This window comes from Mesoplodon bidens (assembly GCF_964165515.1).
Source record: "Mesoplodon bidens genome assembly, chromosome: 4".
Taxonomy (NCBI): Eukaryota; Metazoa; Chordata; class Mammalia; order Artiodactyla; family Ziphiidae; genus Mesoplodon; species Mesoplodon bidens.
The window spans coordinates 141,515,979-141,804,336 of record NC_138160.1 but is presented as its reverse complement, the minus strand read 5'-3'; the positions used below and the strand labels follow the sequence as shown (position 1 = coordinate 141,804,336).

The following is a 288,358-nucleotide window of genomic DNA, read 5'->3' as shown; positions in this document are numbered from 1 at the left end:
ATCTGACCGCTGTGAGGTGGTACCTTATTGCAGTTTTGATTTGCATTTCCCTGATAATTAGCAATTTTTTTTTCTGTTTCTTCCTGATTAAATCTTGGGTGTTCGTACATTTCTAAGAATTTGTTCATTTCTTCCAGGTTGTCCATTTTATGGGCATGTAATTGTTCATACTAGTATCTTATGTTATTTTGTATTTCTATGGTATTGGTTGTAACTTTTCCTTTTTCCATTCTGATTTTATTGATTTAGGCCCTCTTTTTTTCTTGATGAGTCTGGCTAAAGGTTTATCAAAGAACCAGCTCTTAGTTTCATTGGTCTTTTCTGGTTTTTTTAGCTTCTATTTCACTTATTTCTGCTCTGATTTTTTTTTTTTTTTTTTTTTTTTTTTTTTTTTTTTTTTTTTTGGCTGCGTTGGGTCTTTGTTGCTGTGAGCAGGCCTTCTATAGTTGTGGCAAGCAGGGGCTACTCTTCATTGCTGTGCGCAGGCTTCTCATTATGGTGGCTTCCCTTGCCATGGAGCACGGGCTCTAGGCATGCGGGCTTCAGTAGTTGTGGCACGCGGGCTCAGTAGTTGTCACTCGTGGGCTCTAGAGTGCAGGCTCAGTAGTTGTGGTGCACAGGCTTAGTTGCTCTGCCACATGTGGGATCTTCCCGGACCAGGGCTCGAACCCGCGTCCCCTGCATTGGCAGGCAGATTCTTAACCACTGCGCCACCAGGGAAGCCCTTGTAGTTCTTAATAGAACAAAAACTGATCTTCCCTGAACCAGAAGTATTCTGCCACTAGACTGCGTTTGGACTTCAACTACAATTCTTCCCTTAGGTTTCCAACGTGCCCATTTAGATTGAATTTTTTTTTTCTTTTGGCTGCGCCACATGGCTTGTGGGACCTTAGTTCCCTGACCAGTGTTTGAATCTGGGCCCTCAACAGTGAAAGTGCAGAGTCCTAATCACTGGACTTCCAGGGAATTCCCTCGATTGCATATTTTTTATTTAGCCAATCCTCCATAAGAACATGAGCCGCTTTCTTAAAGAGGAAAAAAAAGGAAAATTAATATATGTGTATAAACACATACACTTACATGCATCATGATGGTTCTGTTTCTGTGAAGGATCATGACTAACATTGTATTTTAATTTTTATCTATTAGAAATCAAATTGTGCCTTATAATTGAGGAGTCGTTTTTTCTGTGTAATCTCCTAAACAGTAAATTCTGTGAAGTGTTCAGTATCGTTTTGGAAATCATAAAAAATAAAATTTCTCAATTTTGATCACATATAAAATGACAAATGATTTTAGAGCTATCACTTTCATTCTCTATTGACTGGAATGGGCTTCATACTAAATGTATTAGGATGTCCTTACAGTGTGAGGAGGTTTTCTGACTCATTCCCCAATAAAACTGGTGAAAATTATTTTAATAACAAACATTTCAAGCTGCCGGAAATAGTCTTAAAGGCAAACAGCAAATGAAGAACATTTGTTCAAGGAAATCTAGGAAGAGTCAATAACCGTGTAGTATCTTTGTAAGGTGGCATATTGTAAGTAGATTTATCACAGTGATCATTTTGAAATGTATAGAAATATTGAATCACTGTGTTGTGTAAGAGGAACTAACATAGTGTTGTAGGTCAATTATATTTCAAAAGCAAACAAGCTCATAGGAATAGAGAGCAGATTTGTGGTTACCAGAGGTGGGGGAGGGGAATTCAATAAATGCAGTCAAAAGGTCAAAACTTCCAGTTCAAAGATAAATAAGTACTAGGAATATAATGTACAACATGTAAATATAATTCGCACTGCTGTATGTGGTATATGAAAGTAGCTGAGAGAGTAAATTCTAAGAGTTCTCACCACAAGGAAAAACTTTATTTTCTATTTCTTATTTTTGTATCTATAGGAGATGATGGATGCTCATTAAACTTAGTGTGATAGTCATTGCATTGATGTAGTGGGTCAAATTATTATGTGGTACACCTTAAATGTATACAGTGATGTATGCAGTTATATCTCAATAAAACTTGAAGAAGAGGAAAACTCAAAGATTTGTATGAAATATGAGTCTGTGTTATTTGAACCAAGAGCACTCCCTGTCAATGAAAAATTAATCAGTCAATCTAAGAAAGAATTGGAAAATTTTGTTTGAGCCAAATTTGAGGATTGTAACCCAGGAAGAGCATCTCAGAAAGCTCTGAGAACTATTTCACCCGTTAGGAGTCACAGCACAGGCCAGAGGGCTGTGAGGATGCACGGTGCCCAGACCAAGTATCTGAAAGACCTGGTTGAAGAGGAAGCCAAGGAGGCTGGGGTGGCCCTGGAAAGCACCCAGACCACACTCCAAGCAGGTCTGGCTGCAGATGCCTTGGCGGCCCCGATCTCCACCCAGATCTACAAGAAGCACCTGGACCCCAGGCCTGGGCCATGCCCACCAGAGCTGGGCCTGGCCCTGGCCCATCTGGCTTGCTGCTGCCTGCACCACCGGGCCAAGAGGAGACCGCCCCCACCATGAGCCACGTGTACCAGAGGCTGGAAAAGCTGCAGGCGGCAGTGGCAGGGCCGTCTCTGGAGCCAGAGGCCGCCAGTCGCCGACCCCCTTCCCCGCAGGAGAACTCCTACGTGTCCACCACCAGCAGTGCCCTGAGCGGTGCCAGCCCATGGCAGCCGCTGGCAGCGCCCTCGGGAGCCCTGGCCCAGGCTACAGAGTGGCTGCAGAAAGGTGCCAGCCAGCCCATGGACAGAGACAAGAGCATGTCCGGCCTATCTGCTGCCCTGCATTGCTGACCCCAAGCTGCACCCTGGGCCCAGCCCAGCCAGGCAGCCCTGGCCCAGGGGCCGCTGTGTGTGCACAAGCACCCCTCAGGCAGGCTGGCTGTACTCAAGGGTGTGCCACCTGAGAGTCGAGCTGGGGGAGCGGCCCGGGGCTCCAGCCCACAGCTATGGAAGGACCACTCCTGGGCAGCTCGATGTCGTCACAGCCCCCGCAGATCGTCATCACGCCGGCACAACAGAAGATGCTGCAGAAGCTGGCCTTGCACAAGGATGGGGTCCTAGACAACCTGCAGCTGCTGTTGTCCAGCTCCCTCCCAGAGTTGGGCCTGGAACACCAGTACAGGCAGGGGCCCCAAGAGAGTGATGAGTTTCAGAGCTGAACTGTCCACCTGGTCAGATCCCTAAACCCGGAGGTCAAAATTCTCATGGTTGGAAGTCCTCACAGCTCGCGAACTCTCTGCAGTCTGTGGGCAGGGGGGTGGGGGCTCCGTCCTCATGGAGGAGGGCAGGTGGTGGCCCTGCTGCTCTTGGGGTGTGGGCACAGGCAGGGCTCAGAGCTCCCTGGGCTGGCTGCTGCTGGCTGTCAGTAGGGCAGGACTTCTCAGCAGCCTGCCTTCAGGCCAGCATTCGCGGGAGAGGAAAGCCGATGTTGTTGGAGGGGCTGGTGGTGGGGAGGAGGGCAGGTCTGAAGGCTGCTGGCTACACAGGCCAAGGAGGAGAGGTGAGTGGTCCAGTGGGAGTAGCGGGGTGCCAGCTCCCCTGAGAGTTGGGCAGGGTTTCTGCAGCCCAGGCCTACAGCAGCGGCCCTTAGCCCTTCTTTTCAGACTTTGCTGAAGCCCTGGGGAAAAGCAGCCACTCTGATGACAGAGCTGATGAGGCCAGGGGCCCTCCCAGCTGCTTGTAATTGGGAAGAGGAAAAGTGAGGTGTGGCTGTCCCGTGTTTCGGTCCAATAACTAGAAGTGGGAGTTCTGAGAGGCCCCAGGGAGTGCAGTAGCGCCTCCCATCAGGCCAGTGTCCACAGGCTTCCCCAGGGAGCCAGGAGCTAGCCTAACAGGCCACCCCTTGGTGCTGCACACGGGCACCAAGCCAGGTTGGGCTCCAGAGGCCACAGGCTCAGCCTCAGGCCCCGGGCACTGCTTGTGACAGAGGGGTCTCACTACCCCAGGTTTGGCTAGGCCCAAGCCTTGTTACCTCAACAGTGAGAAGCCCCAAGAAGGCAGAAAGTAGGGAGCAAGGCAGAGAGGAAGGAAAATGAAAATGGGACTCACATTTTTAGAAGCAAGTCACGGTTCATGTAACTGAATGTCTTTGAAAGTAGCCCAGAGCTGTAGCACAGGCTTCAAATGATTTTTTGTCTGCAATCATGAGTCACACTACATGCCCCACGAAGGTAGGCATTGGTGAAGTCCAAGTTGTGCTGGAGTAGTAAAAGCTTACACTTCGAAAAAAAAAAAAATCAAGGCACAGTTATATAAGTTTTTTGAGGTAGAGGGCTGTACATCAAATGACATATTATTGACAGTTTACATAATCCAGATTTAAGCAGGATCGTGGTGGGTCATGTGACCCCTTACAAGATCAAGAAGAAATGTTATCTTTTAAGGAGTTGTCTTGTTGATGCTAGAAAAATGTTACTCTTTATGGTTGAGCAGACATTCCTGCTGATGGGGGAGGTCTAGTTGATGCATAATGAAGATACACAATGCACAGTGGGAGGAGAGAGGAAGCCAAAGGGCAGAGAAGAATTTATGTTTAAATTTTTCTTGACTTGCCGTAAAATATGCATTTTATTTCACTCCCTCTCTGGCTCCTCTCAGCTTAGGTTGCTGAAGATTCCACTTTAGACTACTGTGACCTAGAAAACATGGCACACTGTTACCCCAGCTCCCACTCAAGAGGACTGTTTTCCTAGAAAGAACAGACTTCAACTTTTCAAACGGGCCCCCACTGCCTGTTGCTGGGGGTTAATACTTGCTGGATGACTCTTCTTACAAACCTGGGACACGATTCTTTTATTCCCTACACATGGAACAGAGGTGATGCCTTTGTATGCACTGACAAGACAGGGTGTTGATTGCCCTTTTCCCAGCAGGTGAGGTGGCTGTATCATAAGTCATTCCTGAGGTGCCTGAAGATACAATCAAGAGGACCACTGGCTGCTGTCTCCCCTCCACTGAGCACTCAGCTCTTAGGATGGGATTGTCATTCAGAGAGGCTTCCTATTACCCCCAAACAGCTCCAGGATTGGCACAGAGATTTTCTCCTGAGTACAGGGTGGTGGGATGTAGGTGGGTGGGTGGGAAGCAAGCTCTGACTACCTTTCCAAAGAATTAAAGTGCCTGGCAAAAGATTATGAAAAGTGGAAGTCAAAGGACCCTAGCAAAAAAGTGGAAAATGAGGTGAAAATCAGTTAGGAGTAGATTCTGTATTTAATGAAAGTAGCCTAACCTGTACACTGCCTAGTTTTCTGGGTAGAATTGGGAACTTAGAGTGCTGAGAGGAGGATTCCAAGGGTTAAACAAATATCACATACTGATTTTGGGAAATATTTCTACAAAGGAACCAGAATTGCACTGAATAAATTGGAGAGTAAATTATGCCCTTTCCCCCTCTCCTCCCCCTCTCTGCCCCGTGTCGGTGAAAACAGTCAAGCCATCAGCCACAGACTGATTTAATTTCACCACTGGGTGAGGTCCGTGAAAGAGCAAGAGAGCCTCACCAATGGTCCTGTCATCCCAGGATACAGTGGGTTTACCCAAAGCTGCACCCAACCTGAGGACCTGTGTTAGAGGTTTCACTCTGTCTGGGGTGTGGTGAGAAAAACCACTTTTCGAAAAACTGCTTTTGTCTTTCCTAGTCACTGCCTAGGCATTTTACAGTATGATAATCCTGCTCACACCCAGAATCTGGACATTTAGATAAAGACTTGAGTTTAGGATTCCACTCTTAGTTCCTGCTAAGGTTTTTTCAGGACATTTATTAAAATAACCACTTAGAAGGACTTCCCTGGCGGTCCAGTGGCTGAGACTCTGCGCTTCCAATGCAGGGGGCGCAGGTTCCATCCCTGGTTGTGAAAGTAAGATCCCACATGCTGCCAGGTGTGGCCAAAAACAAACAAACAACAACAAAAACAAACAAACAATAAAACCACTTAGAGTTATGCTTGTGAAAAGTTAGTGACCTCTGCACTGTGGATGAAGACTGTTATCTGCCATATCAGTAAACAAAGGATGTTGGGGCCATCTAGCCAGCAAGCGCTGCTGCCTTCCCCAAGGGTGCTCCCTGAGGGGATTCAGGATGGAGAAGAGATAGTAAGGACCATCAAGGATAGTAAGTTAAGGTGCATATCAAAGGAACGATTTCAATGAGCCCAGACTATTGCATCTTCCTGTACATAGAAAACTGCTAAATTCGTTAACCTGAGATATCTGGTATTCTTTAATTAACCAGACTACCTGATTTTCATGTTCCAACTACCTAGTTTTTATTGTAAAAATTCCTATGTATTCTGTCTCCTCCCTAACCTCTTTAGAGCAGTCCCTCAGAGTTATCTGAGAGGCTGTCTCCAGGGCTTGAGTCCTCAGAAGTTCTGCCAAATAAAACATATTTCTCGGGCTTCCCTGGTGGCACAGTAGTTAAGAATCCTCCTGCCAATGCAGGGGACACAGGTTCGAGCCCTGGTCTGGGAAGATCCCACATGCCGCGGAGCAACTAAGCCCGTTCGCCACAACTACCAAGCCTGCGCTCTAGAGCCCACAAGCCACAACTACTGAAGTCCGTGCGCCTACAGCCCATGCTCCACAACAAGAGAAGCCACCACAATGAGAAGCCCACGCACTGCACCGAAGAGTAACCCCCACTCGCCACAACTAGAGAAAGCCTGTGCGCAGCAACGAAGACCCAACGCAGCGAAAAATAAAATTAATTAATTAATTTAAAAAAACATATTTGTCAACTTTTAGGTTGTGCACTGTTTTTTTCACTTGACAGCGCCATCTGTCTTATAACTGATAGGTGCCTACTCTCTCTCCTGCTTGCTCCTGACCTGGGACTGAGGACTGTCCTTTTCCCAGGGTCATTGTAACCCCCGCCCCAGCCCCCAGCTTCTGGGATGCGTAAGTAATAGATCTTCTGGCTGTACTTGCTTTCTCTGGGTTTATTGAAACTGTACCTTTAATCAAAACAACCCCATGGGTTTCACTTACCCAAAGTGGGAACTCATTTGCTGAGAGAGAGACCTGCCCACCCCATGTGGATGGTTATGAGAATTTATAAAAGGGAACCTCGCTAAAATGGAGTTGGGAGCCTATGATGGGGACCTGTAGCCCAGTACCTCTCCACATCAGTTGTAGGAGGAATTGTCATTTACACACCTCAACAGTAGACTCTTCATCAGGAAAGAATCATCCTTTATAGGTCACAAAGAGAAGAATGTACATTGCATTTGCTACAAAAAATTGAGTTGCCCAGCAGCTCAGCCAATGAGAAACTGTCACCACCCTGAACTCTCACTTTTCTCCGGTGGACTTTCCACCAAAGCAACTTCTCCCTATTTCCCTGGTGGTCCAGTGGTTAAGACTCTGTGCTTCCAATGCAGGGGGTGCAGGTTTGATCCCTGGTCAGGGAACTGGGATCCCGCATGCTGTGCAGCACAGCCAAAAAAAAAAAAAAAGCTCTTCCCAACTTCCTCCTTTACCTCAATAAAACAACATTCGTCTCCTTTCTTTATTGGTCTTGACTATGGCTTTTGTTATAGCTTGCTTGTCCAGAGTCGCAATCCTTTGCTGTTTCTGCATAATCTCATTTTTACTGGTAAAATAACTTTTATTTTTAAGGTCAAGAACAGGATGTGTCCGTTATTCAACAGGGCATAATCTGCATATTCTTAATTCAATACACCAGCTCTGACTTCTCAGTACAATGGGAACAGGCTTCATTAAAATAATCCAGGCAGTCACAAATAAATAAGCACATAACCATAATAATCCCCAGAAGAATGGGTCCAGAACCCAGAGTTGCTGCAATATATTATCTAAAATGTCTAGTTTACAACAAAATATGAGACATGCAAAGAAATAGGAAGGTAGGAACCAGATGGTGGGAATAAAGAGCAATTGAAAAATGACCCAACTTTTCCAAGGAGACCCCAGTAAAACCAGGTGATGTCTCAGCAAAAAACAGGGAGGCCAGAAGGCAGAGGGAAACATTCAAAGCACACTAGGAAAAAAACCTGTCAACAAACAATCCTATATTCACCAAAACTGCCTTCTGAAAACAATGAAGGCTGTCCTTCATTTTTCAGATCAACAAAAGCTAAAAGAATATATTGACAGTCAGTTGCCCCACAGGAATTACTGGAGGAGCTCTTCAGGCTGTAAGCAGGGGACTCCAGAAGGTAATTCATATCAACATAAAGAAACAAAAACACTCATACAGGTAATTCTGTAAGTAGAAAAGGCAGAATCAATACATATTTTCTCTTTTCCTCTTTTAACTGATGTCAAAGGAACTGTATGAATCCTATGTATGTAATGTGTTACTAGACTGTGTGTAGTAACACACAGTCTAGTAACTGTAACAGTAACAGTCTAATGCGTAACATAGAGCAAATATCTGTGTAGTGCATTTGCCATTAAAGAGCACAAAGGTGAGAGTAAAGCTGTACTGGGCTAAGGAGATGACTACAGATGGTAGATAAGTGTAAGAAAATACTTTGGGGGTTATTTCATAAGTTGAAGTAATCTGCATAACAATAATAACACAAAAATGGCAAAAGGGAATGGAGCTTTATATGAGTAACGTTTCCATGTATCACTGGAATTAAGCTAGTATAAATCTGAGTCTCATTTTAGTAATTTAATACATCTATGTTAAAAGGGCAACATCTGAAATTTTTAAAAATATATAATGGAGAAGTCATTTGAAAATGAAAGTGTTACACTTGAAAATATTCACTGAATGCAAAAGAAAATTGTAAAGGAAGACTAAGAGCTAAAAATAACATGAGAATTGTAGAAAACAAAAAGTAAAATGGTAGGTATAATTGCAACTATGTCAAAAATACTAAATGTGAATGGATTACATGATCCAAACAGGAGGAAGAGATTAAAGAGACTGTCACCCCAGATTAAACAAACAAACTATGATCTAAATTTATATTCTGTGTAAAGGTGATCTCAGAGAGACAACAGCAAGTGGTCTTGAAGCTGGGTTTTAGTTCCCTGCCCAGGAATTGAACCCGGGTAGCTTGGATGAAAAACCAGGAATCCTAGCTGCTAGACCAGCAGGCTAGAAGCAAAGTTCCCCTGGCTCTTGCCCCATTTGAAAAATGGATTTCTCAAAGAGGCAAAAACTGTAAAAACAGGTACAGAGTTTATTATCAGAGACACAGCATAACATGTGGGAGAGCACACAGAGAAATAGTTTGTTTAAGACAGAAGCAAGGCAGAACTACACACCCGGATAGAAGGGGTGTGAGGTCCTCCCTAATGAGGAGGAGCACAGTAAAGAGGTGGTTAAATCATTTATACAGGGTAGTTCTTCTGGATCTTTATTTACGTTTGGCCGGTTATCTCATTTGTTTTCCACACTTGACCTGTCCCAGAGCTCTCCCCAATATGCGTGCGCAACTGTTTGCCAAAATGGATTCCAACACAGAGGACTTCAGGAGGATGTCCACACTTTTTATGGGGTGGTGCCCCCTCCTTTTTGACCTCCAAGGAGCCTTCCTGCACATGTGCAAATAGGGAGGTTTCCTTGACCTCGGGATTGATAGATGTGGTCCTCCTATCTCGTTACTCCAGCAGAGCTCAGCTCCTGCCATTAACTTTGTCCTTGGTGTGTCTAAGGAAAACAAAGCTCCAATCTACTCTGCTTGACACACTCCCAGCTGCTCAGCCCAGGGACCCATCTACCTTCTACCTGAGAGGAAGCACACATTAGATGCAAAGATACCAACAGATTGAAAGTAAAAGCGTATGATAGGTACATCTGTGAACAGCACCAACATGAAAACTGGAGAGATTATATAAATACCAGGCAAAATAGACTAGAAAACAAAACATATTAGTAGAGAATTAGCAGATGCAAACTATTATATATACAATGGATAAACAGTAAGGTCCTACTGTATAGCACAGGGAACTAGAGTCAATATCGTGTGATAAATCATAAAGGAAAAGAATATAAAAAAGAATGTATATGTATAACTGAATCACTTTGCTGTACAGCAGAAACTAACACAACAGTGTAAATCAGCTATATTTCAATAATAAGTTTAAAAAATACATATTAGTAAAAAGAAAAAAATAACGGAAAAAGAAAAAACCCCAGAAAATCAGAATAGAACTATAAAAAGTGAAGTGGGGGCTTCCCTGGTGGCGCAGTGGTTGGGAGTCCGCCTGCCAATGCAGGGGACATGGGTTCGTGCCCCGGTCCGGGAGGATCTCACATGCTGCGGAGCAGCTAAGCCCGTGCACCACAACTACTGAGCCTGTGCTCTACAGCCTGCAAGCCACAACTACTGAGCCTACATACCACAACTACTGAAGCCCGGGTGCCTAAAGCCCGTGCTCCGCAACAAGAGAAGCCACAGCAATGAGAAGCCTGTGCACCGCAACGAAGAGTAGCCCCTGCTCACGGCAACTAGAGAAAGCCCTCGCGCAGCAATGAAGACCCAACGCGGCCAAAAATAAAAAAATAAAATAAAATAGAAGGAAATGTCCTAACCTCATATTGAGCATCTATGGAAAACCCACAGCTAATGGGTTAATGGTGAAAGACTGAATACTTACCCCCAGCCATAACTAACAAAAGATGTCTACTCTTGTCACTTCTGTTTGACAGTTTATTGGAGATTTTAGCCAAGAACCCATTAGGCAAGAAAAGGATTTAAATGCGTGCATATTGGTTAGGAAGATGTAAAACTGTCTCTACTTCCAGTCAGGTATCTTATATAATAAACTCTAGGGTCGAGTGAGGAGGAAGCCCCTGGAGTAAGGTCTTTCTCTACCGTCGGCACTGGAGGGGTGAGAGCTGTAAGAGGGAGAATCGGGAACTGCATGGGGTTGGCCACTCCGGTACTTGAGTGGTTTTCGTCCGCGTTAGGAAGCATGGGGAACGGGGAAAAAGCAGAGGGGCGAAATGTCACCGAGGAGCGGGGGCGGAGAGGGGAGCAAGGCGTAAAAAAAAAAAAAAACAACTCTAGGGTCTGCTAAAAAAAACTATAGGAACTAGTAATTGAATTTAACAAGGTTGTATGATACAAGATCAAAATAAAAACAACTGTATTTTTATACACTTTCAATGAACATTCTGATAATGAAATTCAGAAAAGAAATGTATTTACAATAGAATCAAAGGCAATAAAACAGAATAAATATAACAAAAGAAGTATAAAACAAATACTCTGAAAACTACAAACACGTTTGAAAGAAATTAATTAGTGTATAAACAAATGGGAAAACATCCCAGTTTCATGGATCGGAAGACTTAACATTGTTGAAATGGCACTTCTCTGCAAAATGATCTAAGATTCAATAATCATAATCTGAACAGTAATTTGATTGGCAATCTGTTTCATAAATTTATAGGGAATTGTAAGGAAACCAGAATAGCCGCACCATTGAAAAAGAAAAAAAAAGTTGTAGGATTAACATTTCTTGATTTCAAAACTTTGTACTAAACAAAGGTAATCAAGATATTGTGGTAGTAACAGAAGGATAGACAATTTTGTTAGTCAATGATACCTCAAGAAAGCTGTGGGGGAAGAGTTTCCAGATGAATCCCAAGTTTACAGGATGATTTATTGTTTTTCTTGTAACAGAGATAATAGGAATCAATTGCCTTAGGGATGTCATGGTCGTTTACATTTCAAAGTTCACTAGGGTTTGAAGCAAAAACTGATGTAAAATAAATTTCCTTTCAGTGTAAATGTAGACATGAGAACTTAATGAACACATCTCACACCCTATGGTTAGACTGAGCAGAGTCCTTGCACCCAGCTAGGACTGCGGGCTTCAAATTTCTCACCAGGGCCAAGTGTTCTGGGATTCTTTACCTTAAGTACCAAAAGAATGGGGGTGGGAAAGGGATGAGGGAAATCTCAGTGCTCGCTAAGATCAAACACTAAAATGGACCAGCCTCTGTTACAGACGGTGAGGTCACACTTAAGTGTGTTTCTTATGAAAAGAACTGTGTCAGGAATTAGTGAGATGTGACCAAAGGCCCCCCATCTTTGCTTCCCGCGTTGGAATTTTGCTCAGCTCTCTAAATAAAATGGCTGAATAGTTGCTGAGTTGCCAAATAATGATGATGATGATGATAACTGGACTTATTCTGGACTAAAGAAAACATACCTTTCCCTAGAAACGGATGAGATGTGTTCCGTAACCCAATGGTATGTATAGACGAATTTTACCCTCCAATCCAAATTCTTGGTAAAGAAGTTTTGTAAGCCTCAATGAACAACCCCCTTTTTCCTAGAAAAACTTTTACCCATTTTCCTCGGGTGGGACACCATTCTGGGTCTCTCCAGAATCTGTGACCCCTGAATTGCAATTCTAAGATCCCTCAATAGACTGCCATTTTGCCTCTTTATAATTGGTGGTCCTTATGGTTGACATTCTAAACAAGGGTCATAGTTCCATGAGTGGTTCGCCGCAGCCTTACGCCAAGCTCTTGACCTGCAGAGGACAAATGGCCCATTTGTTACAAGCAGACCTGGCCTGGGCCATCCTCTTGCTCTGTATTTCTCTAACCTGAGACTGAATCGGGAATTCCCAGCGCACATCTGAGCCCACACTTTCACAAAAAGCTGGGTGAAAACACCATAGGCAGCCTCAGGCCAGGAAAACTTTCTGTTTAAATGCAAATGGAGCTGGCTGGTGAGGTTACCACCTAGAGGTGAAGATGTTTGGGCGGAGCCCAGCCCTCCTGCTCTGCAGACACTCAGGCACGAAGTGGCGGGACTTGCGAACTGTCCAATCAGGGGCGCCACTGGTGGAGGTGGGCGGAGCGACGCACAGCACCCGCAACAAAGTCGCCAAGGACTCCGATGTCCGACGTCCCAGGGAGGATATCGGGCGTTCCCCGCCCTTAATGGTCCCAGTCGTTTCTGCACTGGTCGTGGGAGGCGTAGGAAGGACTCGGGGAGACCCAGAAAAGCTGGATATGTTGAGTGTGCCTCCCCGGCGTGTGGAGACGGAGCGGAGAAATTGGTAGGAACCGGCGGGAATAGGCCGAGGCGGGACCCGGGCCTCCTCGCGTTCAACTCCGGAGTCTGCGGACCCGTGTCCACTTGGACAACCACTGGGACCTCATTCCCTCCGGCTCGCAGCGTGGGGACGGGGCCTGCAGTTGGGACCCCGGGCGTCCTGTCCCGTCACTGCGCGCCACGACTTCGGCCCCGGCGCCTAGCCTCTCTGGGCAGCTCTGCGCCCGCAGTCCCGCGTTTCCCCCAGGGTGTGCGGTGACCACGAGGAGGGTCATCAGGGAGCAATATTGACTCGGTCCCCGGGGTACCTGTGTATGAGGAAATGTGTGGGGTCCCCAGTCCCTCCTTTCTCTTCAGGGCGGGACCCGTTTTCTCCTGAGTTTTCCAAATGGTTGGGGAGCAGGGTCTCAAATCCACCACCCTGTCCCTCTAGCCTAGCTCTTCCTAGAGTGGCAACAAATGCCTCAATTTCCAGATTCCTTCCCAAATTCTAAAACTCCAGCTTCTCCTCTTCGATTCACAGCATCATTATCAACTATTTGTCTTCTGTGGTGCATTTCAAGCAGACCCAATTTTTTTTGTTTTAATTTTTTCCCCCACAGAGTCATGGATGACTCCTTTTTATAGATTTATATTCGTTGTGGATATTTGACTTGAGAGGACAGCCATGAATAACTACGTGGAACTACTGTTTGAATCCTCACGCCTCTCCCTCAGGATCTTTTCTGGGCACAGACATCCTATCCGAAATCCTGCCAGTGGTGGTCCTCTTTGGAAGCTTTCCTGGTTGATCTGTCAGCCTTGCTCCTCTCTGGCTTTGTCATAGGACATTTTTCTTCATCCTTTTAACATTCGTCTGTCTGTGTCTTTAGGTTTAAAGTGGATTTCTTGGGAACAACATACGATTAAGTGTGATTTTAAAAATCTGTCATTACAGTATTTGTCTTTCAGTTGTATTGGGACCATGATTAAAGTGGTGGCTAATACAGTTGGATTAATTAACACCTACCACACCTTTTATTGTTACCCTTGTACTTTGTTTCTTTTTGTCTTCCCACTTTTTCTGCCGTCTCTGGCTTTAATTGAGCATTTTACCTGATTGTTTTTCATAATCCTCTGTTAGTATATCAATTACACATATTTTTTCACTTTTTTAGTGCTTGCCCTTGAGTTTTCAGTATACATTTACAACTAAGCCCCATCATTTGTCAAGTGCTACTATACCACTTCATTGGGCATGCAGGTACCTCATACGAAGTTATTCCCACTTCCCCCATCTCTGGTCCCTTGTCACATAGCTCTCATTTATTTCACTTACCCATAAGTTTATAATTGCCAAATACATTCTTGTTCATATTTGAAACAAAGTGGTTATCTGCCATATTAATTATAAGAATTACAGTAGATATTTTACCTTCATATATTGTTTTTCTAATCCTACATCTTCATCATTTACATTCTTTCTACATTCTTTCTGATGAGTTTCTGAACGTTTCTTTCAAAGTAGGTCTATTAAGACAAAGTCTCAATTTTTTTCTGAGAAAGTCTTTATTCCTTTATTCTTGGAAGATAATTTCGCTTGACACAAAATTCTAGGAGAGTTGTTTTTTGTTTCAAAACAAATATTTCACTCCACTCTTTTATTTTCTTGCGTGGTTTCTGAAAAGTCTGATTTAATTCTAATCTTTGTTTCTGTATAACTAAGGTATTTTCCCCTCTGGCTTCCTTCCATATATATTCACGTTGTGTTTGGTTTTTGTCTAGTTTGAATACGAGCTACTTGGTTGTGCATTTTTTTTTTTTTTTTTTTTTTTTTTTTTTTTTTGCGGTATGCGGGCCTCTCACTGTTGTGGCCTCTCCCGTTGCGGAGCACAGGCTCTGGATGCGCAGGCTCAGCGGCCATGGCTCACGGGCCCAGCCGCTCCACGGCATATGGGATCCCCCCGGACCGGGGCACGAACCCGTATCCCCTGCATCGGCAGGCGGACTCCCAACCACTGCGCCACCAGGGAGGCCCTGGTTGTGCATTTTTATTGTTTATGTGTTTAGTGTCCTCTAAGCTTCCTGGATCTACAGTGTGTCGTGTATCATTAATTTTAGGAAAATCTCAATGATTGTTACTACACTAATTTCTTCTGTTCTTTTCTGTCTTTTCCTTTTGTAATCCCATGATGGTTTTAAATCTTCTTTTTAAGGCAGTTTATGTTAGGGTTCATGGATATTGTTCTTTTTTGTGTGTGTTTCCATTAAACTCTGCTGAAATAGAATTTTTTGACAGGCCATGGTAAGAACAGAATATTTGGGGAATATTAATAATGTTGTATAAATTTTCTCTTTGCCAGTTTTAAAGGTCGTGGGTTGCCCTGTGACCTAAATGCTGTGAAGAATCTAAGAAGAGAAGTTTATTTCAAGTTATTTTGTTTTTTTCTTGCGAGGTTGGGAATGATAGCTTCTAAGTTATTAAATGCCAGAGCCTGAAGTAGAAGCTTCTGACTCCACTTTTTGACAGTTGACTGTGGACAGCTTTAGAGCCTCATCCCTCCTTCTTCCCCTTGTGACCCACATGTATCCAAGGCAGTGAGAAAGGCTTTGCTCCTACCTTTGGCGCAGGAAAAGGCTGAATCCATACATGCTCTGCCCTTGTGTGTGAACTCTCACTATATCCCACCACAAAACCAAAATTAAAAAGTCCACACACGTTTCCTTGCTCTCTCAAGCTATTTCACGCCTGCTTGAGAGGCCTGCCTTACACTCACCAGAGACCTCAATTATGGAGGAATATACTCTTTTTTTATAGCCTGCTGGCAGTATGTGCTGTTTTCAGCTAACGGATTCTTATTCTTAGGGGTTTAACTGCATGTTCCTTTTCTCCCTAGAGGAGCTTGACAACGGCAGAGGAAGGAAGGACACCTCTACAGTGGCTGGTCACAGAGGACTTCCTTCTGATTAGAGGATGGTGATTTTATGTTCTTTGGGAGGAAAACACTGTGGACAGGTTTATTTATTTTATAATCATGGGACTATTCACCATGAAAACATCATGGACTTCAGTGAGCTCCCTTACAATCTGCAGCTCTTAAATTTTTTTTTTCAATTTATAAATTCCTTATACTATATTCAAATCCTTGTTGTTTATCTATTTAATATGTAGTAAACTGCATGTGTTAATCCCATACTCCCCATTTATCCCTTTTCCCCCCTTCCCTTTTGGTAACCATAGGTTTCTTTTCTATGTCTGTGAGCCTGTCTGTTTTGTAAATAAGTTCATTTGTACTCTTCTTTAGATTCCACATATAAGAGATATCATATATTTGTCTTTCAATGTCTGATTTACTTAGTCTAATAATCTCTAGGTCCATCCATGTTGCTGCAAATGGCATTATTTCCTTCTTTTTTATGGCCGAGTAATAATACATTGCATATATAAACCACATCTTTGGAATCTGTTCATTTGTTCATGGACACATAGGCTGTTTCCATGTCTTGGCTATTGTAAATTGTGCCACTGTGAACATTGGGATGCATGTATCTTTTCGAATTAGAGCTTTCCTCTTTTCCTGATATAAGCCCAGGAGTGGGATTGCTGGATCATATGGTAACTCTTTTTAGTTTTTTAAGGAACCTGCATACTGCACCAATTTACATTCCTACCAGCAGTGTAGGAGGGTTCCCTTTTCTCCACATCTTCTCCACCATTTATTATTTGTAGACTGATGATGCCCATTCTGACTGGTGTGAGGTGTTACCTCAGTGTAGTTTTGATTTGCGTTTCACTAATAATTTGTGATGTTGAGCATCTTTTCATGTGCCTATTGGTCATCTGTATGTCTTCTTTGGAGGAATGTCTAGGTCCCTTTTAAAAATTAATTAATTAATTAATTAATTAATTAATGGCTGCGTTGGGTCTTCGTTGCTGTGCGTGGGCTTTTTTCTAGTTGTGGTGAGCGGGGGCTACTTTTCATTGCGGTGCGCGGGCTTCTTACTGCAGTGGCTTCTCTTTGTTGCAGACCATTTGCTCTACGTGCACGGGCTTCAGTAGTTGTGGTACATGGACTCAGTAATTGTGGCTTGCTGGCTCTAGAGCGCAGGCTCAGTACTTGTGGCCCATGGGCTTAATTGCTCCATGGCATGTGGGATCTTCCTGGACCAGGGCTCGAACCTGTGTCCCCTGCATTGTCAGGCGGATTCTTAACCACTGCGCCACCAGGGAAGCCCTGTTTGTATATTTTAGAAATTAAGCCCTTGTCACTCACATCCTTTGCAAATATTTTCTCCCAGTCCATAGGTTGTCTTCTTGTTTTGTGTGTGGTTTCCTTTGCTGTGCAAAAGCTCATAAGTTTGATTATGTCCCATTTGTTTATTTTTGCTTTTATTTCTATTGCCTTGGTAGGTTGACCTGAGAAAACACTGCTACAATTTATGCAAAAGAATGTTTTGCCTATATTTTCTTCTAGGAGTTTTATGGTATTAGGTGTTATACTTAAGTCTTTAAACCATTTTGAGTTTATTTTTGTGTATGGTATGTGGGAATGTTCTAACTTCATTGATTTACATGCGGCTGTCCTGTTTTCCCAACACCACTTGCTGAGGAGAATATCTTTTCTCCATTGTTTTTTCTTGCCTCCTTTGTCAAAGATTAATTGATCATAGGTGTGTGGGTTTATTTCTGGGCTCTCTATTCTGTTGCATTGATCTCTATGTCTGTTTTTGTTCAGTACCATGCTGTTTTAATTACTGTAGCTTTGTAGTATTGTCTGAAGGCTGGGAGGGTTATTCCTCCAACTTTGTTCTTTTTCCTCAGAATTGCTTTGACAATTCTGGGTCTTTTACGGTTCCATATAAATTTTAGGATTATTTGTTCTAGTTCCTTGAAAAATGTCATGAGTAATTTGATGGGGATTGCATTAAATCTGTAGATTGCTTTGGGTAGTGTGGCCATTTTAACAATATAATTCTTTCAATCCTAGAACATAGGATATCTTTCCATTTCCTTGAATTATCTTTGGTTTCCTTTATCAATATTTTATAATTCTCAGCATATAAGTCTTTCACCTCCTTGGTTAGGCATATTCCTAGGTATTTCATTTTTTTGATGTGATTTTATTTTATTTTATTTATTTATCTTTTAATTAATTAATTAGTTTATTTTTGGCTGCATTGGGTCTTCGTTGCTGTGCACGGGCTTTCTCTAGCTGCGGTGAGCGGGGGCTACTCTTCGTTGCAGTGCATGGGCTTCTCATTGCAGTGGCTTCTCTTGTTGAGGAGCACAGGCTCTAGGCAAGCGGGCTTCAGTAGTTGTGGCATGTGGGCTCAGTAGTTGTGGCTTCCAGGCTCTAGAGTGCAGGCTTAGTAGTTGTGGCACACGGGCTTAGTTGCTCTGTGGCATGTGAGGTCTTCCCGGGCCAGGGATCGAACCTGTTTCCCCTTTGTTGGCAGGTGGATTCTTAACCACTGCACCACTAAGGAAGTCCTGATGTAATTTTTAAAAAATAAATTTATGTATTTATTATTTATTTACTTTTGGCTGCGTTGGGTCTTCATTGCTGCACAGGCTTTCTCTAGTTGTGGTGAGTGGGGGCTACTCTTCGTTGCAGCGTGTGGGCTTCTCATTGCGGTGGCTTCTCTTGTTGTGGAGCCCAGGCTCTAGGCACATGGGCTTCAGTAGTTGTGGCATGTGGGCTCAGTAGTTGTGGCACACAGGCTTAGTTGCTCTGCAGCATGTGGGATCTTCCCGGACCAGAGTTTGAACATGCGTGCCCTGCATTGGCAGATGGATTCTTAACCACTGTGCCACCAGGGAAGTCCCTGATGTGATTTTAAATGGGACTTTTTTTTACTTTCTCTTTTTTATATTTATTTTTTGGTGTAAAGAAATGCAACAGATTTCTGTATATTTATCTCATATTCTGCTGCCTTGCTGAATTCATTTGTCAGTTCTAGTAGTTTTTGTGTGGAGTCTTTAGGGTTTTTATATAGAGTATCATGTCATCTTCATATAATGACAATTTTACCTTTTCCCTTTGATTTGGATTTCATTTCTTTTTCTTCTGTGATTGCTGTGGCTAGGACTTCCAATACTCTGTTGAGTAGAAGTGGTGGAAGTGAGCATCCTTGTCTCGTTCCAGAATTTACTGGGAATGCTTTCAACTTTTCACCATTGAGTGTTATGTTGGCTGTGGGTTTGCCAAAAATGGCTTTTATTATGTTGAGATATGTTCTTTTTATAACCACTTTGGTGAGAGTTTTTATCACGAATGCATGTTAAATTTTATCAGATACTTTATCTTCACCTGTTGAGATGATCATGTGGTTTTTGTTTTTTGGGGTTTTTTTTTTTGTTTTTTTTTTTTGCAGTACGCGGGCCTCTCACTGTTGTGGCCTCTCCCGTTGCGGAGCACAGGCTCCGGACACGCAGGCTCAGCAGCTATGGCACATGGGCCCAGCTGCTCTGCGGCATGTGGGATCTTCCCGGACCGGGGCACAAACCCGCGTCCCCTGCATCGGCAGGCAGACTCTCAACCACTACGCCACCAGGGAAGCCCGATCATGTGGTTTTTGTCTTTTCTTTTGTTGATGTCATGTATCACATTGATTGATTTGTGTGTGTTGAACCATCCTTGTGAGCCTGGGATGAATCCAACTTGATCATGTTGTGTGATCCTTTTTATGTATAGTTGGATTTGATTTGATCACATTTTGTTGAGGGTATTTGCATCTGTATTCTTCAAAGATATTAGCCAGTAATTTTCTTTTTTGTGTAGTGTCTTTGGTTTTGGCATCAGGGTGATGGTTGCTTCATAGAATGACTTTGGGAGTGTACCCGCCTCTTCAGTCTTTTGGAATAGTTTGATAAGGATCAGTATAAGTTCTTCTTTGTATATTTGGTAGAATTCCCCAGGGAAGCTCTCTGGTCCTGGACTTTTTGCAGGGAGTTTTTTGTTTTTGTTTTTATATTGCAGCTTCAATTTTTTTAAATTAAATTAATTTATTTATTTTTAGCCGCACCACATGGCTTGTGGGATCTTAGTTCCCTGACCAGAGGTTGAACCCAGGCCACAGCAGTGAAAGTGTTGAGTCCTAACCACTGGACCACCAGGGGATTCGCACAGCTTCCATTTAACTTCTAGTGCTTGGTCTGTTCAAATTATCTCTCTCTTCTTGACTCAATTTGGGTAGGCTGTATATTTCTAGCAACTTGTACCTTTCTTCTAGGTTGTCCATTTTGTGGGCATATACTTGTTTATAGTATTCTCTTATGATTATTTTGTATTGCTGTGGTATTGGTTGTTGTTTTTCCCCTTTCATTTCTCATTTTGTTTCTTTGGGTCCTCTCTCTTTTCTTTTTGTTGAGCTTGGCTAGAGATTTGTTGATTTCTTAAAATCTTTTCAAAAAACCAGGTCTCAGTTTTATTGATCTTTTCTAATGTTTTTTTTAAATCTCTATTTACTTCCTCTCTGATCTTTATTATTTTCCTCTTTCTGTGACTTTAGGTTTTGTTTGTTCTTTTTCTAATCCTTTTAATGGCAGGTTAGCTTATTTATTTGGGATTTGTTGTTTTTGTTTAAAGAAGCCATGTATCGCTATGAAATTCCCTCATAGAACTGCTTTTGCTGCATCTATTATGTATGGTTGTGTTTTCATTTTCATTTTTCTTGAGGTATTTTTTAATTTCCTCTTGGATTTCATTGTTGACCCATTGGTTTTTTTAGAGACATGTTGTTTTTAGTCTCCATGGAATCATTTTTTTCTTGTTTTTCTTTCTGTGGTTGATTTCTGGTTTCATGCTGTTGTGGTCAGAAAAGATGCTTGAAATAATTTCTGTCCTCTTAAATTTGTTGAGCCTTGTTTTTTGTTCTACTTTGTGGTTTATCCTAGAGAATGTTCCATGTGCGCTTGAGAAGAATGTGTATTCTGGTTTCTTTGGATGTAGTGTCCTATAAATAGCTATTAAGTCTAACTATTCTATTGTGTCATTCAGAATCTCTGTTGCCTTACTGATTTTCTGTCTGGAAGATCTGTCCATTGATGCCACTGGGGTGTTAAACTCTCCTACTATTACTGTATTCCCATCAATTTCTCCTTTTATGTCTGCTCATTTTTGTTTTATGTATTTAGATGCTCCTACATTGGGTGCATGTATGTTAATGAGTGCAATATCCTCTTCTTGTATTGATCCTTTTATCATTATCTAGTGTCCTTCTTTGTCCTTCTTTATTGCCTTTGTTTTAAAGTCTATTTTGTCTGATAGGAGTATTGCTACCCCTGCTTTCTTGTAATTTCCATTTGTATGAAATATCTTTTTCCATTCCCTTACTTTCAATGTTTATGTTTCTTTTGCCGTAAATCGGGTCTCTTGTACGCAGCATATTGAAAGTTCTTGTTTTATTATCCAATTTACCACTCTGTCTTTTGATCGGAGCATTTATTCCATTGACACATAAAGTAGTTATTGATAAGTATGTATTTATTGACATTTAAAACCTTGTTTTCCAGTTGATTTTATATTTCTTATTTGTTCCTTTCTCTTTTTGTTTTTCCCTTTGTAGTTTGATGGTTTTCTTTGTATTATGCTTGAGTTTCTTTCATTTTGGGTTTTGTGAATCTATTGTATGTTTTTGGTTTGTGGTTAGCCTGGTTTTCAAGTTTGTTAACCCGTAAATGTATGTACTTGCTTTAGACTGGTAGTCATATAAGCTCAAACACATTGTAAAAGATCTCCATTCTTACTCCCCTCCCACACACACATTTTGTGATTTTGATGTCTTATTTTACATCTTCATGTTTATTACCCTTTTGCTGTTCCTTATAGTTATAATTGCTTTCACAGTATTCTTTTGATTCTTTTTTAATCTATGTACTGGTTTATTTAAGTGATTTTCAGTCCTCTTATATATTTACCTTTACTATTTTGATTTTCCCATTCATATAGATTCTTGCTTTTCCCTTTAGATAAGACCTTTCTATATTTCTTGTAAGATAGGCTTAGTACTGCTGTATTCTTTTAGTTTTTGCTTTTCTGAGAAATTCTGTATCTCTCCTTCTATTTTAAGTGATAATCTTGCTGGGTGGAGTATCCTAGGTTGCAGGTTTTTCCCTTTCAGGACTTTCAGTGTATCTTGCCACTCCTTCTGCCCTGCAAAGCTTCTGTAGAGAAATCAGCTGATAGCCTTATGTGGATTCTTGTGATTGACTCTTTGGTTTTCTCTTGTTGCCTTTAGAATCCTCTCTTTATCTTTACTTCTTCCCATTTTAATTATGATATATCTTAGAGCAGGTCTGTTTGGGTTCATCTTGTTTGAGACCCTCTGTGCTTCCTGTACCTGGATATCTGTTTCTTTCTTTAGGTTTGGGACGTTTTCAGCCATAATTTTTTTTTTTTTTAAATTTACTTATTTTTATTTATTTATTTTTTTGTGGTACGTGGGCCTCTCACTGTTGTGGCCTCTCCCGTTGCGGAGCACAGGCTCCGGACGCGCAGGCTCAGCGGCCATGGCTCATGGGCCCAGCTGCTCCATGGCATGTGGGATCCTCCCGGACTGGGGCACGAACCCGTGTCCCCTGCATCGGCAGGCAGACTCTCAACCACTGCGCCACCAGGGAAGCCCTTCAGCCATAATTTATTCAATAGTTTTTCAATCCCCTTTTCTCTTTCTTCTCCTTCTTGGATTCTATTATGCGTAAATTGGCATGCTTTATATTGTTCCATACATCTCATATTTTGCTTTCATATTTTTCATTTGTTCTTCTGTCTGCTCTTCTGATTGGGTGCTTTCCATTATTCTTTCTTCCAGGTCACTTGTTCATTGTTCTGCATTATTAAGTTTGCTATTTATTGTGTTTAACTCAGTATTCATATTGGCAATGGAGTTGTCTAATGTTGATTGATTCACCTTTATAGTTTCTAGTTCCTTGTTTCAGTGATCCACATTTTTATTGGTAGCCTTTCTTAATACCTTCAGCATTTTTATTACCTCCTTTTTGAACTTGGGGTCTGGTAGACTGGAGAGGTCTGTTTCATTGTTTGTTCTTTAAGGGGATTTCTCTTGTTCTTTTAATTGAGAGTAGTTCCTCTGCTTTTCCATTTTTTCCTATATTTCTCTGACTCTGTCAGTTTAGGAGAAACAGTTATCTACTGTGGTCTTACAGGGCTGATGTTTTGTGGGAGTGTCCCTGTGTAGACTGCTTGAGTCCAGTATTCATGGTGCAAGGGCTGTTTTTAGTATGTATGCTTGCCATGTGTCTCATCAGGTTCTGCTGGCACTTGTTGGTGTGTTTGGCTTTGTGGTGACCAGAGACTGCACTGGATGTTTGGTGGGGCCTCCTCTTTGCTCTGTGGTTGTCACAGGTCTTTTGGGGGCAGGGTCTGCTATCTAGTCGTTGGAATAGAAGCTCCTAGATCCGGTTCTAAGCTGTGGTGTGAGGTAGGTGACACTGGAGGCCTCCCACTGGGAAAGGAGCCACTTCTTCTTCATCCTCAGGAGATGTCTGTGGGATGTGTGATTCTGTGATGCTAATTGCCACCTGGTGTGTGTACCCACAAAGATCACTGCTGCTGGCACTGTCCTTGATGGCCGCCTTTACTTGAGGGCTCTGGTAATCAGGTTAGAGGTTCTTTAGGCAGGTATGCGTGCCCACAGGGCCACCAGTGTTTAAACCCACAGAGTCATGTCCCCTGAGCCAGCAGATAATCGGCTCAGGTGGCTCTCAGGCGAGCATAAGCAGTCCTGGTCCCAAAATCTGCTGGAACGAGAACCCGCTGGAGCTGCAGCCCAGCACCTGCAGTAGGACTGCCTGCAATTGGCTCAGATTTCAGCCCTGCCTCTGCTTGTGCAGGCCCACAAAGTTCAAAGAACCCACTGCAGCTAGATCCCTGCTATGAGCATGCTGACAATGAGGCTGCTATGGCAGACCTGTTCCCCTCCTGCCCGTGTTGACAATGGGGCTCCTATGGTAGACCCACTCTCCATGCTGCTCATGCCCCCAGTTGTGACCCAGGCCACAGTCCAGGCCCTGTGGGCTGTCTCTGTGCAGGCAGACTGAGTCCTCTCCCCGGGTCTGTCCATTGAAGCCACATTTCTGCACCTAGTCATTGCACACACCAGCAGGCACATGTCTTGGGCTGAGAAGTGTGGGCACGTTACCAGGACCTTCAGTTCTGATCTCTCTCTACCCTGCCAGGCTGCAGGCCAGCTGCCACACTCTCCTTTCCAGCCTTTGAAGCTCCCTATCTATCCTGGTGGACCTCCCAGCTGGTGAAGGAGGTTCCCTGGCTTAGGGGACCTTTCCCTTTTTACAGCTCCCTCCCAGGGACACAGGTCCCGTCTCAGTTCCTCTTCTCTCTTCTCCCTTCATCCTACCCAGTTATGTGGGGATCTTTCTTGCAGCTTTTGTTATATGAGATCTTCTGCAAGCTTTAAATAGGTATTCTAAAAAACTTGTTCCACATGTAGATGTACTGGTGGGAGGAGGTGAGTTCCATGTCCCTCCACTCCGCCATCTTGTTCTCCTCTCCTTAAATTGTTTTTTAATGTCAGCAGGGATGAGGATCAACTGTCATGGTGTGCCACATGGGCTCTTCTGACATTATTATCTCAGTGTGTATGCCTGTGTGTTCCCAGAATTGGCAGGAAGCTGCCCTGAGGCACAGGAGTGTAGGGATTTTGTGGTCTAAGTTGTCATGCCTTCTTTGTCATGTCTGAATTCTGTTCCAAATAACTTTCTAGTCCATTAAATTGGACAGAGAGACAAAGGAGGTACTGAGTCTGTAATACATATGACACAGGGCAAAAGCAGTGCTTCTCCCCAAGAATATTTTCATTCAGCCAGTTGCATCTTGTCACTTTTAATGTCCTGGAGGACTGTAGGATCTGTCACTAGCTGGACCTTCTTAAATGTTACATTGCCAGAGGCCTCCTGGACTCTCATGCCTGGTAATGGGAAGAGAAGAAAAAGCTTGTAGTTATTCACAGTGGTTTACGCATTGAAACCTCACACAGATTTGACCCCTTGTCTCTTGGAGTGCTGGAATTGGTGGGTAATAAGGAAGGAAATGAAAGAATTTTTCTCATAAGGAATTGATGGTCTTAAAATGATAATATTGGCTTCATTTGTATAGCATTTCTGTCATTTCCCAGTATTCTCTGGGCCCTGCCATTAGAGAGAAATAAAATGTAATGTGATCACAGTAAAAATGTGTAAATAATTTTCATGTCTTTATGGTACTGATAAATTAATGACAAAGAAAGTGTGGACAGAGGGTGAGTAGATGTTTGGAAAGGACAGAATCATACATAACCTTCCCATAAATGGAATATAGGTGTCCAGTGCTGTCACTCATCCTACTGTACACATACTTGGGATGTTTTAGGACTCAGTGACCTGTGAGGATGTGGCTGTGAACTTCACCCTGGAGGAGTGGGCTCTACTGAATCCTACACAGAAGAAACTCTACAGAGATGTGATGCAGGAAACCTTTAGGAACCTGGCCTCAGTAGTAAGGATGGGGACTTTCTGTCAGTTAGTCAGGTAGAGATCAAATGCTTCTTGCTCATTGAGGTTCTAAGTTGTGTAATGTGAGAAGGAAGGATGTTGGTATATAAACCAGGCATGATCACAGCTAACAATGTACATAGAGTCAAATAATATTTCTTTAATTTCCAATCTTTGGAATCATTTTACTGGGTCTGCATTTTAGGAACAAAATGGGATGATGATGACATTGAAGAGCAGTACAAAAACCAGGAGGGAAAACCAAGGTAAGTCACACTGACAATAGAAAGCATTGACTCACCTGAGAATCCTGGTATATTATGAAATTTTAAAAACGTGCAAACAAAACAAATATCCCTTTCTTCTAATTTAGTAAGAGAGGAGTATAATGAATTTTAATAAGAATGAACACAGACCGCAAAGGACTGTGAAGTATAATAGCAACAGGATGCTGAAATGGACTTCTTATAGGATTTTGACTCTTGTTAAAGGATATGATTTCTATTTAAGTAAGCAAGATGTTTTTCTGTATTGAATGCTGTGAGGAGGTAAACCTTTCTCTCATTGGTGATCATAATTGTTGTTTTCTAGAAGGTAAAAACGAGAATTAGAGTGGAAGTTTTTTCATAAGACATTCCAGTCAGTCATATTAGTAAGAAAAGGAAAGTACTGGTCATTTTTATGATTTGGAACTTTTATCTTTTACCATTTTTAGAGATAGTGTTACAAAATATCCATATAAATGTCTTGGTCCTTCATGGCCACTGAGTGCCTTGATGAAGGAGGTATGTGACATTTTCTTTTCAACAGGAAAAGACTTGGCCTTACAAAGAATACAGGCCAGCTCCTGGTCCTTTGGAACAGCTTTTGCCTTTCCTACTTGTCATCTAAACACTGATGTATTTCCTGAGGTACCATGCAGTACTTAAGTTATAACATATAAATTTACTGTTTAGTATACTATGTAATATTTTAAATATCTCCTTTATGACTCAACTGAAGCCTATAAATTTAGGTAATTTGTGTCATTTCATGTAATATCATAATTGAGTATAAAAGGAGATATGGGAAATTTTTAATGTTTTTTCCTTTAAGCAGGACGCCTCTCGTTTTGATGATCCACAAAGCCCATAGCACATTTTGCTGTTCACAGCTTTCATTTCCATATGCTTAGACTTCCAGCACATTTTCTGGAAACGTGGAAAATAAAAGTAACAACTTCAATTTTTATTAAAGAGCAGAAGAAATTAAATATTTTCCATGGTGTTTAGTGTCAAGTAAAAACCAGGGGAGAAATATACAAGGACAGTTGTATGCAGCATAAGGAGTAGTAAAAGGGAAGGTTGTAGTGATATACACCTATGATATACACCATGATTACAACACTCAGAATAACAGGAATAGAAAGAAATTTCTTAACCTCATAATGAACATCTGTGGAAAACCCAAAGCTAATATTTTTAATGATGAAAGATTGGATGCTTTCATCTGAAGATATGGAACAAAATAAGGATATCTGGTCTTGCCACTTCTATCTGAGAATGTACTAGAGATTTTAGCCAAAATTATTATACAAGAAAAGGCAATAAAATGCTTAAAGATTGGTTAGGAAGATGAAAAACTATTTCCATTTCCAAATGAGATATCTTCTATTCAGAAAAAACTAAAGAATTTTTAAAAAAAGTATTAGAACTCATTACTGAGTTCAGCAGAGTGATAATATACAAGATCAAAATATAATAATTATTTTTAGTGTATTTCTATACACTTGCAATGATATAATGAAACTAAGACATGCATTTCTAATAAGATGAAAAGGAATAAAATAATAAGAATAAATTTAGCAAGAGGAATACAAAATGAATACTCAGAAAACTACAAAGCATGGTCAACATAAATAAATGAATGTAAGATAAATGTGAAAACATCCTAATTTCTTGGATCAGAATATTTAACACTGTTGAAATCGCACTGTATGGTTTCATTGGTATGAGGTACCTAGAGTTGTTGAACTCCTAGAGACAAAAAGTAGAATAGTTTTTGCCAGGGGCTGGGCAATGGGAGAATGAGGACTTGTTGTCTTACGGATGTAAAAAATTAATAAACAGGGCTTCCCTGGTGGCAGAGTGGTTGAGACTCCACCTACCAATGCAGGGGACACGGGTTCGTGCCCCGGTCCGGGAAGATCCCACATGCCGCGGAGTGGCTGGGCCTGTGAGCCATGGCCATTGAGCCTGCGCGTCTGGAGCCTGTGCTCCGCAACGGGAGAGGCCACAACAGTGAGAGGCCCTCGTACCGCAAAAAAAAAAAAAAAAAAAAAAAAAAAAAAAATTAATAAACAGAAACCTAAATTAAATAGGAGACCAGAAGGGAAGATATCACACCCTATGAGGATAGCTGAGCCCAACAGAAAGAAGGAGGACTTTCTCCTCTTGCCTCAAGATTTTGGCCAGTGAGAAACTGTCATAACTCAGCCAATGAAAGCCACTGTACTTTGAACCCTCAGTTGCTCAGATCATTCTTTGTTTACTATAGCCCTCCCAACATCCTTTTCCCTTCTTTAAAAGAGTCCTCTCCTTGCTCCAGGGATCTTGCATGCCAAGGTTGCAGATCCCAAATTACAGTTTTTTGCTCATCCTGAATAAACCCATACTTTGCTGGAGAAATAACTGGCAGTCTATTTTTTTATCTCAACATGTTTGGGGAAGATGAAAATTGTCTGGAGATTGGTTTCACAATGGCAATGTATTACATAGTACTGAACTATACACTTAAAAGTGGTGAACATGTACATTTTATGGTATGTGTATATTACTACAATTATAAGTAAAATTTTTAGGGCAAGAGAGTGAAAACACAACCCACAGAATGGAAGAAAATTTTGCCAATCTTATATCTGAAAAGGAACTTGTAATGAAAATATCTAGACATAACATAATTTATAAAAATCAAATTAAATATGACAAAGGATCTGAATACACATTTTTCCAAGTAAAATACACAAATGTTCAAGGGCATATGAAAAGATTCTGGATATCATTAGTCATCAAGGACATGCAAATCAAAACCACGGTGAGATTCCACTTGACAACAATTAGGATGGCTAAAATTAAAAAGTGAGGCAATAAGTTTTATCGAGGATACATGGAGAAATTTGAACTCTCATATGGAGTGGAATGAAGATAAAATGGCGAAGCTGCTCTGGATAAAGGTCTGGGAGATCCTCAAATATTAAACCTAGAATTATCATATGACCCATCAATCCCACCTAGGTACATGCTCAAGAAAATGAAAACACATGTTTGATCAAAACTTATATATGAATTTTATAGTAATGTGATTCATAGTAAGCAAAAAGGAGAAACATCCAAATGTCCATTAACAGGTGAATAGGTAAACAGCATGTTTTATCCAATCAGTAGAATATTATTCTGACACAAAATGAAGGAAATATTCATGCATAGTTGTCTCTTGAAGAAATTATGCTGAGTGAGTGAAGTCCTTCAAAAGGCCATATATAATTCTTTTAATATGAAAGAGCAGAATATGGAAATAGAAAGTAGAGTAGTGGTTTTTTAGGCTGGGGGATTGGAGGAGGAGGATAAGAAGATTAGCAGTGATAGCCAAAGGGTGGAGGAGTTTCTTCTTGAAGTAGTAAAAATCCTCAAAAATTGTGGTGATAATTGTGTGTATCTGCAAATATACTGAAACCATTAAAATGTACACTTAATAAATGCCTTCTAAAGTATGTGCATTATATCTCCATAAAGCTGTTCAAATGAATCAATGCCTGAAGTATTTTGCAATGTAAAAGAGTTTTGCAGTTCAATCTCTTGGGAATATAAGACTTTCCAGGTTAAACACATCCATCACCTCACTTAGTCCCCTTTATTTTTGTTTGCATGGTGAGTATGCTTAAGATCCACTCTCTCAGCAAATATCAATTATACAATACAGTGTAAGTATCAGAATCATCATGTTTTAATCTTCAGATGCAAATTTATTATATTTCAATAAAGATGGGGGCAGGAAGAGTTTCTAAGTGCATTCCAATTTTAAGTACAATTTATAGTTTTTCTTCTGTCAGTGGAAATAGGAATACAATTGCCTTATATATATATATATATATATTATAGTTGTTGACATTTCAAGGTTTTCTAGGCACACAGGGAACACTGATCTAAAATAAATTTCCTTCCAGTGTAAAATGTACACCTGAGAAGTTAATGCACACACCTCACAGCCTGTGGTTTGACTGAGATTTGTCCTGGCACCCAGGTGACTGATTCAGACCTCCTACCAGAGCAAGTGCGCTGGGATTAGGTACCTTAAGTACTTAATGAGTGGGGATGAGGCAGGGATGGGTGGAAGGTTCAGCGCTGTCAAGGACCAAAGATGAAAATGGAGCCGGCCCTTTACTACAGACGGTGTATTCACATTTAAGTGTCTGCGTTTCTTAACAAGCACAGCTCCAAGAATGGCCATACAGCCTTACACCAAGCCCTTGCGCCCTGGAAGACATAAAACCTTGTTCCAGGCAGGGCGGGCCTGAGCCATCCTCTTATCTGTACTTGCTCCGTCTTGAAACTGAATCAGGAATCCCAGTGCACGAGGAGCTGCGGAAGACAGCAGAGGCAATCCCGGGCCAGGAAAAATTTCTGTCACAAACCCAAAGTGCCAGGCAGGGACAGGTCCCATCCCAACTGCGGAAATTGGTTCCGCTGACTCAGGCTTCCTTCCCCAGGCTGTCACTCAGGCATGAGGGGGTGGGGCACTGGGACCTGTCCAATCAGGAGGCCGGTGAGGCGGGTAGGCGGGGCGACGCGGCGCACCGGCGTGGACGTCGGTTCTTCCCACCACGCAGGGATGGCGGCTTACCTACCCTTCAGGGTCTTTGGTAGCGCTTCCGTCTCTTCTGTTCTTCTCTGACCTGCTCTGGTGGTTGGAGTCGAGGGAAGGACGCAGGAAGACCTAGGAAACCTTGCAATGGTGAGTGTGCTGCCCCGGGGAGCGGAGACGGGGCGGAGGGACTGGTCGGAAGCGTCCGGAACCGGCCTCTTCGCGGTCAACTCCGGAGTCTGCGGACCCGAATCCATCGGGAGCGCCACGCGGACCTCAGTCCCCTCCGATTTGCAGCATGGGGGCTGAGCCGGCAGCCGGCACCCGGTCCATTAGGGTGGCGTCTTCAGCCCGACCCCGGAGCCTCTCTGGGCAACTCTGCACCCGCAGCCTAGTGTCTCTTCCAGATTGTGCGTTGGCCACGGGGAGTGTCATTAGGGGACCCTTCTGTTTAGTAGAGGGACCAACTATAATGTCCCTTGTCCTTTTAGTTTGAAAGGAGGTTTTCATTTTTTATGGATTACAAGTTTATATCCATTACTGTCTAAAGGATCAGATCTTGCAGTAGTTTCCTTTGTAGAAAAGTGTAAACTCCTAAGGGAGGAAAGTATCTCAGGACTCCCTGCCCGCATATCCTCCTCCACTCTTCTGATGTTAACTCCAGACACCCTCAGATAACTAGTTTTGATTACTACTTCATCATCCTTTTAGTGTTTCTTTATACACAAACAATCCATTGCGAATGCCTGTTTTTCTTACAGTTTTTGTGCTTGGAATAATTACTTGAGATCCGCATATTTGATGTTTGACGACTGAAAGTTAAGCCTCATCCCTCCCTTTTCCCCTAGTGCTTTTTACCTGGACGGGCTGATAAGAAAGCCTGGAGGCTCCTGCCCCGTGAGCTGCTGTTTGCTGGGGTCTCCTTCTGTACGCTGTGCTGCCCTGTATTGCATTGTTGACCTCACCAAGCCTGGGTTGTATACACGGAGAACTCCGAGTTGGCAATTTCTGTTAATCCCTTGTACTTTGGGAGCAGGAATATGAGAATGGGGCCCTCCTTCCAGTGGTCCTGGATTGATGTCTGAGCTGGAACCTCTCTGTGTTTAGAGTGAAGGTGTGACTGAAGCTGGGTTTGCCGAGACATTAGTGTTGAGGGGAGGACTGGGGGAGTAGGAGGATGATTATACCCTGTGAATGAGGTGAGCCCAAAAGATAGTCACTACTTAGAGAGCAGTTACTTCAAAGAAAGTGAAAGAAAAGAGACAGGGAAAAGCAGCTAGTAGGTGGTGAGATTCCAGAAGGCTCACCAAAACTTTTAAAATAACTTTTAAGAGGCTGTTGCCCCTTCATCTATTACAACAAGGCTCCTTACCCTCTGGGTTATGATGGACAACACCCACTGTCTCAGTTTGGCACAGCAAAGAGATTAGTTCAAACCTAACGTAAGTGAGTTCCTTAAATTCTATAAAGCAGTCAGTGTCATGAGGAGGCCTCTAACCCTGCTGGCAGTGATGGGAGGCTCTCTGGAGGAGGGCCTTAAGTTGGCCATAGGCTTCTGATGCAAGGCACTGCCCAGGTCCCATCTTAATATGCCATTAAAGCTGTAATTGTCTCCATGTACTGGGATCTCTTAAAGATAGAGGGCTCCACTGAGGTGCCTGTTGATGGCTTTGGTACTGCAAAGAGCACCCCAGTCAGCTCAGACTGACTACTTACACCTACTTGTTATATGATGGAGCTAAACCTTGGCCCTCTGGCTTATGCCTCCCGGTGGAGAGGTGACATTTCTTTCTACAGTCCTTTGAAACATGCTGTGGTGGTGGAGGAGCCATTGTCTCCAACACCTTGTTTCCCTGGGTAGTTGCTTGGGATTAACTGAATGCACAGGTCTGGGGAAGTGCATATAAGGATGACACCTTAGTATACACCCTGAGGTATTGTCAGGGTGTGCTGGAGCTCAGTGGAGAGTTGCTGCCCTTCATCCCTCAATTGGGACAGACTTGTTAGATAAGCACACCCATGGTTCACCACACCTAAGGAAAAACCAGGAAGTCCTCAGGGGTGAGCTGTACAGATCTGTCATCGTCGTCTTCTTCTTTTGGTGTAGACTTCAGCGTTTTTAGATCACTTTTAGGTTTAGAGAAGAATTGAATAGAAATTATAGAGAATTCTCACATAACCCTTCTCCATCCGTACAGTATTCACTGTTTTTTAAATCTTGTAGGACTGCTACATTTGTTAGAATTGCTGAACCAATACTGATGCATTAAAAGTGCACAGGTTGTATTAGTGTGGACCTTTTGTATTGTGTTATGTAATGTATGGATTTGACAAATATACAATATGTGTCCATCATTTATGCACATGTAGTGTAATTTTACTTATGTAAAAATACTCTGTGCTCAACCTGTTGATTCATCTCTAACCCTCAAATCCTTTAAAATGAAAGCCAAAAATCTTCACAGCCAAAGATCTTTTTATGGTCTGATGCTTTTGTTTTTTCCAGAACCTCATATACTTGGCACCATACAGTATATAACCTTGTTAGATTGGCTTCTTTCACTTAGCAATATACTTTTAAGCTTCCTCCATGTATTTGCAAGGCTTGATACCTCATTTCTTTTTATCACCAAAGAGTATTTCATTGCACTGATCATTTAGTTATTAGACTCTTGAAGTATATCATGCTTAACTCTAACTCGTGCCAATTATGAATAAAGCCTCTACAGATTTTTGTGTACAGGTTTTCTGTGAACATAAGATTTCAATTCATTTGGACAAATAGCAAGGAGTGTAATTGCTGAATCTTACTATACATAATAAGAGTATATTTTTTGAAAGAAAGCTCCTGTCTTTCATTGTTAGGGTACCAATTTCCTTTCATCTCAGCAATGAATGAGGATTATCTTCCCATCTTCACCAACATTTGGCGTTCTGAGTATTTTGAATTATAGCCATTTATAAGTGTGTCGTGATACCTCGTTGTTTACTCAATTTCCCATTGACAGTTGATGTGGAGTATGTTTTCATGTGGCATATTTCTTTTTGGTGTATCTTCTTTGGGGAGCTGTTTGTTCAGATCTTTTGCTCATTTTTAATTAGGTTGTTTTTCTTCTTACTGTTGAGCTTTAAGAGTTCTTTGCATCTGTTGGATACCAGTCATTTATCAGATAAATGTTTTGCAAAGATTTTCTCCTACTCTCTGACTTGTTTTTTCATTTTCTTAACACTTTTCTTTCTCAGAGCAGGAATGTTTTGATTTCAGTGAAGTGAAATTATACTTTTTTCTTTTACAGACCTTGCATTTGGTGTTATATTTCAAAATTCATCACTAAGCCCAGAGTCACCTACATTTCCTTCTGTATTATTTTCTAGGAGTTTATTACTTTTGCATTTCACATTGAGATCTATGATGTGTTTTGAGTTATTTTTTGTGAAATGTGTGAGGCCTGTGTCTACATTCATTGTTGTGTGTCTGTGTGTGTGCATGTGTTTTATGTGGATATCTGTTATTTCCAGTGCTATTTGTCTAAAAGGTTCCCTTTTCATTTGAATTTCCTTGCCATCTTTCTCCAAGTTCAGTTGAATACATTTGTGTGGGTCTATAGGAAAGCAACTGATTAACCCTCAATCTCAGTCTCTTATTGATTCCAGGAGCTATCTCTTTCATTGTGGATTCTTTCAGATGTTTCACAGGGATAATCATGTTATACGAACAGATGTTATAGATTTAGCTACAGGATTCATGAAGATGTTCATTCTCAGGAAGTGAAAGTTCCCTCTGTTAGTAGTTTGTTTTCATAAATAGATGTTGGATTTTTATCAAATTCTTTTTCATTTTCATTTTGCCCTCTGTTCCTTTCTGATATTTGTACTTGTCTTCCCTCTTTTCTTAGTTATCTTGACTAGATATTTATTAATGTTATTAATCTTGGTAAAGAACTAGAGTTAGGGACTTCCCTGGTGGTCCAGTGGTTAAGGCTTCTTGCTCCCAATGCAGGGGGCCTGGGTTCCATCCCTGGTCAGGGAACTAGATCCCACATGCATGCTGCAGCTAAGAGTCTGCATTGCTGCAATGAAGATCCCATGAACCGCAACTAAGACCTGGTGCAGCCAAACAAATAAAAAAATATTAAAAAAAAAAAAGAACAAGAGTTAAAAAAAATTTTCTCCATCAATATCCCACAGTTACCTTACATTTTTTCTAATTTTTATTATTTCTTTTATTCTGTTTACTTTGCGTTTCATATGCTCTTCTTTTTATCGTTTCCTAAGGTACATGCTTTTACGTTATTGTTTACACATCTTGGTGTTTTTCCAGTGTATTTGTTTTATGGCATAAATTTCCCTCTAGGCACTGCTTCTGCTGCATCCCACATCCTTTGACACATTATGTTTTCATTTCATTTAGTTCAAAATAAATTTTATATTTCTTGAGACTTCTTTGATCTTCTGTATTATTTCGAAGGGTGTTGTTGAATCTCCAGGTATCGAGAGGTTTTCCAACTCTTGCTGTTATTGATATCTAGATTAATTGCCTTTGAGGTCTAAGAGTGTCGTTTTTTTGTTTGTTTGTTTGTTTTTTTGTGGTTACGTGGGCCTCTCACTGTTGTGGCCTCTCCCGTTGCGGAGCACAGGCTCCGGATGCACAGGCTCAGCGGCCATGGCTCACGGGCCCAGCCACTCCGTGGCATGTGGGATCTTCCCGGACCGGGGCACGAACCCACGTCCCCTGCATTGGCAGGTGGGCTCTCAACCACTGCGCCACCAGGGAAGCCCTAAGAGCATTGTTTGTATGATTTTTCTTCTTTCAGATTTGTTAAGGTATGTTACATATCCTCGAATGTGTTCTGTCTTAGTGAATGTTCCATGTAAAGTTGAGAAGAATGTGTATTCTGCCCCGTTGCATAAAGCATTCCATAGGTTACAGTGAAGTTGAGTTGTTTCATAGTTCTTGTTCAGTTCAACTCTGTCCTTCCTGATTTTCTGCCTGCTGAAATTTATAGCTTGTGATAAGAGGGTGTTCATGTACAATTATAATAATGGATTCATGTATTCCTCCCTGCATTCTTCACATCTTTCCTTAAGTACTTTGTCCCTTTGTTGCTATGTATGTACACATGAAGGATTGTTATACCTTCTTGGAGAATGGACCTTTTTGTTCCTATGTAAAGCCCCTTTTTATTGCTGAGTTTTCCTTGGGCTGAAATTTGCATTATCTGAAATTCATATACCAATGCCAGCTTTTTTTGGATTAGTTTTGGCATAGTGCATTTATCTCCTCCATCCCTTTACCTTTCATCTACCTGTGTCTTCATATTTAAAATGGTTTTTTTGTAGACAACATATAATTACAGTTTTTAAAATCTGATATTACTGTATTTGTCTTTCACTTGTATTGAGACCATTGATGATTGAATTGGTGATTAATACAGTTGGATTAATATCTACCGCACATTCTCCTGTTTCTATTTGTTGCCCTTGTTCTTTCTTTCATTTGCCTTCCCCCTTTTTTCTACCTTCTCTGGCTTTAACTGAGCATTTTACCTGATTCTTCATTTTAATCCTCTCTTAGCCTATCAGTTACACATTAAAAAAAATTTTTTTTTGGTGGTTGCCCTTGAGTTTTCAGTATATATTTAGAACTAGCCTACGTCTTCTAAATATATTTAGAATTAGCCTATGTCTTCTATACCTCTTCATTTGTTGTACAGGTATCTCATACCACACTATTCTCAATTCCCTCCTGTCTTACCTTACTTATCCACAAGGCTTTCATTACCAGTGTCATTGTTGTTAATATTATTTTACACAAAGGCTTATCTGTTATATATGATAATATTAAAGATGTTCATTTATTCCTCTCCTAATCCACCTTCATCATTTGTATTCTTTCTTATGAATTTTGAACATTTGTTTCAAAGTAGATGTAGTAATAACAAATTCCCTCAATTTTTGTCTCAGAAAGTCCTCAGTTCTTCCTTGTTTTGTAAGGATAATTGTCCTTGATGTAGTATTCTTAGAGTGGCTTTAATTTCGGAACTTTAAGCATTTCAATCCACTCTGTTCTTGCTTGTTTGTTTTCTGAAAAGATGTCCAGTTTAATTCTAATTTCTCTATACCTGAGGTCTGTTTTCCCCTCTGGCTTCTTAAAATATGTTCTTTTTGCATTTGATTTTTCTCTAGTTAGAGTATGATATACTTTAGTCTGCTTTTTAGGTGTTTTCATGTTTAGTGTTCACTGAGATTCATGGATCTACAGTTGTTGTCTATCATTAACTTTAGAAAAATCTCAGTGATTGTCACTTACATCTTCTGTTTCTTTCTGTCTCTCTTTTCCTTCAGTTATTTTCATTATGTGTGTTTTTAATCTTCTGTTAGAAAAAGTTATGCTAGGGTTTATGGATAGTGTGTTCTATCTGTTTTGTTCCTTTTGTCTTTGCATTACACTGGTGAAACATTTTTTTTCAGTACAGGCCTTAAGAACAGAATATTTGTGGCATATTTCAAAACGTCTTTATTTTCTCTTTCCCAGTTCCAGAGACACCAGTTTGTCTTTTGAAGTCATTCGTCTCATGGCTCTAGGAAGACTTTCAAATGTTTTCATTCTCTTCTAGTAAGATTGAAAATCACAACTTTTAGGTTCATAAATTCCAGAGCATAAGTTGGCCAGGCAGCAGCTAGCGTGGCTGCTCTGGAAACATTAGGTCCTGCAATTGCAGAATGGAGACCCTATGTTGTTCTGGAGGAAACCACTGATGAAACCTTTACATATTTTATAATCATGGACAAATTCACCATCAACCCATATGAACTTAAGTGAAGTCACTCGCAGTCTGTAGCTCTTAACGTTTTCCTCAAGGGAACAGGGTTTGATCAGAAAGAGCTATTCTGGCTATTATCTCAGTATGTGTTCTACAGTTCGGCTGGAACAATCCCTGAGGCACATGAGTGGAGGGCTTTTGTGGTCTAAGCTGTTATTCCTTTTTCCTCAGGTCTGAGCTCTAAGTTTAGAATAACTTTCTAGCTGCATGGAATTATACATAGAGAGAAGGGAAGAACACAGTCTGTGATCATTATTACACAACTTAAAAGCAGTGCTTCCCCACAAGAAGATTTACATTCAGTCAGGTGCATCTAATTACTTCTAAAGAGCTGGAGGACTTTGGAACAGTGGGGCCAGCTGGGCTTTGGTAAAAGTTTGATTTCTACAGGCCCCCTGGACTCCCATGTTTGGTGATAAGACTTGGAAGAAAAGCTTCCAGTTCTCCTCAGGAGACTCATTCATTGAAAACTCATGCAGATTTGATCCTCTACCTCATGGAGTGCTATAAATGGTGGATAATAAGGGAGAAGATGAAAGAATTTTCTCACACGAAATCAATGTCTCTAAAATGATATTTGTTTCACTTGTATAGCATTTCTGTCGTTTCCCAGCAATCTCTGGGCTCTACCATTAATGAGGTATAAGTTATCATGTGATCACAGAAATAATGTGTAAATAATTTCCATGTGTCCATGATGCCATTAAATTTATGAGGAAGCATGGAGAGAATAAGTTTCTCATGATCAAGTCATGGAATAACTCTTTGGAAACAACAGGTTCATACGTAACCTTACTATAAATGGAGTATAGATGTCTAGTGCTGTCAGTCTCACGCATCTTACTGTACACATATTTTGGGTGTTTTAGGGCTCATTGGCTATTGAGGATGTGGTTGTGAACTTCACCCTGGAGGAGTGGGCTTTGCTGGATCCTTCACAAAAGAAACTCTACAGAGATGTGATGCAGGAAATCTTCTGGAACCTGGCCTCAGTAGGTAAGGATGGTGACGTCCTTTCACCTAGTCAATTAGAGGACAAATGCTTTGTGCTACTTGACATTGTTCTAAGATGTGGAATTGGGGAAGGGAGGATGTTGGGATATCAACTGGGCTTGGTCGCCCTAAACAATGGACATAGAATCAAATAATTCTTATTAATTTCTAATATTTTGGAATAATTTTTCTGGGTCTGCATTTTAGGAAAAACATGGGAATATCATGACATTGGAGATCAGTACAAAACCCAGGGGGGAAACCTAAGGTAAGTCACACTCACAATACAAAGCATTGTCTCAAGTGAGAATCTTGGTAAATTATGAAATTTTTAAAACAAGCAAACAAAACAAATAGCCCCTTCTTCAAATTTGGTTCTTCTTAGAAAATTTCTACCAAAAACATTTTCTTAAATGTGACATAAATGTTAGGTGTTTGCAAACTAGTTCACTTGCAAATATTATTAATAAACCCTATATTTGAATATCACTTTTAATAGTAGGAAAGGTGAAGTCCCATTGCAGTACATTCAGTATATTCAATTTCTAACAATTCACACAAGGTGGAAAACCTATACTATTCCTATAAATCATAATAAATACAAGAAATATAAGATCAATAAAGAAGTCATTAGAAATGTGCTTTTCATTTTTCCCAGAAGTCCTATGGTAGAGAGACTCTCTGAATGTAAAGACAGTAGTTCCTGTGGAGAACACTTCAGCCTTATTCCATCTCTCAATCTGAAGAAGAAAACTATTGGACTAAAACCATGTGAATGCAGTGCATGTGGAAAGGTCTTCATGGATCATTTATCCCTTACTAGACACATGAAATGTCACATTGAACATGAACTGGGAAAGTTTCAAAAATATGGTGACAAGCTATATAAATGTAAGCACTGTGGTAAAGCCTTTAATCATTTCACTTCCTTCCTAATGCACAAAAGAAGTCACACTGGAGAGAAACTGTATGAATGTAAAATATGTTCTAAAGCATTGAGTACTCTCAGTTGTCTTCAAAAACATGAAAGAACTCATACTGGAGAAAAACCCTATAAGTGTAAGGCATGTGGGAAAGCCTTCACATGGCTCATAACCTTTCAAAAACACATGATAACACACAGTGGAGATGGACCTTATAAATGTAAAGAATGTGAGAAGGTATTCGTTAATCTCAGTTCTCTTAAAATACATGAAAGGAGTCACACTGGAGAGAAACCCTATCAATGTAAACTATGTGGCAAAGCCTTCAGTTATTACTGTTCCTTACGAGTACATGGAAGAACTCACACTGGAGAGAAACCCTATGAATGTAAACAGTGTGGAAAAGCCTTTAGTTGTCATGAAAGCATTCAAGCACATGAAAGAATTCACACAGGAGAGAAACCCTATCAATGTAAACACTGTGAGAAAGCCTACAGATACCACAGTTCTCTTCGAACCCATGAAAGGAGTCACACTGGAGAGAAACCTTACCAGTGTAAACAGTGTGGAAAAGCCTTTCGACGTAAACAAACCTTTCGAGCACATGAAAGGAGTCATGGAGGAGAGAAACCCTATGAATGTAAGCAGTGTGGTAAAGGCTTCAGTTATTTCAGTTCCTTCCAAAGACACAAATGGCATCACACTGGAGAGAAACCGTATGTGTGTAAAACATGTTCTAAAGCATTGAGTAGTGCCACATCTCTTCGAAATCATGAAAGAACCCACACTGGTGAAAAGCCCTATGAGTGTAAGGAATGTGGTAAAGCCTTCACCTGGCACAAAACCTTCCAATATCACAGGAGAATGCATACTAGAGATGGACCTTATAAATGTGAAGAGTGTGAGAAAGTATTCCTTAATCCTAGTTCTCTAAAAGTACATGAAAAGAGTCACACTGGGGAGAAACCCTATCAATGTAAACAATGTGGTAAAAGTTTTAGTTCTCAAAGAAGTTTCCAAATGCATGAAAGAACCCATACTGGAGAAAAACCCTATGAGTGTAAAATATGTGGGAAAGCCTTCACCTGGCACAAAACCTTCCAATATCACATGATAACACACACTAGAGATGGACCTTATAAATGTAAAGAATGTGAGAAAGTTTTCATTAGTCCCAGTTCTCTTAAAATCCATGAATGGAGTCACACTGGAGAGAAACCCTATCAATGTAAACAATGTGGTTTAAGTTTTAGTTCTCAAAAAGGTTTACAAAATCATGAAAGAAATCACACTGGAGAAAAACCCTATGAATGTAAGGAATATGGGAAAGCATTGTTTGTTACCAGTTCTTCTCAAAGACATGAAAGGACTCACACTAGAGAGAAACCGTATGTGTGTAAAACATGTTCTAAAGCATTTAGTACTCACAGTTCTCTTCGAAATCATGAAAGAACCCACACTAGAGAAAACTCCTATGAATGTAAAATATGTGGGAAAACGTTCAGTTCCACCTATGTTCAAGTGCATGAAAGAACTCACACTGGAGAGAAACCCTATCGATGTCAGGAATGTGGGAAAGCCTACATTTCTCTGTCAAGCATTCAACGGCACATTAGACAGCACACTGGAGAGAAACCATATAAATGTGAAGAATGTGGGAAAGCCTTCTTTTATCACAGTAATTTACGAAGGCATGAAAAGGTTCACTAGATAAAACCTCTTGTTTGTAAACAGCTTGGGAAACACTTCAGTTGGCCCACATCCTTAGACGTGAAAACTCCTATGAAGAGGTATAAATGTAACATAACTTGATGGAAAGTAATCCATGCCTAATGTTCCAGAAAACCTTCAGTATGAAAGAGTTGTTTTAAAAGTTTTTAAATATGCTGTGTTTAGCAAGGATCTTTCTTAAAGTGTATCCTTGGATATAGGATCTCTATGAATTTCAAAAATAAATATTAATGTGAGTTCTGTAAGTTGTCTTTCAACAATAGTACATAAGATTTAAAGGTAGTGATTTTGAGTTTAATCACATGATTTTTTTCTCTTTCCGTTTTGAAGTCTGTTGGATCCATGGGTGAATTAAAATGTATTTCTAATATGCAGGTAGGCTTAAATTTTTATAATATTCTATTCATTCTCTGTTAAAGGGTCATTGAAAATGGCAGTTTGGTATTTGTTGGGATTTTTCTACTGGCCTTGGGTCACAGTTTCCGTATACCCCTAATCTATTATATATATTGCACCTTTTTTACTGAGACAGATCCTTTTTGGGGGGTGGTGGGTATAGGAGCCTTTTTCAGTTTTCCATTCTATTAAACACTTGGAATAAATTTTTATGTACAGAAAGGTTGTCAAAGAGTATACTTTTACGTAAAATATGATTTTCCTCTTTGCTTTTTGTTTTTCCTTCTGACTGGTAGTTGGTGAATAGAATTTGAATTAAGAAGAGAGACTTATGGGACTTCCCTGGTGGTCCAGTGGTTAAGACTCTGTGCTCCCAATGAAGAGGGCATGGGTTCAATCCCTGGTCAGGGAACTAGGTCCCGTGTGCTGCAGCTAAGACCCGGCACAGCCAAATGAATAAATAAATACTGAAAAAAAGGGGGTGGCTTCCCTGGTGGCGCAGCGGCTGAGAATCCGCCAGCCAATGCAAGGGACACGGGTTCGATCCCTGGTCCGGGGAGATCCCACATGCTGTGTAGCAACTAAGCCTGTGCGCCACAACTACTAAGCCTGCGCTCTAGAGCCCATGAGTCACAACTACTGGGCCCATGTGCCACGACTACTGAAGCCCACACACCTAGAGCCCATGCTCTGCAACAAGAGAAGCCACTGCAATGAGAAGCCCGCGCACCACAGCGAAGAGTAGCCCCCACTCGCTGCAACTAGAGAAAGCCTGTGCGCAGCAACAAAGACCCAACCCAGCCAAAAATAAACAAATAGAAATAAAATTTAAAAAAAAAAGAAGAGAGACTTGTGATAGGACAAAAAATCTATAGAGTTGGAGATACATTGCCTGTGAGTAATGTTAGGAGGTAGATTTACCAGAATTCATCTCCTTTGTGACTCTGTGTTAGAAGTCATCAGTTGCACTACCTGAGTTGGATTGAAAGGCAGTTGCAAAGAGGGTATTCTTCAGATTTTGGAGCCACGACACTGGGAGAGAGACAGATGAATAGGAGGTTTGAGGACAATGTCTTGCAGCTTATTTCCCAGATTCTGTGCCCCTGTAGTTAAGAGTATCCCCAACACCACCAACAAATATTTGATTTCCATTTTCTTAGAAGTCTAGTTTTCCCCTGATGTCTTCACTAGTTCCACATCAAAATCCATCAGAGTTTGAATTTTTCTGTAAGGCCTCATGTCCACTTGGAAAGTAATTCATGTTTCATTGTTGGGAGTATTGTCTGATTACTACCTTCTGTAGATTATATCTTTATAATGTCTAATTTGTATAGGAAACACCTTATGCCATTAATAGTGCTAGTGAGTATGTTTTCCTGATTCACCATGACATTCAGAAGGGTGCAGCCAAAGAGGTCAACATGGGGGTTTGTTTCTCTGCTGCACTGGGTAGTGTCTGCCTTGACCCATTGTTTACATGTGAGAATAAGCTCCTTCCTCATATCAGGAATACTGTGGTTCTGAAACCTAATGGTGTATCCCAAGTGGGATCTACCTGGGGACATCCTCGTTCGTATAAATCACATTTCCTCCCATCACCATCTGTAGACTATTTCCAGCTCTCAAGCCTACTCTCTGCCTGCTTATGTGGAAACATCTTTAGAAATCCATGCATATCCCACTCTGGAAAATTTCCTGAGGCAACACCAGTGACTGTGAGTTGAGAGGGCAGTAAAAGCAGTTGGCAGAACCTATGTTATGGGCACATTCCATCGGCCACAGTAATCCCGGCTGTCTCGTATTTGTAAAATATGTTTGCTTGCTTGTTCACACAGCACTTCAATTTTTACCGAGTTTCAATGGGGAATCATACACTTTGGAATTTGTCTGAGTAACAGTTACTCCATTATCATCTCCCTCCCCACACCCATTTACCATAAAGGCTTTAGCAGCCTCTGTTTATGCATCCAGGTGTCTCTAAACCACCCATGGTGGACACAAGTTATCCAAGGCATTCTTGTACCAGAAACTAGTCTCAGCTGTTACTGCACACAATTAGAGCAGCTCTGCTGGCAGCTGACAGAGTTGTTCTGTAAATGGAGGCCCTCCCGTGGCCAGAGTTGAGCCTCCACAGCCAATTTCCCATTTTGCCTTGGGTCATGAATGTAGGACCCCTCAGTTTTGCTAACCAGAGTCTTCCTCATTAAAAAGGCATTGGTACTTGCAGCCGAAAGCAAAAACTGGCCCCTCTGTCACATCCCACTTGCTGAAGGAACTGTGTCCACCGCCGCCCCCCCCCCCCCCCCGAGTTGATGCCTTTTGTTCTGGAGTAGGTCACTTCTTTCTGGACACATGGCCACTTGAGGAGTCACTTGGGATCCCAGGAGAGACCAGGGAGTCCACATACTTTATATACAGTGTGCTGCCACCACACCTGATGGGGTCCACTGCAGAGATGCTGTGTTCTGTCCCTAAATCAGACAGGCCATCTGGGATGAGAGATTGGACCCAAGCATTAGATGGATTAGTCAAACTCCAGGCAATCGTGCTAGCAATAGAGAATTACCTGGCCAAGAATGGAACTCATCTGCACATTGTTACAGACCCTTTGGCCACTGCCAGTGATCTAGGTGTACCAATCATAGCTCCTTATCCAAGGTTGCCCCCTTTGGCATTAAGAACTCTGAGAGTAACTTGCCTCACAATATCCAAGTCCAAATCAATGCGAGTCCTTACTCTGCGCATATATTAAACCTCAGTCTGCAGAGGCTCAGTGTTCAGAGCAATAAATTGACTTCTGGGCACACTCTCACCTGGGATCTGATGGTATTAACCTTAGCCCTGTGAGCCCCCGCGATCCGTAACCACTTAGAGGCCTCTAACCTCAATGTTAGGCAATATTCATGGGACATCCCTTCTCTGCCATGGCTGCCTTAGTGACTGACCAAGGCATCTGATGTGAACAAACACACCATTGGTAGTAAACTCAACAGACATAGTTTCCTGACCAAGGAAGGGGTCCCTACAGCTGATGGCAAACAGACTTTGTAGGGCCCTTCACTCCCTCTACTGGCTACTTGCTATGCTCTAACCTTGGTAGATACTTATATACAAAAATTACTTATCCTATCACACATAACACTTCTGAAACCAAAATGCAATCACTCACCGGCAAACAGTAGAAATTGCTGATATCCACTCAATTCTGAAAAACCAGGCTGTTGAAAAAGGCATTCAGTGGCAGTCTCAGGACCCCAGTCTACAACCCTCATAGGATGTCCTAATGGCTTACTTAAAGCTTACTTTCTTCTATACATAGGTCTTTCTGCTGTTCAGGGCATTATTCAGATTTACTCCACAGTCTTTGGGGCCAGTTACTTTGTTCTGGTTATCAGGCTTACTGTTGACTTACGAGTAGAGCCTTTCTATACTAGACATTCTGTCAGTGACACTTCTGGTCATTCCTGCAGGTCTTTGGTTTATTGTCATAGTACATCCTGGCCACCACATGTATATCGCACTCCCGGTTCTTCCTCCTAACATCATCCATAGACTGGGTAACCTACATGTCAGTATTTCATTTTGGGCACCCTCCTTCAAACCCCTCTGGCCCATCCAACACAAATGTCCTCTTTTCCTACAGTTTACAATCACAGACTCATCGTCGTTGGAGCCCCTGGCACTGACCTGGGCACACATGATGTCATTCAACAAACATATCATTAATGCCAATCAAGAAATGTCAAAAACTTTCAAAATACATGTAGTAGTCAGCTAATGCCTCAGGTGTTTTCCATGAAGGACAACTCTCTAGTGGACGTGGTAGCTGATGACCACTTGGCTTTGCGCTATTTATGAGCCAGAGAGGGAGAGTTCTGTTCCCCAGGAGGGCTGCTTGCTGCATGTGGGTGGAATACACTGGCAAGGTGCCACCAGTAACACAGATGAGACAACAAATTAAAATAACAACGTTATTGAAATATTTGAACAGAATTCCAGAACCATACTGACACACTTTCCTGGATCCCTCAAAATACCTGGGGATGACAGGATTCCAATGTTGTTTTGAAGCTTCATCATCTTATTTATAATGTGTTGCTTGTGTCACGTGGCTTTTCAATTAATATTCAAATTCATTTAAATGAGATGTGGCATCATTACGTCTATAAACAACAGGAGTGAACTTTAATAAAGAACTGAACTCGTTTTTGATATTTCACCCTTAAGGCTTTGGGTACCTGCTCACCTGTCTGGCCTACAACGGATAACTAAGTTAGGAAGGATGACACATGCTCCTTTTCTTTTTGTGTCAGCAGGTAGGAGGATCAAACCTTGAAAACCTGCAGCCTCCACTTGTACACACATTAAGGTGCCAAGCCATTCTTTGCACAAGCCTTCTGAACCAGCTACCTTTGCCCTATTGTTAGAAAGTACCTTTGAGTAATAAATATCTTTCTACTGATGCACATGACAACATTAGTGTTGACATCTGATCCTGTTTTAGGTATGGGGTTGATCCTGCCCTCAAAAGGGCAATGATAAAATGAAAGGTAACTCATGGAAATTGTCTTCAGGGTGACAAACATTCAAGATAGGAAATTTTCAAAAGTGAGGAAAGAAATTCAAATGCAGAGATACAAGCATGATCACAGAATAAAAACTTTGAAACCACCGACATGGTCACCAGCAGAGGAATGAATAAGTGAATTGGTGTACAATCTTATAAGGGAAAAATACAGAGCAACACAACTGAATGGATGGTTCTGCTCTGATATGTAAAGAGCTCTGAGTGATCATTATGTTTACAAGACAAGAAGCTGAACAACCTGAAAAGCAACACCTGTGCTTAGAGTCATGAGAGAGTTGAGGTTACGTGGCAAACAATGCTCCCCATATCAGAGACAGACAAATAGAATTGTCACCCGGAGGTGAAGCAACTGGAGCCAGCAACCTCTAGGAACACTTAAACTGGTAACTTGAATTTGCTGGAGACACAGATTAGATTAGCTTGAGATTTAAAACCTCTAGTGAGTCCAGTCTCAGGAAACTCCCCCCAATTTATCAATTTTTCTGCAAGAGCCCAACCAGGTTCTCATCATGAATGATGGAAAAACACTGCCTCATGCTTCATGCAGGAATCTGGGAAAACCATTCTGATATGTACACAAAGAATTCTTTTCCCTGTAACTCAGGCTCTCTCTGAAAGAAAACTAATTTGTCAAAACCTTATCTGAAATGGGACAGAGCACGCAGACAACTCCCTGACCCTTCAGGTTTTCTCTGTGACAAAAGAGAAGGAATGAATACTAAGAACCTGTTCTGAGTTTCATAGTCCAGGGATTCTGTCCTGCCAAAACATTACAGGCTTAATTACAAGAGAACATTCTTCCACACCAGTACCTTCCTACCATACCAACAGGGCTCAGTATAAAAAGAGTGGACTAGAAAAAAGAGCTGGAAGACACAGACTACTTAAGATTGAGTTTCTAGGGATACCCAAACACAGCAGGAGAGACATAAACAAGGACAGTTGTATATAGCTTAAGAAATAGTAAAAGTGAACCTTATAATCACCTATATTAAGAAAGACAGATACCAAATTAACAATCAAAATTTACACCTCAAAGAACAAGAAAAAGAACAAGCTAAACCCAAAATATAAAGTGAGTACTCTTGGGCTTCCCTGGTGGTGCAGTGGTTGAGAATCCACCTGGCAATGCAGGGGACATGGGTTCGAGCCCTGGTCCAGGAGGATCCCACATGCAGAGCAACTAAGCCTGTGTGCCACAACTACTGAGCCTGTGCTCTAGAGCTCACGAGCCGCAACTACTGAGCCCACATGTCGCAACTACTGGAGCCCACATGCCACAACTACTGAAGCCCACGCGCCTAGAGCCCGTGCTCCGCAACAAGAGAAGCCACCACAATGAGAAGCCTGTGCACTGCAACGAAGAGTAGCCCCTTGTTCACCACAACTAGAGAAAAGCCCATGCACAGCAACGAAGACCCAACGCAGCCAAAAATAAAAAAATAAATAAATAATTTAAAATAAAGTGAGTACTCTTAAAACTACAAAACATGGTGCAAAGAAGTGAAGACAAGTGTAAATAAGTGGGAAACCATCCCAATTTCATGGTTCAGAAGAGTTAACATCATTGAACTGGCACTACTCCACAAAATGATCTGAAGATTCAATGTAATAACTATCGTAATGTCAGCTATAATCTTTGTAAGAAATTGGCAAGTTGTTTATATATGGAATTACAAGAGACCAGAATAGCGAAGCCACTCTTGAAAATGAAAAACAAAGTAGTAGGACTAACAAGTCTTAATTTCAAAAACTTTAAGCAAATGCACTCAAGGTAGTGTGGGGCTGACACAAGGATAGATATAGAGATGTATGTATAGATTGAGATTTGAGAAATAAAACCCTACAGGGACTTCCCTGGTGGTGCAGTGGTTAAGAATCTGCCTGCCAATGCAGGGGACATGGGTTCAAGCCCTGGTCCGGGACGATCCCACATGCCACGGAGCAACTAAGCCCGTGCACCACAACTACTGAGCCGGCGCTCTAAAGCCCAGGAGCACAACTACTGAGCCCGTGAGCCACAACTACTGAAGCCCGCACGCCTAGAGCCTGTGCTCTGCAACAAGAGAAGCCACCGCAATGAGAAGCCCGGACACCGCAACGAAGAGCAGCCCCCGCTCACTGCAACTAGAGAAAGCCCGCACACAGCACTGAAGACCCAATGCAGCGAAGAATAAATAAATAAATAAATGAATATTTTAAACTCTAAAAAAAAAAAGAAATAAACTCCTACATTTAAGGTCAGCTAATCTTTGACAAAGTTTTCAAAAATGGGAAAAGAATATTTCTATTCATAAATTGGTGCTGGGCCAACTGGATGGCCATATGCAAAAGAAAGAGATTGTACCCTTGTCACACCACATACAGTAATTTATCAGTAAGGATCAAGGATGTTAACATAAGAGGAAACCTGTAAGAAACTTAGATAAAACATAGGAAAAATTTCCTGAACTTGGATTTGGCAAAAAATGTTGTCTGTGACATCGAGGGCATTACATGAAAAAAGAAAATTGGTAATTTGAACTTCATCAAATTAATGAGTTTTGTGCTTCAAACGACACCATCCAGAAAGTGAAAACACCCTTTGAAATCCTTGTGTACTATTGCTGGGAATATAAATTGTACTTTTGTTATGGAAAACAACATGGCAGTTCCTCAAAAAATTAGGTACTGAGTTACCATCTGATCTTGCCATTCTACTTATGGGTAAGTACTGTAAAAGTAACATAAAATCCCCTAAGGAAAAGTAAAAATAAGAGAAATTCCCTAAGCAAAGAAAATAGTGGACCAGTGTTGCTAACGGGGACCCAGAATAAAGTGAAACCAGGTAGTTATGACAGACCTGGGGTTCAGTCAAGTATTCTGTGTTCTTAGAAAAATCACAAACAAAAACTATAAGGACTTTGATTCTGCTAAGGATCCTACCTGGAAGAGCCCCTAAGGAGAACCTCCAATGACAGCCAATTATTAAAAACTTTTTGTCAGGCTGCAAGGACCATCCAGTCCCCTTACAAGTCTCTCAATTTTGGTTTCTGAGGTTTTTGTTTTTATTTTTACTTATAATTTAATTAATTAATTAGTTAAAATTTTACTTACTAGATCACTGATTTATTATAAAAAGATGTAAGTAACTCAGGAACAACCAGATGGAAGAGATCCATAGGGCAAAGTATGGGGAAAGGACCAGGAGCTCTCTCCACGTGCCCCAGTCTCCCCAAATCTCCATGTGTTCACCAACGAGGAAACTCCTGAGGCTTTTTTTTTTAAAATCTCTCACCCTATCCCCCGTTCCCCAATGTACTTCCCCTTAGAGACACAGACTCTGTGTATCCTGGTTTGCAAACATTGGGAATAATAATGCTGTCCTTTTGCTTCAAGATAATCCTGATTCTTTTCTGGAAATTATTTATAGTTTAGGACAACAATACACAAAAAATTGAAAACAGGAACTCAAATAGAGGTATTAGCATTATTTACTATAGCCAAAAGGTGGAAGTAACCCAAGTGTCCATTAGTAGATAAATGGATCAAAAATATTTGGCACATATATATAATAGAGTATAAATCAACTTTAAGAATAAAGCAAATTCTGACAAATGCTGCATCATGATTGAATCTCAATGACATAATTGTAAGTGAAAGTAGCCTGTCAAAAATAGTCAAACACAGTATGATGCCATTTTTTTGAGGACATAGAGTAGTCAAATTCATAGAAAAAGTGGTTGTTGCCTGGGGCTGGGGGAAGTGGCTAATGAGTTTTCTAATGGATATAGAGTTTCAGTTTTGCAAGATGAAAATAGTTGGAGATTGGTTTCACAATGTCAATGTACTTCATACTGCTGGTTGCCCAGGGCTGAGGAAGATGGTGTTAAGTAACAAAAATTCACCTAAGTAAATTTTCAAGATCTGATTGGCCTTATTCAACAATTTATGAATCGGACAGCATCCTATCTAACAAATAGAAAGGAGCTCCCAAGAGCTATAAAAAATGAAAGGTTTTTAAAGGCAGAGAGGACGTGGACAAGGAAGTCATTAAAAAAAAAAAAAAGGATTATTTCAAGCATAGTCATGTTCCTTAGGGCACAAAAGGAGTCTATTAGGCCAATTACCTCACTAGCGTTGACCAGGAAATTCCAGATTGACCAGTTAGGATTACATTCCTGGAGGAGGTTGAAACTGCAATTTGGTTAGGTATTAATTTTGATTTGGTTACTCGGGCTTAGCACAAGTGACTCCATTTTGGGCCTGTTGTTTCTTTTTAACAGTGGGAAGATTGGGAGTGATAGCTAAAGGGGAGAGGGATTTCTTTGTGAGGTGATGAAAATGTTCAAAAATTGTGGTGACAATAGGCATATCTGCAAATATACAAAAAAACAGTGAATTGTACACATTGACGAATTGCAATGTATAGTATGTGCATTACCTCTCAATAAAGCTGTTGGAATAAATAAATAAATGCATAAAGAGCTTTGCAATGTAAAGGAGTTGCAATTTAGTCTCTTAGGCATATTAGAGTTTTCAGGTTAATTAACACGATTTCCTCCCATAGTTACCTTTGTGGTGTCTGCTGAGAATGCTTATTCCACTCTCAGCAAATTTCAAGCATACGATGTAGTATCATTATATGTATATCAATCATCACATTGTTATCTTTAAATATAGACAATTTTATTAGTTATACTTCAATAATGCTGGAAAGGAAGAGTTTCCAGGTGCATCCCATATTTACATAATGATTTATTGTTTTTTAACTGGTGAAAATAGGAATCAATTGCCTTAGAGATATTCTAGTCCTTTGCATTTCAAAGTTCTCTAAGGACATAGGCAAAAACTGATCTGATATAAATTTCCTCCTGTGTAAAATGTACACATGAGAATTTAATGAACACATCTCATGCACTGTGATTGACTGAAAAGAGTCCTTGGGCCCAGGTAGGACTAGGGCTGCAGGGTTCAAACCTCCCAGCAGAGCCAAACGTCTGGGATTCTTTCTCAAGTACCAAATGAGTGGGGAAGGGTCAGGGATGGATGGAAGGCTCAACGCTGTTAAGGGTCAAAGATTAAAATGGAGCCAGACTCTATAACAGTTAGTGAGGTCTCATTAAATGTCTCTCTCTCTTTTTTTTTTTTTTTTTTTTGGCTGTGTTGGGTCTTCGTTGCTGTGTGTGGGCTTTCTCTAGTTGCAGTTAGCGGGGACTACTCTTTGATGCGGTGCGCAGGCTTCTCTCATCGTTGTGGCTTCTCTTGTGGAGCATGGCTCTAGGCGTGCGGGCTTCAGTAATTGTGGCACACGGGCTCAGTAGTTGTGGCACGTGGGCTGTAGAGTGCTCAGTAGTTGTGGCTCATGGGCTTAGTTGCTCTGTGGCATGTGGGATCTTCCTGGACCAGGGATCGAACCTGTGTCCCCTGCACTGGCAGATGGATTCTTAACCAATGTGCCCCCAGGGAAGTCCAGCAATAAAGTATCTTTAAATTTAGGTATGTACATTGTTTTTTTAAAACATAATGCTATTGCACACTTAATAGATTACAGTATAGTATAAACATAACTTTTTTTTTTTTTTTTTTGTGGTACGGGGGCCTCTTACTGTTGTGGCCTCTCCCGTTGCGGAGCACAGGCTCTGGACGCGCAGGCTCAGCGGCCACGGCTTACGGGCCCAGCCGCTCCACGGCACGTGAGATCTTCCCGGACCGGGGCACAAACCCGTGTCCCCTGCATCGGCAGGCGGACTCTCAACCACTGCGCCACCAGGGAAGCCCTCACCTATTCTTAAACCTGGAAAAATGAATGACACCTCACAATGGATTACTGCAAACTTGAGGCTGTGGTTACATCAAATACACACCTATTTTTAGTTTCCAACACTATGGAAAGTACTAACTCCATCCAATCAGCAAGTGGTAAATATCCTGCTGTCACAGGATTGGATAGAGCTGGCTAAGTCTTTTCTGTTAAGTGCCTGTTTCCACAGCCTGTCAGCTGCAGATAGCCTTCACCTCTAAAGGGACATGAACACCTTTACTGGTTACCCTCCAGTAACCTCAGTACCATTGCCACTGCACACAGTCTCTGCAGGCATAGTCTGACCTGCATCCACCAGGCTCCATGAGCAGAGGTATAACATTACATTAATGACATCTCTTTGAGGAAGTTTATTTAACATTCATTCAGGACATACAGATATTGAAAAAAGGAGCTCATGAAAAGTGGATGGGCCATTAGCTCACACATACTGTGAGGCCCTGACACCATGGTTAAATTTCTAAAAATTATTTGGTAAATTCCCTCCCTGACACCATGAAGAAAGATCGTCCTTCTCAGCACCCACAGCATCTCCTAGGTTGTTATGATGTTTGAAGGCAACATATTCCTTGTTTACCAATTTTACTTCTATTCAAGAAACTGCCCCGTCTTAGCCCACACTTTATGCCATTGAAGCTGTAATTTCCACCAGGTACTAGGCTCTAGTGGAAATATAAGCTGTCCTAGGACGTGACCATCTGACCCTCCACGCAGCTGCTCGTTGTGGCTTGGGTCCTGGAAACAGCCCGCCATGAGCTCAGCATGTCTACTGAGATTTGAGACATGATGGCAGAGTGCAACCTGAGCCCTCTGGCATAGCCTACCTGCAGGAGGGGGCACCCTCCCCCTCAGTCCCTTTCTAGATGCCACAGTTCTGGAAGAGGTCTCTTCGCCATTCACTATGATGTTGTTACCTAGCATCTGAGAGGCCCAGGGGCCTGGTCTAGACTGTGGGGTTCATCCTCCCACCAGAACCAAGTGCCCCTGAGGTCCCACGGGAAATGATCAAAGATCAAAATGGAGCCAGACTCATTATTACATATGGTGAGATCACTTCTAAGTGTCCGTGTTTGTGAAGAAGTGGCACAGTTCCGTGAGGGCCTCTTGGCCTCATGCTTCAATGCAGTGTCGGTGGAGGGGACAGTTCCCGCCCGCGGCCAGTACCAGCTCCGCTCTGAGACCTGACCTCCCGCTTGCTGTCACTCAGGCACAGGAGGGCGGGGCCTTGCAAACTGTCCAATCAGGGGAGTCATTGGTTACAGACGTATGGGCGACGCTCCAATGACTACGTGGGGCGAGTGGTCTGCGTGTTCTGTTGATCTTCAGTCGGGCCTCAACCTGGGTATCTGATTTCTGCCCTTAAAGTCCTCAAGTGGCTCAGCAGCATCCTCTGTTGCTGTGACCTGCACTTGCCACGAGAGTCGTGAGGTGGACAACGCAGAACCAGAGAAACTGGGAAATGGTGAGTTGGGGAGATGGGTGTTGGAAGACGGGGGCGGAAGGACCGGTTGGAACTGGTCGTGGTGGGACCCGGGCCTCCCCGCGGTCAACTCCGGAGTCTGCAGACCAGAGTCCACCCGGGGCGCGGCCAGCAGTCGGGACCCAGGGCGGCCTCTCCGCTCACTGCTGCGGCCGTGTCTACTCCAAGTTGTGTGGTGTCCACGGGGAGGGTGATCACTGGACAATCGGGGATTCGGTGTCAGGGCTTCATGCATAGGTGGAGCTGTGATCTGTGGGGTCCCCAGTCCCTCCTTTCTCCCTGGCGGGGGCGGGGACTCTTCTTCCCCTCACTTTATCGAATGTTTGAGGAACAGGGTCACAAATCCACGACCCTGTTCTTGCATCCCAGAGCAGGCAGTAAATGCCTAAATTTCCAGATCTTTCCCCACGTTCCCAAATGCCATCTTCCCCTCTCCAGTTCATAGCTTCATTACTAATATTTGTCCTCCGTGGTGCATTTTGAAGTACGCAGTATTGTTTATCATTCCTCCACAGAGCTGTGGATGGTTCTTTTTAAAGATATATTTTTTGCCTGTGGATGTTTTACATGAGAGGAAATCAGAGATTAACCACCTGGAACTATGTTGCTTAAAAGCCTAGTGTCTGTCCCCAGAATCTCCCTGGACACAGACATTCTATGGGAATCCTTTGGGTAGAGTTTCCTCTTTGGTGACTTTCCTGGGGGATCTGTCCTTTCCTCACAGTTCCAGGTCAGAACTGCCCCTGTGTGAGTTTGCCCCTTATTCACTTTTTAAACTCTGTTTTGAAGGAAACATTTAAATATTTAATCATAGATCTTGATAGAAAATATAAAATATTTCCAAAGAAGCAAGAGAGTCGTGAAGATAAGAAAAAATAAATATTTTATTATTACATTCCATTTGTTTACATTTTTGTTTCTTTTTTCCCCCCCTTTAGCAGTGTAGGAACATTCTGAATTCTGCCCATTTATTTTGGGTGATTTCAAATTACAATATCAGGGCTTAGACTCGCAACACCTAGAAGTGTGTTCAATGTGATTGTTTTCCGAACAATTTCTTTTTTTCACCTTTTTCTTTTTCTAATTGAAGTATAATTGACTTACAATGTTATATTGGTTTCAGGTTTACAATATAGAGATTTGATACTTTTTTTTTTCGGTACGCGGGCCTCTCACTGTTGTGGCCTCTCCCATTGCGGAGCACAGGCTCTGAACGCACAGGCTCAGTGGCCATGGCTCACGGGCCTAGCCGCCCCGCGGCATGTGGGACCTTCCCGGACCGGGGCACAAACCCGTGTCCCCTGCATCAGCAGGTGGACTCTCAACCACTGCGCCACCAGGGAAGCCCTGATACTTTTATACATTACAAAATGATCAGGGTAAGTCTAATTACCATCTGTCATCATATAGAGTCATTCTAGTATCATAGACTATATTCCCTCTACTGTACATTACACTCCCGTGACTTATTTATTTTATAACTGTAAGTCTCTTCATCTCCCTCACCTACTTCACTCATTTCCCACCCCCTTCCCCTCTGACAACCACTAGTTTGCTCTCTGTATCCAGGGATCTGTTTCTGTTTTGTTTGTTTTTTTTTTTACATCCCACATATAAGTGAAATCGTACAATGTTTCCAAACAATTTCTTAGCATAGAAATAATTATTAACTGACATATTTAATTTCTGAAAGGCATAGATATTTGTGGGGTTTTTTTGAACTAGAAAATTGCCTAAAAATTTCCTTCCATGCTTTACACATAAACACTGGATTGAATGATTTTTCTGTATTGTTCAAACCCTGGGTTTCTGTATTTAAAGTATCAGTGGTGGTCCAGATCAACTATGTGGGAAGAGAAGCCCAAGGTCAGTTTCTCTAAGCTAAGGCCCCCTTGAGCCTGCAAAGGGAAGTACTTGAAGGCCCAGTTTCTTCCTGGGGAGCCCCCCTCTGCACATGTCCTACCTGCTCACACTCAGCACAGAAGGAACTTTTGTACCGAGAGAAGCTACAGAGACCTGGAAAGCTGGGGATGAGCATGGGATGGTGGGTAGGGGGATGGGGAGGTGATGCCCTTTCTGAGGTTCTAACTGTGGCTGTAGAGGTAGGCTTGAACTTTGCATCCACAGTGTAGGTGCATTTAGTAATCTGAGTACATTGAGAAAGTCTGTGAAGGTCAGGAGTTCTGTGTTCTAGACAAAGGGTTTATGAGTTGAGTTCATTTGAATCATAACCTTAAATTGAATCTGGCCAAGAGTTTTCTCACTTGTGAGAACTGAAGCCTTAGAGAGGGAGTATTTTCATTATGCCCTGAGAAGAGGGTGTGCAGAACTCCCAGAGTTCGTTCCTGTGGTTGGTCAGGTGTCCCCCCCCGCCCATCCTCCATCACCAGGGATTGACTCTAGGGGTTGTATTCCAGCAGGCAGAGACTGGACTGCAAGCTTGGGAATCTGGGTTTTCTTCTGAACTATAGGGAAACACCTGATTCAATCATTTGCACTTCTTTCCTTGTATACCTTTATATATTGAATATTGTAGCTCTTAACTTTATTTTCCTTTGGTAATTTGTGATATTATTTCCTGTGAATGTATGAGGTTTTTCTTTGTTGGGCTTTGAAAATGTAGGCTGACTGAGAGATACAATGGAGGTAAGTCAAGAAATTCTGGAACCAAACAGAATTTTATTTTTATTTTAATTGCTATTAGAAAAACCACTTAAAACTTATATAAATCTTTGAGAGGTCTAATATATTTTATGGATTAGTCCCAAATCCTGTTACCAACCAGGGTTCTTAGCCTCCTTAACCAATAGAAATTGATAAGAGGCCAGACAGGAAATTTAGGCAAGGCTTTACTGGGGCCCCTGCTGTAGCAGGAGGGAGCGAAAACAAGTAACAGGTTCCCTTGCTTGCTCCCTGGGGGTTGGGGGAGTGGGCAGCTGGTACCTTATATTGGGGTCATTCTGGATAGGTGGCTTAGGTGGTCTGCCTTCTCCTTTGGTGGTGCCGTGTGGGTTTTTGGTCTTTTTGTATCTTATTGTTCAGAATTTGCCCCAACTTCACATACATGCATTTATGTTAGTCCCTTAAGTTTCTTTGTATTTTGTTGCTTGTCCCTTACAGTTTGTATTTTGTTGCTAGAGGTTTGTCCAGATGCAAGCACTGCAGCAAAGGGTCCCAGATCCCAGCCTGTCTCAATCCTTAGTGCATTACATTACTCATAATAATAATGCATAATAATAATCCCCCAGAGTAAGATATAAGGAGAAACTGTAAAGCTTCTTATGGTTTATAATGTTTATAAAATTTGTAGTTTATAGTGCTTCTTAGAAAGAGATTTGAAATTTTTCTCTTTTTTATGGTTAAAACTTTTTTAAGAGTTAGTGTTTAAAGGATTAAATCTTAGAATGGTGTCCTTATAGAAAAGTAAAAATTGAATGAATTAAAAATTGTTTTAAAAAACAAAAGCAAGTTAATTAAAAATAAAGTCTATTGAATAGACAAATATGGTTTATATAAATTACTCCACTTATTTTAAATAATCGTGCAGCAGTTAGCAAAATTCTGTAAGATAAGTAGGTCTAAATTAGACTCAGTGTCTGAACATTGTGTTTTCCTCCAGTGTTGTTGCTTCAGCCACCCCGAAAAAACTAGTGGTGATCATTTCTTGAGTATCCTGTGTTTCTTTATGTAAAAAGAAGCATTTGTGAATGCATATTTTTCTTACCCATCTTTGTACTTGTAATGAGCCCACACTTTTTGATATTTGACTGCTCTCAGCTTAAGCCTCATTCCCCACCCCGCCGAACCCCACCCTGTGCTGCTTGAGAGGCCTTCCCTGCCCTCACCTGAAACTTCAATTATGTGAGTCATAAGCCTTTTCCGACCCTCTGTGTGTGTGTGTGTGTGTGTGTGTGTGTGTGTGTGTGTGTATTTATGCCACACTGGCATCATTCAACATGGGAACCACAACTCTGCAGGTGACCATACAGTTGGTGCAGTGAGCAATAGCATGTCCAGACATGACCACCACCCGTGGGTCTGTCTTCTCCTGCTCTGACTTGCTCACCTGCTCTGCTGCTTGATGGGGGCTGGCATTGTGGGCTGCTTCTTGCTGGGGAGCTCAAGTTGTGAGCTGTGCTGCCCTGTGTTGCATTATTGACCATACCAAGCCTCAGTTCTAGGTTAAGTGGACCAGAATTGACAGTCGAAAATTCCTAGGCATCTGGGAGCAGCAGTATGGGATTTAGTCATCCTTAAGTTAATCCTAAATCAGTTTCTTTGCCTGAATTATCGGTGTGTTAGAGTGAATCTGTGACAGAGGATAGGTTGGTCCTAACCCATCATATCACTGATGAGAGAGGGAAACTATACCCTGTGCAAGAGATGAGCACATTGGGTAATTGCTCTGAAAGAACAATTATTTAAAGAAAGAAAGAAAGAAAGAAAGAAAACATGGGGGAAAGGCAGCCATTTAGATAGTGGGCTGAAGCCACACTCTTAATACCAGAGGACTTCCCAGGATGCTTTAGGACCTCTGCTGCTGCTGCCTCTGTTGTAACAAAGATCCCCACCATCAGGGTTATAGGGGACAACAACCGTGGCCTCACTGTGGCACAGCAAAGTTTAAGCAGTCCTTAAGCTTTATACTAAACCAAATTCAACTGATAAATTTAAAATATCTTATTGGCTTTATTCAGTGATTCATGCATCAGTCAGCATCTCATCTAGCAGAAAGGAACTTCGAAGTTCCTTAAATTTGGCATGTGGGATCCTGGACCAGGGTTCGAACCCGCACCCCTTGCAGTGAAAGCACAGAGTCTTAACCACTGGAGCACCAGCGAAGTTCCACCTCATATCCTTTAATAATATTAAATATTAATATCTTAATATTAAAAATATTTAGAATGGATGTTCCCATGGTTATTTTTTCTGTTATTTATTGGAGGATATCTTGGTTACCTGTATGTCTTGGCAATCATGAATAAAGCTCTTATAAAAATTTGTGTGTAGGTTTTTTTGTGAACGAAAGTTTCAACTCATTTGGGGAAATAGGAAGGAACCTACTTGCTGGAGTGCCTGGTAAGAATAGGTTTAGTTTTAAGAAACTGCCTGTTTTCCAAAGTAGGCATATCATTTCACATTACCACCAGCAGTGAGTGAGGGTTCATGTTGCTGCACATCTTCTCCATCATTTGGTGTTTGTTCTTGATGTTTTGATTTGAGCCATAATAGTGTCTAGTAGTATCTCATTCTTCTTTTATTTGCAACTCCTGTTGACATATGATGTTGAGCATCTTTTCTTACGCTTATTTACCATTCATATATCTTCTTTGGTGAGGCATGTGTTCAGATATTTTGTCCATTTTTAATTGTTTGGTATATTGATTTATAAGAGTTCTTATAAATGGACATGTTGAATACCAGTCCTTTGCAAGAGAAGTGTTTTACAAAGATTTTCTCCCAGACTTCAGCTTGTGTTTTTAATCTCTTAACACTGCATTTCACAGAACAGGTTTTCATTTTAGTGAAGTCAAACTTATTTTTTTCTTTCATTGATCTTGCTTTTGGTGTTGTTTCTAAAAGTTTATCACCAAAGCCAAGATCACCTAGATTTTCTCCTATGTTATCTTCTAGGAGTTTTGTAGTTTTGCATTTTACATAAGATCTATCATCCATTTTCAGTTAATTCCTGTGGAAGGTTTATGATTTGTGTCTAGGTACATTGATTGATTGATTACGTGGTAGGGTTTTTTTTTTATGTTGTTTTTGTTTTTGGCAGGTGGCTATCTAGTTACCCTGGCACTATGTGTTGAAAAGACTTTTTTCCATTATACTGCTTTTGATTCTTCATCAAAGATCAATTGACTATATTTGTTTGGAACGATAGGAAAGCACTGACTTTTGTATATTAACCATTTATGATCTATAGGAAGGCATTGACTTTTGTATAACCATTTATCCTTCAACCTTAATCTACTCTCTTATTTTAGTTCAAGAGGTTTTCTTTGTTATTGTTGAATCTTTGAGTTTTTCTCCATAATCATGTCATATGTGACAAAAGACAGTTTTATTTCCTACTTCCCATTCTGTATACCTTTTATTTCCTTTCTTTGTATTTTCTTTCATTGGATTAGCTTAGACTTCTGGTACAGTGTTGACTAGGACTGGTGAGAGAGGGGCCGTCATTGCCTTCTTGATCTTACCAGGAAAGCATCTAGTTTCTCACCATAAGTATCATGTTAACCACAGATTTCTTGTAGATGGTCTTTCTCAGGAAGAGGAACTTCCCTTCTGTTTGTTGTTTGCTGTCATGTATTTTGTCAAAATGCTTTTTCAGTTTTATTTTCTCCCTTTTTGTTCCTGATACTAATAATTTCTTTTTTCCCTCTTTTTTTTCCTCAGCTTATGTACACGTATCTTAATTTTATTAATATTCTCGAAGAGCCAGCTTTTGGTTTTGTTGGGTTTTCTCCATTGGCTTCCCATAATTTCATTGATTTCTTCTCCAACTTTTATTATTTATCTTCTTGTGCTTAATTTTGGATTAATTTGCTCATGTTTTGTTTTGTATGGTATGTTTTGTCCATACCAAGCAGCATGTGGGATCTTTTTTTTTTCTTTTTTTTTTGCGGTACGCGGGCCTCTCACTGTTGTGCCCTCTCCCGTTGTGGAGCACAGCTCCAGACGCACAGGCCCAGCAGCCATGGCTCACGGTCCCAGCCGCTCCGCGGCATGTGGGATCCTCCCAGACCGGGGCATGAACCCGTGTCCCCTGCATTGGCAGGCGGACTCTCAACCACTGCGCCACCAGGGAAGCCCAGCATGTGGGATCTTAATTCCCCGACCGGGGATTGAACCTGCTCCCCCTACATTGGAATCATGGAGTCTTAACCACTGGACCAGAGTCTTAACCACTGGACTGCCAGAGAAGTCCCCTCAACTATTTCTTACTGTTAACATGATACATCTTTACATATCTTAGTCTTACTCCATCTGTCTTTAATGTTAATGTCAGTTTGTTACAGACAGTACATAATTGGGTGTTGTTTTTTTATCCATTCTGACAGTATCTGTCTTTCGATTGTTGTATTTAGACCATTGACTTTTAAAGTGATTATTGATACAGTTGCATTAATATCTACAATAATTTTTGTGGTTTCTATTTGTTGCCCTTGTTCTTTTTTTTCCCTTTTGTCTTCTGCCTTTTTTCTGTCTTCTCTGGCTTTGAGCATTTTACTTGATTCTATTTTTTCTTTTCCTAGCATATCAATTATACTTTACTTACTTTATTATTGGTTGCTCTTGAATTGTAGTATACATTTACAGTTAACCCAAGTCGACCTTCAAGTATCACTAAACCACTTCACTGGTTGTATAAATTCCTCATATTCCCAATTCCTCTCTTCCTGTCCCTTTCAGCATTGCTGTCATTCATTTTGCTTATCCATAAGCTATAATTACCAAATAAATTGTTTCTGGTATTATTTTCAATAAGTGTTATCTATCAGATTAATTAAGAACTTTTTAAAGTGATATTTTCCCTTCATTTATTTTTTTCTCAAAAGCTCTCCCTTTATCACTTTCCTTCCTTTTGAAGAATTTCCTTTAACATTTCTTGCAAAGCAGGTGTACTGGTGACAAATTCCCTAATATGTTTGTCTCAAAGTCTTTATAAATTCTTTTTTTTAATAAATTTATTTATTTTAGGCTGCATTGGGTCTTCTTTGCTGCGCGCAGGCTTTCTCTAGTTGCAGTGAGCGGGCACCACTCCTCGTTGCGGCGCACGGGCTTCTCATTGTGGTGGCTTCTCTTGTTGCAGAGCATGGGCTCCAGGTGCACGGGGCTCAGTAGTTGTGGCTCGCGGCCTCCAGAGCACAGGCTTAGCAGTTGTGGCTCATGGGTTCAGTTGCTCCACAGCATGTGGGATCCTCCCGGACCAGGTCTTGAACCTTCATCCCCTGCTTTGGCAGGCGGATTACCAACCACTATGCCACCAGGGAAGTCCTGTCTCAAAGTCTTTATTTCCCCCTTACCTTTGAAGGATAATTTTGCTCAACAATGAATTCTAGTTAGATCCTTTTTTTCTATCAACACTTGAAATATTTTATTCACAAATGGTGCAGCCACTTGATCAACAGTTAGGCAGTTTCTCAAAAATTAAATCTATAATTATCATATGACCCCCCAGTTCCTTTCCCAGCTATATGCCTATGAAAAATGAAAACATGTGGTCAAACACAAATTTGTACATGAAATTTATAGCAATGTTACTCGTAGTAGCCAAGAAGTGGAAATAATCTGAATGTCTATTAACAGATGAAAGGGTAAACAAAACATTTTATCCATCTAGTGGAATATTATTTGGCCATAAAGATGAATGAAATATTGATCAATGCTACAGCATGGGTGTACCTTGCAAAAGCTATGCCAAATGAGTGAAATCAATCATGGAAACCATATATTACATAATTCCATTCGAGAGCCCTGAATAAGGAAATCTATAGAGACAGATAGTAGATTAAGGTTTCCTAAGGCTGGATATTGGAGGAGGAAGATGGGATATTGGGAGTGAAAAAGTGAAGAGGAATTTCTTTTTGAGATGATGAAAATCTTCAAAGATCAACTGTGGGAATGATTGCATATATCTGGGAATATACTGAAAACCTTTGAATTGTACTCTTTAATGTGATGCATTGTATGGTATCTACATTGTCTCAATAAAGGTGTTCATATAAATTAAATACATTAAGAGTTATGCAATTCAATATTGTAGGCATATAAGAGTTTCCAGATTGATTAACATATCCATCACCACACATGGTTACTTTTTGTGTGGGTGGTGAGATTACTTAATCCACTGTCTTCGCTGATTTCAAGTATACAATGTAGGATAACGTATATTAAATCATCACATTGTAATCTTTAAATACAGGCAGTTTTATTAGTCATTGCTTAGTAAAGATGGTGGGGGCGGGGCACGGATTTCCAGATACTTCCCTGTTTAGATAAAGACTTACTATTTTTCTTCTATCAGTGAAAATTGGAATCAGTTGCCTTCGGGACATTATAGTCATTTACATTTTGAAGTTCTCGAGAAACATTGGCAAAATCTGATCTAAAATAAATTTCCTTCCAATGTAAAATGTGAATTTAATGAAACCTGTGTTGACAAAAAAATTAATTAGTCCATCTAAGAAAGAAATGGAAAATTTTACTCGAACCAAATTGAGGATTATAACCTGGAAATATACCCTCAGAAAGCTCCAAGAACTATTCTGCCCACTAGATGTCAAAGCACAGTTATATAAGATTTGGAGGCAGAGGGCTGTACATTAAATGATGTATTACTGACAGTTTACACAATCCAGGTCTACATGTACAAAGCAAGTATGAATAGTGGGTCATGGGTATTCGTGGCCCCTTACAAGATTAAGCAGGAAGGCTATCTCCTAAGGAGTTATCTTCTTGATACTAGGAGAATGTTGCTCTTTATGGTTGAGCAGGTATTTCTGCCGGTGGGGAGGTTTGGTTGATGCATAATGCTGATACACAATGCACAGTAGAGGGGAAGGAGGAGGCCAAAGGGCAGAGAAAATTTTTTATGTTTAAATTTTCCTTGACTTGCCTTAGAATATGAATTTTTATTTCATCACCTAATAGTTTAATGAGTACATCTCACACCCTGTGGTTAGACTGAGTCCTTGTGCCCAGGCTGGGGCTGTTGGGTTCAAACTTCCCACAGATCCACGTGCCCTGGGTTTCTTTCACTTAAGTACCAAATAAGTGGGGGTGGGAAAGGGATGGGTGGAAGGCTAGCTCAGTCCTTGCAAGGATCAAAGATCAAATGCAGCCGGGTTCTTTATTATTAGTGGTAGGATCAAATGCAGCTGGGTTCTTTATATAATCAGTGGTGAGGTCACATTTAGTGTCTTGTGTTTCTAAACAAGGGTTGCAGTTCCCTGAGTGGTCTGACAGCCCTATGCCAATCCCTTGCTCCCTAGAGACAGAAGACCCTCTTGTTCCAGTGTGGCCTGGGCCACCCTCATGCTGTGTGCTTGTTTCACGAAAACTCAAGAATTCCCTGTAAATTGTGACCACATGTTCACAAAGAGCTAGGAGAAAAAAACTGTAGAGGCAGCCCCAGGCCAGGAGAAAGTTTTTTCTCCATACAAACGATCGTGGCTGGGTCAGGTTCCCACCCACTGGCAGAAGGTGGTTCGGGTGAGTAGCGCATCCTCCCTCCTGTTGTAGCTCAAGCTGAGGGGCGTGGCCCTCCGAGCTATCCAATCAGGGGCGCCGCTGGAGCAGGTGGGTGGGGGCGACGTATCGCACCGGAGTGGGCGTCCCTATTGGCGCCGGCCTCGCCGGAGAGCGGGTATAGCCTGTGGTTCACGGTTCCTGGTGAACGGGCCGCGGTTTGTGTTGCATTGTGACCTGCACTGGTCGTGGGAGCCGTAGGAAGGACTCAGGGAGACCCAGGAAACCTAGAAATGGTGAGTGTGCTGCCCCTGAGTGCGGAGTCGGGGCGGAGCGTCTTGTGGGAACCGGCTGTGGCGGGACTCGGACCTCAGTCCCCTCCCGCCCGCAGCTTGGACGCTGGGACGGCAGACGGACCCCGGGCGTCCTGTCCCGTTATTTAGCTCGGCAGCCGACCCCAGAGCTTCGCTGGGCAGCGCTGTGCCTACGTCCCCGCGTCTCCCCAGACTGTGCGGTAACCACGGGGAAGGTTATTAGTGACAGGCCTCGGTCTCTTGGGTTCGTGCGTGGGAGGAGCTGTAGTCTGCGGTGTTCCCGGTCCCTTTCTCCCAGGGGTCACCTGTTTTCTCCTGAGTTTTCCACATATTTGGGAAGCGGAGTCTCAAATCCCTGCTCCTGTCCCCCCGCCGTAGCTCTTCCTAGGACTGATAATAAATCCCTAAATGTTCAGATCCTTCACCTCCTTCCCAGATCCAACTTCCCCTCTCTAATTCACATCATTATAATCAACTAACTGTTTGTCTTCCGGCTGCATGTCACACAGATCCAATATTTTATCTTTTTTCTCCAGAGCCATGGAATGCTGTTTTTAAAAGATTTATATTTGCCTGTGGCTGTTTTCGTGAGAGGAAAGCCGAGAATAACCACTTAGAACTAGGTTGCATCAAATCCTCTTGCCTCTCCCCCTAATCTGTCCTACACACACACATCCTATGGGAAGTGCTTTGGGTGGAGGTTCTTCTTTGGAAATTTTCCTGGGTGTTTTGTCAGAACAGCCCCTCTCTGGGTTTGTCACCTCAGAAAGAATTTTTTCACTTATTTAAGTCTCAGTGTTTCAATAAAGGTAAAATGTATTTAATCAATAGAACTTCAAAGAGAGTATAAAATAGTTCTAAACAGGCAAGAAAGAGGTGAATTTTAGAAGAAAATAATATGTTCCAGTATTACACGTTCCATTTGTATAGGATTCTTTCACTCTTTATTCCCCTGAGCATGTATAGGAAGTTCCTGAGGTCTATTCTTTACTTTTGGGTGTCTTCAAGTAAATTTCCAGGGCTTAGAATTGCAGAGTAGAAGTGTTCCAGTATGATCAGTTGTTTACAAGCCAATTTCTTTCCCTGGAAATAATAATTACCTGACACCTGAATAGATATTTGGGGTTTTCTATTTGAACTCGTCAAAGTGCCTTACAGTTTTCTTCCCTCTTTTCTATGTAAATGCTGGGTTTGAGTGACTTTTGGGATTGTTCCCACACTGGCTTTGTGTCATTTAAGATATCAACGTTGTTCCAGAGCAACTGCAGAGTGGAGCAGAGGCCTGGCCCAAGCTATGGCTCCCTTTTTGTCTGCAAAGGGAAATACTTAAAGGCCTGTTGGATTCTTCCTGGGGAACCTCCTTCTGCTGGTGTCCTTCCTGGTCACACCCACCACAGAAGGAGTCCTTTATACTGAGAAAAGCTACCAAACCCCTGGAACACTGGGGATGCATGTGCACACGGGGATGGGAGGTGTGTTGTGATGCTATTTCTGAGTTTGTAGTTGTGGTTCCTTAGGTCTAGACATTTTTAGGCCTTATGCTGAAGTTTTGCATTCAGAATGTAATTGGTGCACAATTGAGAAGGTCTGAAGGTCAGGTGTTCTGTCTCATGGACAAAGGGTTGATGAATTTGGGAGTTCATTTGGGTCAGACCCTTAAACAGAATCAGGCTGAGAGTTTCCTCACTTGTGAGAGTAGAAGCCTGGGGGAGGGAGAGCGTCCATGCTTACAGGGGGGAGGATGTATGGAGCTCCCAGTGTTCTTTCCTGTGGCTGCTCAGGTGTCCCCACCCTCCTTCACCAGAGGCTGACACACTGCAGGGGGTTACATCTCAACCAGGAGTGTTTAGGACCCAAGTTGCGATTATGTTCAACTTTGTGAATGTGGTGGTGTTTTTGTTTTCTGAATTGTAGCGAAGCATGCTGCGTATCTGTGTTGATTCTGGTTCTCATTGGCATTCGGGGTTATACTATATAAGTTGGTTGACACATATAGTGTAAGATAAGAAAATTGTGGAACCAGATAGAATTTTGGTTCCATTTTGGCAGGAGAACCTCAAGATGTGAGATATGGGTGTTTTTAAGTTCTCAGGTGCTTCTTTCATTTTTTTTTTTGTGTGTGGTACGTGGGCCTCTCACTGTTGTGGCCTCTTCCATTGCGGGGCACAGGCTCCGGACGTGCAGGCTCAGCGGCCACGGCCCCAGCCACTCCGCGGCATGTGGGATCTTCCCGGACCAGGACACGAACCTGTGTCCCCTGCATCGGCAGGCAGACTCTCAACCACTGTGCCACCAGGGAAGCCCTGCTTCTTTCATTTTTTAGGTCAGTGTCTGTCCATGTCTCTAGAGAACTTTGACTTTTAAGAGGCTATACTATTCCTAAGGCAAATGAATTCCTATTTTAATGCATGCGAGGAAAAAGCAGTTGAATTTCTTTTTTCATTGATATGAGGAAAACACCTCAAAGCTTATGGAAATCTTTGAAATTTCTAGTACATTTCAGGGCTTAATTGAAACCCCTAATGTATTATAATATGCTACTCATACTATAAAATATTTTATGTTAAATATAGTGGAGGGAGGAACTATTACAGATCTTACTCAATTTATGATGGGTTTACATCCCGATAATCCCATCGTAAATTTAAAATATTGATAGTTGAAAATGCATTTAATACACCTAACTTACTGAACATCATAGCTTAGCCTAGTCTGCCTTAAACATGCTCAGAACACCTACATTAGCCTACATTTGGGCAGAATCATCTAACACGAGGCCTATTTTATAATAAAGTGTTGACTGTCTGATGTACTTTATTGAGTACTGTACTGAATGTGAAAAATAGAATGGTTGTATGGGCACAGGATGGTTGTAAGTGTACCTGTTGAAAGTCGAAAAATTGTAAATTGAAGCATTGTACGTTAGGGCTGTTGATAGAAATCCCGTTTTTTTTTAGTTGGAAAGGGATTTGTAAAGTTTTCATGGTCTGCAGTTTTATATCTGCTAGTGTTTAAAGGATTAAATTTTGAAGTAGTTTCTTACATAGAAAAGTTTAAATTTTAAAAAGCAAAAGCTAATTTAAAATAATGATTAATCATAGGAAAAGGCAGTGTATGTAAATTTCTCTCCTTGTTTTCAGTAACTAATGCATGGAAAGGTTGAATTTTTTAAAAATTCCTAAGATAGGAAACTAACTTACATAACCTGTTCTACTTCTCTGCTCTTATTCCAGCCACCCTGAAATAACCAGTTTTGATTACTTCTTTTTTTTTGTGGTACATGGGCCTCTCACTGTTGTCGCCTCTCCCATTGCGGAGCACAGGCTCTGGATGTGCAGGCCCAGCGGCCATGGCTCACGGGCCTAGCTACTCCGGGGCATGTGGGATCTTCCCGAACCAGGGCACGAACCCGTGTCCCCTGCATCAGCAGGCGGACTCTCAGCCACTGCGCCACCAGGGAAGCCCAGTTTTGATTACTTCTTGATCATTTTGTTTGTGTTTCTTTGTATAAGAACAAACCAGTGCTAATCCTTACTGGATTTGTTCTTATAATGAGCTGTCAGGGGTCCACATATTTGATGTTTGACTACTGAAAGTTAAGCCTCACCCCTCCCTCTTCCCTTGGTTCTTACCTGGACAGGCTGATAAGAAAGCCTGGAGGCTCCTGCCCTGTGAAAGAAAGCCTGGAGGCTCCTGCCCTGTGAGCTGCTGTTTGCTGGGGTCTCCTCCTGTGCACTGAGCTGCCCTGTGTGGCATTGCTGACCCCACCAACCCTGGGTTCTATATACAGAGGACACCGAGTTGGAAGTTTTGGTAATTCGTTGTCCTCTCTGAGCAGGAGTATGAGAAAGGCTCCTTTGTTAAAGTGGTCCTCAGTCGATGTGTTGGCTGAAACCTATCTGCATCTTTAAGTAAAAGTGTAAGTGAGGCTGGGATTGCCTTGTCTTTGGGGAGTAAAAGGCTGATTATATACCCTGTGAATGAGGTGAGCCCATCAGATGGCCACTCCTTAAAGAGCAGGTATTTCAGAGAGAGAAGGATACTGGGAAAGGCAGCCAGAAGGTGGAGAGCTGAGTCCACTCTCCTAATATGAGGGCTCACCTCTGCTGCTGCTGCCCCTGCCTCTACTGCAATGAAGATCCTGACCCTCTGAGTTACGGAGGACAACACCCATAGCCTCACTATGGCACAGCAACGGGATTAGTTCAAACTTAAACTAAAAACTCTATAAAATACCCGGTAGTCATGGAGGAGACCTCTGATCCCGATGGCACTAGTGTGCGCCCCCGGAGGAAGAATTTTATGAGTCCCAGGGTAGAGAGGACACCCTCTTTTCCAAAGTATATCCTGGGACTTATATAATATAGGGAAGGACGGGAGAGAAGGAACAAAAGGAAAAAGGTATTGAAAAAAGGCTCACAATTTTCCAGTTGGAAATCCAAAATATACTAAAAAATTTACATAACCAAAAAGATAAAAAGGGCAGTCCTTGCTTTTTGAGCCTCTTCAGAACATAGGTTTTGAATTAATGTTACAGTCTCCTATAATGCCATAATTCACAAACCTTCCTACAATTATTGAGTGAGAGATCTCAAGTTAGTTATACCTACGATCTCAGTAAATTTAAGCAAAGTGTACTGCATGATCTTAGAGGAAGTACTGAATATAATATAGAGGGCAGATTGGTATACTTCACCATAATCATCAGAACTCTTTGCCTCTCCTTACGATCATAGCACCCATTGTCACAAAATGTCCCATAGTGAGCAGGAAAGCTCTGAACCAATAAATCATAAATTAAAATTAGGTTAAATTAAGTTCTTGCCACTTCCAAATTGGCTTCACAAAATGAGACTAGATGGTCCTTACCCCTTAGTTAAATTAGTTATATGATCCGGTATAAGTTAAACAGGGCCTTTGAGGATTGAAAACCTTAAGAAACCTTTTATTTTGCGAAGAAGTGACTATCCCCAGGGCTTCTGCTTTGAACAGCCTAATTTGACCTGTTATTAAACCTGGAAAGAGTGAAAAACACCTCACAGTGGAATGCTACAACCTTGAGGCTGTTGTCCCATCACAGAAACCCCTTATTCCTAGTCTCCAACATTATGGAAATTACTGACTCCATCTACTCAGCAACTGCTAAACATTCTGCTCTCACAGATTTGGCTACGTCTGTTCTGTTCAGTTCCCGTTTCAACAGCCTCTCTGCTGCACTTGGCATTCACCTCTGAAAGGACATGATACACCTTTAACTGGTTACCGTCAGGGAACCTCAACACCACTGTGAACACACACAGTCTCTGCAGGCAGGATCTGAACTGCATCCACCTGTGCCACGAGCAGAGATATGACATTAATGACATCTCTTCTGAGGAAGTTCATTTGATATTTAGGGCATACAGTATTGAAAAAGGTGGGCTTGTAAAAAGTGGATGGGCATTGCTCCAAACATATGAGGCCTTGATACCTTTAATGAATACAATAAAAAAAATTAATAAACAGAAGGCCACCCCTTCCTGGCACCATGAAGAAATACCAATAGTCCGTCTCAGCACCCACAACATTGTCTAGATTCTTGTGATGTTTGGGAAGCAACATATCCCTTGTTTATAAATTTACCGGAGCCCATTTATGCGGTTACTTGGAAATTGGGCCACCTTGAATGGACACCCCTACCATAGAAGGCTCAAGACTGTTGCCATACAACAGGCACACCTGGTAGTGTCCTCAGAGACTCCTTCACTATAATGAAGAGGCTTCAGCACCCACCTCCCATACCTTCTGGTCACCCCTGATGGTCTTGTGTTGTAATTTCTCTCTTTTTCTTAGTTATGATCACAAGATGTTTATCTTGTGGTCTTGTCATTGATCTTGTCAAAGAACCAGCTTTTTTTCTTTTAATATACTCCACTGATTCTTTTCCCCCAATTTTTATTACTTCTTTTATTCTGCTTACTTTGGGTTTAAATTGTTTTCCTTCCAAAGGTAGATATTTACATGGTTGATTATAGATTTTTCTTTTTTTTCTAGTGTATTTGTTCAGTGGCATAAATTTCCCCCTAAGCATTGTTTTGCTGCATCCCACAACCCTTGATTAGTTGTATTTTCATTTACTTCAAAATAATTTTTTATTTCTCTTCGGACTTCTTTTTTGATCCCACGTATTATTTAGAAACGTATTGTTGAATCTCCACGTATTTTGGGGAGTTTCTGACTATCTTCGTGTTACTGATTTCTAGACTAGTGCCTGTGTGGTGTGAGGGCATATTTTGAACGACTGCTATCCTTTCAAATTTGTTAAAGTATGTTTTATGTCCCAGAATGTGTTCTGTCTTGGTGAATGTTCCTTATGAACTTGAGAAGAATGATTTCCATGGATTACAATTAAATCCATTTGTTCCACGGTGCTATTGATTTCAGTTCTGTCCTTCCTAATTTTCTGCCTGCTGCAATTGGTAATTCATGATAAGGAGGTGTTGAAGTCTACAACTAGTAGTGGATTCGCTTACTTTCTTGCATTCTGTCAGTTTTGGCCTCATATATTTTGCCCATCTGTTGTGATGCATGTACACATGAACGATTGTTATGCCTTCATGGAGCACTGACAGCTTTGTCATTATGATAAAGTCCCTCTTTATCTTTTTAAATTTATTTTATTGAAGTATAGTTGATTTACAATGTTGTGTTAGTTTCTGCTATACAGCAGAGTGATTCAGTTATGCATATATATACATATCCTTTTTCATATTCTTTTCCATTATGGTTTATTACAGGATATTACACACTGCGTCATGGAGTGTGTAAATGGTGGATAATAAGAAAAGGGAGGAAAGAGTTTTTCTCACCAATGGATGGTCTTAAATTGATAATATTTATTTCATTTGTATAGCATTTCTGACATTTCCCAACATGCTTTGGACCCTGCCATTAGACAGCAGTAGGATTTGTAATGTGATCACAGTAAAACCATGTAAATAATTTTCATGTGTTCCTGATGCTGTTAAATTTATGAGGAAGTAAGTATGGACAGAGAATTAGTTTCTGATGATCAAGTCAGAGAATAAATGTTGGGAGATAGCAGAATCATATGTAACTTATAAATGGAGTATAGATGTCCAGTGCTGTCAGTCTTACTCATCCTACCATACATATATATGGGATGTTGTAGGACGCAGTGGTCTTTGAGGATGTTGCTGTGAACTTCACCCTGGAAGAGTGGGCTTTACTGGATTTTTCACAGAAGAAACTCTACAGAGATGTGATGGGGGAAACCTTCAGGAACCTGGCCTCAGTAGGTAAGGATGACAACTTACCTTCACCTTGTCAGTCAAAGGTCAAGTTTTTCTGCCCTACAATATTATTCTAAGAGGTGGAATGTGTACAGGGAGGACATTGGTAAATAAACTAGGTATGGTCACAGCTCACTGTAGCACTAGAATCTAATAATTTTTCTATAACTTCTAATACTTTGGAATCATTTTTCTGTGTCTGCATTTTAGGAGAAACATGGAAAGATCATGACATTGAAGATCAGTGCAAAAATCAGGGGAGAAAACTAAGGTGAGTGGCACTCCCAGCAGAAAGCAGTGTTTCACATGAGAATTATATTATTGTACCAGATCTTAAAAAGAAACAAGACAATCCATGCTTCAAATTTATTGCTTCTCAGAAAATGTTCACCAAATTACTTCTTACATATGACATAATGTTCAGTGTTTGCAAAATAGTTCACTTGGAAACAGTATTAATAAGCCCTATGTATAAATATCACCGTTTTGGTGAGCAAAGGTGAGTCCTCTTGCGGAGCATTCAGTATATTGTTTTGAACAATTCACCCGAAATGGAAAAATACCTATAGTTTTGCTACATATAATAAAATTGTAGCTGAAATATTGTAATAAGTATGAAATCATTAATAAAGAGATCATTAATAATTCCTCCTTGTTTTTTGCAGAAGTCGTAAGGTAGGGAGGATATGTGAAGAGAAAGAGGGTAGTCCATGTAGAGAAAACCTCAGCCTTATTCCAAATCTCAATCTGAACAAGAAAACTATTATCAGAGTAAAACCATGGGAACACAAAGTATGTGGAAAAGTCCTCATACATCATTCATCCCATAATAGGTACACCAGAAGTCACGTTGGACACAAGCCATATGAGTATCAGAAAAATGGAGAGAAGCCATACAAATGTAATATATGTGGGAAAGCCTTTAGTTATCTGCAGTGTTTTGAAAAACATAAAAGAAATCACACTGGAGGGAAAACCTATAAATGTAAGGAGTGTGGGAAAGCCTTCTTGCAGCTCAAAACTTTTCAGAGACACATGGTAACACATACTGGAGGTGCCTCTTATAAGTGTAAGGATTGTGGGAAAACTTTTAGTTCTTCAGCTTCACTTCAAATACATGAAAGAGCCCACACTGGAGAGAAACCTTATAAATGTAAACATTGTGGAAAAGCCTATAGATATCATCAAACTTTACAAATACATGAGAGGACTCACACAGGAGAGAAATCCTATGAATGTAAAAAATGTAGTAAAGCATTCAGTTGTCCCAGTTCCCTCCGAATACATGAAAGAACTCACAATGGAAAGAAACCTTATGAATGTAAACAATGTGGTAAAACCTTCAGATATTACCCTTCCTTCCAAACACACGAAAGAGTTCATACTGGAGAGAAACCCTATGAATGTAAGCCATGTGGTAAAACTTTCAGTTCTAATATAGGTTTCCAAATACATGAAAGAAATCACACTGGAGAAAAACCCTATGAATGCCAAAAATGTAGTAAAGCCTTCAGTTGTCCCAGTTCTTTTCGAAAACATGAAAGAACTCATACTGGAGAAAAACCTTATGAATGTAAGGAATGTGGGAAAGCCCTTAGAGCTCTCGCAAGCCTTCGAGTGCACATGATCACTCACACTGGAGTGGGACCTTATAAATGTAAGCAGTGTGAGAAAGCATTTATTTCTCCCAGTTCATTTCAAATACATCAAAGGAGTCACACTGGAGAGAAACCCTTTGAATGTAAACAGTGTGGTAAAACCTTCAGGTATTACCCTTCCTTTCAAAAACATGAAAGAACTCACACTGGAGAGAAACCCTATGAATGTAAGGAGTGTGGAAGAGCCTTTAGTTGTTCAACTTTGCTACGACTACATGAAAGAACACACACTGGAGAGAAACTCTATGAATGTAAGCAGTGTGGAAAAGCCTGCAGAGATTACACTTCCTTAGAAACACACATAAGAATTCATACTGGAGAGAAACCCTATGAATGTAAACAATGTGGAAAGGCCTTCAGGTGTTATCAAAGTTTTCGAAGGCATGAAAGAAATCACACTGGGGAAAAACCCTATGAATGTAAAAAATGTAGTAAAGCGTTCAGATGTCCCAGTTATCTTCGAACACATGAAAGAACTCACACTAGAGAAAAACCCTATGAATGTAAACAATGTGGTAAAGCCTACAGAGGTTACAGTTCCTTGCAAACACATGAAAGGACTCACACAGGAGAGAAACCCTATGCATGTAAGAAATGTGGAAAAGCTTTCAGGTGGTATCAGAGTTTTCGAAGACATGAAAGAACTCACACTGGAGAGAAACCCTATGAATGTAAAGAATGTGGGAAGGCCTTCAGTCATCCCACTTCCTTCCGAAGGCATGAAAAGACTCACAGCGTAGAACCTTTTGAATGTAAACAGCATGGGAAAGACTTCAGCTGGCCTTCATCGTTACATGTTAAAACTCCCACCAGAAATAAATTATAAATGTAAGTAACATGAGAAAGCTTGATGAAAATTAATCCATGTATAACGTTCCAAAAAACTTTCAACACAAAAGAATTGTTTTTTACAAATTGTAAATATATTGTTTATCAAGCCTCTTTCTTAAAGTATATCATTGGAGTGTGGGTTTCTACTAGTTTCATAAATGAATATTGGGGTGATATAATTCTGCAAGTCATCTTTCAACAGTAGTACATAAGATTAAAAGTCAGTGCTTTTTCCTTGAATCAGTTAATATTTTCTCTCCCCATTTTGAAGTCTGTTGGATCCATGGGTGAATTGAACTGTATTTCTGATATGTGCATAGTCAGGTTTAATTTTTTATAGTTTTATTGTGTGTTAAGGGACAATTGGAAAATGTGGTATTTGTTGGGATTTTCCTACTGGATATCTGGATACTGGACAGTTCCTGGATATCTTTATAGTCTATTTTATGTATTCTACCTTTCTTAATGACAAAGCTCCTTTTTTGGAGTTTCATGTGAATAATTGTTTTTATATTTGGGCCTTTGCTTGTTGTTCTTCCAATGACTGTTATTTGGTGAATAAATTTTAAGAAAAGAGACCTGTGATGGGACAAATATCTGAGCCTGTGGGTAATGTTAGAAACTAAACTTTTTTTTTTATGGGAGTATAATTGCTTTACAATGTTGTGTTAGTTTCTTCTGTACAGTGAAGTGAATCCGCTATATGTATACATATATGCCCACCCTCTTGGACCTCCCTCCCCCCCATCCCACCCATCTAGGTTAATACAGAGCACCAAGCTGAGCTCCCTGTGCTCTACAGCAGGTTCCCACTAGCTGTCTATTTTGTACATGGTACTGTACTTACGTCAAACCTAATCTCCCAATTCATCCCACACTCCCCTTCCCCCTCTGTGTCAACACGTCTGTTCTCTACTTGTGCGTTTCTATTCCTGGCCTGCAAATATGTTCATCTGTATCATTTTTCTAGATTCCACATATATGTGTTAATATACAATATTTGTTTTTCTCCTTCTGACTTATTTCAGTCTGTGTGACAGACTCTACGTCCATCCACATCTCTACAAATGACCCAATTTCATTTCTTTTTTTTTTTTAAGGCTTATTTTCTTTATTCTTTTAATTAATTTATTTATTTATTTTTGGCTGTGTTGGGTCTTCATTGCTGCGTGCAGGCTTTCTCTGGTTGTGGCGAGCGGGGGCTGCTCTTTGCTGTGGTGCGCGAGCTTCTCATTGCAGTGGCTTCTCTTGTTGTGGAGCATGGGCTCTAGGTGTGCAGGCTTCAGTAGTTGTGGCACGCAGGCTCAGTGGTTGTGGTTCGCAGGCTCAGTAGTTGTGGCACACGAGCTTCAGTAGTTGTGGTTCACGGGCTCTAGAGCGCAGGCTCAGTAGTTGTGGCACACGGGCTTAGTTGCTCCACAGCATGTGGAATCTTCCCAGACCAGGGCTCTAACCCATGTCCCCAGCATTTGCAGGCAGATTCTTAACCACTGTACCACCAGGGAAGCCCCAATTTCATTTATTTTTATGGCTGAGTAATATTCCATTTATATATATATATATATATATATATATATATATATATATATATATATAGTGTGTGTGTGTGTGTGTGTGTGTATATATACACACGTGCGTATGCACACACACACCACATCTTCTTTATCCATTCATCTATCGATGGATATTTAGGTTGTTTCCATGTCCTGGCTATTGAAATAGTGCTGCAATGAACATTGGGGTACATATGTCTTTTTGAATTATGTTTTTCTCAGGGTATGTGCCCAGCAGTGGGATTGCTGGGTCATATGGTAGTTCTGTTTTTAGTTTTGTAAGGAACCTCCATACTGTTCTCCACAGTGGCTGTATCAATTTACGTTCTCACCAACAGTGCAAGAGGGATCGCTTTTCTCCACATGCTCTCCAGCATTTATTGTAGATTTTTTGATGATGATTGTTCTGACTGGTGTGAGGTGATACCTCATTGTAGTTTTTTTTTTTTTTTCTCATTGTAGTTTTGAGTTGCATTTCTCTAATAATTAGTGATGTTGAGCATCTTTTCATGTGCCTCTTGGCCATCTGTGTGTCTTCTTTGGTGAAATGTCTGTTTAGGTCTTCCACCCATTTTTTGATTGGGTTGTTTGTTTTTTTGATATTGAGCTGCATGAGCTGTTTGTATGTTTGGGGGATTAATCCCTTCTCTGCTGCTTCATTTGCAAATATGTTCTCCCATTCTATGAGTTGTCCTTTCATCTTATTTATGGTTTCCTTTGCTGTGCAAAAGCTTTTAAGTTTAGGGGTCATTTGCTTATTTTTGTTTTTATTTCCATTTCTCTAGGAGGTGGGTCATAAAAGATCTTGCTGTGATTTATGTCAGAGTGTTTTTCCTATGTTTTCTCTTTAAGAGTTTTATAGTGTCCAGTCTTACATTTAGGTCTTTAATCCATTATGAGGTGATTTTTGTGTCTGGTGTTAGGTAGTGTTCTAATTTCATTCTTTTGCATGTAGTTGTCTAGTTTTCCCAACACCATTTATTGAAGAGGCTGTCCTTTCTCCATTGTATATTCTTGCCTCCTTTGTCATAGATTAGGTGACCATAGGTGAGTGGGTTTATCTCTGGGCTTTCTATCCTGTACCATTGATCTATATTTCTGTTTTTGTGCCAGTACCATACTGTCTTGATTACTGTACCTATGTAGTATAGTCTGAAGTTGGGGAGGCTGATTGCTCCAGCTCCGTTTTTCTTTCTCAAGGTTACTTTGGCTATTAGGGGTCTTTTGTGTTTCCATACAAATTGTAAAATTTTTTGTTATAGTTCTGTGAAAAATGCCATTGGTACTTTGATAGGGATTGCATTGAACCTGTAGATTGCTTTGGGAAGTATAGTCATTTTCACAATATTGATTCTTTGAATCCAGGAGCATGGTATATCTCTCCATCTGTGTAATCTTTTATTTCTTTCATCAGTGTTTTATAGTTTTCTGAATACAGGTCTTTTGCCTCCTTAGGTAGGTTTATTCCAAGGTACTTTATTCTTTTTGTTGCGATGGTAAATGGGATTGTTTCCTTAATTTCTCTTTCTGATCTTTCGTTGTTAGTGTATAAGAATGCAAGAGATTTCTGTGCATTAATTTTGTATCCTGCAACCTTACCAAATTCATTGATGAGTTCTAGTGGTTTTCTGGTGGCATCTTTAGGATTTTCTATGTATAGTATCATGTCATCTGCAAACAGTGACAGTTTTACTTCTTCTTTTCCAATTTGTATTCCTTTTATTTCTTTTTCTTCTCTGATTGCCGTGGCTAGGACTTCCAATAATAGTGAATTGAATAGTGTTGAATAATAGTGGCAAGAGTGGACATCCTTGTCTTGTTCCTGATCTTAGAGGAAATGCTTTCAGTTTTTCACCTTTGAGAATGATGTTTGCTGTGGGTTTGTCATATATGACCTTTATTATGTACGGTATGTTCATACATAGGTATGTTCCCTCTCTGCCCACTTTCTGGAGAGTTTTTATCATAAATAGGTGTTGAATCTTTTTCTGCATCTATTGAGATGATCATATGGTTTTTATTCTTCAATTTGTTAATACAGTGTAACACATTGATTGTTTTGCATATATTGAAGAATCCTTGCATCCTTGGGGTAAATCCCACTTGATCATAGTGTATGATCTTTTTAATGTGTTGTTGGACTCTTTGTTTGCTAGTATTTTGTTGAGGATTTTTGCATCTATGTTCATCAGTGATATTGGTCTGTAATTTTCTTTTTTTGTGATATCTTTGCCTGGTTTTGGTATCACGGTGATGGTGGCCTCGTAGAACGAGTTTTGGAGTGTTCCTCCCTCTGCAATTTTTTGGAAGAGTTTGAGAAGGATAGGTGTTAACTCTTCTCTAAATGTTTGATAAAGTTTGTCTGTGAAGCCATCTGGTCCTGGACTTTTGTTTGTTGGAAGATTTTTAATTACAGTTTCAATTTCATTATGTGTTATTGGTCTGTTTATATTTTCTAACTGTTCCTGGTTCAGTCTTGGAAAGTTGTACGTTTCCAAGAATTTGTCCATTTCTTCCAGGTTGTTCTATTTATTGGCATATAGTTGCTTGTAGTAGTCTCTTATGATCCTTTGTATTTCTGCGGTGTCAGTTGTAATTTCTCCTTTTCATTTCTAATTTTATTGATTTGAGTCCTCTCCCTTTTTTTCTTGATTATTCTGGCTAAAGGTTTATCAATTTTGTTTATCTTCTCAAAGAACCAACTTTTAGTTTTATTGATCTTTGCTATTGTTTTCTTCATTTCTATTTCATTTATTTCTGCTCTGATCTTTATGGTTTCTTTCCTTCTACTAACTTTGGATTTTCTTTGTCTTCTTTTTCTAGTTGCTTTAGGTGTAAGGTTACATTGTTTATTTGAGATTTTTCTTGTTTCTTGAGGTGAGCTTGAATTGCTATAAACTCCCCTCTTAGAAATGCTTTTGCTGCGTCCCGTAGGTTTTGGATTGTCGTGTTTTCATTATTTGTTTCTCGGTATTTTTTTCATTTCTTCTTTGATTTCTTCAGTGATCTCTTGGTTGTTTAGCAGCGCACTGTTTAGCCTCCATGTGTTCGGGTTTTTTATAGTTTTTTTTCCTGTAATTGATTTCTAATCTCATAGCTTTGTTGTCAGAAAAGATACTTGATACGATTTCAGTTTTCTTAAATTTTTCAAGGTTTGATTTGTGACCCAAGATGTGACCTATCCTGGAGAACGTTCTGTGTGCACTTGAGAAGAAAGTGTATTCTTCTGCTGTCGGATGGAATGTCTTATAAATATTAATTAAGTCTATCTGGTCTATTGTATCATTTAAAGCTTGTGTTTCCTTATTTATTTTCTGTCTGGATGATCTGTCTACTGGTATAAGTAAGGTGTTCAAGGCTCCCACTATTATTGTGTTACTGTCAATTTCCCCTTTTGTGGCTGTTAGCATTTGCCTTATGTATTGAGGAGCTCCTATGTTGGGTGCATAAATATTTATAGTTGTTATGTTTTCTTCTTGGATTGATCCCTTGATTGTTATGTAGTGTCCTTCCCTATCTCTTGTAACAGTCTTTATTTTAAACTCTATTTTATCGGATATGATTATTGCTACTCCAGCTTTCTTGTGATTTCCATTTTCATGGAATATCTTTTTCCATCCCCTCACTTTCAGTCTGTATGTGTCCCTAGGTCTGAACTGGGTCTCTTGTAGACAGCATATATTCGGGTCTTCGTTCTGTATCCATTCAGTCTGTCTGTGTCTTTGGTTGGAGTATTTAATTCATTTACATTCAAGGTGATTATTGATATGTTATGTTCCTATTACCATTTTCTTAATTGATTTGGTTTGTTTTTGTGAGTCTTTTCCTTCTCTTGTGTTTCCTGCCTAGAGAAGTTCCTTGAGCATTTGTTGTAAAGCTGGTTTGGCGGTGCTGTATTCTCTTAGTTTTATTTGTCTGTAAAGCTTTTGATTTCTCCGTCAAATCTGAATGAGATCCTTTCTGGGTAGAGTAATCTTGGTTGTAGGTTTCTCCCTTTCATCACTTTAAATATATCCTGCCACTCCATTCTGGCCTGCAGAGTTTCTGCTGAAAAATCAGCTGATAACCTTATGGGGATTCCCTTGTATGTTATTTGTTGCTTTTCCCTTGCTGCTTTTAATATTTTTTCTTTGAATTTAGTTTTTGTTACTTTGATTAATATGTGTCTTGGTATGTTTCTCTTAGGGTTTATCCTGTATGGGACTCTGTGCTTTCTGGACTTGGGTGGCTATTTCCTTTCCCATATTAGGGAAGTTTTTGACTATAATATCTTCAAACATTTTCTCAGACCTTTTCTCTTTCTCTTCTTCCTCTGGGACCCCTATAATTCAAATGTTGGTGTGTTTAATGTTGTCCCGGAGGTCTCTGAGACTGTCCTCAATTCTTTTCATTCTTTTTTCTTTATTCTGCTCCTTGGAAGTTGTTTCCACCATTCTATGTTCCAGCTCACTTATTCACTCTTCTGCCTCAGTTGTTCCACTATTGATTCCTTCTAGTGTATCTTTCATTTTAGTTATTGTGTTGTTCATCACTGTTTGTTTGTTCTTTAGTTCTTCTAGGTCTTTGTTAAACATTTCTCATATTTTCTTGACCCGTGCCTCCATTCTCTTTCTGAGATTTTGGATCATCTTTACTATCATTACTCTGAATTCTTTTTTTAGGTAGGTTGCTTATTTCCTTTTCATTTATTTGGTCTTGTAGGTTTTTACCTTGCTCCTTTGTCTGTAGCATATTTTTTTGTTATCTCATTTTTTTGTGATGGGAGGGGCTGTATTCCTTTCTTACTGGTTGTTTGTCCTGAGGTGTCCAGCACTGGAGTTTGCAGGCAGTTGGGTAGAGCGGGTCTTGGTGCCAAGATGAGGACCTCTGAGAGACCTCACTCCGATTAATATTCCTTGAGGTCTGAGGTTCTCTGTTAATCCAGTGGTTTGGAGTTGGAACTCCCACCACAGGAGCTCAGGCCCAACTCCCGGCCTGGGAACCAAGATCCTGGAAGCTGCATGGTGTGGCAAAGGAAAAGAGAGAAAAAAAAGGAGCAGTACAATAACAAAGAATAAAAAATTAAACTTAAAAAATAAATAATATATTAGGAAAAATAAAAATATAAGTGGAACAACTACAGCAAGGTAAAACAGAACCACAACAGCAGGAAGAAAAAGAAAGGAACAAGCCAAAAGGAGCAGAACAATAACAAAGTATAAAGAATAAAATAAAATTAGAAAAATAAAATATTTATTAGAAAAAATAAAAATATAAATGAATCAACAAGAACAAGGTAGAACAGAATCACAACCTTAAAAAAAAAAAAAAGCTGGAAAAGGCCTTGGCTGTTGGGGGCGGAGCTTAGGTGGGGTGGGGCCTAGGCAGGCATGACATTTAAGCGTGGGCTGTGGCTTAAGCTCAGGACCTTTGCAGCTGGAAAAGGCCTTGGGGGTGGGGCCTAGGCTTAACGGCCTGTGCAGTGGGGAAAGGAAGGACGGCCTCAAGGGGGCTTCCGAGTGCCTTGAAGCTGGAGTTTGGAGGTAAGGCCTGGATGAGGGGGTGGGGGTGGGGCTTAGGCTCAGTGGCAAAAGGGAGCCTCTGAGGGTGGGGGGTTAGGCCCAGGATCTCAGCAGGCTCCCCAGGGCCCAAGTGGGCAGGGGAAACGGTGGCCGCACTCTCTTCCTTTCCTCTGCTTCCCGAGGGTCTCCCCTGTCCCCGTTGATCCCCTAACCGAGGATGGGCTCAACTGGGTGTGGGAACCCCTTCCCTCTCCTAGCCACCCCTCAGGGACACTGGTCCCATCACTCTGGGCTTTACTTTTCCTCCCCCCCCTCCCTCCCACTCCCTCAGGACCCAGGTGTTTGGAGGGGGGCTCAGTGGACAGAGGATTGGGCCTGGCACCTCAGCAGGCTCCCCAGGGCCCAAGTGGGCAGGGGAAACACTGGCCACATTCCCTTCTGATCCTCCACACTCCTAGCATTCTCCCCGTTCCCCGTGTGGGTGTAGGAACCGCTCCCCTCCCCCAGCTGCCCCTCAGGGGTGCTGGTACCATCCCACCTCCACTGCTTCTCCTCCCTCACATCCTACCCGGTTGCTTGGGGGTTCTTCCCATCCCCTTAGGTGTCCATGGTCCCCCTCCAGTGCTGGTAGGTGCCCTGGTTGTGTGGAAACGCTAACTCCGTCTCCTTCTCGTCCGCCATCTTGACTCTTGTTAGAAACTAAATTTTATAGAATCCATACGCTTTATGGTTCCACATTAAAATTCACCAATAGCCTCACTTGCCTGGGATTTGGAAAGCAGAAGTAAACAAGGCATTAGTCAGAGTTTGGAGGCACCATACCGGAAGTGAGACCAATACATAGGAACGTCAAGGATATCATCTTCCAGCCCAGGTTTGGATTCTTTGACCTTAAAATCAAGAGTACCTCAAAACCACCACCAATGTTTGATTTCCATTTTCCTAGAGCTGTAGGTTTCCACTTTTGTCTTCCCAAGAGTCACCTCAACGATGCATCAGAGTTTGGATTTTTCTGTAAGGCCTCTTGTATGCACCAGGAAGCTACTTTGGACTTCACTATTTGGGAGTATTGTCTGAGACCCCTCTTCTCTAGATTATATCCATTTAAAGTCTAAAATGTATAACAAACACCTTATGCTGTTAATGGTGCTATTGAGTATGTTTTCCTGATTCACCATGACACCTGCAATGGTGCAGTGAAAATACAACAGGGGAGTTTGTTTCTCTACTGCATTGTACATGGGCTGCCTTCACCTGATCCTTCCATGTGAAAATAAACTTCCTTGTGTTGGTGTGTCTTGTTCTTATAGTTGAATGTAATCTCTCAATGTGTTTTAAATTATGTTCATATGTAAGTAGAAGTATGTGAATATTTTTGTCACAGGAATGCTTCTGTAGTTGTTTCATAGAAACATTTTATTAACTGTTCTCTAAGCTATCGAGTGCTAACAAATGTTGGGTTTTTTATTTCCTGAGAGGATATATGAAAATACGCCATTATAATTATCAATTTTAAGGTAAACTTTATAATCTTCTTCATTTATTCATTATACATTATGAGTGAAGATTATGTGCATATGAGTTCAGGTATTTTCTCCTCCAGGAAATTTTCTTTTTTCTTTTTTTTTTCTGTATTTTTTTTTAGTTGCAATTTTTGTCATGTAGCTAATTTCTTAATCATTCTTAATACCCAAAAGTTAGATCATGTTTTTTCAATGCCCTCTTTCCAGTGCCTCACAGGATTGCACCAGTAGTCAAAGAGAAGGTTGTAATGAATTCAAATAAGAATGACCACAAACTGTAAAGGACTGTGGAGTATAATTGTAATAGGATGTTCAAAAGGAATTCTTACAGCATTTTAGCTTGTGTTGGAAGATTTGACTATCACTCAAGGAAACAAGATTTTTTTTCTGCATTGAATGTTGTGAGGAGGGAAACTTTATCAGTGGTAATCATAATCATTTTCTAGAAGGCAAAAACAAAGGTGATAAAGCTAAACTTAATTCTTAAGAAGCCTCAGTAAGAAGAGGGGAATACTGGTCTTTTTAATGCTTTTGAACTTTATCTTTTACCATTTTTAGAGCTATGGTTACATAGCTTATAATCCCCTTATAAATGTCTTGATCCATCATGGTCACCAATTATCTTATTTGCTGAAGTTGTGTGGCGTTTTTCTCTTCAACAGGAAAAGACTTACCCTTGCAATGAATGCAGGCCAGGTCCCGGTCCTCTGGAACAGCTTTTGCCTTTCTTACTTGTTTTCTAAATACTGATGCATTTCCCTCAGTGTATTAGATGCTGTTTTTGTAAAGTTAAAATATGTAAAGTTACTTCTTCTTATACTATGTAATATTTTTAATATCCCTTTTATGACTCAACTGGGGCCTGTAAGTTTAGATAAATTGTGAGAGAATGCAAACCTACCAAGGGAGAAAAACAGGACCACTATTTCTTTTTTTTTTTTTTGGCTGTGCTGTGCAGCTTGTGAGATCTTGGTTCCCTGATCAGGTATTGAACCCAGGCCCACGGCAGTGAGAGCACTAAGTCCTAACCACTGGACTGCCAGGGAATTCCCATGGACCACTATTTTAGTCAAGCATTTCTTCCTTAGATACTATAGTCTTGTTGCTAATTTTTCAATATTCCTCATTGCCATGCACTTCAGAGTACCAAATTCAGCACACATAATCAAGGCGCTGTAGGATTTGGATAAAGTAACATTAGAAAAACAGGTTCAAGCAGTGCGGGTGCTTACATTTTTGTGAGAAAAGAAAGACAATTAACAAATGGTAAAACTTTCGGTGTATAAGATAGATGAATATTAAAAAATACCATGAGGGAATTCCCTGGAGGTCCAGTGGTTAGGGCTCTGTGCTTCTACTGCAGGGGCACATGTTCGTTCCCTGGTTGGGGAAATCCCACATGCTGCGAGTCGAGGCCCCCCACCCCCAAAAAAAAACCATTAGATCATAGAGATGCTGCGGTGTTAATAAATCTTTTCTGTGAGGGTAAGAGCCTCAGTGAATGATGATGTCAGTGATCACTTGAATTTGTGCCAGGTGGTACATCTTGAACACTGGTTGAGGAAAAACTTGGATGTGGAAGTAAATAGAGTGCAACAATAAATTCCTGCATTCTGGATTCACAGTCAAGATTACCCAAATGTATAGACATGGTTCATCTTCATTTTTGCAATTGTTATACTTTTTTTTTTTTTTTTTTTTTTTTTTTTTTTTGCGGTATGCGGGCCTCTCACTGTTGTGGCCTCTCCCGTTGTGGAGCACAGGCTCCGGACGCGCAGGCTCAGCGGCCATGGCACACGGGCCCAGCCGCTCCACGGCATGTGGGATCTTCCTGGACCGGGGCACGAACCTGTGTCCCCTGCATCGGCAGGCGGACTCTCAACCACTGCGCCACCAGGGAAGCCCCTTGTTATACATTTTGTATGTAGAATATATAGTCATGATCTTGGATATTGTTTTCTAGGGCTTGGGACTGCCTATTGATTTGGGCCATAGATGTTTGTGGTATCTATTTGTGTTTAATGTCATTTGAGAGGATTTTCATTTCCCTTTAAATTTTTTAAATGTTACAGTATTTGGCTTTTTCATTTTGCTGCATTAAACCATGGAGTTTCTCCCATTTAGGGAAATGGTTACATTCATCTACACAGTTCCAACTCATTCTGAGTTTATTCTGTGAGTAGAGTGTTACCTGTGCAAACCTACTGTGATTTCTCAGTGGAAACACCAAAAAGAGCTGTTGATGCTTAGAGGCTATCATCTAAGGAATAATTGAAGTGAGCTGTGAAGAGAGGCTATTACAGCTGACCGTTGAACGACATGAGTTTGAATTGTGTGGGTCCACTTATACGAGGATTTTTTTTCATTAAATATGTACTTCAATACTATATGATTGTGGATGGTTGAATCCAGAGATGCAGAACCGCGGATGTGCTTTTGTATGATAGGAGAGTGTTTAGCTCCTGAACCTTGAATTTTATGTGTTCAGCTCTGTTTCACCACTGTGGGATCCTTAGGAAGAATTTCAGGACTGGGGAAGAAGAACATGGGCCACAATGGGCCTTTCTTGCAGCCCAGTCTGCACTGAGAAAACACCCTCTAGGGCTGCACCTGTCCACATCTCATCACATAAACTAAGAATGGAGTGAGAGTGCTTTTAGAATCTGAATTTAAACCAGGATCTTTGGACAGATCTTTGGAAATTCTGCAGTTCTGAAACATAAAGGTGAATCCCAAGTGGAATCTGCCTAGGGGTATCCTCATTCATGAGCATCAGCGTAATTTCTTTCCATTGCCATCTTTAGAGTATTTTCGGCAATTTGTTTTTAACTGAAGCCTACTTGTCTCTGCTTACTTTGAATATCTTTAAAAATCCATGTATACCCCATTCTGGAAAGTTTCTCTGAGGCAACACCATAGGACTATGAGCCGAGAGGGAAACAGAAGCAGTCATAACGTATTCATGGGCACAAGGCCATGTGCCCTAACAGGGCCCTGTTTTTACTATGTTCCCCACACTGTACATTTCACACTCATTTATTTTGACACTGAAAGTTTGTACCTCCTAATCTCCCACACCTATTTCTTTCCTCCCTTCCCTCTCCTCCCCTCTGGCAACCACCTGTTTGTTTTCTATATCTATAACTCTGTTTCTATTTTGTTATGTTTCTTCATTTGTTTTTTTAGATTCCACCTATAAGTGAAATCATACAGTAGTTTTCTTTGACTGGTTTCACTTAGCATAATACTCTCTAGGTTGATCCATGTTGTTGCAAATGGCAAGTTTTTTTATGGTTTAATAATATCCCATTACACAAACACACAAACACACACACATCACAGTTGCTTTATCCATCATCCATCAGTGGACACTTAGGTTGTTTCCGTATCTTGGCTATTGTAAATGATGCAATGAGCATGGGCGTGCATATATCTTTTGAAGTTAGTCTTTTCATTTTCTTTGGATAAATTCTCAGAAGTCAAATGGCTGGGTCATATGGTATTTCTACTTTTTAATTTTTGAGAAACCTCCATACAGATCTCCATAGTGCCTGCACCAATTTACAGTCCCACCAATAGTGCACAGGGTTTCCCATTTTTCCTACATCCTTGCCAACATTTTTACTTCTGGTCTTTTTGATAATAGCCATTCTAACAGGTATGAAAAAGGTAATATCTCATCGTGGTATTGATTTGCAGTTCCCTGGTGATGAATGATGTAGAGCATATTTTTCATGTACCTTTTGGCCATATATATGTCTTTGGAAAAATGTTTATATCTTCTTCCCACTTTTTAATTGCTTTTTTTTGCTATTGAGTTGTGTGAGTTTTTATATATTTTGGATACTAGCCCCTTATCAGATATGTGATTTTCAAATATTTTCTCTCAGTACATTGCTTTTCATTTTGTTTGATGGTTTCATTTGCTGAGCAGGTTTTAATTTGATGTATCCCCACTTGTTTATTTTTCCTTTTGCTTTTGGTGTCAGATTAAAAAATTCAATGCCAAAACCTGTGTCAAGAAGTTTGCCATCTGTGTTTTCTTCTGGGAGTGTTCATGTCTTATGTTCAAGTCTTTGAACCATTTTGTTGATTTTTGTGTATGGTGTTAGTGTGGTCCAGTTTCATTCTTTTGCATATGGCTGTCCAAGTTTCCCAACATGATTAATTAAAGAGACTGTCCTTTCTCCATTGTATGTTTTTGGATCCTTTGTCATAAATTAATTGACCAGGTATATGTGTGGGTTTATTTCTGGGCTCTCTGTTCTGTTCCATTGATCTATGTGTCTGTTTTTACCTGGATACCATATTGTAATTTTAATTAGTATAGCTTTAAAATTGGAATGAGATGCCACCTGCCAAGTTCTTCTTTCTCAGGATGGCTTTGGCTATTCTGGGTCTTTTATGATTCCATGCAAGTTTCAGGATTGTTTGTTCTATTTCTGTGAAAAATGCCATTGGAATCTTGATAGGGATTGCATTGAATTTGTAGATTGCTTGAGTAGTGTAGGCGTTTTAACAATGTTGATTCTTCCAATCCATGAACACAGAATATCTTTCCATTTATTTGTGTCTTCAGTTTCTTTAATTAATTTCTTGTATTTTTGTCTTGTCTTTCATTTCTTGGTTAAATGTATTCTGAAGTATTTTATTATCTTCGGTGCAACTGTAAATGAGATTGTTTTCTTAATTTCTCTGATCATTATTAGCATATAGAAACACAACAGATTTTGTGTTATTGATTTTGTATCCTGTAACTTTACTGAATTCATTTATTCTAACAATTTTTTGATGGAGTTTTTAGGGTTTTCTATACATAATATGTCATCTGCAAATGGTGACACTTTTACTTCTTCCTTTCCAATTTGAATGCCTTTTATTTCTATTTGTTGCCTAATTGCTCTAGCTAGGACTTCCAATACTGTGTTGAATAAAAGTGGCAAGAGTGGAGATCCTTGTCTTGTTGCTGATCTTAAAGGAAAAGCTTTTGGCTTTTCACCATTGAGGGTGGTGTTAGCTCTGAGCTTATTATAGATGGCCTTTATTATGTTGAGGTCTGTTTCCTCTATTCTTTGTTGAGAGTTTTAATCATAAGTGGATGTTGAATTTTGTCAAGTGCTTTTCCGATATCTGTTGAGGTGACATGATTTCTACCCTTCATTTTGTTTATGTGGTATATCATTTACTAATTTGCAGATGTTGAACCATCCTTACATCCCTGGAATTGGGATCCTTTTAACGTATTGTTGACTTTGGTTTGCTAATATTTTGTTGAAAATCTCTGCATCTATGTTCATCAGTATATTGTCCTGTAAATTTTTTTTTTTTTTTTTTTTTTTTTTTTTTTGCCACGCCACACGGCATGCAGGACCTTAGTTCTCTGACCAGGGATTGAACCCATGCACCCTCGCCCCCTGCAGTGGAAGCGTGGAGTCTTTTTTTTTTTTTTTTTTTCTTTTGAGATTTTCTTTAATACTTACATTTTTATATATAACTTTTTGTGCTAAAAAACTCTGTACTGCTAGCCCTACTGCCATTCCCCTGGTCTTGGAAACCACCCTCACCCCGCCTGTGCTGCTTGCTATAGCATCCCTACTGGCTTCCCACTGCTGCTCTTGCCTCCATGATCTGCTTGCTCTGCACACTACAGCTGGATGTGCTTTTTTTTTAAACATCTTTATTGGAGTATAATTGCTTTACAATGGTGTGTTAGTTTCTGCTTTATAGCAGAGTGAATCAGTTATACATATACATATGTCCCCATATCTCTTCCCTCTTGCTTCTCCATCCCTCCCATCCTCCCTATTGCACCCCTCTAGGTGGTCACAAAGCACCAAGCTGATCTCCCTGTGCTATGCGGCTGCTTCCCAATAGCCATCTATTTTACGTTTGGTAGTGTATATATGTCCATGCCACTCTCTCACTCTGTCCCAGTTTACCCTTTCCCCTCCCCGTACCCTCAGGTCAATTCTCTAGTAGGTCTGTGTCTTTATTCCCATCTTGCCCCTAGGTTCTTCATGACCTTTTTTTTTTTTTTTTTTTTTTTAGATTCCATATATAGGTGTTAGCATACAGTATTTGTTTTTCTCTTTCTGACTTCCTTCACTCTGTATGACAGACTCTAGGTCCATCCACCTCACTACAAATAACTCAATTTCGTTTCTTTTTATGGCTGAGTAATATTCCATTGTATATATGTGCCACATCTTCTTTATCCATTCATCTGTTGGTGGACACTTAGGTTGCTTCCATGTCCTGGCTATTGTAAATAGTGCTGCAATGAACATTGTGGTATGTGACTCTTTTTGAATTATTGTTTTCTATTATATGGAATTATGGTTTTCTAGTTCTATTTTTAGTTTTCTAAGGAACCTCCATACTGTTCTCCATAGTGGCTGTATCAATTTACATTCCCACCAACAGTGCAAGAGGGTTCCCTTTTCTCCACACCCTCTCCAGCATTTATTGTTTGTAGATTTTTTGGTGATGGCCATTCTGACTGGTGTGAGATGATATCTCATTGTAGTTTTGAGTTGCATTTCTCTAATGGTTAATGATGTTGAACATTCTTTCATGTGTTTGTTGGCAATCTGTGTATCTTCTTTGGAGAAATGTCTATTTAGGTCTTCTGCCCATTTTTGGATTGGGTTGTTCTTTTTTTGATATTGAGCTGCATGAGCAGCTTGTAAATTTTGAAGATTAATCCTTTGTCAGTTGCTTCATTTGCAAACATTTTGTCCCACTCTGAGGGTTGTCTTTTGGTCTTGTTTATGGTTTCCTTTGCTGTACAAAAGCTTTTAAGTTTCATTAGGTCCCATTTGTTTATTTTTGTTTTTATTTCCCTTTTTCTAGGAGGTGGGTGAAAAAGGATCTTGCTGTGATTTATGTCATAGAGTGTTCTGCCTATGTTTTCCTCTAAGAGTTTTATAGTGTCTGACCTCACATTTAGGTCTTTAATCCATTTTGAGTTTATTTTTGTGTATTTTTATGTATCAGGGAGTGTTCTAATTTCATTCTTTTACATGTAGCTGTCCAGTTTTCCCAGCACCACTTACTGAAGGGGTTGTCTTTTCTCCACTGTATATTCTTGCCTCCTTTATCAAAGATAAGGTGACCATATGTGCGTGGGTTTATCTCTGGGCTTTCTATCCTGTTCCATTGATCTATATTTCTGTTTTTGTGCCAGTACCATACTGTCTTGATTACTGTAGCTTTGTAGTATAATCTGAAGTCAGGGAGCCTGATTCCTCCAGCTCTGTTTCCCTTTCTCAAGATTGGGAAGTGGGGCTTCCCTGGTGGCGCAGTGGTTGGGGGTCCGCCTGCCGATGTGGGGGACGCGGGTTCGTGCCCCGGTCCGGGAGGATCCCGCATGCCGCGGAGCGGCTGGGCCCGTGAGCCATGGCCGCTGAGCCTGCGCGTCCGGAGCCTGTGCTCCGCGGCGGGAGAGGCCACAACAGTGAGAGGCCCGCGCACCACAAAAAAAAAAAAAAAAAAGATTGTGAAGTGTGGAGTCTTAACCACTGGACTGCCAGGGAAGTCCCTGTCCTCTAATTTTCTTGTGTTGTCCTTGTCTGGTTTGGTTACTGACTCCAAGCTCGCTCTGCTCACCACATGATGGGCCAATAAATCAGAGAAGAGGTGTTGAGGAAAGGAATACAACTTTATTCAGAAAGCCAGCAGACCTGAGGCAGGAGATAGATGGGCCTCAAGCTAGGTGTTTACAACTGGCCTCCCATTTACATTTCATGGGTCCAGAAAAAGTGGGCTTCAGGCTGGATACTTACAACTAGTCTCCTGTTTATATTTCCTGAGATAGGAGATAGATGGGCTCCAGGTTAGACATTTAAAATCAGCCTCCTGGTGGCATGGAAATATATACACTACCAAATGTAAAATAGATAGCTAGTGGGAAGCAGCCGCATAGCACAGGGAGATCAGCTTGGTGCTTTGTGACCACCTAGAGGGGTGGGATAGGGAGGGTGGGAGGGAGATGCAAGAGAGAGGGGATATGGGCATATATGTATACATATAGCTGATTCACTTTGTGATACAGCAGAAACTAACATACCATTGTAAAGCAATTATACTCCAATAAAGATGTTAAAAAAAAAATCAGCCTCCTGTTTACTCTCCAGATGGAAGTAACAAAAGAAACAGGGTAAATAGGCAGTCTTTGTCTCCTGTGGATGCCTTAAGATAACAGTCATGGCAGGAACAGAGAGGGGCTAAGCCTTGTTTGAGGAAAAGGTCAAGAGGTCACACATTTCCCATCCTTGCAGCAAGGGAGACATTGCACATGCGCAGAAAGCCTCCTTGGGGGTCAAAAAGGAGAGGGCACCAGCCCATAATATGTGATGCTAAGGCCGTCCCATAGGCCTCTGGGCTGAAATCCATCTTGGAAAAAAGGTGTGCACACATGTTAGGGAGGGTCCTAGGGCTGGTCAGGTGTGGAAAAAGAAACCAGATAATCGGCCAAAGGTAAAGACCCGAAGAACTGCCCTGTATGAATGACTTAACCGCCTCTTTACTGCACCACTCCTCCTCCTTAGAGAGGACCCCACACCCTTTCTCTCTGGGTGTGCATCTCTCTGCCTTGCTTCTATCTTAACAAACTGTTTCTCTGTGTGCTCTCCCACTTGTTGTTGTGCTGTGTCTCTAATAATAAACTCTGCACCTGTTTTTACAGTTTTTGCCTCTGGGAGAAATGCATTTTTCACTGGGGGCAAGAGCCAGGGTGTGTGGTGGCTAGGATTCCTGGTTTTCATCCAGGCTACCCAGGTTCCATTCCTGGACAGGGAATTAAAATCTTGCTTCACGCCACCACTCACTGCTGCCTCTCCGAGATCAGACCGAGAAGATGGCAGACTAGTGTCTCAAAATAACCATCCTATTGGGGTCTGGATGCCAGTTTCTTTTATAGAATCAGAGAGGGAAGTAAAGTGAAAAGGCAGAATAGAGGGGGAGAGGTGGAGAGGAAGTAAAGTAAAAAGGGCAAACATCTCCTGGGATGGCCAGCCTTGGGGAGGGGGATGTGTTAATTTCTTCTTTCTTGAAGCCATTCACAGGTGGGTAGGGTTCCCTGAGGCAGGCCATCATGTACGATTATAATAACAAAAGCAACGAAAAGCAAAGGCTAAAGTCAAAGAAAGAGACCCAACACATAGTCAAAATTGGCTGTTATGGTTTCAGTATCAGGGTAACGCTGGCCTTGTAAAATGAGTTTGGAAAAGTTCCCTCCTCTTCTATTTTTTTGAAAAGTTGGAGAAGAATTGGCATTCATTCTTCTTTAAATATTTGGTAGAATTCACCAGTGAAGCCGTCTGGTCCTGGACTTTTGTTCATTGGGAGATTTTGGTTACAGATTCAATCTTTTTACTAGTAATCAGTCTGTTCAGATTTTCTGTTCATGATTCAGTCATATTAGGTTGTATGTTTCTAGGAATTTATCCATTTCTTCTGGATTGTCCAGTTAGTTTGTGTATAACTGTTTATAGTATGCTCTTATGATGCTTTGTATTTTTGTGGTATCAGTTATAACATCTTCTCTTTCATTTCCCATTTTACTTTTTTGAGTCCTCTTTTTTTCTCCGTGAGTCTAGCTAAAATTTGTCAATTTTGTTTATCATTTCAAAGAACCAGCTCTTAGTTTCACTGATGTTTTTTGTTGTCTTTTTAGTCTCTATTTCATTTATTTCTGCTCTAATATTTGTTATTTTTTCTATTAACTTTGTGTTTTATTTGATTTCTAGTTCCTTGAAGTGTAGAAATGTATAAACCCACATTACAAACAACTGACTATCATTAGGTATAAGTAACTAAATATTTTTTTTTTTTTTTTTTTTTTTTTTTTTGCGGTACGCGGGCCTCTCACTGTTGTGGCCTCTCCCGTTGCGGAGCACAGGCTCCGGACGCGCAGGCTCAGTGGCCATGGCTCACGGGCCCAGCCGCTCCGCAGCATGTGGGATCTTCCCGGACCGGGGCACGAACCCGTGTCCCCTGCATCGGCAGGCGGACTCTCAACCACTGCGCCACCAGGGAAGCCCGTAACTAAATATTTTATACATACTTTTTCCAAAGTAAGGAAACAACTGTTGTTAAGATTTTTAATTGATGAGTTGAAACATTTTATTTGTTTTCTCTGAGCCCAGATGATCACAAGTTATCTGCTTTAGAATCTGTAGCATAAAGTTTAATTCATCTATTATAGAATTCTTGAATTGAAAGGAGACTTAGCTAGTTAGTAACCAACTCTCTTTTGATTATATTTATACAAGATGGTTAAAAAAATAACTAAATGAAAGTCTAGAACACTCACTGACTAGCTGTGAGATCACTTAAATGATTTAAATCAGAAATTGGCTTTATTGAGGTCTTTAGTGACCACAATTAAATAGCGATGTGTGTTGAGTCCACTTTTGTACATCTGTTCCTGGATTTTGGAGTTCTGATATTCCAGAGGGAATTAACCAGTCCCTGTAACTATACTTAATGCTTTTTTTTTCTTTTTTTTTTTTTTTTGGCTGCCTGGCATATGGGATCTTAGTTCCCTGACCAGGGATGGAACCCGCATCCCCTGCATTGGAAGTGTGGAGTCTTAACCACTGGACTGCCAGGGAAATCCCTGTATACTTAATGCTTAATGGCAACAAAATATTGTTTTTCACAAGAAGAAAAAATAAATACAGAGTTCCCATGTTATCAAGCAATACTAATTCTGGGTATTTAACCAAAAAAATTGAATTCAGGAACTCAAAGAGATATTCCTACCTCTGTGTTCATCAGTGCATTATTCATTAGAGCCAAAAGATGGAAGCAATCTACTTGATCATCAATGAATGAATCAATCAACAAAATTTAGTAAATACATGCAATGGAATATTATTGAGATTTAGAAAAAAAGGAAATTCTGACATACGCTATAACATGGATGAACCCTGAGGACATTTGCTAAGTGAAATAAATCTGTCAAAAAAAAGGACAAATACTAAATGAATCCACTTGTATGGGGTACCTAGAATAGTGAAATTCACAGGGGCAGAAATAAAATGGTGGGACTTCCCAGGTTGTTAACTGGTTAAGAATCTGCCTTCCAATGCAGGGGACACGGGTTTGATCCCTGGTCAGGGAATTAAGATCCCACATGCTGCAGGGCAACTAAGCCTGCCTGCCACAACTAGAGAGAAGCCCGCGTGCCGCAAGGAAAGATCTTGTGTGCCACAAGGAAAGATCCCACGTGCCGCAACTAAGACCTGATGCAGCCAAAAATAAATAATTTTTTAAAAAAAAAAAGAAAAGAAAATGGTGGTTGGCAGGGCCTGGGGGGAGGGGGAACTGGAGGATGTTGTTTAATGTGTACAGATTCTCAGTTCTGGAAGATGAAAGCAGTTCTGAGATTCCCAGTGTCAGTGTACTTCTCACTACTGAATGGTACACTTAAAATGCAAATTTTATAGTATGTGTATATTACCACAATTAAAAGTAAAAATTTTAGGGCTTCCCTGGTGGCGCAGTGGTTGAGAATCTGCCTGCCAATGCAGGGGACACGGGTTCGAGCCCTTGTCCGGGAAGATCCCACATGCCGCAGAGCGACTAAGCTCGTGTGCCACAAATACTGAGCCTGTGCTCTAGAGCCCGTGAGCCATAACTACTGAACCTACACGCCTAGAGCCCGTGCTCCCAACAAGAGAAGCCCACGCACTGCAACAAAGAGTAGCCCCCGCTCACCGCAACTAGAGAAAGCCCGCGCACAGCAACGAAGACCCAATGCAGCCAAAAATAAATAAATAAATAAATTTAAAAGTAAAAATTTTAAAGCAAGAGAGTGAAAACACAACCCATAGAATGGAAGAAAAATTTTCAAATCATGTATCTGATAAGGGATTTGTATCAAAAATATGTAAATAATTCTTACAACTCAATAATAAAATTCAAATAACCCAGTTTTAAAATGTCAAAGGGTGTAAATGGACATTCTTCTGGGAAGATGTATCAGTGGGCAAGAGAACATGAAAAGATGCTGAGTTTCCTCAAGGAAACTCAAAACCCCAATGAAATACTTTACTACCACTAGGATGGCTAGAATCAAAAAGTAAGATAATAACGAGTTTTGTCGTGGATATGCAGAAATTGGAACCTTTATCCACTGCTGGTGGGAATATAAAATGGTGCAGCCACCTTGGAAGACAATCTGGCAGTTCCTCAAAAATGAAACTTAGAATTAACCTAGGACCCATCAATTCACTTCTAGGTATATGCCCAAGAGAAATGAAAATATATGTCCACTCAAAAACTTGTACATGAAAGTTTATTGCAACATTATTCGTAATAGCCAAAAGGTGGAAACAAACCAAATACACATTAACAGGTGAATAAATAAAATGTGTTTTATCCATGCAATGAAATATTATTCAGCCATAAAAACAAATGAAGTATTCATACATGCTACAACATGAATGATGTTCCTTGAAAAAATTAAGCTAAATGGCTGAAGTCAGTTACAAAGACAATGTATATGATTCCATTCATATGTAAATCTAGAGTAGGAAAATCTATAGAGACAAAATACATTAGAGGTTGCTTAGGACTGTGGCTTGGAGGAGGAAGATGGAAAGATAGCTAAAGGGTACAGAGGTTTCTTTTCAAGGCAACAAAAATGTTCAAAAATTGTAGTAATGATTGCATGTATCTGTGAATTCAATGAAAGTCCTTGAATTGTACACATGAAAGGGATGCATTGTGTAGTATGTGTATTATATCTCAACAAAACTATTCAAATAAATAAATGCATTAGAAGTTTTGATACGTGTTAAGTATATTAAGAGTTCAGGTACATCTCACATTTACATAACCTTTTATTTTTCTTATATTGGTGAAATTTGGAATTTAGTTGCCTTAGTGACATCATAGCTGTTTCCCTTTCAAAATCTCTAAGGACACACTCAAAAACTATAGAAAATAAATTTTCCTCTAGTATAAAATGTACACCTGAGAGTTTTATTGAACACATATCATAGCTTGTGGTTGGAGGGAGAAGAGTCCCTGTGCCCAGGGAAGTGCTAAGGGTATTTACTCCCCACTGGAGCCAAGTGCTTGGGAGACCATGGGATTCTTTAGCTAAGCACCACATGTATGGAGGTGGAGGAAGGGATGGGCTCTACATGCTAACAAAGATCAAAACGGAGCCAGTTTCTTTATTCCACATGGTGAGGTCATTTTAAGGTGTTTGTAAACAAGGGTCACAGTACTGATCTCAGAGAGGCAGCAGTGAGTGGTGGCGTGAAGCAAGATCTTAATTCTCTGCCCAGGAATGGAACCTGGGTAGCCTGGATGAAAACCAGGAATCCTAGCCACCACACCCCCTGGCTCTTGTCCCCAGAGAAAAATGCGTTTCTCACAGAGGCAAAAACTGTAAAAACAAGTGCAAAGTTTATTATTAGAGACACAGCACAACAACAAGTGGGAGAGCACACAGAGAAACAGTTTGTTTAGTTAAGATAGAAGGAAGGCAGAGATGCACACCGGAGAGGAAGGGTGTGGGCGTCCTCCCGAATGAGGAGGAGCCAGGAAAGAGGTGGTTAGGTCATTCATATAGGGCAGTTCTTCCGGGTCTTTGTTTACCCTTTGGCCAATTACCTGGTTTCTTTTTCCATACCTGACCTGCCCTAGGACCCTCCCAAACATGTGTGCACGACTTTTTTCCAAGATGGGTTTCAGCTCAGAGGCCTATGGGACGGCCTTAGCATCACATATTATGGGGTGGTGCCCCCTCCTTTTTGACCCCCAAGGAACCTTTCTGCGCATGTGTAATGTCTCCCTTGCCCCAAGGATGGGAAATGTATGACCTCTTGATCTTTTAACAGGGTTTAGCCCCACCCTGTCCCTGCCATAAAAGTGTCCAATGTCCGGTTATCTACCCTATTCCTGTTGTTTCTTACATCGAAGTGCAGATCTCAAAATATAGACAGGAGTCCGGTCATAAATATGTAGTCCAGGGCCCGTTTGTCTTTTACCTCAGGAAGTGTAATCAGGGGGCTGGTAATGAATGTCTGGCCTGGAGCCCATCTTCTTCTCACCCCAGGAAGTATGAACAGGAGGCCAGTTATAAATGTGTGGCCTGGAGTCCATCTATCTCCTGCCTCAGTACCATGAGTGGCCTTGCAGCCTATGCCAACCCCTGACCCGGGGAGGACCTCAGGCCCTCTTGGTCCAGTTGGCCTGACTTAGGGGCCCCTCTTGCTTTGGTCAATGGTGTCTCTCTATCTGGAAAATGACACTGGAATTCCCTGCGCACACCTGGGTCTCTAAGTTCAGGGTCAGGAAGGAGTTTTGTTTTAAACCAAAAGTCCCTGGAGGGGAATGGTTCCCGCCCACCAGGGTTCTACTCAGCCACCCGAGCTTCCTGCCTCATTGTCACTCAGGGAAAAGGGGGGCGGTTCCTTGCGAACTGTCCAATTAGGGGCGCAGCAGGGGCAGATGAGTGGGGCGAAGCTCCGCAAACCTCAAGGAAGCTCCACTCAGGATCGTGTGTCACCTGCGCTTACCCGGCCCAGGTGTCTCTGCTGCAGCCTCAGTAATGCTGTGACCTGCACCTGCCTCGGGAGTCGAAGGGACGACTCCCGGGATTCCGGAAACTGGGAGTGTGCGGGTTTGGGTGTCCAGAGATGCGGAAAAGTGTTGTCGGAACCGGCCGTGGAGGGACCCCGGCTTCACTGCGCGGTCACCTCCGAAGTCTGCAGACCCAAGTCCGCGGGGGACGGTGCTCAGACCTCATTCCCCCCGGTTCGCAGCGTGGGGTCGGGGCCGACAGCCGGGACTCTGGGCGTCCTGACCCGTCACTGCTTGTTGGGACTTCGGCCCTGGCTCCTCCCTAGACAGCTCTGCGCCCGCAGCCCCGCGTCTCTCCCGATTGTGTGGTGAAGGTCTTATGAGGACAATCGTGACTCGATCTCCGGGGTGCGGGTGCTGGAGGAGCTGTGTGGGGTCCCCAGTCCCTCCTTTCTCCCCAGGGGGCACCCGTTTTCTCCTGAGTTTTCCAAATGTTTGTTGAACACTGTCTCAAATCCACACCCCTGGCCTCCCAGCCTAGCTCTTCCTAGGTCTGGGAATAAATGCCTAAATTTTCAGATCCTTTCCGCATTCCTAAACGCCAGCTTCCCCTCTCAGATTCACAGGATCATTATGAACAATGCGTCCTCCATGGTGCCTTTCAAACAGACCCAATATATTGTTTATCGTTTTTCCACAGCGTCTTGGATGTCTCTTTTTACAAGATTTATTGTTTTGTCTATGGAAAGAGGAAAAGCAGAGAGTAACCGGCTGGAACCATGTTGCATGAAATCCTTGTGCCTCTCCCCACAGGGTCTTTCCTGGGCACAGACATCCTATGGGAAGTCCTTTGGGTGGAGGTTCCTCGTAGGAAAATTTTCTGGGTGATCTGTCCTGTCAGCACTGCCCCTCCCTGGGTTTGTCACTTTGAAAAGATTTAATCACTTATTTGAATCTCCGTTTTTCAAAAATTTATAATTTAAGTAATCAATAGAGTTTGAAAGTATAAAATATTTCCAAAGAGGCAAGAAATAGGTGAATAGCAGAAAAAAAGAAAATAGGACTTACCTGGTGGCGCAGTGGTTAAGAATCCACCTGCCAATGCAGGGGACACAGATTCCAGCCCTGGTCCGGGAAGATCCCACATGCCGCAGACCAACTAAGCCCGTGCGCCACAACTACTGAGCCCGCGCTCTAGAGCCTGTGAGCCAAAACTACTGAAGCCCACGCGCCTAGAGCCCGTGCTCCACAACAAGAGAAGCCACCACGATGAGAAGCCCACGCACCGCAACAAAGACCCAATGCAGACAAAAATAAGTAAATAAATTTATTTATTTTTTTTTTTATTTTATTTTATTTTTTTTTTTGCAGTACGCGGGCCTCTCACCGTTGTGGCCTCTCCTGCTGCGGAGCACAGGCTCCGGATGCTCAGGCTCAGCGGCCATGGCTCACGGGCCTAGCTGCTCTGCGGCATGTGGGATCTTCCCAGACCGGGGCATGAACCCGTGTCCCCTGCATCGGCAGGCGGATTCTCAACCACTGCGCCACCAGGGAAGCCCCAAATTTATTTTTTTTAAAAAAAGAAAGAAAAAGCAAATAATCTAGGAACTTCCCTGGTGGTCCAGTGGCTAAGACTCCACGCTCCCAATGCAGGGGGCCCAGATTCGATCCCTGGTCAGGGAACTAGATCCCGCATGTCTCAACTAAAGATCCCGCATGCCACAGCGAAGACCCGGTGCAGCCAAATAAATAAATAAACATTAAAAGAAAATAGTCTAGAATTACTTAAATTCTTGTTTCCCTTTTTTCCTCTCCTGAGTGTGTAGTAATAGGATGTTTTTCTTTCTTGGGGAGGAGGGTGGTATTTTCAAATGGAATTCCAGAGCTTACACTTGAACAGCAGAAGTGTTCCTGCATGATTAATTCTTTATAAAACAATTTCTTGCCTTGGAAATAATATTATTTTCCAAAAGTAATGGATACTGTGAATTTTCTTGTTGAACTAGGAAAATGCCTTATAGTTTTCTACTCTCCTTTTCACATAAACATTGGGTTTGTGTGATTTTGCTGGATCCTTCAAATACTGAGTTTGTGTCACTTCAAATGTCAGTGGTGGTCCAAAGCAATGTGACTGGGAGCAAAGACCTGAGGTCATTGTCTCCAAGCAAAGCCCCCCCCGACTCGCCCCCGCACCCCAAACCCCACCCCACAGCCCCTCCAAGAGCCTGCAAAGGAAGTATTTGAAGGCCCAGTTGTTTTTCCTGGGGTGTCTCCCTGAACAGGTGTCCTTGCTCACACCCACCGCAGGAGGAGTCTTTATTTTGAGAAAAGCTACAGAGCCCTCGAAAGCTGGGGATATACATGCTCATGGTGGGGAGTGGGGTTGATGCCCTTTTTGAGTTTTTAGTTGTGGTTCTCCTGGGCCTGTTTGTAGACATAGGTTGGCGTTCTGCATCCACAGTGTAGCTGCCCTCAGAGTGTATTTGTTTACGTTGAGAAAGTCTGTGAAAGTCAACAGTTCTGTGTCCTGGGTTAGGGCTCATGAATTTGGAAGCTCATTTTGGTCACAGCCTGAAACTGAGTCCTGCTGAGAGTTTTCTCACTGTGGGAATGGAAGCCTGAGAAAGGGAATGGTTCCATTATTCCCTGGGGAGGGGAGGGTGCATAGCGCTCCCAGAGTCCATCCCTGTGGCTGCTCAGGTGCCCCCACCCCCCTTCACCAGGGACTGACCTGGTCCAGCGGTTCTGTCTCAACCAGGAGAGCCTAGCGTGTGTTAAACGTGCTGAATGTGGCTCCTGCCCTGTGGAGCTCAGGCTGCTTATCTGTGCTGATTCCAATATTTGTGTTTCTTTCCTTCGGATTCTTTTATCGTTGAATAGTGCAGCCCTTTGGCTCTTGTTTCCTTTAGCACTTTGTAATTAATCCCCTATGTGAGAAATAACATTGTTTGTTTCTTGAGCTTAAAAATGTAAGTTGATTGAGAGAAATGATGTCATCAAGGCAAGAAAATTATGGATTTGCTGACTTTAAAAAAAAACGCACAACGTGAAAGTTGCGAGTTATGTTTTATTGGGGGCAAAATGAGGAGTATAGCCCAGCAGACAGCGTCTCAGATAGCTCTGAGAAACTGCTCCAAAGAGGTAGGGGGGAAGGTCAGTATATATGTGATATTGGTGAAGGGGGAATGCATGCAATCAAGCACGTATTTTTTACAGAAGGTTTCTGCTAGTCACGAGGAGCAGACGTCACCATGAAGGATTTTAGTACTTTTCTAGATGTGAGGAGATACAGAATTGGGCTCATAAAATCATCTCCTGAAAATATCTAACTATCTGAAGACTTGTTCTGCCAGTTTTTCCCAGAGCACAGAGTTCCTCATTTCTGCTCTCCACCCTGAACTCCTTTCAGGGGGTGTTGAAAGTCAGCAGCTGCAGCGGAGCATGATTTAATCCCCGTAGAGGCAGATGGCAAGTGCCAATTTGTAGTCGACAGAACTAAGAAGCATTTCTGTTCCTTTTAGGCAAGATAACTTCAACTTGTGAGATGAATATATTTAAGTTCTCTGATACATTTTTCATTTTTAGATCAGTGTTTGTATATACATGTCCCTAGAGGACATTTAAATTTCAAAGACTAAAGTAATTGAATTTCTATTTTAATTGATGTGAGGAAAACTACTCAAAAGGCTAAACTAAAACCACTATTGCATTATAATATCTACTCATTCCTGAAAATACCCCCGTGTGAGAAATAGGGAAAGGAGAAACTAGGATGCTGCATATCCTTTAAGTTGCAAAGAGTTTGAAAATTTTCTTTTCTTTCTGTATGCTTTATAATTTTGTAACCATTAGTGTTTAAAGGAATTCAATCTTAGAATGATTTCCTATGTAAAAAAAAGTTAAACTTAAAAAAGGCTGTCAGATAATAAATCTAGCATGCATAAATTTCTCTGTTAATTTTAAATAAATCTGTAAAAAAGGAAAGTCTAGCTTAAGAAAAGTCACTGCCCACATATCCTGGTCCCGTCTAGCACTGTTACTCGTCAGCCAGCCCCAGTATACAGTTTTGCTCTTTTTTTCTATGGCCGCATGGCTTGTGGGATCATAATTCTCTGACCAGGGATCTAACTCAGGCTCCCTGCACTAGAAGCACAGAGTCCTAATCACTGGACCACCAGGGAATTTCCAGTCTAGCTCATTTTTTGAGCTTCCTGGGAGTGTTTGTTTAAATAAGGTTCCTGGGTCGGTGGTTTGCTTCACTTATTTATTGTTTCTTTGTATCTTTCTTCTCTTTCATATATTCTTGCTATGTATTTGTTATACCTTTTGTGATTTTCCCAAAGTTCTTGGACTTTTGTTCTGCCTTTGTTGTCCTTCTCACCTCTTTGTGTTTCAGTTTTGGAAAAATGCAGTGTAATTACTGACAGTTAGGTTTTCTCTTTTTGTAATGCAAGTGCTTGACTTAAGCTTTGATTGCCAAGGCATCCACTTCAGAGGCATCCACTTCAAAGACAGCTCTTGCCAGCCACAAAGAGCCAGGACACCTCCCCCCACTTAGACTCCTTTGTTTGAGAGATCTTGGTTGACTTCAATAACTGATCATTTGAGCCACTTGTTTTCCTCTTACTGCACTTTAAATTCCTGCTCTTATATTTTAAATTCACCAATAAAGAGTGAGCTTCTGAACCCTAGGCCCGCACCCTCTACCCCAATAAAAACAGAACCCCAGGCCCACCCCCCGTCATTCCCCACCATACCCCACAATCTCGCTGCGTGGCCCCTGGTGGGCTGTGTAATTTGCAGGTCCTATAAATAATAAACCTTTATTTTTTCAAAGTTTCCTGATGGTTATTGCTGAAGGGCAACCGGCAATCATAATAAGAACCACAAAGGTTGGTCCAACCACAACACTGGTTATTCATAGGCTGAGACCTGCACAAAATAAAAGGTTCTATTGACATTTTCTCAAGCTTACTGATTCTTTCCTTACACATTTCCACTGTGATGAGCATCCCCCCTTTACCCAGGAATACTTCATTTCTGTTCTGTTTTTTTTTTTGTTTTACATTTCTTGCATTTCTCTTTTGTTTTTTTCTTAGTGTTTCCATCTCTGCAAATATTACCTATCTATCCTTGCATGCATCCACTATTTCTATTAGAGGCTTCAGCCTAATCATGGTTGCTTGATTCAAATATCTGGTAATTGCAAGATATCTGCTACATCTGAATCAGGTTCTTTTGTTTGTCCTATTTCCTGAAAAAAAATTTTAATTCTTTTTTAAAATTTATTTTTAATTGAAGTATAGTTTAATTACAATGTTGTGTTAATTACTGCTGTACAGCAAAGTGACTCAGTTATATATATATATATATATATATATATATATATATATATATATATATACACATTCTTTTTTATATTCTTTTCCATTATGGTTTATCACAGGATACTGAATATAGTTCCCTGTGTTATAGAGTAGGAAGGACCTTGTTGTTTATCCATTCTCTATATATCAGTTTGCATCTGCTAATCCCAAACTCCCAATCCAACCCTCTCCCACCTCCCTCCTCCTTGCCAACCACAAGTCTATTCTCTATGTCCCTGATTCTGTTTCATAGATAGGTTGATTTGTGTCATATTTTAGATTCCACATATAAGTGATATCATATGGTATTTGTCTTTCTCTTTCTGACTTACTTCACGTAGTATAATAATCTCTAATTGCATCCATGCTACTGCAAATGGCATTATTTTGTTCTTTTTTATGGCTGAGTAGTACTCCACTGTATATATGTACCACATCTTCTTTATCCACTGGAAAAAAAATTTTAAGCTTTCTATTGTGCCTTTCAACTTTTTCTTGAATGCTGGACATGATGTACTGTAAAGAGGAACTGAGGTAACTAGGTCTTTAGTGTAAGGTTTTATGTTTATCTGAGGATTTAGGCTATGTTTACTATTTCTTGTAACTGTCCGTGGCTAGAGTATCCTTAGGTTCCTTGCTTTTGTTTCCCATGACATCTTTGAGGATACTATATAGACTTCTTAAATAAGTTTGGAAACATACAGTTCTTTCAGTATTTCCAACTGTTATTAAACAGGAGTTTTCTTGATGTAGTGGCATGTTGTGGGTGGAGAGGAAATGTTCTATAATCCTATGATTTGGTCTCAGTATTTTAATGAGCCTGTATCCCTGGGCTGTGTGACCTTCTGTGGTATGATAAGAAAAATGTTTGGTCTTTGCCCATGGTTCTTAGCAAAGACCTCCTAAAGCCCTTGGACTTTCTGAGTGATAAGTGTGATAAGAGCATCTTATGTCCTAATGTGGCAACTGTTTCCAGGCCCCTAGATGGCTTCAGGATGGGGCTTGGTTGCTAGGAAGACCAAGCTTTGATTAGAGGCTTAGAATGTTCAGCTCAGTTCCCAGCCTCTGGGGAGGAGAGAAGGGCTGGAGATAGAGTTATTCACCAATGGTCGACATAAGGAAACTCCATGGAAATGTCTAAACCTTGGGATTCAGAGGGATCTGAGTTGGTGAACACGTCACCATGCTGGGAGGCTGTCATGCCAGGAGAGGGCATGGAAGCTCCCTACCCTCCGACCACCACTTTGCCCTGTGCACCCTTCACATTTGGCTGTTCCTGACTTGTTATCTTTTACAATAAACTGGTAATAATAAGTAAAGTGCTTTTCTTCACTCTGATGGTCGTTCTAGACAATCAACAAGTGTGAGGTGTTCAAGGAGCCTCTGAATTTGTAGTGGGCTATGCAGAAATGTGTGTAGGCTGCCCTCCCCCTGCCATTTGCAGCTAGCCTGTAACGTGGGGGCAGCTCATGGGACTGAGGAGTCCTTATACTGTGGAGTCTGAGCTTAACTCTGATGAGTTATTAGCAGAATTGAATTGAATTGTAGGCCATCCAGTTGGTTTTGGAGAGTTGGATAAATGCTTTCAGAAAACACACTGCATGTTTGAAGTCAGGAGGGGAAAATAACCTGTCAACCTCACAAGTTTTTGTTTGTTTTGTTTTGTTTTGTTTTGTTTTTGGCCACGCCACATGGCTCATGGAATATCTTAGTTTCCAGACCAGGGTTTGAACCCAAGCCCTCAGCAGTGAAACTGCAGAGTCCTAACCACTGGACCGCCAGGGAATTCTCCAACCTCCCAAGGGTTTCTGAGGCCCCACTGCTATCCTCAACTTAGGTGAGGCAGAGACGAAAGAGGAAGCTCAAACTGACAATTTCCCTCCCACCGTGTCAGTTTGGCTAGTAAAATCCCAGGAGTTAGATTTTAGTGAAATAGAATCTTTTGAGGACAGGCCTTGTTAAGCAAAACAGAATATTTTGGGCCTATTTCAGAAGAGCTATTTTTCTCTCTTTCAAATTTTGGAGGCAGCGGTTTACCCTGCAACCTCATTCTTTGATAGATCTAAGAAGAGCGGTTGCTTTTAAGTTTGTTTGCTTTTTTTAATAGTGAAGATGGGAATGTCACCTTCTAAGCTTCTTACCTGGAAAAACAAAAACCCAAGGTCTCTGACTCCATTTTTTTAATATTTGACTGCTGGTGTGTTAGAAAAACCAAGTAGTCTTCCTCAGTGGGCAAAATCCCAGTTCTTTCCTCCTGTGTGTCTCCTTTATACTCATCCAGAACAATCACTTCTGACATTTCTGATACCAAATGTGTGAGGGGTTTTCTCCACAATAAACAATTCTCTGTGACACTCGCCAGGTATCCTGCAACTTAATCCTAGCAGTATCAAGGCAGAGATAGCATCCTGTCCCACTGGTTAAGGGCTCAGTCCCACAAGACTCCTTCCTCCCTACTTCTGATGCCAGTTGCAAGTGTAGGTTCTTAGGTTACTCACAACTTCTGTCTGACTTGCCTATAAATCCGAGGTTCCCACAACCCCCCCTCCTTGGGTCTGATTAATTTGCTAGAGCAGCTCACAGTACTCACAGAAACATTCACTTAATTTACCAGTTTATTAAAGGACATGATAAAGGATACAGAAGAACAGCCAGATGAAGTGATACATAGGGTGATGTCTGAGAGGGTCTCTGTGGAGTTAGGGTGCATCACCGTCCCCATACGTAGATGTGCTCACCAACCTAGCAGCTCTCTAAACCCCATACCAGGCGGCTTCTTCACATAGGCATGATCAATTATTAACTCCATTTCCAGCCCCTCTCCCCTCTCCGGAGGATGGGGTGTTGGGCTGAAAATTCCAAGCTCCTAATCATGGCTTGCTCCTTCTGGTGACCAGCCCCCAACTGGGAGCCCAAGCAGAGGTGCTTCAATAGAACAAAAGATGGTCCTAGTGCTCTTATCAATTATGAATTTTCAAGCGTTTCAGGAGCCCTGTGTCAGGGACAGGGTCAAACACCAAATATTAGAACTAGAGGTGTTCCTAGTGCTCTTATCGCTTAGGAATTTACAAAGGTTTTAGGAGCTCTGTGCCAGGAACTGGGGGGCAGAAACCAGTATATATATTTTTATTATCTGACAGCTGACAACTTTATGGTCCATCCCTCCTTCTTCCCCTTGTACCCCACATCTGTACAAAGTGATAAAAAAAGTGACAATTGGCTGTGTCAGTGCTGGCAAGAGATTCACCACCGTGTGTGTGAATTCCCATCCTAGCTCACCTCTTAACCTCAATAAAAACCCAGGCTGGGCTCCTTTCCTTGCTCTCTGAAGGAATTTCCCACCTGCTTGAGAGGCCTACCCTGCTCCCCCCAGAGTTATCAAGTAATTAACCCTTTCATATATTTCTGGTAGGTGTGTGGTAGTCTCCACTACTCAACCAAACCTTGGGCGGTGGTCAGAGGTCTACCTGTCTCAGCAGGTTATAGAAAAGGTAACATGGTACATATATTGCAATATACTTTGCTTATTTGTTCTATTGATAAATCCTCCAGATCTTTTCATATCCATACCCTTTGTCTTTTAAAAGTGCATATGATGACGAATTTATGTAAAACATCCTTTCTAAATACACACTGGCTTGTTACCAGTTTTTGCTGCCCAAACCATGAATTGCTACATTATAGGACAAACAAATATACACAAGGTATGTTCTTTTCCAGCCTTAATTACTTCTTAAAATTTTTATCATCAGATATATTCGAGGAAAAACGTACAAGACGTTTTGTGGTAAGATTTAGTAGTAATATAAACATCCTTGGAATCATCAAGAAGATTCATAAATGGCCTGTGGGCAGTGGTGAAAGTCTATTGATATTCTTTATCCTTCATACCTTCACCATCTGTTATTTTTTACTCAGCAGTGTTCTTTCAGTTTTGCCTCCTTTGATCTTTCAAAAAATGAGTATTAAAGGAATTTCATTGAAAAGGTTTTCCGGTGGTTTCTCTTTCTCAGTGTTTCACACATGCTAGTGTCTGAGGCTTCAGGGCTGGTCTCGGACTGCGGGGTTCATCCTCCCACCAGAGCCAAGCGCCCCTGAGGCCGGCGGGCTTTATAAAGCACCGAACGAGTCCGGGTGGGGAGGGATGGAAGGAAGTCGCCCACAGGAAATGGTCAAAGATCAAAGTGGAGTCACACTCATTATTACGTATGGTGAGGCCACTTTTAAGTGACCGTGTTTATGAAGCAGTGTCACAGTTCAGTGAGGGCTCGCGGCCTTTTGGGTCAGTGCGGCAGCGTCTATAGAGGGGAAAGCTCCCGCCTACTGTCAATAAGAGCTCTGCTCAAAGACCCGACCGCCGGCCTGCTGTCACTCAGGCAGGGTGGGCGGGGCCTTACGAACTGCCCAGTCAGGGGAGTCGCCGGTTACGTACGTGAGGGCGACGCTTCGCTGGCGGCGTGGGTGCCGTGGACTGCGAGCTGGAGTCAACGTGTTCTCGCGGTCAGATTGCCTCTCGGTACCCGGAAGTAGAGATGGCTCGGCAGCATATTCTGTTGCTGTGACCTGCACTTGCCGCTCGGGAATCGTGGGGTGGACCACCCGGAAGCCGAGAAACCGAAACATGGTGAGTTGCGGGGCTCGGGGACCTGAGTATGCAGGTGGCGCGGCGCAGCGTGGCGGCTCGGCAGGCGGCCGTTTCTCCTCTAGTTTGTGCGCTGATCACGGCGAAGGTCATTGAGACACTTGTGACTCGGTCTCCGGGGTTCGTGCGTGGGAGGAACCGTGGTCTGTGGGGTCTCTCCTATCTCCCCAGGGGACCGTTTCCCCCTCACTTTTCTAAGTTTGAGGAGCACGACCCTGTCCCCCCAGATTGATTTTCCTAGGGCTGGCAATAAATGCCTAAATTTCCAGATCTTCCCTCTCCAGTTCATAGCATCATTATTACCTCTTATTCTCCGTGGTGCGTTTTAAACTACGCAGTATTTTGTTTATCATTTCTCCACTGAGCCATGGATGGCTCTTTTTAAAGATTTGGGGTTTTTTTGCCTGTGGGTATTTTCCATGAGAGGAAATCAGAGATTAACCACCTGGAACTACGTTTTATAAAAGCCTTATGCCTTTCCTCCCCAGGGCCTATCCTGGTCACAGACATCCTGTTTGAGTCCTTTGGGTAGAGAGTCCTCTTTGGAGACTCCTGGGTGATCTGTCCTTTCATCACGGATCCAGTTCAGCACTGCACCTCCCTGAGTTTGTGTCTTTATTCACTTTTTTTTTAAGTTTCCATTTTCCAAATAAATATAAAATGTACTTAATCAATAGATTGGAAGAGTGTATAAAATATTTCCAAAGAGGCAAGAAAGAGGTAGATTTCAGAAAAAATAAAGTATTCCATTATTCCACTTTCATTTGTTAAAATTTTGGTTTCATTTTTTTCTTCCCGTGATGGAGTGCAGTAACATTCTGAGATTTGGTTTTTTTAAAAATATATATTTATTTATTTGGTTGCATCGGGTCTTAGTTCTGGCAGGCGGGCTCCTTAGTTGTGGCCTGTCAACTCTTAGTTGTGGCATGCATGTGGGATCTAGTTCCCCAACCAGGGATCCAACCTGGGCCCCCTGCATTGGGAGCTCGGAGTCTTATCCACTTCGCCACCAGGGAAGTCCCTGAGATCTGGTTTTTTCTTTTGGGTGATTTCAAATGCAGTATCAGGGCTTACGCTTCCAACATCTAGTAGTGTGTTCAGTTATGATTGTTTTCCACACAGTTTCTTCCCATGGAAATAATAATCAACTGACATTTATTTTCTGAAATGAATGGATGTTTGTGGGGGGGTTTCTATTGTTGAATTAGAAGAACGCCTTACAATCTTCTTTCATCCTTTATACTATATATACTATATATACTATATATAAACACTGGGTTTAAGTGATTTTACCGGATTGTTCAAATACTGGGTTTCTGTGTTTAAAGTATCGATGCTGGTCCAGAGCAACTAGCTGGGAAGCAGAGACCTGAAGTCAGTGTCTCTTAGCTAAGCGAGCCCCCCACCCCCCATGCAAAGGGAAGTACTTGAAGGCCTAGTTGGTTCTTCTAGAGAGCCTCGCCTGTGGGTGTCCTATCTGCTCACACCTACTGTGGAAGAAGCCTTTATGCTGAGAAGCTACAGAGACCTGAAAAGCCGGGGGTGTACATGGTAGGAGGGGTTTGTTGGGGGCTAGAGAGTGATGCTGTTTCTGAGATTGTAATTGTCTTTTCCTACGGCCTGTTTCTAGATGTAGGCTTGAACTTTGCATCCGCAGTGTAAAGGCACTGGGAGTAATTTGTGTACATAGAGGAAGTCTGTGAAGTCAGGAGATCTGTCTTCTGGACAGAGTGTTTATGAATTGGAGAGTTCATTTGGGTCACAATCTGAAATACTTTCTGCCCAAGAGTTCCTCACTTGTGAGAACAGAAGCCTGAGAGAAGGGAGTATTTCCATTATGTCTTGAGAAGAGAGTGTGCAGAGCTCCCCGAGTTTGTTCCTGACACTGCTCAGGTGTCCCTACCCTCCATCACCAGCGACTGACCCACTCTAGGGGTTGTGTCCCAACAAGGGGAGTATGGACCTCAAATTTGGGAAGCAAGGCTGCTTCTGAAATATGGGGAAGCAGGCTGCTTCTCTCACCTGATTCGAATATTTGCATTTCTTTCCTTGTATGCGTTTACATTTTGGATATTGCAACTCTTAATTCTGTTTCCCTTGGTAGTTTGTGATATTATTTCCTGTGTGAGTGTGTAAGATTTCTCATTCTTGGACTTTGAAGATGTAAATTGATTGAAAGAAACAATGGGAGGAAGGCAAGGAATTCTGGAACCAAGCAGAATATTTGTTCCTTTTAGGCAAGAGACCCTCAAGATAAGAGATGGGTGTATTTGAGCTTTCAGGTGGATTTTACATTTTGTAGGTCATTTGAGTATATGTGACCCTAGAGAGCTTTGAAAATTTAAATACTGTGATATTAGTAAGGCAATGAGTTCCTATTTTAATTGATACGAGAAAAACTACTGAAAACTTACTTAACCCCCGCCCCCTTTTGGCATTGCTGCACGGCATGTGGGATCTTCCCGGACCGGGGCACGAACCCGTGTCCCCTGCATCGGCAGGCGGACTCTCAACCACTGCGCCACCAGGGAAGCCCGAGCGGGGGCTGCTCTTTGTTGCGGTGTACGGGCTTCTCATTGCGGTGGCTTCTCTTGTTGCGGAGCATGGGCTCTAGGCACGCGGGCTTCAGTAGTTGTGGCTCGCGGGCTCTAGAGCGCAGGCTCAGTAGTTGTGGCACACGGGCTTAGTTGCTCTGCGGCATATGGGATCTTCCCAGACCAGGGCTTGAACCTGTGTCGCCTGCATTGGCAGGCAGATTCTTAACCACTGTGCCACCAGGGGAGTCCCTGCAGTTATCCCTTCTGGCAGAGCTGTGCTAAAGATAGATAGCCCTGAACATGTGACCCCTCATCCAGATTCCCATTATGATTTGGGACCTGTGAAAGCACCCCAAGAGCTCAGCTACAGAGACACCCTTGAGACAAGATACAGCTAAACCTGGGCCCCCTGCCATAACCTACCTGCAGGAGGGGTGGCCTCCCCTCTCTTCAGCCCCTTTCTGAAGAAGGTCACCCCCTTCCCAGACCCCTAGGCTCCTTGCTCCTTAGGAGTCCCCGAGTGAAAAGCAGTGGGAGTTTTAGACATTAGAGACAGCATCACCACGATCAGACATGATCCAGCTCAGGCAGGTGCTGCTTTTCATCCCTCACTTAGCACAGCCTGATGAAGGATGGGACTCAAGGGTGCACAACTGGCCAAACATCAGGCTGTCGTCTTAGCCCTGACCAGCAGTTGCCTTCGTCAGCATGTGTTTACAGACCCCTGAATGATTGTCTAAGAGTTGCCCCTTTGTGGTCAAAGAATTCTGGAAATCTCTTGCCTAACAGATACCCACAATAGAAATCAAGATAACACTTGTCTGTATGTATACTGAGGCCACAGCACAGGGCCAGAACACTCTTATCCATGTCAGAGACCCAGGCACTACTGATAGTAACGAAGGCACTCATTTCACTTTTCAGAATATACAGTGCTGGACTGTGGAACATGGCATTCAGTGTAGTTTTACCCTCTCTTTTCCAGGTCTCAGGCTCTGGGCCTCATCTCAGAGCGCCAAAATGGCTCATTGAAATAACTTCAAATCAATTGACTGAAGATGGCCTTTTTCAGTCATCAGTCATCAGGGATGAGTATTAATGCAGCTCTCTTTATCTTTTTTTTTTTCCTAAAAGACTTTACTTTTTTTTACAGCAAGCAACTTCAGGTTTACAGAAAACTTGATCAGAAATTACAGAGAGTTCCCACATAACCCTCTACCTCCACATAGTTTGCCTTATTTTTTATATTTTGTTATACTGTCTTCAGGCTTTGGCAATGTATCCACGGACAGTTACATGTGTCCATGATTTCTGTGTCCTGTAGAATACTTTCACTGCCCTAAAAATCCCTCATGTTCCACCTACTCATTCATTCCTCCTTCTCACTCCCAAATCTCTGGCAACCAAAAATCTTTCACTTTCTCAGTTTTGTCTTTTCCAGAACTGTGCCTGGAATCATACAGTGTGTGGACTCGTCATATTGGTTGCTTTCACTTAGCAATATGATTTTTAACATTTATCCACATCTTTTTGGCTTGATACCTCATTTCCTTTTATTACTTGATATATTTTATTGTATGGATGTTCCCATGATTAATTTTCCATTTGCAGTTGGGGAATATCTTTTTACCTGTAAGTCCTGACAATCATGAATAAAGCTGTTATAAAAATTCACGTGCAGGGCTTCCCTGGTGGCACAGTGGTTGAGAGTCTGCCTGCCGATGCAGGGGACACGGGTTCGTGCCCCGGTGCGGGAAGATCCCACATGCCGCGGAGCGGCTGGGCCCGTGAGCCATGGCCACTGAGCCTGAGCGTCCGGAGCCTGAGCGTCTGGAGCCTGTGCTCCGCAATGGGAGAGGCCACAACAGTGAGAGGCCCGCGTACCACAAAAAAAAAAAAAAAAAAAAAAAAAAAAAAAATTCACGTGCAAGTTATTTTTTTGTTTCTGTGGGTTTTTTTGTTTTGAGAGAGTTCTTTTAGGTTTTTTGTTTGTTTTGTTTTGTTTTGTTTTTTGGTTTCCCATCTGGCATGCAGGATCTTAGTTCCCCCACCAGGGATTAAACCCCACTCCTCGTGCAGTGGAAGCCCTGAGTCTTAACCACTGGATCGCCAGGGAAGTCCCCCAAGTTTTTTTTATGAGCATAATTTTTTCAACTCTTTTTGGGGAAATACAAAAGAGCCGGATTGCTAGCTTGTCTGGCAAGAATAGGATTAGTTTTTTAAGAAACCTCCCATCTTCCAAAGTAGGCATATTGTTTTCCATTCCCACCAGCAATAAATGAGGGTTCCTGTTGTCCCACATCTTCTCCATCATTTGGTCATGGTTCTCAATGTTTTGAATTTCAACCATTGCAGTGTCTAGTAATATCTCCTCCTTATTTGCAATTCCTAATGACATATGATGTTGAGCATCTTGTCTTATGCTTATTTACAATCCGTATACTTTCTTTGGTGAGGTGTGTGTTCAGATCTTTTGCCTATCTTCTAATTGTTGAGTTTTAAGAGTTCTTTGGACATTTTGGATACTAGTCCTTTATCAGATAAATGTTTTTTTTTTTCCATGCTAACTCTCTTTTTCTTTTTTTTTTTTTTTGGCTGTGCTGGATCTTAGTTTCTGTGCACGGGCTTTCTCTAGTTGCAGTGAGGAGGAGCTATTCTTCCCTGTGCTGCACGGCCTTCTCATTGCAGTGGCTTCTCTTGTGGAGCACTGGCTCTAGGTGCATGGGCTTCAGTAGTTGCAGCACGCGGGCCCCAGAGCACGCAGGCTCAGTAGTTGTGGCCCACGGGCTTAGTTGCCCCGCGGTATGTGGGATGTTCCGGGACCAGGGATCAAACCTGTGTCCCCTGCATTGGCAGGCGTTTTCTTAACCACTAGATCACCAGGGAAGTCCCCAGATAAATGTTTTGCAAAGATTTTTCTCCCAGACTGTGGCTTGTGTATTCAGTCTCTTAATGCTGTCTTTCACAGACCAGGTTTTCATTTAATGAGGTCAAACTTACTATTTTTTTTTCTCTCATTGATCTTGCTTTTGGTGTTTTATCTAAAAATTCTTCACCAAATCCAAGGTTGCCTACATTTTCTCCTATGTTGTCTTCTAGTAATTTTGCGTTTTACATTAGATCTGGGATCCATTTTGAGTTAATTTTTGTGAAAGGTATAAGATCGATATGTAGAGTTGTGGGGTTTTTTTGTATATGCATGTTGAGTTTTCCTGGCACTATTTGTTGAATATACTATGTTTTCTCCTTGAATTGCATTTGATCATTTGTCAAAGATCAGTTGAGTATATTTGTTTGGATCTATAAGAAAATATTGACTTTAGTTAACCATTTATCCTTAAACCTTAATCTACTCATGTGTTAGTTCATGGGGTTTCTTTATTATTGTTGATTTTTAGATGATCATGTTGTGTGCAACAAAGACAGTTTTATTTTTTACTTCCCATTCTGTATACCTTTCTCTTTCTTTGTTTTGATCAATACAGTTTCAGTACAGTTTTGATCAATACTGGTGAGAATGAACATCATTGCCTTCTTCCTGATCTTACCAGGAAAGCATCTTTTTTCTCACCAGGAGGTATCATGTTAACTGCAGGTTTCTTGTAGATGATCTTTCTCAGGATGAGGAAATTTCCTGCTATTTCTAGTTTGCTGTCGTAAATGGATTTTGAATTTTGTCAGATTTCCTCTCCTTTCACTCTTTTTTTTTTTTTTTTTTTTTTTGTGGTACGCGGGCCTCTCACTGTTGTGGCCTCTCCTGTTGCGGAGCACAGGCTCCGGATGCACAGGCTTAGCGGCCATGGCTCACGGGCCCAGCCGCTCCGCGGCATGTGGGATCTTCCCGGACCGGGGCACGGACCCGTGTCCCCTGCATCGGCAGGCGGACGCTCAACCACTGCGCCACCAGGGAAGCCCTCCTTTCATTCTTGATATTAGTATCTTTTTTTTCTCAGCTTGTATAGATGTATGTCCATTTTATTAATCTTTTAAAAGAACCAGCTTTTGGTCTTACTGATTTTTCTCAATTGATTTCTCATATTGTTGATTTCTTTTCTAATTTTTATTACTTCTCTTTTTGTACTTTATTTTGTTAAATAGGTTACTTATTTATTTATTATTATTTTAAAAAATTATTTTAATTTATTTTTGGCTGCATTGGGTCTTTGTTGCTGTGTGTGGGTTTTCTCTAGTTGTGAGCGGGGGCCACTCTTCGCTGTAGTGTGTGGGCTTCTCATTGCGTTGGCTTCTCTTTGTTGTGGCTCATGGGCTCTAGGCGCACGGGCTTCAGTAGTGGTGGCATGCGGGCTCAGTAGTTGTGGCTTGCAGGTTCTAGAGCGCAGGCTCAGTAGTTGTGGCGCATGGGCTTAGTTGCTCCGTGTCATGTGGGATCTTCCCGGACCAGGGCTTGAACCCGTGTCCCCTGCATTGGCAGGTGGATTCTTAACCACTGCGCCACCAGGGAAGTCTCTCTTTTTGTACTTTAATTTGCTCTTCTTTTTCTAGTTTATAAGATAGAGGCTTACTCACTGATCACAGATCTCTTTTTCAATTATATTCCTTCAATGCTATAAATTTCCCTCTAGGTAGTTTTTGGTGAATCCCACAAATTTCGGTAAATTGTAGCATTTTCATTTAGTTCAAAATAAGTTTTAATTGCTCTTTAGACTTCTTTGATCCATGAGTTACTTAGAAATGTATTGTTTAATCTTGAAGTATTTGAGGGTTTCCTAATATCTTTGTTATTAATGTCTATATTAATGCCTTTGTGGTTGGAAAGCATATTTTGTATGATTTCTCTTCTTTCAGATTTGGTAAGGTGTGTTTCCTGTTCTGGTTTGTGTTCTATCTCATCACTTTTCCATGTGAATTTGTTAAGAATGTGTGTTCTGCTGTTCTTTGATGATGTATTCCATAGTTTTCAATTAAATCCAGTTGTGTAAGGGCACTGTTCAGTTAAACTCTGGCTTTTCTGTTTTTCTTGGTAAACTGCTAGTTCTCTTAATTATTAATAGAGGGGAGTTGAGGTCTCCACCTATATTAGTGGATTTACCTGTTTTTCCTGGTAGTTCTATCCATTTTTCCCTGATACAACTTGTCACTGTATTATTACGCACATAGCAGGAAGGATTGCTCTGTCTCCTTAGACTTGACCCCTTTATCATTATGTAATGCCCCCCTTTATCCCTGTGCTTTGTCTGAAAGTAATATAGATATTCTAGCTGTCTTTTAATGTTAACATGAGATATCTTTTCATCTGAGTCTTAATTGATTTATTGTTAACATAGTTATATTACAAACAGCATATAATTGAGTGTTTTTTTAATCCACTGTGTCAGTATCTGTCTTTCGGTTGTTGTATTTAGACAATTGACTTTTAAAGTGATTATTGACATAGTTGGATTAATATCTACCATAATTTTTTGTGTTTTCTCTTTTTTGCCCTTGTTCTTTGTTTCTGTTTTGTCTCCTAACTTTTTTTCTGCCTTCTCTAGCTTTGAGCATATTACTTGATTCCATTTATTCTTTTCTCTTAGCATATCGATTATACTTCTTAAACTTTTTTACTGGTTTCCCTTGAATATGCAGAAACATTTACAATTAACCCATGTCCTCTTTCAAGTAAGACTGACCACTTCACTGGTTGTGTAAATTCCTCCCTTCCTGGCCCTTGTAAATTGCTGTCATTCATTTCACTTATCCATAAGCATAATAACCAAAACCGTTGTTGCTAGTATTATGTTGAACAAAGTGTTATCTGTCAGATTAATTAAATTTTTAAAGTGATATGATTTTCCCTTCATTTTATTCCTTCTCAAACAGTCTCCCTTTCTTTATCACTTTCCTTCCTTTTGAAGAATCTGCCTTAAGATTTCTTGCAAAGTAGGTGTACTGGTGACAGATTCCCTCAATATTTGTTTGTCTCAGAAATCTTGAATTCTCCCTTACTTTTAAAGGATAATTTTGTTCAACACACAATTGTAGTTAGGTGAGTTTTTTTCTGTCAACAGTTTAATATTTCATTCCACAAATGGTACGCCACTTGGAAACAGTAAGTTCCTTAAAAATTAAACCTGGAATTACCATATTATCCATCAACTGATATTTAGGTATGTGCTTGTGAAAAATGGAAATTTATGTTTGGACAAAAATTTGTGTGTGAATATTATAGCAAGTTAATAAAAGGACAACTCCACATACCTTTCCGTGCTCTCTCTAGCTGTTTCATGCCCTCTTGAGAGGCCTGCCTTACTCTACCCAGAAACAAAATTTATAGAGGAATAAATCCTTTCACCTCTTGGGAGTGTGTGTTGTTTTGAGCTGAGGGATTCTTAGGCTCAGGGGTTGAGGTATCATGCTCCTTTCTTCCATGAGGATCTTAGAAATGACAGAAATTGGCTGGGCAGCTTCTGGAGTGGCTGGTCGGGAAACACTTCCTCCTGATTGGAGACTGGAGATTTTATTTTGGGGGGAGGAAAAAAGCACTGCTGACACATATACATATTTTATAATCATGGGGAAATTCAGCATTAAACCATTGTGGTCTTCAGTGAACTCTGTGCAATCTGCAGCTCTTAACCTGTTCCTCAAGGACAGCAAAGCTCAGGATAGACTCTAATGGTTCTGCCAGGAAGACCTTTCCGGCATTTTATTTATTTATTAAATATTTATTTATTTATTTTTGGCTGTGTTGGGTCTTCGATGCTTTGTGCAGGCTTTCTCTAGTTGCGGGGAGCAGGGGCTACTCTTCGTTGCAGTGCGTGGGCTTCTCATTGCGGTGGCTTCTCTTGTTCTGGAGCACGGGCTCTAGGCATGCAGGCTTCAGTAGGTGTAGCACGTGGGCTCTAGAGTTCAGGCTTAGTAGTTGTGGCGCACGGGCTTAGTTGCTCCGCGGCATGTGGGATCTTCCTGGACCAGGGCTCGAACCCGTGTCCCTTGCATCAGCAGGCAGATTCTCAACCACTGCGCCACCAGGGAAATGCCCCTCTTGCATATTCTTGATTGAGTGTCTGTGTCTATGTTTGCCAAAAGTTGGCTAGAAGCTGCCCTGAGGCACATGAGTATACGGATTTTGTAATCTAAGTTGTCAAGTCTTCTTCATGTCTGAGCTCTAAGATCCAAATTACTTTCTAACCCATCAAATAGAACAGAGAGAGAGGAAGAATTGCATCTGTGGTGAATATTATACAAGTTAAAAGTAATATTCTCCACAGAATATTTGCATTCAACCAGCTGCATCTGATTACTTCTAATGGCCTGGAGTACCCAGAACTATATGGCCAGCTAGGCTTTGTTAAAAGTTTGCTTTCCACAGGCCTCCTGGAATCTCATGTTTGGTGATGAAAACAGAAGGGAAACCCTCTAGTTCTTTGCCATGTTTTTTTTTTTTTTTGCGGTACACGGGCCTCTCACTGTTGTGGCCTCTCCCGTTGCGGAGCACAGGCTCCGGACGTGCAGGCTCAGCGGCCATGGCTCACGGGCCCAGCCGCTCCGCGGCATGTGGGATCCTCCTGGACCGGGGCACGAACCTGTGCCCCCTGCATCGGGAGGTGGACTCTCAACCACTGCGCCACCAGGGAAGCCTCTACCATGTTTTTATTCATTGAAACCTCATGTAGATCTGCTTCATGGAGTGCTGTGAACAGTAGGTAATAAAGAAGGAGATGAAAGGTTTTCTCACAGGGAATGAATGGTCTTAAAATTATAACCTTTGTTTCATTTATATAGCATTGTGTCATTTCCCAACATACTCTAGACCCTGCCATTAGAGAGCAATAAGATGTAATATAATCACTATAAAAGTGTGTAATATCCATGTGTTCATGATGCTGTTAAATTTATGAGGAAGTAAGTATGGACAGAGAGTTTCTGATGATCAAGTCATAGAATAAATGTTTGGAAATAGCAGAATCATACATAACCTGCCTATAAATGGAGTATAGGTGTCCAATGCTGTCAGTCTTACTCATCCTACCATACACATATTTGGTATGTTTTAGGACTCAGTGATTTTTGAGGATGTGGCTGTGAACTTCACCCTCGAGGAATGGGCTTTACTGAATTTTTCACAGAAGAAACTCTATAGAGATGTGATGTGGGAAACCTTGAGGAACCTGGCCTCAGTAGGTAAGGATGACAACTTTCCTTTACTTTGTCAGAGAACAAGTTTTCCTGCCCATGAACATTGTTCATGTAGAATGTGGAAAGGGAGCACATTGGTAAATAAGCTAGGCGTGGTCACAGCTCATTATACAACTAGAATCTAATAATTTTTATATAATTCCTAATATTTTGGAGTCATTTTTCTGGGTTTGCATTTTAGGGAGGAAATGGGAAGATCATGACATTGAAGATCAGTACAAAAATCAGAGGAGAAAACCAAGGTGAGTCTCTCTCACAATAGAAAGTACTCTCATGTCAAAGTCCTGGTATATTATGAAATTTTTAAAACAAGCAAACAAAAGAAATAAGCCTGACTTCAAATGTATTTATTCTTAGAAGATTTTCACCAAAATACCCTCTTATATATGACATACATTTTCAGTGTTTGCAAAATAGTTCACTTGGAAACAGTATTAATAAACCCTATGTATGAATATCACTGTTTTGATGATAGCAAGGGTGAAGTCCCCTTGCAGGGCATTCAGTATATTCAATTCCAGATAATTTAGGCAAGGCAGGAAATCTACACTTTGGAGGTAAATCATAAAAATGTAGTTCAAGTATTCTAATAAATATAAAATCATTAATAAAGAAATCATTGATAATGTGCTTCTCCTATTTTACAGAAATCATGTGGTAGGAAGACTCTGTGAAAATAAAGAGGGTAGTCAATGTGGAGAAAACTTCTGCTTTATTTCAAATCTCACTCTGAACAAGAAAACTGCTAGAGTGAAACCACATGAATGCAGTGCATGTGGAAAAGTCTTCATGCATCATTCATCCCTTAATAGACACATGAGATGTCACACTGGACATAAACCATATGAATATCAGAAATATGGAGAGAAGCCATATAAATGTAAGGAACATGGGGAAGTCTTCCATTATCTCCAGTATTTTGAAAAACATGAAGGAAATCACAATGGAAAGAAAACCTATAAATGTATGGAATGTGGGAAAACCTTCATGTGGCTCAGGAGTTTTCAAAGACACAAAGTAACGCACCCTGGAAATTCTCCTCATAAATGTAAGGAATGTGGCAAAACCTTTATTTCTTCAAATTCTCTTCAAATACATGAAAGAACCCACACTGGAGAAAAATCCTATCAATGTATACAATGTGGAAAAGCCTATAGATACCATCAAAATTTTCAAACACATTTAAGGACTCACACAGAAGAGAAACTGTTTGAATGTAAAAAATGTAGTAATGTTTTCATTTGTCCTGGTTCTCTTCGGAAATATGAAAGAACTCATACTGAGGTGAAACCCTATGAATGTAAGCAATGTGGTAAAGCTTTCTGTTCTCACGTAGACTTCCAGGTACATGAAAGAAATCATACTGGAGAAAAACCCTATGAATGTAAAAAATGTAGTAAAGCATTCAGCTTTCTCAGTTACCTTCGAAAACATGAAAGAACTCACACTGAAGAGAAACACTATGATTGTAAATATTGTGGTAAAGCTTACAGAGATTACAGATTCTTACAAATACATGAAAGAACTCATACTGGAGAGAAACCCTATGAATGTAAACAATGTGGTAAAGCCTTCAGTTATTATAGTTCCTTGAAAATACACAAAAGGACTCATACTGGAGAGAGACCCTATGAGTAAGGAATGTGGGAAAACTTACAGATATTACAATTCCTTTCAAACACATGAAAGGACTTACACAGGAGAAAAACCCTATGAATGTAAACAATGTGGTAAAGATTTCATTTCTCAAAGAGGTTTCCAAGTACATGTAAGAAATCACACTGGAGAAAAACCGTATGAATGTAAAGAATGTAGTAAAGCATTCAGTTGTCCCAGTTCTCTTCGAAAACATGAAAGAACTCACAGTGGAGAGAAACCTTATGAATGTAAGGAATGTGGGAAAGCCTTCATTTGTCACACAAACTATCGAAGGCATGTGAAAATGCACACTGGAGAGAAACCCTATGAATGTAAACAGTGTAATAAAGCATTTGTGTGTCCCAGTTATCTTCGCAAACATGAAAAAACTCATACTGGAGAGAAACCCTATGAATGTCAACAATGTGGTAAAGCCTTCAGTTATTACTATTCCTTACAAACACATGAAAAAACTCATACTGGAGAGAAACCCTATGAATGTAAACATTGTGGTAAAGCCTTTAGTTATTACCATTCCTTTCACACACATGAAAAAATTTACACTGGAGAGAAACCATATAAATGTAGTGAATGTGGAAAAGCCTTCATTTGTCACTCAAACTGTCTAAGACATGTGAGACTGCACAGTGGAGAGAACCATATAAATGTGAAGAATGTGGGAAAGCCTACAGTCATCTTAATTCCTTCCGAAGGCACAAAAAGACTCACTGGATAATCCTGAATGTAAACAGCATGGTAAGGGACTTCCCTGGCAGTCCACTGGTTAAGACTCCGTGCTTCCAATGCAGGGGCTGTAGGTTCAATCCCCGGTTGGGGAACTAAGATCCCACACGCTGCATGGCGTGGCCAAAAAAACCAAAAAACAAAAGAAGTTAAACAGCATGGTAAGTCTTCATGGGCCCACATTCTTACATATGAAAGCTCCTACAGAAAAGAAGAAAAAATGTAACATGACCAAGTTTGATGGAAATTGGTTTATGTATAATGTTCTAGAAAACTTTCAGCATGAAAGACTTGTTATTAATGTTGTAAATATATTATGTTTATCAAACCTTTTCCTTGAAGTGCATCACTGGACTGTGGATTTCTACCGGTTTTTAGAAATGAATATTGAAGTGAGATAATTCTGCAAGTTGTTTTCAGCAATAGTACATATGAGTAATAGGTAGTCATTTTTTCTTAAATTAGTATTTCCTCTCAGTTTTGAGCCTGTTGGATCCATGCATGAATTAAAGTGTGTTTCTAATAAGCAATTAGGTTAATTTTTAAATAATGTTTTATTCTGTGTTAAAGGACCACTGAAAAATGATAGTTTGGTTTTTCCTACTGGCTTTGTGGTGGTTTCTAGATATCCCTAGTCCAGTATATATATTCCACCTTTGTTACTGACAAAGCTCCTCTTTAGGGGTGATGGGTATCTGAGCCTTTTTCCACTTTCCATACGAATAAACAGTTGGAACAAATTTTTTTTGTGTGTCAAGTTTATGAAAGAATATAGTTTCGTGTGAATAATTATTTTCATATTTGGGCCTTTGCTTTTTGTCCTTTATTCTGACTGGTATTTGGTGAATAGAGTTTGATTTAAGAAGAGAGATACGATAGGACCAAAAAAATGTAAAATTGGAGATATCCTCCCTGTGGATAATGTTAGGAACTAGAGTTTACAGAATCCATCCCCCTTATGGCTCCATGTTAGAATTCACCAATAGCCTCACTTGCGTAGGATTTGGAAGGCAGAAGCGAACATGGCATTAGTCAGAGTTTGGAGCCACCATACAGGTAGAGAGACTGATACATATAGGAACTTCAAGGATACCATCTTCCACCCTATTTTCTGGATTGCTGACCTTCTAATCAAGAGTATCCTCAAAACCACCACCAACTGTTTGATTTCCATTTTTGTAGAGCTGTGGGTTTCCACTGATGTCTTTCCAAGATCCACATAAAAGATCCATTAAAGTTTGGATTTTTTGGTAAGTTCTTTTGTGTCTCTCAGGAGACTAATTCAGACTTTCACGCTTGGAAGTATTATCTGATTCCCCTCTTCTCTACTTATATCCATATAAGGTCTAATTTGCACAGGAAACGCCTTATGTTTTTATTAGTGCTAGTGAGAATATTTGCATTTACTAAGGTGCAGCCAGAAAAGAACGACATGGGAGAGTGTTTCTCTGCTGCACTGTGCACTGGCTGCCTTCACCTGGTCCTTCCATGTGAGAATAAGCACCTTCCTCATGTCAGCAAGACCGTGGGTGTCTCCTATTCCTTGTAGCTGAATTTATGTCTCAATGTTTTCAAATATGTGTGTGCATTTTTTTGTCAAAGGAAACCTTCTGTATTTCTTTCATTGAAATATATTATTAACTCTTTTCTAAGCTGTCACATGTTTTTTATTTCCTGAGAGGATATATTAAAAAGTCCCATTATAATTGTGGATTTTCAAATAAACTTTGAGGTTTTCTTCATTTCGTCTTTATAAATTATGAGTCAGTGTTATCATTTCCATAAAAGTTCAGGTAATTTTTCCTCAGGCATATTTTATTCTTTAATATCTAATATGAAACTAATTTCTCACTCATAATTAACACCCCAAACTTAAATTATGTTTTTTCAGTGCCCACTTGCCAGTGACCTGCATGATTACACCTGTAGCAAAGAGAGGAGGGTAATGAATTCTGATAATAAGAATGACCTCAAGGTACACGTGACCATGAAGTGTATCATAAAGGGTACTTTGGACTTCTGTAGGATTTTGAGGCAGTCAGGATGGCAGAGCAGTCTAAGACGTTGTGTTCAGGATTTTGGCTTATGTTATATGATTTGATTGCTATTGAAGACATCAAGAATTTTTTGTATATTGAATGCTTTGAGGGCTAACCTTTCTCCTATCATTGGTAATTGTAAACTTTGTTTTCTCAAAGGCCAAAACAATTTGATGGAATTAAATTTAATTCATGAGAAGCCCCAGTCAGTCATATTAGTAAGAAGAGGGAAATATTGGTCATTGTTATGATTTGAAACTTTATTTTTACTTTTGTTTTTTTTTGCGGTACGCGGGCCTCTCACTGTTGTGGCCTCTCCCGTTGCGGAGCACAGGCTCCGGACACGAAGGCTCAGCGGCCATGGCTCACGGGCCCAGCCGCTCTGCGGCACGTGGGATCTTCCCGGACCAGGGCACGAACCCCTGTCCCCTGCATCGGCAGGCAGACTCTCAACCACTGCGCCACCAGGGAAGCCCAGCTGTTTTTTTTTTTAATGGATAACCAGTTGTCCCAACACCTATTCTCAATTATTTGAAATGCTATCCACAATTTTGTGTCAGTAGCTGATGATCTTTTCTCTTCTGTTAATCTTTTTTTTCTGTTTGTGACCCAATATCATCCTTTAATGACTGTGATTGTATATTTTGATACCTGGTAGTTAGAGGCCCCTCAGTATGCTTAAAAAATGTCTAGCTCTTCTTAAGTATGTATTCTTCCAGATGAGTTTTAGCATTAGCATATCAATTTTGTTAAAAATCCTATTGTAATTTTGATTGGAATTACATTGAATTTGTAAACTATTTGGGTAAAATGGCACCTTTACCAGATCAAGTCTTCCCATTAGGGAATGTGGTATGCCTTTTCATTTACGCAGTTTTTAAAGTTTCCTTCAGTGAATATTTATAGTTTTTCTTGTGTGTGTATTACACATAGAGTTTGTTCTGAGGTTTAAAAAATTTTTTCTGTGGCTGTTATTAATGATATCAAAAGATCTTTTTTCTACGTATTTTACACATTATTAAGATTATGCTGCGTATACAATTCTGTGTCCTGTTTTTTTAACTTCATGTGTCATACAAATTTCTTCACTAATAGTTTTTATGATTTCATAATTGCCCATTAAATTTTCATGTCATAATTTATTTAACCATTAACATACACTTGACTTCTTTGTATTTCTCAGTGTCATATAAAATCATCTTCAAAATTTCAAAAATTTATTGTGTGCCTTATAGAGCTATTTACATAAAGTTGAGTGCTGCATAATTCAGAGAATGTCTGTATACTGAATATAATTTAATTTTCTTGATTACTAAAGGTTAATATTGAATCAGATTTTAATATTTCTTCCACAAGGCCTATAGAGGTGTAGGACTCTTTCCTCCTAGGCTAAAGACACTAAATTGCGGTGCTTTTTGATCATTAAGTCAAATTTTATGCCTTTTTAAAATCTCTGTCCTGCTTATAGACTTCCAGTCTTCTTACTGCCATCCGCATGCCCACATGGGATAGTTTCTCCTCCCACTTCTAGTTTACCAATTTTAATTTTTTATGAGTTTGGAAACCAGACTGCCAGGTCCTTTAAAATCGAATCCAAGTAAAGATTAATAACCTATGAGAAAGGGCTTTGATGAATCTCTAGGAGTAATGGGCTTGATCTTTAGGGCATGGACTTTGGTGATCTCTGTTTTATTTCTGAAGAGGTCTTTTTCCATCTCTTTTATTTCCTTGGTTCCTTGCTGTATTTTAGATAGATGAGATTCTCAGATAGCCAAGTTACACCTGAATGAAGTTTCATTACAATTACTAGGTTGGCAACGTAACATGAAAATGCCCCGCTCCCTTCTGCTGAATTCTGACTCTTGACTTCCTTTTTTGTTCCTTTCACACTGTGCATCAGGCTTGGTTCACTCAACCTAGAGAAACTGTGACATGGGCTTCAGATGTGTTGGATAAAGTCCAATTGAAACCTTTATTTCCCCTCACTTTTCTTCCTCTCACCTCTTTTTTTTTTAAATAATTGAAAACTCTTTACATTTCACATCAACAAAGCTATAATTCCATTATATTTTTTAAAAATTCATCTCTTGTCTGAAGCCATTTTGGATTCAAAGAAATTAGGGGTATTCCATTATATGAAAGAAAATAAAGACAGTTTACACAACTCTACTGTATTCTTCCCTTTACTCATTGCTACTTGATAAGGGCTATGGTACCAAACCATGATTGTGTGGTCATTCTCTGTAAAGGCCAGTCATGCTCCCTTTGCTGCCAATGGCTCCTCCTAATATTTAACTCCCTTGTAAGTACTTACGTGCTTTGAGTAAAGGGATCTGCAGGCTCAATAAAACCCATACAATACTGGAGAATCGACTCAAACTTCTTATTAGTGGTGGGTCAGTGGTGTCATATTTGTATTTGGGTACAGTAAATACCCTTGATGATGACAGAATTGTAATTTCTTTAGTATACTGTCTTTGAAAAAAATGTGTCAACAATGAGTGCAAAATAGGTGGTCATCAATGTTTGTGGTTTCAACTTTAGATCAACTTAAAGTTTCTTTTACAATGCCATTCCTTAGTCATCTTTTAATACATGGAATTGTGACATACTTGCATTTGCTGGTGAATGAACGTTTTAAGCTCTTACACAATGGCACAGCCTACCAGTCAAGAGTTTATTTTTGGCAGCATCTTCATTTATGGGTATTTGTTTATATGACTGTTTGAACATTTCATTACATTTTTATCACCATTTATAAATATGAATAGAAAATGGAAATGCTGATACTAGTAATAAGAAACATAGTTTTCTTAAACTTAATACAACTGAGCAAAGATGGAGTCATTAACTATATACAAAGCAGTGACTCTAATTAGGACAAAATCAGAAAATATAATACAAGCTGGAAGTACTTTTTCAAAGATCAGATCTTAAAGGTGAGTTGCAATTAGGAATTGAATAGTGATTTTCAGCTCTCTCGGGGAAAAATGCTCTCGTGATATACTGTGCATTTAATTTTTTTCATAATCAGCTTTTGTATATGTGTTCAGGAGTATATGAATAAACTAGGAGGGAATGGGTTGGAAATAAACTAGGGTTCCACCTGTAGAAAGTTCCGAATGGAACTTAATTTTCCCCCCTTTCCCAGTTGAAATGTCTTTTACAGAATTTACATTGTCAATACCAAGTACTTTCAAACTCTGTAGAGAACTGAGGAAGAGGTCTGTGCCTAAAAGTGTGTGTGCCAGACAAACAGATGTGCTTTTTGCCTGTTGCTTTTGCCTACTAAGGAGCTCTGCTGCTAACACTGAACAATTAACAGTGGTTTCTTAATTTTCAGGAAGAATGGATTTAAAGGTTTGCATTTTGTGAATTGTTCTTAAAAGTTTGATACTTTCTATCTCGTGAAGAGTTGCCAACAAATTTTAAAGGAAAAAAGCAAAATCAACTATACTTCAGTAAATTTAAAAAAAGGGAAAAGGCAGACATATTATTTCTTTTCTTTTTTTCTTTTTTTTTTTTTTTGCGGTACGCGGGCTTCTCACTGTTGTGGCCTCTCCCGCTGCGGAGCACAGGCTCCGGACGCGCAGGCTCAGCGGCCATGGCTCATGGGCCCAGCCGCTCCGCGGCATGTGGGATCCTCCCGGACCGGGGCACGAACCCGTGTGCCCTGCATTGGCAGGCAGATTCTTAACCACTGCGCCACCAGGGAAGCCCGACATATTATTTCTTAAAATACATGTTTTAATATGTGGGAGATCTGCATAAACAAAATATAGCCAAATTTAATGTTAGTCAATTTGTGTCAAGTCCATGTGGAAGAATTAAATCCATCAACATTTCATAGGGTTCCACAATGACTACCTGAATTTCTAAGTCCTGCCACCTGAACTAGTTTGAAAACCAACACTTGACACTTCTGACTGCCTTTTGTTATTGTGGGGGAAAGGAATATCATTAGTTCAGTGGTACAAAGTAATATTTAAAATAAATTTAAAAGACCAGAGGAGTAAAGTAAATGTGAGTGTAAGAAAAATAATGTAACAATGGCTACTGTTTCCCGGGCACTTATTATTTAGCAGGCTTAGTGCCAAGTATTTTGCAAACATAATTTCATTTGATCCTTACAACCATCCTGTGAGGTAACATCACCCATATTATTAGATAGATGAAAAAAAGAAGGCTCAGAGACTTGCTCAAGTTCACATAGCTGGTAATTGGTGAGTGACACTGAGATTCAAACCCAAGTTTCCAGATTCCAATCATGATCATGCTGTAATGCCTCGTTGTGTGTATAAAATTAAAAAAAAAAGTTTTAGAATTGATATGCAGTAAAGCACACAAATCTTTTTGCACTTATGTTAACCTTTGTAATCATTAACCACATCAAGATATTGACCATTTCCATTAACCCAGAAGGCTCCCTCCTGCCCCCTCTCAAGTCAGTTCCCCCAGAGTAATCACTACTCTGCCTCCATCACCATAGACAGATCCGTTTTAGAGTAATCTAACTTTTTGGAGTTATCACCCAAAAATTCCATCTACCAATCCTTCACCCTGCCATTTTAGCCGTAGTATTCAAAGCTGCTCTAGTTCTAACTTTTCAAGCACTCACTATAGAGACTAGCTTTTGGAAATGGTTTCATATTCAATCTCCTGTATTATTCTGAAATTCATACTAACTTTGGGGGGAAAAAAAAAAGTCCTGAAGTAGATTCAAAGGATTTACCAAACCAACCTCTCTTAGAAACACCAGGGACACCAGGTTGCTTGACTGAAGTAATTTGGCTTATCTATTTCCAATCACGGCTTCTCATTAGGGGCCAGATGACCACAAAAGGTCGTCTCAGTTGATGGAAGTAAAGACTAACCAGAAAGAGTATGTGACAGTGATTGCTTTGCTTCATCTTACAGCCTATGAGGAAAACGTATGTCCAGATATCTTCCACAGTTGGCTTGCTCTTCTATGATGCGAGGGAAAGAAGAGTCAAAGGGAAGAGGATCTAGGTGGAGGCAAATGGGGAAAATAGGACCTTCAAGGAGGCTTTAACATAGGAGATTTATGTGCCTTGCTGACTAGCTCTCAAAACCGCATTACTTTCTTGTCCAACCTGGCAGTGACAGGAGGAGTGTCATAGCTTCACCTCAGGCTCTCAGGCTGGCGTTGGTGAATTTCAGCGGTGATTTTAGACAACACAGTCGGCCTTCTCTCTCTTCCCTCCCCACCCCACCCCCCAGGGCTGCTTTTTGCACCTCATCCCCGATTCCCACCTCAGCCCAACTGTGGCGTTTCAAGCAGTCTACAGATTACAGCTCAGCATCAAGGAAAGAATAACTGACATTTATAACGACCAATGACTCACCTGTGCGTGTGAGGTGACTGAGGTGGGGGAGGGGGGCATCTAAAGGAACGTTCCGGCCCTCAAAGCAGGAGGACTGGCCCAGAAATGGGCGCACGTGACAACAGCATCACCCAGCGCGACCTCACCCCTGGGGGCAGAGCTGAACTATCTAGGGCTTGGAGATCTATTGAATTCCCCTTCTTCTTCCTCACAAAATACCAAGGACCCCGCCAGTCAGAGGCCCCTGAGGAAAAGAGGAATGCCCAAACCTCACAGGGCGGCAGGGCCAGGGTTCACCTTCTCCGCGCAGAGAAGGGTTTGGTCTCCGTTCTCTCTCGAAGCTGCTCATCACCCACAAACTGTGGAGAGGGCAGAGTTGCCCGTTCTTTGGAGGTGCGACGGCCCCGTCGCGAAGGCGGCGCCACCGGGAGGCCGGGAGCTGCGGGCTCCCGGGTGCCGCTCAATTGGGCTCTGGCGACGCGGACCAGTGATACCCAACCCCCCCCCGCAGGTGGAAGCTGAGAGCTCTCTGAGCGCAGGTCAGGGGTCGCCCTTACGGCCTCCGGCCTCGCCCTCCGCGCATGCTCCGCGCGGCCCCGCCCCCGGCCGCGTTCCCGTCCCAGCTGAGCGCTCACTTCAGGGCTGAGAGCTGACGCCGAGTTGAGGCGGAGAGCCGGCGTCTGTGAGGCGGCCGCTAACCGGAGAGGGCCGCTGACAGGAGAGGGCCGCCGCGCTTTGCCGGGCGCAGTTTCACCGCAGGCAGCGGAGCGCGGCGAGGTGCTCGGGGAATTGCGGGCCGGTGGGCGGCGTCGGCCTCACAGGAGACCCCGGGGCCTGGGTCTTGACCCCCATGTGCCAAGAGCATCTCGGAGCGGCAGGTAAGAGACTGGCGAGCCGGGCGGGAAAGGTGGCTTCGGGAAGGGGGGCGTTCGTCTCCAGCGCCTGAGCTTCAGGGAGAGGGACGGGGCGAGCGGGAGACGGCGAAGTGGGCAGCCAACGGAGCCCATGGCGATTCGGCTACTGATTTATTTTGTGTCCTGAAATTTTCTTTTATGAAGGATTTGATAAGAGCTGAGAGAAAGAGTACTTGAATAACCGTAAACTTAGTCAAAACCTTTTAGGAGAAAAATTCTTTTGGGCAGACTCGTAGTACGCATTTCTTTGTGTACTATTCTCCTTTAACCACCACAGAGCTGACAAAAATTAAATTTTAATCTCCTCGGTGAAGTAGCAAACCACAGCTTTTCTAGAGACAATGAGCGCTTTGACAATTTTAAAAAATTCGATTATGTAAATATTTTCAAGTTTTACAAACATTTCTCACTTTTGTGAGTAACTGCAACTTTCTGAGTGTGAGAACTTTATCGCCCCCCCCATCCGGCCCCATGCTCCATGTTGATAGCTTTTTGTAAGTTTTCATTTAAAATTTTTTCATATGTGGCGATCGGTCAAAGTGGTTGGTTTTACTTTATGATCTATTTAGTAAAAAGGACTTGTCTATTTACGGTGTAAAATGTAAAATAACACACTAGGAAAAAATTTGCCCCTCTTTCTTTAGTGTAGATGACAAGCTGACTATTCAGAATGTCATTTTTTTCCCCAAGCGTCAATGATTTCTGTAATATTTTGCCTTTTTCCGCTAATCTGTGTATGTATGATGGGTACAATTATTCCTTAAATATTTTCCTTTAAATGGACTTGACTCGTTTTCTCTTTGTTTTATCCTTGGTTGTCCTCATATCCATGAACTGATAATTTTGTGCTAGTTGTAAATGAAAAACTAGTTCTTTCTGAAGATGTCTTGCTTAAAGCACTTGGGAAAGACCACATCTATGTAACTTTGGTTCCAGATTGATTGCTTTGTATTTTCAGGTAAATGAACTTCATAATGATTCTTCTTCTTGCTTTTGATAATTTTATTCTATTTTCGTTTTTGGATGTATTAATTGTAGCTATTTATTAGTTCTCAACAGATGTTAATTGACATCACTTTAAATAGGTAACTGGTGTTTCCTCCCCCCACCACCATCCTACCTTTGTTAAAAAAAAAATTACAAAAGAAATACTCTGCTTGCAATCACTAAACAAACTAGGGGTGAATAAAGAAAAAGTTAATATATTCCTCCTCTCTCAGATCTCTCCCTTCTCCACTGTACTTCTTGGGGTAGCCAACATTAACCAACACTTTGAGTATTTTTCGACATCTTTCTCTTTGCTCAAAAATATATAAGCATATATATACACATATATAGACTTTTTTGTAACTTGCTATATTCATTTAAGAGTATATCGTGGTTATCTCTTTGGGTTAGTCAATGGACCTCTCAAAATTAAGAAAAAGCTGAGTAACATTCCATAGTATACTACACCATAATTTATTCTGTTGTTCTCCATCTGATGGATGTTGTTTGTTTTCTTTTTTTTTTTTTGCTATTGTAAACATTAGCCCACTCTAACACATGATTAGAGAAGCAAACATTCTGAATAAAATATTAGCAAAATAAATCCAGCTGTGTATTTAAAAGACATACATCATGATCCAGTAAGGTTTATTCCATAACGGCAAGGACAGTTAAATATTAACATAATTTATTGTATTAACATATTTCAGGGTAAAAACTATATGATTATCTCTCTTTTGTGGTAAGTGGGGGGTGGGGGATGGAATTTATATTGTATTTCTATAAATTGCATAGGGAGATACCTGCCCAGGTGGGCAGTAGTCCAAGTTTTGTACCATTTTTGATCCTCAAAGTTGATAGACAAAAGCTTTTTTCCTGGAGTCTTTGGGGGAACTTTTTGGGACCTTGGCCTTGGCTTTGACCTTGGCCTCATTCATGGTCTGTGATTGCCACAGTGTAGTACTCTTGACTATATGGGAAAAGAAAAACAACATACTTCCAGAGACTGGGGTGGATGATATGGGTGAGACTGTCTAATTTAGGGCTGGCACTTATTAACATCTTGTATTTGACAACTTTGGGCTTAATGAGCACCTTGTTGGCCTCTGTACAGATTAATTTTCATTGTCTTGGAAACATTGGCCTGAATCTTTTGAGGCCTTTCTTGTTGTGCTTGTTGACCAAATATGCATTCCCACCTCAGTCCTCCATGTATCTGGGAGTCAGGACTGAGGATTGAGGCAGACCTGTGAGCACATGTCTCCCACGTCTCCTGTCCTGGGCCTGATGGTGGGTGTCAGGAGTGGTGGATGTGGAGGGGGCCAGGTAGATCAAGATGGGACTGTGGTGGGGATGGTTATTTCAGGGGATGCTCAACGCATCCTCCCCTTTGATTCTCAAGGGACCTGGGACCCCATATACAGTTCTCTTTCCTCCTGTTCTGAAGCAGAAGCTTCCAGACCTCAGCCCTCCCAGGGAAATCAAAAGATTGTGTGAGATCCAAGGTTCTGCCAGTCACTCCCTACACACAGCCCCTATACTCTCCCCATCTGTTTTGTGGGGACAGGCGGCCCTTCTTCTGGGCCCAGACACCACTCAGGTTTTTAGTTGGTCCTGTTGTTCATCATCCCAGTTAGAATATGGGAGGGTGCTTGCAGATCTAGATGAGGGCATCACACGTGATGTACAGTGGGCAGGACCTGCAAATGATGTCTAGTATGACTGTGACTCTTCTGCTATATTGAGGCCCAGGTATTGTGTCTGCTTCATTCACTGAGTTTGTTAAGTGTCTCAGAAAGTGCCTGCATGTAGTAGATGCTTAATATATACTGTGGAATGAATGAACTTCAACCAGAACCATCCCAGGTATCTGAGTGGGCCTGGGGCCTCTCATCCTGCCCACAGAGATCCCTACTCTGGCCACACCAAGGACAAGGACCAGGATCAGCAAGATGGAATCTCAAACCTCCTTTGCATTGGAATAGCAGGTTGCTTTCCATGTGCTTTTCTAAACTCAGGAAGGCCACAGACCAGTGGGGTGTGGCAGATGGCCTTTCATGGGGGAGGGGAGAATAATAACGAGGAACAACCCCAGCACGTCCAGCAGCCCTTTCTACAGAGCCAGGCACCAGACAGGCACCTGCTGTAGGTGATCCAGTAGTCCCTACAAGGAGGACTCTGTGAGGTTTATCCTCTACCACCCCACTTTGAGGAGCAAACCGAGGCTCAGAGACATTTGGTCACATTCTCAAACACACAGCTAGCAGTGGGCAGAGTCACCACTGTACTGAGGAGGGGGCCACACTCACCTAGTGAACCACTGGTCCAGTACCTGTTGGGCGGTGTTGGAAGTGGGGTAGGTGGACAGCAATGTGGCCACGTAGGAGACATTTCTCCCTGGTAGGTACCATGGATATCACAGGCTTCTACACTGTATCTTCCTGGAGGGTACCCATCCTGCAGGCCTCATTTAGTTTTAGAGTTGGTTCATCTTTGCCTGCAACAACAGGGGACAGTTGGTGGCATCACCGTGAACTACCAGGAGGATGGAGGTCTGTAGCTCACCCAGGAACTCCCAGCCCCTCGGGCACGTGTGCAAGAGGAGGGACAGGAGTGGCCGCCGTGAAAAATGCTTTGGCCTTTGAAAGTACATTTTGAATCTGGTTGAGGGGGAAAGTTATACAGTTGTTACCTTCTAGGCAGTTTGTTAGCTGAGGAACAACAGACCTCCCTGTATTAATAGTCTGTTTTCCTTCCCCTGGGGAAGCCGGGAGCAGGATCTACGTACAACCCCAGCTCTCCTGATCTGGTGCTTGTTGCTCACAGGGCTGAGCAGGAGCTGCCAATGGCAGGCAGCAAGTCTGCTTCCTTCTTGTGGAGCCCCACCTCCCCGAGAGCAGGTTGAGGGGGAGCAGCAGCCCCAGCAGGCGGGAGGGGATGGTGTGAACAGGCAGTGCCCTCCTACCTTCAAGTCTTGAGGCGCGATGTAGCTGTAAAGGGCAAGACGTGTGTCCCTTCCCCCTGCCCAGCCTCGCTGCCACCGCGCCAGGAGAGGAACTGCAGAGCCCACACTTGCAAACTCCCCTAGAAGTCTCAGGGTGCAGCGCCCCCCTCCCCAGAATTCCCCACGGCCTCCACCTCTCGCGGGTGGTCTCAGTCCCTGTCCGGAGACCTGTGCCAGTGACCCTAGTGGCGGTTCCGCTTTCTCCTCCCTCGGCGGTGTGATCTTGCATCCGCAGTGTGATGGGAAACCATGCGGAGAAAATGACCCGCCTAAGTTATTAGGAAGTTCCCACAGCCGACCCGACGGGCCCCACATCGGAATCTCCTACATCTTATCCAATGATGATGAGGCCGTGGAGCCGCAGCCGCTGCCCCAGAAGCCGGATGGCGGCAGCGGCTGTTGGCCCAACTGCAGGGACGCGCAGCCGCTGCCCCCGCCGTGGACCTCCGACCCGCGGCTGCGCGAGGTGGGGCGCTCCGAGTTCTACCGCCACGACTGCATCTACCAGAAGAGCTTTGCGCGGGCTCTGTGGCGCTGAGCACCTACACGCCCGAGAACCTGCTCAACAGTGCCGACCTGGCGACCTGGGGGAGTTCGTGTGGCAGGCGCAGTACCCGCACTGGACTGTATACGTGGGCAATTTCCAGGTGGTGCATTTGCATCGGCTGGAGGTGAGCAACAGCCTCCCACCCGACGCGAGCCGCGTGGTGAACCATCTACAGCTACGAGCCGCGGAGCCCCAGCGCCACGGTGCGCAGCGTGAGCTGAGCAGACGCCACTCCGAGAGCTTCACCCGATTAGTGCCCCCTAGGCCAGCGCGGGTTCAAGATCGGCGACGAGCAGCGCGCTTCGGCCAGCAGCCCTATGGGGTGCAGATCCAGCTCTTTGCCCAGCGCAACCACGAGCTCGAGTTCCAGAGCCTGGAGGACCTGATTATGGAGAAGCGGCACAACGACCACTTCGGGCGTGCAGCGGCGCTGCGGGAGCTCGCCAAGCACCTGCACCCCGCGGAGCTGGAGGAGGGCGAACGCAACGCCACGCAGACTGCGCCAGGCCGGGAGGAGGAGGACCGAAAGGCGGTGGTGCACTGATGCGCGAGCTGAGTGCGGAGATGTGAGGCGAAGCTGTTTGCAGCACCTGCTGCCCCCTCCCTTCCCGCTCCCTCCTCCACCACCTTGTGGTCCCTGTCTGGGCTCCTGGGCCATTTGGAAAATGGAGAGTTGGAGAAATGCTCAGGCTTTGGCTTGAGCTTCTTATCTTGGACGGAGGAGGAAGAGGGAGCAGGGAGGAGCCCTTTGGCAGGGGGAGATTCCTGTCCGCCCGCTCAATCTTTCGTCCTTTCTGAAGTGGGGTAAACTGTTGACTTGCCTGACAATCCCTGCTAGACCTGGATCCAAAAATCGACGCTTCTGACGCGCGCGGGGGTGGAGAAAAATCGGAGTACCGTCGCCTGCCATTGCCTCCTACCCGCTTCCCCTCCCACCCTGGGTTTGGAGGATGCCCTGTACTAAGGCCAGAGCCGGTTTGTGGTGGCGTTACCCGGGCGGAGCTGTCTGCGGGATCCGGCAGTAGGGGGTGATTTATTTTATGGGATTCCTAGCGTGCAAAGCTGGTGAAATCAGGACCAGGTCTGGGAGCAGCAGGCTAAAACCTAGCAGCCTTCTGTGATGTGTAACAAATAGTTGAGTAAATTTGGGCTACAAAACAGAGATTTTGCTACCTCCCTCCTCCCCATCCCCAAGCAATTCATATTCTGTAGCTGGCTTCTAGCTGAGTCTCCCTCCTGCTTCAGCTGCCACTTCCCAGGTTACAGGTAAATCATAGGCCAGCTAGGAGAAGGACCAATTATGGTTCTGTTTTGCTGCCTTTGTTTCTCGCCTGCTCTTGTAGGCGCTTACAGCTGCTTTATTTGTTATCAAAGGAGGGAATAGCCCTTTGTGTCTCTGATCTAATTAAACCTGTTTGCATTCATCCGCCAGGTCACATGTTGGCTCATGTCACCCCATAAAGTATCCACTACAGAAGCAGCCAAACAGGGTCAAATATATATATATTCCACTGTCATCACTGACTGTTAATGATGTACCACACTCAGCCCTGGTCTGGGACTTTGAAGAAATATCAGTCTCCTTTTGGAAATGTAGATCTAGTTCCTGTGTTTAATAATCTTTAAAGTTTAGTAAAAAGCTCTGTGTTTATATTCTCCTGGTTGTGGAAAAACGGAGCAAGATAAATGTGGGTAAAGACATGTAACAGAGAGCCTGCAATACCTAACAGATTTGGATTTTCTTTTATGCTTAACACAGTAGCGAAAGTTGAAAGAAACGACCAGTGTGCAGGCAGCAGTAGGGAAGAACAGAGCAGCACTGTCTAGCAGCTCTGGGGGCTGGGGAAGCCAGCTCTCTCTTTCACTCCCTCATGTCTGTCTCCCTCCTTTGCCTTCAAATGGAAAGTGAACGTCAGATCACACTGAGGCATAGCAGTGACCAGCTGTTGTTACAAACGTCTTTGTGAGAAATCTGAATTTGAGGGAAGAATGCCAGTAAAATCCATACCAAGAGTAGCATTCTCCATCTAGAGAAGAGATTTTTGATAATAGGGCTTGAAAATGAACTAGAAGAGGAAATAGATCTACTCCAGATGCTGCTTTCCAGTGCAATGCAAACGTTTTTTACAGGGTACCAGAAGTGTGAAATATGTTATGCTTCAGAATGGTGATTCCGTTGGAAGTTTTCTTAGGGTTATCATGCCTAAAGTAAAGCAACAACCCACCAGTGAAGGCTCCAAAAAAGGGAATCACATCAACTGTTGGATCTTTCCTGAAAATGGCAGTGTTGTGAATAAGAGTTTTTAATTCCCCGGGCAATGGCTACACTGGCACTTAAAAATATATATATAAGGACACGGGGAGGGAGAAGGGTAAGCTGGGACGAAGTGAGAGACTAGCATTGACTTATATACACTACCAAATGTAAAATAGATAGCCAGTGGGAAGCAGCCGCATAGCACAGGGAGATCAGCTCAGTGCTTTGTGACCAACTAGAGGGGTGGGATAGGAAGGGTGGGAGGGAGACCCAAGAGGGAGGAGATGTGGGGATATATGTATATGTATAACTGATTCACCTTGTTATGAAGCAGAAACTAACACACCATTGTAAAGCAATTATACTCCAATAAAGATGTTAAAAAATATATATATATATTTAATATTTGTTTCTCCTTAGGAATAAGAGGTTAGAACTATTTTGTCCTGTACAATTTCATGATTAATTTTATAGGATAAGAAGAAAAGAAGCCTGATGGTCAAGACTTCACAGAGGAAGCAATGTGATTGTAGAAACCAATCCAAAGCGTGGCTTAAGCACCTCCATCCCTTTGAGAATGTCTGTACATATTCAAGAGGCTGGTTACTAGAATCACATCCTACCCTGGCAATGAGATCAGATGCCATCAATGGGAGTAAGCCTTGGATAAGCCCCAGCAAGTGCTCTGGCAGAAGAGACTGCATGGATTCCAGGCCTTCAGTGGAACCAGAGAACCCTTAAGTACTTTGGATCTTGCCAGAGCCTTGCAAAAACTTGCAACTAGTTGCACAGGTGAATCTCTGCCAGGAGTTCTCACAGGTGGTCTGAACTCCAGCCCCAGGCCCACCCCTGCCCAGTCTTCAGATTTGGCAGAGATGATTCCAGAAGCTGGTCTGGGTATCTCACAGCTCCTCTGCAAACAATTTCCGGTGACTGAGTAAGATACCAGGAAACAGGAAAGTGAAGATAGCAAGAGAGAGACTGAGGATAGCATTGATTGCAGACAGGCTAGCTATCAAGGCAGAAAAAGTGAGGGGCTAAAAAGGATGTCCTGACAAACACTGTTGAAAAAAAAGAGAAAATGGTGCAGATGAAATGGTACACCACAGCACTTTATTAATGACTCTCTGCAGTGTCTGTAAGTTTTTCTTGCTTTGAGCTTTTGAAACTTTAAAACAAACCAATACTTTTCTTTCATTAAATTCTTTTGCGTGGCATAGAAAATATAGACAGTGATCTATTTATATTTGTTTGTTTGGTTTTTGCTGGCCCCTCAGCTTGCGGGATCTTAATTCCCCGACGAGGGATCAAACCCGGGCCCACGGCAGTGAAAGCGTCGAGTCCTAACCACTGGACTGCCAAGGAATTCCCTAGATAGTGATCCTTTTGAGGGGAGTGATTTGGTTTCTGGTGAGAAGAGGAGATCTTTCCCCTTCATGATGTTATCTCATTTTCCTCTCTATGTATGTTATTTATTTGTATTTTAAAGTCAATAGAGAGTTATCAAAGTTATGGGGTTATTTAGTTTTTTTGCCCTTACAATCACAGAATAAAACCTACCTTTTCACAATGGATTATCCTTTTTTGTATAATACCCAGTAGATTCCAAAATAATATTTCATTAAAGAGCTGTTATAATTATGTTCTCAAATAAGATATCTACTACTAGGTCTCTATTTTTGTGTTGCATGCTAATTCAGAGTTGCATATAATGAGATAACCAAACTTTTCCTCATTTTTAAAGATGTTTATGTGTTGAAAATTTGATTCATGAAAATTGACATGCCATTTGGGGTATCATGATATCAAAAGAGACTGTTTTCAGCATCATTAATCTAACAATAAGTCACTGCTTGTTGGGATTTATTTGCCTGTTTGCCTCATCAAGCATGTTGTATTATTCAAATCCTCTTTATCATGACTTACTTTTGTCTGAGGGATTTATAGTTTCTGAGAGCAAGGTGTTAAACAATAATAGAGCATCTGTAGTAAAACAATAATAGAGCATCTGTAGTATTTGTTTCATGCCTGGGATGCTTCGCACTGCCTGTTAGGGAGTTTTAATCTTTAAATCCAAAGCAGACCCTATCTCTCTAGAGTTTGGTATTACTCAGGGATTCAGTCTTCCCAGATACCTAGTCATTTCAGCTCCCAAGTCCCAAGTCTGACTGCAGAGTCATGTCAGACCCACTCATTCCTTCTTGGTCTGTTTCCCACCTTGGAGGACCTGGGATGAGGGAAAGGAGTCACCAAGGCAGATTTTCTGGACGTCCTGGTGAATCTGAACATCAGAGAATGAAGTAGTTCAAGGGGAACTTGAGACTGTCAGGGTTTCAGGGAAGGGGGTGCAGAATATGGAGGAATAGAGATGGGGTGATGGCTGCGCAGGAGTCAAGGAGAGACGTGTGTAGTGGGTGACTAGGTAGGCAAACCTCACACTTAAGTGGGATGTTGATTTTGTTCATTAATAGTGTCTGTGCCTGTTTCACCAATCCTTGTGTCCCTGAGGGATGATATGGTGTGAAAACATAAGACAGAAGTTGCAGTTGTCTTTAGGACATAATGAAGGGGAAAACTTTAATCTCAGTGCAGTGTGAACCAGGTAGGGGCCAAGTCAAGAAAGGCCCAGAGGTTGTGTCTGACCGATGTGGTTTATTTCTGTTCCGGCCAAGCTCCTCTGGAACCTGACTGGGAAAAGGGGACTCAAGCAGATGTCACTGCAGCTTCCTCAGGTCCACGTGTGGCAGGTAATAGCCCAGGCATTGTTGCTGAGCCTCGCAGTCTTCCTCCTCCTTCTGCCTGGAGACAGTGACCTGTGAGGGTGAGCAGAGGGCATCAGAATGGACCAGTCATTGCCAAGTATCGGGGGCTACAGGGGAGGGACATGCCCACAGCCACAGAGACCTGATGTTCCTGTGTGTCTCTCTTCCTTTTTTCTCTTTTTCTCGTAATTTTCTCTCCCAGCGCTTTTCCTCTCTTTTCTCCCTCTTTCACCTCTTTCTCTTCTTCTCTCTTCCTTTTAACTCTCTTTTTTTTCTACCATTTTCTCTCTGATATCCCCTTCATATCTTCTGTTTTCCTCCCCCCACCCCAACTTAACTGATGTATAACTGACATACAGTAAACTGCATACATTTAAAGTGAATGATTTGATAAGTTTGGATTATAAACTTATTGAACCATCCCCACAATCGAAATAAGGAATGCTCATTATCCCCCCAATTGTCCTCATGTTCTTTTGCAGTTCCTCCTCCCCTGCTATTTACAAACACATTCTTATTCCCAGACAACCACTGATCTGATTTCTGGCCTCAGAGATTAGCTAGTATTTTCAAGAGTTTGTTTATAAATGGAATCATACTATAAGTACTCTTTTTCATCTGACTTCTTTCGTTCAGCATAATTATTTTGAGATTAATCATTGCATGTGTTAATAATCCAGTACTATTGCTAAATAGTATTGAATTGTGTGGATATACCACAGTTTGTTTATCCCTTCACCTGTTGATGGACTTCTGGGTTGTTTTTAGTCTTGGCTAGTACAAATATTATTATGAACATCTGTGTACAAGTCTTTGTATAGACATATGTTTTCATTTCTCTTGGATAAATTCCTAGGACTGGATGGTTGCATAGATGTATGTAACTTCTTTTAAAATTTATTTTTTAATTGAACTATAGTTGGTTTACAATGTTGTGTTAATTTCTGCTGTACCGCAAAGTGACTCAGTTATACACATATATACATTCTTTTATATTCTTTTCTATTATGGTTTAATCTCAGGATATTGGATATAGTTCCCTGTGCTATACAGTAGGACCTTGTTTAGTCATTCTATATGTAATAGTTTGCATCTACTAGCCCCAATGTAACTTTTAAAGATGTGTCCATGTTATTTTTTACCAGCACTATATGCGAGGTCCAGTTGCTTCATATCTTCACCAACACTTGTTATCATCTTTTTAATTTTAGCCATTCTCATGTGTAGTGGTATCTCATTATGACTTTCATTTACATTTCCCTAATGACTAATGTTGTTAAGAAAAGGAAAAGGCAAACTACACTCAGACTAGGAGAAAATATTTGCAAAACATATCCCCAGCAGAAGACAGGTATTTGTAATATATAAAGAGCTCTTACAACCTGATAGTAAGAAGGCAACAACACTTTCTTGCTAACCAGGAAACAGCAGATCAGGCACGTGATGAGCACCAGGAGTCCTGCCAGGCAGATGAGGATGATGGCCCAGAAGGGGAGGTCTGGGGAGACAAGTGCTTGTGTGAGCCACCTCCTATCATTCCCCTAGGGCTCCTGATTCCCCCTACTGTGCCTCAAAGTCCTTAGCATGGGTTGGCCAGCATTCATCATCATCTAATACCCTGGGTACATGGTTCCCTTTACTGAGGCAGAGAATCAAAATATTCCCTCCCCATCCTGGGCTGAAGCGTCTTTGAGGCTTACCCGAATTCTCAGTCAAGACATTGTTTCTATTGGGAGAATACCCTGAAACTGAATGAAATGGAGAACGCATGTGAGTGTGTTTTACTTTTTTAAATAAAACTTTTCAAATACACAGAAAAATAGAACCACATTATAAACGTCCATCACCTAGAAATAACAATATATAATTTATCCAGTTAAAACAGTATCATACCCAATGTGTAAATTATTAACACTTGCTACCCTTCCATCATCCCATAATTCCATTGAAATATTAAAGTCATGTAGCCATAATGATGATTCACTCCATTTTAGTTTGCATCTAAATGGAAAATGATGTTTTGCTACATAATAACAAAGCCATTTTCACACTACAAGAGTGATATTTCAAATCATACCTCTGGGAATGGATGACTGATGATGGGCTGGACCATCTTATGCTAGTGGAGGGGAGAATGGATCATCACAGTTGACAAGACCATGGGATCTCTTTAAATTTATAAATTCCCACTCAAAACTCTCTTCTCTGGCTATGAATACATTCTCTCCCTTCTCCTTTACTGAGTTTTTAATGCTTATTTTCCAGGATTCACCTATACTGTAACTTCCTCCAGGAAGCCTTCTGATTACCACTCCCAAGTATGGACTGGTTCACATCAAATAATTTATAATTTTAAATTGCCTATTCTTCTTATTTCCAACTACAACACGAACTCTATGAGGGTAGGGACACATAGCACCCATTGGGCAATGGGAAAGGGTTTCAGGTCCCCCTGCTCGTACAACCCCAGGCAGATTCTTAAGATATGCTGCCTGATACGAGCAGGAACAAGTGCCTTTTTAATTAATTAATTTTATTTTATTTTATTTTTTATTTTTTTCTACATCCACTTGGAGGTTTATTCTTACTTCCATTCAAACCAGGTTTACAAAATGTATGCTGTGATTAATTAATTAATTTTTTACTTTAAAAAAATTTTTTAACATCTTTATTGGAGTACAATTGCTTTACAGTGTTGTGTTAGTTTCTGCTGTATAACAAAGTGAATTAGCTATATATCCCCATAACCCCTCCCTCTTGGGTCTCCCTCCCACCCTCCCTATCCCACCCCTCTAGGTGGTCACAAAGCATCGAGCTGATCTCCCTGTGCTATGCGGCTGCTTCCCACCAGCTATCTATTTCACATTTGGTAGTGTATATATGTCAATGCTACTCTCTCACTTTGTCCCAGCTTACCCTTCCCCTTCCCTGTGTCCTCAAGTCCATTCTCTACGTCTGTGTCTTTATTCCTGTCTTACCCCTGGGTTCATTAGAACCATTTTTCTTTTAGATTCCATATATATGTGTTAGCATATGGTATTTTTCTCTTTCTGACTTACTTCAACAAGTGCCTTTTTAAATTAAAATTAATTTTAATTAAGTAAAATTTTAAAAATCTGGTAGTACTATTAAAAATCATTAACCATAAAAGCCAGTCACAATAGCCATTCTTAATATGCTCAAGAGCCTCACATGGCTTATGCACTGGATAGCACAGATATAGAACATTTCCTTCACTAAGAAAGTTCTATTGCATGGTGCAGTCTAGGAGAAGGCGAGTGTCTCCTATATCCCACTGAATGTCCTTTCCTCTCCCTCAGTAGTGGGTAAAATCTGTGGGAGTATGCACCTCCTGCCAGCCTGGGAAAGTTCAGTACTGACTCATCCCCAAGTCTCCAGATTCCCAGGAAAGTCCCCACGTGAGGAAATTGGAAGCCCCCACTTCTGCCCCAATGATCAGGGAGCCTTACCATCCACAAGGACACTATTCCTGTCCAGGATAAAATTCTGCAGCTGGGTACCATTCTTGGTCAGCCGCAGGAATTCCTCATAGATGGCAACTCTGTCCAGTCTCTGAGCCAATGGTGAGCAGTTACACTGAGCATCTACTCCAGTGTGGTTGCTGGGAGGCTCAGACCTGGAAGGACACGAGGGATGAACAAGGGTATCTGGAATTCTACCCCGATTCCTGGTTCCCTGCTTCTAGTCCTGTCTAGGAGAACTTTCTGCAATGATGTAAACATTTGTGTTTGTACTATCCAATACAGTCATTATTTGCCCCGTGTTGTTATCGAACACTTAAAATATGGCTAGTGTGAGTGAGAAGCTGAATGTCTCATTTTATTTAATTGAATTAATTTATAAATAAGTAGCTGCAGGGAGAACATTTTGAAATGTTGGAGTAAGGACTTCTGAAAATCTGTAAAAACAATGAGAGCACTGGCAAATATGGTCAAAATCAACTTTTTCAGAAGTCTAAAAATTAACCGAAGGCTTGCAACAATTCAAGCAGCATTTAGTTAAGAAAAAATGTTTGAATCTTGGTAAATGGAGTAAACGTTATGGTGTTATAACTTGCACAGTTCTTATCCTGCTCTCACAAGGGGCTCAGTAACTTTGAAAACCATAATGGGTTTAGAGCTCCCCAAAAGACCCATCACCATTGAATTGTCACTATTTGACCTATCTTGCAGCTCCTTGAAAAAGCCTCATTTTCAGAGCTTGTCTTTATTTAACTCAGAGTTTGTTTATTGGAGTATAATTGCTTTACAATGTTGTGTTAGTTTCTGCTGTATAACAAAGTGAATCAACTATATGTATACATATATCCCCATATCCCCTCCCTCTTGCATCTCCTTCCCACCCTCCCTATCCCACCCCACTAGGTGGTCACAGAGCACCGAGCTGATCCTCCCATGCGATGCAGCTGCTTCCCACTAGCTAGCTATTTTACATTTGGTAGTGTATATATGTCAATGCAACTCTCTCACTTCGTCCCAGCTTACCCTTCCCCCTCCCTGTGTCCTCAAGTCCATTCTCTATGTCTGCGTCTTTATTCCTGTTCTGCCCCTAGGTTCTTTAGAACCTTTTCTTTCTTTTTTTTTTTTTAGATTCCGTATATATGTGTTAGCATACAGTATTTGTTTTTCTCTTTCTGACTTACTTCACTCTGTATGACAGACTCTAGGTCCATCCACCTCACTACAAATAACTCAGTTTCATTTCTTTTTATGGCTGAATAATATTCCATTGTATATATGTGCCACATCTTTATCCAGTCATCTGTCAGTGGGCACTCAGGTTGCTTCCATGTTCTGGCTATTGTAAATAGTGCTGCAGTGAACATTGTGATACATGTCTCTTTTTGAATTATGGTTTTCTCAGGGTATATGCCCAGTAGTGGAATTGCTGGGTCATATGGTAGTTCAGAGCTTGTTTAGTGAGGAAAGCCTAACCCCATGGCACTTGCCACAGTCAGTGGTAATTGTTTTACACTATGCCCAAGGGAGCAATACCAGTTGAGGCAAGCAAGAGGTGAGCTAATAACTTAAAAGAAAAAATTGGGAAATGAGGTGTCTACAGGGGGCTTTGAAAAGCTCCAATGTATTCCTGGGTATCTAGAAGACCACAAGAGTCCTGTGCAAGACTTGAGAAGGTCTTAAACTCTTACCTCTAGCTGAAAGGTTGGCTTAATATCTAAAAAAATTGATCAATGTAACATACCGTATTAATAAAATAAAGGACAAATACCACGTTTTCTTTTTTTTCCACATGTTTTCAATAGATACAAAAAAGAATTTGACAAAATATAATTTCATGATTAAAAAAAACTCAGCAAACTAGGAATGGAAAGAAACTTTACAAACCTGATAAAGAGCATTCATGCAAAGACTACCCCTAACATCATACTTAATGGTGGAAGAGTGAAAACTTTTCCCTTAAGACCAAGGACAAGACAAGTATGTCTGCCCTCATCTTATATGTTATTCACATCACACTGAAGGTTCTTATGGGGCCAATTAGGAAAGAAAAAGAAATAAAAGGCATTTAGGTTGGAAAAGAAGATGTTAAACTCTCTATTTGCAGATGACATGATATTGTATATAGAAAAATCCCAAGAAACACACACACACACACACTACTAAATCCTATTCAGCATGATTGTAGGATAAAAGAGCAATATGCAAAAATCTATACTGTATTTCTATACACTAGTTATTAACATTCTGAAAATAAAGTTAAGAAAGCAGTTCCATTTACAATAGCATCAAACAATGTACAAAACACTTTGGAATAAACTTAACAAAAGAAATGTAAAATTTGTATATTCAAAACCATAAAACTTTGTTCAAAGACTTTTAAAAAGACCTAAATAAATGAAAAGGCATCCTATGTTCATGAATTGGGGATTTAATATTATTAAGATGATAACACTCCCCAAATTGACCTAAAGATTAAATTCAATCCCTATCAAAATCCCAGCTGGCTCTTTTGCAGAAATTGATAGCTGATACTAAAATTAATATGGAATTTCAAGGGACTGGAATAACCAAACCAATATGGAAAAAGAACAACGCTGGACAGCGCCACTTCCCAATTGCAAAACTTACTACTAAACTGCAGTAATCAAAACACTGCCACTGGCAAAAAGATAGACATACAGATCAATGGAATAAAATTTACTGTCTGTAAGCAAAGTCATGCAATTATGGACAATTGATTTTCAACAAAGTTTCCAAAACAACAGGGAAAGGATAGGCTACTTAACAAATAGAGCTGGGACAACTAGATATTCACATGCAAAAGAAGGAAGTTGGCCCCCTATCTCAGCATGTACAAAAATTAACTGAAAATAAATTAAAGATCTAAATGTAAGAGATAAAATTATATAACCTTTGGAAGAAAACTTAAGAGTAAATCTTCATAACCTTGGATTAGTCATTGCTTACTTAGATATGGTACTAAAAGCACAAGAATCCAAAGGAAAAAGTAGATAAATTGGATTTCACCAAAATGAAAAACTGTTGTGCTTTATTTTTTTTATTTTTATTTTTTTTGCGGTACGCGGGCCTCTCACTGTTGGGGCCTCTCCCGTTGCGGAGCACAGGCTCCGGATGCGCAGGCTCAATGGCCATGGCTCACGGGCCCAGCCGCTCTGCGGCATGTGGGATCTTCCCAGACCGGGCACAAACCCGCGTCCCCTGCGTCGGCAGGCGGACTCCCAACCACTGCGCCACCAGGGAAGCCCTGTTGTGCTTTAAAAGATACTATCATGAACATGAAAATCCAACCTTTCAAATGGGAGAAATATTTGCAAATCATGTATCTTGTAAGAGTCTAGTATCTAGACTATATTAAGAACTATTATACCCCAACATTAAAAAGATAAATCAATTTTAAAAATGGGTAAAGGGCTTGAATAAACAATTCTCCAAAGAAGATATAAAAATGGCCAATAAATATATGAAAAATGCTCAACATCACTAATCATTAGGGAAATGCAAATCAAAACTACAGTGAGCTACCACTTCACACCCACTAGGATGGCTATAGTGGGGAAATAAAGGGCAGTAATAATCGTTGGTGAGGATGTGAAGAATTTGGAACCTTCATACATTGCTGAAGGGAATATAAAATGGTGGAACCTCTGTAGAAAATAATTCAGTAGTTCCTCAAAAATTAAACATAGTTACCCTATGACCCTACAATACCCATTCCTATTTATATGCCCAAAAGCATTGAAAACATAAGTTCACATAAAAACTTGGATATTAATGATCATAACTGCATTATTCATAATAGCCAAAAAGTGGAGACAATCCAATGTCCATCAGTGGATGTACAGATAAAAGTGGTACAGCCATCCAATAGAATATTATTCAGTCCTAAAAGGGAATGAAGGACTGATATATGTTACAGCATGGATGATCCTGAGAACATTATGCTAAGTGAAAGAAATCAGTCACAAAAGACCACATAGTGTATGATTCCATTTATATACATTTCATACAAATGGAATGCCTATTGTTCAGAATAGGCAAATCTACAGAGGGAGAAAGTAAATTGTTTGTTAGGGGGTGGGGGTGAGGGAAGAATGAGGGACTGCTAATGGGTGGGTACAAGATTTCTTTCTGGTGTGATGAAAATGTTCCTCCCTCCATTAGGTAGTGGGATCGTTGTACCACTATATAAATATACCACTAAATTACATACATCAAAAAGGTAAATTTTATGGTATGTGAAACATATCCCAAGACGTGTATAATTATGGCTAGTAGCTACAGTATTGGACAGCACGGTTAGACTGCTGGATTCTAAGTCATCTGGTTCTAACCCCCATTTCCCATGGATTCTGCCTTCAGTGGCTGATTTCTTAAGACATGAATGCTACACTCTGTATTCCATGGCCCCCAGCACCAGACAACTTCATGCCTACCTAGGTTGACACAAGCTCTTCTGAGTTTCTAGCCCGTTGTACTCGCTGGTTCAGGAACAAGCTGATGTTTGGGTAACAGCTCTATATTCCTAGGGCTCTCCTCCATAACAGCTAGGAACTGAGAGACTATGGCAGTGGGACACTTTCAAAGGACAGAACAAACCTCCAAAATGATTGGGTCCTGAGTTGGAACTCACCTGAATGCTGAAACTTGACAGTCAGAAAAATAACTCTTGATGCTGCTGTTTCGGAAGAGCTGGTTGAGCTGAAAGACAGGGCAACATTTCCTTTTGGTCAGAATCCATGGCCCAGTGGCATCGGAGAATGCCAATTAACCAAAGAGCACACTTCCCCATCTTTTTTTTTTTTTTTTTTTTTTGTCGGTCCAGTGGTTAAGAATCTGTGCTTCCACTGTAGGGGGCATGGGTTTGATCCCTGGTCAGGGAACTAAGATCCCGCATGCTGAGTGGTGCGGCCAAAGAAAACCAAACAAACACGAAAACGAAAAAGAAAACACTAGCCCAGGGCCTGTTCCAGGGTGTGACTTGGGCTAGCAAGTGAACCTCTCTATGGCTGTCTCTTAGTTTGTAAAATGGGAATAAGAACCTGTCTTCATGAATTGTTAAAAAAAAAAGTCACCCTCCAGGTAACCAACAAGGATCTACTGTATAGCACAGGAAACTATACTCAATATTTTGTATTAACCTTTAAGGGAAGAGAATCTGAAGAAGGATATATATATCTGAATCGCTGTGCTGTACACCCAAAACTAACATGATATTGTAAATCAACTATACTTCAATTTTAAAAAATGTCCAGCATATATACACTACCAAATGTAAAACAGATAGCTAGTGGGAAGCAGCCGCATAGCACAGGGAGATCAGCTCGTTGCTTTGTGACCACTTAGAGGGGTGGGATAGGGAGGGTGGGAGGGAGACACAAGAGGGAGGAGATATGGGGATATATGTATGTGTATAGCTGATTCACTTTGCTATAAAGCAGAAACTAACACACCATTGTAAAGCAATTATACTCCAATAAAGATGTTAAAAAATGTCTAGATTGCCAAACTGAAAAAAAATTAAATGTGCACATCAAAAAAAAAGTCACCCTCTGACTACCCAGTGTCCATAGGTCAGTCTCTACATGGGAACAGGGTGGACAAACAACCCCATTCTCACCGCATCCTCAATATTTCTCTTGTTCTGCTGGTGTTTGGGGGTGCCTGGGGCTATGTCCTGGGAATAGATTAAGTTGGTGACAGTGAAATTCAGCTGGAAGTTCTGGAAGCTGGGACTGATTGTTGGTTGGTCTGTTGGTATATGAATTGATGACTCCACTTCTAGAATAAAAAGAAAGTATGAAGTTTTTAACAAAGAAGTCATTACAGCCAGTCTACTTATTCCTGGCAATGTGGACTGAGGTGGGTTTTTAGAAGTGGGCTACACTCAAAAAGAATGAAATAATACCATTTGCAGCAACATGGATGGACCTAGAGATTATCACACTAAGCGAAGCAAGTCAGAAAGAGAAAGACAAATACTGTATGATATCACTTATATGTGGAATCTAAAATTTGATACAAATCAACATATCTATGAAGCAAAACCAGACTCACACACATAGAGAACAGATTCGTGGTTGCCAAGGGGGAGGGGGAGGTGGGAGGGAGGGAATGGGAGTTTGGGATTAGCAAAGGCAAGCTATTATATATAGGATGGATAATCAACAAGGTCCTTCTGTAGAGCACAGGGAACTATATTCAATATTCTGTGACAAACCATAATGGAAAAGAATATGAAAAAGAATATGTATATGTATAACTGAGTCATTTTTCTGTACAGAAGAGGTTAACACAACATTGTAAATCAACTGTACTTCAATAAAATTTTTTTAAAAAGTGGCCTACAGAAGACCGTTCATCTACCTGTCCACCTTGAATCCATTCATCTGTCTGCCTGTCCAACTCTCCACCAAGCATTATGAGAGTTCACTAGGATGTGGTGAAGAGGAGCTTGGGCTTCTCTGGGGCAGAGTTGGCAGGTGCACGTGCTGACCATCTCAGTGGGCATCTATCACACACCTTTGCTGACCTAGGTTCCTAATGTGTCTTCTTGCCTCTGTTCTTCCTCCCCGTCCCCAATCATTGTCCTTGTAACACCGAGAGGATGCGCTTTCTAAAGTAGAATTCTGAGTGTGTCCTGTTCCTCCACAAACCATTCCAGTGCCCAGGAAAGTCCCTGCCCACATCTTCAGCTACAGCTTCCCCATGTCTCATGTCAAGGTGTATGCTCCAGCCACACCAAACTTCTTAAAGCCTCCTCCAATGACATGTTCTTTCTATATTCTAGGTTATAGACACATGTAGCACAGCTGCCCATCTCTTTCCCCCAACTAGGTCCTGTTCTCCTTCAGATCTCAGTTTCTTCATCACTTTCTCTAGAAAACTTTCCAAGAGAGAACTGTGTATCCCTTTTGGGGATTCCCACAGACTTTTGAAATTCCCCCGTTATAGCAGTTATCACAGTGTATCATCAGTGCCTATTTATTTTCATGGTGTATACATTGAATGAATGAATGAATCAATCAATGCATGACTCATAACTGCAGCCTAAGAAGGAAACACAGGATCCTTTACATTCTGTGAGTCTGTTTGTTTCATAGATAGTTTCATTTGTGTCATATTTTAGATTCCACATATAAGTGATATCATATAGTGTTTGTCTTTCTCCTTCTGACTTACTTCACTTGTGTCCCTAAGAGAGGCCTCACTGCTGTGGCCTCTCCCGCTGCAGAGCACAGGCTCTGAACACGCAGGCTCAGCGGCCATGGCCCACGGGCCCAGCCACTCCGGGGCATGTGGGATCTTCCCAGACCGGGGCATGAACCCGTGTCCCCTGCATCGGCAGGCGGACTCTCAACCACTGAGCCACCAGGGAAGCCCAATCTTTTTTTTTTTTTCCTAAGTAATCTTTAGTTCACTTGATTATGACTTTTTCAGAGACAGAACCTGTGTATTCTATCTCCATGGCCAGAACATGGCTTGGGACAGAATGGTCACACGTATGAGTCTGTTGAATGAATAAATGTGAACTGCAGTGGATCCCCAGATATTAGGGCTGAGATACTCATCTTTCATTTGTTCACTCTTTCATTTCATAGCAGCATTATTCACCATAGCCAAAAGGTGGAGACAGCCTGAGTGTCCATCAAGAGATGAATGGACAGATAAAATGAGCTACATCCATACAATGGAATATTATTCCTCCTAAACAGGAATGAAGTTCTGATATTCACTACAACATGGATGAACCTTGAAGACATTATGCTAAGCAAAATAACCCAGACACAAAAGGAAAAATACTTTGGATGATTCTACTTATATGAAGTATCTATAATAGGCAAATTCATAGAGACAGTAAGTAGATTAGAGGTCGCCAGGGGCTAGAGGGAGTGGGGAAGGGGGAATTCTTGCTTAATGGGTTCACATACCCTGTTCAGGGTGATTGAAAACAGTAGAGGTGGTTGTACAATACTGTCATTGTAATTAATGCTGCTGAATTGTACATTTTAAATGGTTACGATGGCAAATATTATTTCATATATATATATAAATAAATTATATTTGACTGCAATGAAAAAGTTATTCTTACTTGTTCCTGTAGTCACACTCACAGAGGCCAAGGTAGAGGTTCCAGGTGTGGTCACAGGGGCAAAAGGACTTCCAGACAGTGTATTGAAGGTGATTGTGGTCTCGGCCACAGTGAGACCTGAACCTGTGGCAGCTAAATGAGTGGTCTCAACAGTGGTGGTTTTCAGGACAGTGGTTGTACTTAATCCTTCCCCATGACTGGTTTTAGGTGGTGTTGTGGTCTCTGATGCTATCAAGGTCACGGTATCCCCTGTCACGGTCTTGGGAAATTCTGGGAGTCCAACTGAGGTTGCGGATGGTGAGGTTTCTGTTCTCCAGGAAGGTACAGGATAAAGCCCAACAGTTGTTGCAGGGGTCCTGGAAGGACCAAGAACGCCAGGGGAAACAGTCAGAGCTGGGGTACTTGTATTGGCCTCTGTTGCAGGCCTGGTGGCCAGTAAGCCTATGGTCTCTGGTAAACCACGGGAAAGAGCTGAAGTTGAGATAGTTGCGCTGATGTCCGTCCCAGGATGGGTGGAGAGTGAGGCTGTTTCTGCAGGAACACCAAATGAAGCTGTTGGAGTTAGATTAACTCTGGCTGTCTTGGTCACAGTTGTGGTGAAGAGAGAGGATGTTTCTGGTGGACTGAGAGAAACAGTCTGATTTGGAAGAGCTGTACTAGTCTCCAACCCAGGTGGGATGGATGGTGCGGCTGTGATCTCTGGTAAGTGAGGAAAAATAGTTGAAGCAGGAAAACTTGTGCTTGTCTCTGCACTGGAATGGGTGACCAATAAGACTGTGGTTGGTGGTTCACCAGGAGAAAGAGTCAGAGGTACAATAGCCATAGTGGTGTCTGTCTCAGAGCTAGTGACCTGTGAAGTCATGATATCTGGTACACCAGCTGAGACAGTAGGAGTTGGAACAACTGAACTGACTTCTGCCCCAAGACTGGTGGCCACTGAGAATGTGGTGTCTGATTCACTATGGGAAACATTGGGGGTTGTCCTGGGAACAGTCGGTCTGGTCTCTATAGGATGGGTGACCAGTGAAACTGTTGTATTTGGCTTCCCAGGGTAAGCAGTCATAGTTGGAATAGCTGAACTTGTTTCTGTATGGGTGACCCATGAGGCTGTTGTCTCTGGTTTGTGCATGAAATCAGTCAGAGTTGGAAAAGTTGTACTGGTCTCTGCCCCAGAACTGGTAACCAGTGAGGTCACCATCCCTGGCATACCAGGTGAGAGAGTCATAGCTGGGACAGCTGAACTGGCTTTTGCCCCAGGACTGGTGGCCATTGAGAATGTGGTGTCTGATTCATGATGGGAAACATTGGGGGTTGTCCTGAGAATACTTTGGCTGGTCTCTTCAGGATGGGTGACCAGTAAGACTGTTGTATCTGGCTTCCCATGGGAAACAGTCATAATTTGAATAGCTGAACTTGTTTCTGTTCCAGAGTGGGTGACGTGAGAGGCTGTTGTCTCTGGTTTGTGTGGGGAATCAGTTGGAATTGGAAAAATTGTACTGGTCTCTGCCCCAGAACTTGTGACCAGTGAGGTTACCAGCCCTGGCACAGTAGAGGAGACAGCTGGAGTTGGAGCAGCTGGACTGGTCTGCACTCCAGGTTGAGGGACCAGTGAGGCTGTGGCCACTGGCTCAACAGGAGGAAGTGTCAGACTTGGAATAGCCATACTAGCATCTATCTCAAAACTAGTGGCCTGTGAGGTCACCATATCTGGTACACCAGAGAAGATAGGTTTAGTTGGAATAGCTGAAGTGGCTTCTGTCCCAAGACTGGTGGCCATTGAGGGTGTGCTATGGGAAACATCGGGGGTTGTTCTGGGAACAGTTGGGCTGGATTCTGCAGGTTGGGTGACCAAGGAGACTGTTGACTTTGATTCATGCAGGGACTCAGTCAGAGTTGAAAAGATTATATTGGTGTCTGTCCCAGAACTAATGACCAGTGAGGTCACCATCGCTGGTATGCTAGGTGAGACAGTCATCATTGGAGTGGCTGAAATGGCTTCTGCCCCAGGAATGGTGGCTGCTGAAGATGTGGTGTCTAATTCACTAGGGGAAAAATTCAGAGTTGTTTTGGAAACAGGTGTGCTGGTCTCTGTGGAATGGAGCCATGAGGTTGTTGCATCTGGCTGACCAGGGGAAACAGTCAGAGTTTGATCAACTGAGCTGGTCTCTGTCCCAGAACTAGTAACCAGTGAGGTCACCATCCCCAGTACATCAGAGGAGACAGTTGGAGTTGGAACAGCTGAATTGACTTCTTCCCCAGAACTTGTAGCTGTTGGGGGTGTGCTGTCTGATTCACTATGAGAAACATTCAGGATTTCCCTGGAAACAGTTGGGCTAGTCTCTGCAGGATGGGTGACCCATGAAGTTGTGGTATCTGGCTCACCAAAGGAAACAGTCAGAGTTGGAACAGCTGCACTGGTCTCTGCCCCAGAACTCGGGACCAGTGAGGGTGTAGTCTGTGGTCCTCTACTGAAAGTAGATAGGGTTGTCATGGGAACTACTGTGCTGGTCTTGTCTCCAGGTCTGGTGACAAATGAGGCTGTCATCTTTGGAACGTCTGGGGTTGTGATGATCATTCCTGTTGTGCTTATGCTGGCTGTTTTATCTGATGTCCTAAGGAGAGACAGCATACCTGAAGTGGGAGTAGAGACTCTGGTAGTCAAAGTCACTGTGGAAGTGGTCTTCAGAGCCATGGCAGTGGTCTCTGCCCTCTCTGTTCCTCCTACTGATAGTCCTGTGAATTGTAGGAGGGACACATGATTACTACTTACTGGGTTGGCAATCGCTTATTTTTTCTCCACATCAGGAAAGGGAGAGAAATGTCTGCCTGGGGTGTGCCAGTGATGCTTCTGGAATGGGAAAAGGAATTGTGATTGGCATTCCCTCACCTTACCTGACTCATCTTGGGCTGCAACTCCTCCATGAATTCTTTTTTTGTTTGTTTGTTTAAAAGTATTTATTTAGAACAGGAACAGAATTTTAAAACATCAGACTTCCCTGGTGGTCCTGTGGTTAAGACTCCATACTTCCAATGCAAGGGGCACTGGTTTGATCCCTGGTTGGGGAGCTAAGATCCCACATGCTGTGCGGCGGCCAAGAAAATATATTAAAAAATCAGTTTATGAGTTTATTATAAATATTAACAGCATGAAAATAAAAAGAGAACAGTGAAAAAACTGAAAATGGAAACCGACATAAGGTTTATTATTTTTTCCTCAGGTAGAAATCAGAATAATAACAACAGAAACAAAACTCAAAAACATCCATGCATGGGACTACCCCGGTGCTCCAGTAGTAAAGAATCCACTTTCCAATGCAGGGGACGTGGGTTTGATCCCTGGTCAGGGAACTAAGATCCCACATGCCGTGGGGCAACTAAGCCTGCGTGCTGCAACTACTGAGCTCACAGGCCTCAACAAGAGAGCCTGCATGCCGCAAACTACAGAGCCCATGCATTCTGGACCCCACGCACCACAACTACAGAGCCCACACTCCCTGGAGCCTGTGCACCACAACTAGAGAGAGAAAATCTGCATGCCACAGCTAGAGAGAAGCCCGTGTGCTGCAAAGAAAGATCCTGCATGCCTCAGAGAAGATCCTGCATGCCACAACTAAGACTCAAAGCAGGCAAAAATAAATAAAATAAATAAATCTTAAAAAAAATAAGATCCAGGGCTTCCCTGGTGGCGCAGTGGTTGAGAGTCCGCCTGCCGATGCAGGGGACACGGGTTCGTGCCCCGGTCTGGGAGGATCCCACATGCCGCAGAGCGGCTGGGCCCGTGAGCCATGGCTGCTGAGCCTGCGCATCCGGAGCCTGTGCTCTGCAGGGGGAGAGGCCACAACAGTGAGAGGCCCGCCTACCGCAAAAAAAAAAAAAAAAAAAAAAAAAAAATAAGATCCATGCACATAAAATGAAAGAGCTCTCTGATATCCGAATAAATCTAATTGCTCTTTTTATTAACTATAGACATAGGTGGCAGCTATATTGCCCAAGTTCAAGAGAGTATAAATACCTCAGGACCATATTGGAATAATCTCTAATCTAAAATGAGTGAAAGTAGGAGAAGGCAGAGAGAAAAAGTATGATCCAGAAAATTAGACCACTGCTCATTTTTTAACCAGAGCTGTGATGATAATTATTTGTTTAGCTTTGAAAAAAATACCTATCTATTCTGAACGCACCCTCACAGAGATCCTGAGTCTGTCAATCAGGCTATCATCTGGGCAAGTGTTCTATCACCACAGGCAGTTTCTTCATACGCATCTCTGGTTGGGAACTGACAGTTGAGAATATGATACTGAAATGGAGCAGGACCCTATTGTCTCTGACCCCCATGTCCTCAGCCTGCCTTTTGTCTGTGGAAACACTTTAGCCAAAGAATAAGTTTAATCAGAGAAGTGAGAATAATGCAGAAGCAAAGAAAAGCAGACAAAAAAAGACTAAATGATAGTTTAGTCATTAAGCAAAGTCAAGGACCTTTAGGTCCTTCTCGAGGGCTATGGATAATATTCTGAGCCATATCCTGTGAGCTGTCTTGTAGAGACTGAAACCCCTACCAGGTGGAAGAAATTAACTACATGATGACCAGACCGTAGCCATGACATAAGCTGACACAATTCCAAGAATTTGCCTCAAAGAAATGGAAACAAACCAACCCTAAAACTGAAGATTAACTGTACTTAAAACAATCAAGATGACGCTGGTCAGACCACTGATGACCAATTTCAAGATGACTGTGAGAGCTGACTGTGCTGTTTCTGCATGTAGCCCCCTCCCTCCATCCATAAAAGCTCTTGCCCACTGGTTGTGGGGGTGGGAGTTGGCCTTTGGACAGGAGTCCACCCTCCCCTCTCCCCACAGTTGCTGGCATCCAAAATAAAGCAAACTTTCCTTTCCACCAAACTTGCCTCTTTATTGGCTTTTGAGCAGTAAGCAGTGGGCCCCACTTTCGGTTACAAATAATAATATAATAACTGGAGACCTCTCATTTGTTAAGTATCCTATATTAATTATCATTTTAAACCTTTAAAATTATGATTACATAGTAATCACTTTTATTTTATGGATGAAAGAGCCGATCCTCAGGGAGGTTAAAATTTTTAGATAGTACGTCCGAAGACTTGACTTTATTTAATGCACCCAATACCTATTTTGATGTAGATATTTCTCCCTGCACTTTACAGATAAGAGGTTAAACAATATATCCAAGATCATCAAGTAAGTAGCTACTGGAACCAGTACGCAGAGATTTTTGATATTTAATTACATCTAGAGTGTCAAGACCAGGATTTAAACTGTAGTTCATTTAAGTCTAAGAACTTTACCTTTTTTGATAAACTATTCAGGAAGTGAGAAGGAGATCCTGGGAAGTTTGGCCAAGCATGGATAACCCACAAGACTGTGGTTAACATTGCCATTCGCTAAGGAATGAGGTTACAAATGGATTAAAAAAAATTTTTTTTGGCTGCGTTGGGTCTTCGTTGCTGCACTCGGGCTTTCTCTAGTTGCGGCGAGTGGGGGCTACTCTTCGTTGCGGTGCGCGGGCTTCTCATTGTGGTGGCATCTCGTTGCAGAGCATGGGCCCTAGGGTGCGCAGGCTTCCGTAGTTGCGGCGTGTGGGCTCAGTAGTTGTGACGCATGAGCTTAGTTGCCCCACGGCATGTGGGATCTTCCTGAACCAGGGCTTGAACCCATGTCCCCTGCATTAGCAGGTGGATTCTTAACCACTGCGCCACCAGGGAAGTCCCACACAAATGGATTTTTTTAAATGGGTTTCAGGGTTGGGTTTTTTTTGTATTTATAAAACAAAGTCCTCAAAGTTCTAGTCACTTTCTATAATTTCTCTGATATATTTATTGTCTCCTCAATGCATATCAGTCAGAGAAGTAGATGTGGGAACTCCTCCATGAATTCTTGACCACCCCCTGTTCCCAGATGTTCTCTGTACTCTCCCTCTGAGTCTTTGTTCAAGCTGTTTTCTCTACCTGCCATGCCCATCTCTCATAGGATTTATGTTCTGCCCTTCTTCAAACCCTAGCTCAAATCTACCTTTACAAATCCATGTAGGAATCCATCTCTCCCTTCTCAATGTTTCCTCATCATACTGTCTGAACCTGCACTGTACCACCTCTCCCAGTCTGCCTGGTAATATCTACTAATGTCTGACTGCTTGGCATATTGTAGGTGCTCAACAAATATTTGTTGAATGAATGAATGAATGAATGAACAAATACATGGATGAATATGCACATTAGCAGGTCTCCTCTGACCTGAGAGAGATCATGTATCTTTGTGCTTAAGAGCTTGGGCTCTTACACCACATTAGTGTTCTGGCTCCTCCACTAAACAGATATGTGGCTCCTTAAGTTGTCAGATCTTGCTAGACCTCCATTTTCTTATCTATAAAGTAGGAATAAGTACAGTGGTCATCTCAGAGTCTTGATAAAAATGCACCAAGCACAATGCCTCCTGTTTTGTAATAAGATGTTACCACTACTACCACTACTATTTATCTACTATTACCACTGTTATTACTACTCTTGCTACTACCTACTACTACTACTCTTACTACTCTCACTGCCTCTACCTACATTTCTGCTGTTATTACTACTGTTACTACTACCACTGCCACTACCTAACATTACTGCTGTTACTACTACTGTTACCACCTATTACTACTGTTATTGCTGTTACTACTACTATTACCACCTATTACTACTGTTACTACCACCAGTACTACTACTGTCTACTATTATCTACTATTGCTAGAGTTATTACTACTGTTACTACTCTCACTGCCTCTACCTGCCATTTCTGCTGTTAATACTGTTAATGCTACCACTGCTGCTACCAACCATTACTGCTGTTACTACTACTATTACCACCTATTACTACTGTTCTTGCTACTACTGCTGCTGCTGCCTGCTATTACCTACTATTGCTAGAGTTATTGCTACTGTTAGTAGCTACAACCACACATTATTACTACTCCTACTCTTTGGACTTCTAATATACAATAAATGTTTACTGAATTGAATTTGCCAGGAACCATGCTAGCTGGCCAAGGTGACTGGAATTCAGTCTCTGAGGAATGACATTGGCTGAGACAGCAGCTACTGACCAGACCTTCAGATAAAGGTCCCCAGGAAGGAGGAAGAACTACAAGGAGGCTTCTCTATAAAGACCACAAAGCCTACTGGAGGTTGTTGCAGGGAGAGGGACAAAAGGAGGAGGATTTGGACTCTGATGGTGGAACAATGTCCTTGTGTTGCTGGATATACCCTAAAAAAACAGATCTCCAAGAGTAGACGTCCTAATGTGTTTAATATGTATTTGATGATGAAGATGATGATGTTGATGATGATGAGCAAATTACCTAACATGCCTTGTATTTTTGAGCCTCACAAGAACACTGAGTGTATATCCTATTATTGTTGTCATTTTACAGACCAGGGAAAAGACAGCAACTCAGAGATCATCATTTGCCAAGATCACACAGCTACTGACTGATAGTGTGGAAGTTTGAACATAGTTCTCTCTGAATCCTAGACCTATGCTCTCAACCACTGCAGGTTATTAATTCCCTAATGGAGTTTCAGGATCTCGTGGGGGCCAGGATGGAAAGGAAGGATGTAAGGAGAAAATGACCATGGAGGGTGGGGTCCTCAGGATTCTCTAATTTAGTGGTCTCAGCCTGGGGCAGTTTTGCTCCCAGGAGACACTTGGCAATGTCAGGAGACATTTTTGGTTGTCACAGCTGTGTGTATATGGAGGGTGCTACTGGCATCCCGTGAGCAGAGGCCAGGGATGCTGTTGAACATCCTACAGCCCCCTGAAACAAGTAGTTATCTGCCCAAAATATCGATAGTACTGAGGTTGAGAAATCCCGCTCTATATTGAAAGAAGCCAATGAATATGGTTAGCTATCCCTCATAAACTTTGCCATCTAAATATTGGTTATCACCTGAGGCTCAGTGATCCATTTCCAAGTGATCTGGTGTAGCCAACTGGCAATGCCTCACTCATATCCTGTAAGCACTCACTGCTGCAGTACGTAATCACAACGGGATCCTAATGCAGCCCCTGTAGCTCTGCACCTAAGGGCTTTCACTTAGCCTGTGTGTCCGGCAGGCTGGAAGTGCTGAGGGTTACCTCCAGGACCAAGCAGCCCATGGCCAACAATGGAAGGAAGTTGAATGATAAACACTCCAGCCACTTGGCCAGGTGAGGTGTTCTATGCTGTCTCCTAGAGGTCCCCAGTGGAACTGACACTCTTTTGCCCAAAACTGTGACCTGCTCAGGAAAGCACCTTGCATTGACTTCCTTTCCTTCTCTTCTCCAGCGCTTCCTGGGACCACCCCCCACCTAAAATAAACTACTTGCCCCATCCTTACCTCATGTCTGCTTCTGGAGGGAGACAACCAAAGATACCTGGGTCACAGGATAAGGCTAATAACCTGACTGGTGGTGACTCTGTCCAAAGCCTGGATCTGGCAAAAAGCTTCCAAAATGTACTGGTAAAATAGTCTGGTCTCTAAAAATGTTGGAAAATGGGACATCCCTGGTGGCGCAGTGGTTAAGAATCCGCCTGCCAATGCAGGGGACACGGGTTCGACCCCTGGTCCGTGAAGATCCTGCATGCCGCGGAGCAACTAAGCCTATGCACCACAACTACGGAGCCTGCACTCTAGAGCCCCCGAGCCACAACTACTGAGACCACGTGCCACAACTACTGAAACCTGCATGCCTAGAGCCCATGCTCTGCAACAAGAGAAGCCACTGCAATGAGAAGCCCACACACCGCAATGAAGAGTAGCCCCTGCTGGACGCAACTAGAGAAAGCCCGCGTGCAGCACTGAAGACCCAACGCAGCCAAAAATAAATAAACAGATAAATAAATAAATAAATAATTTAAAAATGTTGGAAGAAACTTAATGGATATGGGGAACTTTACCTTTTAGCCATGTGGTGAGGAGAACTCCTTGCTATATACACATGCACCTCTTAAACACTCATGCAGACCAATAATACTGTAACATGTTAGTAGGTGCTTTTCAGCGGAAAAAATTATAGTCAAATAATTATGTAAAACCCTGTGTTGAATAAGGCTAAACAAGTTTCTTTACAGCAGGATATCTCAGAACCTTTAACATGCTTATGCATGTTATTACCCTCTAGGAAGGAGCAACATTTTTTTTTTTTTTTTGCCACACCACGCAGCTTGTGGAATCTTAGTTCCTTGACCAGGGATTGAACCCGTGCCCCTTGCAATGGAAGCACAGAGTCCTAACCACTGGACTGCCAGGGAATTTCCAGGAGCAACATGTTTGTCAGACTTTTTTGGCCACAAACTTTTTGTCCTTTTGTTAAAGGGCATCCAAGCATTACAAGGGCTTAAAAGGTTTTCTGAATGTTGTTTTCTGCCAGTCTACAGTCTCATCTCCCATCATCTCATCTGTATATTTCATAGTTTAGCAAAGGTGAATTATTTGTACCTCCCAAATATGTCCAGATTTTACCCTTCCCTGTGCCTTTGCATGCAGCTCTCCGTTCTGTCCAGAATGTCTTCATCAATTCTCCTTGTCTTCCTGCTAAATTCCTCTTCATCCTTTCAAACCCAGCTCAAATGTTACCTCCTCCATGAAGCCTTCGTTCTACCATTCAAATACTTTAAAGTTGCATCATATAACTAATAAGGACCTACTGTATAGCACAGGGAACTCTACTCAGTACTCTGTAATGGCCTATATGGGAAAAGAATCTTAAAAAGAGTGGATATATGTGTATGTGTAACTGATTCACTTTTCTGTACACCTGAAACTAACACAACATTGTAAATCAACTATACTCCAATAAGAAAATTTTTTAATTTGCATAATAATTATTTTGTTCCTTTGCTGTCTCCTCTACTGGACTGAGAGCTCCATGGATGCAATGCCGATCTATTTTCATCTGTGCATCCTTAGTTTATGTCATAGTTTCTAACACACAGTAAATTATTAATAAACACTTTCAGAATTAAGTTAACCTGGTCGGATTTGTGAAGTTGACATATCCAACCTTGAACTAAACTCACTCAGCATGTTATGAGGGAATGAAAAGTAACATCTACCTGGTAACAACTTGACAAAGATCCAATTGAGACAGGGAAGCCCATGGCAACTCCACATAGCTCTTTCTCTAAAGAAACAAACATTTCATCCCTCTGGAACAGGAAACAAAGGCATAAGCCAGATTACTGGGAAGTAAGCAAAGTTGAACCTACCTCTAAGACTAGCAGACGTGGATGCCAGTGGGACATGGACAGTGGTGTCTCCATGTGCTGCTTCATTGGGTATCTTTGTGATATGCTCCACAGTGCCATCAGTCCCTGCAGGAGAGGGTAGGGAAGAGACCTAGAGTAACTCATCTCATCTAGAAGGAGAACATGGTCTAAATAGATCCACTTAATTTGACTATACAACACATTTCTTCTCAACCATCTGTATGGATTGGAACCAGGGCTGTGTCCATCCATTCACCTAGAGATTCATCCATCTTTCTGTCCATCTATCCTTATATCTACCCATTTATTCTTCCATCCATCCTTCCTTTTATCCTTTCTTCCTACCATGCATCTTTCCTTTCATATTTCCTCTCTCCTTTCTTTTTTTAATTTTTTTTTTTTTTTTTTTTTCTTTTTGCGGTATGCGGGCCTCTCACTGTTGTGGCCTCTCCCGTTGCGGAGCACAGGCTCCGGATGCGCAGGCCCAGCGGCCATGGCTCACGGGCCCAGCCGCTCCGCGGCATATGGGATCCTCCCAGACCGGGGCACGAACCCGTATCCCCTGCATCGGCAGGCGGACTCTCAACCACTGCGCCACCAGGGAGGCCCCTCCTCTCTCCTTTCTTTGCAACTTTTCATCCCTACAGTATTTCCTTCCATCTTTATTTCCTTCAATCCTTTCTTCCATCCATCTTCCTTATTTCATCCTTCCCTCTATACATTCATCCTTCCTTCTATACATCTATCTTTTCTTCTTTCATTTATCTATCACTCCATTCTTCCTTTCTTCCTTCCTCCCATCCAACCACAGTCCTACCTTCTTTCCATTCCACTCATCACTTGCTTACTGAACACCCATCACTCAACTATCAAGCCACGTTTTAAGACATGGGTCAATAGCCATCAGTGTGTCTAACCTGATTGTGAATTGTTAAAAGTATTTTGGGGAATAATCAAATCACCCTTCGGTACATATTGTCTAGTGAACAGGTGCTGGAGTAGTTGGAGGGCCTTGTTGGATTTGTGTCCAGAACAAAATCTGGCATCAAATTCAACTTATCCAAGGAATGGAATCCTCCCAAGAAGTTCCCTACCTCATCTACTGTTCTTTTGGAGGTGGTGTTTCTCCTCCTAGGTCCTAAGTACCTCCCACATCCATAGGTACTTTGTTCCCTCGATTTTCATTCACTCACCTTTTTCTTTCCCTTCTCCCTTGCTGACTCTCTTCTCAATATAGAAACATGGTTAGTTTAAAGGAGGAATCTCTCCTTTTATCTATGTATTATTTTATCTGCTGTTTCAGTCCTCTAAAACTCACTGATGCTCCCTTCATTAGAATCCCTGAGGACCCACATGTTGGGTCATTTCACCTCACCTCATTTCAATTTGGCTATTCTGTAGCATTTGATGGAACTGACCATCCCTCCTTCCTAAAACTCTCTCTTCCTCTGGCTTCTGTGAGGCCAGAATCTCTTGCTTTTTCTCCTATCTCTCAGACCACTCCTGCCTAGCCTAATGGCTAAGAACATGGGTTCCTAGTGCCATATAGTCTGAGTTCTTATCACTTACCAGCTTTAATGATCTTGATCAAATTACTCAACCTCTCTCTGTATCAGTTGACTCATTTGTAGAATGGGCTTATAATAGTCCCTTCTCAAACTGTCTTCCAATGAGGAACTTAATAGAATAGCATTTGATGCAGAATAAGTGTTCTATAAACATTTGTTGTTATCATTATTGTCATCATCAACATTAGCTGTAATGTTACAACATCCATCATGGTACTATAATTATTCAACTACTTGCTTATTTAGCTTTGTTTCCCCAGTGCTTATTTCAATGCCTGGACATGAAAATAGATCAACATATATGTTTGCTAAAGGAATTTCTGGTGCAGTAATAAACTCCTAATTAACTCCTTTTTACCTGTCGGAAAAGAAGCCATTTTCTATGAGCCCCAAATAATGAGAGCGTAGGAGCAATGGGTCCTTACTTGACAACTGGGTTGAGTGTGGAAGAACTTGAGAAGAACTTGTCACTGTTCCCAAACCAACACTCTCTGTCATTCTGGTACCCATAATGGGTGGTAAAGATGTCCTGACTGGCTGGGTCCAAGTCTGCAAAGTACTGGCTGTAACCAAGGGTAATGCAGCAGTGCTTCGGCTCTCTGCCTCAAGGTTGGTGTCTACTGTTCTTGGGGTAGCTGGTGAGGAAGTAATCCAATGGGGGAGTGGGCTGGTTGAAGAATCAGTGGTACGGAAGGTCAAAGAGGGGAATGGTATTGAAGCTGAAGAAGGTAGACTCTCTGCAGTGGTGGGCATAGTAGCATCCCCAGGGCCTGATTCTGTCCTAGAAAATGGACTGACTGAGATGGCACCTGGAACTCCAGATGTAGCAAAGGAAGCCATGGCCTCTGACAAAGAAGGTGTTAGTGTGTTATTAGCAAAAATGGTCTCAGCTGAAGACAGCATATCTGTGCTTAGGTAATGTGTATTTTCTGATACAGGCACAGAAAGATTGGATTCTGGGACAGTTATGCCAGCAGACCCTGTAATGGAGGGAGAAGTGTAAAAGCGTGTGACTGTTTCCACTGGAATGTCAGTATACTGTGTAGACAGAGGCTGATCTGGTGCTGATACTTTCACAGAAGACGTAGCATCAGTCCTGGGACCCTTCAAACCATGGGTGGACAGAGGCGATGAAGGTGTGTTTGTGAGTGTGCTTGAGCTGGAATCCAAGGCTATTCTTGTCTCCTTCAGTCTAGGAGTCAGATGGGAAAGTGTCTTCATCTCAAAGGAGGAAAGCATTGATGTGGAAAGAGTGGTCTCATACACGGAAGAAGCAGGACCCATAGGATATGTGGTGCTGGAGGACTCAGGAAAAATTGGGACAGAGGAACTTAGTTCATGTCCAGAACTGCTGGAACCCACAGTACTCATTATTGTGTATGTGGGAGGAAGACTTTTCGCTGTATCTATGGAGAATTCAGAGGTGGAAATTATCTCAACTGTGGGACTACTCAAAGTTGGAGGTAACGTGGTCACTGCTCCCAAGGTTGTACCCAATCTGTCTTTGGTCTTCCCAAAGACGGCGATTTTCTCTGTGGCTGAGCTGTTCTGCTGGACGGTGCTGGTCTTCCTCAGATCAGGAGTCAGAGAGGATGTTGAGTCTATCTCAAACATTGTAGTTTCTAAAGAGTGAGGCATTGATGTAGAAACATGGGTGTCCCTAGAGGGGGAAGGAGTAACCATTGGGGACATGACATTGGATGGCTCTGAGTCAGCTGGGGCAGAGGAATGTGCTTCATGTCCAGAACTTGTGTTGGCCCGGTGGGTCCCAGCTGTGTTTTTGGAGGGCTGAATTGCATCTGTACCTGTGGAGACCTCAGAGGTGGACAGTATCTCAATGGTTGTGCCGATATCACTTGAAGGTGAATTGGATACAGCTTCCACACTTGTACCCAATGTGTCTTTGGTTTTCTCCAGACCATGGGTGAGAAATGAGGTCACAGGGGTAGGAGAGGAGGGGCTCCTCCCTGGTAATGTGGATGGCTGAGGTGAGGGTGTTGTCATAGCAGGTTCAATCAATGGGGAAGATGGAGAGCCAGTTTCTTTCACAGAGGCAGGGCTTGGCCAAGACACAACCTCAGCACCTCTGCTAATGGCAGACATCAGCTTTGTGTGTAGATGTCTCTGAGTCACTGCTGCATGGATCCCTACCATGGATGTTTTGGTTGATGTGTCCCAGGGAAGTATGCCCTGTGATGTAGCTGCAGGAAGACCTGTTTCAGTGGTTACAGTGTTTTTTGTTGATTTTGTCATTGTGGGTAAAGTGAAAAGTTTTGTGATGATTTCTGTGGAGTTTATTGGTGACATGGTGGAAATAGCAGGGCTTGGATTGAGTACACCACTAGAGGAGATGTCTTCTGTCCTTGTCACCTTAGTAATAGAACTAATGTTCACACCAGGAAGGCTAATGGTTGGCTCTGTGGATGAGTTGGTTTCCTTGGAAGTGCTGGTTTCCCTTAGTCCAAACATTAAGGAGGGACTTGTCTCAGTCTCAATTCTTGTAGTGTCAGAGTAGCTAGACTTTGGGGTGGAAACTGTGGTTTTCCCTATGGTGGTGGCTGTATTCATTGGAAATACAGCTTTGGATGGTTCTGAGTCAGTTGAGACAAAGGAACGTGATTCATGTTCATAACTGCTGGTCGCCACATTGGTTATGGCTGTGTTTTTGGAAGGATCTCTACTTGAGGTTTTCTCCTGATAGGTGCTGGTATCCCTCAGTCCAGGGGTCAAGGAGGATATTGACTCTGTCACAGTCTTTGTAGTTTCGGAAGAGTCTGAAATTGACATGGAGACAGTGATGTCCCTTATGGTAGAAGAGATAACCATTGCAGATGTGGCTTTAGATGGCTCTGTGTTGGCTGGGACTGTGAACTGTGATTTATGTGCTGAACTAGGGATCTCTATATCGGTTACTGATGTTCTTGTTGAAGAATGAATTGTTTCTGTATCTGTGGTGGCTTCTGAAGTGGTCAGTATCTCATGCAAGACGTTGTTCACACTTTCAGGTGTACTGGTCACAGGTTCCAAGCTTGTGTCCAAAATTTCTGTGGTCTTTCTCAAGCCAGAGGTGAGAACTGAGGTCATGGAAACAGGAGAGAAGGTACTATTCCCTTGTAATGTGAAAGGTGCAGGAGAAGGTGAGGATGTGGCAAGGATGGGTTCTAGGGAAGAGCGAGACCTGGTTTTTTCCACAGAGGCAGGGCTTGTCCAAGACACACCCTCAGGACCTCTGCTTCTGAGAGTGGTCATCTCTGAGTGTGTAAAACTCTGAGTCACATTCGAATGAGTCCCTGCCCCAGAGACCTTGGTCAATATGTCCAAGGTAAGTGTATCCTGTGATGTAGCCCCTGGGGGACCAGTTTGGGTGGTGATGGTCATTCCCGAAGATTCTGTCATGAACATGGATATAGAGGGGCTGGTTCTGCTTTCTGTAGGTGTGTTTGGAGAAGTTTTGAAGTGAGCAGGGTTTGGGATGGATATCCTTCTAGAGGAGGTAACTTGTGTCCTGGTGACCTCAGTAGTAGCATCATTTGTGGACACATTGGAAATGACAGTGCTTGTCTCTGTAGCAGAGCTGGTCTCCTGGTAGGTACTTGTCTCCTTAAGTCCAGTATTCAGAGAGGACACTGACTCTCTCTCAATCTTTATAGTCTCAGATGAGCCAGACATTGATGTGGGAGCAGTAGTGTCCCACATGGTAGAGGAGGTAACCACTGAAGATGTAGCTTTGGATGGCTGTGTGTGGGCCAGGACAGGAGAATGTGATTCATGTTCACGACTGGTAGTCTCTACATGTGTCATTGCTGTGTTTGTGGAAGGATGAATTGCTTCTATATCTGTGGTAACAAACATCTCATCTGAACTACTCCTCAAATTTGGGGGTAAATTGGTATCAGTTTCCAAACTCGTCTTCAACATGTCTCTGGTCTTCCCCAAGCCAAAGTTCTCAGGCAAGAGACCTGAGGTCACAGGTAGAGTAGAGGTGGTACTTTGCCCTTGTGATGTCAACAAAACATGAGAAGATGAGGTTGTGTCAGAGATAGGTGCTAGGGAAGAGGAAGAAGAGGTGGTTTCTCCCACAGAGAGAGGGTTTGTCCATGACACACCTTCAGGACCTTTGCTCATTTGAGTGGTTATCTTTGACTGTGGAAATCCCTGAGTCACAGCCAAGTAAGTCCCTGACAAGGAGGCTGTGGCTAATGTGTCCATGGTAGGTGCACCCAGCAATGTAGTCCCAGAAGGACCTGTTTGCATGGTGATGGTCATTCTTTCAGAGTCTATTATGTCAGGGAAGGTAGAGGACCTGGTGATGTCTAATGACCTTGTGGACTGAGCTAGATCTGGGCTGGAAATTCTGTCAGAGGTAGTGACTTCTCTCCCGGACACCCTAGTAGTAGCAAAAGAACTTAGGGAATGGACACTGCTTATCTCTGCGGTTGAGTTGGTATCCATGTAAATACTGGATTCCCTCAGTTCAGTGGTCAGGGGGTAATCAAGCTCTCTTCCAGCCCTTGTGGATTCTGGCCAGGTAGTTGCTGATGTGGAAACAATGGTATTCAGCATGATGGAGGTAGTATTCATTGGATATGTACCCATGGATGACTCTGAGTGGGCTGGGACAGTGGAATGAAGATCATGTTCAGAATTTGAGGGCCATACTGTTGTATCTACTGTGTTTGTAGATGGGTGAATTGTCTCTTTGTCTGTGGTAGGTTCAGAAGTGTCTATTCTCTCATATGTGCCATTTTTCCAAGTTGTCCCAGATTCCAAGCTTATGCCCAGTAGATCTGTGGTCTTTAATAAGCCTGGAGAGTCAGTAACCTCCTTGATGGTCCCTCCTGAGACAGAAGAGACATTTATCACCTCGGTGTTCAGAGATGTGCTTGAGCTTGATTCTTCTTCCCCCATCCAGGAATGAGATGTAGCTCTTGCCTCTGTTGTAGGAGTCCTTATCCCATTCACCCAGGGAGTTGGATATGGAGTTCTTACTGTGTATGGGATTAAATCCAGAGTTGTTGCTTCTGGTCTAGACATATACCCTGGATCTGCAGAAGCTGTGATGTGAAGCTGGGTAGAACTCTGCTCTACTTCTTTGCTGGCAAGATCTGGCCTCCCTGATAAAGTGACTTTAGAGCTATTTACCATTGTAACAGGTGTGACCTCACTTGTAATGTCCTCTATGGAGGAGGGCAGCTGTGAGGTAGTTGGGCTGATCATGTTCTCCAAAGGGAGTCCTGAAGGAGTTGTAACCTCCTGAAGAACTGAGGCAGAGGTTATGGCTGATGACACAGAACTCCCAGTGGCCCAGTCAAGAGTGGACAGAGAATCAGGCAGAGGAGTGGATGGGAGGATCTTTGGGATAGTCTTTGTATTTGGATGGTCCATAGAAGCCACTGAAACATGCAAGGCTTCTGTTTCTCTTCTACTGGGAGTCCAATTTGTGCTTAAAATGTCAGGAACTGAGGTGCTCATCCTCTCGACACCAGAAGTTGAGATGGGCATAGATGCAGTTGTGTCTAAAGGACTCAATGTCCTTACACTTGTGCTGGCCTCTGTCTTTTCAGCTGAAGCAAAGGAGGATGGGATGGCTAGGCTGGTTCCAATGACAGTCACAAGGCCATGGTGGGTAGACACAGAGCCTGATTCAGTGCTTGACGCTATGGATGAAGTTGTGCTCATTGCAGAAATTGCTTTAGGAGAACCTGTGACTTCCAAGATTGAAGCCATGTCTGTGATAGTCCTGGGGCCTGATGTTGGGGCAGGAGCAGCTGTGGATGACCAGGTGGGCGGGTGCTGTAGGGCAGATGTGCTGGTCTCTGTAGCCAGGGTGCTGTCCGTGGTGCTCCCACTTCCTTTTGGGCCGGGCATGGTAGTCAGGACTGAATTGGTTTCCATAGTGGTGATGGTGGTGGTAACAAGTGGAGTGGGAGCTATGGTTACCTCCATGTTGCTCACTCCTGCAGGATATGAGGTCTGTGATAGTTGCCCAAGAGTAGAGGCAACATCACTAGTTACTACACTTGTGATGGTCGCCAGTGTCGTAGACCCCACGGAGGGGAATGTGACAGATGGTGAAGAGCTCATTTTTCCTCCTGAGGCATTGGTGATGCTGGTAATGTCTTGGCTTTCAGAGGTCAGAGATGCTAATGTGGTTTGTTCTACGGAGGTTTTATGCAATGTGTCTTTGGCCTCAGGGGATTTACCAAGAATCAGGTTACTCCCAGTTGTCTGCTCTGACCATGGGCTAGCTGATGAATAAGCCTCACTCACAGATATACTTGCCTGTTGTTCATCTGTCATTGTATCTTTACTCAGAACAGTGGAAGGAATGACTGTGATGTTGACCCTTGTCTTGGTTATAAATTCAGATTTATCTGTCACTGAGCTCATGGTTACCCTCTGGGTTGTCACAGAGTCCGGGATGGCCACAGAGTCTTCAGGACCAGTGGAAGATGTGTTCAGAGAGACATGTGTGTCCACGGTGGTCCCTCCAGTGGAGCCAAGCCACATGGATAAATTCATTCCAGTTGTCCTTGGAATCAGAGTTGGGCTTGTTTGTGGACCAGTCCCTATGTTGCCTTTAGGATTTGAGTCTCGGGAGACAGAGGACACTGTGCCCAATGACTTTTTGGCCCCTTCTGGAGTCCCAAGATGGGGGTTGGCCCAAACCGCAGATGGGGAGAGTGAGACCCATTCTGTAGTTGCTGTCCCTTTTGTTGGTGACTTGGCTGGTGTCATGAATCCTGTGGGCAGGTGAGGGAGGCTGATGCTGCCACTCTCTATGGCTGTGGACTGAAGTGTGACTGGTTCCACTGTGGCCTTCATAGGGACAGTTGCTGTTGAAGTATTCCAAGAATTTCCCGGAGTGTACTTCATTTCTGGGCTGGTGCTGGGCTCCTTGGAGCTTATGATTTTGAAGGCTGTAGCCATTTCTGGGCTTCCTGTGAACATACCTGTGATTGGAAAGTGAATAGATAGGAGATATGCAAATGGTACAGGAGTCCTGATTGACAGTATCATTTGTTCCTTCCTGTGATTTCAACTCAAACTATTTCCTATTTCTCCAGAAAAGAAAATGTTAACCCTCTCCTACCACATTTCAAGACTCTGGACACCAGGGAACATACTGACCATCCCCAAATATGGATCAAAGTGTTAGGGTTAGTGGGGTGAGGGCTTTGACCCTCTTGTTTACTCAGAAGAAATTGTTACCTGGAGCTCAGTGTACTACATACCCTACAAAGAAGGGCTCTTTGTACAAGGAAGGATGTGATGAACCTGGACTCTACCCATGCACGAGGCTTTCCCTACCCTATTTTACTTTTCTCCTTGGAGCCTGCCCTCGTGGAACCAGTTTCAGCTTATAACTTCAAGCCTCTGCTAGATGTCCCAAATCTTAGTTCACTGAAAAGCCACTTAAGGATTTATATTTGAGAAGCAACAGAATAGAAGGGTGATAAAATTCTTTTCCTTTACCTTCATCCTCTTTCAAATTCATCTCCCTCTCTGAACCCTTTTCCTGTCCTTGAGGTAAAGGGCATGTAACTGCCACAGGGATAAGGAAAGCTCGACCTTCTAAGAGCACTCTTTTTTACATTATCCTCACCAACTTGGCATAGCCAAGGGCCAGGATCCCTTCCTCTACTGTAACAAAAGAAAACCGTATCACCTCAAGTCTATCTGTGCCCTCCCTGTCAACACAAAATTCCACTGAGGATCTCTGATTTAGAAAGATCCTTCACCCTGGTGCAAGAGAAAGTGTGGAGGGAACTGACCCTGTGGCATTTTCTCCTGCTGAATTGATTGGCTACTAATCATATAAATTACTACGGTGAAGTAATAACAGTGTTCCGTTAATACAATCTCTAGAAAAAAAAATAACCAACATCTTTAGAGTGACAAGAAGCCAAAGAAATCGATTTCAAACCTAGTCATTTTACTTCCTTAAACAATCCAATTTTTGACCCCAGGGATGAAGAGAGAGGATCCAGGTGATTGCCACAGACTCATCAGGGCCTGAAGTAAAAGATAGAGGTGTTACCTTTGCATTCCCTAAGAATACGGACCTATGAGGAACATTCTCACTAGATACTGGCTTAGCAATGCCCTCATTTGTCTCTGAGAAGGCATTTAAAGAGTCACTGTGTTTTTTACATTAAATCAAACCCTCAAGATGGTCATAAGGGATGGAAAGCTTTTTGTTAATTGTGGGGACTTCTGATCTGATTGGTCTCAACATATAAATTTTTAAAACTATCTGTCTCCTTAGAACGAGTAGGGTCTTCATCACTCTATTATACCTTTATTCATTTTGAAATATTCATATATAACATGAGTTAAATCCAGCAAAATTATTGTAGTTATTGAGGAGTCTGGCTTGTAGGTAAAAAGCTGTGTGTGATTTTTCAGGCCCAACCATAGGCAATTACCTCAAGGATATTAGCTTCAAACAGGAAATCTGTCCTCCCCACACCAGACTTTGTGCACAGCCAATACACTGAAGTTGCTCAAGACAGTTGCAGTCAAGGACTTGGGTCCCTCTTGACCAGCCATGCTCTTATGCATTCCTAGACCAGGAGCCTTCATTCCTAGGTCTCTTTATTTATTATTATTTTTTAATAGATCTTTATTGGAATATAATTGCTTCACAATACTGTGTTAGCTTCTGTTGTACAACGAAGCAAATCAGCCATATGCATATGCATGTCCCCATATCCCCTCCCTCTTGAGCCTCCCTCCCATCCTCCCTATCCCACCCCTCTATGTCATCGAAAAGCACCAAGCCGATCTCCCTGTGCTATGCTGCTGCTTTCCACCAGCCACCTATTTTACATTCGGTCGTGTATATATGTCAGTGCTACTCTCACTTCGCCCTAGCTTTGCCTTCCCAGCTTCATGTCCATTTTCTGTGTCTACCTCTTTATTCCTGCCCTGCAACTAGGTTCATCAGTGTCAGTTTTTTTTTAGATTCCATATATATGTGTTAGCATACGGTATTTGTTTTTCTCTTTCTGACTTACTTCACGCTGTATGACAGTCTCTAGGTCCATCCACTTCACTACAAATAATTCAATTTCGTTTCTTTTAATGGCTGAGTAATATGCCATTGTATATATGTGCCACATCTTCTTTCTCCATTCATCTGTCGATGGACACTTAGGTTGCTTCCATGTCCTGGCTATTGTAAATAGAGCTGCATTGAATGTTGTGGTACGTGACTCTTTTTGAATTATGGTTTTCTCAGGGTATATGCCCAGTAGTGGGATTGCTGGGTCATATGGTAGTTCTATTTTTAGTTTTTTAAGGAACCTCCATACTGTTCTCCACAGTGGCTGTAACAATTTACATTACCACCAACAGTGCAGGAGGGTTCCCTTTTCACCACACCCTTTCCAGCATTTATAGTTTCTAGATTTTTGAAAATGGCCATTCTGACCGGTGTGAGGTGATACCTCACTGTAGTTTTGACTTGCATTTCTCTAATTATTAGTGATGTTGAGCATCTTTTCATGTGCTTCTTGGCCATATGTATGTCTTCCTTGATGAAATGTCTATTTAGGTGGTCTGCCCATTTTTGGATTGGGTTGTTTGTTTTTTTGATATTGAGCTCCATGAGCTGTTTTGTATACTTTGGAGATTAATCCTTTGTCTCTTGTTTCATTTGCAAATATTTTCTCCCATCCTGAGGGTTGTCTTTTTGTCTTGTTTATGGTTTCCTTTGCTGTGCAAAAGCTTTTTAGTTTAATTAAGTCCAATTTATTTATTTTTGTTTTTATCCGTTACTCTAGGAGGTGGGTCAAAAGAGATCTTGCTGTGGTTTATGTCAAACGGTGTTTTTCCTGTTTTCCTCTAAGAATTTTATAGTTTCTGGTCTTAGATTGAAATCTTGAATCCATTTGGAGTTTATTTTTGTGTATAGTGTTAAGGAGTGTTCTAATTTCATTCTTTTACAGGTAGCTGTCCAGTTTTCCCAGCACCACATATTGAAGAGGCTGTTTTTCTCCGTTGTGTGATCTTGCCTCCTTTGTCCTAAATTAAGTGCCCTTATGTGCGTGGGTTTATCTCTGGGTATTCTATACTCTAACACTGATCAATATTTCTGTTCTTGTGCCAGTACCATACTGTCTTGATTACTGTAGCTTTGTGGTATAGTTTGAAGTTGGGGAGCCTGAGTCCTCCAACTCCGTTTTTCTTTCTCAAGATTGCTATGGCTACTCGGGGTCTTTTGTGTTTCCATATGAATTGTAAAAAATTTTTTTCTAATTCTGTGAAGAATGCCATTGGTAATTTGATAGGGATTGCATTGACTCTGTAGATTGCTTTGGGTAGTATAATCATTTTCACAATATTGATTCTTCCAATCCAAAGAACATAGTATATTTCTCCGTCTGTGTATGTCATCTTTGATTTCTTTCATCAGTGTTTTATAGTTTTCTGAGTACAAGTCTTTCACCTCCTTAGGCAGGTTTATTCCTAGGTATTTTATTCTTTTTGTTGCAGTGGTAAATGAGAGTGTTTCCTTAATTTCTCTTTCTGATTTTTCGTTGTTGGTGTATAGGAATGCCAGAGGTTTCTGTGCCTTAATTTTGTATCCTGAAACCTTACCAAATTCATTGATTAGTTCTAGTAGTTTTCTGGTGGCATCTTTAGGATTTTCTATGTATAGTATCATGTCATCAGCAAACAGTGACAGTTTTACTTCTTCTTTTCCGATTTGTATTCCTTTTACTTCTTTTTCATCTCTGATTGTCATGGCTAGGACTTCCAAAACTATGTTGAATAATAGTGGCAAGAGTGAACATCCTTGTCTTGTTCCTGATCTTAGTGGAAATGCTTTCAGTTTTTCACCATTGCGAATGATGTTTGCTGTGGGTTTGTCATATATGGCCTTTATTATGTTGAGGTAGGTTCCCTCTATGCCCACTTTCTAGAGAGTTTTTCTCATAAATGGGTGTTGAATTTTGTCAAAAGCTTTTTCTGCATCTATTGAGATGATCATATGCCTATTATTCTTCAATTTGTTAACACGGTGTATCACATTGATTGATTTGCGTATATTGAGGAATGCTTGCATCCCTGGGATAAATCCCACTTGATCATGGTGTATGATCCTTTTAATGTGTTGTTGGATTCTGTTTGCTAGTATTTTGTTGAGGATTTTTGCATCTATATTCATCAGTGATATTGGTCTGTAATTTTCTTTTTTTGTAGTATCTTTGTCTGGTTTTGGTATCAGGGTGATGGTGGCCTCTTAGAATGAGTTTGGGAGTTTTCCTTCCTCTGCAATTTTTTGCAAGAGTTTGAGAAGGATGGGTGTTAGCTCTTCTCTAAAGGTTTGATAGAATTCACCTGTGAAGCCTTCTGGTCCTAGACCTTTGTTTGTTGGACAATTTTAAATCACAGTTTCAATTTCATTACTTGTGATTGGTGTGTTCATATTTTCTATTTCTTCCTGGTTCAGTCTCGGAAGGTTATACCTTGCTAAGAATTTGTCCATTTCTCCCAGGTTGTCCATTTTTTGGGCGTAGACTTGCTTGTAGTAGTCTCTTGTGATGCTTTGTATTTCTGTGGTGTCTGTTGAAACTTCTCCTTTTTCATTTCTAATTTTATTTTATTTTATTTTATTTATTTATTTTTGCAGTACGCAGGCCTCTCACTGTTGTGGCCTCTCCCATTGTGGAGCACAGGCTCTGGACGCGCAGGCTCAGCAGCCATGGCTCACGGGCCCAGCTGCTCCGCGGCATGTGGGATCTTCCCGAACCGGGGCACAAACTCACGTCCCCTGCATCGGCAGGCAGACTCTCAACCACTGCACCACCAGGGAAGCCCTCTAATTTTATTGATTTGAGACCTCTTCCTCTTTTTCTTGATGAGTCCGGCTAAAGGTTTATCAATTTTGTTTATCTTCTCAAAGAACCAGTTTTTAGTTTTATTGATCTTTGCTATTGTTTTCTTTGTTTCTATATCATTTATTTCTGCTCTGATATTTATGATTTCTTTCCTTCTACTAACTTTGGGTTTTGTTTGTTCTTCTTTCTCTAGTTCCTGTAGGTGTAAGGTTAGATTGTTTATTTGAGATTTTTCTTGTTTCTTGAGGTAGGCTTGTATTGCTATAAATTTCCCTCTTAGAACTTCTTTTGCTGCATCCCATCGGTTTTGGGTTGTCGTGTTTTCCTTGTAATTTGTCTCTAGGTATTTTTTGGTTTCCTCTTTGATTTCTTCAGTGATCTCTTGGTTGTTTAGTAATGTATAGTTTAGCCTCCATGTGTTTGTGTTTTTTACGTTTTTTTCCCTGTAATTGATTCTAATCTCATAGTGTTGTGGTCAGAAAAGATGCTTGATATGATTTCAATTTTCTTAAATTTACCAAGGCTTGATTTGTGACCCAAGATGTGATCTATCCTGGAGAATGTTCCGTGTGCAGTTGAGAAGAAAGTGTAATCTGCTGTTTTTGGATGGCATGTCCTATAAATATCAATTAAATCTATCTGGTCTATTGTGTCATTTAAACCTTGTGTTTCCTTATTAATTTTCTGTCTGGGTGATCTGTCCACTGGTGTAAGTGAGGTGTTAAACTCCCCCACTATTATTGTGTTACTGTCGATTTCCTCTTTATAGCTGTTAGCAGTTGCCTTATGTATTGAGGTGTTCCTATGTTGGGTGCATATATATTTATAATTGTTATATCTTCTTCTTGGATTGATCCCTTGATCATTATGTGGTGTCCTTCCTTGTCTCTTGTAACATTCTTTATTTCAAAGCCTATTTTATCTGAGTATTGCTACTCCAGCTTTCTTTTGATTTCCATTTGCATGGAATATCTTTTTCCATCCCCTCAGTTTCAGTCTGTATGTGTCCGTAGGGCTGAAGTGGGCGTCTTGTAGACAGAATATATATGGGTCTTGTTTTTGTATCAATTCAGCGAGCCTCTGGCTTTTGGTTGGAGCATTTAATCCATTCACGTTTAAGGTAGTTATCGATATGTATGTTCCTATTACCATTTTCTTAATTCTTATGGGTTTGTTTTTGTAGGTCCTTTTCTTCTCTTGTGTTTCCCACCTAAAGAAGTTCCTTTAGCATTTGTTGTAGAGCTGGTTTGGTGGTGCTGAATTCTGTTAGCTTTTGCTTGGCTGTAAAGCTTTTGATTTCTCCGTGAAATCTGAATGAGATTCTTGCCAGGTAGAGTAATCTTGGTTGTAGGTTCTTCCCTTTCATTACTTTAAATATATCATGCCAGTCTCTTCTGGCTTGTAGAGTTTCTGCTGAGAAATCAGCTGTTAACTTTATGGGAGTTCCCTTGTATATTATTTGTCATTTTTCCCTTGTTGCTTTCAATAATTTTTCTTTCTCTTTAACTTTTGTCAATTTGATTACTGTGTCTCAGCATGTTTCTCCTTGGGTTTATCCTGCCTGGGACTCTCTGCACTTCCTGGACTTGGGTGGGTATTTCCTTTCCCATGTTAGGGAAATTTTCGACTATAATCTCTTCAAATATTTTCTCGGGTCCTTTCTCTCTCTTCTCCTTCTGGGACTGCTATAATGCGAATGTTGGTGCGTTTAATGTTGTCCCAGAGGTCTCTTAGGCTGTCTTCATTTCTTTTCATTCTTTTTTCTTTATTCTGTTCCGTGGCAGTAAATTCCACCATTCTGTCTTCCAGGTCACTTATCCATTCTTCTGCCTCAGTTTTTCTGCTATTGATTCTTTCTGGTGTATTTTTCATTTCAGTTATTGTATTGTTCATCTCTGTTTGTTTGTTCTTTAATTCTTCTAGGTGTTTGTTCTTTAATTCTTCTAGGTCTTTGTTAAACATTTCTTGCATCTTCTCGATCTTTGCCTCCATTCTTTTTCCGAGGTTCTCGATCATCTTCACTATCATTATTCTGAATTCTTTTTCTGGAAGGTTGCCTATCTCCATTTCATTTAGTTGTTTTTCTGGGGTTTTATCTTTTTCCTTCATCTGGTACAAAGTCCTCTGCCTTTTCATTGTGTCTGTCTTTCTGTGAATGTGTTTTTTCTTCCACAGGTTGCAGAATTGTAGTTCTTCTTGCTTCTGCTCTCTTCCCTCTGGTGGATGAGGCTATCTAAGAGGCTTGTGCAAGCTTCCTGATGCGAGGGACTGGTGGTGGGTAGAGCTGGGTGTTGCTCTGGTGGGCAGAGCTCAGTAAAACTTTAATTCACCTTTTGGCTGATGGGTGGGGCTGGGTTCCCTCCTTGTTGGTTGTTTGGCCTGAGGCAACCCTGCACTGGAGCATACCCAGCTCTTTGGTGGGGCTAATGGCAGACTCTGGGAGGGCTCACACCAAGGAGTACTTCCCAGAACCTTTGCTGCCAGTGTCCTTGTCCCCACAGTGAGCCACGGCCATCCCCTGCCTCTGCAGGAGACCCTCTAGCACTAGCAGGTAGGTCTGGTTCAGTCTCCCATGGGGTCGCTGCTCCTTCCCCTGGGTCCCGATGTTCACACTAATTTGTGTGTGTCCTCCAAGCATGGAGTCTGTGTTTCCCCCAGTCCTGTCAAAGTCCTGCAATCAAATCCAGCTAGCCTTCAAGGTCTGATTCTCTAGGAATTCCTCCTCCCGTTGCTGGACCCCCAGGTTGGGAAGCCTGACATGGGGCTCAGAACCTTCACTCCAGTGGGTGGTCTTCTGTGGTATAAGTGTTCTCCAGTTTGTGAGTCACCCACCCAGCAGTTATGGGATTTGATTTTATTGTGATTGCACCCCTCCTACCGTCTCATTGTGGCTTCTCCTTTGTCTTTGGATGTGGGGTATCTTTTTTGGTGAGTTCCAGTGTCTTCCTGTCCGATGATTGTTCAACAGTTAGCTGTGATTCTGGTGCCCTCTCAAGAGGGAGTGAGAGCATGTCCTTCTACTACGCCATCTTGAACCGATCTCCGGGTTGTTTGTCTTTTTGTTATTGAGCTGCATGAGCTGTTTATATATTTTGGAGATTAATCCTTTGTCAGTTGCTTCGTTTGCAAATATTTTCTCCCATTCTGAGGGTTATCTTTTTGTCTTGGTTATGGCTTCCTTTGCTGTGCAAAAGCTTTTAAGTTTCATTAGGTCCCATTTGTTTATTTTTGTTTTTATTTCCATTTCTCTAGGAGGTGGGTCAAAAAGGATCTTGCTGTGATTTATGTCATAGAGTGTTCAGCCTACGTTTTCTTCTAAGAGTTTTATAGTGTCTGGCCTTACATTTAGATCTTTAATCCATTTTTAGTTCATTCTAATTTCATTCTTTTACATATAGCTGTCCAGTTTTCCCAGCACCACTTATTGAAGAGGCTGTCTTTTCTCCATTGTATATTCTTGCCTCCTTTATCAAAGATAATGTGACCATAAGTGAGTGGGTTTATCTCTGGGATTTCTATCCTGTTCCATTGATCTATATTTCTGTTTTTGTGCCAGTACCATACTATCTTGATGACTGTAGGTTTGTAGTATAGTCTGAAGTCTGGGAGCATGACTCCTCCAGCTCCGTTTTTCTTTCTCAAGATTGCTTTGGCTCTTCAGGGTCTTTTGTGTTTCCATACCAATTGTGAAATTCTTTTTTCTAGTTCTGTGAAAAATGGCATTGGTAGCTTGATACAGATTGCATTGAATCTGTATATTGCTTTGGGCAGTAGAGTCATTTTCACAATGTTGATTCTTCCAATCCAAGAGCATGGTATATCTCTCCATCTGTTTGTATCATCTTTAATTTCTTTCATCAATGTCTTATAGTTTTCTGCCTACAGGTCTTTTGTCTCCTTAGGTAGGTTTATTCCTAGGTATTTTATTCTTTCTGTTGCAATCATAAATGAGAGTGTTTCCTTAATTTCTCTTTCTGATTTTTCATCATTAGTGTCTAGGAATGCAAGAGATTTCTGTGCACTAATTTTGTATCCTGCTACTTTACCAAATTCATTGGTTAGCTCTAGTAGTTTTCTGGTAGCATCTTTAGGATTCTCTATGTATAGTATCATGTCATCTGCAAACAGTGACAATTTTACTTCTTCTTTTCCAATTTGGATTCCTTTTATTTCTTTTTCCTCTCTGATTGCTGTGGCTATTCGGGGTCTTTTGTGGTTCCATATAAATTTTAGGATTTTATAATTCTATTTCTATGAAAAATGTCATTGGAATTTTGATAGGGATTGCACTGAACACTCGTAAACTGTTGGTGTTCATGTAAATTGGTGCAGTCACTATGAAAAACAGTCTAAAGATTCCTCAAAAAATTAATAATAGAACTACCATATGATTCAGCTATTTCACTTCTGGGCATTTATCCAGAGAATATCAAAACACTAATCTGAAAAAAATATATGCACCCCTCTGTTCCTTGCAGCATTATTTACAATAGTCAAGATATTGAAACAACCTAAATGCCCATCAATGAATGAAAGGATAAAGAATGTGTGTGACACACACACACTGGACTACTACTCAGTCATGAAATATGAAATCTTGACATTTGTGACAACATGGGTAGATCTAGAGGGTATTATGCTAAATGGAATAAGTCAGACAGAGAAAGTCAAATACCATATGAATCTCATTTAGTTGTGGAATATAAAAAACAAACATATAAATAAAATACTGCATAAATAAAACCGAATTAAAAAAAATAAGTGAACAAACTAAACCAAACAAAAACAAAAACATAGGTACAGAGAACATAGTACAGGTTACCAGAAGGGAAATGGAATGGGTGGAGGATGAAATGAGTTAAGAAGATCAACCCTATGGTGATGGAGGAAACTAAGCTTTTGGTGGTGAGCATGCTGTAGTGTATATAGAAGTCGAAATATAATGTTGTACACGTGAAACTTATATAATGTTATAAACCAATGTTACCTCAATAAATGAAAAAAAAACCCCACACAGTTCAAGCATCTCCTCCTCTGGAAAGTCTTCTTTAAAGCTGTGATATTATAATTTATAATAAAAAATATGTATTTGGTCTTTGTCCCCATTTCGGGCAAAGAGCTCCTAATACCATTGGAATTTCCTGCATGATGAGAGCAATAAGGGTGCCTTTTGTCATGTTAATGAGGTGACTTTTAAAATTGATGTATAGAGAACACCTACTGAACGCTGGCAGAAGACCCCAGACCTCCCAAAAGGCAAGAAACTCCCCACATACCTGAGTAGGGCAAAGCAGAGAGATTCCCGCACAGAGGATCGGTACTGAGCGGCACTCACCAGCCCGAGAGGCTTGTCTGCTCGCCCGCCGGGGCGGGCGGCACTGGAAGCTGAGGCTCGGGCTTCAGTCAGAGCGCAGGGAGAGGACTAGGGCTGGCGGCGAGAACTCAGCCTGAAGGGGGCTAATGTGCCACAGCTAGCCGGGAGGGAGTCCGGGAAAACTCTAGAGCTGCCGAAGAGGCAAGAGACTTTTTCTTCCCTCTTGGTTTCCTGGTGCACGAGGAGAGGGGATTAAGAGCGCTGCTTAAAGGGGCTCCACAGACGGGCGCGAGTCGCGACTGAAAGCGCGGAGCCCAGTGACGGGTGTGGGACGCTGGGGCTGCTGCTGCCGCCGCCAAGAAGCCTGTGTGCGAGCGCAGGTCACTGTCCACACCGCCCTTCCGGGAGCCTGTGCAGCCCGCCACTGCCGGGGTCCCGGGATCCAGGGGCGGCTTCCCTGGGAGGACGCACGGCGCGCCTCGGGCTGGTGCAACGTCACGCCGACCTCTGCCGCTGCAGGCTCGCCCCGCACTCCGTGCCCCTCCCTCCCGCCCGGCCTGAGTGAGCCAGAGTCCCCGAAGAGGCTGCTCCTTTAACCCTGTCCTGTCTGAGCGAAGAACAGACGCCCTCCGGCGACCTACACGCAGAGGCGGGGCCAAATCCAAAGCTGAGACCCAGGAGCTGTGAGAACAAAGAAGAGAAAGGGAAACCTCTCCCAGCAGCCTCAGAAGCAGCGGATTAAAGCTCCACAATCAACTTGATGTACCCTGCATCTGTGGAATACATGAATAGACAACAAATCATCCCAAATTGAGGAGCCAGGAGTCAGTGCTGTGCCTCTGAGGTGGGAGAGCCAACTTCAGGACACTGGTCCACAAGAGACCTCCCAGCTCCACATAATATCAAACGGCAAAAATCTTCCAGAGATCTCCATCTCAACACCAGCACCCAGCTTCACTCAACGACCAGCAAGCTACAGTGCTGGACACCCTGTGCCAAACAATTAGCAAGACAGGAACACAACGCCACCCATTAGCAGAGAGGTGGCCTAAAATCATAAAAAGTCTGCAGACACCCCAAAACACACCACCAGACGTGGACGTGCCCACCAGAAAGACAAGATCCAGCCTCATCCACCAGAACACAGGCACTAGTCCCCTCCACCAGGAAGCCTACACAACCCACTAAACCAACCTTAGCCACTGGGGACAGACACCAAAAACAACGGGAACTACGAACCTGCAGCCTGCAAAAAGGAGACCCCAAACACAGTAACATAAGCAAAATGAGAAGACAGAAAAACACACAGCAGGAGAAGGAGCAAGATAAAAACCCACCAGACCTAACAAATGAAGAGGTAATAGGCAGTCTACCTGAAAAAGAATTCAGAATAATGATGGTAAAGATGATCCAAGATTCTATTTCCAAGATCCAAAATCTTGGAAATAGAATAGACAAAATGCAAGAAACAGTTAACAAGGACCTAGAAGAACTAAAGATGAATCAAGCATCGATTAAAAACACAATAAATGAAATAAAAAATACTCTAGATGGGATCAATAGCAGAATAACTGAGGCAGAAGAACGGATAAGTGAGGTGGAAGATAAAATAGTGGAAATAACTGCTGCAGAGCAAAATAAAGAAAAAAGAATGAAAAAAAAAGAGGACAGTCTCAGAGACCTCTGGGACAACATTAAACGCACCAACATTCGAATTATAGGGGTTCCAGAAGAAGAAGAGAAAAAGAAAGGGACTGAGAAAATATTTGAAGAGATTATAGTTGAAAACTTCCCTAATATGGGAAAGGAAATAGTTCATCAAGTCCAGGAGGCACAGAGAGTCCCATACAGAATAAATCCAAGGAGAAATACGCCAAGACACATATTAATCAAACTGTCAAAAATTAAACACAAAGAAATCATATTAAAAGCAGCAAGGCAAAAACAACAAATAACACACAAGGGAATCCCCATCAGGATAACAGCTGATCTCTCAGCAGAAACTCTACAAGCCAGAAGGGAGTGGCAGGACATAATTAAAGTGATGAAGGAGAGAAACCTGCAACCAAGATTACTCTACCCAGCAAGGATCTCATTCAGATTTGATGGAGAAATTAAAACCTTTACAGACAAGCAAAAGCTGAGAGAGTTCAGCACCACCAAACCAGCTTTACAACAAATGCTAAAGGAACTTCTCTAGGCAAGAAACACAACAGAAGGAATATACCTACAATAACGAACCCAAAACAATTAAGAAAATGGGAATAGGAATATACATATCAATAATTACCTTAAATGTAAATGGACTAAATGCTCCCACCAAAAGACACAGATTGGCTGAATGGATACAAAAACAAGACCCATATATATGCTGTCTACAAGAGACCCACTTCAGACCTAGAGACACATACAGACTGAAAGTAAGGGGATGGAAAAAGATATTCCATGCAAATGGAAACCAAAAGAAAGCTGGAGTAGCAATTCTCATATCAGACAAAATAGACTTTAAAATAAAGACTACTAGAAGAGACAAAGAAGGACACTACATAATGATAAAGGGATCGATCCAAGAAGAACATATAACAATTGTAAATATTTATGCACCAAACATAGGAGCACCTCAATACATAAGGCAAATACTAACAGCCATAAAAGGAGAAATCGACAGTAACACAATCATAGTAGGGGACTTTAACACCCCACTTTCACCAATGGACAGATCATCCAAAATGAAAATAAATAAGGAAACACAAGCTTTAAATGATACATTAAACAAGATGGACTTAATTGATATTTATAGGACATTCCATCCAAAAGCAACAGAATACACATTTTTCTCAAGTGCTCATGGAACATTCTCCAGGATAGATCATATCTTGGGTCACAAATCAAGCCTTGGTAAATTTAAGAAAATTGAAATTGTATCAAGTATCTTTTCTGACCACAATGCTATGAGACTAGATATCAATTACAGGAAAAGAGCTGTAAAAAATACAAACACATGGAGGCTAAACAATACACTACTTAATAACAAAGTGATCACTGAAGAAATCAAAGAGGAAATTAAAAAATACCTAGAAACAAATGACAATGGAGACACGACGACCCAAAACCTATGGGATGCAGCAAAAACAGTTCTAAGAGGGAAGTTTATAGCAATACAATCCCACCTTAAGAAACAGGAAACATCTCGAATAAACAACCTAACCTTGCACCTAAAGCAATTAGAGAAAGAAGAACAAAAACATCCCAAAGTTAGCAGAAGGGAAGAAATCATAAAAATCAGATCAGAAATAAATGAAAAAGAAATGAAGGAAACGATAGCAAAGATCAATAAAACTAAAAGCTGGTTCTTTGAGGAGATAAACAAAATTGATAAACCATTAGCCAGACTCATCAAGAAAAAAAGGGAGAAGACTCAAATCAATAGAATTAGAAATGAAAAAGGAGAAGTAACAACTGACACTGCAGAAATACAAAAGATCATGAGAGATTACTATAAGCAACTCTATGCCAATAAAATGGACAACCTGGAAGAAATGGACAAATTCTTAGAAATGCACAACCTGCCAAGACTGACTCAGGAAGAAATAGAACATATGAACAGACCAATCACAAGCACTGAAATTGAAACTGTGATAAAAAATCTTCCAACAAACAAAAGCCCAGGACCAGATGGCTTCACAGGCGAATTCTATCAAGCATTTAGAGAAGAGCTAACACCTATCCTTCTCAAACTCTTCCAAAATATAGCAGAGGGAGGAACACTCCCAAACTCATTCTACGAGGCCACCATCACCTTGATACCAAAACCAGACAAGGATGTCACAAAGAAAGAAAACTACAGGCCAATATCACTGATGAACATAGATGCAAAAATCCTCAACAAAATACTAGCAAACAGAATCCAACAGCACATTAAAACAATCATACACCATGATCAAGTGGGGTTTATTCCAGGAATGCAAGGATTCTTCAATATACGCAAATCAATCAACGTGATACACCATATTAACAAATTGAAGGAGAAAAACCATATGATCATCTCAATAGATGCAGAGAAAGCTTTCGACAAAATTCAACACCCATTTATGATAAAAACCCTGCAGAAAGTAGGCATAGAGGGAACTTTCCTCAACATAATAAAGGCCATATATGACAAACCCACAGCCAGCATCGTCCTCAATGGTGAAAAACTGAAACCATTTCCACTAAGATCAGGAACAAGACAAGGTTGCCCACTCTCACCACTCTTATTCAACATAGTTTTCGAAGTTTTAGCCACAGCAATCAGAGAAGAAAAGGAAATAAAAGGAATCCAAATCGGAAAAGAAGAAGTAAAGCTGTCACTGTTTGCAGATGACATGATACTATACATAGAGAATCCTAAAGATGCTACCAGAAAACTACTAGAGCTAATCAATTAATTTGATAAAGTAGCAGGATACAAAATTCATGCACAGAAACCTCTTGCATTCATATACATCAGTGATGAAAAATCTGAAATAGAAATTAAGGAAACACTCCCATTTACCATTGCAACAAAAAGAATAAAATACTTAGGAATAAACCTACCTAAGAAGACAAAAGACCTGTATGCAGAAAACTATAAGACACTGATGAAAGAAATTAAAGATGATACAAATAGATGGAGAGATGTACCATGTTCTTGGATTGGAAGAATCAACATTGTGAAAATGACTCTACTACCCAAAGCAATCTACAGATTCAATGCAATCCCTATCAAACTACCACTGGCATTTTTCACAGAACTAGAACAAAAAATTTCACAATTTGTATGGAAACACAAAAGACCCCGAATAGCCAAAGCAATCTTGAGAATGAAAAATGGAGCTGGAGGAATCAGGCTCCCTGACTTCAGACTATACCACAAAGCTACAGTAATCAAGACAGTATGGTACTGGCACAGAAACAGAAAGATAGATCAATGGAACAGGATAGAAAGCCCAGAGATAAACCCACGCACATATGGTCACCTTATCTTTGATAAAGGAGGCAGGAATGTACAGTGGAGAAAGGACAGTCTCTTCAATAAGTGGTGCTGGGAAAACTGGATAGGGACATGTAAAAGTATGAGATTAGATCACTCCCTAACACCATACACAAAAATAAGCTCAAAATGGATTAAAGACCTAAATGTAAGGTCAGACACTATCAAACTCTTAGAGGAAAACATAGGCAGAACACTCTATGACATAAATCACAGCAAGATCCTTTTTGACCCACCTCCTAGAGAAATGGAAATAAAGACAAAAATAAACACATGGGACCTAATGAAACTTAAAAGCTTTTGCACAGCAAAGGAAACCATAAACAAGACCAAAAGACAACCCTCAGAATGGGAGAAAGTATTTGCAAATGAAGCAACTGACAAAGGATTCATCTCCAAAATTTATAAGCAGCTCATGCAGCTCAATAACAAAAAAACAAACAACCCAATCCAAAAATGGGCAGAAGACCTAAATAGACATTTCTCCACAGAAGATATACAGACTGCCAACAAACACATGAAAGGATGCTCAACATCTTTACTCATTAGAGAAATGCAAATCAAAACTACAATGAGATATCATCTCACACCAGTCAGAATGGCCATCATCAAAAAATCTAGAAACAATAAATGCTGGAGAGGGTGTGGAAAAAAGGGAACACTCTTGCACTGCTGGTGGGAATGTGAATTGGTACAGCCACTATGGAGAACGGTATGGAGGTTCCTTAAAAAACTACAAATAGAACTACCATATGACCCAGCAATCCCACTACTGGGCATATACCCTGAGAAAACCATAATTCAAAAAGAGTCATGTACCAAAATGTTCATAGCAGCCCTATTTATAATAGCCCAGAGATGGAAACAACCTAAGTGTCCATCATCGGATGAATGGATAAAGAAGATGTGGCACATATATACAATGGAATATTACTCAGCGATAAAAAGAAACGAAATTGAGCTATTTGTAATGAGGTGGATGGACCTAGAGTCTGTCATACAGAGTGAAGTAAGTCAGAAAGAAAAAGACAAATACTGTATGCTGACACATATATATGGAATTTAAGGGAAAAAAAGGTCATGAAGAACATAGGGGTAAGACAGGAATAAAGACACAGATCTACTAGAGAATGGACTTGAGGATATGGGGAGGGGGAAGGGTAAGCTGTGACAAAGTGAAAGAGCGGCATGGACATATATACACTACCAAACGTAAGGTAGATAGCTAGTGGGAAGCAGCCGCATAGCACAGGGAGATCAGCTCGTTGCTTTGTGACTGCCTGGAGGGGTGGGATAGGGAGGGTGGGAGGGAGACGCAAAAGGGAGGGGATATGGGAACATATGTATATGTATAACTGATTAAATTTGTTATAAAGCAAAAAATTAAAAAATAAATAAATAAATAAATAAATAAAATTGATGTATAGTTGATTTACAATATTATATTAGTTTCAGATGTATAGCCTAGTGATTCAGCATTTCTACAGCTTATATATACTCCATTAAAAATTATTACAAGAGGGCTTCCCTGGTGGCGCCGTGGTTGAGAGTCCGCCTGCCGATACAGGGGATGCAGGTTCGTGCCCCGGTCCGGGAAGATCCCACATGCCGTGGAGCGGCTGGGCCCGTAAGCCATGGCCGCTGAGCTGGTGCGTCCGGAGCCTGTGCTCCGCAACTGGAGAGGCCACAACAGTGAGAGGCCCGTGTACCGCAAAAAAAAAAAAAAAAAATTATTACAAGATAACAGCTATACTTCCCTGTGGTATACAATATATCCTTGTTGCTTATCTATTTTATATTGGGTTGGCCAAAAAGTTCGTTTGGTTTTAAGCAAAAATAAAAGACACATTTTTCATTTTCACCAAGAACTTTATTGAACAACGTATTCATTAACCAAACGAACGTTTTGGCCAACCCAATACACAGTGGTTTGTATCTCTTAACCCCCTACTCCTAGCCTGCCCCTCCCCCCTTCCCTCTCACCTTTGGTAACCACTCTTTTGTTTTCCATATCGTTGAGTCTGTTTCTCTTTCGCATATACATTCATTTATATATTTGTTTAGATTGCACATATAAGTGACATGATTTCACATATAAGTGATATCATACAGTATTTGTCTTTCTCTGTCTTATTTAACTGAGCATAATATTCTGTAGGTCTACCCACGTTGCTGCAAATGGCAGAATAATACACCATGATCGAGTTGGATTGATTTCTGTGTAAATGCTCCCAGAAGCCCTGACAGAGATAAGCAGATGGAACGAGAACATTGGGGACATTACTCCCGAGGACACACAGCCACCAATGCCAAGAACCCCAGCACACACACACACACCCCTGCTGAATGGCACTAAGTTATCCACATAATATAATAATTCATTAGCATTATTTCCACCCTATAAGCTTCTGGGTTGGAAGGAGCCAGCTTCCTAGAACCCAGGGGAGGAGAAGAGTCTGTGATAAGATAGGGCCATCCCAGTCCCCCTCATACTGACTGGCTGAACCCCTAATAAGAAGGCACATATCCTAAAGAGAGGTGGCCTTATGCACAGCCTGAATCCTTTGGGGACTTCAACTAGAAGAAGCAAGAAGTTGCCTCCTCCTCTTGCCCCAAGGGTGAGCAGGGATTCAGCTCTGTAGCGGCAAGGCTCTGAGTGAGGGTCCACATCCAGTTCTGTTGTGACCCGACTTCTCTGGGGCCTTCTGTCCTATCCTAAGCAGAATGCTTCTTTCTCAGGGTCCAGGTTAGGGTGCTTTCTGCCCTTAAAGCTCAGTAGAGGGGAGGGGATCTCTCAGATGGAGGTAGCACTCATCTGCTATCAGGTCCCACTGAGCTAAGTGCTCAAACATGCAAACTAGCACTCGAAAATGAATACAAGGAAAGTGCAATAGGGATGCAGCGAACTGCAGGTCCAGAATTTATTGTCTCCTGGGGCTTCCTGGTGTTATTATCTTTAGTCACTGGTTCTGAATGGCTCCAGAGGGTCACGGGCCTGCACTGGGTGCTTTCCATATGCCTTCTTTGTTAGTCAGTGAAATTATTTCCATTTTACAGATGGACAAACTGAGGCACAGAGTGGCAACACTTTCCAAGGTAATGTAGCTAATGAAGGGCAACGATGACGACTGGGTCTATGTTTTTTGGACTCCCCATCCCACTGCCGGTTGCTGCCGGGAGTACCTCTTTGTTTGGTTGCATCCACCCTGCCAGGTCCCAGATACCAGAGGCCTGGTCCTTCCTCCCTAGCAGGCAAATTGCAGGCTCTCTCACCCCTAGAGCTGAGGAGCCAGCCTTGCTTATAAGTAGCAGGGGTGCAATCAGACATAAATGGCTTCCTTTGAGGTGGTGGTTGAGGGCAAGACCCCCAGACTCCGGGGGATCTTGCAGGAGTTTGCCGTTGATAACCCAGGGGATGATGACTAGCCTACAAAGCTTAGGGACTCAAGGTTTAAAAAAAAAAAAAAGACCCTACAACTATACTACTTCTTAACCATAATGATAGGTTTGATCTCTTTCTTCTAAAGTCTGTCAATCTGGCTTTTTCTTGTTCTTCTTTCATTTGTTTCATTCAGCAAACCTAAAATATTAGGTAAATACATCTATTGTGATAACCCTATCACAATATTCATTAAATAAACACATGTATGGAAATATGTTCTTAGGATTCTGAATATTTAACCAGAAAAAAACTTGGAGTTTTGTTACACATTTTAAATGTCAATTCTTATTTTTGTAAGATTAATACATTTATATTTCTAATAAATTTCTAACATACTTTTATCAGAAAAAAAGGATGAGGAGGATGGAATAAAAAGCAAAAATGAAACTGACTGTGACGATGAGGGTAATAAATCTAGGAAGTAGGGAGTCTCAGACAACTCAGAACAGATCCTGAAACAGGAATGCAGCCAGAATTCAGAATTCCTGCTCATCCACCCAGGGGAAAGCTGCCCACCCACACCGCCCACGACACCACAGAAGGCAGAGGCTCATTCCTTGTAAACTGAGTGATGCTAGAAGGAGGCAAAGCCCAGGGCTTTTCCTTCATCCAGCTGGGTTTCTTCCCAGCATGGGGGGCTGTGAACTGCCTGGGTTGTAGGCTAAGGCATGGTTGCTGCTGGCAATTGTGTTTCTAAGAGACAGTTTCTACACTGTTGGTGGGAATGTAAATGGGTACAGCCACTATGGAGAACAGTATGGAGGTTCCTTAAACAACTAAAAATAGAGATACCATGTGATCCAGCAATCCCACTCCTGGGCATATGTCCAGAGAAAACCATACTTCAAAAAGATACATGTAGGGGCTTCCCTGGTGGCGCAGTGGTTGAGAGTCCGCCTGCCGATGCAGGGGACACGGGTTCGTGCCCCGGTCCGGGAGGATCCCACATGCCACGGAGCGGCTGGGCCCGTGAGCCATGGCCGCTGAGCCTGTGCGTCCGGAGCCTGTGCTCCGCAAGGGGAGAGGCCACAACAGTGAGAGGCCCACGTAACAAAAAAAAAAAAAAAAAAAAAAAAAAAAAAAAAAAAAAAAAAGATACATGCACCCCAATGTTCACTGCAGCACTATTTATTGATACAATAGCCAGGACATGGAAACAACCCAAATGTCCATCGACAGAGGAATGGATAAAGAAGATGTGGTACATATATACAATGAAATATTTCTCAGCCATGAAAAGAATGAAATAATGCCATTTGCAGCAACATGGATGGACCTAGAGATTGTCATACTGAGTGAATAAGTCAGACAGAGACTAATATCATATGATATCGCTTGTATGTAGAATCTAAAAAAAATGGTACAGATAAACTTATTTACAAAATAGAAATAGAGTCATAGGTGTAGAAAACAAACTTATGGTTACCAAGGGGGAAATGGGGGGAGGGATAAATTGGGAGATTGGGATTGACATATACACACTACTATATATAAAATAGATAACTAATAAGGACCGACTGTATAGCACAGGGAGCTCTACTCAATAGTCTGTAATGACCTGTATGGGAAAAGAATCTAAAATAGAGTGGATATATGTATTTGTATAACTGACTCAGTTTGCTGTACACCTGAAACTAACACAACACTGTAAATCAACTACACTCCAATAAAAATTTTTAAAAAGACAGTTCTTTGTCCCTGAAGCATCCTCCAAGGTTCATGCCCCAGATCAGCCATGTTCTCAGAGACAGGCTGTGAAGAAGATAGGGACTCAAAAATTAAGCTGGACATTGTCCCCAAGAATGTCCCCAAAAGGAGAAGCTGGACCCATGACAGGATTGGGGACAGAGCCCTGGCTGAAGTGGGGGGGGGGCATGTGGGTACACAAACCCAAGGGCTCTTCCAGAGGGCCCTGTGAGGATGGAGGTGGGTACAGAGGGAGAGGGGGCAAAGCTGGATGCTTCTCTAAGAGCCTCAGGAGAGTTGAGGACTGAGTTCATCCTGGGGCTCTGAGAGGAGGTTGCCGCTGTCAGAAAAGATGTTTTGCTTGTCTTCATGCCAGTGCTGGCAACCTGAGCTTGGGTTTTACTTTGGACAGTGCAGATGAACTAGCATCCCCTCAGGTTATCAAGGCATCTGTCATGACTGGGGAATGAGGCTGCAGACCAGTAGTCTCCTCCTTTATTCGTGCAATGAATATTTACTGCGTACCTACTATGTTCCAGGTACTGGAACAGGCTGCCTTACACATAACTGGTCATAGGGTACAATGTATTTCTTATTATGGATCCCCGTCTAAAAAGTCTGCTAGATGCTCCTGCCTCAGCTCATCCTCTGCTATCCAGCTCTGCCTGGCTTCCTTCCCAACCCCATCTCTTCTCTCATCACTGGGGTCACTGGGAGGTTGGCGGGGTCTGAGTTCACAAGGGAGCTGGTGTCAGTATCACTGGGGATTTACAGAGCCAGGTTTCCTGGAATAGAGGCCCAGCTCTACCACGGACCAGTGACTTAACCTTAGGCAAGTCACATAGCTAACAGTGCCTCGGTTTCGGTTTCCTTATCTGCAACGTGGAAATGATAATGGTATGTACTTCATCAGGTCGCTAAGAGTACTAAATGAATTAATCTATGCAAAGGGCTTAAAACAGTGTCCAGCACACGACAGTGTTCTCGATTGTTGTATGAATATGATTTGTCAAAATTCACGAAAGACTGAACTTTATGTGAATTAAACTTTAAAAATACAAAATAAAATAAAATTAAAAATAATAAAATAATAAAAATAACATTATTACAACTCATTTTAGCATAGCACTTATCACAATATTATTTATGATTATTATTATTATTAGAGGGAGGAGGTAACTTGAATCAGAGTTACTCTTAGGGAGTGGGTCAGAATCAGAGAAAGTGGGAACCAGGATAAGAATCAATGTTGGGGAGCAGGGGTCAGATTCACTGTATGCTGGGGAGTCACAAAGCTGGACGCCCAAAGGACAGCTGTCCCAGAACAGCCCTTGTAAGGGGCAGCGTGGTCCAATGGAGGTAGATGAGACTGGTCAGTGTGGGATGAGAGGTCCAGAGAGGGTGGGGGACAGCCAGGCAGGTTGCCCCACTGCAATGTCTGTTGCCTTGACTGTTGTGAGGCCCGGCTCCACGCAGGTATGGGGTCAGACGAGCTGGGGCAGCTCCTTGGGCATCTCCTCCCAGGCATGGACCCAGCAGAGGGGTGCAGGGAGGGGGCACCCAGCCCAGGACAGCAGGGGAAATGCCAAGCCCATCCCCACCTGCAGGAGGGGCCTCCGATAATGGGCAGAGTCCACTGCTCCCCTGCCCCGCTGGCCCATCCTGCACCTACAAGGGACTGCTGGTGGGGGTGCTCCTTTGGGGATTTCAGCACCAACTGTTCCCCAGGGCAGAAGTCCTATGTGCCCTGGAAGGAGAGACCTAAGGGCTCTTCTTCCCACCTGAGAAAAGTGAGGACATGTTGCCAGGAGAGAAAGAGGAGGAGCCCCTGCAAGAAAAAAAGAGCTCTCTCTCTCTCTCTCTCTCTCTCTCACACACACACACACACACACACACACACACACTCTCCCCCACATACTTTTGCACACATGCAAATTCAGTAACACACGCACACACACACACACAAATGCACGCACACACACAGCTGGAACTCAAGTCCTGGAGTCCTGGATTTCATCCTGGTTCTGCCCCAGCTCACTTCATGGAGCCTCAGTTTCCCCATCTTTAAAGCAGAAATAACATCAGAGCACATCTATCCCCATGTTGCACTGGGTTTCACTGGGATGTGTTAGTCATGGACCCACAGCAACAACGTCCTCCCCCTTCAAGTCTTTGCTTCTCAGGGAGCCTTCCCCCAACCCCGCCCCACTGAAAAGAGCAACCCGCCCCCCAACACACTCCAGCACCCCAGATTCTCTGTCCCAAATTTTTCTCCTTATCACCTTCTTAATACTTAAATACCTAATTTACTTACTATTGTTATGGGTTATGGTCTGTCTCCCCCTGCTAGAATATCAGCTCAGCAAGGATCTTTCTCTTGCTCACAGCTGGCCTGGCATTTGCCTCCCACAGCTCTGGGCTTATGATGCATTAAGGTCCCTGGGGACAGCTCTGAGCCCTGAGCAGGGGCAGGAAGGTGAGGAAGTGGGCTGGTACCTGTGCCCAGAAGCCAGACCTGGGTAGTGGGATGCAGACTGTGGTGTTTGGAGTCAGACACTGGGTTTGAGGCCCAGATCTACCCTGGTCACATGAGAAACCTTCTTTGAGCTTCTGTACCCTCACCTCTGAAATGGGGATGGCCATTCACATTGCTCTGGAACTTTGGGTCTCCCTGAAGGCGGGAGGGGTTCGCCTGGGGCAACCTTGGGAGCATCAAGTGACCAGAAGGACAACCTAGGTATAAAGAAGCCCAGGGCTGCCCTGCCTGCCTGCATCCAGCACCTTCCTTTTGGGGGAGGCCACACAGTAACTGGAAAGAAAGGTGACTCTATTCTTTGTGATCGGTAGGAAACATGAGCAAAGCTTTCCTCTTTTCCTGGAGCTGAGTCATAGGTGGTGAAAGATTCTGAAATTCTGGCCAGAGCAAGTTACACTCTGGAACCCACCTCTCAGCTCCAGATACCCTCCACGCACACACCTACTCCCTCCAATGCCCTGTCCCTTGATAATCTCCCTCCCTGGACCTCGGATATCAGCCAAGCCTGGACTGGGGCGTTGACTGTTGTCCAGGGACCCAGGAAGGGGCTCAAAAACACAGCAAGATCTTTATGCTGTCAGGGTACTGCTTGGAGGGGCAATGGAGAACAGTTATCTCCCCTGGGGGAGGTACTCAAGGGCCAGGAAACAGCCAGGAGAGGAGAAATCCTCCTCAACCCTCAGTCTCTTCCCAGGCAGAGGGTAAAGGTCAGGACTTAGGAATCATCTAGAAATGGGTGTTCAGTGCTGTGTGACTTTAAACAAAAGGCTCAACCTCTCTGAGCCTCAGTTTCCTCTTCTGTAAAATGGGAAGCAGTATGCCCCTATTCTCACCCACACAAGCTCAATCCAGATAACGCAGGTAAAAGCCCTGGCACATACATCTCCATATCCCCTCCCTCGTGCGTATCCCTCCCACCTTCCCTATCCTACCGCTCTAGGTGGTCACAGAGCACCGAGCTGATCTCCCTGTGCTATGCAGCTGCTTCCCACTAGCTATCTATTTTACATTTGGTAGTATATACATATACATACATATATATATATATATATATATATATATATATATATATATAGCTGATTCGCTTTGTTACACAGCAGAAACTAACACAACATTGTAAAGCAATGATACTCTAATAACAATGTTAAAAAAAAAAAAGTCCTGGCACATAGTAGGCACACAATACAAAATGATGATTATTGCAGTCCTCTGGGATCTTGGGGTGTTTCAGCCACAGGGGCAAAGAGGGAAAAAGCACAGGATGCAGATGTGGATGAAGATGCACCAGATGGGTCCAGGGTGGAGGGAGAGGTGAGTGGGGAGTGGATCTCCCCCGGCTCTGGAATTTTTTAAATTACTCTTTGGGGAGATAGAAACTCAGAGAGGTGAGGTGTCAAGCCCAAGGACACACAGCCTGTCAGCATTGGATTTAGATTTCTTTTCATCTCTGCCCAGGGATTAAGGGAGTCTTTCCCAGCGTTAAAGTCAAGAGTCCTGAAGGGTGTCTGAATTGATATTCCAGGGGGATCCCTGCCCTGACAGGCGTCCTGTTTACTGTGGAATTGATGGGGAATTGGGGAGGGGTGTCAACCCTTAGTCCAGGCAACCAGCCCTCACTGGGGCAGGAGCAAGAGTCTGCTCAGTTTAAACAGCCCTCAGCATCAGACTCTGAGGGAGCCTTGGGGTCAAAAGCAGTTAAACAGCCTCTGTGGTGACGTGTTTTGGGGACAGCTCAGGGGGACACGCCCAATCAGAGGTGGTGGAATTGTCTGGTACAAACCCACCCACAATTCAGGCCATTGTGTGGGCGCCTTACAATGGCATCCAACCGCAAAGCTCTTCCAGGGGCAAGAGCTGGCCTGGGTGACTCAGGGCTGGGGAGCTGGGGGGCCCTCTCCACCTGCTTCAGGAGCTGCAGCGAGGCCTGAGTGGGTGAGGAGGCGGCCCACCTACTCCGGGTGGCTCCTGGGCTGCCAGTGTCCAGGGCCTGAGGTCCTCAGGATGGGGAAGCAGGATGACCCCACCATCACTCTCCTTCAGGCCTTAGTGGCTTCCATTTCCCAGACAAGCATTGAGGACAGTCCTTTCTCCTGGGAGGAGTAAACGAACAGATATTTAAGCACCTGGCACATAGTAGATGCCCGTTCTCAGGTTGTCTTGGACACCAGAGCGGTTTGGCTGGAAAGCCCTGACTTCCTGCCCAAGGAGGCAGCTGGAGTAAAACAGTCCGGGGGTCTAGGCAGCCCTGGAGCCACACGTGGAGGATCTTGGACCTTCTTTCCGTTGGGGGGAGAGCCCAACACCAAGCTGGACCCCCAGCTTTTCCTGAGGCCAGTGAGTTTCTCTGGGTAGCCAGACCCAACCTGATCCTGCAGATGACCAACAGGCCTGCAAAGTGCCCCTTGAGAGCCAAGAACATACCTCCCCTAAACCCTCACAGTCTGCCTTTCTGCTCCCACCCCTCCCCTCAGCATCCCCCCTTCAAGCAGCCCAGTTGTGCTCACATCACATTGAATGACCCAAACACACCTTGCACCTTCCTGCCTCCTGGCCTCTGCCCACCCATTCTCCCTGCCAGGAGTGCCCTTCTCCTTCTTCCACTAATTGCACCTGTAGAAATCCCTGCCAGCCAAACGCCACCCTGCAGTTTAGGCAAACCCTCACCTCCAGAACCCCTAAGGTGGCAAAGCTCCTGCTCAGCCTTGTACCAAGAGAGCCTGGGCACCCCTCTGCCTCGCCCACCAGCCTGGAACTCCTGCAAGCCTGGGACTGTGACTTGCTCATTTCCCACCTGAGAGCTGAGTACAGGTAGTGGGATCAGAGGTGTCAATAAAAAAACAAAACAAACAAACAAACCCAGATAGATAACCAATAAGGACCTACTGTATAGCACAAGGAACTCTACTCAATATTCTGTGATAACCTATATGAGAAAAGAATCTAAAAAAAGAATGAATGTATATGTATAACTGAATCACTTTGCTGTACACCTGAAACTAACACAACATTGTAAATCAACTGTACTCCAATAAAAAACAAAAAAACCACACCCACACCCTAGGGAACAAACATATAAGTGAGCCAGCAAAAGAAGAGGTGCCTGGGTATCTCTGATCCAGCAATATTTAATTCACGATGCAGCCACTGTGTGAAGTCTCCCAGTCAGTTTGGAAAACATAGCCTCACCTGGCTGGCTGTGATGGAAGCCTTTGCTGAAAAGCAAAATCCCTTGTGGCTGCCCCTGGGCGGGGGCTTGGGAAGCTGAGGAGCCTGTCACATCTGCCTCTCTTTTCCAGGAATCTGTCCGACTCCTCCGCTGCCCCCAGCTCAGCCCGGCTTACCTGGCCCACAGGTGAGGAGGAGGGTCATGGTCAGAGCCAGCAGCTGCCCTCGCCGATGGCGCCCCAGGTGTGCAGGGCTTTCCCTGCCCATGCTCCTGCCCACCCGCCCGGGAAGTGCACCTCACCCCGAATGAGTCCCAGTGACTGAACCCAGCCCAGTCGAGCCAGCCGGGCTCCTGGGAGGGCGTTGAGGACACGCCTTGCTGAGCTTCCCGAGAGGGGCAGGGCCTGCCCTAGGGGGAAGCAGTGGCTCCGAGGCTGGCAAAAGTCAGCTGGCATTATTCAGTGCCCTCGTGGCGACTAACGCCTGCCGACTGATACCCTCTGTGAAGAGGGGCACAGGGGATCCCCACCCACCAGACTCAGCCTGGCTCCCGAAAAGCCTGTTGCCAGACCAAGAGACACCCCCCTACCCCACCCCTCCCCCTGCCCCCCACCCAAGGGTCCGGCTGGCCTTAAAGGTGAACAGGAGACTGACCATAGATCTGTCCTAATCTTTCAAGTCCCCTGGGTTCTACCTGACAACTTCCTGCTCAGGGGCTAGCACCACCAGACGGAGCTGGGTGGACCCTCCCTGGGGGAGGCGCGGCTGGCTCCCAGGGTTTTGGAATGTGCGGAGTGGGAGACTGCATTCCCACGTGGGAACTCCCTGGCTGCCAGGGAAGCAGAGGGCCGGGGTTGTTGTCCGCTTGGGGAGCCCCTCAGAGCTACCCTGTGTCCCCCCTGTACCCCTCCAGGCCCCAAATGGCCAGCATGGGGGCTGCAGTGCTCACTCCCCAGCCAAGCCCTTCGGCGGCCCCAGGGGCAGAGAAGAGCAGGACGGGCTGGCATGGGATTCTGCTTCCTCCTTGACAAGGCTGCAGCCTCCAGGGATTCTTGTCACCCCAGGCCTGGGCTGTTACAACAGCTGCCCTGCTCCCCCGCCGTCTGCCAAACAGATTTTGCCAGGGCGACCCTCCTTAGCTACGTGATCCCCAGTGTCCCCCATGCTCCTCCCTCGTCCAGGCGCTCAGGGGACCCTCACCCTCCCTCCTGGCCCACCCCTCAAGCCTCTAACAGCCAGACAGGTGGGTTTATCTTCTCATCCAGGGGACGGCACACACAGGTGTGAAGGTGGCAGGCAGTGGCCACCCCACGAAACCTCACATCTCACCTGCATCTGGTACCCAGAGCCAAACTCCATGGACCTGTAGCCAAGGCGAGCTTATCTGAACAACCCCCACCCCCACCCACCCCCAGTCCTTCATGCTCAATGCGGTGTCCTGCTAACCTACTCTCCACCTTTCTTGCCCGGATGCCGTTCACTCGCTCTCAGCATAGACACACTGTGCTGAGCCCCTACCACACTTCAGGCATGCAGCCTGGCCAAGATGGACAAATGATCAAGGTGGGGTGGCAGAAGCATAGAAGTCTGTGGGAGACACCAGTCCCAGACTGGGAAGGGGCAGGGGATCAGGAAAGGCTTCCTGGAGGAGGTGCCACGTACACCAAGTCCTGAAGGATAAGCTGAAGCCAGCTGGGCCAGGGGAGGTGGGGAGTGGAGAAGGGAGTGTTCCAGGGAAAAGACACAGTGTTAGCAAAGACTGGAGGCAGGAGGAAGCAGGAAGTGGAGTCTGGCTTTTGTCCAAACCCCCTCCCTTTGTTGTCTACCCGGGCACCTCCTCCCTTCCTTAAGGAAACAATCAGAAACAGAGGCCAAGCTAGAGGGTCCAGTGGGAGGTCGCGGTGGTCAGCTCCCCGCACCTCACAGAGGGGAAAATTGGGCACCCAAAAAGTACCAGGACCAGCAAGATCAGTGACAGAGCTGGGATCAGACCCCAGATCCTTGGACTCTCCGAACTCTGCCTATTTAAGCGATTTAAATCCTCTCTCTCTCCAGGACATGACAACGAGCACCCCCAAACACCATCAGAGAGGCCTTAGCATCCAGGAGCTGCCCTGCTCTTACAACGGGTGCACAGGGGTTTATGGGTTTAGGTTCACAATGGGTAATCGCAACTACTGTTTATTGAACACCTGCTATGCGCTGGGCATGGCTTCCAGTCATCCCCATGACCCTGAAGCTAGGTTTTACCCTCACAGTGGTTCTATAAGGTGGTTGCTACTCATTGCCCCATTGCACAGATGAGAATGCCGAGGCTTAGGGATTTGCCCAAAGTCACTCATCTAGCACATAGCAGAACTAGGCTTTGAACTCTGTTTTGATCGAGAACAGTGTTTCTCACCTAAGGGTTATTCCCCCACCCCCCAGAGGACATTTGGCAATGTCTAGAGTCATTTTTGGTTGTCATGAGGGGAAGGGGGGCTGCTACTGGCATCTAGTGGATAGAGAACAGGAATGTTGGTGAATATCCTACAGTGCAAAAGACAAACACACTTGACAGTGAATTATCCAGCCCCAAATGTCAATACTGACACTGATAAAAAAACACAAACAAACAACCCCCCCCAAAAAAAAACCTGGTCTAAAGCCATACTGTTGTCCAGTGGAACTTTCTGGATAATGTTCATGTTCTATATCTGTGCCATCCAACAGGGCCACCCGCCATGAGCCACACGTGGCCACTGAGCACTTGAAATGTGGCTGGTGTGACTGAGGAACTGAATTTTTTTTTTTTTTTTTTTTTTTTTTTTTTTGCGGTATGCGGGCCTCTCACTGCTGTGGCCTCTCCCGTTGCGGAGCACAGGCTCCGGACGCGCAGGCCCAGCGGCCATGGCTCACGGGCCCAGCCGCTCCGCGGCATATGGGATCCTCCCAGACCGGGGCACGAACCCGTATCCCCTGCATCGGCAGGCGGACTCTCAACCACTGCGCCACCAGGGAGGCCCCGGAACTGAATTTTTAATTTTGTTTAATCTGAATTTTAAAAAGAACTATCCTCAGTTCAGTTATTAGAAAATTCATGAGTAGGCTTGGAACAGCTTAAGCATGTGAATGTACTTTTTCTTTTTTTAAATTTATTTTATTGAAGTATAGTTGTTATACAATGTTGTGTTAATATCTACTGTGTAGCAAAGTGATTCAGCTATACATAAATGTACATTCTTTTTCATGTTCTTTTCCATTACGGTTTATCCCAGGATGTTGAATATAGTCCCCTGTGCTATACAGTAGGACCTTGTTGTTTAACCATTCTATAAATAATAGTTTGCATCTGCTAATCCCAAACTCCCAATCCTTCCCTCCTCCACTCCCCCTCCCACTTGGTAACCACAAGTCTGTTCTCTATATCTGTGAGTCTGTTGTTTTTTGGTAGATAAGTTCATTTGTGTCATACTTTAGGTTCCACACATAAGTGATATCATATGATACTTGTCTTTGTCTGGCTTACTTCACTTAGTATGATAATCTATCTCTAGGTCTATCCATGTTGCTGCAAATAACATTATTTCATTCTTTTTTACAGCTGAGTAATGTTCCATTGTATATATGTACAACATCTTCTTTATCCATTCATCTGTCGATGGACATTTAGGTTGTTTCCATGTCTTGGCTATTGTGAATAGTGCTGCAATGAATATTGGGGTGCATGTATCTTTTCAAAGTAGGGTTTTCTACAGATACATGCCCAGGAGTGGGGTTGCTAGATCATATGTTAGCTTTATTTTTAGTTTTTTAAGGAACCTCAATACTGTTCTCCATAGGGGTTGCACCAATTTACATTCCCACCAACAGTGTAGAGGATTCCCTTTTATCCACACCCTCTCCAGCATTTGTTATTTGTAGACACTTTAATGATGGCCATTCTAACCAGTGTGAGGTGGTACCTCATTGTAGTTTTGATTAGCATGTGCCTAATAATTAGCAGATGGACTTTTTCTACTGGAGTTTTATGAAATCTAAATGCAGATCAAGAGTTCTGATTAAAAATCTAGCATCTGAAATGAGATGCTCTATAAAGTTTAAAATGCATACCGGATTTAGAAGATGTAGTATGAGAAAATCGTGTAAAATATCTCCTTAGTCATTTTATACTAGTAACTTATTGAAATGGTAACTATTTGGATATACTGGTTAAATAAAATAGATGATGAAAATGAACAGCACCAGTGTCTTTTTACTCTTTTAATGTGGCTACTGGAGAATCTCCAATTACGTATGTGACTTGGGTTCTTGGGTTCTCTTTCAGTTGGATAACACGGGTCTGGGATCTGAGAGCTGCCCACTATAAATAATGTTAATTATTTCAGATATTATTATTATTATTTAATTATTTAATCTTAGTCGTCTTAACTATAAATTAAGATATAAATATAAATATAAATTAACTATAAATAAACCTTTGCCTCTCTTTGCTCTGTCTCCCCCGGCTTGGCAGTTCCTGCACCGATGACAAGGATGGGGTGGGATCCATATTCCCTTCTCTACCCTTGATGACGCTGAGCTACATCAGCAGGACCACTTGGGAATGGGGGAAGATAAGGGCAGGTCTCTGGATGCTCTTCTCTCAGAGGTCTGCCTGCCCTTCTGTGGGGACATGGAGAGAACAGCAGGGTCAGAGAAGGAGCAAAGAAACCTCTGGCTTCTGCTGGACCCAGAATGCCCATGTGACCTGAGCCAGCCTTGCTTTCCGATGGCATTGCTTGGGGAAGAAGGGAAACGTCAGGGCTGGGCTGGGCTGCGTGAGCAAGACAGAAGGCTGAGGATACTGCCTGGGCAGAAAGGGAGAGAGAAGCTAGTGGTAGAGGCACCATCAGAGAAGCAGGAGGAGTAACCCACACGGTCGGTCGTCACTGAACCTGCAGGAGCAGTGGGTTTTGAGGGCAAGGGAGAGACTACCATACACATGTCATATAAAAGGCAGAGGTAGGGACTCCCCTGGCTGTTCAGTGGTTAAGACTCCATGCTTCCCCTACAGGTGGCATGAGTTCGATCCCTGGTTGGGGAACTAAGATTCTGCTTGCATGCAACCAAAAAAAAAAAAAAAAAAGCAGAGGTAGAAGAAGCTCAGGAGAAGCTATCAGTGATTCTTGAGACAGTTGTTTCCATGCAGGAAAATGGGCAAGGCCAGGTTGTGAGGCTTAGAAGTCAAGAGGGTATGAGACTGGTGCTAGAGGTAGCCTGGGTTCAAGTCCTTGTCACTCCACAGCAGCGATAATGACTACAATAATAATAATGTTTACTGACCTACTGTATGCCAGCCATTAGGAAAACAGGAAGAAGTGTGCCAGGAGCTAAGGGCGCTGACATTAAATCACAGCATTAACAAGCAGCATTTATTCAATGTTTTCTCTGAGCTCCTTCCTTTATAGGCTTTAATGGCTCATTTGGTTCTATGAGGTGGTGCATTCGTCAACCCATTTCACAGAGAAAGAAACTGAGGTGCAAAGAAGCTCTATAATCACACAAGACTGCAGTGAGGCAGCTTATGTTTCCATTCATAATGTGTTCAAGAACAGGCAAGACTAACACAGATGGGAATGAAAGCCAATGATGTTCTGGGGATGGGGACATTGGAAAAGGAGCATGAGGGAAATTTCTAGAGCAGCAGTTCTCAATCAGGGACAGTTATGCTCCCCGGGGACATTTGGCACCGTCTGGGGACATTCTGAGCTGTCCAAACTGAGAAGTGTTCTCAAAGAAGACATACAGATGGCCAACAGGTGCATGAAAAGGTGCTGAACGTCACTAATCATCAGGAAAATGCAAATCAAAACCATAAGGAGATGTTACTTCAACCTCTTAGGATGGCTATCACCGGAAAGACAAGAGATAGTTCATAGCAGCACTATTCACAATAGCCAAGACATGGAAGCAACCTAGATGTCCATCGACAGATGAATGCATAAAGAAGATGAGGCACATATATACAGTGGAATATTACTCAGCCATAAAAAGAATGAAATAATGCCATTTGCAGCAATATGGATGGACCTAGAGATTATCATACTAAGTGAAGTAAACCAGACAAAGACAAATATCATATGACATCGCTTATGTGTGGAATCTAATTTTAAAAAGATACAAATGAACTTATTTACAAAACAGAAAGAGACTCACAGACATAGAAAACAAACTTATAGTTACCAAGGGGGAAAGGAGGGGGGGAGGGATAAATTAGGAGGTTGATTAACATATACACTACTATATGTAAAACAGATAACCAACCAGGACCTACTATATAGCACAGGGAACTATACTCAATATTTGTAATAACCTATAAGGGAAAAGAATCTGAAAAAGAATATATATATATATATATATATATATATATATATATATATGCACAACTGAATCACCGTTCTGTATACCTGAAACTAACATGATATTGTAAATCAACTATACTTCAATAAAAAAAGAAAGTAAAGAAAAAGTGTTTAGCACCTTAAAATAATCATGTATATATGATTATTCAGCACCTTAAAATAATCATATACACACACACATATATATGTATATATAAATTGCTATAAAAAAAGAAAAGACAAGACAACAAATGCTAGTGAGGATGTGGAGAAAAGGGAATCCTCATGCACTGTTGGTGAAATGTAAATTGGTGCAGCCCCTACAGTTAAAAATTTTAAAATAGAACTACCATATGATCCAGCAATCCCACTTCTGGGTATTTATCCAAAGGAAGTAAAATCTTGATCTCAAAGAGATATCTGCACCTCCACATCATTGCAGCATTCTTTACAATAGCCAAGACATGGAAACAACCTAAGTGTCTATCAATGGATGAATGGATAATGAAAGCATCACACACACACACACACACACACACACACACACACTGGAATATCATTTAGCCATAAATAGGAGAAAATCTTGTCATTTGCAACAACAAGGATGCACCTGAAGGGTATTATGCTAAGTGAAATAAGCCATGCAGAGAAATACAAGTACTGTATGATTTCACATGTGGAATCTAAACAAACCATACTCAGTAATACAGAGAACAGATTGGTGGTTGCCAGAGGTGGGGAGTGGGGGGCGGGTGCAGGAAATGTGTGAAGGTAGTCAAAACGCACAAACTTCCAGGGAACAAAAAAACAAGTAAGAGGTGTGATGTGGGTGCTACTGGCATCTAGTGGGTGTTGGCTGGGGTCGAGGTTAACATCCTACAGTACACAAGACAGCCCCTCCCAACAAAGGATCATCCCACGCCAAACATCAGTACTGTGGTGGCTTGAGAAACCATGTTCTAGAGGAAAGGAATGTTCTATACCTTGGGCGGTGTGGAGGTTACACGTAAGTAAAAATTCATTGAGTCATCCACTTATGACCAGGGCATTGTACACTTTAGTGGGTAGATGTTATACCTCAACAAAAAGTTTTTTTTAATTAACTTTAAATTTTTATTTTTTTAATTTAATTTTTATTTTATATTGGAGTACAGTTGACTTACAATGCTGTGTTAGTTTCAAGTGTATAGCGAAATGATTCAGTTATACCTATACCTATTCTTTTTCAGATTCTTTTCCCTTATAGATTATTACAGAATCTTGAGTAGAGTTCCCTGTGCTATACGGTAGGTCCTTGTTGATCATCTGTTTTATATATAGTAGTGTGTACATGTTAATCCCAAATTCCTAATTTATCCCTCCCCCGGACCTGTCTCCCCTTTGGTAACCATAAGTGTGTTTCGAAGTCGGTGAATCTGTTTCCGTTTTGTAAATAAGTTCATTTGTATCATTTTTCTTTTTTAGATTTCCCATATAAGTGATATCATATAATATTTAGAAATTTTTAAATGTAATTGGCAGAAGGCGGTGCTGAACTGAGGCCTGTCCGAATAATATTGGGCTAGCCAAAAAGTTCGTTCGGGTTTTTCCATTACATCGCATGGAAAAACCTGCACGAACTTTTGGGCCAGCCCATAGTTTTTCACCTGAACAATGAGGACATGTTGCTCCTTGGCTCCCTGCCTCCCTTCTTGCTCTGCTCCAAATCATTCTCCACAGTGCATCTGTTCAGACTCTCCAATGTCCTCCTCATACCACACGTGGAATAAAATCTAAATTCCTCACCAAGACCTTCACAGCCCTCGGGTCTGGCTTCAGCCACCTCTTAGTCTTCTTTTCTTTCTCCTCTCCGCTCTCTCTCTGATCTACCACACCGGTCTCTTTGCTGGAAGTTGCACATGTAAGGGCTTTGCAACCTCAGGACCTTTGCACATGCTATTCCCTCTGTGCCTGACTCGCTTCACGACAATTTCTTTTCATGCTTCAGGCCCACCTCAGGGCCTTTGCACCTGCTCTCACCTCTGCCTGACTCTACACAACTGGCACCTTCCCATCCCTCAAGCCTCCATTGAGATATCACCTCGCCTGAGAGGTCTGCCTTCACCACCCCCGCAAACTGTCCTGCCTTATTCATCATGTGCCACTTCATCATTCTCTTTTTATGTGCCCCTCCTGCCCAAGCCAATTTTCTAAATTGTATCATCCATTTGTTCACTTGCTTATTGTCTCCATTTCCCCCTGGGGGGCAGGTCTGGGTCCATCTTAGTCATGGCTCTATCCCCCATGAATGACACACAATGGGCCCTCAAATACTTGCTGAATAAAAAAATAAAGTCCTAGGATTTCCTCAGTGGAGTTGAGAAGGGCACCCTATTCTATTTACTTTAGCTCTATGAGGGCTTAGCAGCCTTGGGAAATCAGCCTTCTGGGGGTGCGCTATGTGAAACCCTGTCCTGGACCCTTCCTTTCCACCCTCGGAAACTTCTACGTCATTCTTGACTCTCTGCCCCCAACGCCACCTGAGTTCAAGCCTTCGTCATCTCTGACTTTTTGAAACGGCCTCTTTACGCATCCTCTGCCTCCACCCACCCAGAATGACCTTCCAAAAATGCGAAACTGTCCATGCCCCGCCCCTGGTCTGAATTCTTCTGTGCCTTCTCATTGCCCTCACGATCAAGTCCAAAGTCCCCAGCCTGGCTCTTAAGGCACATCTTGATCGGGGACCAGCCCCACCCCCGCCCCCGAGCATTCGCCTGAACGCACTGTTTCCCATAAACCAGGGATTAAGCAGCGCCAGAGCATCCTCCCGCGCCCACAACATTTGGCATGATCTCTCCCCTCCAAGCCTTTGCCCGGGCTGTTCCCTCTGTCAGGACTGCTCTCCCTCTCTTCACCTGACACATTCCTTCAAAGGCTTTGTTTACAGGTCCTGTGATTCATGAAGGCCCCCCCCCCACCTCCGCCTCCCACAGACAGCATGCTTACCTCCCATCCCGGTTTCCAGAACACTCTGTAACTTCCTCCGTGAAAGAGCTTGGCCAAACGATCACACATCTGGGTTTGGATCTCTTACAGTCCCTAGATTTGTGAATACCACAGAGGGTACCTGACACGCAGGAGGTGTGCAAAAAAATAATAATAAAGGAGTTTCCTGACCGATTCATTTACTTACTTACCAGTCACCAGGCACCAAGCTCTGTGCATAAAGAGGTGAATGAAACAGATCCACTGCACCCCCTCTGTGGTTTCTGTGCCTCTTTCATGCTTCATGCCCCTTCTGATCTTGGTGTGTAGTTATTTATATATGGTGTGCAGGACCCCTTGATGGAGCCTAAGCTGATTCAGTCTCAAATCCAGACACATCTGGGTAATGCTAGAGGATGGATGGATTGGAAGATTTGAGGTCTATTGATATCAGGGTTTCTTCATTTTGACACTATTGATGTTTGGAGCCAGATAATCCTTTGCTGGGGGTTGGTGGGGGGAAGAAGCTGTCCTGTGCATTGTAGGATGTTTAGCAGCATCCCTGACCTCTACCTACAAAATGCCAGTAGCACCTCCCAAGTGGTGACAACCTAAATGCCACCAGATATTGCCAACTGTCATCTGGGAGAAAAATCACTCTTAATTGAAAAACCTAATTGATTTATATTAATATCAAAGAATCTACCCCAAGGACAAAATCCAGTTAGCAAGAAGAAAAGTGACTCCAAGTGCAGCCCAGGGGTTAAAAGCTTAGAGTTAATATAAAAATTCATTGAGGTATCCACTTAGGATTTGTGGACTTTACTGGGTATACATTATACTTCCATATAAAAGAATAAAAAGGAGGGTAATAATGTTATATCTCTGTGGGGTGAGGTTGGTGATATTCTACAGCTCAAGAGAAATTTGGGTTACACTGAAGTAGGCATTTGTCCAAAGTTAGCAAATTACACCTGAGGTCTGTTCATTTCACTTAAGGTAAATTTGATCTCAAAAGATAAAAATCTATATACAAATATTGAATTCTAGTTAACTCTCTGAGTGATGAACTACTTAGAGGGGGATGGTACTGATAATGCAACTTCTTTGGAAGCATCAAAATTAAGATGCTTAGATACGACAGATAGTGGGATGAAGGGATGGATGGATCGATCAATCGATGAGTGGATGATGGATGGATAGACAGATGTGTGATAAAGCAAGTATGGCAAAATATGAAAGTAGAATCTAGGTGGTGGTTATATGAGAGTTCACAGCAACATTCTTTCAACTTTGCTGTATGTTTGAAATTTTTCATAAGAAGGTATTGGAAAACAATGCCTTGGGCCATGCAAGTTTTTGTGCATAAGTTCTAATCCCTTAAAAAAGGGAAAAGATTATAGCCTATATGGATTTGGGGTCAGATTCACCTCTGACCATGCTGTGCCCTTTCTTCCTCTGGACCTGCTTTTCCTCCCATCAACTTGGGGCTGTGATTTATTAAGGCAGGGTTACAGGCGCAAGTCCTGGAGTCAGACACACAGGGCTCAATCATGGTTCCACCACTTTGCAAGTGTGCAGCCTTGGACAATGACCTCACGTCTGTGCGTCTCAAAATGGACAGTGGCATTTGCAACGACATGGATGGACCTAAAGATTTATCATACTAAGTGAAGTAAGCCAGACAAAGACAAATATCATATGATATCGCTTATATGGAATCTAAGAAAAGAAAAAGGTACAAATGAGCTTATTTACAAAACAGAAAGAGACTCATAGACATAGAAAATGAATTTATGGTTACCAAAGGGGAAAGGGGGGGAAAGATAAATTAGGAGTTTGGGATTAACATATAAACACTACTATATATAAAATAATCAAAAAGGACCTGCTGTATAGTACAGGGAACTATACTCAATATAATAACCTATATTATATTTGTAATAACCTGTAAGGGAAAAGAATCTGAAAAAGAATATATATATATATATCTATATATATATATATATATCTGAATCACTGTGCTGTACACCTGAAACTAACAGGACATTGTAAATCAACTATACTTCAATAAAAAAAAAAAGAATCATGTGGGTGGAAAAAAAACTCGACATTGGAAGTACCTGTTTTGCAACATTGCCATTGGGGCTAAAATGAGAAACCTCGTACCGGTGTAGCAAAGCTAGTGGTGCAAGAGGTGACAATAAGCACACTTATCTGGGAGTGTCTGTCTGTGAGACACCTCCTGCAATCGACCTGGGGGAGAACTTGAGAGACTTCAGAAAAGTGGAAGAGGTTGGTAGGGCAGGGCCAAGCCAAGGAAATATTTTCTTGCAATTATTTGCAATAAATAAATAATAAAATCTCTTCGTTTTCATTCCTCCAGGGGATACAGCCTGAGAAATAGGAATTCCAAAGGCACATGTGCTCTTCCTCACTTGCAGATCCTGAAAGCAGGATTAAGATGTCTTCCAGGGAATTCCTTGGTGGTCCAGTGGTTAGGACTCCAGACTTCCATTGCAGGGGGCATGAGTTCGATCCCTGGTTGGGGAACTAAGATCCTGCATGTTGTGCAGTGTGGCCAAAAAAAAAAAAAAAAAGACACTTTCTAGGACTTGCCATGGGGTCTCCAGCCCTCAGCTTAAGGGTCTCTTTTACTTAGTAAGTTCCTTTACCCATATTTTCTGAATTACGTGAAAGTGAAGGCAAAGATGATTGAGGTTTCAAGTGTGGGTGACTCTGAGGGCAGAAGCCTCGTGTTATGGGTTAAATTGTGTCCCCCCCCCCCAAGATGTTAAAGTCCTAACCCCCAATACCTGTGCATGGGATTTTGGACTGTATTTGGAAATAGGTTCTTTCCAGATGATCAAGTTAAAATGAGGTCATGAGGGTGGGCCCTAATCCAATATGACTGTGTCCTTATAAAAGGGGGAAATTTGGACACAGAGACCGACATGCACAGGGAGAAGGCCATGTGAAGATGAAGGCAGAGATCAGGGTGATACATCTATAACACAAGGGTTGCCAGAGGTTGCCAGAGATTGCCAGCAAACCACCATAAGCAGGCAGAGAGGAATGAAACAGACTCTGTCTCCACCACAGCCTTCAAATAGAATCAACCCTGACAACACATTGATCGTGGACTTCTATCTTCCAGAACTCTGAGATAATCCATTTCTGTCATTGAAGCCACCCAGCTTGTGATGTTTTGTGACAGCATCCCTAGGAAATGAATACCCCTGTATATAGCAACAAGGAAGCCAGCCACGGGGCAGGACGAGAAAGGGCAACGACTCAACTCAAACTAACAAGTTGTTTCCAGGGGCTGCGACACGCCTGGCGCTGTGCTAGGTATGAGGATGTAGCAGTGAGCAAGAGTCACAGCCCCTGCCCCTAGGATGCTTTCGAGTGACCCGAAGGAGGCAGGCAGTAAGGAATAGCATGCATGCCATTGTGACTTCAGGTGATTTACAAGGTGGGGATTTAATCTAATCTGGGGACTTGGTGAAACTAGGGGTGGGGTGGGGGGAAGGAAGGAGTGGTGTGGAGACGTGAAGGGTGAGTAATACCAGACAAAGGGAGAGGAGAGGAGCATTTAGACAGATGGGATGACACACCAAAGCCCAAAGACTTGAGTGACCTGGGGCAGAAGTTTCCTTTCATGGGAAGAGAGACCTAGAAAGCATCTAGAGAGCCAGCTGGCGGGGGCCAAGGCAGTGGACCCAGATGTGGTTGGCAAAATCATGGCCTCCCAGAGATGTCCACATCCACATCCCCAGAATGTGCAAATGTGACTTTACATGGCAAAAGGGACTTTGAAGATGTGATTGAGTTAAGGATCTTGAGATGGAGAGATTATCTTGGCTTACCCAGGTGGCTCAAAGTCATCACGAGGGTCCTCGTAAGAGGGAAGTGTGAGGGTCAGAGTCAGAGAAGGAGATGTGAGGAGGGAAGCAGAGGTCCGAGAGTCGAAGAGAGATTTGAAGATGATACACTGCTTTTTTTTTTTTAAGATTCCTTTTTGTAATGTGGACCATTTTTAAAGTCTTTATTGAATTTGTTACAATATTGCTTCTGTTTTTTTTTTATGTTTTGGGTTTATTGGCCTCGAGGCATGTAGGATCCCAGTTCCCCAACTAGGGATCAAACCCACACCCCCTGCATTGGAAGACGAAGCGTTAACCACTGGACCACCAGGGAAGTCCCTACACTGCTGGTTTTGAAGCTAGAGGTAGGAGCCATGAGCCAAGGAATGTGAACAACTTTCTTGAAGCTGGAAAGAGCAAGGAACAGGTTCTCCCCGAGGGTCTCCAGAAGGAATGCACCCCTGCTGACACCTTGATGTTAACCCAGGGAGACCCATTTTCAGACATCTGACTTCCCAAACTGTAAGATAATAAAATGGTTTTGTTTCAATCAAAAAATGGGTGGAAGACCTAAATAGACATTTCTCCAAAGAAGACATACAGACTGCCAACACACACATGAAAAGGTGCTCAACATCACTAATTATTAGAGAAATGCAAATCAAAATCACAATGAGGTATCACCTCACACCCGTCAGAATGGCCATCATCAAAAAATCTACAAGGAGAGGGTGTGGAGAAAAGGGAACCCTCTTGCACTGTTGGTGGGAATGTAAATTCATACAGCCACTTTGGAGAACAGTATGGAGGTTCCTTAAAAAACTAAAAATAGGGCTTCCCTGGTGGCACAGTGGTTGAGAGTCCGCCTGCCGATGCAGGGGACACGGGTTCGTGCCCCGGTCCGGGAGGATCCCGCGTGCTGCGGAGCGGCTGGGCCCGTGAGCCATGGCCACTGGGCCTGCACGTCCGGAGCCTGTGCTCCGCAACGGGAGAGGCCACAACAGTGAGAGGCCCGCGTACCTCAAAAAAAAAAAAACAACCAACAACTAAAAATAGAACTACCATATGACACAGTAATCCCACTACTGGGCACATACCCAGGGAAAACCACAATTCAAAAAGATACACGTACCACAATGTTCTTTGCAGCACTGTTTACAATAGCCAGGACATGGAAGCAACCTAAATATTCATCGACAGATGATGAATAGATAAAGAAGATGTGGTGCATATATACAATGGAATGTTACTCAGTCATAAAAAGGAACAAATGTGGAGCATTTATAGTGATGTGGATGAACTTAGAGTCTGTCATACAGAGTGAAGTAAGTCAGAAAGAGAAAAATAAATATCGTATATTAACACATATATATGGAATCTAGAAAAATGGTACTTGTGAACCTATTTGCAGGGTAGGAAAAGAGACACAGATGTAGAGAACGGACTTGTGGACACAGGGTGGGAATGGGAGGGTGGGACGAATTGAGAGAGTAGCACTGACATATATATACTACCATGTTTAAAATACATAGCTAGTGGGAAGCTGCAGTATAGCACAGGGAGCTCAGCTCGGTGCTCTGTGATGTCCTAAAAGGGTGAGATGGGGCGGGGGTCAGAGGGAGGCTCAAGAGGGAGGGGATATATGTATACATATAGCTGAGTCACTTTGTTCTACAGCAGAAACTAACACAACATTGCAAAGCAATTATACTCCAAGAAAAAAATAAACTGGTTTTGTTTGAAGGCGTTATATTTGTGGTGATTTGGGACAGCAGCCATAGCAAACTGATACACCAGGAGACTGACCAGTCAGGAGGGACTTCACGGGGGAGGTTCAGAGAACTGATGCCAGCTCCCCACAGGCAGCACAGAGGGATGTGAAAGCCCAGCCTCCAAGAAATGTTTGCCAGACGACCATGTGAATAGATGAGTCAACAAACAAGTCGGTAACCCTCATCACCATCGTCACCACTTTTTTTTTTGAGCACTTACAGTATACAAAGACACTTACTGGCAGGAACTGTTTTATTTCTTTAAGCCTCACAACAAACTTAACAGTTACACAATATTTCCCCCTTTGTACAGACGTGGGAACCATGGCTCAGAGGAATCGTCTGACTTGATCAATCATTCAGTGGAGGAGAGGCAAAGGCAGGATTTGAACCCAGACAGGTCTGAGTCCAGAGCCTGCATGCATGTACTTCAGTGTGCATTTGTTAAACAGATGAATGTACTCACAAAGGCATCCACAACCCTGCAGCTGAGATGTCCTTCCCCAGGGACCCTCCTCCAAGGAGGTGGTGGCACTGACATCTCTGGGAAGGAAACTTTGAGGAGTCCTTGAGCCTGGGCATGCAGGGATGGGGACAAAGAATCCATATCTGAGATGTTGAAGCCGCCCAGACTATCACCTAGGTATTCAGGACTATTCACCCATTTTCTTTCAAGGAAGAACTTCCAAAGAGTGGTCTTTACAATGGTGCCACAGTGACAGATTTTAATTACATGAAAATGCTCAGGTCTTGCCCAGCCTATAAGGACCTGCTACAACATTCCCCATGTGGAATCTTTCAGCCTCTACTTGCATGCCTCTAGCGACGGGGAGCTCACTACCTTATTCAACTCATGATTAATCACGATATATCAAAACTCTTATGATTAATCATGATAACATCCCTCTGTTGGTCCAAATTCTGACCTCTAGAGCTACAAAGTCTTCTTCTCTCTTCCACTGCGAGATCCCTTGACTTTTTCTTGTCAGAGGCAGACTGGCAAAAGAACGTATGTAAACGCCTACTTAGTTCCCTGCACTCATATTAAGACCCAACATCACACACTGGCTCAGTCAGCTGTTGTTAGGTAGCTTTCACAGATGGTCCTCAATGATCCTCAATTTCTGACAATCACACCCTTGTGGGAACCCCTCCCCTCGGGTGTGGGCTGGACCTAATTAATCAGTTCAAATGAACAGAATATGGCAAGAGTGATGATATGTCACTTTCGTGATTAGGTTACAAAAGATTGATGCTTTCATCTTGTCGAACTCTATTGCCTTCTGGGCTTGCATGCTTTGATGAAGCAAGTGGCCATGTGGGAGAGGATCACGTGACAAGGAAGTGAGGGTGGTTTCCAGCCAAAAGCCAGCAAGAAACCGAGGGTCCTAAATCCAACAGCCACTGGGAACCGAATCCTGCCAACAGTGAACTTGGAGGCAAGTCCCTTCCCAGTTGAGCCTTGAGATGACTGAGGCCACAAATGACACCTTGACTGCAGCTTGTGAGGGAACTTGAGGCAGAGGACCCAGCTAAGCTGCACTCAGATGCTTCACCCATAGAAGCTGTGAGATATCAAATGTTGTTTTAAACCTTTACATTTTGGGGGATAATTTGTTACGCAGCAATAGATGGCTGATACAAATGCCCCACCCAAGCTAGCGCCTGCCCATCCTGTTGGCCTCATCTCACAGGACTCCCTTCTTGTTCACAACACCCCAGCCACTCCAGCCTTCTTAAAGCCCCCACAGCCATGCCACACACATTTTCTGCTTAGAGCTTTTCACAAAGGCTGTTCCATCTGCCTGAAGTCCTTTTCCCTTTGCAGGATCTCTCTCACCATTGAGTCTTGGCTCAAATGCCACCTCTTCAGAGAGGCTTTCCCTGACTAACTTGTCTGAAGTCTCACCCAGCCCCTTGTTCACCCAGTTCCATGTTCACTTTTTTCTGCCTCTATGAGAGCAGAGGCCTTGATCGTTTTGCTTGCTCTGCATCGCTTGTGCTCGGCACCAGTGTGGCCACAAAGCAGGCGCTCAATAAATATTTGCCGAAAGAGTGAATGAGTGAATGAAGCTGGTGCCAATGAGACATGTCTGCTTGGTGCTTTGAGCTGGAAGACAAAGCAAGGGCAGGAGCGGGTACCACATTCATCCCCAAATGTCCAGCACCACCCTGTGCCCAGCTCTTGCTGGCTGGCCAGGCAGCGGTCAGCGTGCACTTCCTTCATCCCTAGCAGAGGCTGTGTGGCGTTTCTCTGCTGCAGGGAGGACTCCCTCCTGCAGAATTGGTCTAGTGACTGTCATGCCCTACTGGCCTCCGTGGTCTCCCGGCCACACCTGTGGGTGTCAGCCAGCTCAGGTAACACCATGATGGGCTGCTGATCCCAAATGGCCACAGAAGCAGCTCGGCAGAGCTGTAAGGAAGTGTTCAGGTGGGGCCAGACCAGGAGAGCCTAGGCAAAAGTGCACTGGCTCTCCTGAAATATACGAAGAACTCATTCAGTCTCAGGGAGATTGTGACATAGAGGGTCCCCAGCCAATGGCTTTAGGGAGCCGTCCTCCTACTAATGATTTCTGTGAGCCAGGCACTGTGCTAAGCTTTTGCCATATGTTATCTCATTACACGTTGACAGAAACCCAGAGGAGAGGCATTGCTCTTACAACCACATTTTATAGATGAAGATGCTCAGGGTCAAGAAATGTGTCCATCAGATGAATGAATAAAGAAGATGTGGTATATATATACAATGGAATATTACTCAGCCATTTTAAAAATGAAATAATGCTGTTGGCAGCAACATGGATGGACCTAGAGGCTTATCATACTAAGAGAAGTAAGTCAGAAAGAGAAAGAGAAATACCATGATACCACTTATATGTGGAATCTAAAATACAACACAAATGAACCTATCTACAAAACAGAAACAGACTCACAGACATAGAGAACAGACTTATGGTTGCCAAGGGGGAGGGGGGACGTGGGAGGGAAGTACTAAGAGTTTGGGATTAGCCGATGCAAACTATTATATATAGGATGGATAAACAACAAAGTCCTACTGTATAGCACAGGGAGCTGTATTCAACATCCTGTAATAAACCATAATGGAAAAGAATATGAAAAAGAATATATACATGTATAACTGAGTCACTTTGCTGTACAGCAGAAATTAACACAACATTGTAAATCAACTGTACTTCAATAAATTTTTTTTAAAAAGAAAGAAATGTGTCCACAATCGGAGAACAGAAGAGCAGGGATTCAAACCCAGGAAGTCTGAGGCCAGAAACCAACAAGAATAACGACTGGCTTCCCCTGTCCCTCTCTACCTTGACCTACACTCACCAGAGAGCACTGGGGGGCAGAGATGAGCAAGAACCGAGGGGGGACGTGTGCCCCTCTAGCAGATGCTGGAAACCCCCTGCAGCAGTTCTTCTGGTGGAAATACAATGCAATTTAAAACACAATATAATTTAAAATTTTCTAGCAGCCACACACAACCAAAGTAAAAAGAAACAGTGAAAATAAAATGCATCATATACTCCAAGGCCCAGCAAACTTTCCCTGTAAAGTCATCGAGTATTTTAGGTTTCATAAGCTGTGCTTATGTGGTCTCTGTTGCATATTCCTCTTTGCTCTGTTTTTTGTTTGTTTGTTTTGTTTTTTGTTAGTTTATTTAGGGTCGGTTTGTTTGTTTTTGCCCTAGCCCTTTAAACATGTGAAAACCATTCTGAGCTTGAGGTCTGCACAAAAAAGCTACAGGGCCTTTGCCCATGACCTGAAGGACTCAAGAAATGAATGGTAATCGGTTTTAAACAGTTGAAGGAGGAAGAGGAGGGAGAAGGAGAAGAAGGCAATTGAGGTTAGCAGAGAAGGAGAAAGTGGAGAGGGGAAGAAAGAAAGAGGCAGCTGGGAGGAAGGAGAAAAAAACATCAATTAGGTCTCTGTGTCTTTCCCACCTCTCCGCCTTTGCTGGTGAACTCCTTCTCCTCCAGCTTCAATTTCAGTGCCTAATGGAAGAAGCCCAGATTCTCTAACCCAGGTTAGGCCCCCTGCCAGGACCCCGGGTCCTTCTCCTAACCTCCACATCATCGCAATCTATTGGGACAACTTGTTTGAAGTCTGTCTTCACTGTTTGCCTCTGAGCTGTGTGATGCCGGGAAGGATTCGGCTGCAGTGACCTTGACCGTCGGTATCAGGCACAACCTCAACATCTGTTAAACCAATCAGGTCAGAATCAAAGACGGTAAAACACTTGAATGAGCAATGTCAACTTGGAAGATTAAAACAGCAAGGACTTACCACCCCTGGTCCGGAAACGGGAGGCTGGTGGGTGCCTCAGCTCTGAGCGAGGAGGGTGTGGCTGGGCAGGGGGCACTGGATATACCGGGACCTTGGTGCCTCCTGGGTCCCATCCCTGGCTTCTGGCGCCTGGACTCTGGGAACTCAGAGGACCCCAGCTGGATGCTGCCCTTCTGATCAGCTTTCTCTTGTTCAGCTGCCTCTTGGTATCCACAGAAGAATCACTCATGTTCCTGACTCTGGACAGTGAGTGTGTCCCTGGAGGTCTCCCAGGGGAGATGAGCACATCTGTGCAGAGCCCCTCAGCAGAAGGCTGAGATGTGGACACATAACGATCACCCAGAATCCCTGTGGTTGCATCCAGGCTAAGCAGAACTCTGGTGTCCAGGTGAGTAATTCCTCCTGGAGAGAAGAGAGAGAGGAGAGAGGACAAGTGTTACCTCTCTGGTAATTTAGAAAATCCTGAACCACAAATGTACTTTAAAAGAGACACTCCTTGAGGGTGTGGAGAAAAGGGAACCCTCCTACACTGTTGGTGGGAGTGTAAGTTGGTGCAGCCACTATGGAGAACAGTATGGATGTTCCTCAGAAAACTCAAAATAGAGCTACCGTATGATCCAGCAATCCCACTCCTGGGCATACACCCGGACAAAACTATAATTCAAAAAGATACATGCACCCCCTATGTTCATAGAAGCACTATTCACAATAGCCAAGACATGGAAACAACCTAAATGTCCACTGACAGATGAATGGATAAAGAAGATGTGGTGTATATCTACAATGGAATAGTACTCAGCCATAAAAAAGAATGAAATAATGCCATTTGCAGCAACATGGATGCAACTAGAGATTATTATACTAAGTGAAGTAAGTCAGAAAGAGAAAGACAAATGCCATATGATATCACTTATATGTGGAATCTAAAATATGGCACAACTGAACCTATCTATGAAACAGAAACAGACTCACAGACATAGAGAACAGACTTGTGGTTGCCAAGAGGGTAGGGGAGGGAGAGAGATGGACTGGGAGTTTGGGGTTAGTGGATGCAAACTGTTATATATAGAATGGATAAACAACAAAGTCCTATTGTATAGCACAGGGAACTATATCCACTCTCCTGTGATAAAACTTAATGGAAAAGAATATAAAGCAAGAATGTAGGACTTCCCTGGTGGCGCAGCGGTTGAGGGTCTGCCTGCCGATACAGGGGACATGGGTTTGTGCCCCAGTCCGGGAGGGTCCCGCGTGCCACGGAGCGGCTGGGCCCGTGAGCCATGGCCGCTGAGCCTGCGTGTCCGGAGCCTGTGCTCCGCAACGGGAGAGGCCACAGCAGTGAGAGGCCCGTGTACCGCAAAAAAAAAAAAAAAAAAAAAAAAAAAAGAATGTATATATACATATATACATTCTGAGTCACTGTATAACTGAGTCACTGTTGTACAGCAGAAATGAGCACAACATTGTAAATCAACTATACTTCAATAAAAATGTTTAAAAATGAGGCACTCCTCTATAAACATTCCCTGAATAACAAATACCCATCATTACAAGTGAGCCTGGCAAACAACTAACCAGAAGCAGCCAGAGTTGCAGCCCAATTCTTAAAGCTACAATATTACAAAATTTAAAATGGTAGCACTACCATTTATTGAGTTGCCAGCTTATGCCAGGTAATGGCCATGCTAAATCCCACGCCTCATGATGACTCTTGTCAGTATTGGTAATATTAATGGTGGGGCTGTTTGAACTTTAATCCACATGGAAATCACTTGTTTAAATGCAAATTCTAATACAGTAGGTCCTGCTGAGATTCTTCATGTCTAACAAGCCCCCGGATGCTGTTGCTTCTCCACAGTCCTTGCACAGATTTAAAGCATGAGTATTTAGGCAAAATTGACATTCAGTGATTTGGATGGATGGATGGATGGACGCCAAAGCAATTATTAGCTCTAAAAAACTGCAAAGTCTCCTTTTTCTCTATATCTACTTTGCCCTCTACAGTGCATCCTCCTTATAGCTTAAGGTGTTTCTTAACTTTCCATTTCCAGGACAAAGATCAAAGCCTGCCTCAGCCAGCCAGGTCCAGGCTGCATGGTCTGGCTGCCATCTATTTTCTTAGCTTTTTGTACGATTTACCTTCTTGCCCTCAGGGCTCCCACAACTTTGCCAGCCAGTGATTCTTTAAAACTGCAGTGCTCCTTCTTACCCCAGGGTCTTTGCACAGACTGGTCTCTCTGTACCCAAGTAACTCCTTCTCCCTTGTAGCCAGTAATTATATCATACATTATGTAGCTCATTTAGTGTCTGTCTTCTCACTGGAGTGAAAGCTTTAGGAAGGCAGGGATTGTATCCATTTTGCTCACTGCTTGTCCCCAGAGCCAAAACAGCAGCTGGCAATGGACAGGCAAGGCAGTAAATACTTATTGAATGAACAAATGCCCTGTATCTAGAAATTACAGTCACACTTCTGTCATAGGGAAGAACAAATCTGACTCCATATTAGATCTGTTTCCTGTACTTTAACCTTAGTACTCCATGGCTTTTGCTCTGAGTTAAGAACGGTGCCTATAGCCTGAAATATACAGGACAGCTCGTTCTCAAGGCTCTGACCATCAAGGGTATAACACTTTCCCATTCATATAGAGATAAAAATTTGCAGAACAGGGCTTCCCTGGTGGCGCAGTGGTTGAGAGTCCGCCTGCCGATGCAGGGGACACAGGTTCGTACCCCGGTCCGGGAAGATCCCACATGCCGCAGAGCGGCTGGGCCCGTGAGCCATGGCCGCTGGGCCTGCGCTCTGCGGCGGGAGAGTCCACAGCAGTGAGAGGCCCGCGTACCGCAAAAAAAAAAAAAAGTCGGAGGTTTACAGGAACAGCACGACCTGACCTACATGGGCAGCTGCAAGAACAAAGGATTCCTGAACCAAGAAGGTTGCAACAATTAACCATGCTTCTCTCTCACCTTGCCTTATATATACACTACCAAATGTAAAATAGTTAGTGGGAAGCAGCCGCATAGCACAGGGAGATCAGCTCGGTGCTTTGTGTCCACCTAGAGGGGTGGGATAGGGAGGGTGGGAGGGAGACACAAGAGGGAGGAGATATGGGGATATAGGTATATGTAGAGCTGATTCACTTTGTTATACAGCAGAAACTAACACACCATTGTAGAGCAATTATACCTCAATAAAGATGTTAAAAAAATGCTTTGCTGAAATCCTTTGGGGAGTTCAGGAGTTTTTTTGGAACATAAGCACCCCCCTGCCCAACACCCCGACTTTCTCCTTGCTTGGCCCCGCAATAAACCTTTCTCTGCTCCAAACTCTGACGTTTAGGTTTGTTTGGCCTCACTGTGCATCAGGCACATGAAATTGCGTTCGGTGACACTTCTTGCTCAAGAGAGCCCAAGCTTTGGCTGACGCCGATTCTGAAAGAAATTTCTCAGCTGTATCATTGCAATTGGGCCAAATGGGGTGCTGAGCGATGCCCAACAGATCGTGTGCACCAAGACATTGGTACTATAAATGCAATGTTGCCTTTCAAACCATTAGTTTCTGTAACGTCCCTGGCTGCAAGCCAGGATTGAGGTTTCAACAGAAGATTTTGTTCAAGCTGGGTTTCTCAACTTTGCCCTATGGATATGTGGAACTTACTGGATAATTCTTTGTTGTCAGGGTTGTTCTTTGTGTTGTAAGATGTTCAGCAGCATCCCTGGCCTCTCCCTACTAGATGCCATAGCGTCTGCCCCTCTCTCCAGGTGTGACAAACAAATGTCCTCAGCCATTGCCAAATGTCCCCTGGGGACAGAATCAGCTCAGTTTGGACCCAATGGATTAAAGTTTGCTGATGGTGGGCCATACCAATGAGGGATACAGGTTACTTTCTGGTGGTCTGGCTTGATCCAAGAATTACATTTATACTATCTACAGCAGAGGTGCATCATATCTAGGGAGTCGTGGATCCATTGGAGAATCTGATGAAATCTATTAATTCTCTGGGTGCAGAGAGGGGATGCACAGATACCCAAGCCCCTCCTAAATATTCAGGAAGATTACTGACCATCTGTAGTCTATTTATACCCTACACAGGAGTTCATGGACTTCAGTCTAAAAACCCCTAATTAAAAAAAATTGGATGGTCTGTGCATCTTTGAGGCATTTTTCTCATTAATATAGTATTTATGCTCATAAACCCCTCCTCATTCAAAGTGAAAAAGGAATATAGAGTTACACACAGCAAGCTAAAACTTAGGTGAGGAGATCAGAGGAAAAAAATGAAGCAATGTCTAAAAATGTTTATGCCTATTTTTCATGTTAACAAAGAGCCTTATATTAAGTCAACATTGGGTATAACTGACTCTGAGACAATGTAAAGGGAGAAATGTAACCAGCTTATATGTTCCATTGTCCTAAGGGAATACCCCAAGATGAGGCCGATATTTTCCCTCTATTTTTCTTTCTCTCTCCCCTTCCCCATTTTTTCTTCAGTAATTTCCTCGGAGTGCAATTTTAGGCTCACCAAGGACCAAACATTTGAGTCCATAGGGAATTTATTGAAATGGTTTTGTTACTAACCAGGGTTCTTACACTCCTTAATTAATAGAAATTGACAAGAGGCCAGACAGGAAATTCAGGCAAGGCTTGGAGTGAAAACATGTAACAGGTTCCCATGCTCGCTGAGGGGGACAAGCTGATCCCTTTTATGGGGTGAGGGTAGAGGTGTGTCCAGGGGTCAGGCCAGAGGGGTGGTCTGCCCACCCTTTGGTGGTGCTGTGTGCAGTGTGCATGCACAGTACCCTGCTTTTGCTCCAACTCCTCAGAAGTGGCAGTTGGGTTTTTTGGTCTTCTGTATCTTTTGTCCAGAAATTGCCCCAACTGCACATGCATGCAGTTATTTTTAGTCCCTTGTAGTTTCTTTGTATTGTGTTGCACAAGGAGAGGAGATGTGTGTCCAGGTGCAAGCACTTCAGCAAAGGGTCCCAGGTCCCAGGTTTCAGGTCCCAGCCTGTCTCAGTTTCAGCCTAGTCAAAAAAAATTTTTTAATACAGGAATCCCTAAATGCCAGTTATTAAATGTCAGCATGACTTTGAAAAGCCTTCTGGCCTGGTGCCTGCTGCCTAGCAGGATCTGGGTAAAGGTCATTCTTGTTGTTTAATTATAATAATTGTCATAGCCACCCAGCAAGGTGGGTGTTACCCAGAGACACCTTACAGGTAGGGAAACTGAGACTCAGGGAGAAGGTGTGGCAGCGTCACAGAGCTAGCAAATGTCAGGGTGCTGTTTGTAACATAGTAATATTCCCAGAAAAGCATCACAGTTGCAAGTCAGCCTGGCATATCCTAGGAAATAGGACAGACTCCACGCTGATGATATAGAAATATGTGGGGAATAGATACAGTGCCCATCTCTCAAAGCCAGCAAGACTCATTTCCCTGCAACCAGAAGAAAGGTGTTTCCCAGACAGGTCATCACACACCTTGCTAAGTGCTGGGATGACACCTGAGGGGGAGGAAACAGCAGGTGTGAGCGCCCAGAAGAAAAGAACCTATTCTAGGACAAAGCATCCCCAGAGGGCTGGGCCCCTCCTGACTTGGGGCTAACTCACCACTTTCCTCTTGAGATGAGTGACCAGGGTCACGCACACACACCTGGGAGGTTAATGGACTCAGCAGACACTGAGAAGCCTGATTTGAAGTGGAAAGCTTTTAAAAAATTAAACATTGAATGTACAGTTCCAGGAATACAATGCCACACCCCCCAGGCCCTTGAGAAAGCCACAGGAATGGGGCAGATAATGTTCCCTAAAGGATAAGTTCTCAAACATGTATCCTTGCCAACACTTGTGGTCTCTGATATCAGCCATTCTAAAGCGTGAAGGGGAACTTTCCTGGTGGTCCAGTGGTTAACACTTCCCACTTCCACTGCTGGGGGCACTGGTTCGATCCCTGGTCAGGGAAATAAGGTCCTGCGTGCCATGCTTTGCCGGCCAAACAAATAAATGAAATAAAGACAAAAGTAAGTTTAAAAAATAAATAAAAATAAAATAAAGTGTGAAGGGATATCTCACTGTGGTTTTGATTGGCATTTTCCCCATGACTACTGATGCCCAGCATCTGTCAGCCATCTGTATGTCTTTGGAAAAACGTATATTCAGTTCCTCCCTTTTTTTTTTTTTTTTTTTTGGCTATATAAGATCTTAAATGCTTTCAACACACAAAAAAAGAGATGGTAATTATATGATGTGATAGAGGAGTTAGCTGAACTCTGATGGTGATAATTTTGCAATATATCATTGTATCAAATCACTACACTGCACATCTTACACTTACACAATGTTATGTGTCCATTGTAGCTCAAGAAGCCTAGAGAAAAAAAAAAAAAAGATCTCAAGCATGCAACTGAGAAATGGGAAACTCCTGCGTGGGTATTTTGTCCAGAGCAAACTGAGAAGAAGGACACTCAGAGCAATGAAGACCCTGGTGTTGCCCAAGCCTTTCTTCACGGGCAGCTAGCAAGCCCCAAGCTGGGGTCACATGTGACAGTGAAACCCCTTAGTTACGTAGGAGGCCCTTGGGGTTGTCCCTTCTGTGGAAAAATATCTGCCTTTTTTCCTCCTAAGAGCTGTTGGCAGAAAGGCCATGGAGACAGTCAAGTTTGGGCTTTAAAATCAGTCAAGGGCTTCTCTGGTGGCGCCGTGGTTGAGAGTCCGCCTGCCGATGCACGGGACACGGGTTCGTGACCCGGTCCAGGAAGATCCCACATGCCGCGGAGCAACTGTGCCCGTGAGCCACAGCTACTGAGCCTGCGCATCTGGAGCCTGTGCTCTGCAGCGGGAGAGGCCACAGCGGTGAGAGGCCCGCATACCGAAAAAAAAAATACGGCTATTCAAAAAATTTAAATTACACACGTGGCTCACGTTATATTTCTGTTGGGCAGTGCTGTATTACAATTACCCTCATTTCTCAGAGGAGCAAATTGAGGCACAGAGAGGTTAAGTAACATGTCCAGTGTCCTCCACCTGGTGAGTAGCAGAGTTGAGATCTGAATCAAGAACAGGTGTCTCCACTACCATATGATTCAGCAATCCCACTCCTGGGCATATATCCAGAGAAAACCGTAATTCGAAATGATGCATGCATCCCAACGCAGCATGGTTTACAATAGCCAAGACATGGAAGCAACCTAAATGTCCATCAACAGAGGAATGGATAAAGAAGATGTGGTACATATGTACAATGGAATACTACTCAGCCATAAAAAAGAACGAAATAATGCCATTTGCAGCCACATAGATGGACCTAGAGATTGTCATACTGAGTGAGGTAAACCAGACAGAGAAAGGCAAATATCATGATATAGCTTATATGTGGAATCTAAAAAAAATGGTACAAATGAACTTATTTACAAAACAGAAATAGAGTCACAGATGTAGAAAACAAACTTATGGTTACCAGTGGGGGAAGCAGCTGGGGTAGGGGGGAGGGATAAATTGGGAGATTGAGATTGACATATACACACTACTATATATAAAATAGATAACTAATAAGGACCTACTGTATAGTACAGGGAACTCTAGTCAATACTCTGTAATGACCTATATGGGAAAAGAATCTAAAAAAGAGTGGGTGGATATATGTATATGTATAACTGATTCACTTTGCTGTACAGCAGGAACTAACACAACATTGTAAATCAACTATACTCCAAAAAAAATTAAAGAAAAAAAAAAAAGAACAGGTGGCTCCAAAGCCAGTGTACAGCCACTGTCATGGCCCCCAAATTCCTCATACATCAGTGGGGGAAGTCTAGGGAGGGATATCTGAGGATCAGAGACCCCAGCCCCCACACCAGGAGGGAGCCCTTGCACCAAGATTGTCTGCACTGGACAGAGAAAGCCAAGAGTTGAACAACACGTTTGGACTTGTCTGTCTCTCCCCGACAGATTCACATCCAGGGCGAATCTTCAGCTTCCTCCTGTGGAGCCCAGTCCCATAGCAAGAGGGAAATATTTGCCAACATCAAGTAGAAGAAAAAGTGACCTGTGGAACAAAACACAATTGTGTTTCTGGATGATTGGGTTTAAAGTAAACAAAACTCTCTCTCTCTCTCTCTCTCTCTCTCTCTCTGAATGTGGTTGGCCCTAGAGACAGAGCTAAGGGTACCACCCAGCTTCCAGGGACACCTGTTATCAGCAGAAAGGTCATCAGCTGGTCAGAGTGAATACCTTTCCTGGGACTTCAGGGACCAGCCTCTCAGGAAAAGGATAAAGAGGAATGTTACCTCTTTTCCTTGCCTGTGGAGTCCTCCTATTTAAAGCCACAGTCACCTATCACTAAAGCCAAACTGATCTGTGGTCAGAGATATTCACACCCAGACTCACTCGTCCCAAACCTTCACTACACACGTAGCTGGTCACAGGTCCTCACCCCCCACAGGTATGCTCCCTCAGGGACACGTAGACTCAGAAACATACCTCCACAGGATTTTCACACAAACCCATCCCCTTAGAAACATACTACACTGTTATTTCTCTCTACAACTGCACATTTCAAAGAAGTACACAACCAGAAACAGACCAATAGGAGTCCTCTGTAATTATTAAATCTACCCTGCCAGATCACAAGTTACCCCATGTCTGTTACAGAAAACTCTAATTCAAAAAGATACATGCACCCCAATGTTCACAGAAAGGTAGATCAATGGAACAGGATAGAAAGCCCAGAGATAAACCCACGCACATATGGTCACCTTATCTTTGATAAAGGAGGCAGGAATGTACAGTGGAGAAAGGACAGTCTCTTCAATAAGTGGTGCTGGGAAAAGTGGACAGGGACATGTAAAAGTATGAGATTAGATCACTCCCTAACACCATACACAAAAATAAGCTCAAAATGGATTAAAGACCTAAATGTAAGGCCAGACACTATCAAACTCTTAGAGGAAAACATAGGCAGAAAACTCTATGACATAAATCACAGCAAGATCCTTTTTGACCACCTCCTAGAGTAATGGAAATAAAGACAAAAATAAACACATGGGACCTAATGAAACTTAAAAGCTTTTGCACAGCAAAGGAAACCATAAACAAGACCAAAAGACAACCCTCAGAATGGGAGAAAGTATTTGCAAATGAAGCAACTGACAAAGGATTAATCTCCAAAATTTATAAGCAGCTCATGCAGCTCAATAACAAAAAAACAAACAACCCAATCCAAAAATGGGCAGAAGACCTAAATAGACATTTCTCCACAGAAGATATACAGACTGCCAACAAACACATGAAAGGATGCTCAACATCTTTACTCATTAGAGAAATGCAAATCAAAACTACAATGAGATATCATCTCACACCAGTCAGAATGGCCATCATCAAAAAATCTAGAAACAATAAATGCTGGAGAGGGTGTGGAAAAAAGGGAACACTCTTGCACTGCTGGTGGGAATGTGAATTGGTACAGCCACTATGGAGAACGGTATGGAGGTTCCTTAAATAACTACAAATAGAACTACCATATGACCCAGCAATCCCACTACTGGGCATATACCCTGAGAAAACCATAATTCAAAAAGAGTCATGTACCAAAATGTTCATAGCAGCCCTATTTACAATAGCCCGGAGATGGAAACAACCTAGTGTCCATCATCGGATGAATGGATAAAGAAGATGTGGCACATATATACAATGGAATATTACTCAGCGATAAAAAGAAACGAAATTGAGCTATTTGTAATGAGGTGGATGGACCTAGAGTCTGTCATACAGAGTGAAGTAAGTCAGAAAGAGAAAGACAAATACTGTATGCTGACACATATATATGGAATTTAAGAAAAAAAAGGTCATGAAGAACATAGGGGTAAGACAGGAATAAAGACAAAAAAAAAATACATGCACCCCAATGTTCATTGCAGCACTATCTACAATAGCCAAGACATGCAAACAACCTAAACGTCCATTGACAGATGAATGGATAAAGAAGATGTGGTACATATATACAATGGAATATTACTCAGCCATAAAAAAGATTGAAATAATGCCATTGGCAGCAACATGGATGGACCTAGAGATTATCATACCAAGTGAAGTAAGTTGGAAAGAGAAACACAAATACCCTATGATATCACTTATATGTGGAATCTAAAACATGACACAAATGAACCTATCTACAAAACAGAAACAGACTCACAGACATAGAGGACAGACTTGTGGTTGCCCAGGGGGAAGGGGCGGTGGGGGAGGGGTGCATTGGCAGTTTGGGATTAGTAGATGCAAACTATTATATATAGAATGGATAAACAACAAGGTCCTACTGTATAGCACAGGGAACTATATTCAATATCCTGTGATTAAACCCTAATGGAAAGAATATGAAAAGAATATATATATGTAAAACTGAATCACTTTGCTGTACAGTAGAAATGAACATAACACTGTAAATCAACTATTCTTCAATAAAATAAATTTTAAAAAAGAGTCAAGACAGAAACAACAACCAAATATGTGGACCTTGTGTTCTTGTATTCAAAGAAACCAATCGTAAAAGCCATATCAGAGATAACAGGAGCATTCCAACATGGACTGGGTGTTTGATGATGTTTAGGAAGCATCATTAATTTTGTGATGTGTGACGATGGCAAGAGCTGCAGTGGGTGCAAGATGGCCCCAAATCCTTCCTCCCATCGAGAGGTGGGCTCAGCTGCGTGACTTGTTTTAGCCAACTTAGAACATGACAGAAGTGGCACTGTGAGACTTCTGAAGCTGAGCCTTAGGACATCTGTTATCAACCATGCTGTGAGAAGCCCAAGCCAAGTGGAGGAGAGTCAAGATGCTCTGGTCAGTAGCTCCACTGACAACCAGCACCAAGCTCCCACCCACGGGAGGGAACCATCTGGAAGGTCCAGTCCAGTCAATGCTTCACATGACTGTAGCCTCAGCTAACACTTTATGGCCAGAAGAATTTCCCGCATCAGCCCAGACAAATCATGGAACCATGAGATGTTGGATGGTTGTTGTTTCAAGCTGCCACATTTTGGAGTTTTTTGTTTGCTTGCTTGTTTTTTACATAGCAATTGACAGCAGTAATAATGTTAACAAGCAAAAATAAAGAAGTTCTCCTTGTGCACTGTTGGTAGGAATGTAAATTGGTGCAGCCACTATGGAAAACAGTATGGAGATTTCTCAAAAAGTTAAAAATAGCATTACCATATGATCCAGCAATTCCACTTCTGGGTATTTATCTGAAGGAAATGAAAACACTGAATCAAAAAGATATCTGTGGAACTTCCCTGGTGGCGCAGTGGTTAAGAATCTGCCTGCCAATGCAGGGGACATGGGTTCGAGCCCTGGTCTGGGAAGATCCCACATGCCGCAGAGCAACTAAGCCCATGCGCCACAACTACTGAACCTGTGCTCTAGAGCCCACAGGCCACAACTACTGAGCCCACATGCCACAACGACTGAAGCCCACGTGCCTAGAGCCCTGCTCCGCAACAAAGAGAAGCCACCACAATGAGATGCCCGTGCACCGCAATGAAGAGTAGCCCCCACTCTCCGCAACTAGAGAAAGCCCTCACAGCAACGAAGACCCAACACAGCCACACACACACACACACAAAATAAAATAAAATAAATAAATAAAGTGAAAATTTTGTTTAAAAAAAAAGTTATCTGCACACCCATGTTCACTGTAGCATTATTTACAATAGCCAAGATATGGAAACAACGTAAGTGTCCATCGATGGATGAATGGATCAAGAAAATGTGATATATATATATATATGTGTGTGTGTGTGTGTGTGTGTGTACATATATATATACATACATATACACATATATATATAATGGAATATTATTCATCTATTAAAAGAAGGAAATCTTGCCATTTGCAACAACATGGATAGATCTTGAGGGCGTTATGCTAAGTGAAATAAGTCAGACAGAGAAGGACAAATATCATATGATCTCACTTATATGTGGAATCTAAAAACAAAACAATAACTCAGAGATACAGAGAACAGATTGATAATTGCCAGAGGCAGGGGGTAAGAGATGGGCAAAATGTGTGAAGGGGATCAAAAGATACAAACTTCCAGTTTTTAAATAAACAAGTCCTGGGAATGTAATGTACAGCATGGTAACTATAGTTTATAATAATGGATTGTATATATGAAAGTTGCTAAGAGACTAGATCCTAAAAGTTCTCTTCACAAGAAAAAAAATTGTAATTATGTGGGGTTATGGGTGTTAACTAAACTTACTGTGGTGATCCTTTGCAATATATACAAATATTGAACCTTTATGTTGTACACCTGAAACTAATATAACATGTTAATTATGTTGCAATTAAAACTTTAAAAATATAAATTCTTACTCTCAAATATATTCACAGACATTCAGTCTCCTCAACCAAAACACACTTTTCTAACAGATACTCTACACAGGAACCCCCAGCTCCCTGAATGTACACCCACAAATAAGCAACACCAGGAACTGACCCCCACATACTGAATGACCCCCAGGCAAACAGTAGCATCACTCACCAACTGATCAGCACACAGATTTAACCACAAGAGGACAGAAGTTTGTATATTGACATATACCAATTCATGGACATACCCACACTCCCTTAACTACCCATATATATGTACGCCAAGATCTTAGTGAGGAGACAAATATACATGAGACCAAGGGCGTTGACAGACAAGCAAGGAGTGTTCTGATCCCTCTCAAACTCTAGCCGGAGACACTTCACTCATTCTTTTATTTATTCTTTCAACAAATATATATTGAGTGCCTACTGTGTGCCAGGCACTGTTTTAAACATTTAGGAAACATCAACAAGCAAAACAAAGATTCCTGTCTTGGAGGGTATCAAAAGCAAAAAGTCCTGGGATATCTTGTACCAGAAAGTAAGGAAGTGCTCATATATTAATGGGGACATGTTGATAGGACAAAGGAGACATCCTGGAAGAGCTCCTATTGGCTAAAGCTGAGATCATTTGAGCATCAGCATAAATAATGATAGTAACCAATGATACTCCATTGAACGCACTAAGAATCAAGAGTTTATGCTAACATAAATTAATAATGAATCATATTTACCTAAATGAAGGAAAAAAGAAAGCTTTCCTCACAGTAGAATGCCAGCCAATAAATGCAGAAGAAATGGTGGAGGTAGAAAACCAACATTTTTGTTTGTTTGTTTGTTTGTTTTTTTTTGGCGGTACGCGGGCCTCTCACTGTTGTGGCCTCTCCCGTTGCGGAGCACAGGCTCCAGACGCGCAGGCTCAGCGGCCATGGCTCACGGGCCCAGCCACGGCATGTGGGATCTTCCCGGACCGGGGCACAAACCCGTGTCCCCTGCATCGGCAGGCGGACTCTCAACCACTGCGCCACCTGGGAAGCCCGGAAACCAACATTTTGCAACCATGATAAGAATAACAGATTCAACAAGAATCATCAATGTCTTCTGTGATGGTTAAGCATATGTGTCAGTTTGACTTAGCCACGAATGCCCACATGTTTGGTCAACATTATTCTGGATATTTCTGTTAGGGTGTTTTTGGATGAGATTAACACTTGAAATGGTAGACCAAGTAAAGCACACTGCCCTCCCTAAAGTGGGTGGGCCTCATCCAATCAGTTGAAAGACTAAAGAGATCAAAAGCCTGACCTTCCCCCAACTAAGACAGAATTCCTCCTGCCTAACTAGCTTTGGAGTGAGACATGAGCTTTTTCCAGCCTTTGAACTCAAACTGAAACATTGGTTCTTCCTGGGTCTCAGGTTTTCTTACGGGAAGCACATCATTGGCTCTCCTGGTGCTCAGGCCTTCAGACTTAGACTGGAACTTATACCATCTGTTCTCCTGGGTCTCCAGCTTGCTGACTCACCCTACAGATTTTGGGACTTGTCAGCTTCAATAACTGTGTGAGTCAATTACTTAAAATTAAAATCTCTCTCTCATTCTCTCTCTCTCCACTGAGCTCTATTCTCCTGTACCAAACTGCTTGACATCTCTTTGTGGATGCCTACGAGGCATCTCCAACCCTGGATGTGTAGAACAAAGCTTCAGTTGAATGTTTGCTTCCACCTAAAATTCATATATTGAAGCTCTAACCCCCGGTGTGGTGGTATTTGGAGATGAGACCTTTGGGATCCAATTAGGATTAGATTAGGTCATGAGGGTGGGGTCCTCATGATGGGATTAATGGTCTTATAGGAAAAGATTCGCTCTCTTTTCTTCACGAAGGCACAGAGGAAAGGCCATATGACAACACAGTGAGAAGCTAAGAAGACAGCCACCTGCAACCCAAGGAGCGAGCTCTCACCAGACACCAACCCTGCTGGCACCTTGATCTTGGACTTCCAACCTCCAGAACTATTAGAAAATAAATTTTGATTGTTTAAGCTATCAGTCCATTTTGTTCTGGCAGTCTGAGAAGACTAAGACATTCAGATTCTCCACTGCTGCCGAAAATTGTCTCTCCTCTCAGCCAAATTCATCACTGTGTCCTTAGCATCTGAAGCTGTCCTGGAACACCGTGAAGTCCTTTCTCCAAGGAGTGGTAATCCCAGGGCTCAGCATAAAGCCTAGCATATAGAAGGTCTTTCGGTGCTCTGAGACTCAAATTCCAATGTGGTGAGGGTATGTGGTGGTTTCCTCCCACACCAGCAAGCAGTTCTCAGACACCAGCAGATTTCAACTCAATTCAACTCAATTCTGACACTATCTCCCCAGGGGCAGCATCAGATTACACAGGTTAAGAGTTCAGTTCTACAAGACTGCCCGCCTCCCCACCCCCACCCCCTTCAGAAGCACAATCGTTACCTGTGCTTCCAGCCAACTGGCTATAAAATCAGAGGTTCCCATGACCCCTTTTTGGGGTTTGAGTAATTTGCTAGAAATGATGGCACACAAAACTCAAAGAAATAGTTTACTTACTAGATCACCAGTTTATTATAAAAAGATAAAACTTAGCAACAGCCAGATGGAAGAGATGCACAGGCCAATGTACTGCGAAAGGATGCAACTTCTATGCTGTCTCCAGGCTTGCCATTTTCCCCAAATCTCCTCTGACCCAGAAACTCTCCAAACCCTGTCCTTTTGGGTGTTTATGGACACTTCATTACATAGGCCTGACTGACTAAATCATTGGCCATTGGAGACTGATTCAACCTCCAGCCCCTTACCTCTCCCCGTCTAATCAACAGTTAGGTGTCCTTGGCAACCAGCCCCCATCCTTAGGTGAGGACCAAAAGTCACCTCATTAACATAACAAAAGACAACTTGATCACTTTCAACATTTCCAAGGGTTTTAGGAGCTCTGTGCCAGAAACTGGATGAAGACCAAATATATACTTCTTATTATAAATTACAATATCACAGAAGGCTAGCTGGGTGGTTGGCTGGTGACAAAGATTCTTTGCTTGACCAAACTTTAATCAGACTTCAGAAACTTCTCATAGCCGCATGTGTGCACTTCCTTGGAAAATTAAATTTTAGCAAGAACCACTCCACCCGGATCACTTTCAATATCTAATGCCTAATATAGTAATATAATATAATGATATCTATTATCTAGCTGGTTTTGCCGAAATCCTCCTTGCCCCTGATGTTTCCTCTTAGTAATTTTTTATCCATTGACCCTGCCCCACCCCCAACCTGCCATCCTGCTCTTTAGCTATAACTTTCCACTGGCCCATGTTGTTTATGGACTTAAGCCCAATCTCACTCCCCCAGTGGAAAATTCCATCACAGTGGGCCCTATACCTGATAGTCTTCCCCTTGTGTAAAGTCTTTTTTACCATGTTTTAAAAATGTCATTAAGTATTTTTTTCTTTAACACTGGCAGAATATATGAAGGAAGGAAGGAAGGAAGGAAGGAAGGAAGGAAGGAAGGAATGAGCAACCTTTCAAAAATAGGTGTGCCAGCCATTACCTTTACCTAGGGATGCTAAGCAGACTGGAGAGATAGATTGATGAATGGAAAGAAGAAACTAAAGCTCATAGTCAGCAATGAAAGTAGGTCTAGGAAAATCTGCCCCAGGGTAGGAGGGGAGGATACTGTGCCACCTGCCAATGCAGGGCTGTTCCTTAGAAATATGAGTCACAAATGCAAGCCACAAAGATAATTTTAAATTTTCTACTGTTAAAAGAAAAAATATTCTAACACTTGTTAAAATGGTGAGGACTACTTTATTTAATAGAAGAATTACAGTAGGGGAGAGAGATCAGGGTTAACTCAGAATACAATAGGACAAGTGGGGATTTATAGCCAGGGAGCAGGGTCAGGGTGGTCCATGCACGGAAAAATCACTGAGGAGACTTCAAGGGGAGGAGGATTCTTGTTTAACTGAACTACCAGGACTCTTGCTAAAGGTAGGTCAAAGATTTGTACAGCAAAGGTGAGGGATGAGGAAACTGATCAGATGTCAGGGATAATCAGATATCAAGGATGGGGGGATTCTTGATAAACTGCCTTCGCCAGATTCTTGCTGAGACTGGGCTAGGCAGCCTTGACAAGGATAGAATGGAAACAGAAAGCCAAGGTCAAGGTCAACTCAAGAAGAGGACTCAGGAGGAGGGTAAGATGGCGGAAGAGTAAGACGCGGAGATCACGTTCCTCCCCACGGATACACCAGAAATACAGCTACACGTGGAACAACTCCTACAGAACACCTACTGAATGCTGGCAGAAGACCCCAGACCTCCCAAAAGGCAAGAAACTCCCCACATACCTGGGTAGGGCAAAGCGGAGAGATTCCCACACAGAGGATCGGTGCCGAGCGGCACTCACCCGCCCGAGAGGCTTGTCTGCTCGCCCGCCAGGGCGGGCGGCGCTGGAAGCTGAGGCTCGGGCTTCGGTCAGAGCGCAGGGAAAGGACTGGGGCTGGCGGCGAGAACTCAGCCTGAAGGGGGCTAATGTGCCACAGCTAGCCGGCAGGGAGTCCGGGAAAACTCTGGAGCTGCCGAAGAGGCAAGAGACTTTTTCTTCCCTCTTGGTTTCCTGGTGCGCGAGGAGAGGGGATTAAGAGCGCTGCTTAAAGGGGCTCCACAGACGGGCGCGAGTCACGACTGAAAGCGCGGAGCCCAGTGACGGGCGTGGGACGCTGGGGCTGCTGCTGCCGCCGCCAAGAAGCCTGTGTGCGAGCGCAGGTCACTGTCCACACCGCCCTTCCGGGAGCCTGTGCAGCCCGTCACTGCCGGGGTCCCGGGATCCAGGGGCGGCTTCCCTGGGAGGACGCACGGCGCGCCTCGGGCTGGTGCAACGTCACGCCGACCTCTGCCGCTGCAGGCTCGCCCCGCACTCCGTGCCCCTCCCTCCCGCCCGGCCTGAGTGAGCCAGAGTCCCCGAAGAGGCTGCTCCTTTAACCCTGTCCTGTCTGAGCGAAGAACAGACGCCCTCCGGCGACCTACACGCAGAGGCGGGGCCAAATCCAAAGCTGAGACCCAGGAGCTGTGAGAACAAAGAAGAGAAAGGGAAACCTCTCCCAGCAGCCTCAGAAGCAGCGGATTAAAGCTCCACAATCAACTTGATGTACCCTGCATCTGTGGAATACATGAATAGACAACAAATCATCCCAAATTGAGGAGCCAGGAGTCAGTGCTGTGCCTCTGAGGTGGGAGAGCCAACTTCAGGACACTGGTCCACAAGAGACCTCCCAGCTCCACATAATATCAAGCGGCGAAAATCTTCCAGAGATCTCCATCTCAACACCAGCACCCAGCTTCACTCAACGACCAGCAAGCTACAGTGCTGGACACCCTATGCCAAACAACTAGCAAGACAGAAACACAACGCCACCCATTAGCAGAGAGGTGGCCTAAAATCATAAAAAGTCCGCAGACACCCCAAAACACACCACCAGACGTGGACCTGCCCACCAGAAAGACAAGATCCAGCCTTATTCACCAGAACACAGGCACTAGTACCTTCCACCAGGAAGCCTACACAACCCACTAAACCAACCTTAGCCACTGGGGACAGACACCAAAAACAACGGGAACTACGAACCTGCAGCCTGCAAAAAGGAGACCCCAAACACAGTAACATAAGCAAAATGAGAAGACAGAAAAACACACAGCAGGAGAAGGAACAAGATAAAAACCCACCAGACCTAACAAATGAAGACGTAATAGGCAGTCTACCTGAAAAAGAATTCAGAATAATGATGGTAAAGATGATCCAAGATTCTATTTCCAAGATCCAAAATCTTGGAAATAGAATAGACAAAATGCAAGAAACAGTTAACAAGGACCTAGAAGAACTAAAGATGAATCAAGCATCGATTAAAAACACAATACATGAAATAAAAAATACTCTAGATGGGATCAATAGCAGAATGACTGAGGCAGAAGAACGGATAAGTGAGGTGGAAGATAAAATAGTGGAAATAACTGCTGCAGAGCAAAATAAAGAAAAAGAATGAAAAGAACAGAGGACAGTCTCAGAGACCTCTGGGACAACATTAAACGCACCAACATTCGAATTATAGGGGTTCCAGAAGAAGAAGAGAAAAAGAAAGGGACTGAGAAAATATTTGAAGAGATTATAGTTGAAAACTTCCCTAATATGGGAAAGGAAATAGTTAATCAAGTCCAGGAAGCACAGAGAGTCCCATACAGAATAAATCCAAGGAGAAATACGCCAAGACACATATTAATCAAACTGTCAAAAATTAAACACAAAGAAATCATATTAAAAGCAGCAAGGCAAAAACAACAAATAACACACAAGGGAATCCCCATCAGGATAACAGCTGATCTATCAGCAGAAACTCTACAAGCCAGAAGGGAGTGGCAGGACATAATTAAAGTGATGAAGGAGAAAAACCTGCAACCAAGATTACTCTACCCAGCAAGGATCTCATTCAGATTTGATGGAGAAATTAAAACGTTTACAGACAAGCAAAAGCTGAGAGAGTTCAGCACCACCAAACCAGCTTTACAACAAATGCTAAAGGAACTTCTCTAGGCAAGAAACACAACAGAAGGAAAAGACCTACAATAACGAACCCAAAACAGTTAGGAAAATGGGAATAGGAACATACATATCGATAATTACCTTAAATGTAAATGGACTAAATGCTCCCACCAAAAGACACAGATTGGCTGAATGGATACAAAAACAAGACCCATATATATGCTGTCTACAAGAGACCCACTTCAGACCTAGAGACACATACAGACTGAAAGTAAGGGGATGGAAAAAGATATTCCATGCAAATGGAAACCAAAAGAAAGCTGGAGTAGCAATTCTCATATCAGACAAAATAGACTTTAAAATAAAGACTACTAGAAGAGACAAAGAAGGACACTACATAATGATCAAGGGATCGATCCAAGAAGAAGATATAACAATTGTAAATATTTATGCACCAAACATAGGAGCACCTCAATACATAAGGCAAATACTAACAGCCATAAAAGGAGAAATCGACAGTAACACAATCATAGTAGGGGACTTTAACACCCCACTTTCACCAATGGACAGATCTTCCAAAATGAAAATAAATAAGGAAACACAAGCTTTAAATGATACATTAAACAAGATGGACTTAGTTGATATTTATAGGACATTCCATCCAAAAACAACAGAATACACATTTTTCTCAAGTGCTCATGGAACATTCTCCAGGATAGATCATATCTTGGGTCACAAATCAAGCCTTGGTAAATTTAAGAAAATTGAAATTGTATCAAGTGTCTTTTCTGACCACAATGCTATGAGACTAGATATCAATTACAGGAAAAGAGCTGTAAAAAATACAAACACATAGGGGCTTCCCTGGTGGCGCAGTGGTTGGGAGTCCGCCTGCCGATGCAGGGGACACGGGTTCATGCCCCGGTCTGGGAGGATCCCACATGCCGCGGAGCGGTTGGGCCCGTGAGCCATGGCCGTTGAGCCTGCGCATCCGGAGCCTGTGCTCCGCAACGGGAGAGGACACAACAGTGAGAGGCCCACGTACAGCAAAAAAAAAAAAAAAAAAAAAAAAAAAAAAAAACAAACACATGGAGGCTAAACAATACACTACTCAATAACGAAGTGATCACTGAAGAAATCAAAGAGGAAATTAAAAAATACCTAGAAACAAATGACAATGGAGACACGACGACCCAAAACCTATGGAATGCAGCAAAAGCAGTTCTAAGAGGGAAGTTTATAGCAATACAATCCCACCTTAAGAAACAGGAAACATCTCGAATAAACAACCTAACCTTGCACCTAAAGCAATTAGAGAAAGAAGAACAAAAACACCCCAAAGTTAGCAGAAGGAAAGAAATCATAAAAATCAGATCAGAAATAAATGAAAAAGAAATGAAGGAAACGATAGCAAAGATCAATAAAACTAAAAGCTGGTTCTTTGAGGAGATAAACAAAATTGATAAACCATTAGCCAGACTCATCAAGAAAAAAAGGGAGAAGACTCAAATCAATAGAATTAGAAATGAAAAAGGAGAAGTAACAACTGACACTGCAGAAATACAAAAGATCATGAGAGATTACTACAAGCAACTCTATGCCCATAAAATGGACAACCTGGAAGAGATGGACAAATTCTTAGAAATGCACAACCTGCCAAGACTGACTCAGGAAGAAATAGAAAATATGAATAGACCAATCACAACCACTGAAATTGAAACTGTGATTAAAAATCTTCCATCAAACAAAAGCCCAGGACCAGATGGCTTCACAGGCGAATTCTGTCAAACATTTAGAGAAGAGCTAACACCCATCCTTCTCAAACTCTTCCAAACAATATCAGAGGAAGGAACACTCCCAAAGTCATTCTACGAGGCCACCATCACCTTGATACCAAAACCAGGCAAGGATGTCACAAAGAAAGAAAACTACAGGCCAATATCACTGATGAACATAGATGCAAAAATCCTCAACAAAATACTAGCAAACAGAATCCAACAGCACATTAAAACAATCATACACCATGATCAAGTGGGGTTTATTCCAGGAATGCAAGGATTCTTCAATATACGCAAATCAATCAATGTGATACACCATATTAACAAGTTGAAGGAGAAAAACCATATGATCATCTCAATAGATGCAGAGAAAGCTTTCGACAAAATTCAACACCCATTTATGATAAAAACCCTGCAGAAAGTAGGCATAGAGGGAACTTTCCTCAACATCATAAAGGCCATATATGACAAACCCACAGCCAACATTGTCCTCAATGGTGAAAAACTGAAACCATTTCCACTAAGATCAGGAACAAGACAAGGCTGCCCACTCTCACCACTCTTATTCAACATAGTTTTGGAAGTTTTAGCCACAGCAATCAGAGAAGAAAAGGAAATAAAAGGAATCCAAATCGGAAAAGAAGAAGTAAAGCTGTCACTGTTTGCAGATGACATGATACTATACATAGAGAATCCTAAAGATGCTACCGAAAAACTACTAGAACTAATCAATGAATTTGGTAAAGTAGCAGGATACAAAATTAATGTACAGAAATCTCTGGCATTCCTGTACACTAATGATGAAAAATCTGAAAATGAAATCAAGAAAACACTCCCATTTACCACTGCAACAAAAAGAATAAAATATCTAGGAATAAACCTACCTAAGGAGACAAAAGACCTGTATGCAGAAAATTATAAGACACTGATGAAAGAAATTAAAGATGATACAAATAGATGGAGAGATATACCATGCTTCTGGATTGGAAGAATCAATATTGTGAAAATGACTCTACTACCCAAAGCAATCTACAGATTCAATGCAATCCCTATCAAACTACCACTGGCATTTTTCACAGAACTAGAACAAAAAATTTCAAAATTTGTTTGGAAAAACAAAAGACCCCGAATAGCCAAAGCAATCTTGAGAACGAAAAACGGAGCTGGAGGAATCAGGCTCCCTGACTTCAGACTATACTACAAAGCTACAGTAATCAAGACAGTGTGGTACTGGCATAAAAACAGAAAGATAGATCAGTGGATCAGGATAGAAAGCCCAGAGATAAACCCACGCACATATGGCCAACTTATCTTTGATAAAGGAGGCAGGAATGTACAGTGGAGAAAGGACAGCCTCTTCAATAAGTGGTGCTGGGAAAACTGGACAGGGACATGTAAAAGTTTGAGATTAGATCATTCCCTAACACCATACACAAAAATAAGCTCAAAATGGATTAAAGACTTAAATGTAAGGCCAGAAACTATCAAACTCTTAGAGGAAAACATAGGTAGAACACTCTATGACATAAATCACAGCAAGATCCTTTTGGACCCACCTCCTAGAGAAATGGAAATAAAAACAAAGATAAACAAATGGGACCTAATGAAACTTCAAAGCTTTTGCACAGCAAAGGAAACCATAAACAAGACCAAAAGACAACCCTCAGAATGGGAGAAAATATTTGCAAATGAAGCAACTGACAAAGGATTAATCTCCAAAATTTATAAACAGCTCATGCAGCTCAATAGCAAAAAAACAAACAACCCAATCCAAAAATGGGCAGAAGACTTAAATAGGCATTTCTCCAAAGAAGATATACAGACTGCCAACAAACACATGAAAGAATGCTCAACATCATTAATCATTAGAGAAATGCAAATCAAAACTACAATGAGATATCATCTCACACCAGTCAGAATGGCCATCATCAAGAAATCTAGAAACAATAAATGCTGGAGAGGGTGTGGAAAAAAGGGAACACTCTTGCACTGCTGGTGGGAATGTGAATTGGTACAGCCACTATGGAGAACAGTATGGAGGTTCCTTAAAAAACTAAAAATAGAACTACCATATGACCCAGCAATCCCACTACTAGGCATATACCCTGAGAAAACCATAATTCCAAAAGAGACATGTACCAAAATGTTCATTGCAGCTCTATTCACAATAGCCCGGAGCTGGAAACAACCTAAGTGTCCATCATCGGATGAATGGATAAAGAAGATGTGGCACATATATACAATGGAATATTACTCAGCCATAAAAAGAAACGAAACTGAGCTATTTGTAATGAGGTGGATAGACCTAGAGTCTGTCATACAGAGTGAAGTAAGTCAGAAAGAGAAAGACAAATACCGTATGCTAACACATATATACGGAATTAAAAAAAAAAAAAGTCATGAAGGACCTAGGGGCAAAACGGGAATAAAGACACAGACCTACTTGAGAATGGACTTGAGGATATGGGGAGGGGGAAGGGTAAGCTGTGACAAAGCAAAAGAGAGGCATGGACATATATACACTACCAAACGTAAGGTAGATAGATAGTGGGAAGCAGCCACAGAGCACAGGGAGATCAGCTCGGTGCTTTGTGACCGCCTGGAGGGGTGGGATGGGGAGGGTGGGAGGGAGGGAGATGCATGAGGGAAGGGATGTGGGAACAGATGTATATGTATGACTGATTCACTTTGTTATAAAGCAGAAACTAATTAAAAAATTAAAAAAAAGAAATGCTAACCTTGTCAGTAATCAGGGAAATACAAGTTTTAACTGCAATAAAAGACTATTTTATATCATCAAAAAAAATAAAAAAAATAAAAAATAAAGTATACAGGAGGATGTGTATAGGTTATGTGCAAATACTATCTCATCTTATATAAAAGAAATGAGCGTCTGTGGGTTTTGGTATCCGAGGGGTTCCTGGAACCAATCCCCCTCCGATACTGAGGGACGACTGTTGTTTACAGTTTATACATCGTATCCTTTCATGCTTTTCTGTTTAACTGGCCTTACTGTGTACGGCATATTGAGCTTATGTTTTAATGAATAAAACGACATTTGAGAGAGCAGGATAAATGTGTGCATGCAGTTTGGGCAATTGGATCTAGATTGCCTGAAAATGCAGCTCTGTGCTCAAGTTGGCCTGTGAATACATGTGTCCAATGTGAGCTTTAGGATGTGATGATTGAAGGCAAACCTGGGGAAAGGGCACTGATGAGAGGTTGAGGTTTTATTATGTCCACTCTTGAGTGAAATTTCATCATCCCAGAGTTTTCTTGGTCTGGCTCAACTCACTTTGACGGGCAGCCAGAACTCAGCACCTTACCCACCGTGCAAAAGGCCCGTCTCTTTCCTTCGACACTGGCTCTTTGTCAGCAGTTGGAGAGAAGGCTGTGAAGTAGACTATTTCTTCAATGCTATAGCCTTAAGCACTCCTCTCCTGTTCTACTCTTGCTCCCACGTATTTTATGGTATTCCACCTACACCAACTTGTTTCTGTGGGATTTTCACTTACAAAGTCTTCCAAGAATAAGATGATGTGTTTGTCCTTCCGGGTTAATATGGTAGATCTTTTTTTTTCTTCCAGTTTTACTGAGATAAAATTGACATGTAACATTGATTCCTTAAATTAGGTGTATGACATGATGATTTGATACATGCACATACTGCAAAATGATCATCACAATAAGTTTAGTTACCATCCATCACCATACAAAAAAAAAAAAAAAAGAAGAGGACTCAGAAGAGCCTGACTAAAGTTTGATCAAGAAGAGGGTTTTTGTCACTATTATATTAGTTCTAATGATGTGCTTTATTGAACCTGACATTTCCAAAGTGTCAATGAGAAATTCTGCATTCCTTTACTCTGTTTAATTTTTTTAACTAAGCCTTTGTCTCATGCTCAGTTTGGACCAGCCACATATCAAGTGCTCAGTAGCCACGGGAAGCTAGTGGCTATCTTAGTGGACTGCACAGCTCTGGCAAATGGACTCAAACTGCAGATGCAGAAAGAACACAAGAGCCATCAGAGGGAAGCCGGGGGTGCCAGGCAAGCTGGAAAGAGAGGGAGCTGCCCCCACCAAGCTGAGAACGCTGGGCCAGGGATGGAAAGAAAGGATATTTCAACTCTAGAGACCTCAATGAAGGTACCAGGTGGAGAACAGCCCTCACCCTGAGGACCAGATCTGTTATTACCTCCCTCCAGGAGCTTGAACCCACCAACAGAAGACTTTTAGGCAGGAGATGTCAGAAATCCAATGACTCTGTGATTCTACTTCCAACACACCCGCCTCGGGTAAATTCCTGGCTGGTTTCATTCCACTTTCCTTCTGTCACCCACTATCCCTTTAGTTCCACCTGTTGTTATATATTTGCATCTTTGTTTAATGTCCGTCCCTGTTTCCAGAATTTCAGCTCCAGGAACATGGAAGACTGTGTCTGTTTTGTTGAACCAGAAAGAGGCTATTAATTTGGATATATTTCCTATGTGCTCTGACTCAGTTTTACTCATCTGGAAAATGGGGATGAGCATGGCTGCCACACTGGACGGCCGTAGAGGTCATTAAATGAGTTAATATCTTCTTAAAATCCCTCTGTGCATGCCCCAACCATAATGAGCGCTCAGTAAAAGGGATCTGTAGTTATCTTTCTTACTTTCCCCTTCCCCAACCTCACACATCTCAACAGATCCAGGATCTCCCAATTCTTCACCTACCATGCCTAACTGGCCCCAGAGCTTCCTCTCACAGACCTCTTGGACCATCTGACAAGGATGGAGGACATTTCCCATCACTTAAGAGCAAAGCCCATTTTCCCTGCTTCCATGAACGTGATAAAAAGCGTATGCTTGTTCCTTTTATCTACTGAGGGTTTTCACCCCACAGACCCTTCTGAAAATACTAATTTGGGGCACTGCTTAATTTCTCTTCTCAACCACCTGAATTCCCTGCATGCACGCACCCCATTTCCAGTGACCTGTCCATCAGCAAATCCTTCAAGGTCTTTAAAATCTATTCACAAGTCGACCGCTTCTCACTACCTCCCAAGCCCAGTCATCATCCTCTTTGTCCTGGATGATCACAGTAGCCTCCTAACGGCCTCTCTGCCTTCTACTCTTGCCCCCACCAATCTATTCTCCAGGCAGCAGCCAGAAGAACATGGTTAAAAAATAAGAATAAGAGGGCTTCCCTGGTGGCGCAGTGGTTGAGAGTCCGCCTGCCGATGCAGGGGATACGGGTTCGTGCCCTGGTCCGGGAGGATCCCACATGCAGCGGAGCGGCTGGGCCTGTGAGCTATGGCCTCTGAGCCTGCGCGTCCGGAGCCTGTGCTCCTCAGCGGGAGAGGCCACAAGAGTCAGAGGCCCGCGTACCGCAAAAAAAAAAAAAAGAATAAGAGCACCATGGACCAAGCTTTATGGCCCTGGATTTAGGTCAGCGTAAAAGCCAAATTCCTTACAATGACCTATGAGGACCTATTGATTTATCTCCCCATCCCCAACCCCCAGCCTGTGTCCCTCCCCTAATTCCTTCTCTCCCACTCATTCACTGTGCCTTACTCTGATCTCGTTACTGTTTCTTAAACTCAGTCCTGCCTCAGGGCCCTTGCACCTGCTGTTCCCACTGCCTGAAACATCCTTTTGCCAAATATCTACATGAGTCCATTCTCACCCTGGTCAGTCCTCAGCTCAGATGTCACCTCTTCAAGAACCATCCCTACACCCCTGTCACCCACTATCTCTCTTCTCTTTTTCCCAAAGCATTAGTACCACCAGACATGATACATTTCCTCGCTCGTTTGTCGACCCCTTCTTCTCTGGAACAGCAACTCCAGGACGGCAAAGGCGATGTCCGTTTTGCTCACCACTACATCCCCAGTGCAGTGCCTAGCACACAGTATGCCCAATGAATGTTTGTGGAATGAATAAATGATGGAAAAGGGCTTCTACTCAAATTCTTCTCTCCTGTCCTCTTTCTCCCCTTCACCCCAGACTTTTCTCCTCCTCTTAGCCACCCCCAAATGTCCTCCCTTATCTTTCCTCTCCTGCTGAAGACAGATGTGGACCTGGACCCGCCCCCGTGGACCTAGACCTTCAAACCCCACCTCTGTCACCTACTGGTTATGTTTCTTGGCAAGTTGTTTAATCCTTCTGAGCCTCAGTTTCTTTGACTACCAAACATACACAAGTGAGCAGTTGCAATAATATTTCTTACCTAAATATGACTAATAATTATAAAGATTTACATAATCATTAATCATAATAGTTATACCACCTCTTATATTGACCTCTGAATCTATTCTTAGCATATTATAGATAATCAATAAACATGTATTGAATGAATGAATGAATGGTTATTGAACTTTTGTGGCAGGAGATTGTGGACCCCAGTGAGAGCTAACAGATACACACATAACATTACACACAATTCAAAAGATTTCAGTTTCCTTTCATAATTCCACCCAAAACCCTTTGCCAAAGGTTTTTCCCACCATGGGAAATTGTTGCTATTTTCTCAAGCATCACAAAGATGTCTGAGGCACCAGGGTCCATACCTCTCTCATAAGCTGTATGTCACAGCCTCTCCATAACCTAAGGCAACTTTTACAACTCTCTCCTCATCTAGTCTCCTGAAATTGGGGTAGGTCTTGTTATCTCTGTGTGGACAATGATAATAATCCAACAGTAGTATTATCATCAACGACAGATTTTATTGAGCACTTGCGATGTGATAGTCCCTGTTCTAAGCACTTCTAATCATAACAATAAGGATTTCTCTAAGTGGATGTTCAGGAGGAGAAGGGGGAAGAAGAGGAGGAGGAGGGAGGCAGAGGGAGAGGAGGAGGAGCCAGTCCACTTAGGGGAGAGGGACCAGTTCACACAGGGCCATGGTCTGACTTTGGTGATGTCACACACCTTTGGAAGCCCTCAGAGGCCAAAGGCATCCCAACATCCTTGTTATGCAAATTCTTCTGGAGAAAATGCATTGTCAGCACCAGAAATTGGCACCCATGGTAAGACCTTCCTTGAAGTAAGAGTTTAAGCAAGTCCCTGGCCCAACAGTGCTGCAACGAGGTCAGAAAGAAGGCACTGAGGTTCAATCCTGATTCCACCCTTGGCCAGCTGTGTGGGCTTCTCTGAGCCTCAGTTTTCTCATCTGTAAAGTGGGAATGACAATAATAAAACCTTCCTCCAAAGGTTCTCGTAAGGGCTTTGTGAGAAGGACCATGGGCATTGGTCCCAGCAAATGGTTTTTGCTCAATAGTTGTGGGCTGCTCTTCTTTTTTTTTTTTTTTTTTTTTTTTTTTTTTGCAGTATGCGGGCCTCTCACTGCCGTGACCTCTCCTGTTGCAGAGCACAGGCTCCGGACGCGCAGGCTCAGCGGCCATGGCTCACGGGCCCAGCCGCTCCGCGGCACGTGGGATCCTCCCAGACCGGGGCATGAACCCGCGTCCCCTGCATCGGCAGGTGGACTCTCAACCACTGTGCCACCAGAGAAGCCCCGTGGGCTGCTCTTTTGACTGGCATAAGCCAAAGGGCAGGCAGATCAGATGCTTTTTAAAGAACTATATTGCTCCCTAAATGAAGCCTTCAAATCCTCAGGCTGTTGCTCAATTTCTGGCTGGTTCCAATCCCTCCTTATAGCTAAGATTTTACCCCTCCTTTTGGTGCCACCCCCCTTTCACATACCCTGCATTCCAGCAAAATTGGCCAGTGCACCACAGGCCAGACACACCTGGTGATGTCTACCCCAGGACCTCTGCTTAGCCTTTCACCTTAAGAGACCTCATGGTAGAGTGAATAGGCAAGGGCATCAGAATTTAACAATCTTGGACTGTATCCCAGTTACACCTTGCAGATGCTGTTGATCTTTAGCAAGTGACAAAACCTCTCTGATCTTCAGTTTCTTCATATGTAGTATAGAGTGGATAATTTACACTCTATATGAATCTAAGTTCGTAAACTTTACAGATTACGAATGAGGGTTAAAAGGGGATGGGAGGGCTTCCCTGGTGGCGCAGTGGTTGAGAGTCCGCCTGCCGATGCAGGGGACACGGGTTCGTGCCCCGGTCCGGGAAGATCCCACATGCCGCGGAGCGGCTGGGCCCGTGAGCCATGGCTGCTGAGCCTGCGCGTCCAGAGCCTGTGCTCTGCAACGGGAGAGGCCACAACAGTGAGAGGCCCGCGTACCACAAAAAAAAAAAAGGGGGGGGGATGGGAAACTCATCTGGACCAGGGATGTCTATTACTAATCATTATTATTAGTGTAAAATAAATAATAATATTAGATGCAAGTGTTATTATATGTAAGTATATAATAGATTATTGTAATTATAATTATTATAGCATATAATTATACATAATATATAAAAGTAATATATAATAGTAAATAATTATTTTAGTAAAATAAATAAAATGTTAATGTTAATAATAGATGTTAATTAATGTTATATAATTATAATAATAGGTTATTATAATTATATATAATAATACATAATAATTATATAATTACATAACATTTATAATGTATAATATATTACATTTATTATATATACTAGGTATTTATTGTATATATTTAATTATATATTATATAATTATATAATATAAATATTACATAATATAATTATGTAATTATTAAATTATATAATATATTATTATTAAAATATATAATAGTATTAATAATAGATATTAATAATTATTTGTATTAATAACACATAGATATTAAATGCTTTTACAATGTTAATAAGCATTTACCATGTGCCAGGCACTGTTCCAAAAGCTCTACATGTATTGTCATGTAATTCTCATAACAACACTTTGATGTCAGTACTATTGTTAAACAAAGCCATTTTACAGACGAGGAAACTAAGGCAAGGAGAGGTAGAGTACCTAGCCCAAGGTCACACAACTAGGAAGTAGCAAAGCAGGGTTTTAAACCCTGGAAGTCTCACTCCAGAGCATTGCTCTCCAATAGACCACTGGACATTTCAGCAGCAATAGACATGTTTTGTACCATCGATATAGTAACCACCAGTCCCACACAGCTACTGAGCTCTTGAAAAGTGTCTACTATGGCTGAGGAACGTAATTTTTATTTTTATCTAATTTTTATTAATTTAAATAAAAACAGCCACATGTGACTAGAGGCTATCGTATTGAGAAGCAGACTTTGGGATCATTTCTCTGAACCACACACTTCACCTCCTGACATATAGTGTCTGTGATTGAACAAGCTGTAAGAAAGGCAAACTTTGTATAAGAAATGTGGAGGAATAAACTTGACTTCTATAAAGAAATACTTCTTGTGTTCCTGGGAATATGAGGCTCCCATTTCCCACTTGACTTGGAGATGCTAACTGTAGACAAATATTTCACCTTCTCCTAAACTTTATTCCAAAGAAGAACCAGCAGTGCAACTGTGAAGAGGAGGGAAATTGGGTTCTCCAACTCAGCATCCAGGGGGCAACAGGGAGTGGTGGGAACGGTGGCAAATTGAAAACCTCCTTCTGCTCCATCTAAAGGAACAGGTGCTGCTCTGCTTCTGCTGGGAGGTACACCTATGATGGCTGGAACTTCAAACTTTTTTTAAAAAAATTGGAAACCTGGAAAGTTTATGCACTACCAGAGTTTGAAATATTGAGAAATGCAAATATTTTTAAGACACTGTGCAGCGAAACAAACACATCATCTTTAGGCCTGAATCAAGGCCTAGGCCATCATTTCAAAACTTTTGATTTTAATTCCTTGGAGGTCCAGTGGCTAGGACTCCGCGCTCTCACTGCCGAGGGCCTGGGTTCAATCCCTGGTTGGGTAACTAAAATTCCACAAGCCGCGTGGCACGGCTTTTGATATTAATCAATGGTTCTCCATCCTGGCTATGCATTAAAGTCTCCTGCGAAAGCTTTTTTAAAAGAAAAATACCGGTCTGGGGTGGAGTGCTGACGTAGAACTGTTTTCAAAGCTTCCAGGCATTCAGATATGCTTGAGAGCCCCTGATTTAAATGCCTCGGACTCTTCATCCAATAAACATTTGTTGCGTGTCCCTGTGCTGTATTTTGTGACAGGGACAAAGTAGGCGCTTGATAGATGGGATAGAAATGTAGAAAAACAGGCACCTCACTTTATCTCTCTCTCCCCACCTCCTACCTCTCTCCCTCTCCCTTCCATCTCTCTCTCTCTCTCCCTTTCTTTCTCCATCTCTCTCTCTCTTTTTTTTTTTTGCGCTACGCGGGCCTCTCACTGTTGTGGCCTCTTCCGTTGCGGAGCACAGGCTCCAGACGCGCAGGCTCAGCGGCCATGGCTCACAGGCCCAGCCACTCCGCGGCATGTGGGATCTTCCCAGACCGGGGCACGAACCCGTGTCCCCTGCATCGGCAGGCGGACTCTCAACCACTGAGTCACCAGGGAAGCCCTCTCTCTTTTTTTAAATCTTCCACTCCTCACGTCTGTCACCCCCAGTGGAAAGTGGGAGGAGGAAGACAAAGAGGACAAGCTCTCGTTTACTCCCATCCTTTTCTCTCTTCATTTTCACTGACATTTGAGCCCTGAGACCGCCCGGAGGCCTGGAGTATATGAATGACTTCCTGGCACGCCTTGGGAAGACTTGAGCAGTTCTGACATTCTTTAATTCTCATCAAACAGTATTGGTCAAGAGGCTTACAACACTGAAGAAAGCCTCCAGGTAACTTCCTGCTGTGAGACCACAAAAGCAGCCCTGGGGACAAAACAATAAAGCAGTATGGACTGGTGTGTGGGGAGGTTCCCCCTCCTTTGCATGCAGGGAGCATTCATTTTTCTTTCAAAGACTGCAGAGGAGAAAAAAATAAATAAAATTGTGAGTTGGAACAAATAGAAACTTGAAGATAGAAATTTTCTGGCTTTGAGCCAAGGGCTGTGTTCCCCTCGGGCTGCTTAGAGCTGAGTCAGCTGGGGCTCCTTTAAAATGAAACTTGGTTTTAAAGATTCCAGCTCTTCAAAGGCAGACATGACCACATTTACTTAGATAATTTCTCTCCCATTGGTTTTATCTGATATTTGAGCTCTGAAGTGGGAGTTTGAAGGCTGGGGGTATAAGCTGAGAAGCCCCTGGCCACCCCCAGCCAGGCTTTCTGTTTTGTTATAAGCCATGACCAGAGCTTGGAAAGGGCTCAGTACTGCCCTTCTCTGCTCAAAAATCTGCTACCCATCTGTGTATCCATCCAATAAATATGTACTGAGTGTCTCACATAGGCTAAATTCTGTGCTAGAACCTAAGGATTATTACTATCATAACCAGCAAAAGCAGCAGACGCTTAAACATATAGTCCCTATTCTGTGTCCCCTACATGTTCTAAGAGTTGTTTATTTAATCCTTATTGAAACTCTTCTATGTTCCTCTTCTTATGGAGGAAGAAACAGAGGTTCAGAGAGGCCCCATGTCACACATCTGAGCTGGGATTCCAGTCTAGGCTGTGGGGCCTCAGATGGGTGCCACTGTCATGGAACATATAGTCTAGTGAGCGAAGCATAATCATTAAACAAACAAGGTAATTTTAAGTATTTTGGTGCTCTGAGGATTCTAAAACAGAGCATTCCTGATTTATTTTTGTAAAAGAAGCCGGTCACACCTTGAATGATGAGAAGGAGCCGGCCCTGGGGAGAGAGAGAACACTCAGGCAGAGCAAAATAGTAAGTGCAAAGGCCCTGTGGTCCAAACCTCTCCAGAAACAGCAAAGGCCAGTGTAGCTGGAGGAAGGGGCTAAGAGGCGGGAGGGCAGAAAGCAGGGGTTGGGCTTCCCTGGTGGCGCAGTGGTTAAGAATCCACCTGCCGATGCAGGTGACATGGGTTCGAGCCCTGGTCCGGGAAGATCCCACATGCTGCGGAGCAACTAAGCCCGTGGGCCACAACTACTGAAGCCCACATGCCTAGAGCCCGTGCTCCACTACAAGAGAAGCCACCGCAATGAGGAGCCCAAGCACCACAACGAAGACAACAGCAACTAGAGAAAAGTCCACGCGCAGCAACAAAGACCCAACGCAGCCAAAAATAAATAAAAAAATTTTTTAAAGCACACATTAAAAAAAAAAGAAAGAAAGCAGGGGTTTTAGGCTACATGAGGAGTAAAGATTTTATCCCGAGGACAGGAGCCTGGGAGCATAAACAGGGGAGTGGGAGGTGGTTTTTCAATCTTTCTGGGTCTCTATTCATGCCTCAGTTGCCCTCACCTCAGACCCTTCTCACTCTTGCTCCTGTAAGACCCAATTCTTGTGAATTCTTTGCAGTCCCCTGAATAACAAAAACAAGGCAAACCACCCCCAATCTTCCTCTCTCCTCAGATAACATAAGTGATATCACAGGACATTTGTCTTTTGCATTCTGACTTAATTCACGTTGTGTGATCATCTCTAGGCTCATCTGTGGCACTGCAAATGGCATTGCTTTATTTTTTTCGTGGCTAATATTCCATTCTGTAGATATATCACTTCTTCTTTCTCCATACATCTGTTTATGGTCCTTTTTCCTGCTTCCATGCCTTGGCTATTTAAATATTGCTGCAGAGCACATTTGCCTGCCTCTGTCTTTCGATTCTGGTGGTCTTAGTTTATAGGCCCAGAAGGTGACCTGCCGGATCATATGGTAGCTCAATGTTTACCTTTTAAGGCACCTCCATTCTGTTTTCATTAGTGCTCTTACCACTTTACATCCCGCCAGCAGGTAGAAGGTACAGAGTTCTCTACAACCCCGTCCGCATTTCGCTCCCTTTCACTTTATATCCTGGACTTGTCTGTGGAAGGACAAATAAACATTAAAAATTAGAGGCTTAAATTTCCCGGTCTCCCCGTTTCTGTGGGAGCATAGGATGCTAACTTTAGCTGGTCCCTTGCTCCAAGTTGCAAAATTACCTCCTGTCACCAAGAGATGAGAAATTTGGTTTTGCTGTGGATAAAGCCAATTAGCTAACACAAATGGTCACTCCAATTACCAGGGTGAATCTCGGACGATGTGGGTGCGGCAAATGGTGTTGTCAAGTCCTCTGACTTGAGGATTAATTATCCTTTATCTTGCAAATGTGTATGTAATAGGTTGTATCAGCGCGGCTGTGGAAAAAGGTGAGATGTCTTTCTGTCTCGCAATCTCTTAGCAAATTGCCTGTGAAGTGCGTCACATTAACACTTGTGGTTTCATGGTTTTCAATTATATTTCTCCAACAACTGCACGTCACTTCTTATTTTTTGCTAATCTACACAGCCAGTCTATGAGTCCCAGGAAGCCAGAGATGGCCCAGTTTGCTGTTATAATTTTATAGTGACATAATGGACTCTGCCGTTAATTCTGGGTTCGAATCCTGTGTGGCCTGGACAAAGCATTCAACCTTTCTGTGCCTGAGTTTCCCTTTTGGTAAATTGGAATTATGTATAACACTGCTTATTTCAGAGTGTTTTTACGAGGACTTATGGGGCAAAAGGCTTAGCACAAATCCCAGCACAAATCAAACCATTATAGTCGATAATAATAACCACCATGCTTTTAGGATCGCTCATGCTCATTGGCTCAGCACCATGTCAAACCCCAATGTTAATAACAATGGAATGATATCTGCATTCTCAATAAAAGCTAATATTTAGTTTTAATTGGATGGCAGGCATTAGGTTCATTCTTTTTTATTTATTTTTTAACAATTGTGGTAAAATACACACAACAGAAAATTTGCTATCTTAATCTTTTTTTTTTTTTTTTTTTTTTTTGCGGTACGCGGGCCTCTCACTGTTGTGGCCTCTCCCGTTGCAGAGCACAGGCTCCGGACACGCAGGCTCAGCGGCCATGGCTCACGGGCCCAGCCGCTCCGCGGCGTGTGGGATCCGGGGCATGAAACTGTGTCCCCTGCATCGGCAGGCGGACTCTCAACTACTGCGCCACCAGGGAAGCCCTATCTTAATCATTTTTAAGTACACAGTTCAGTGGCATTAAATACATTCACACTGTTGTGCACCCATCCCCACCGTCCGTCTCCAAAACGTTTTTCATCTTCCTGAACTGAAACTCTATCCCCATTAAACACTAACTCCCCATCCCCCTCCCCCAGCCCCTGGCAACCCACCAGCCTACTTTTTGTCTCTATGAATTTGACTCCTCTAGGGACCTCCTATAAATGGAATTGTACAATATTTGTCCTTTTGTGTCTGGCTTATTTCACTTAGCATACTGTCCTCACGTTGAAGCAGGTGTCAGAAATTCCCTCCTTTTTCAGGACTAATATTCCATTCTGTATTTATACATTTTATATACATCCATTCATCTCATCTGTTAACAGACATTTGGGTTGCTTCCACATTTTGCCTATTACGAATAATGCTGCTGTGAACATGGGTGTACAAATATCTGTTCATGACCCTGCTTTCAGTTCTTTTGGGTGTATATCCAGAAGCAGAATTGCAGGATCTTATGGTAATTCGGGGAACTGCCATACCATTTTCTATATTTTTCATCCCCACCAACAGTGCACAAAGATTCCAATTTCTCTACATCCTCATGTATACTTGTTTGGGGGTTTTTTTGTATTTTATTTATGTATTTATTTTTATAGTAGGCATCTTAATGGGTATGAAGTGGGGGGCTAATTCTTTTTATATCATGTCATTTTGAATAAAGGTGCCCTGGATTCTACCATTTGAGTACTGAACTTGATCTTCCTTCCAACACAGACTGCTTTTTTTTTTTTTTGGTAACAACCTTATAATATATATATAATTTTTATTTATTTATTTATTTTTGCTGTGTTGGGTCTTCGTTTCCGTGCGAGGGCTTTCTCTAGTTGTGCAAGCGGGGGCCACTCTTCATCGTGGTGTGCGGGCCTCTGACTATCGCGGCCTCTCTTGTTGCGGAGCACAGGCTCCAGACATGCAGGCTCAGTCTGTGGCTCACGGGCCTAGTTGCTCTGCGGCCTGTGGGATCCTCCCAGACCAGGGCTCGAACCCGTGTCCCCTGAATTAGCAGGCAGACTCTCAACCACTGTGCCACCAGGGAAGCCTCAGACTGCTTTTTACTCTTAGCCAATTTAGTCCAACACTTCCCCAGAGCTGCATCTTTAAGCCTGCTTGACCTTTAGAATCCCAGGGGGATGCTTCCATTATGAAACTCACAGAGTACCAGGCATTGTTCTGCCAGCCTTTCAGAGCCTTAGCTCAGTGCTTTTCTAAGTGGTCTCCGGACCATCAGCATCACTAGAGATGCTGTTAGAAACGTCAGTTCTCCAACCCCACCCGAGACCTACTGAATCAGAAACGTTGGTGGTGGGACTAATCCTTCTGTACTATAAACCCCTGCCCCGCAGGTGACGCACCCTACCATTTGAAATCTACTCTGTTAGTTCATCAAATCTCCCAGACAAACCCATTTTAAGGGTGAGAAAACTGAGGCTTGCATGGATGGTAAAAGAACTTGCCCAAGGCTCCTTCCCTGGAAATGTTTTTTAACTGATAGATATACTTTTTAATTTTTTTAATTGAAGTGTAGTTGATGCACAATGTTGTGTTAGTTTTAGGTATACAGCAAAGTGATTCAGTTATATGTACATATATAATATATGTATTCTTTTTCAGATTCTTTTCCCTTGTAGGTTATTACAAAATATTGAGTATAGTTCCCTGTGTTATACAATAGGTCCTTGCTGGTTATCTGTTTTATATGTAGTTGTGTGTTTATGTTAATCCCAAACTCCTAATTTATCCCTCTCTTCTCCCTGGAAATTTGAGTTCAGCAAGTGGAAACCAAAAATCTGGATTTCAACACCTCCTTTTCCTATTCTCCACCCCCTCGTACACAGGGGTGATTCTTATGTGGGCAAGACTGGGGCCCCATGTCTCAGAGGAAGGCCTCTATGAGATTTCTGGCTGGCACAGATTCATACAGGTATTGGTTTTCATTTTCTGTTTTGTTTGCAGAGTTAAGATTGCTTCTGTTTATAAACCAGACATGGACCCAGGCTGCAAAACAGTGATTCTTGAAGTGTGGTTCCCTGGATGAGTCTGACCAGCCATATCAGCATCACCTGATAACTTGTTAGAAATGCAAATTCCTGGGCCCCATTCTAGACTTACTCCCAGAAGCTGTGTTTTAATAAGCCCTGTAGGTGATGCTGATGTGCCCTCCATCTGAGAACCACTGGAGTGAAAGTTCCTTCTTTCTCTCACCTCACATCCCTCTGCAATGTGGGTCATGGGGACCATGAGTGAGCAGACCCCAACCTCCCTCAGTTGTTCTTTGACTTAAACCTCACCACCTGGGGCTGGGATTCCTGCCCTTTGTCTCAAGCCAAGCTAGTGCAAGACCTTCTCTGACAACAGGGCTCAACTGTAACCCCACCTTCTTGGAGAAGGTTCCCTCCCACCCCACACCCCTAGCTCAGTTACCTTTACTTTCCCAATGCCTCTGTTATGAGTTTAATTGTCTCCCCTTTGACATATGTCAATTTCATACAACGTGACCTTGTTTGGAAATATGGTTGGTGCTGATGTAATTAGTTAAGTCACAATGAGGTCATACTGGGGTAGGGTGGGTGTAACTGAGTAGGACCCTATGAAGCCTTCCCAGCATAGACCCCCACCCATGTCCTCCGCCTTCCTTTTGTCTGTAGAAAAACTTTAGTCAGAGTAAATTTAAAAAAAAAAAGGAAATTTAATCAGAGAAGAGAGAAAACGCAAAAAGAAAGGAAAACTGTCAAGCAAGACAAAATAACAATATTTTAGCCATCAAACAAAGTCAAGGACCTTTATTTCCTCCTCCAGGGCTATAGATAATATTCTGTCCATATCCTTTGAGCTGTTTTGCAGATACTGAAACTCCCACCAGGTGGAAGAGGTTTACTGTATGTTGCCCACAGCACATAGACTGGTTGGAACCAGAAGGTTGATGATGCAGACTCCCAATTACCTCACCACCAACCAATCAGAAGAATGTCCACGAGCTGACCATGCCCTGCTCCCTGAACACTATAAGACTCCTCACTACACCCTCCAGGGTGGGACACACAGTCTTGAGGGCATTAGCCCAATGTGGCCCCCTTTGCTTGGCAGAGCAATAAAGCGATTTTTTTCTACTTCACCCAAAACTCTGTCTCCAAGATTTAATCCAGCACCGGTGTACAGAGGCCAAATTTTGGCAACGTGGGTCTCTAATCCAGTATGACTGGTGTCCTTATAGAAAAGAGAAATATGGACACAGACAGGCACACATAGAAAACCATGTGAAGATGAAGGCAGAGATGGAGTGAGGCTACCAGAAGCCAGGGAATGCCAAAGGTTGCCAGCAAATCACCAGAAGCTAAGAGAGAGGCATGGAACATTCTTCTTCATAGCACTCAGAAGAAACCAACCTTGCAGACACCTTGCTCTCAGATTTCTGGTCCCCAGAGCTGTGAGACGACATTTCTGTCATTTAAGCCTCCAGTCAGTGGTACTTCGTTATGGCAGCCCCAGGAAAAGAATACAAACCTCTCATCTCTCTGTACTGTGCTTCTACTTTCCCTGTGCCATGGGCCTGCTGTGTCCTCAAAGCCTGCAGGGGTACATGGCAGGGACTCAACAAATAAAAGCCCAATGAGTGACTGAGTGACCCTCCCAGGGGAGGCAGAAAGAAGGTAGGACTGTGTTAAGGAAGAGGAATCATGGACCTGGACCCACCTCCTCTGCTGTGTGGCTCTGGGAAAATCCTGACCCCCTCTGAACCTCAGTTTTCTCCTCAATAAAATGGGGCCTACAAACAGCCCATGCAGCTCAATATCAAAAAATAAATAATGACCCAATTGAAAAAAGGGCTGAAGATCTAAACAAACATTTCTCCAAAGAAGACATACAGATGGCCAAAAACACATGAAAATGTGCTCAACATCACAAATTACTAGAGAAATGCAAATCAGAACTACAATGAGGTACCACCTCACCCCAGTCAGAATGGCCATCATCAAAAAAATCTACAAAAATAGGGGCTTCCCTTGTGGCGCAGTGGTTGAGAGTCCGCCTGCCAATGTAAGGGACACGGGTTCGTGCCCCGGTCCGGGAAGATCCCACATGCCGCGGAGCGGCTGGGCCCGTGAGCCATGGCCGCTGAGCCTGCGCATCTGGAGCCTGTGCTCTGCAACGGGAGAGGCCACAGCAGTGAGAGGCCTGAGTACCGCAAAAAAAAAAAAAAAAAAAGAAGACCCCTGCTCATTATTTAGCTCTATTAATATGACCCAATCTTATTCTCAGAGTGATTCCTTGTACATGCCAGTGTGCTCACTCTCACCTCAGGGCCTTTGCACTGGTTGTCCTCTGTGTCCTCTGTATCCTCCTTCACTTTTTTTAATTAAATTAAAATTTATTTATTTATTTTTAATTTTATTTATTTATTTATTTATTTTTGGCTGTGTTGGGTCTTCATTTCTGTGCGAGGGCTTTCTCTAGTTGTGGCAAGCGGGGACCACTCTTCATCGCAGTGTGCGGGCCTCTCACTATCGTGGCCTCTCTTGTTGCGGAGCACAGGCTCCAGACACGCAGGCTCAGTACCTGTGGCTCACGAGCTTAGCTGCTCCACGGCATGTGGAATCCTCCTAGACCAGGGCTCAAACCCGTGTCCCCTGCATTAGCAGGCAGATTCTCAACGACTGCGCCACCAGGGAAGCCCCAAATTAAAAAATTTTTAAACATCTTTATTGGAGTATAATTGCTTTAAATGGTATGTTAGTTTCTGCTTTATAACAAAGTGAATCAGCTATACATATACACATATCCCCATATCTCCTCCCTCTTGCATCTCCCTCCCACCCTCCCTATCCCACCCCTCTAGGTGGTCACAACACACTGAGCTGATCTCCCTGTGCTAAGTGGCTGCTTTCCACTAGCTACCTATTTTACATCTGGTAGTATTATTAGTCCATGCCACTCTCTCACTTTGTCCCAGCTTACCCTTCTACCTCCCCACATCCTCAAGTCCATTCTCTACATCTACATCTTTATTCCTGTCCTGCCCCTAGATTCTTCATAACCTAATTTAATTTTTAAAAAATTTTTATTGGAGTATAGTTGAATTACAATGTTGTGTTAGTTTCTGCTGTACAGCAAAGTGAGTCAGTTATACATGTACATATATCCAGTCTTTTTTAGATTCTTTCCCCATATGGGTCATTACAGAGTATTGAGTAGAGTTCCTTGTACTATATGGTAGGTCCTTATTAATTATCTATTTTATATAAGAGTGGAAAAGAAGATGTACTACATACACACAATGGAATATTACTCAGCCATAAAAAAGAAAAGAACAAAATAATGCCAATTGCAGCAACATGGATGGACCTAGAGCTTGTCATAATGAGTGAAGTAAGTGAGACACAGAAAGACAAATATGATATTGCTTATATGTGGAATCTAAAAAAATGGTACAAATGAACTTATTTATAAAACAGAGAGTCACAGATGTAAAAAACAAACTATGGTTACCAGGGGGGAAGGGAGGGGGAGGGATGAATTGTGAGACTGGGATTAACATATACACCTCCTTCACTTTTTAAGGTCCTTAAACCAAATGTCCCCTTCTCAGAGAGATCTTCCCTAACTACTTAATTTAAAACTGCCGTCCTATATACAGCACAGTGACTATGGTTAATCATACAGTACTGCATATTTGAAAGTTGCTTAGAAGTTCTCATCACAAGAAAAAAAATTTTGTAACTATGTATGGTGACAGATGTGAACTAGACTTACTATGATCATTTTGCAGTATATTCAAACATTGAATCATTATGTTGTATCCTTGAAACTAATATAATGTTATAATATAGTCAATTATACCTCAATAAAGATAATAATAATATAAATCAAAAATCTTGTTTGTACAAAAACTTGTATGTAAATGTTCATAGTGGCATTATTCATGACATCCAGAAAGTGGAAACAATCCAAGTGTCCATCAACTGATGAATGGATAAACAAAATGTGGTATCTCGACACATATATCCAAAATATAATGGAGTATTATTTGGTTATATAAAGAAATGAAGTATAAACCTTGAAAACATTATGCTAGGTGAAAAAGGCCAGTCACAAAGACCATATATTGTGTATTCCACTTATGAAAAATGCCCAGAATCAGCAAATCTATAGAGACAGAAAATAGATTAGTGGTTGCCCAGGGCAGAGGGTTGTGGAGTTTGGGTGAAATGGGGTCTAAGGACTGTCATTGAGTATGGGGTTTCTTTTTGGGGTAATGGAAATGCTTTAAATTTGATTGTGGTGATGGTTGCACAGCGCTGTGAATAGATTAAAAACCATTGAATTGTATACTTTAAATGAGTGAATGATATATGAATTATATCTCAATAAAGCTGTTAAAAAGAAAACTAGAATATACCCCTCCACCTTCATCCCTACTTTGTTCCTCAAAAGTGGGATCTTATATCTTTCTTAATTTGCTTATTGAGGGAATTCCTGATGGTCTAGTGGTTAGTACTCCGAGGTTTCACTGCTGAGGGCACTGTCGGGGAACTAAGATCCCGCATGCCCCGCAGCGCAGCCAAAAAAGAAAAAAAATTGATTATATTCATGGACTCTGACACTAGAATGTTAGCTCCTGGAGGACAGATTTTTTGGGGTTGATTCACCAATTAGTCCACTGTATTTCCAGGCATAAGACTTAGCAACATCGTAGGCGCCCAATGAATATCTGCTATGGGAATGCTGCGTGTCCCAAAAGTCTAATTACTCTGTCAGTCTTGTCTCTCCACCTTCACCCTGGCCTCCTTCTCCAAGTCCTGCCTTGATCCCCACCGCTCAGATGAAGTGGACACGACAACCTATCTTGTTCCAAGTTGGCCTCTGGGCTCCATACACATTTGTTGTTGTATTTTTGATCAGGATCACAGTATCTTCCATTCTCTCTCTCTCTCTCTCTCTCTCTCTCTCTCTCTCTCTCTCTCCCCCTACCCCAGAAAGAACAAGAACCCTCTGGGCCTTCCCTATTTGGACCCCAGAGACAGTGCTGGTCCTGGGTGCGGTGGGAAGAGGGGGCAGAGATTTGGTAAATCCTGAGGATGGGATGGTTGGGAAACTCAGAACACTTAAGGCCACTTTCCTAATGTGCCCCAAGTTGGGAAGCCTTTGGGAAGCTTAATCTGTGGCTCCCCTGTGGTGAACGGGCTGAGGTGGGGGTGGGGTAAGGAACAAAGAGCAGCAAGTCTGTGCCTGGTACCACTGAGACCCTTCCTGGAAACTTCGGTTCCAAGGAAACTTCGGTTCCAAGGACTTGAGGGGCATGAGACGTCCTAGCTATGTGTTTCTGCTGTCCCCGTGTGTCTCAACTTGGAACTGCATGAATTCAGAGTGTCAATACCAGCACCCAAGGCCAGCTTTGAGAATGCCGCCCTCAATCTCCCGTGACACCGAGGGCCAATCCGCCTGAAAAGATGCCTCTAGGAGGATGTCGGTGCATCAGGCAGCCTCTAAAGTGGCTAACATCCCAAAGATCCCTGCCCGCTGCTATTTACTCCGTGTGTAATGGCATCTCCTTGAATATGGGCGGGACATGTGACTTGCTTCCAACAAATGGAATACAGCAAAAATGATAAAAACTCATTCTGATATTGGATTATAAAGATTGCGATTTCATCTTGTTGTACCCTCCTCCTTCTCATCTTCGCTCATCCCTTCCTCCCCCCCCTCCCTTTTTCCCTCCCTCCCTGCCTCTCTCTCTCTGCCTCAGTCTCTCTCCCTTTCTGTCTCTGTCTTTCTGCCCTATAAAAAGGTCCATATGTCCAGGAACTGTCACCAATCAGCAGAGAACTGAGATCTGAGGTTAGAAACAGATCTCCTATTGTTGGTCAAGATATTAGATGACCACAGTCTCTGCTAGCATCTTTTTTAAAAAAGCTTTTTATTTTAGATTGGAGTATAGCTGATTAACAATGTTGTGATATTTTCAGGTGCACAGCAAAGCAACTCAGCCATACATATACATGTATCCATTCTCCCCCAAACTCCTTTCCCATCTAGGCTGTCACATAGCATTGAGCAGAGCTCCCTGTGCTATACAGTAGGTCCTTGTTGGTTATCTATTTCAAATATAACAGTGTGTGCATGTCAATCCCAAACTCCCTAACTACCCCTTCCCCCCAGCCTTTCTCTCTGGTAACCATAAGTTTGTTCTCTAAGTCTGTGAGTCTGTTTCTGTTTGTAAATAAGTTTCTTTGTATCATTTCTTTTTAGATTCCACATATAAGTGATATCATAGGATATTTCTCTTTCTCTGTCTGACTTACTTCACTCAGTATGACAATCTTTAGGTCCATCCATGTTGCTGCAAATGGAATTATTTCATTCTTTTTAATGGCTGAGTAATAATCCATTGTATATATGCACCACATCTTTATCCATTTCTCTGTTGATAGACATTTAGGTTGCTTCCATGTCTTGGCTATTGTAAACAGTGCTGCAATGAACGTTGGGGTGCATGTATCCTTTGGGACCATGTTTTGCTCTGGATATATGCCCAGGAGCGGGATTGCTGGGTCATATGGTAGCTCTATTTTTAGTTTTTTAGGGAACCTCCATACTGTTCTTCACAGTGGCTGTGCCAGTTTACATTCCCACCAACAGTGTAGGAGGGTTCCTTTCTCTCCACACTGTCTCCAGCATTTGTTGTTTGTGGATTTTTTGATGATGGCCATTCTCACTGGTGTGAGGTGGTATCTCATTGTAGTTTTGACTTGCATTTCTCTAATAATTCGTGATGTTGAACATCTTTTCATATGCCTCTTAGCCATCTGTATGTCTTCTTTGGAGAAATGACTATTTAGGTCTTCTGCCCGTTTCTTGATTGGGTTGTTTGTTTTGATTATATTGAGCTGCATGGGCTGTTTGTAAATTTTGGAGACTAATCCCTTGTCAGTCACATCATTTGCAAATATTTTCTCCCAATCTGTGGGTTGTCTTTTCATTTTGTTTATGGTTTCCTTTGCTGTGCAAAAGCTTTTGAGTTTAATTAGGTCCCATTTGTCTATTTTTGTTTTTATTTCCATTACTCTGGGAGATGGATCAAAAAAGATATGGCTGTGATTTATGTCAGAGAGTGTTCTGCCTATGTTTCGCTCTAGGAGTTTTATAGTGTCTGGTCTCACATTCAGGTCTTAATTTTGAGCTTATTTTTGTGTATGATGTTAAAGAATTATCTAATTTCATTTTTTTTACATGTAGCTGTCCAGTTTTCCCAGCACCATTTGTTGACGAGACTATCTTTCCACCATTGTATAGTCTTGCCTCCTTTGTCATAGATTAATTGACAATAGGTGTGTGGGTTTATTTCTGAGCTTTCTAGCCGGTTCCATTGGTCTATATTTCTATAGAAATACCATAGTGTTTTGATGACTATAGCTTTGTAGTATAGTCTGAAGTCAAGGAGCCTGATTCCTCCAGCTCCGTTTTTCTTTCTCAATATTGCTTTGGCTATTCGGGGTCTTTTGTGTTTCCATACAAATCGTGAATTTTTTGGTTCTTGTTCTGTGAAAAATGCCATTGGTAGTTTGATAGGGATTGCACTGAATCTGTAGATGGCTTTGGGTAGTATAGTCATTTTGACAATATTGATTCTTCCAATCCAAGAATATGATATATCTTTCCAACTGTCTTCAATTTCTTTCGATTTCTTTCATCAGTTTCTTATAGTTTTCTCATACAGTTCTTTTGTCTCCTTATGTAGGTTTATTCCTAGGTATTTTATTCTTTTTGATGTGATGGTAAATGGGATTGTTTCTTGAATTTCTCTTCCTGATCTTAACCAGATAAATATATATATATATATATATATTTTTTTTTTTTTTTAGAAAGAACAATGATAAACTTTACTTTAATCAAATTAAAGTCAGGAATATAAAGATTCTGGCTCAGTTTTTCTTTAATTTCCCCATAACACTTATTTTCCTACTGTCTTTGCTGAATTTTAACAGGCATATTATAATATACATTATAATATACTTTTTCTGGGACAGCCTCTATGATTACAAATAAAAAATACACATCCGTAAGTCCTTAAACACCATTTAAAAAGCCAAAGTGTCAATGCTAAATTTTTTATTTTAATGAAAATTCTGAACATTAAATGAGCATAGCTGCATTTACAATGCTGATTTTTAAAAGCTCTCTGAAAATAAAATATAGTAAAATTATTGCTTCCAAAGTTATGTTGACATAATCTATACAAGGCAGAATTGAAACAGTAGCAAACTGCATGAAAGCAGTTACATAACCAATCTTTATCCCTTCTTTTGGCATTTATATGCCTCTACAAAGCTATCATGTTATATAGTCTTTATCTTGAAAGGGATGTCCTGCCATCTAGATACTTAAATTCTATCCATGTTAAGATATATCCTGAGGATATTAGTGTGTTTACCCATGGGAATGACTCTAATTTTGCATGTTAAGCAGTGCAATACACGTTTGACAAAAAAAGAAAATTACAGGCCAATATCACTGATGAACATAGACACAAAAATCCTCAACAAAATACTAGCAATTAGAATCCAACAATACATTAAAAGGATCATATACCATGATCAAGTGGGATTTATCCCAGGGATGCAAGGATTTTCAATATCTGCAAATCTATCAGTGTGATACATCACATCAACAAATTGAATAATAAAAACCATATGACCATCTCAATAGGTGCAGAAAAAGCTTTTGACAAAATTCAACACCATTATGATAACAACTCTCCAGAAAGTGGGCATAGAGGGAACATACCTCAACATAACAAAGGCCACATGAGACAAACCTATAGCTAACATCATATTTAATGGTGAAAAGCTGAAAGCATTTCCTCTAAGATCAGGAACAAGGCAAGGATGTTCACTATAATCACTTTTTTTTTTTTTTTTTTTTGCGGTAGGCGGGCCTCTCACTGTTGTGGCCTCTCCCGTTGCGGAGCACAGGCTCCGGACGCGCAGGCTCAGCAGCCATGGCTCACGGACCCAGCCGCTCTGCGGCATGTGGGATCCTCCCGGACCGGGGCATGAACCCGTGTCCCCTGCATCGGCGGGTGGACTCTCAACCACTGCGCCACCATGGAAGCCCCACTATAACCACTTTTATTCAACATAGTTTTGGAAGTCCTAGCTATGGCAATCAGAGAAGAAAAAGAAATAAAGGGAATCCAAATTGTAAAAGAAGGAGTTAAACTGTCACTGTTTGCAGATGACATGATACTATACATAGAAAATCCTAAAGGCTACCAGAAAACTATTAGAGCTCATCAATGAATTTGGTAAAGTTGCAGGCTACAAAAGTAATACCCAGAAATCTGTTGCATTTCTATACACTAACAACGAAAGATCAGAAAGAGAAATCCCCTTACTAGCATTTTGACTGCAGCCTTATCAGAGACCCTGAGCAAGTTACCCAGCTAAGCCACGCCCAGTTTCCTGACCTACAGAGACTATAAGATAATAACTGTTGGTTGTTTTAAGCTGAGTTCTATGTTGGGTTTATAATGCTTGCAGGACTTTGTTCAAGGATTAAGACGAGAACAAATCTAAATATATATTAAAAAGCATGGACAGCTCCTTAAAACTTACTTAAATACTGACTTGTGCCTGACTTTGCATGTACAATTCCCTTCGTCTGGCACACTGTTTCCACCTCCTTCATAGGAATACTTCTCTCTTGGCCTAATTCAGAGCTCAGATCAGAAGCCACCTTAATAGAGACCGGTTGCTCTCAGAAATCCCAAGACTAAAATACCACCCCCATCTACCTCTGTCACATGCCCTTCGATATGCCTTCGAAGTCCTTCTCACCATTGGTAATTATCTGGCACATTGATGATGTGATGATCCTTAAAGATTGTTTATGGTGATACTCAATGCTTCTAACAGTAAGGTCATATCCCCCGGAATAACAATACATGTGCATTCAATTTGCCTCCTTTTTAAAAAACCAGTTCCATCAAGTGACCTATATAAACAATCCTGCTTTGAATGAGCTTGTTTCAAGCTAATATGTCCTTCTCAAATGATAATTCATTTAATTTTTTTACACTTAAAAAAATAAGTTTATTTATTTTATTTTTATTTATTTTTGGCTGCTTTGGGTCTTTGTTGCCACGTGCGGGCTTTCTCTAGTTGCAGCGAGCGGGGGCTACTCTTCGTTGCAGTGTGTGGGCTTCTCATTGTGGTGGCTTCTCTTGTTTCAGAGCATGGGCTCTAAGTGTGCAGGCTTCAGTAGTTGTGGCTCACGGGCTCTAGAGCGCAGACTCAGTAGTTGTGGCACACGGGCTTAGTTGCTCCGCCGTATGTGGGATCTTCCCAGACCAGGGCTCGAACCATGTCCCCTGCATTGGCAGGCAGATTCTTAACCACTGCGCCACCAGGGAAACCCTCAAATGGTAATTTATTTTTAAAACTTACATTGAATACAAGAGTGGGAGAAGAATAAGGTTGTAGATGAGGTAGGATTGACCAGAGGTTGGTAGTTATGTGGCCAGGGAAAGAGGTATACAGGAGTTCATTAAACAATTATGTCAATATTGTGTGTGTTAAAAATTTCTGTTAAAAAAAGTTTAAATAAATAGTTGAAATGGTGTCAAAAAGAAAACAAAGAAAGAAAGAAAGGAAAGCAACAAAAGCAAATTCGAGATACAATTATTCGAAGCCATTCTGCTTAGATGATGTCAGCTCCTTAGTGCCATTTGAAAATTTCTGGCCCCATTCAAAGTCACTGCTCATTCCATTTTAGTTGTAAATCTCTGTATGAGTATTAGGACTACTCCACTATAGACACAGATATAATGAATTGCCTTCATAGGGACTTTAGAATGATGAAATGAGACAGCACAAAGAAACGTGGTAAGGTGGCACAAGGAAAATGCGCAATGACTAGCTCTCATTTCTGGTATCAGCAGTGTTACTACTTACATGCATTCCATAGGTATATATTGAGAATGAGACATGCCTCAACTTTCCTCTGGTTTAGAGGTTCATGATTCAGTTGATTGATATTTTCCTCTTTGTCTATGAAGATATATTCCATCAAGTGATTGTCCCTCGCTTTTTTTTTCATTTCCAATTGTATTATAAGATTGGCTCCTCACTTTCTTTTTTCTTTTTTAAAATAAATTTTTTTATTTTATTTATTTAGTTTTTGCTGCATTGGGTCTTTGTTGCTGTGCGTGGGCTTTCTCTAATTGCAGAGAGCAGGGGCTACTCTTCGTTGCGGTGTGAGGGCTTCTCATTGTGGTGGCTTCTCTTGTTGTGGAGCATGGGCTCTAGGCGTGTGGGCTTCAGTAGTTGTGGTGCGCAGGCTCAGTAGTTGTGGCTCATGGGCTCTAGAGTGCATACTCAGTAGTTGTGGCACACGGGCTTAGTTGCTCTGCATCATGTGGGATCTTCCCGGACCAGGGTTTGAACCCATGACCGCTGCATTGGCAGGCAGAGTCTTAAGCACTGCACCACCAAGGAAGTTCCAGTTCCTCACTTTCTTAATTCATGGTCTGAATCTCTTTCTCCCTTGTGCCTCGCATAACTTTTGTCTAGCACAAGCCATCTTGCTCCCTCAGAAGAGAAGATAAATGATAGGAAAGGGGTAGGGGCTGTACAACTCATCCACATGCTCCCTGACTTTGGTCCCTGGAAGTCAAGTTAGCTGGCTGGTTCCTTGGAAAAAGGCTGCACTCTTAGGTTGATCCTAAAAGCCCTTAGGACCTGGCATCATTTGCCATGACTGGACTTTTCACTTCACAAATGCATGCTTCTGTAGTTCTCTCACCTTTTCACATGTTGTTTTGTTTTTCTGAGATACTCTTTCTTCTCGTTTTGCCTGAACAACACCATCTTATCCTTTGGGTTTGGGGGTCACTTCTCCCAGGAGACCTTCCCTGATTCTCCCTTCCAGACTCTGTTGGGTGTTCTTACTATACTATCCTCCCTCTCATGTTCATGTTCCATTCTACTATAACGAAGTGTACGATATCTTCTCTCACTCTCAACTATAATTCAAACTATAGGGATTTTTGCTACTCCTGTTCATGACTCTATAACCAGCATCTAACATCAAACCCAGAATATATACTTAATATATATTTGTTGAGTGCTCAATGGATCTGAATGGATAAATCCAATCTGCTAGAACTAGACTGCTCCTGGTAGAAATACAGCATGAGTCATATCCCAGTGGACCCTTAGTGGTCTCAGTAATTGAGAAAACAGTTACAGGGCTATCTTGAGGTTACCTTTCAAGCTTCAGCGATTCAAAATCTAAAGTGGTTACTCTCCCAAACCATGCAGTTCCAGATTTTTGCCCAAGAATCCAGATGTTTACATCTTAACCCCCTGGAAGGTTCCAGATGCCCTGGTGGTCAGGAAGATGAGGTGATTTTTCTGTTGATGAGCTTCAGCAGGGCCCCCTTCAGGTCTCTGTTCCTCAGGCTGTAAATAAATGGGTTCAGCATGGGCGTGACCTCAGTGTACATTACAGCAGATGCTTTCTCCTTCAAGGCTGTGTGGACAGATGAAGGACAAAGGTAGACCCCAATTGTGGTCCCATAGAAGAGTACAACCACAGAGAGGTGGGAGCTGCAGGTGGAAAAGCCTTTCTTCCTGCTGCCTGCAGAGGGCAACTTCAAGATGGCCACAATTATGTGAACATAGGAGGCCAGGATGCAGATGAAATGTGTGGTTATCACTATTCCTGCCACAGTGAACACAAAAATCTTGTTCACAGAGGTGTCAGTGCATGAAAGTCTCAGGAGGGGAGTGAGGTCACAGAAGTAGTGAGGCAACCTATTGTTGCCACAGAAAACCAGATGGGCCATCAGGAGAATGTGGGTGAGGGAGATGAAGCAGGAAAACACCCATGGGCCACCAGCCAGTGGGCCACAGAGACGTGGGCTCATGATGGTGGTATAGTATAAGGGGTGACATATAGCTACAAACCTGTCATAATCCATTACGGCTATTAAGGTACTGTCCATGATGCCAAAGAAATGGAGAAAGTACATTTGGGTCAGGCAGCAAGGATATGAGATGGATTTGTTCCTGATCTGTATGTTCACTAGCATCTTGGGGACAGTGTTGGTGGCCAGGCAGAAATCAACCATGGAGAGATTGGCTAAGAAGAAGTACATGGGAGTGTGCAGGTGGGAGTCTGAGCTGATGGCCAGTATGATCAACAGGTTCCCCACTACTGTGACCACATACATGCAGAGAAACAGAGCAAAGAGGAGAGTTTCCTGTTCTGGCTTTTCTGAAAGTCCCAGGAGGATAAAATTGGATGCACTTGTTTGGTTGTTTGGTTCCATCAGCATGATTCCCCTAGAAGTATTGAAAGGAGGAAGGTACATGAATGCTATAGAGATGATTCTGGAAGATTAGAAGAGATTACACTCAATTTCCAATCTGGACTAATTACGTTATCAACTTATATACGTATTGCATCTTGAACCTTTGATAAACTGTTTATAGCAATGCATATGTCAAGCCTTGGCTCAAGGCTGACTATTCCTGTTTCAGACAAAGATTGAGAGAGTATAACATGTATGAACCTTTGCTAATAAAACTACTAAAGGATTTACTTCAGGGTAAAACAAGTTGAATCCAGAAAAAAGCATTATCCAAGAAACAATGATCAGCCAAGAAATTGGTATAAATGTAGAAGAAATGTGAACAAAACACTGTTTTAAAATAATAATAATAATAATGAGCATGTATATGTAAGTAAAGTGGATTAAAATAAATGCAAAAATTATATGAGACAAAAGGTATTGAACATTTTGGACTTCCTACATAAAGTATATGTAATTAAACTTTAGGTGTAACTACTAAACTAGTGGGTATAGAATATATAACTTCTAAATTACAGTATGGGTACAACAGAAATAGAGATTTTGATCAAACCACTTTAAGTTAGGAAAGGAGATATAAAGAAGAAAATAAAAATTACAAAACACATGCATAATTACAACAGAAGTTTAAATGGCTTAAGCTGATCATTAAAAAACAGATTCAGGTTGGACAAAGAAACAAAACCCTATTACATCATGTATTCAAGAGATACACCTAAACTATAATGACGTAGAAGGGTTGAAGAAAATTAATGCTAAAAATATACCAAGAAATACTAACCAAAGAGAAGTTGGATAGCTTATTAATATCAGACAAAACATACTTAAGGCAAAGGCATTAAAAAGAATAAAGAAAGTCATTATGTAATAATAAAGGGAATGATTCACCAGAAAGAGAAAAAAAGCTACTAATATACACTTAACAACATAGGCTTACAATATATAAAGAAAAAACCAACAGAACTGTAAGTAAAAAATTATAAACCATATCATAATAGGAAATTTATGATATCTTTTTTAGCAATTGGTAGATCAAGGGGACAAAATTTTGGTCAGGGTATAGAAAATTTGATAACAGAATCAGCTTGATTTGAGCACTACACTAAATTATTAGAAAATCCACTTTCTTTTTAAGGATATATGTCATATCTGCAAAAATTAGGCCACAAAGTAGATCTTAGTGCCAAATGATACATATCAAACAGAGCATGTTCTCTGCTTATAATGTAATCAAATTAGAAATCAATAATAAAAAGATAATCAGTCTCTTCCTATATGTTTGGAAATACTAAAAGCACACTTAATGTATGCATCAAAGAAGACATCATCATTGAAATCAGGAAATATTTATTGTTTTTTTTATTGTTTTTTTTTTTGCGGTACGCGGGCCTCTCACTGCTGCGGCCCCTCCCGCTGCGGAGCACAGGCTCCGGACGCACAGGCCCAGCAGCCATGGCCCACAGGCCCAGCCTCTCTGCGGCACGTGGGATCTTCCTAGACCGGGGCACGAACCCGCGTCCCCTGCATCGGCAGGCGGACTCTCAACCACTGCGCCACCTGGGAAGCCCTGAAATCAGGAAATATTTATAATTAAAAAAAAAAAACCCTAACTAGCATATTCTTATATGCATAATTTAGGAAAGAAAGTTTGAAACCTACAAAACTATTGAAAGTCATGAGAAAACTTAAATAAATGGACATATTATATTTACATAATTGCTCAGTTCAGAATACTTTCTTCCTTTAAAGAACGTTTACTGGTGATGTCAGCAAGATGGTGGAATAAGAGTTTTCTACCATCCTCCCCCCAAAGAACACCAAGTTTGTCCATCACCAATAGACAAGAGCACCTTTGTGGGAGTCTGGGGTCCAGTGGAGAGGTTCCAACACACAAGTGAAGCAAAAAAAATCTGAGATTGAAAACTTTGAAGAGAGGAAGAGGAACAGTTTCACTTTGCTCACATCAGCCCTCCCCCAAAGCAGCACAGCTCAGTGCCAAGAGAGACACCCTCAGCACTTGATTTGTCCCTTAGGGAAAAGTGAGAGTGCGTGAGTGAGTGTCTGTCTCCCCCAGCTGTGTGGAATGCTGTCAAAGAGGCTTATCTCTTGCTTATCCCATCCAGAATACTAAAATGAACTGTATGACTGAGGGCAGAGAGAGGCTGGGAGCACAGCAGGCAGACTCAAAATGCATCAAAAGGATGCAGGTCTTATGAACTGCTTCACAGATTCCATCGGGAAGCCCACGCATATGCTGCTGGGGATTCCTCACCTCTGGACCACCAACTGGCCCAAGAGCACACCTAACACTCCACACAACTCACCCCCGCCCCCACCAAACACACCCATGCCCTGTGGTTAGCTCCCTGTGTGTGCCACCATGGGCAGCAAACGCAAGCATTTGCAGATGGCTAGTGAACAGGCACAGAAAGTCAGCCTGATTCTGAGGGACTGGGAGAAAACACACACTCTTGATTGTTTCAAAGCACCACTCTAGGGAAAGCAAACAGGAGACTGCTAGCATCTGGCTTGACTCTGCAGGATCAAGAGAAGGTATATGATCTTAAGAATCCTCCCTTTCCCCAAGCGGGAACAAGAAATGTCAAGAAGATGTATCTATAGAAAAAGTCTGAGAAAGTCTAAGAATCCCTACAGGGCTGACAGAAGATATTTTACTCCCAAAATCAGTCAGAAAAGACTGGGGGAGGTAATTCCTTCTTCAAATGTGAAAACATCAATGCACGATTTCAGGAAACATGAAAAATCAGGGAAACATGACAAGACCAAAGGAACACAATACTTTTCCTGTAACCGACCCCAAAGAAATGAAGATCTGTGATCTGCCTGATAAAGAATTCAAAACATTGCTTTAAGGAAGCTCAATGAGCTACAAGAAAACACCAAAAGACAGTTCAGTGAAATCAGGAAAACAATATATGCACAAAATGAGAAGTTTAACAGAGAGATAAGAAATCATGAAAAAGAACCAAAGAGAAATTCTGGAGCTAAAATGGAAAATGCAGTAGACTATCAACAACGGACTTGATCAAGCAGAGGAAAGAATTTGTAAGCTCCAAGGTAGATCATTTGAAATTACAGTTGGCCCTCCACAGATTCTGCATTTGCAGATTCAACCAACTTCAGATCAAAACTATTTGAAAAGGGGGAACCTTCAAGATGATGGAGGAGTAAGATGTGGAGATTACCTTCCTCCCCACAAATACATCAAAAATACATCTACATGTGGAACAGCTCCTACAGAACACCTACTGAAGGCTGGCAGAAGACCTCAGACCTCCCAAAAGGCAAGAAACTCCCCCACGTACCTGGGTAGGGTAAAAGAAAAAAGAAAAAACAGAGACAAAGTATAGGGACAGGACCTGCACCTCTGGGAGGGAGCCATGAAGGAGGAAAGGTTTCCACACACTAGGAAGGCCCTTCACGGGCGGAGACTGCGGGTGGCGGAGTGGGGGAGCTTCAAAGCCATGGAGGAGAGCACAGCAATAGGGGTGCGGAGGGCAAAGCGGAGAGATTCCCGCACAGAGGATCGGTGCCAACCAGCACTCACCAGCCCAAGAGGTTTGTCTGCTCACCTGCCAGGGTGGGTGGGGGCTGGGAGTTGAGGCTTGGGCTTCAGAGGTCAGACCCCAGGGAGAGGACTGGGGTTGGCTGCGTGAACACAGCCTGAAGGGGGCTAGTGCACCACAGCTAGCCAGGAGGGAGTCCAAGAAAATGTCTGGAACTGCCTAAGAGGCAAGAGACCATTGTTTTGGGGTGCATGAGGAGAGGGAATTCCTTCCCTGTCTGCCCACAGAAGGTAGAGTACTGCCTAAATGAGCTCCAGAGATAGGCACGAGCTGCAGCTATCATCTCGGACACCAGAGACAGGCATGAAATGCTAATGCTACTGCTGCAGCCACCAAGAATCCTGTGTGCAAGCACAGGTCACTACTATCACCACCCCCTCAGGAGCCTGTGCCACACACCACTGCCAGAGCCCCATGATCCAAGGACAAGTTCCCTGGGAGAACACACGGTGGGCCTCAAGCTATTGTAAAGTCACACCAGCCTCTGCCACCACAGGCTCGCCCCGCATTCCAGTTATAGCTACTGTACCCCTCCTTCTCCCCTGGCCTGAGTGAGCCAGAGCCCCCTAATCAGCCACTGCTTTAATCCCATCCTGTCTGAGTGGGAACAGAAGGCTGAGGGTGACCTACATGCAGGGGTGGGGCCAAAACAAAAGCTGAACCCCAGGAGCTGTGCAAACAAAGAAGAGAAAGGGAAATTTCTCCATGCAGCCTCAGGAGCAGTGGATTAAGTCTCTACAATCAACATGATGTACCCTGCATCTGTGGAATATCTGAATAGACAACAAATCATCCCAAAATTGAGGTGGTGGACTTTGGGAACACCTGTAGATTTGGGGTTTGCTGTCTGTGACTGATTTGTTTCTGATATTTATGTTTATCTTAGTTTAGTTTTTAGTGCTTGTTATCATTGGTGGATTTGTTTATTGGTTTGGTTTCTCTCTTCTTTGTTTTTTTCTTCCCTTTTTCTCCCTTTATTATTATTATTATTTTTTATTTTAATAATTTATTTTATTTTATTCAAATTTTTTTCTTTCCTTTTTTCTCCCTTTTCTTCTGAGCCATGTGGCAGACAGGGTCTTGGTGCTCTGGCCTGGTGTCAGGCCTGAGCCTCTGAGGTGGGAGAGCCAAGCTCAGGACACTGGACCACCAAAGACCTCCCAGCCCCATGTAATATCAACCGGCAGGAGTTCTCCCAGAGATCTCCATCTCAACACTAAGACCCAGCTCTACCCAATGGCCAGCACGTTCCAGTGCTGGATGCCCCATGCCAAACAACTAGCAAGACAGGAACACAACCACACCCATTAGCAGAGAGGCTGCCTAAAATCATACTAAATTCACAGACACCCCTAAACACACCACTGGACGTGGCCCTGCCCACCAGAAAGAAAAGATCCAGCCCCACCCCACAGAAAAGAGGCACCAGTCCCCTCCAACAGGAAGCCTACAAAAGCCACTGAACCAACCTCACCCACTGGGGGCAGACACCAAAAACAACAGAAACTACGAACTTGCAGTTTGCGAAAAGGAGACGCCAAACACAGTAAGTTAAGCAAAATGAGAAGACAAATACGCAGCAGGTGAAGGAGCAAGGTAAAAACCCACCAGACCAAACAAATGAAGAGGAAATAGGCAGCCTACCTGAAAAAGAATTCAGAGTAATGATAGAAAAGATATCCAAAATCATGGAAATACAAAGGAGAAAATACAAGAAATGTTTAACAGGGACCTAGAAGAACTAAAGAGCAAACAAACAATGCTGAAGAACACAATAAATGAAATTAAAAATTCTCTAGAAGGAATCAATAGCAGAATAACTGAGGCAGAAGAATGGATACGTGACCTGGAAAATAAAATAGTGGAAATAACTAGCACAGAGCAGAATAAAGAAAAAAGGAGGACAATAACCTGAGGATAGTCTCAGAGACCTCTGGGACGACACTAAATGCACCAACATTTGAATTATAAGGGTCCCAGAAGAGGAAGAGAAAAAGAAAGGGTCTAAGAAAATATTTGAAGAGATTACAGTTGAAAACTTCCCTAACATTGGAAAGGAAATAGGCAGTCAAGTCCAGGAAGTGCAGAGAGTCCCATACAGGATAAATCCAAGGAGAAACACGCCAAGGCACATATTAATCAAACTATCAAAAATTAAATACAAAGAAAAAATATTAAAAACAGTAAGGGAAAAGCAACAAAAAACTTACAAGGGAATCCCTATAAGGTTAAGAGCTGATCTTTCAGCAGAAACTCTGCAAGCCAGAAGGGAGTGGCAGGACATATTTAAAGTGATGAAAGGGGAAAACCCACAACCAAGATTACTCTACCCAGCAAGGATCTCATTCAGAATCCACGGAGAAATTAAAAACTTTACAGAGAAGCAAAAACTAATAGAATTCAGCACCACCAAACCAGCTTTACAACAAATGCTAAAGGAACTTCTCTAGGCAGGAAACACAAGAGAAGGAAAAGGCCTAAAATAACAAACCCAAAACAGTAACGAAAATGGTAATAGGAACATACATATCGATAACTACCTTAAATGTAAATGGATTAAATGCTCCCACCAAAAGACATAGACTGGCTGAATGGATACAAAAATAAGACCCATATATATGCTGTCTACAAGACACCCACTTCAGACCTAGGGACACATACAGACTGAAAGGGAGGGGATGGAAAAAGATATTCCACGCAAATGGAAATCAAAAGAAAGCTGGAGGGCTTCCCTGGTGGCACAGTGGTTGAGAGTCCACCTGCCGATGCAGGGGACACGAGTTCGTGCCCCAGTCCGGGAAGATCCCACATGCTGCGGAGCAGCTGGGCCCGTGAGCCTTGACTGCTGAGTCTGCGCGTCTGGAGCCTGTACTCCGCAACAGAAGAGGCCATAACAGTGAGAGGCCCGCATACCGCAAAAAAAAAAAAAAGAAAAAGAAAGCTGGAGTAACAATTCTCATATCACACAAAATAGACTTTTAAAATAAAGATTATTACAAGAGACAAAAAAGGACACTACGTAATGATCAAGGGATCAATCCAAGAAGAAGATATAACAATTGTAAATATTTATGTACCCAACATAGGAGCACCTCAATACATAAGGTAACTGCTAACAGCCATAAAAGGGGAAATCAACAGTAACACAATAATAGTATAGGGGACTTTAACATGTCACTTACACCAATGGACAGATCATCCAAAATGAAAGTAAATAAGGAAACACAAGCTTTAAATGACACATTAAACAAGATGAACTTAATTGATATTTATAGGACATTCCATCCAAAAACAAAAAAATACTTTCTTCTCAAGTGCTCATGGAACATTCTCCAGGATATTTCATATCTTGGGTCACAAATCAAGCCTTGGTAAATTTAATAAAATTGAAATCATAACAAGTATCTTTTCTGACCACAACACTATAAGACTAGATGTCAATTACAGCAAAAAAACTATAAAAACATGGAGGCTAAACAATACACTACTAAATAACCAAGAGATCACTGAAAAAATCAAAAAGGAAATCAAAAAATACCTAGAAACAAATGACAATGAAAACATGATGACCCAAAACCTATGGGATGCAGCAAAATCAGTTCTAAGAGGGAAGTTTATAGCAATACAATCCTACCTCAAGAAACAAGAAAAATTTCAAATAAACAACATATCGTTACACCTAAAGCAATTAGAAAAGAAGAACAAAAAACCCACAAAGTTAGCAGAAGGAAAGAAATCATAAAGATCAGATAAGAAATGAAGGCAATGATAGCAAAGATCAATAAAAATAAAAGCTGGTTCTTTGAGAAAATAAACAAAATTGATAAACCATTAGCCACACTCATCAAGAAGAAAAGGGAGAAGACTCAAATCAACAGAATTAAAAATGAAAAAAGAGAAGTAACAACTGACACTGCAGAAGTACAAAGGATCATGAGAGATTACTACAAGCAACTATATGTCAATAAAATGGACAACCTGGAAGAAATGGACAAATTCTTAGAGAAGCACAACCTTCCGAGACTGAACCGGGAAGAAATAGAAAATATAAACAAACCAATCACAAGTCCTGAAATTGAATGTGATTAAAAATATTCAAACAAACAAAAGCCGAGGACCAGATGGCTTCACAGGCTAATTCTATCAAACATTTAGAGAAGAGCTAACACCTATCCTTCTCAAACTCTTCCAAAATATAGCAGAGGGAGAAACACTCCCAGTTTCATTCTATAAGGCTACCATCACCCTGATACCAAAACCAGACAAAGATGCCACAAAAAAAGAAAACTACGGGCCAATATCAATGATGAACATGGATGCAAAAATCCTCAACAAAATACTAGCAAACAGAATCCAACAACACATTAAAAGGATCATACACCATGATTAAGTGGAGTTTATCCCAGGAGTGCAAGGATTCTTCAATATACGCAAATCAATCAAGGTGGTACACCATATTAACAAATCGAAGGAGAAAAACCATATGATCCTCTCAATAGATGCAGAGAAAGCTTTTGACAAAATTCAACTCCCATTTATGATAAAAACCCTCCAGAAAGTAGGCACAGAGGGAACTTCCCTCAACATAATAAAGGCCATATATGACAAACCCACAGCCAGCATCGTCCTCAATGGTGAAAAACTGAAACCATTTCCACTAAGATCAGGAACAAGACAAGGTTGCCCACTCTCACCACTATTATTCAACATAGTTTTGGAAGTTTTAGCCACAGCAATCAGAGAAGAAAAACAAATAAAAGGAATCCAAATTGGAAAAGAAGAAGTAAAGCTGTCACTGTTTGCAGATGACATGATACTATACATAGAGAATCCTAAAGATGCTACCAGAAAACTACTAGAACTAATCAATGAATATGTTAAAGTAGCAGGATACAAAATTAATACACAGAAATCTCTTGCATTCCTATACACTAATGATGAAAAATTTGAAAGTGAAATTAAGAAAACACTCCCATTTACCATTGCAACAAAAACAATAAAATATCTAGGAATAAACTGACCTAAGGAGACAAAAGACCTGTATGCAGAAAATTATAAGACACTGATGAAAGAAATTAAAGATGATACAAATAGATGGAGAGATATACCATGTTCTTGGATTGGAAGAATCAACATTGTGAAAATGACTCTACTACCCAAAGCAATCTACAGATTCAATGCAATCCCTATCAAACTACCACTGGCATTTTTCACAGAACTAGAACAAAACATTTCACAATTTGTATGGAAACACAAAAGACCCCGAATAGCCAAAGCAATCTTGAGAACGAAAAACGGAGCTGGAGGATTCAGGCTCCCTGACTTCAGACTATACTACAAAGCTACAGTAATCAATACAGTATGGTACTGGCACAAAAACAGAAAGATAGATCAATGGAACAGGATAGAAAGCCCAGAGATAAACCCACGCACATATGGTCATCTTATCTTTGATAAAGATATGTACAGTGGAGAAAGGGCAGCCTCTTCAATAAGTGGTACTGGGAAAACTGGACAGGTACATGTAAAAGTATGAGATTATAACACTCCCTAACACCATACACAAAAATAAGCTCAAAATGGGTTAAAGACTAAATGTAAGGCCAAAATTTATAAGCAGCTGATGCAGCTCAATAACAAAAAAACAAAAAAACCCAATCCAAACATGGGCAGTAGACCTAAATAGACAGTTCTCCAAAGATATACAGATTGCCAACAAACACATGAAAGAATGCTCAACATCATTAATCATTGGAGAAATGCAAATCAAAACTACAATGAGATATCATCTCACACCGGTCAGAATGGTCATCATCAAAAAAATCTAGAAACAATAAATGCTGGAGAGGGTGTGGAGAAAAGGGAACACTCTTGCACTGCTGGTGGGAACGTGAATTGGTACAGCCACTATGGAGAACAGTATGGAGGTTCCTTAAAAAACTAAAAATAGGGCTTCCCTGGTGGCTCAGTGGTTGAGAGTCCTCCTGCCGATGCAGGGGACACGGGTTTGTGCCCTGGTCCAGGAAGATCCCACATGCTGCAGAGCAGCTGGGCCTGTGAGCCATGGCCGCTGAGCCTGCACGTCCGGAGCTTGTGCTCCACAACGGGAGAGGCCACAGCAGTGAGAGGCCCGTGTACCGCAAAAAAAAAAAAAAAAAAAAAAACTAAAAATAGAGCTACCATATGACCCAGCAATCCCACTACTGGGCATATACCCCGAGAAAACCATAATTCAAAAAGAGTCATGTACCAAAATGTTCATTGCAGCTCTATGTACAATAGCCAGGAGATGGAAACAACCTAAGTGTCCATCATCGGATGAATGGATAAAGAAGATGTGGCACATATATACAATGGAATATTACTCAGCCATAAAAAGAAATGAAATTGAGTTATTTGTAGTGAGGTGGATGGACCTAGAGTCTGTCATACAGAGTGAAGTTAGAAAGAGAAAGACAAATACTGTATGTTAACACATATATATGGAATATAAGAAAAAAATGTCATGAAGAACCTAGGGGTAAGATGGGAATAAAGATGCAGACGTACTAGAGAATGGACTTGAGGATATGGGGAGGGGGAAGGGTAAGCTGTGACAAAGTTAGAGAGTGGCATGGACATATATACAGTACCAAACGTAAAATAGATAGCTAGTGGGAAGCAGCCACATAGCACAGGGAGATCAGCTCCGTGCTTTGTGACCACCTGGATGGGTGGGATAGGGAGGGTGGGAGGGAGGGAGACGCAAGAGGGAGGAGATATGGGAACATATGTATATGTATAACTGATTCACTTTGTTATAAAGCAGAAACTAACACACCATTGTAAAGCAGTTATACTCCAATAAAGATGTAAAAAAAAAAAGAATGCAGTGTAATTTTCCTTTCTTCTAAACTTGTGTGCTTCAGGCATCCAAATTGTTCTGGCCTTATAAAATGAGATAGAGAATATCCCGCCCCATATTTTCTAAAAGCATACCCTTAGTCTTGATATTAACAACTCTCCTGTTAGTGCCACTGGCTCTGCAAGCAGCCAAGCGGGCTCATCTCTGTGCTGACCCCACGGCTGGGGTGCCCAATATATGGCTTGAACAGCTCACTCCCCAGGGAACATCTCCACCCATGTATTCGCCCTTTCCTCTGAGTTCTTACACAGGGGCACAGGTCCTGACGTGACTGCTTCTCCTTCCCACCTACCTGATTCCATGTGGATCTTTCTTACAGCCTTGGTTGTACAGGAGTCTTCCTGCCAGTCTCCGGTTAGTTTTCAGTGAGAATTGTTTCATGTGTAGATGTATTTTTGATGTGTCCATGGCAGGGAGGTAAATTCTATGGCCTACTACTCTGCCATCTTGATCTCCTGTGTTTCATTGTCTTAAATAACAAGTACTTCACCAGGTACTAGGCTCTCTGCTAAGATGATTTTATTGATTAAAAATGTAGAGTCCCACAATTGTCAAGGCATTTCAGGTATCCAGACATACCTTGCTCAGTTTCCTGTTTCCCTCTTAAGGCTAACTTGGCCATTCTCTCCCTCTTCCTAGTACTGTGGTGATGCATTTGTCAAGCAGCATGGACAGTGGTGTGATAGATTTTATCTTCATCATCCCAGAATCCTAATTTGAATGCACTGACAAATTGTTGCTTTTGAATATACATTTACAAGTAGCATGTACAAGTAGCATATTCTAATGTTGATCTCAGGTGCTGAGTGTGGGCCCTGTTTTGATACTGTAATTTCTAGATATTCCTTTTGCAGTCAGAAATTAGAAGACTTTCATAACCAGGGCAAGAATTTGCAACTTCATTTAGGTTAAAGTTTTTAAAAGGCAATTGATGGAATCTGATGAACCCTTCGGGATACCTAAATCTCTACTTCTCTAAGTTTGCATCCTTCTGGTATGAGTTCAGCTGCAAAGCATGGAAACCTGAGTTCAAATCCCTTAAACACTTACCACTGGAGAGTCAAGTACTTTGGATCCATATCTTCACCTCACTTTATCTTTTCATGAGCATAAATAGAAGGATTTTAGAAGCACCTGACTCATAGGTCAGCAGAGAAAATGAAATTAATTAGTATGAGAAAAGTGCTGAAAACTATGCCTGACAGTAGAGCATTGCAAGTGTTAGTGATAGTGTGAACAGTCAATAATAATTATTGCATTTAATTTTATGATACCTGGTAATACCATTATTATTACAATGATTATAGATCATGTTTGTGATAATAATCCTATAATGGGACAGGAATGGAAATGGGGAATTAAAAGGACAGATTTTGGTGATTCATTGAAAATGATGAGTTTGAATGGAGCCATGAACTTGAACTCACAGAGCATTAGAAGAACATTGATGAGTCAGGCCCTCATTTTCCTCTTTAATTATGCTGGTTCTGCTCCAACACATAAACAATTTGATGTTCTAGGCCCACAGTGATCTGTGCTCTAGAAGAGTGGTTGTCAAAGTAAAACCCAGACCAACACAGCAACATTTGGGAATGTGTTAGAAAGGCAAATTTCCAGCCCCATGTCCAACTTCTGAATCTCAAATTCTGAGTGTGGAGCCAAACATTTGGGTTTTGACAGGTCCTTGAGTTGATTCTAATGCAAGGCACAGTTTGAGAAACTCTGCTGTAAAGTCATATTTCATATGCTTGGTTTTGGTTTTCCTGCTTGCTGGTTTGAAGCTTTGGAGAATTCTCAGTGAATCAGCCATATGTTGTTCCCTATTTTTTTTTTAACTTTATTTTATTTATTTATTTATTTTTTTAAACATCTTTATTGGAGTATAATTGTTTTTACAATGGTGTGTTTGTTTCTGCTTTATAACAAAGTGAATCAGCTATACATATACATATTTCCCCACATCTCCTCCCTCCTGAGTCTCCCTCCCGCCCTCCCTATCCCACCCCTCTAGGTGGTCACAAAGCACTGAGCTGATCAACCTGTGCTATGCAGCTGCTTTCAACTAGCTATCTATTTTACATGTTGTTCCCTATTTTATTCCTATTGTTTGGCACAATGTGGGAAAGTTCAAATTAGTTTTGAGTGTAGGAGAGAGAAGGACAGAAAGATTAGAGGTTGAGGAAGTGAGAGAGACTGAGAGAAAGGCAGAAGGCAAAGAAAAACATGAGGACTATTCACTTCAATTTACAATACAGATATCACAGTTTTCTAAAGTAAGTGATTTGTGTACATCTGCTATATGTCTTATCACATGTATTTTTCCCAGCAGACTCATCCACACATGGAATCAGAAAGCCAAACAGGTATAGGAGAAGTTCTCCTCTTGGGCCTCTCAGAGGATCCAGAACTGCAGCCCCTCTTCTTTTGTCTATTCCTGACCATATACCTGGTCACTGTGCTTGGGAACCTGTTCATCATCCTCGCCGTCAGTTCTGACTCTCACCTCCACACCCCCATGTACATCTTCCTCTCCCACCTGCCCGTCACTGACATCAGTTTCAGCACCACCACAGTCCTCAAGATGCTAGTGAACCTCCAGACACAAAACAAATCCATCACATATGCAGGGTGCTTAGCTCAGGTGAACCCAAGATCAGGGTTATTTCTATAGTGACTTTGTGAACAATGTTCTTAGGAGAATTTTAGTGTCAGAAAGAGAACAGGGTAGGGGAAGGAGTTGAGCAAGTGTGTCATTATAGCCAGAGCACTAGCCGCAGCTTAGGTTTTAGGTGTTCTTATACAAAAAAAAAAAAAAAAAGGTAGCTATGTGAGGAGATGGATATGATAATTATATTGACCACAATGATAATTTTACTGAGCATGTATATCAAGTCAACATGGCTTACAACTTAAATATGTATTTTTTAAAATACACAGAGAGAAAAGCATATCATTCTCTTTGTGTCTCAAGGTGAGGCAATCAGCCAACACGAATTTGGGAAAGGTGAGGAATTTGTCAAATTAAGGTCATTTTTTAAATTGTTTCTTTTCCTATGCAAAAGCTTTTCAGCTTGTAGTAGTCTACCTGTTTATTTTTGTTTTGTTGCCTTTATTCTTGATGTCACTTCCAAAAATGTATTGCCTAAACCAATGTCAAACAGCATAACCCCTATGTTTTGTTCAGGAGTTTTCCATTTCAGATCTTACATTTAATTCTTTAATCTATTCTGAGTTAACGTCTGTCATTGGTGTAAGACAGGAGTCCAGATTCATTATTTAATCCTCATTACCTGAAACAGCATCCTCTTCCCTAAGGGCATAGATCAGCAGAGCCACTTGACTCCAGCCCACCTACCATTTTAAGTGTCAGATCTTTTGGTGCTACATGGAAAATTTAACCTTTTTTTGAGCCAGCTAAGGCTTTGTGTATTTTACCTAATATACATGTGCTTGAAATTTACTGCTGTTAAGATGTTCCTCAGTGATATTAAAATGCCATCTTGTCATAAGTTTATTTTTAAAATATATCTAGAAATATACAGCATAAGAAAATTCATATAGAAAAAGTTAGAATGAAAATAAATGATGAACACATGAAAATACTGAAGTCTTTAAAGAAAAATGTTTTTAAGTGAATATTAAGATAGAGCACCATCACATTTTAAATTATGGATGAAATCTCATGAGATCTACTATATAATAGACAAAACTGCACACTAGTGCCTTTGGTGACATTGTACTTTATCACAACACAATTTTAAAATAAAAAACCATAATTCAATCCAAAGTTGCCTAAATGTGAAGGAAAATGTACATTGAATCTATTGTGTGAAAAATGGAAAACATGGTTATGAAAGCCTAAAAAGAGTATGACGTCAGTTTATACTGAGCACAGTCACAATAGATCATAGGGAATAACTTTGATACTGCTGTATAAAATATAAAGAACAGGAATTAACATTCAGTGGCTCTAAAACTGAAATGCCCCTAAGTGTCTGAATTTTATAATATCTTAACTATATTCATAAATGTACTATTTGTACCTAATATGTAAAATATTTTTTCACACAAAAATTGAAATCAGGCTTTCTGGTATTATTAATTTGAGATGCCTTTTTTGTAATTTTATAAAAGGATCCAGGAGTTCATTAGAAGAGAAGTGTGTGTACATATGTGCAAGGTATGTAAAATGCAGGCGAGCATGAACAGGTAAAGAGAATGGGTAATGTATCCTTGCCTCACAAGTCAGGGATTAGTCATCATGAATTCCTCTCTTCTGTAGTTTTGGTCTTTAATGATTTGACTGCTCAAGGATCAGAATGACATTAATAATATATGTCTAATGAGGAGCTTTGGATATTAATCCCCTGGGGAAAACGAGATACTCTAAAGAATCAACTTGTGACATTTCAACGGCTCTTGCCTAGTCAAAACAGGCACACCTTCCAGAGATAATCCTGAACTAAAATTGCATTGTCTCATTTGGTCTCTCTGCCCTTTCTGAGTACAGATCTGTCTTCAATATCCAGGTGTCATTTCAAGTTTCATCTCACACTGATGCCAGTCAGGTAAATTCATGCATGTTAGATAATGCTTTTGTAATGAGATGAGGCATTTTACTCCAAAGTCATCTATGGGAAGCAACGAGCAGAGTACATGTATGAAATGATCAGAACCAAGTCTCCCATGGGACTCCAGACAAATTGTCTTCTTGGTGCCAAATTCTCATGATTGTTTGCATCAATGCTCACCCAGTTCTCAGTCTGCTGGTCTAATATCTTCTCTAAAAATGGGGGAAAAATTTATCCTCCTGAGAAGAGATCTGCCCCTTCTCAAACATGACGACTGTTACAAAATTTTCTGACACTTACTTAAATTCTTCTTGTGGTTGTGGGGAAGGTGTTTTGTCAGCTTTCCCTTCATGTCCATTCCTGCTTCTTTAAACACCACTGCACAGAAGTGTGTCTGCATTACCTCTGGACTTGGGCTATGAAATTATGGGGGAGAAAGTAGAGACACAGAGAAACAGCTAGCTGCCATCCCAGTACACCTGTTTCTCTTTATAAAATTGCCAAGTATTTAATATAAGAACAGCAGAGATAGTATAATAAATTTTAAAAAATAACCATCCTTCAACTTATTCTAGAATTTTCAAATGTTGACACTCTATCATATCAACTTCAGGGGTTTTTTAAGAATAAAGTTACAAAATAATACACACATACAAAAGCCCTCCCTTTCGCATCCCCTCAGTTGTTGTTCTCCTCTTCCTAGAGACAACATCACCTTGAATGTGGTGGTATCCCTCATGCATTGCTTTATGGTATATATGTGTTCCAGAAAATACATTGATAAAAGGAATCAACACAGCAGAATGGAGAAATAAAACATGATGTAACTTGCAGTGGAATACTCCCTGGTGATTAAAAATAATGAAGAGGGATTAAATATAGCAACAATAGAGAAAAGTGAAATCACATAAGAATGCAAATTGTAAATGACATGCACTGTATGCTGAGTACTATGCTGGCTGCCCTGTCTCTATTCATTTCTCATCATTGCAACATCCCTATGCAGCTTTATGAGAGTTCCCATCATACAAATGAGGACACCAAATCTTCTCATACAATTGAACCATTTTCCCTATTCTCAAAGGAAGTGCTGGTCCTGGATTCAGTTCAGAGTGCTTGAGTCTAAGTAATACAGCAAATAATAAAGGCTGTCATGCCCACTTCCATCCCCCGCCAGGAGAAAGAGGACCACTGCTTTACGGAGACAGTCCTATAGGATGCCTGAATATTTTGTAAGTATCATATGTCTTCTTATCTTGTAATTCTCTGTCTTGCAAGGGCCAAAAATTGTTGCTATTTTCTTCGACTTTTTAGAAGCCTATGCATTTTGTTCTTTCTCTCATTTATCTTTTAAAAAACAAAATCATATGCCTCCTATCACCTTAGGGGAAGAGGTCCCATTAGGCTGAGACAGAGAATGTCATTGATATTTGCACACCTTCTCTTAGAATTAATTGTTAATGCAGGTGCGTTACATTTCATGAGGGAGTCTTATGAGCTCTAGTTTACAGGCAACATTTTCTAATCTTTGCTCAGGTGCAGAGTGTATCCTTGGATAGATGCCATGACCTGCTATACAGTATTTCATGCGTAGGGATGGACATACACTGTAGGGAAGAGAAAAGATTTAGAGCATGGTCCTAGATTAAAATATTAAAATTTTAAAGGAAAATTGTAAAATCTGAGTGTTGGTTTAGAAATGCTAATTCTGTACTATCCAGCGACATTGACAATGATTGGTTAAGAGAGTCAACTCAGCAGTCAGATAATCTTAGCTCAGACTTAGTCTTTTCCACACACTGTGTCTTTCATGTCCATGATGTACCCTCACTTTACCTAAGTGTCCGCATGGATGAATGGAGTGATAGTACGATCTAACTCATCTGTAATTTGACAAGCCCTTCAGATGACTCTGCAGCAGGTCAAAGTTTAGGCATCGTGCATTACAAAAGAGAGAGAATAACTTCATTCTCATTTTTCTTTTGCTTGAGGCAAGAAATATTTCTGAAGGAAACGCTGTGTCTTATTCTTTGTTTCAGTCTTAACACTTGGCACAGGTGTGATACAGAGTTGGTGACCAATCAAAATAATGGCCAATAAAGAGAGTAGAGGGAAGAGGAAGTATGAGAGATGTTGATGGAGAGAAAAATTAGCAAAGGGACAGACTTGCATCGTCTTTTGGGTTCACAATATACACAGAGTTTTATTTTTTATTTAAGCACAGTTTCAAAGTGCTAGCATATATGACATTCATCTGGAGGGTATGTTAAAACTTAGATTGCTAGCCCTTACCTCCAGAGTTTATCAGCAGTAAATCTGGAGTGGTACCAAGGATTGCATTTCTAACAAGTTCTCAGTTGATGCTGGTGCTGCTCATCTGGGGAACATTCTTTTCCTTTTCTTTTCACTCCATTTCCCCATCAGATTCATCGACAACATGGAACTCAGAAATGAAACAGATGTTTCAGAATTCCTTCTCCTGGGATTGACAGATGATCTAGAACTGCAGTCCTTCTTATTCTGCCTGTTCCTAGCAATGTACCTGATCACTGTCCTAGGAAACCTGCTCATCATCCTGGCTGTTAGCTGTGACTCCCACCTCCATACCCCAATGTATCTCTTCCTCTCAAACCTTTCCTTTACTGACATCTGTATAAGCACAACTGCGATTCCAAAGATGCTGGTAAACATCCAGGCAGAGATACAGCACATCACTTACATAGGCTGCCTGACCCAGCTTGGCTTTGTCCTGGTTTTTGTTGGTTTAGAAAATTTTCTCCTTGCAGCAATGGCCTATGATCGCTATGTGGCCATTTGTCACCCCCTGAGGTACACGGTTATCATCATCCCCCGATTCTGTGTTCTGCTGATTCTACTCTCACTTTTCATCAGCACAGTGCTTGGCCTGCTCCTCAGTCTGATGGTATTGCGGCTGTCCTTCTGCAAAGACCTGGAAATCCCTCACTTCTTCTGTGAACTTGCTCAAGTCATCAAGCTGGCCTGTTCTGATACCCTCATTAATAACATCTTGATATATTCTGTGGCTAGCCTGTTTTGTGGCATTCCCCTCTCTGGGATCATTTTCTCTTATACTCAAATTGTCCCCTTTGTTTTGAGAATGCCATCAGCAGGGACAAAGCTTAAAGCTTTTTCCACCTGTGGGTCTCACCTTACAGTTGTGTCCTTATTCTATGGGACACTTTTTGGAGTTTACATTAGTTCTGTGGTTACTGACTCATCCAGGAAGACTGCAGTGGCTTCAGTTATGTACATTGTACTTCCTCAAATGATGAACCCTTTTATCTACAGCCTGAGAAACAAGGACATGAAGAGAGCCTTGAGGAAACTTATTAGTAGGATACCTTCTTTCCTGTGATCATGCCCTCTACTTTGGACTTGAGTTTCTAGAACGAGGCAAGGGATTAGGAATCTTGGGTGAGCCATAATGTCTGATACTTTCATTAACAAATTCTCCTAAAACAGCCAACAGCAGAATTTCCAAGTTAACTTTAACTTGGGGTTGACACCACATTTTGCTTTGTTCAGCCATATGCTGCTGGACACATTATTTTCAGTTCTTCAATTCAATTTCTTTGCTCAGTTTCTATAGAAGTAGAGCCTGAAGCAAGGGTTCTAGTTTTTATAAATTTTTTGCATCACTCTCAGAATAAGCAATATTGCCAAAATTATTAGGAAAGGAAGTACTGTAGCAAGTCTGTGGTCATATCTACAGACTAGCTTCCACCTGATCTATGGTGGGGCCATATGATTTGCACCCCAGAGTTAGGTCTATAGTGGAGTAAGAGATCTTACCTTTCACACACCTACTTATTAATGAATTAGACTGAGGAACATAAGTATCTACTATAGTCAGTTTCATTATCTATGAAATGTGTCAGTGGTTTGAAACATGAGATATTTGAATTCCATTAGTGAGGAAGCCTTCAGTTCTAATAAGAAAAAGAATCTCTAATATGTCCAAACAACAAAGAGAGTTATCTTTCATAAAAAGGTCTTCATAGGTAAGAAATGTATGTAAGCCGGGGAGTAGGAATTCATTCAGTCCTGCATGTGTTGTTTTGTCCTGGGACTGGTTTTCCTCAGGGTCATCAGTGGTGTTGCCAGATGAAGATGTCATGTATGGACATGATTTCCAGAGACGGAACCCTGGTTGTCCTTCTTTGAGTCAGGTAATTATAGAATATTCCATGGAGTCAACTAGAATATATTTCTGTAATTAGTTGTATAGTGGCCCTAAAAACAATTTGTCCACATCCTATTTCTTATAACCTATTAATATTATATGATAAAAATGTGGATGTTGTAATCAACTATAATGGAATAGAATCGGAAAAACAGTGAGTGTTACTTATTTAGAATTAGAGTCTTTGTAGAAGATGAGCTAATCCCAGATTGTCTGAACATGTCCTAATATAATCTATGTATCCTAATAAGCTAGACAGAAATGGAAATGACACAAAGAAAAGGAGAAGGTAATGCAACCGTGGTGATTGAAATTGGATTTATGCAGCCAGCAGTTGATTTCCAGCATTTGATCATTGTTTTCAGCTTTATTGAGATATCATTGACATATGAACTATAAGATTATGCTGTACAGTTTGTTGATTAGATACATTAACATATTCAAAATGATTACCACCATAAAATTAGCTTAAAACCTCTGTTCTGTCACATGATTAGGACTTCTTTTAGTGGTGAGACTATTTAAAATCTATTCTCTTGGCAATATTCAAGTATACAGTATACCATTTTTAGCTATATTATCATCATGCTGTACAAATTAGATTCTTGAACTTAATCTTATAACTGGAAGTTTTTACCCTTGACCAGCATCTCCCATTTCCTCCAGCTCTGTGATAACCACCATACTACTTTCTGTTTCTATGATTTTTGACTTTTTAGTGTGATGGAGTTACTTTTGTTACTTGTGTTTTTGGTGTCATATCCAAAAATATCATTGCCAAGGCCAATATCCAAGTGTTTTTCTCAACATTTTCTTCTAAAAGTTTTATGGATTCAGACCTTATGTTTACATCTTTAATCGATTTTGAGATAGTTTTTGAGAGTGGTGTAGGATTGGGGTCAAGATTCATTTTGCTGTAATCTAAAAAATACAACAAACTAGTGAATATTACAAAAAAGAAGCTGACTCACAGATATAGAGAACAAACTAGTGGTTACCAGTGGGGAGAGGGAAAGGGGAAGGGGTAGTATTGGGATAGGGGAGGAAGAAGTACAAACTATTAAGTATAAAATAAGCTACAAAGATATATTGTGCAACAGGGGGAATATAGACAGAAATGGTCAAATGATTTGAATGGAAATTTCTCCAAAGAAGTCATACAAATGGCCACAATGTATATAAAAAGATGCACGACATCACTAATCATAAGGAAATGCAATCAAAACCACAATGTGAAATCACCACACATGTTAAGATTGCTGTTTAAAACAAAACCAAAAAATAACAGTGTTAGCAAGGATGTGTAGAAAATGGAAGGCTGGTTTGCCGTTGGTGGGAATGTAAATTTGTAGAGCCATTGTGGAAAACATTATTGAGGTTCTGCAAAAAATTAAAAATAGAACTACCATATGATCCTGTAACACTGCTTCTGGTTATATATCCAAGTGAATTGAAATCAAGATCTCAAAGAAATACCTGTACTCCCATGTTTATTGCAGCATTATTCACAATAGTGAATAGTTATGGAACCAATCTAAATGTTCAACAATGGACAAATGGATAAAGAAAATGTGGTGTATATGTACAATGGAGTATTGTTCAGCCTCAAAAATAGAACAAAATTTTGCCATTTACAACAACATGATGGATCTGTAGGACATTATGCTAAGTGAAATAAGCCCAGCAGAGAAAGATTAATACTGTCTGGTATCATTTATATGTGAAATCTAAGATTGTCAAACTCATAGAAGCATAGAATCAAATGGTGTTTTCCAGGGCTTGGGAAGAGGGGTGAATAGGAAGGTGATGATCAAAGGGTACAAAAGTTTCATTTATGTAAGATAAATAAGTTCTGGAAATCTAGTATACAGCATAATGCCAACAGCTAACAATACTGTATTGTACACTGAAATTTTACTAAAAGGTTAGATCTTATATTAAGTGTTCCTAATAATAATATATAATAATAAAATTATAAAGGGGAAACTTTGGGGAGTGATAGATATAGCTATGGTCTTTATGGTTGTGATGGTTTCATGGGTGTACACTTATCCCCAAACTTGTTGAGTTGTGTACATTTCTATGTACAGCTTTTTTGCATGTCAATCATACCTAAATAAAATGGTTTAATAAATAAATAAGTAAATAAACAAATAAATAAATCACAAATGCACTATAAAAATCAATCATGTAGGTTCAGATCCTCCCACTCTCGTTTTCTTGTTGGGCCCCACTAAAGCCCGAGTCAGCCCACCCTGGGCTTCTCCTAAGGATATTCAGAAGATATGCAGTAGCATCAACTCCAGGACATTCCTATTTCCTGGGTTAAGATGAGATTCTTAAGAATGTTGATATTCGATCCTCCCAAACAGGGAAGACTTAATTGGCTCAGTTCTGGGTGCATTAATATATTGCTCATTATTCTTATGAACCAACGATTTAGAAAAGTTCTCTAATGATTTTTTTTTTTTTTTTTTTTTTTGCAGTACGCGGGCCTCTCACTGCTGTGGCCTCTCCCGTCGCGGAGCACAGGCTCCAGACGCGCAGGCCCAGCGGCCACGGCTCACAGGCCAAGCCGCTCCGCGGCATGTGGGATCCTCCCAGACCGGGGCACGAACCCGCGTCCCCTGCATCGGCAGGCGGACTCTCAACCACTGCGCCACCAGGGAAGCCCTCTAATGATATTTTAAAGGTGAACAAGTTAAGACATTAAGACATCTAATGTTTAAAGATGATGTCCAAGATGTTTAAAGTATAAAAACTGCTTCACCAGTGAGAAAATTTGAGCCAAGCAAAGAGTCGTGAAACCAAGCAACTATATCAGAATTGATCACTTGGTATAAATTTGAATTCAGACACACGTGAGTTTATTCCAGTTTCCAGCACATGTTTTGGAACAAGGAGAGCATTAAACTATGTGAGAGGGACTTCCCTGGTAGTCCAGTGGTAAAGAATCCACCTTCCAATGGAGGGGACCTGGGTTTGATCCCTGGTTGGGGAACTAAGATCGCACATGACGCAGGGCAACTATGCCCGTGCACCGCAACTGCTAAGGCTGGGGCACCTCAACAAGAGAGCCCGCATGCCACAAACTACAGAGCCCATGCACTCTGGAGCCCACATGTCAGAACTAGAGAGAGAAAACCCTCACGCCACAACTAGAAAGAAGCCCTCACAATGCAACGAAGAGCCTGTGCACTGCAGTGAAAGATCCCACATGCCGCAACGAAGATCCTGCATGACACAACTAAGACCCAACACGGCCATAAATAAATAAATAAATAAATAAATAAATAAACTGTGCGAGGAGTTGTCATCTTTTGCATGATGGGAACCATCATGAAAGTTTTGCAAGGATGAGAAATAAATAGACAATATCACCAAGCACAATCCTTGATGTATGAGAACTTCTTGCTTATAGTGATTTGTTTATGGCATAAACATGACTGAACAAACTAACATGGTTTATTATAGGGAGGGTAATGAGGGATGGAACAAGATGAAGGAAGAGGAGAGCGATTAGGAAAAATCCTAGGATGATAACTGCAAATTTCAGGGAAGAATTTATTTTCTGAAATGACCACAAAATCTTTTTTATGTATAGAAACAGAAAGAGGAGACAAGTTTTAGTACATTTCATTCTGATTCATTAATCTCACTTCTTTATTCCCCTGTCTCACAACATCACAGTTTATTTATTCCATCTTGACAGAAGGGGCGTTTGCACTGTGACACACACACTGACATATGTACACATGCACACACACATACTCATATGTGTGTGTAAATACAGTTTGACACAATACCAAGTGTACCAACAAATTCAAGACTGTAGTTGCCTCTGGGAATGGAAGGACAGGAATGGCAGAAAATAAAAATGGAATATTGTCTCTATGTAAACTATCTTGTTACTTTAAGAAGAGAACTGTTATAACAAATGTCAAAATTTATTAATTCTGGACACAGATACATGAGTGCCTGTCCTGATATTCTCTGTTATTTTAAAATATTTGATAGGTTACTAAAGAGATGCCAATACTGTTGATGTAGCTTTATGTAATTCTCCATCTCCTGTGCCAGAGTTCTCAAAGAGAGGTGCCAGGGTCAAGACCAATGATCATCCCTACAAAGGGATATGAAGAACCAAACATGGAAGGATAAATGTAAGGTGATCATCCACCCCAACCCCCTGCCAAGAAATTAAGAAACATTTTAGAGAATTCTAGAATATTCCACAAAATTTTACAAAGGAAAGTTTCTCCTGAGGATGGAAGAGCCTCTAGAACTTTAGAGTCAGAGTAGATTAGGAGATTAACTAGTGTTGCAAAGGTGAAAGGAAGTTTCCAGATGATGGACAGCTAGGCAGACACTTAATAGACTAATAAGATCAGGTCATCTTTGGCATGTTCCCACTCACAGGTCCAGAGACATACATGTCTCGCTATTTGAAAACCATAGACTAGGGAATTTCAGATTACCTGGGTGCCAACCTAAGAATGACATTCAGTTCTCCCTTTGCTATGAAGGAAATAAATAGAAGCCCCGTTCTCTGGGAGCACAGAAACATAGAGTGAAGAAGTCGTTCTCCCTTTGATATTAAAATTGTTAAATGGAAGCTCTCTTCTCAGGGAGCACAAAAACATAGAGTGAAGGACTGGGCTGTTGTATAAAAGTGATGGTCCCTGGGAATATGTTCAGGTGTTCTGCCTAGTGACCTAAGCAGGGCTACTGAGTAAGGTGGCTATAGGCAGAAAACTGGCAGTCTCTGTGGCCCTTGGGGGTTCAGTATCCAAAGTTTCTCATCAGTCAAATTCTTTTGCTATTAATCCCATCCCACATCAGTGAAAATCCTTAAGAAACAAGGCCCAGAGAAGAAAGAAATTAAAACCAACGAAGCCGCTCATCTTGGGAAGTCAAAAGTACACAATTCTCTTTCATCCCCCTATTTCTTTTCATATCCATTTCAAGAGCCTTTCACACATGGATATAGTTCTCTTCTATAATTGGATTCTATAATAGTTTTCTTTCCTAAAGCACATTCAAAGGCACTCTTTATAGCAACAATCTAAGGAAAACAGGACATTTAGTTTCAAAACTATAGTTTATTATATGTATATATATATACATATTATATATATATATATACTGTATATATAATGATATATATCACCTAGAAAATGCAAGTGATAGTGTATCAAATATACTCTAAAAAACAAATTCTAAGGACTAATTCTATGTATGGCTCATTACATTCTGTTTTGACATTTTATATTAAGCAGATTCTAATATATTCCCTGTTATCAAAAGAAACTGTGCATAGGGCTTCCCTGGTGGCGCAGTGGTTGAGAGTCCGCCTGCCGATGCAGGGGACACGGGTTCGTGCCCCGGTCTGGGAGGATCCCACATGCCGCGGAGCGGCTGGGCCCGTGAGCCATGGCTGTTGAGCCTGCGCGTCCGGAGCCTGTGCTCCGCAGCGGGAGAGGCCACAACAGTGAGAGGCCCGCATACCGCAAAAAAAAAAAAAAAAAAAAAAAAAAAAGAAACTGTGCATAGAAGAATAGCCCCAGCAAAATGGAAAAAATGGCTGATTAGGCAACTCAAAACTCTTGTCTCTCAAAGAAACATTGAAAAATAACAGAAACTGTCAGAACTAACTTTGTCAGATCTCCTGAAAGCGGTCAAAATTTATAGCAACCAAGTGAGTGATGCATCAAGAAAATAGCAACTTCACAATGGTAGGAAAGTTCTGAGACATTTTAGTTGTCCTTTCCCCACCCTGCAGTATGGCAGTAGCCTTAGTCTTAAGATGGTCACTGCCTGGGGTCTCAGAATGAGACTCTGGTTCATGTATTCAGAGGAGGCAGAGTTGACATTTTCTCAAATAATTCTGTATGTCTGTTCTAACTTGTCTGGGAGCTACTTGAAGGACGGACACAAGGCATTCATCTCTGGTTAACTCAGAACTCAGGCTGGAAAAGCAGTG

General features: G+C 42.1%; 6 protein-coding genes and 1 pseudogene across 8 annotated transcripts; 5 read left to right on the top strand and 2 right to left on the bottom strand.

Annotated features, from left to right (window-relative positions):
* The first annotated feature begins 30,332 nt into the window (after positions 1-30,332).
* On the top strand, positions 30,333-42,854 carry LOC308615580 (uncharacterized protein). Its single transcript, XM_081231151.1, has 4 exons — positions 30,333-30,462; positions 38,006-38,132; positions 38,337-38,397; positions 38,788-42,854. Exons 1-4 carry the CDS (start codon positions 30,460-30,462, stop codon positions 40,760-40,762), a joined length of 2,166 nt encoding a protein of 721 aa, XP_081087277.1. The 5' UTR covers positions 30,333-30,459; the 3' UTR covers positions 40,763-42,854.
* Positions 42,855-96,274: 53,420 nt separating this feature from the next.
* On the top strand, positions 96,275-119,111 carry LOC308616404 (uncharacterized protein; the record flags this gene model as incomplete). The annotated part of the gene is made up of 7 exons (XM_081232651.1): positions 96,275-96,831; positions 105,242-105,320; positions 105,860-106,040; positions 106,206-106,453; positions 117,006-117,132; positions 117,329-117,389; positions 117,795-119,111. The coding sequence occupies 7 exons, from the start codon at positions 96,275-96,277 to the stop codon at positions 118,783-118,785; spliced, it is 2,244 nt and encodes a 747-aa protein (XP_081088777.1). The 3' UTR covers positions 118,786-119,111.
* A 12,946-nt stretch (positions 119,112-132,057) lies between these two features.
* LOC308616403 (protein LRATD2-like) lies at positions 132,058-132,909 on the top strand (annotated as a pseudogene). Its single transcript has one exon. The product of its transcript is annotated as a protein LRATD2-like (transcript).
* Positions 132,910-135,117: 2,208 nt separating this feature from the next.
* On the top strand, positions 135,118-135,663 carry MBD3L1 (methyl-CpG binding domain protein 3 like 1; the record flags this gene model as incomplete). The annotated part of the gene is given in 5 exon segments (XM_081232650.1): positions 135,118-135,149; positions 135,151-135,204; positions 135,206-135,278; positions 135,282-135,559; positions 135,561-135,663. Coding segments are annotated over 5 exon segments (540 nt in total).
* Positions 135,664-137,168: 1,505 nt separating this feature from the next.
* Positions 137,169-239,485, bottom strand: LOC308616401 (mucin-16-like; the record flags this gene model as incomplete). Its single annotated transcript, XM_081232649.1, has 12 exons — positions 137,169-137,435; positions 138,764-138,882; positions 139,085-139,132; positions 140,855-141,021; positions 145,518-145,585; positions 146,505-146,665; positions 151,608-151,709; positions 159,241-159,345; positions 161,234-167,761; positions 193,988-194,107; positions 213,075-213,476; positions 239,443-239,485. 12 exons carry the CDS (start codon positions 239,483-239,485, stop codon positions 137,337-137,339), a joined length of 7,962 nt encoding a protein of 2,653 aa, XP_081088775.1. The 3' UTR covers positions 137,169-137,336.
* Positions 239,486-262,125: 22,640 nt separating this feature from the next.
* Positions 262,126-263,073, bottom strand: OR1M1 (olfactory receptor family 1 subfamily M member 1; the record flags this gene model as incomplete). Its single annotated transcript, XM_081232526.1, has 1 exon — positions 262,126-263,073. One exon carries the CDS (start codon positions 263,071-263,073, stop codon positions 262,126-262,128), a length of 948 nt encoding a protein of 315 aa, XP_081088652.1.
* A 12,913-nt stretch (positions 263,074-275,986) lies between these two features.
* LOC308616268 (olfactory receptor 7G2-like) lies at positions 275,987-281,547 on the top strand (the record flags this gene model as incomplete). 2 transcript variants are annotated; one of them, XM_081232528.1, is made up of 2 exons in its annotated part: positions 275,987-276,013; positions 280,681-281,547. In XM_081232528.1, one exon carries the CDS (start codon positions 280,708-280,710, stop codon positions 281,545-281,547), a length of 840 nt encoding a protein of 279 aa, XP_081088654.1. The 2 variants fall into 2 exon arrangements, with proteins under 2 accessions (XP_081088654.1, XP_081088653.1); XM_081232527.1 differs by lacking the exon at positions 275,987-276,013 and having other exon boundaries at positions 280,609-281,547.
* Positions 281,548-288,358: the final 6,811 nt, after the last annotated feature.

Coding starts and splice junctions, on each gene's coding strand:
- LOC308615580 (XM_081231151.1), top strand. Junction 38,133..38,336: donor CTGGAACCTGGCCTCAGTAG/GTAAGGATGGTG, acceptor TCTGCATTTTAG/GAAAAACATGGGAATATCAT. Junction 38,398..38,787: donor ACCCAGGGGGGAAACCTAAG/GTAAGTCACACT, acceptor CATTTTTCCCAG/AAGTCCTATGGTAGAGAGAC.